The 288,358-nt window shown below is 39.7% G+C and overlaps 5 protein-coding genes and 2 long non-coding RNA genes across 18 annotated transcripts in view; 4 read left to right on the top strand and 3 right to left on the bottom strand.

Annotated features, from left to right (window-relative positions):
• Window positions 1-4,143, bottom strand: part of RFX7 (regulatory factor X7) — a 74,625-nt gene extending 70,482 nt beyond the window's left edge. Inside the window, exons 1-2 of one of the 2 annotated variants that reach the window (XM_032446971.1) lie at window positions 4,061-4,143; window positions 3,351-3,511 (exon numbers count right to left, since the gene is read on the bottom strand). The gene's annotated coding sequence lies outside the window, so the exon portion shown is untranslated. Of the gene's footprint in view, window positions 1-3,350; window positions 3,512-3,822; window positions 3,938-4,060 lie in introns of those variants that run through there. The other variant, XM_032446970.1, reaches the window with a different exon arrangement.
• On the top strand, window positions 4,112-19,875 carry TEX9 (testis expressed 9). Of its 4 annotated transcripts, none has more exons than XM_015872743.2 (12): window positions 4,112-4,193; window positions 4,300-4,385; window positions 5,216-5,279; window positions 6,698-6,765; window positions 10,121-10,169; window positions 11,137-11,222; window positions 12,483-12,643; window positions 13,620-13,702; window positions 14,921-15,094; window positions 16,665-16,799; window positions 17,277-17,411; window positions 19,211-19,875. In XM_015872743.2, exons 1-12 carry the CDS (start codon window positions 4,158-4,160, stop codon window positions 19,286-19,288), a joined length of 1,155 nt encoding a protein of 384 aa, XP_015728229.1. In that variant the 5' UTR covers window positions 4,112-4,157; the 3' UTR covers window positions 19,289-19,875. The 4 variants fall into 4 exon arrangements, with proteins under 4 accessions (XP_015728229.1, XP_015728228.1, XP_015728232.1 ...); XM_015872742.2 differs by having other exon boundaries at window positions 6,695-6,765; XM_015872746.2 differs by lacking the exons at window positions 10,121-10,169; window positions 11,137-11,222.
• A 688-nt stretch (window positions 19,876-20,563) lies between these two features.
• On the bottom strand, window positions 20,564-25,580 carry MNS1 (meiosis specific nuclear structural 1). The gene is made up of 10 exons (XM_015872658.2): window positions 25,499-25,580; window positions 25,288-25,410; window positions 25,062-25,189; window positions 24,171-24,273; window positions 23,588-23,817; window positions 23,094-23,310; window positions 22,908-23,015; window positions 22,417-22,674; window positions 21,733-21,858; window positions 20,564-20,907 (listed from the first exon to the last, which is right to left on the bottom strand). Exons 1-10 carry the CDS (start codon window positions 25,499-25,501, stop codon window positions 20,809-20,811), a joined length of 1,395 nt encoding a protein of 464 aa, XP_015728144.1. The 5' UTR covers window positions 25,502-25,580; the 3' UTR covers window positions 20,564-20,808.
• A 700-nt stretch (window positions 25,581-26,280) lies between these two features.
• On the top strand, window positions 26,281-27,426 carry LOC116653891. Its single transcript, XR_004308488.1, has 2 exons — window positions 26,281-26,365; window positions 27,191-27,426. It is a non-coding gene; the product is annotated as an uncharacterized LOC116653891 (long non-coding RNA).
• An 18,982-nt stretch (window positions 27,427-46,408) lies between these two features.
• Window positions 46,409-89,750, bottom strand: ZNF280D (zinc finger protein 280D). Its single transcript, XM_032446928.1, is given in 20 exon segments — window positions 46,409-49,050; window positions 52,393-52,448; window positions 54,576-54,621; window positions 62,159-62,195; window positions 62,383-62,501; window positions 63,025-63,087; window positions 64,817-64,977; window positions 67,491-67,673; window positions 69,236-69,370; window positions 69,963-70,109; window positions 70,235-70,335; window positions 70,772-70,929; window positions 72,457-72,686; window positions 74,343-74,452; window positions 76,689-76,806; window positions 81,421-81,779; window positions 81,900-81,968; window positions 85,003-85,129; window positions 85,683-85,845; window positions 89,581-89,750. Coding segments are annotated over 19 exon segments (3,009 nt in total). The 5' UTR covers window positions 85,839-85,845; window positions 89,581-89,750; the 3' UTR covers window positions 46,409-48,416.
• Window positions 89,751-118,666: 28,916 nt separating this feature from the next.
• On the top strand, window positions 118,667-264,621 carry TCF12 (transcription factor 12). 8 transcript variants are annotated; one of them, XM_015872421.2, is made up of 22 exons: window positions 118,667-118,775; window positions 119,616-119,712; window positions 120,347-120,419; window positions 156,343-156,416; window positions 159,519-159,587; window positions 167,751-167,853; window positions 200,822-200,886; window positions 214,653-214,788; window positions 217,690-217,742; window positions 235,922-236,027; window positions 237,161-237,300; window positions 237,605-237,749; window positions 239,345-239,409; window positions 243,280-243,358; window positions 247,929-248,002; window positions 248,909-248,980; window positions 249,687-249,890; window positions 256,350-256,464; window positions 257,416-257,587; window positions 258,250-258,482; window positions 260,795-260,948; window positions 262,332-264,618. In XM_015872421.2, the coding sequence occupies exons 2-21, from the start codon at window positions 119,638-119,640 to the stop codon at window positions 260,935-260,937; spliced, it is 2,196 nt and encodes a 731-aa protein (XP_015727907.1). In that variant the 5' UTR covers window positions 118,667-118,775; window positions 119,616-119,637; the 3' UTR covers window positions 260,938-260,948; window positions 262,332-264,618. The 8 variants fall into 8 exon arrangements, with proteins under 8 accessions (XP_015727907.1, XP_015727909.1, XP_015727905.1 ...); XM_015872423.2 differs by having other exon boundaries at window positions 249,684-249,890; window positions 258,253-258,482; XM_015872419.2 differs by having other exon boundaries at window positions 249,684-249,890.
• On the top strand, window positions 184,269-187,603 carry LOC107318525. The gene is made up of 2 exons (XR_001557397.2): window positions 184,269-186,147; window positions 186,270-187,603. It is a non-coding gene; the product is annotated as an uncharacterized LOC107318525 (long non-coding RNA).
• Window positions 264,622-288,358: the final 23,737 nt, after the last annotated feature.

Here is a 288,358-nt window from a genome sequence, read left to right as displayed (position 1 = left end):
AGCTTATGTCACGTGCACAACAAGATATGGCAGCGTTGTGGGGTGCACTGCTGCAACAGAGGCAGCCCCAGGAACACAGGCTTTCTTTGAGAGCAGATTGGATTGCTCTGGATTCACTTGCCTAAAAACGTGGGTGTTGACTGAGAAAAGTAACAGTATTCAGAACTGAGAATGTAAACATAGTACAGTAAACAGTCTATTCATGACTGCTTAACCCAGAGCAGGGTAATCTAAGCAGTACAGACTGTCCTGGTCAAAGAAACTTGCATACATGTGAGAATGATACAGTTTGTGTTTTATTGCCTCAGTAAAGCATCCCTCTTTCCTAGCACGGAGGGTGCGGCAGACAGCAGTAAGTCCTGTAAAAGCCATTTCCTTCTAGAGTTGGAATCAACAGGGGTGGCATTTTACTACAAGCCTCTTATATATGAATTGAATTTTACCACGTTAGCAAGGACAATACATAAAACCCTTAGTGTGATTATTGGTCTAAAAACGGTAACACTTGTGCCCATACATGATGTTACTTATGCTATTTCTTTGTTTAGTATGGGCCTAAAAAAACAACAACAATGAAATCAAACCAACTTGAGCAGCTGTATCAGTTGCTGGCTCCTTAACCTGGTACATCTGCAATGATTTTTGTGGAGGAATATATTGCCCTAAAACACTATTGTGAATATGTTGTCCTAAAATACTATAGTCTCTCTGTTTTTGACAACTAATGAGCATGTGCATGAAAATCATGCGTCTTCCTACAGTGTTAGCTGTTGATAGTATTCAGGTCTCTGCAAAATGATACAAGGCATGGAAAAGTCAACATAATGAACCTTGGAGACAGTGAGAATATACTATGAACAAAAAAAATGTATCTAAAATAGTGAAAAGCTCAATATATAAATATTCATATTTTTATTGGAGGAGGGAAGGAAGATTATGAAATTAATGCCTGCAGAAGACGGCCATAAGTAACAATTAAATAGTGCCTGTTTTTGTTCTAATAAAAAATAAACACTGCATATTGATCCTCAGCTGTCTTCTGCAATAAACTATTCTAGCACAACAGCTATTTACAACCTTCTGTTCTGAACCACTCCTACCAACTATACTTACTCAGCTCTTCTGTTCTATGATCTACCTGCTCCTTTGCTGAAAGATCAGCAATGCAGTGAACCACTTATCTTGTAATGCATGCATTTTTGTTAGAGCCATGTAACTCTGAGACCTATCAAAACCTTCTAAAACAAAGAAAAATATGAAACACTTAAAAACCACAGAAAAACAAAGACATGCTACCTATAAACATGAAGAGATACTAGCAATAGGTCCCAGCTATAGCTCAGAGTGATGGCAGGTATTGATCCACTTGAAATCTGCATTTTGTTTCAACACAACATTTTGATACCACAGTCACAATGCTTAAATTAACTTTTTGAAAATAAATACATGGAAACTGGAAATCTGTGAACAAAAATTGCTAGATAAATCTCAGACCATACCAATGCTAGGCTTTCAAGTGCTTTTTTGCAGATAAACAAGATCAATTTTTCAAGCTCTGTATGTATCTTGCTATTGGCTGTCCTCTCTAATATAAGCCTATTCTCTACCCAGTTACCAGCTAAGTATTATAGAATTAACCACAACTGTTAAGGTCACATGAAATCAACGTAAAAGTGATAAAACACGAAGGGATCAAGAATATAACACAATCTCTTATTTCTGTTTCCTAAGTCTCTGGAGAAATACTTTAAAGGTTCACTAATAAATACTTATCTAAGCATACAAATCTTTTCATATTATTTCAAATAAAGGTAGTTGAATTTTAAATCCAGTACTGATTGGATTTAAATATTTCAATAAATCATATTAAATAAATCATGTTGTGAATCACAGAAAAATGTGCAAATCCACAGTCCTAGTATACATTTATGTCATCATTCCCATAGGGCTTTACACAAAGAGAACTCTGTGCTACAGTGTTAACATATTTAATCATTTATGATATAACAAATTACCCCTCTTTTGTTTATTAACAGTTAGCTTAAAGCTGGCTAGAAAACTACTGGCTCTAATCTCTTTAATTTCAACCAGTGATTTTGTTGCCTGAGTATCTCGCTAGCAGAGATCCTCTAGCTGATATTTTTTGCATGTTTTGCCTGCCATGATTGTACAGCTTTATCAAATAAGAGCTTCAAATCCAGCAGGTATATTTCTAAAATATTCCTGTCTGAAAAAAAAAAGAGAAAATACTCTACTTCGGGAAAAAAATGTATTAATTGCTTTTGGAAAAGAGTATGTCTGTCTTTGTAGCTTTCATTCTGACAACCTTGTTGTCATTCTCTAGTTCCTCTGTTTCTCTTAAAATCTGCCAAAATCTCACTCTGGAGGCTTAACCTTTATTTATAGAGGTTATGATGCTTTAATCTGTCTTGGAATCAACAACTTACCACTTAAAATCTATCCTTCCCTCTGTGGAGTTCTGTTTTCTAGAGCTGCCATCTCCCTTCCTTGTTTCTCCAACTCAAAAGCTTAACTCGCAGAGTTAAGCATGTCATGTTTTAAAAGGCCACCACTAACTTACTGCTGTTCCTATTAGTAAAAAAAATAACTGTAATGGATTGACTTCTTAGCTGATTATTTTTTTCACAAAGCTCTGTAAATTTTTTCATAGGCTTGACTTATTCTCCCATATCAATACCAATGTTACCCTCAAGGACTTTCATTTTCTATATTGATAACTGTTTTTTGTTGTTGTTGTTTGTTTGTTTTACCTTCTGCTAATTACATTTGTCCTGTCTTTCATTTCATTCCCATTTATTCCACTATTCTTCATGTCTCAGACCTCTAGGTGTATCTCTTCCAAGCACATCTCCTGTTTTTTCAACTAATACTTCCACAGAAAGCCTCCAACTATGCACAGAGCCTTTATATTCAGTCAATCAAGTCTTTACGAATTCCTTCTTGCAAATCTCTTCACTGAAATCACATACAGTCTATATAGCTCAGCGTATAGCGCTGTGTTACTGTTGCTATACAGATATCCAGATATACATGTCATAGAATCATAGAATCACCAAGGTTGGAAAAGACCAACAAGATCATCCAGTCCAAACATCCGCTCATCACCAATAGTCATCACTAAACCACGTCCCTCAACACAATGTCTAAACATTCCTTAAACATACCCAGGGTCTGGAACTCCACCACCTCCCTGGGCAGCCCATTCCAGCACCTGATCACTCTTTCAGAGAAGTAGTATATCCTAACGTCCAGCCTGAATCCCCCCTGGTGCATATGTGGCTGTATGTATGTTTGTGCTCTCAGACAGACAGAAATGCTGATGAACTGACCTTGTTAAGGCCATCTGGATCCATAACTCTGACACTGGAACTCAGTGATGCTCAGTGTGGTGTTTTTCTTATTCTTCCTCAGAGCTGCAGCATATGGAGCAGTGCAGGACTCAGGGGCTGCCAATGAGGGAATCAACCTTCGTACAGAGGGGCATCATCATCTAGAAATGCATGAAAGGAAATATCACTGAATGCGCAGATGAGGGGGAAAGCCACGTGTGAAAAAGGGAATGAAGCAGTGGGTGAAGGGGAGAAATGCAACAAAACCAAACAACGTGGAGGTGAAAACCAAGAGGACTAAAAAGAGACAATAAAACAGAAAACACACAGATGAGAGAGCAAAAGAACAGTCTGCGGGGTGGGACTGAAACAACTGCCATCACGAAACGATGTCAGAACCACAGGCAAGGCCAAAAGGCCAGAAGGGAAGAGTAGCAATAAAGATTTAGTACAATATGGTGTATAACGGCACCTCAGACAGCATCCCTTCTCCCTCGCCCCACTGGCCGGCAGCCCGCTGACACTCTGGGGCCTCTGGGCTGGGCTCCATTCCCCGCGCCCTGGGGCTGCGGGCTCTGCCGGTGGGCTTCCACACGGCGAGCGTGAGGGGACGTGACCAATGGCTTCACTTTCTCCACTTGGTAGCAAGATCTGAAACGTGGCTGCCTCTCGAAACCCGGCGGCGCCAGGAGAGGCTTGCCAAGGCTTACGGGGAGAAAAGCAAGCCGTGCCTCGACCCACAGCGCCGGAGGGGACGGTCGGTTGCCGGGGAGAAGGCGACGCCGCGCGGCAGCCCGCGCGAACAAAATGGCGGCGGGCGGCAGCGGCGGGGCCCTGTCCCGGGTGAGGCGGCGGTTTGGGCGAGGGGCGACGAGCGGGGGGTGGGAGGGAGGCGGGGAGCGGTGCGGGGCAGGGCTGCGGGCCGCACGCTGAGTCGCCCTCGTTGCAGGTGTGCAGAGCGCCGGGCGGGGCCTCGGTGCTCGCCGGGAGCGATGCGGTGAGCGGAGAGCTGCTGGCGCGGGAGGAGCACTACAAGTAAGGGGCGGCCGGGGGGCGGCGGCAGACCCTGCTCACCTCCCCGGCACCGAGCGCTGCGGGATGGCGGGGAGTCGGGCCTCAATATCCCAGTGTCTGAACCGCTTGTCCCACAGCGCACTGACAGAAAGGCTGTAACTTCCTTCCTTCCATCACCGTGCCGTGCGGGGAACACAGCGTGGCTGTGTACAGCGCTGGGCCTTGCTTCGCTCAGGGGCTTTAGGTTTTGCTGCTACTTAACAAAATGGCGTTACTCGTACTAACCTGCATATAAACACAGTGACACGTTTTAATTCTGTATTCACGTCATTGAACGCGACTGCTTCTCTAGTCCCTGCTTCGAAGTACGCTTCAGGATCGTGACTGAAAACAGAAGTGCTGCGGAGTTAAAGATGCGAAATGTGGTTTAAGCAGTAACATGACAGAAAACAAGGGCACCCTGTCTGTCTCAGGACTGTGCAGCCTGGGGGAGAGACCTCAGAGCAGCCTTGCAGCGTCTCAAGGGGGAGCTGTAAGAAAATGGAGCTGTAGGTACCCCTGTTCGGAGCAGGGGGGTTGGTCTGGATGGCCTTTAAGCATTCCTGCCAACTGAAACCATTCTGTGATTCTATTATAGTCTAAACATGCGTACATGGTGTTTTATTACTATCGATTTGATAGAAAGCCAGGACACTGATGAATCAACTTGAAGAATGCCTTGTAGTATTTGCTGCTCCTTTGTAGGAGTTATCAACATTTCACTTAGTTCAGGCAGATGCTACCAGGCTCACACGTACATCTTTAAATCTCTCAGAAACTCAGTGACAAGCATTATTACTGTACTTTTTCAGGAGACTGAATGCAGAATTAGAAGCAAAAAGAGAAAAGCTGATGCGTCAGACCGAAGAAGTAATGGTGAGTAGGTTATGCAGGCTGTTATGTAATTCAGCCTTGGTTCACATGGACACGGGGTCAAGTTTCAAAAGAAATTATTTTGACCATGACAACTAAAAGTAGTTTGGTTTCAAATTCAGTCTAAGCTTTTCTTGCCTTTTCCCAACTCCCTTCCTTCAGAATTGTATGCTTCTACTAAAAAGACACGCAGTAATAGTTTTTATAGAATTTCATCAGGTAGATGGATATTCACATAACTGTGTAGAACATTTGCTAAAAAAACTTTTTATGATGTTTAAGTATCATCTCTGCAGACGGTTTTATGTCTTAAATGAAATGCTATTTTGGTGTTTGAAAACCAGATGCTGCAATAACTAGTGAAATACATGGCTGAAGCTGAAAGGAGTACCAAGAATAAGCAATATAAATAGAAAAATATGTATTCAGTTAAAGGAAACTTTCTTAAAACAGGAAAAAAAATCCTGTTTATTGTTAGTATTATCTTTTAATGTTGGTGTGGCTTTGTGCCAATTTTTATATGAAAAATTGGTCAAGTTATACAAAAAAAGAGAGCTTGGGGGGTGATCTGTTTCATACCCAAGACACCTTTACAGAACGTGCCCTTCTTATTAGAAATATTCAAAATATGGTTTCACTCAAATAAAAAAGGCTTGAAAACCAAAATATTTTGCCTATTTATTGAACTTCATTCTTTGTGTCCTATGAAAGCATACATTCCTCTAGAGTTCTGGTAAGTTGAGGCTGTGTGGCATTTGAACAGAAGCAGATGAAGCACCCAAAATAGCATCTAGTCTCTTTCCTTTGAGAAACAGCAACCAAACTGCTTTCCCCCCCCCCCCCCCTTCTAAACACAGCTGCAGATCAAATATTATTGGGACACTTAATAAACCATGTAGCACTGCCCGATTGCACAGATGCACATTTAACAACAAAAGAAAAACAAGTCAGAATTTAAAAAGGAAAACAGGATAACTACTTTTAGCTCTGGATTATGCTTTCTAACCATTTCTTAGCAACACAGAAGCTATCTCAACGTTCAGCATTTGACTAAATTGTTCCCTGAAGAACATAACAACATATCAATGTCTGAATTATGGCTGTATTGCATGAATGAAGGCATATATTTAAGGCTTATGCTGCAGTACAGCAACTTGAAAGTTTTTTCCACCTCCTATGCCCACACTTCAGAGAAAGAGGGAGGATAACAGTATCTCAGATGATGAGTTTGCAGAAGTCATGCATTCTGAAGCAGTTTTTTTATTTCAAGCTACCTTTTCCTGTGTTTAACAATCCTTTTATAAAGTAGACTTAAGTTACCGTGTCTTCTATAGTTCCACCATGATTTACTAATATATAATTGCTCTTTAATAGTTCATATTCTCCCCAAATTGACTTCTTTCTTTTCCTTAATAAAGAAGAGCCGACAAGAGACACTGTCTAGACCAATTTCAGTACAAACTAAGTACTGTGAAGATGGCAAACAGAGGTATGTACTTTGCAATTACTGTGTGTATTTCATGGGGAATCTCTGGTAATCATCTGTACTCCCTGACTTGTCCTAGCCGTGCTTTGCAGCGCAGACCATTAGTGGAGTCTAAATATTATCCTGTTGATTTGAATAACTGATATTAAACCAGTTTTCCTTGTTTTCAGATAAGTCTTATTTTTGCTGAAATATTCTATCTAGGAGACTAAATAGTTCAGATATATGTAAAATGCAAGTAAAAGAAGTGGGTTTATTTACAGTACAAAACAGTGAACATACAGTAGTTGATGGCTTTTAACTGGTTTAGCTTATAAAGAAATAGTTTTTATCTTGGTTCTAATTTTACTTTAGTTAAATGCTGTGGAACAGGAAATACACTATTTAAAGAAACAACAACAAAAACAACCCACAACAAAGAAACCCAAGATAGACAAACATTCAGCTGCCACCGTCTGGAATGTTGCTATCATTGCACTTTACATACTTTCGCTCTGTAAGAATTTATGCCCAGATGTGGGTTTTGGCCTTTATGTTCAAATCTGTTAGCTATAGAGTGGTTCCTGGCAGTATTTACTCAGTTGTTCAAAGGTTTGTATACTGGTAGCACTGAAAGTGGCTAAGATGGAGATATGCTAATATACAGCTTAATGGAGGATCTACTAGATTACCACATTTGTGTCAAGAAGTCTCTGATGGAAGCCTGTACACCAGCAAAAGCCTTTGCTATTATAGTAACAGTTATTCCTGAGCTATTTTGAGGCTGTCTCTGTAAGGTGTGAAGGTCAGGAAAAAAAAAAACAAATTGAAAACCCACCATCTCTTGTCAGTATAGCCATGCACTGTAAGCATATTCTAGTACATAGATCTTTAGTTTTATATTCTGCTGGCTGAATTTTGAATACTTGACAGAAGGTTTTTATGAACTTCAAAACCGAGTTGAATTATGAGTAATTTCACAAATGAATGTGATCAGAGGAATCAGCCCCACAGTGATAGTTAACAACTGTGGTGGTATACATTCGAAATAAACAGAAGTGCTGGAATCGTTACAAAAATGTTGGTAAGTAATGCATCAGAGCAGCAGCTAATCTACCAATTACTTACATAAATTAAAAGGTCTTAAAACAAGCACTGTCTGTATTCTGGTAAATGTGTGTAGAAGAGGATTGAAATCCCATGCTGGAGTGAAAAAAAATACGAGCGTATGTTAGGAATCAGGCACACTGCTTATCCATGAGTAAACATTGAGGCCATTCAATTAGATTAGTTCCAAGTATTTGATATGTATTTTTCCTGCAAAATTATGCAAGCAAATTTGCTGTAAGTCCAAAGGAAGCACCTAAAATCTTTTTGAAACAAGTTCCATTGTTTCCTTTAAGGCAAATGAACACTAGAGATGCTGGAATGAGGGGGAAACATTGAGGTCAAGTAGGAGATAGAATGAGAAAAAAGACAAGTGGCAAAAATTAATAAGAAATGTTAAAAGGCAAAAATATTCAAGTCATTCTTTATGGAGAATTGTATTTTAAAATAAGTAATGGAGGAGATTTTATACTTATGTTTTTGCAGAGAAATGTGATTTACCTAGAGACAAAGCAGCTCCACTGACACTGCATTGAAATCAGCTTTTGTTTACACTTCTGCTCTTCAGAGCATCACCAGGCTCACGGAGATGGGATCTGTGTGCGCATGGGCAGGCATGGTGCAGGCTTTGAATAGGATTAGCAAACACAAAGGGTTTGCTCATGCACATGCATCTCCTATTTACATGCTGAGATGGAATTGCTAAACATCAGCTTCTGTTTCAGTGTCACTGCAACTGTCCAACTACTATTTGTATATCATTTTGGGTTTTACACATTTGTTTCACTTACCAAGCAACTATAGAACTGTATTGCAAGGCTTTAGAAACAGGTTGCTGTGTGAAGGAGGGGGGGAAAAAACCCTGATAGGGATAAATAAATTTAAGAAATTTGGTGAGCAATGAGGTTTTTATTTATTTTGTGAGGAAGGCCAGGGGACAAGGGACTCAGCAGGATCGGATCAGTCTATTGATCATAAGAACGCTTTGTTTTCTCGAGCATCAAATGCTGTATTTTCATATTATCCTGAAAATGTAACTCTTATTTCTGTGGCAACAACTCCTCACTTTCTACGTCCTCTGTAAAACTAGCCAATAGGAAGGGAGCGTGAGGAAAGTAGGGTAAATAGACACAAACTAATCATCCTATTCTTGAAGTCTGTTGCCAGCCACACAGATCATTTCTCCTGTGGTGGTTTCGGTTTTGTTTGGGTATGTTTTTATTTTGGATTAATACAATCTGGAGCTTTGTTCAGATCATTCTTGTTGATGAATGGGCATCTACATTTTTTTAAAGGCAGGACCTAAATATTTGTCTAGATCAGCTGGGCCAAATTATTGCGGTGACTTGATGTGCCTGACATTTAAAATTAATTACGAATATAAGCTTATGTGTTAACTGAGGAGTTAGAAGCTGTAAAAAGTGGTAGAAAAAGATAATCACTCAGGAGATTGATAGAGATCTACATAACTTGCATTCTAAAAACAAAGAACTTATACATCGGACGCATAACTTGAATAATACACAATATGCTAAAACTTTCTGCTCTCTTCCAAAATAATCATTTAACCTGAAATGCGGTTTTCAGCCAAATAAACAGATAAGAAAGCTACTCTAATTTCTGTTGTCCCCCATCTATACAATGGATACAGTATTGGCAATATGTATTTCCTCTGAAATTCTGTGAGACTTTAAAAATTTAATTAAATAAATCACTCCCATTTATTTCACAGTCCCTGTCAACTGCCAACAGCCAATTTAAGCATTCCCCTTCCTGGAGGTAGAGAACACAGGCCTGTATCTTTACCTTTTTTGCATAAATTCACTTATTGGAATGTCAGGTGAGCATACGAGTCACTGAACTGCTGGTGATCTTTGGTCATGTTACCTGTCTCTCCTGTTGAAACTGTTAAGGCTCCATCCATACACTAGCTAAGTGCTCCCTGGTACAGACACAATCACTGGTCTTAGCTTAGTTACCTGCACTGCAAGAGATGAGATTCAGATTCCAGTACATAAGCAAACGGTTGTGTTGGAGGCCATAATGGAATAATTATCCTAGACTCCCCAGGTGACTTGTGTAGCAAATGAGCTCGACTGGAAATAAGAATGAGACTGAATTTATGATTGGACCTGGCGTATGTTTCTACATACTGCTAATGGTAGATGTATCTGATGTTACTCTCCTAATTCAAGTGATGGTGGATTTTTATCACAAAAATGTTGACTTTTGCTATACGCACTCAGTGAATTTAATTCTTCTTTTTCTGCAGAGATCCACTCTGTCTTAAAGTTCCATCTCTTACACATTCTCACACCAAGGTATCAAACTCAAAATTATTCTAATTTTCCTTCTGCTTATTACTTCTGTTTTTGAGGCCATGCTGTAGAGGGGGATTATACGTGTAGGAAGCCTGAGGAAAAGGATGCTCAGAGCACTGTTACAGGGACAGATGGAGCAGCATCTCTGATATTTTCTTCTGCTGCTGCACCGCTGGATAAATAAGCTTCCATTACATTTAGTTTTTGTATTTTAAATTACTCTTCTGTAAAAGCTTTCTGTCACTAGTCAGAAGTGCTCAGTGTTTCAAACATCAATTTAAGAATTCTAAGTACAGAACATTGGAGCATAATTCATTTCTTCCTTTCCCCTGTATAAGACTAAAGGCAGTACTACAGTCTTCTTGTAGTCCAAATAATTTAATGCAGGATGCAAAATGCAATGGAAAAGTGAGATTTAAGTTAGGAACAAACTCCAATTAGAATTACATTGAGTCTTTCAGCAGATGAGTTAAAGTGCCCAGAATGTTCTTCACACTTATTTCTCAGAGTACAGTAGACTCATTTTTGAAGATCATTTACTTCAGTGAAAGAAACAAAATATCATCAGGTCTTTCCATAGGGAAGTTAAGATTACAACAATACTGTTTGGTTTTTTAAAGGCATTTTTGAAGACATGATAAGCAGTGTTGAAAGAAGTGCAGTCCACAACAAATAGTTGATAACTTGATCATACCTCAGAGCTTTCTTAGCAATTAACTTATTATGAATGCTTCTGAAAAAGATCCTACAAGAACTTGGTATTTATAATTTGGACATATGGACATAAAATATGCAAGATAATGACTAATACAAATAAAACTGGAAAAAATTGAAGATACTGAGACTTTGGAAATCAGAGGTTGGGCTTGGATGTATGGAAAAGGGGGAAATAAAAAAGACAGAACACACACTATAAAAAAGTCTTAACTAACTAATAAAAATCCCTATTTTCTGGGATATCTTACAGCCATCTAACAAGAAGAAATGTGCTTCTGCATCCATGGCTCAGAGTAGAATGCACTCTGGAAATAAAGGGAAAATGATGACTTTGAGGTATATTATGCATGTGTTTTGTTGTTTGTAATTAAGAATTTTGGGTTTTGTCTCATCAATGTATTTTTATTCATACATGCTTCTACATTTATCTGTATCTGTACAACTAAATGCACCAAACTGTTTCTGTAGCGTAGCTCCCCCAGGTAGCTGTCTGGTTACCTACGCTCACCTCCACTCAAGCTTTTCTGGAGGCTGACAAAGGCTCTGTTAACTCCATAAGTAAAAGGGTGCCCAGTGAGCACACTCAAAGTACATCTGGGACAAACAGAGTGCCCACCAGTGGTGCAGGCTAATTTATGATCAGACCTGTTACAGGAAACGTGAGGTCTTTCAGCTTCTCTGCTACTTTGGTGAATCTAGGGCTTACAGAACTAGAGAAAGTCAGTAGCAGTACCACAGCTTTCTGGGGTTTTCAGTTTTTGCTGAATAGCTACATCTCTGATAGCAAATTCAAGGTCGTAAGACCAAGAAATCAGGTTCTGGACAGAAGAGTAGAGGAATAATAGAAAAATGTTTGTGGATAAAATCCTGAGAGCAAATGAAAACTGTCACAAGAGAAAGCATGGACACATACCAAAACAATGGTCTGCAGAGTGACAGAACATGGAATCACTGCAGGCCAAGAACATCTTTTGGGATGTGGGAGTCACTTGTGGACCCTTTCTACCCCTTTGATTCCAGTGAGGTTGTACTGGCACCATATCATGAAATTTAGGAACAGTGTTGCAGAGGTGCAGAACCTATGAGCTGAACCCAAAGCTGTAGGAGAAAGTGAGCCTGCGTAGCATCCGTGTTGCATGCATTGTGTTCTCTGCTGTTATAAACTTCCTTTTGCAACTCCTAGGATTAATGTACTTTCCTATCCAGACATAAGATGTAGAAGCTAACAGACAAGGGAAAAAGAAGTGAAACTTAAGACAGTAGTTAAGTCCAAAAGAACATTCCTGTTTCTTTCCGTATCTCTGAGGTATGAAATTGTTGGATGAGAAAGAGACAGTACTAAAATCACAACAGTAGAAAATAGCAATGAATCTGCTTCTACATTATAATGCACAAGCTGCTGTAATAGTGAGGAAGATAACAGTATTTTACATAAAGAAAATGAGAAATTTCTGTTGATTAGTTTTTGTGAGAGCAAGCAATGAAGTTGCGTTAGATAAAGCAAACACTATATTTCTGTAAGTTGTGCCTTATATTATAAACGTAAAATAGTGCTTGTGTTTTGTTATTTTTTTTCCCCTTTTTGCTTTGTTTCAGTCCAGAAATCAATCTAGAAACACAAAATGCTGATGGTGCAGTGTTTGAGGATTGCACTGATTTTTCTTTAGCAAGAACAGTGAATGAAATTGAAGGAAAACTAGAGTCAGATTATCTGGATGACGATATTATTCCAAACACTGCAAGTGAAATTGGAGCAGGTAGGTTTCCTCCTATGGTTACATATGTTATTTGTACTCCCTGACTGTTAGTAATGGTTTCCCCTAGGGGGGGCAAAAAGAAAGTTTTATGCCCTGAAATTATGTTAAAATGAAAAGGTTTTTCTTCTTAAGTATTCTTAAAGGAAAATGAGCCTTCTTACAAGGCTAAAGTAAGCAAGAAGTCAGATTCACTGCAGCCATTAAAAGGACACACAAAAAAACTCCTCATATAATCTAATAGCTCCATTTCAACAGGCATAATTTCACAGAAATAGCTTGGTTTCTAACCTCATGTAATTGTGTGCAAATCTTACTTTAGATCTCCCAATACAGATCCTCAGATTTTTATTTATTATACCTGCATTTCATTGCTTTGTTCTGCTTTGGAATCTTACACCTCAAGGAGTTGTTATTGGTGCTCATGAGAGCAAGGATTATTTCTGTTACTTTAACCAGGAAGTGAACTGAAAACACCACGGGATGATTTATCCTTCTAAAGTTTGTCATTGCCTGTTTAGAACACCCTGAATGCCTCACGGGCAGCAGCAGTTCATCTTTGATGTGGAAAAGAAATTGTTGCAGAGGAGATTAGCAGCGTAAATCTCACAGAGCGTTTATAATTATCACAAGCAAGTGAACATAGATACTAAGTAGCCCCTGTTACAGAGGGACTGGACCCAGCCTTACTCTGAGGAAAGATTTTGTAACCAGGTCATTAAAGGTAAAAGGAAAGCTGGTTGGTTGGTTTGGGTTGTTGTTTTCTGTAATGGAAACAGTAGCAAATACCACCTTAAATCGCCTTTAAAGTGAGCTAAACTGAGTATGCCGCAGTCTGTAACTGAGTAAGATAACAGAATGTTGTGAATACCTATATATAATATGTTTAAAGAAGAGAAACGGTAATACAGTATTGTCTCTTTTCTGCATTGAGTTATGAGTCCTTGGGGATAATAAGTGTAACTTTTTTTGTCTACAGAAGCACAAGTCAGGTTTCTTAAGGCAAAGTTACATGTTATGCAGGAAGAGCTGGATGGCATCATGTGTGAATGCAGGAAAAAGGTAAGTTTTCTTATCTTTTACAAATAATCAGAATTTCCTCACCTTTATTTACATTTTTAAGGGATTTTCCCCCTTCATTTAGTAAAGAACCAGGGCTCTGTTTTTGTTTTGTTTTTGTTTTTTTTTTTTTAATTTCCCAGGAATTTTGAATTGAGAATAGCAATTTCTGGATAAACGTGACCTTGAACTAAGAACTAGTAAAGCATTAAACAGAAAAGAATGATTGGTGCTGAAGTTGTGCCCAGCTCTATGGGCACACACTGGTGCATCATTTTGGGTACTGGATTCTGTGGTGTGGAAGTAACCTTATTATCAGATAATTTTCATATTGGCAAATTCACTGTACAATTATATTAGAAAGAAGCCTGTTGGAAACATCCAGAAGTGGAAGTTTCTAAGGTGTTTGTGGTCACTGAACACTTAGGATAAAGTACACGTTTCCCATGTGAGAAATTTGCATTCAAGCAAGATTCTTAAGATGGAAGAGTAGGGAGAGACTCCATTTCTGTACGTGCCTTGTTAAAGAAATGAAGGACATAATATATCTCTGAGATAACTTGCATTAGAATTCACTTACAGTGTTTAAAAGGTCATAAAAGTAGAATGTCTTTAAATTATAAGGCTTAATGTGGGCTGTAATTGCCATTAGGTCACAGAGCTAATACAGGATCCCCTTGATGGTAAGAGAAACTTGGATTTGATGTATCCAGGAACATTAGTTTGCTTTTAAGTCAAAACCAGATAATCCCTTCAAACATAAAGGACTGATTTCTTAGTAATTATATTCTTTTCCTAGTGTTTTTCCTGATGCATACATTTAGCTCTTCTCGCAAGAAATCACCAAATATCTATGTGCCATTATTCACATTACTATGCACATCATTGTTTTATTCTCACAGCCTTCGAACGATGGGGATTAAATGTTTGACGTGTTACCAAAGGACAGGCAGGAATAGAAGACTGCAGAAAAATACACAAGGAGAAAAATAGGTGCTTTTTTCATAGTACTGCCCTGCTAAATGGGTGGTTTGTTTTGCTAGTTTGTCTTCACATGCACTGTGCAATCCATCAGGAGGTATCTCAGGATTTAAAACCAACAGCACTTTCCAATCTTCATATCTACAGCGTGTATTTTGTAAATAAGAGTGCAAATATATGGCTATCGCATTTTTCTCCTGCAATGTTTTCTGTTTGCTTTTGCCCACTGCTGACAAACAGGATGATGAAAATCAGAATTTAAAATCTCAGCTTAAAGATACCGAAGAAGAAAAGAGGAGACTGCAACGAAAGATGAGCACACAGCAATGTCAGGCTGAGAAGTACAAGATGTTATCACAAGAAGCAAGCAAAAAATGCGAAGGATTACAGCAAGAGGTTGCTGCCCTAGAAAAGGTACTGCAGATATTAATCTCATTTATCTCACAGTGGAGGAAAATCATCAGATGCTCCCTTCAGACAAGTTCAACAGATTCGTGTCCATCAATTCCATTCACATTCCCATCTCTGACAGTAATTTGGGAAAGTGTATTTTGAAGTGTTTAATCACTTTGTAAGAGGAAGAAATGATCCATTTTGCTACTTGCTTTTCTTCTGCTTCTACAGTCACATTCTGTATTTTATGCAAAAAATACACAGTAGACAAAGCAACCTTTTCAGAAACTACCATCAAATCCATATGGAAGTCTTGAAAGCACAAAAACAACCAAAAAAAACCAAAACTACAAGTAGAGGAAAGGATGGATTCTTGTTCTCTGAAATGGACTTGTGTGTAAACCAGCCACTGCAGGTTGGATGCATCAGCATTAACTAGCCCAGTCAGAGCAGACACCCTTACACCCAGCTTTTTTGTTTGGAACTTTGTCTAAGAGCACCACGTGTTTTTCTGTAACTGCTGAGAGCTGGAGGGGTGTAATACTGCCAGTACTGGGTGGTAAATATAATGGAACCAGGAGAAGGTTTGACTCAAAATATGGGGAAGTCAGAATAGACTGTACAGAATACAGTTCCTTCCTCAGTTGCCTTTGCTTGGGATTTACCTCACTTGCTTCAGTTATCCCTAATCTGGTGCATTTTCTAGAAGCTGACAAGGTTTCTTACTTGATTTGATCATGACAAATAATGGCACTGCTTTAAAATATGGAGAAGGGAGAGCGTGCAGAAAGGCAATTCAGAAACAAGAGAGCTTGAGGGTTGAAGGCTAACAAAAAGGCCAGCCCCTTTCCCTGTTTGCTTAACAGAATGTCTTCAGGTACCCAAAGTTTGGTAGATCTTTTTTTTAGTCTGCTTCTTCTTCACAAATGACAAACTGTGCCAGAACTGCTCATCCCTTCTACTTTGTCTTTTATCTACATTCCCCAATCTTTAATCTCATTAACGTGTTTCTCAGCTTGGTCTCTTTTCCTTATTTCCTGACCTGCAGCACTAATACTTACCATATCAGAGATGAGAGGGAACTGTTTTGATTGTTGCCATAAACACTCGATGAACTATTTTCAGCTAGATAAAATAGTCACTACCCTGAGGCACCTTAAGCAGGCTGTTTTAATTTCTTGTTAATTACATGTGAGAATCTGTGAGAAAAAGAGGTAAAAAAAGCAGCTGCAATATTAGCTGCTGTTCCAAAATCTGCTCCAGGTTGGACACAGCAGCACTTGCCAATTTTTGCACTGCACATACAACTTATTTTTTTCTCATGGTCTCACATGGTCAGTTCCACAGCGCATTTAAGGGAACCGTAAGAGAGTTTTAGGAAGACATGCCCATTTTCAAGATGTACAAGGTGAAAGGAAAAGAAAAAGGGCACTAGAGTAGTGAAAATCATGTTCTTTGATTCTGTTTGCAGGCCACACTAATCCACTCAAATTCTCATGGATGAGCCTCACTGTAAATGCATTGCTTTTGTGGCACACCCTAAAATACCACAATTCATAACATTTGTTTTTATCCTTTGCTTCTTATATAGGAATTAGAGAACTTAAAGCGTGCACAAAAACAAGCTGCAAGCAGTCAGAGCGCAACAGAAGTTCGCTTAAATAGGGCCCTGGAAGAAGCAGAAAGGTGCAAAGCAGAGCTGAATAAACTGAAGCAAAGTAACAAGGTACAGTGGCTTAAAAAAACAAAGTCTGGGATTATTCAGTAATGCTGGAAGGAACCCGGAGGCTTGATCAGCTTTGAAAGTATGCCATCTTCTACAGGCTACCCCAGCAGTAGCAGATCAGCAAGAGGCCTAATAACTTATTTCTACTGATAGCACTGCAGGAAGAGATGCATAGAAGAAAATCAGTGCCTGATTTCTGCCCCTCATTTTTGAAATTAGACATGCCTAAAAAGAGAGGGAGATACACTTAAACACCTAAATAAGTACACAGGCAAACTGCAATATTTATCTTGTTAGAAGCCAGTAAATGCCCTCGTTTGAGTTTTCATTAAGTTTTGGTGAGGGAATATTTTAAGACATCCAGTTCATTTCCTGATGGGTCGTGGCTAATATTTGCCATTTTATAATGTTACGCCAAGTTTCTCTGGTTAAAGCTTTACTTCAGTGTATAATACATTTCTTGCCTTCCCATGGCAGGATGTCGCTAACCAAGAACTCAAAACAATTGAAGAATTAAAAGCAGAAAATAAAAAACTACAGAAACAAAAAGGAGAACTAATAGCAGGTTTCAAAAAGCAGCTGAAGTTAATTGATATTTTAAAGAGACAAAAGGTAAGAACCTAAATATTGTTGCCTTTCAAATAACGTGGCTAAAATTCTCTGTTTTCAAGTAACGCACTCACATAAACCACAGCCCCAAGAACAGGAATTTTCAAGGCAATGGAGCAGCTACTTCACTTTCATTAGCACACACAGCCAACATCCTCTTTGGAACTGACTCAGTTCCTAACTTGGAATATATCCTGTCACGGTGAAAGACACTGACAAGCTTTGAGGCCAAGAATATCTGTTTAAGAAACAAAATGCTGTTCAGGTAGTACCTGCAGGCAGCTCCCTGTGGCACTGTGTCAATACAATCCATTTTAGCATGTGAGGTTTTGTTGTCTCTTTTTCTCCAGCATGTTTTTTATTCTACCAGCAGCTGTACCTTAGTGCCCTCTCATGATTAAGCCATTACATTTCAGCCCCATGTTTTTCCTGGGTTCTCAAAGTATGTCCTTCTCTATTAATATTGCTTCTTGGTATTTGTATTGTGAGGGGTTCTGTACGTGTGCAGATCTGGAACAATGTGAAAGACCCTGTAGGTTCTGATGGAAGCAAATCCAAGTGAAGAGTATGTTCTACCGAATAAATGCAACATACATATGAGTATGTATGTAAAGTAAAGCTGCCAGATAAAGAAAGCAAGGAACGGTGACTCAAGCAGAAGCATCTTAGGAGTAGCCTTTGTGATAAGAAAATAGAACATTTACTCTTCAGAGTACTGTGGTGAGAACCTGACACTTAGTAAACACTTGAACTTGTTGAGCTCCATAGAGAAAGAACAGTTCTGTATGAAGTGGCAACTTCATAACACAGACCGCACATACTTATCTTAGGAATAGAGAACTACACAATGGAAATACACCCTGGGATTTTGATTACATCTGCATGGAACAAAGGAGAACAGGTAATCAGAATAAGAACTGGGACTGCTCATGCACTGCCAGTGAAAGCATTTTTCTGTCCACACCAGAACCAAAAAGAAACACTGGAAATAGTGCTAACATCACCTTGTTTTGCACTCCTAACCGCTCACAGTTATTTTCAGAATGGATAAAGCACAGCATTCACACAACAGATACTCTATACCTGAGCTACCTAGTTCTCTGGAGCAGCAGCTTAGAGTAAGGAGCACCAAGGGACAGCATCTGACTGAACTCAAATCAGCATCAGATAAGCTTCACAAAACTTAAATTAAAAAGAGAAAAAAACTTATTAATACTGTATCAAAACTGTAGATAATAGAAGAAACCATTTACCTTAAGTTAATAAAAACACATACTCACAGAAAAGCATTGCTGTTTGGTAGCTGACCTCTCAAAACAGGCAGAAGAACTTGAGAATACTACTAATGCTGCCTTTATCCCTCCCAGCAGAAGGAGCTGGGAAAGGCAGCTAAGCTCACCTGACACCAGTATATATAATTACCAGAATTACTTCAGGTTTATTTCATTTCACAGCAGCCTATTGCTGAATTAAAGAAAACCCCACAGGAAAGGTCAGTTTTCCAGTAATTTCTATGCCCTGTTAAAAATATATATATTTAATGCTATACAAAGACTTAAGAAAAGCCCCCAATCCTTTGAGTAGAGCTGAAGTTGCAATATAAACCATAACATATATCACAAACTGTTGAAGAAAATACATACAGCAACTTCATCTTAAGCAGGTGAGCCTCCATCAGAACCACAGCAAGGAACCACAGCACAATGGATTGGAAGCCCCTTTCGATCGTGCAGAGATCTTTGTGTTTGTCATTTATGCTGCTGTATCTTCTGCTCCTAATTTGTTTGTTTTATCTCTTTCAGATGCACATTGAAGCTTCTAGGATGCTTTCTTTTACTGAAGAGGAATTCATGAAAGCTCTTGAGTGGGGAAATGGTTGATTCAAACTTGTTTGAAATACAAGACAGCCAGTAGGTTGTTCTGGCACTACAAGTGTATGCTAATAGTTAACAAATAGATTCAGTGAATGGATTTTGGTGATTTTGCTCACGTTGAAATTATTTCACCTTTAAACGCCTGATAGGTTGCTTTGGGATGCTACATGCAGTGCAGACTTGCTGTCTGTTCTGTAAGGGGCCAAGGGGCACAAAGCGCGGGTGAACTTTATTATCTGTTATTCTGTTTCAGCATTCAGAACTGTTAGATGAGGTAATGTTCCATCTGAAGAGAAGCCAGAATGACTATAATCTGAAACAACTTATTGTTTAAAGTTCCTATTTTATTTAGGGTAAAAAATAAATATATTTATATATTTCTGTGGTCACTTTATACTGGTAATGGATACAGACAGGAGCAATGGCTCCATATCACAGGTGCTCCACACGTATTATCTCCTGGAAGATTTTCTGATCTCATCAGTATAACCAAGTATTAGATAAAAATGTGGGTGTATATGAGCCAAGCATATGATGTACACAAATGAACAAGAGTAATAAAGGCCTGGCTGATGAAGCTTTGTGAAACCTCAGCTATTTCAGTGGATTCCTCCCTGAGAGTGATTTGGTAGGAACGTGATACACAAAGAGTTTGTTTATGTGCTGAAGTGGTTATTAGCAATGACTCTGAAAGGTGCTTACAGTGAGAGCGGGGCTGGTCTCTTCTCACTGGTGACAGGATGAGGGGAAATGGCCTCAAGTTGTGCCAGGATAAGTTCAGGCTGGATATCAGGAAAATCTTCTATACAGAAAGGGTTGTGAAGCACTGGAATAGGCTTCCCAGGGAGGTGGCTGAGTCACCATCCCTGGATGTGTTTAAAACGTGTTTGGATGTGGTGCTCAGGGACATGATTTAGCAGAGGGTTGTTAGTTAGGGTAGTATGGTCAGGCTGTGGTTGGACTCGATGATCTTTAAGGTCTTTTCCAACCTGAGCAATTCTGTGATTCTCTGACTGACCTCAAAATGAGAATTACATCTCAGATTCTACTGGCAAAGTCACGGAGTTACTAGCAAAGTAACTCTGGTCTACCAGTGGTGATTTACATTACCTACCTTTAGAGAGTAGTTTAATAGTACAGTGCAAATGTAGATACTTTTTTAACTTACAGAAAGAAATAGTGCACTAAGATCATTGTATTGTCTGTTATGTGATACCCATCTGAGCTTACGCTACCTCAGGTTTCTGCAGCATGGCTGAAGAAAACACTTTTAAACATTGCTTCATCATGAACTCAGTTGTATTTGTGTAGCTGATTATTGAGCAATCTGTAGCAAACAGTTTATTCCTGAAAAATATAAGTGCACTGAAATAAGATGAGCCCTTCGTCAGCTCAGAACTCCAGTCTTAAAATGGAGATTTTTACGAGAACAAAAACAAGTTCCTCGCTGTTAACAGCAAATGGAAATCTTCCTTAGCAATCAGGTGACACCTAGTGGCAAGGCAGGAGGGCTGACAGTGGGAATTTCAGCTCTCTTCCAAAAGTGGATTCTCTCTTCTCTTCTGATAAGCCAACCTAAATTTCTCACCAAGCATGTTAACATCGTCTTCACTTTTGAGTATTCCCTGGAGAAAGAAGCACCACAAAAGATAAATTAAAGAGATAATTGTGGATCTCTGATTTTTTTTTTTTATGGAAATGATTGTATGGCTTATATCCTCGGAACCTGTGTTACCTCAAAAATAAACCAAATAGCTCCGAAAATCATCACCAAAACTCAATGGACGAGTTTCTAACTGCTGCACTTGGTGCTAACCTAGAAGTGCTTTTTTTATTCAGGCAAATTATGGTGAGAACCCACTAAGGATTGTCACGTAAGCACTAGACAAAAGACAGTGTTTACCTGCATTGTATTTCTAATAAGTGTTTCGAGGCAGCAGAGCACATCTGTAGGTTTAGCAAAATCAAGAAACTACACTGAAAAGAGGCACTGGCTTGGCAGTGAGCACTGCCGTTCTTCTGTGAGCCCTGCCATTTGTTGCACTGTCACAGGGAAGAGGCCTCATTTCCATGCCAACAAAAGACAAACAAGGCAGCCAACACAGCTCCTAAAACCCAACTGGAGTTGGTCAAAACTGCCTTTTAGTGGAGCCCTTTCTAGCTGGAAAAGCCCTGCTTTAAAAATTACATTCCATATCCCAAAAGCTTTGGTTCTGCAAAGGGCTGTGGAAGCAATCAGCAAGCTCTGCACATGGCCTCAATAGGGCAGAACAGCCCAAAGCTTCCCAGTGTTCTTTTACTGCTTTCTGACCCAGGTGAGCACACAAGAGCTGATAAAATAATACTTATTCCATGTAATTCACATGGCTAACAGCTTTTCCTTATACTAGCCAAGAATAAAAAACAACAGTCTCTAGAACATTTAAAGCATGTAACAGATAATCACTTACTCTGGGAAGATAACCCAGTAATTTAGATGCATGTTCTTTCAGGAGTTTCTGTCTCTCTTCTTCAACAACTGCACGAATGTTTGCTTGTCTTTCCTCCTCTAACTTCCATTCTTCAAGTTCACGCTCCTGCAATAAACAAGCAAGTCTTGCTGAGTTCCAGCTCCGTGAACATTTACTTCCACCAACAGAAACTAAGGATTAAAGAGGCGTGTGGTTGGTTGGTTTCTTTTGGTGGAGTAGATTTTGAGTTTTCATTTAATTTTGATTCTTGGTCACAAGCGAAAGAGTTTGAAAAGAGTGAAAAGTGTGTGTAAAAGAAACAAAGTACATGTTAAGTAGAAGAAATATCTCTGACAAAAAAGACCGAATAGCAAGATATGCATCCTCAGTTGTGTTGGCTGATCAGGGAGGCTGAGCTGACCTCATGGCTCTTGAAGAGCTCCCTGCAGCACATGCTGGGTGTACAAGGATCTACAGGCTCGAACCTTTCAAGCTGTAAGAAGTCAGCTCCAAAAAGATGCCCTTCTTGTCAGCAAAACAAGGGGCTGCTTCCCATCCCCTCCCCCCAGCCACGTCTCCGCAGTTTTCCTGTCACCTTTCCCTACAGCCTTGATGTAGGACAGAGTATTCTCATGGTAAAATATTTTGGTTCAGACCGAGGGTGAAACTGAAAACTTCTCTTACTTTATCTGCAATGAATTGTTTCTGACGGTCTTCAATAAGTTTTTCCACAGCTTTTCTGTGTTCAAGCTGTTTCATTCTTCGTTTCTGAGCATTCATCTGTTCAATACGATCATCCTCTGCAAACTTGGCCTCCATCTGCTGTCTGAAGGCTTCCTCCTCCTCTTGCACGGCTTGCTGCGCTATCTTCTTCAAAGCAAGCTGCTCTTCATACACTTGCCTTAATTCCAGGCGTTGCCTTATTTTCTTCTCCATTTCTGCCTATAAAGAAAATTCAGTAAGATGCTGCATACTGAAATAGTTTGAAGAAATTCATCTTCAGCCAAACTGATTTCTCAGAGAAGAAAATGGCAGCAGCTGTTATTGGCTGCATAATAAGAAGCCTGGTACCTGACAAGTACCAAAATCCCCATATACCTACTTGCAGAAGTCCACGAAAAGCGAGCTTCCCTACAGCCAGCACAGACAGCGCTTCAGCTGCTCCCAGCACTCACCAGCTCCTTCTTTCTGTCCTTCTCAAGTTGTTCTTCCAGATGCAGCTCCTGGCGCATTTCTTCCAGCTCGTCACGCTTCTGCTGCTCTCTTTCTAAATTCTGGGCAATCTTTAATAAGGAGGAAGGATTTATAAGTGAGAGAGAAAAACACACAATATGCTTTTCTACAGTTTTAACTTTTAATACCATGGCCTGGACTCGCAGTTTTTTCTCCTCCTCGTCTTTAACTTTGGCCATCCGATCTTCTTCTCTTTGTCGCTGCCTGTTGGCAAACTCCACAATTTTCCTGTTTTCTTCCTCCATCTCTTCCCGTTTCCTCTGCCTCCACGCAGCTTGTTCCTTCTTAAACTCTTCGATATACTTCTGAGTTGCTCTCATCTTCTCTAATTTAAGTTGTTTTTCCCTGTATAAAATAGAAAACAAAAGAGCATTGTTATTTACTATACTGGGGAGTGATACTAAGAAGATCACGTGCTCACCATTAACAGTATATTCAAGACTACGATTTAAATGACCTTCCTTACCCATTCAGCTGGAAACCAGATGCCTGTATTGCAAATACTTACTAATGAACTCCCTCTGAAAAGGACACAAGGTGGGCTGAAATAAGTCGAATATTCTGGCTCTTAAAATAGCAAAATCCATGTGAGTCAATTTCTTGTTACTAAAATGTTACTAACATTTGGTCTTCCTCGTAGATCTTCCTTATGATTTCATCAATCATGAGTTTCTCTTTCAGAAACTCTTCATAAACTCCCTGCTTGTTCCGCTCCTGTTCCTCGAGCTGCTTCTCCAGCTCTTGCTGATACATTATTTTCTCCTCATTTCGCCTCTGTTCTGCCAAGCTCTCTTCCTTAGCTGCCCTCTCATACTCTTCCTTCATCTTCTGGGCTATTTCAGCCTCACGCTTCTATAGGAGAAAATAGAAGAAAAGGCTCTAAAAGATCCCTTTTAATCCATTACTTCCCACTTGAAAAATTACACAGCACAAGGAAGGAGCACTGCATGATGAGACCAGTGCCTCACTGCACAGAATGTCTCAGCTCAGGAAGAACCCTTGGGGAGAATCCCCGTTATATAAACAACGTGAGGGCAGCTATCGGTACTTGAAGGCAGCTGTACGTGCTGCTAAGACCAAGTAGAGCATTCAGCGTATGAGCAAAACCAGCTCATCACATTGGTGTGATAACTGGAGGGCAGCAGAACGTTGCAGAACTGCTGTGTTTATGGCTGCTGCACACAGGGGAGGACAGGTGGAATTACCATTTTCTCACACTCTATGGCTTCTTTCTCAGCGATCTGCGCCGCTCGCTCTTTGTTCAGATAGGCCGATTTTAGTTTGCTCTCGAGTTCTCGAAGTTCAAGACTGAGACGGGGAAAAAAGAGAAGAGATAAAGCATGCTGTGCTGCAGCAGCGCGGTGCGGACGGGGGCAATATTATTTGCAGTGTGGGAAGCAGCTGCAGGTATCTGTATGTATCTGTATGTATCTGCAGGTATCTGTATGTATCTGTATGTATCTGCAGGTATCTGTATGTATCTGTAGGTATCTGCAGGTATCTGTAGGTATCTGTATGTATCTGCGGGTGTCTGTAGGTATCTGTAGGTATCTGCGGGTGTCTGTATGTATCTGTAGGTATCTGTATGTATCTGTATGTATCTGTAGGTATCTGCAGGTATCTGTATGTATCTGTAGGTATCTGTATGTATCTGCAGGTATCTGCAGGTATCTGTATGTATCTGTATGTATCTGCAGGTATCTGTATCTATCTGTAGGTATCTGCAGGTATCTGTAGGTATCTGCAGGTATCTGTATGTATCTGTAGGTATCTCTATGTATCTCTAGGTATCTCTATGTATCTCTANGTATCTCTATGTATCTCTATGTATCTCTATGTATCTCTATGTATCTCTATGTATCTGCAGGTATCTGCATGTATCTGTATGTATCTGTATGTATCTGTAGGTATCTGTATGTATCTGTAGGTATCTGTATGTATCTGTATGTATCTCTATGTATCTGCAGGTATCTGTATGTATCTGTATGTATCTGTATGTATCTGCAGGTATCTGTATGTGTCTGTAGGTATCTGTAGGTATCTGTAGGTATCTCTATGTATCTGTAGGTACCTGTAGGTACCGGGGTGGTCGCTACCTGTTCTCCCGCACTTGCTGCCTCTTCTTCTCGTCGTTCAGCTCCTCGTGTTTCAGCCGTGCCAGCTCAGCCGCCAGCCGCTCCTCCTGCAGCCGCCGCTGCTCCCGGTGCTGCCGCTGCTCCTCGTTCTGCCCGGAACGAGACACCGCCGCCACGTCCGCCCCCGTCACCGCACACCCCCCCCCACCCCCCGGTGCTCCCCCCTCGCGCCGCCCGCAGCTCTCACCGCCCTTATGGCCTCCTCGAAGCGCAGCTCCTGCTCTATGGCCGCACGCAGCCTGGCTGCCCGCAGCCGCCCGCCCCGCTCCTCCGCCGCCGGCGGGAGCCCCACGCTGCGCCACGCGGCCGCCTGCGGGCAACAGAGCGGCGGTAGCGGCGGTACAACAGCCGGGCCGCCCCCACCGGCACCAGCGCCGCCATCATCCCGCCCGGCTCACCATCCCGACGCACCGCCACGCGTCGCCACGGCAACGGCGGAAGCAAAAGGCGAGTTCGTTCCGTGCGGGTAACGCTGCGGGGACGCGGCGCTCAGCTGAACGCAGCGCGTTGAGTGACGCTGCAGGAGCACAACGACGGCGGGCGCTGCGCGGACAGGAGGAGCCGCTTTGCACGTTCACTGTTACACGGTGTTTTAGATCCCGCGGTGTGACGGTGATAAACGCTCCAGCCGAGATACGACGTGGGCCGTGCTGACTCTGCAGTACGAAGCACTGCGGGTAACGGTGTCACCGTGCGGTGATTTACCTCCTGCAGATGAAAGGACACAAGTGAATGAACAGGATCGGCCTGAAACATCCGAGCAGTCTATTGATCTGCTACACACACACATAGAGCACTGAGAAGCTCCCGCCTGCTTTCCCTGATGCGGGTGATGGATGGAGCAGCACATTGAGCAGCCGAGGGGCCGGCACTGCCAGCAAATCTGAGCACCAGGAATAAGAATTACATCTAAAAACTTATTCTGCAATAGAGAGGAGAATACGTCCCCGTGCAGCAGCAGAAGGTACCTTTAATTATGAGATTACGGACTGTAGACAGAAGTACTGCAAGGAATGGAGACACTCAGTGCTTCAGTTGTGTTCAGCAGAAGTCCAGCTGTTCCTGATGTGGTTTAGTATTTAGATACAGCGCTGAGTGCGGCGCATGAAGAGAATAACTGGACCTCAGGTCAGAGAGGATCCTCTTGGAGAAGCACATGACCAGAAACTCATCTTTAGGGGCAGCGTTTCACTGGCTCATCTATAGGTTCCCATCTCTGTTCAGTTGTACAAACATAATGGAACCAATCAGAATTTATATCCTCGGTATGCCTTATCTCCATGTATTTCCAGATAAACTCAGAGTTCTCTATTTCTTATTAATACCAATTTCTGACTTATATGGCTTTTACTGCAGCTGAGGGGTGTGCTGAGTCCTCCAAGGAAACAGTTGTTAAAACAAGAGAATTAGATACGTTCCAAAGTCCACACACAGGTGAATTCTGCTCCACACTGATGTTACACTCTGATGTTTCTTAGGATTCTTACTGGCCATATGCACAATGACTATTGTTATAAGGGCAGGATAACACCAACACAACTCCTTGGCTATTCTGTGGGGAGTATCTTTAGAAACAGAAACTGTAGAGTAGTGCAACTTCATTTGACTCTGCTTTAGTGCATGCAGGCAGCTCCTTCCAGCTCATGTGTTGATAAAACCATTTTTTCACCCCACAGTGTCTTACCTCTATATAATGCTTTCAATTCTTCATTTCCATATTGGCATTAAGTGTAGGTACTTCTTGAACCTCACAGGCCAAACCCATTTGAACACTGTGAAACAAAAGCAGAGAATCAGGACATTATTTCTTCACTCAGTGCCAGGTCTCCTTTCATACAGCACTCAGGATTTGTTCAGGCTCAATGTGGGCGCTCCCTTGGGCTCATTTCTTTCACATCTTCCCTGTGTGCTTCTGTTTCTCTATGGTTTCTGTCCTATTATTCCTACTCCAACCAACACCAAGTTTGTGGCTTTCTGCATCTCTTCCATTGGTCAGCATTACAAAATCACTGAGCAAGGTAACTAAGTGAGCTATATTCTGTAGTTTCTTAATATTTTAATCTATACTGCAGTTCAATTTCTTCTTACAGATACCCTGAAAAAAGACAGTGACGACACCAGCAGCAGCAGCCAGGTTTTGTACACCATCCAACAGGAATGTGTTCCATTCAGTGAGCTGGGAAATGAGCTCTTACAGCACACAGCACACTGCGAGCCCCCTGCCAGCTGGCTGCTGGATCTGCACGGGTTGTGGAGCACAGCATTTTCCTCTGCATTTGGCACAGCTTTGCAAGCATTTGATGATTAAAAAATAATTAGAGCGCCATGTCCACCATGCTCCTTATAATCCAACCAGCAAACACAGGGGAAAATACAAACTATGACCACCAGGCTTTCTGCTTCACCTGTAATCACTTTCTCTTTTTAGGCAATTGTCTGATGCAGAACACAGAGAGAGAATTTGGTACCACTACTTCTGTAATGGCACTTCTCGTCCATGTAGCAAAGAGCTTTATGCGCTCACATCCAAACTCTTGTCCTCCCAGTTAAACTGAAAATGAGTTGAGATCACAAGTTCAGTTGATTCTGTGATTCAAGCAAAAGGAGTGAGTTCTTTCTGATGCAAATTCACACCCATGTTTAGCCAAGGATCTAAATGCTGATGGGTGTGCAAGCTGGGCACACAAAACCTCATCCAGGAGCCTTTATGTAGTTTATTCAGATTTTTAAATGTGAGCTCTGTTTTATTTATTCTTCCTCCCTATAGTGGCCCCCACAGTGCAGCAGCATGTGAAAAGGCAGGATGGCACCGACACCCTGCACTGCCCACTGCATTGGAAGCACCAGACCCAGGTGTCTGCATGTATCTTAACTGGAGTGCAAAGACAACACCAAGAGAAGTGCTTAGAAGAAAGCAGCACCCCTCTCTTTCCTGCACGATACCATCAAACACAGTAACTCCAAAGCGCTCATTTTAACATATGTGGATAATTAAATAGTTGAGGAACTCTAAAGTGGAATTCAGCAGAGAGGGAAAAAAATAAGAAAGATGTCCTGTTCAAAATTCAGTGTCTAACAAAGAATTGAACAAACTAATCCATAACCATAACCCTAAGCCACAACAACTCTGAACTAATGGGGAGGACAACTGAAGGGCAATAAACAGAAAATAAATGTCAATCCCAGAAAGAGCTGAGAGCAACGTGAAAGTAATTCTGCTGCCTGTGTCCATCTCCCATGCTGGCACCTGGCCCTGCAGCCAGCCCTGGCAGTGCCACAAGCCCTGGGCTGCTGGAAGCTCTGCTTCATGGCCCCATGTGGGGACATCTGTGGGTCCTGGGGCAGCTCAGTGCACTCCCTGATGTTTTATTCAAAACCCTTCAGAGAAAAGAACAGTACACAGTGCTTAATGACACATTTCACTGCTGCTAAAACAGCAAGTTGGTGGTAAAAGAAATGCAATTCACCAGTTGACTGGGCAGCAGCAGCTCAGCATGACGCTCCCCACCTCACACACTGCTCCTCCACACACTGTATGTGCTACCAGAAGTGGGGCTCTGCCAGCACCGAAAGCTGAGCTCACTTTCCCACCCCACAGCTGAGCTCTCATCCGCCCCTTCCTTCCCCAGCTCAACACATCTCACCTGGGATATCAAGTAAGCCAAGCAGCTCACCTGAGATCAGAAGATGATGCACACACACACACTGCAATGAGTAGCTCCATACAGAGTTGATTGTGTACTGATGCTTTGTGCAATACACGAGCTTGGGACTTTTTGAAATGAACAGTTCATCTGGAATTACATTTCTACAACTTAGAAATCAAACTTAACCTAATTTGCTGCAGCTGGACACCACCTGCAGAGTGCTGGTTAAGTACTCTGAACATTATATACTTATCTTTTAAATATTGATAATGCCATTCTTCATTTATGTGACATGAAGTCCCACGGGGAATAATTATGCTAATTAAACCTTAATGATTCTTGCAAATAAATGATCAAACAAAATTGCTACTGTTGATTTATATTAATGGATGCCTTTAGGAGGAGATTTGTCAGGACGTGCTGCTTCTTGAATCCCAATTCATCTTATTTAGCAGAATAATGTACATAGTTTGTAAAACAGATTAAGCATTTAAAATATAATCTGTTCATAGAGTTTCTGCAGTTCATAACATTCAAGTGTTGTTATCTTGCCTTATGGCAATCTGCATTAAGTGCTTTAATGGTATATAACTTTTTCTAGAGTGTTTCTTTTCTTTCTTCCTTAGGGAGATGTGGCTGAAAGAGACAAATAGTTTCTACTTTTCTGTTATTACTGGGCATACTCGAAATTCCCACCTCACATCCATCTATTCTTTTGAAATTTTAACCAAGCTCATTTGGAAACCATTTTACAGAGCCTCGCCTTCCTTCTAGATAATACATACATTTGAAAGCAGTATCAATGTGCTTCTTTTATTGCTGACTGTAAGACACGAGATGTTTTAATTGTGTCGGAGGAAAGGAAACAGCAAGAAACATGAATATTCTGAATTGAATCTCCAGCGGCAGTATGAAGACATGGGATGTTTTGTCTTTGTGGCAAATAATACCATTAAGTAATCAGCAGTTACTTAATGGTAACCACCTACCACGGATTTTCAGGACTATTTTTTTTTTCCCTTTTTATCTCCTTCTGTTTGTTTAGTTCAGCATCTCAAAGAAGGGCTAAATAGCCACACCAGTGTGTTGTTTCTCTCATAACTTACCCAGCTTCCACAAAACTTAACACTGCATTCACAACAGTTGGCAGAGATTTAATAGTATCTGCATACTACAGTCATGAAATCCAACTGAACCTGAAAGCAATAGATTCCAAACAAGACAGGCCCCGAACACCTACAGCAATTTTCTTACACTGAGTGAATTAATAATCCTCTAATTTGTCAATTTCACTTCAAACAGTGGGACTGAGTTCCTTCTTTTGCTAATTAGAGCACTAATTCTGCAGATAGCATTCTCTCATCCTGTGTTTCTTCTAACAATGAGAAATTCAGTCTTGCTCCTCCCTTACGTACGGGCTCTTGAACAGCTCCACAAGCAGCTAGCAGGGAATGTTTAAACATGTCATTGTATGTGACAACAGCATGGAGACTTGGAGCAATCAGTAGAATTGGACACGGACTGAGGATTAGGTGTGCCTGAATTCTGGTTTTGTCTGTGCTTATCTTACTGCCCTCTGTATGCCTGCAACAATCACAGTCACATGGCAGGAACATCCCCACAATGAGAATGTCTGTACCTGTACTGCACTGAATGGGAACACCAGCACCTCTCAAAGGACATTACTGTTCTATCAGAACACACCTCCCCAGGTGCATAACTGCCTCTGCTCACATCAGCCTCTGCCCATCAACATGTAGGTAAAAACCTTCATCTTGACTTGCAGTCAAAAAGTTTTTGCCATTGGATTAAAGAGGGGCATGATCTCACTCCCAGGTTTATGCATGTCACTTTTTGCCTTATAAAAACAACCCTGCTCTTCCTTTTTAGTTTACTAAAAGCTTCCTACCCTTGTATCTGTTCAGACATGTACAATGGACAGGCCATTGTAGGTTAAGGAGATCATTTTAGTATTTTCAGAGACATTGTCCCCTTTTCTCAGTCACATACTTAGCATTTCCTTACCATCCCACAGACACTTGCTCTCCAAGCACTCTTCTGCCATTCCCAGTTCCTGACCTCAATTTTTCCCTAATTGCAAAATATTTTATAGGCCTTGCCTCTCTGAATTTACACATCAGGATTATTCCTCTTCTTCCACTCTGTGGAGTGACTTTCTCTGCCAGTGGGTTTGGGATGACGATTCTCATCAGGCTCTCCAGGATCCCAGAGCGCTGCTAGGACTTGGCTTCTGCAGACAGAAAAAGCAGCAAGTATCAATACCATAGCACCTGTGGAAAGCACACGCACATCTCCTCTTGAAGAATTCTAGGCAATCCAATTTAATTAGACTTCCTCTTTGCACCCCCAGTGTAGACACTCTGCTTGGTTTTGGCCAAGATTATTTTTCAAACAATCACTTGTAGCCTCAAAAAGCACCTGGTGTTCACCAGACAGAATTGCTGGAATCAGTCTGTCTCCTTTGCCACCATTTCTACTACAGATTTGCTGTCTACCCTGGGGTAGTGTTAAAACCTTTCAAGATCTGCTGCTATCAAACTGCCTGTTCCCTAACTGACCCCACTCCATTTCTAGATGGTTGTTATTTATCTGAAATACACTCATCACTTGGACAGACACATCTGCTTTCAGACACGGTGGCAAGTTTTAAGGTACCCGATCCTTAACAGTTAGTTCATAAAGTTTAGTTAAAAATTATATGTAACTTATTTACATTTAGATATTAAAACATTCACTTATACTTTGTTTGCATGCACATAAATTGAGATTTCAAACATGTTGCTGTAAATCTGCAGGGAATTCATATGTGTCCTTTAGTGCTTATACAGAGAACGGATTCTGTTTTAATACTCGTCCATTTTTATGCTGTCCCCTAAATAATTCATGCTTATTGATTGCTGCTTGCACGTACCACTGCATTTTGGCATCAGGCTCCTCACTTTATGCAGCTGCATAGAACAAAATTCCTATTATCTAGGCTGCAAGATTCACTCTCCTAAATATCTTCTCCTCTTTTAAAAACCAACCTGAGAAGAACAATTTCTTCTGACCTATTTGTTAAGCAACGTGCTTGTTTCCTGAAGGACTATAAATTTACTATTTCTACCTAATTCAAAGCAGGAGAAAGAATGAAGAAAGATTTCTTACATGATGTTAAATAATTCCAAATAAGCATCAGTCCTTGATGTAGGAAAATGTCCCTTCTGTGCCCTCAACTAGAGCAGAGAATTCATTTCTCCTAAAGCAGCACTCAAAAAATAAACATGTTTTGTATACCAAAATGGCTCCCATCTCTGAATGTGTATTTTCTGGCCAGTCCCAGTCAATGTTAAGTCACTGTTAAGGCAGTACATGGAGTCTACAGCATTGCATTTGATCTCATATTTGAACAGTAATTCAAACTGAGTCGAGTAAAGACGGGAAAAAAAATCCCAGGCATCTGTTGACATTTTTCTAAATAATACTGCTAAAAATTCACAATCCAGCAATAAAACAGGCAGAGTTTGCAAGCAAAGGATGTAACGCCAGTAACCGCAAACTGATGTCATATTGCACATGTAATGAACTCATGAGACAGAGGAGAAACATGGAAAAAACACTAAAATGCAGCAAATGCAAAAGCACTGATTGCTGTAATCTCTCCTAAGTCACAAAGACGTGTTCCGTGAGTTCTGCTTATGCTGTGTTGATTTAATGCAAACAAACTGCAGAATCCTTCCTAGCTGGTAGTCTCCCAAGTGTAAGCAGATGCAGTAACTAAATTGCTTAGCAGTAAAGCCACGGAATAACATGACAGTCATGACACTTTCAGCAAAAATGCAGCCACTCCTGTAGGCCCCTTTTAGGAAATAGTTTTGTTGCCGATACTCTGGAAACAGGGAGATTTTTTAAAATACATCGAGGACATTTTAAACTTAAAGAATTAAGTCATTAACACGTTTATAGCAGAGCCGAGTCTCACACTGCTCAGGGAGTGAAAGACACACGAAACAAACACTGATTTACTCCAGACAGAAAGAAGATGAGCTTTTCTACCTATTCACATCAGACTGTTCAGCCTGACCATCTCATCCCAGGCAGGGCCACTTTCACTGAATGTGCAATAATGCATTGACAGCAGAATGGCATTTCTCGATACCGCGCTCCTGACTACAATTGTGCACGGTGACCCAGTCCCAGCCTTCACAACAGCGCTTTGCTAACACTCAGACACCACGCCTTCGCAGGCACTTGTCATGCATTGGTTTCAAAGCAGAAGGCTGCACTAATTATAGCTGTCTGAATTCAGAACTGCTTCGGTCTGCCAGAAGATAACCAAAGGGATTTTTTTCCTACAAGGTTTATTTTTAAAGGCTGACTTCTGAAGCACACGGTTACAAGACGTGAAAACACACCGTGGGCCGTGGCTTATTTTGAGAGTTTGCTACAATCCGTTCTTCCTTCAGCCTAAAAAAAAATAGCAAAGTGTTCTGTTTTGCTGGCCAACTTCTCCATGACTCACACTTTCCATAACTGCAGTTTCACATTCATGAATCCACCAAGGCTACTGAATATTTATCACATTTTGGACATTTCTTTTCTTTCTTTCTTTCTTTTTTTTTTTTCCTGAAAGATTTGCATTCAAATAAATAACAATAAAAGAGTTTAAAAGAGTCTTCCAGCAGCCTCTCTCCCTTGTGTCACCTCTTTCAACTTTTGTACTATCGTTGCCATTATTGTCTACCAAATATTCCCAGGCAGACAGAACACGTATTAATGCTGCAAAGGACAGGATCCAGTTTAGAAACAATAAGATCATGTGATTACTAACGTTTTCAACATGCGTATTTTGAATTTTTTCTTTAGTTACCAATTTTTTAAAAAATTTTTTATTTTTTTATTTTTTTTTGTTACCAAACATCTGCAAAATGGTGAATAATCACGAGGAAATGGACACTTGTGCTAAGAGAAAAGGCTGCTCAAGACACAGACAGAGGTGGGGAAAAGCTCTGAAAGCCCTTCCTCTCCATTCCTACTCAGTAATACAGGAACAGAGATGTGATGGTAAAACTACTGACACTAAGATTGGAGGAGTCTGGCTAAGCTTATCCTAACAAAAGGGATATTCCTTCTGACCAAAAGCATCAGCTCAGTAAGTACTAGATGAAAAAACAGAGCCAGCATTGAAAAATAACTGAGGACATTGATTTCCAGTGAAGGAAAAACTCAATGAAAAAGCCAATAAGAACAATTCCAGTAACTTCTGGGCCAGCATAGTGCCCATTCTGGTGGTGAAAGCTTCATGCTTTTAAAGTTTTCCCTTTAAAAATTTACTAGAGCCAGTCTGTATCTTTCTGAACTCAGAGCAATCTCCCTTCCTCAGGAAGAAGTGCCTTATTCTAAATCCGCTTTAACGATTGTGCTTTCTGCATTCCACTGAGATTGTTCAGAGGGAAGAGACTAATCTATTTAGCTTCACGGAGGGTTTCTCTCTGACATGTGCTCTCCTCGTAGACCATTTATCAGGATGAAGGGTGCTCCCCAGAGGCTGCGAGCAGCAGGACAGGCCCAGTCTGAGTGACAGTTTGTCCTGCAGAGATTGACTTTAATGAAGCACAGAATAAACAGGAAGATTAAGAGAGTGCAAAAATCAGTGACAAGTTTTGAGTTCACCTGGGCAGCTTAAAGAGCAGCACAGACCTTTCACTGAGTTATAATACATATTTTGTTGATTATTTCTTTCGGTAGGATTTTGTAAATATTCATTATGGAGTTTCTTTTGTGACAACATGGAGTTTTTATATACAAACCATTCTTAGCAAAGCTCAAATCACTGCTGCAGCATTTCCAGCTGAGTCTGTCTGAGCCAATGAAGAGAAGCAGACACACCTGCCAGGTACATCTGCCTGAAGGTGAGGCACTGACTTTTACCAGAATGCAATCAAATCAGACACAGACTTTCACTCAAACTGCAGGAACTGTTTGAATTGTTCTTCATCAAACATGAAGAAAGTTTGTAACTGAGGCTGACAACGAAGTGAGGAATGGAGAGAAGTTCATCACCCAATGACAATGAGCTACACAGGTAGAAAAGGACCTTCCTATCATCTCACTTCACAGTTAGAGAAGTTTGATATGCTGTATGCACCTACTGCCAGCAAGTAAGACTCACATTGAACCTTCTTGTCTCTGGATATCTTCCAGATTTGAAAGCAAAGAAACCACTCATACCTCCTTCTGTAAATGATGTTACTGAGGAGAACACAGAATACTCTCCCAGAGCTTTGGCTCCAGTTTCTAGAGCTGCAGAATTAAATCAACTGTGCTCAAACAGTTTTGTTCATGCAGATTTGAAACTCTTTACCAAAACAAAACAGAAAGAAGTTTCCAAACTACAACACACAATCTTACTACAAAATAATTCTGTTGTTTCTGAAGAAGTGTCTACAAAAACACAACTTACAGACGCTGTTCTGTAGTTCACCTTGTCCCAGTCATCACCACGTCATACTTCTGCTTTGTCTTTACTGGTTTTCACATGTGATAACCAACCCAAGAGACAGTGGCTGCTATAGAGTATGTAAATATATACATTTAAATATGTATATTTTAAAAACAGCATATATACAGCCTTTCTGTGAGTACAAAAACTGAAGTTGCATGTGAAACAAGCAACATAGTGTAATCTTAGATATTTCAGGATCCAAACAGGCCCATGTTGCCATTATACATTCTCAACAGATGATGGCACCAAAATTCAATCTGAAAGTAAAAACTACCAAGCAGCTGACAGATTGCTCTAGTAAGTAAATTAATACAAATGCACCACCATTTAGCCAAGTTAAACGGTATAAAATAGACATGAACTAAGTAAAGGTTTTAATGTGCCTTTTAAAATAAACTGCCCCTTTCTCCTGCTCCCTTCTTCTCCACATCTCAAACTTATATCCTTAACCATTAAACAAGGATTTTTGTCTTGCAAAGTAAGCTCAGCAAAATGAGGTAGGCCCTTACTTCTGACGAACACTATGGATACAGATCCTTACTACCCTCACGCTTTCAGCCTTTGCTGATGTTTGCTATGTACAGCAGTGAGCACCCTCCTGAAGCCATCAGTAATCTTTACTTCCAAATCCATAAAGAATTAAGCTGTTAGAAAACTGTTATTCCTTTACAGATATTTTCATGAGCTTCTTGCTTTGTTTTTGCCAAATGTCCTGTTTTAAACATCATCAGTTTTGGCATGCAACTTAAAAAAAAAAAAACAACAACATCTGCTACATTAATATTCATCCACTAATTTATCAGAAATTGAGTCTGCCTTTATTGCTTCTCAGGTAAACGTCACATACAGATTTAAAATAAATGAAGCTGAACATATGATTGAAAATTTGGTAACATGGTTAGTAGTGGTTTTTTGCTTGTTTATTTATTTTTTTTAAGTAGATTATATGTTAAGGTAGAAAAGAAGGTGCTAAATGATTCAACAGAAAATACAACAAATGAATAATTGGGTTATTAGCAATTTACTGCTCTTCAGTCTTAGCAGAGATTTAATGGAAGTTATGTTGCTTATACTACAAAAAAAAAACAATTTATATTTACCATATGTTGGCAGAATCACTGATAGAATAGTAATTTATTATCGGAATGAGCCTCAAAAACATTATGCTGAAAGCTGAGAACCGTGTCCTGGAAGCAGTGCTCAGATCAGCACTTTGTTCATGGTACCGCTCTGATACGGCTCAAGGAAGACAAAGAGGTCCATGAACTCTGCCAGGAAAAAACCCCAACAAGTGCATTTGTTATAAGTGTTGTTAGTAGGTTGAATTCTCCAGATCAGAATAATGCTAGGGGCAAACAACTTTTTCATGGGCAGAACTAATATTTAATGAAGATGTTTAAACTAAAAAAACAACAACAAAAGACACTGCAAATAGCAAACTACAGAATATAAAGAGGAAAACATTTTTTGACACCTCATATATTTGTATGTTGCTATTGCTGAAGAAACTGCACTGAAATTTGAAAGCTTAAACTGCATCTTCTCTGTTTAGAGATCATTCTGAAGGCAATTTCTATAAGCTGTCTATTTATTGCTTCAGGCTCATTTATTTACTGATAGGACTGTCATTTTCTGACAGGCAGCAATGAAGGTATTAGGAGCTGCATTACCCTGCTCCGTGCGTTCTATATACCTTTCCTCATTAAAAAGCATCTTGATGCATTATAACAAGACAACATTATTCTTTATGCATGGGTAATATATTTTTTTACTAGTCTGTGTCTACTAAGAAGAGCAGGATTTTTTATTATTAGGTACTGTACACGCTGCTTATTGCTTTTAAGGCACGTCAGATAATGGCTTTCTGTAAGATGTCAAAGTGTTGGAGTTAAAAAGCCAAGTTACACAGCTCTAATAGCAGGATGTTATTTCTAGTTTCTCTAACTACCTAGAATTAAGACAAAACGAAGTAGAATTGGTTTTGTTCAAGGGGAATATTTTACATCTTACCATTTTTTCCTCATGAGACCACTACATCAGTATCTAAGTCTCACGTTACCCTCATTCTCATCAAAAGACCAAATCTTCATCCAAGTGCAGAGTATCACTTTATTTTTAAAGCTATGCTTGCCTGATGAACTGAAGCCTACCAGCTTGACATGCAGGCTGTAAAATCAAACCCAATGCCCAGAACCTTCATGCGAGCAGACTTTTCTTTCAGCTAAGTGGGCAACGCCACTGGTTTGGGAGGAGTGTTTGAAGAGAGGTAGATAATATTCACCAACATTGTGTTATCCTTTTGCTCCCTGTTCAGTGACTAAGGGAATTAAATGAGCTACATAACGAGCCTGATTTCCTACTAAAATCGAATTTGACCAATATTGCAGCATGCAATTTCTATAGATTAGATTCTTAATGACTACATCTCAGCTTGTCTCACACAGCGGCGTCCAACTGTACAGTACCAACATGACAAATGTGAAGAGTGAGGTGTTGTAAAAAACACAGCTGTGACAGTAGAAAAGTTTACATGGATTAACACCAAATCCAGACTATTCAGTAGCCCTGCCTCAGCTTCACCAAACATTGTACCCAAGCTGTTTGTGAGTTAACTCAGGTGCAAGTACAACACTGGCACCCTGAACTGCCTAAATTGGAGATAAATCAAGGCAGATACCAGATTAAAACACTCATCTGTGCTTCTCATAACACATCATTTGCAGAATAAAGGTCCTGGCAAAAAATAAAACCTTAAGGGAATACAGCACCCTCCAAATACAGTAAATGCAACCCATGAAAAAGTTGGCAAAGCCACAGTCCTACCTAACATAAATTGTAAGAGATGGACTGAAATGGGGGGAGGAAAGACCCTGCAATCAGCAGTAAAACCCCAACAGTATAAATGGAATGAGTTTCTTCAACTCTGAAGCAGCATTCATTTATGAACAGATAGGGAAGAAAGAAACTTCAGGAGGAGCTTCAGAAGCCCACACCTTACTGGCCACACAAAAGAAGTTTTGTTTTAAAGTTTTAAAGAAAGGAATAAGGATTTTTGCACTGTTTTTTTTTTTTTTTTTCCTTAGCCAGCTTTACATTCCAGACCAAAATTCAGTGCTCTGCTCTTCTGGGATATGCGCGCACACACGCACACATCTGTGCATTTCAGTAATTTATATAAAAGTTAATCCACTTGGAGTGATGAGAAATCTACATTACATTTAAATGAGCAGAGGGAATAACAAAGAAAACAGATGAAAACCATTACAGGTGTCTGTGAGGAAGGGAATATGGATGTGAAGTCTGAGAATTTTAACAGCTGTCATTAAAATACCCCAGTGTGAATTAGGATAGTAAAGCCTTTAACAAATCTTGCAGGTTACTGATGTTCGACCTATGCATCCACAGAGGGCTGAAATTAATGTAGCACGGTTTAAGCCCAGCATGTGAGTTTAGGATAATTTTGTATTCTGATAATTGTGATCTTCATGCAGACTGAGTTTCTGTCTTTTACTAAGTGAAATCTCTCTTACGTAGAAGCTCATTACTTCTGCATTCTGAATATTTAGACCAATGTATGCAGCCAAAGGACAAGAAGTAATCTCACTCTTATTAGCCTTCTTTCATTAACAACAGTAAAAGGAGACTCTCTTAAAGAATCAGATATTTGCCCTGCTTATAGAAATTCAGTCCACTACAGTAAATCAAAGGATTTCTATTTTTTTTTGTTGTTGTTAATATTTTGCTCTCCTCCCATACATTGATTTACCCAGGAAATCGTATTAAGGCAGGCAAATAATTTCAGGTTCCTAAAAAATGATACTCATTTACAGTTTTGCAAATCATTAGAAGTGAGCTTCTATTACACAAGTGCTACTGTGCATGTAATGCCTCCTATTTCATCACACTGGACTACAACATCAGAGGTGGATGTTGGTGGTATGGCAGTAGAGGCTGAACCTTCCCACCAATATTCTGTTACGTTTTGTTACTGTACAACAGATGGCAGCAGAGGGGCAGCCTGATGGAATGATGTCTGACATGGAAGCACAGAAGAAGCAAAGGGATGGAACTGAATCCCTCTATGAAGGAAAAAAAAATAAAAAAATAAAAATAAATGCACCCACTGACATTCATTGACATTTTCTGAACATTTATGGAGACTGAACAGTGGGTGTGAGTACAGTGAGGTGGCGGGTGGTGCTTTTCCGCAGCGGTGACAGCAATGTGAAACACAAGCCATGTTCCAGACAGCCATGCACAGTTGTCACATCACAAAATGAAGAACATTAAAATAAGCTCATCTGCATTATGACAAGGGAACTATGCACAGAGCTGAGTATCATCTTCAGTGCATTGGAAAGGATGGTAGTAACACTGGAATATCACAGTGTTTGTACCATGTGGGTCCCACAAATGCTCTCTCAGAAACAGAAACCGCATAAGCGAGTTTGTCAGGACCTGTTGAACTAATATGAGGCTAAAGACGATGGTTTCCTGGATCACGTCATCAACAGTGATGGGATGTGGTGCCACTGCTACGAGCTGGAGTCAAAACAGTAACTCACTGAAGGGCAACAAGTGAATTCTGCATCGAAGAAAAAGCTCAAGATGCAGCAGCCCTCAGTGGGTAAAGAAACATACACTGTCCTTTGGAATAGGAAAGGGGAGGATCCTTCTGGATTCCCTTGAGCCCAGACAAATCATGATGAAGACTAAGCTGAAGGCTTATTTACACTATACAAATAACTACTGTGCTAAGGGATATGATTTTGTAGGGAAATATTGGCGGTAGGTGGAAACTTGGACTGGATGATGTTGGAAGTACTTTCCAACCTTGATGATTCTATGAAATGAAGGGTAATTTGCACACTCAGCTTCCAGTTGTGGGAAAAAAAAATAAATCTGATATGTAAAAACATCAGCAACAGTATTCAGAAATATCAGTATCATAAAACTGTATTTAAAATCCAATTCATTTAAAACATACTAGTACTTTGGTAACTGACGCTTTACATCCAATTGTCAATCAACATGAGCAAAAAAGACATGGTCCAAGAGACTCTTTTTTGTAAATATTGCCCATTTATGCTAAGAAATCTGAACTATGATTAGAAAGCGATTTAGCTAATTACAATCCAACACAGCAGAATTTAGCTCAGCCTGCAGATGACCAAAAACCATACCCCAGGGTTATTAACCATTTTCTATTAAACTTAATCTAATTAATGGAAGACTGAGGAAAGCAGAAAAGAAACCTACTGCAGGAAACCTGCTTTACCAAGGGGTTGGACTAGATGACTTCCAGAGGTCCCTTCCAACCGCTACTACTCCCTGAATCTGTGAAAACAGCTTGATTGAAGATCTAAGGTGAATAGAGCACAGCTCTGTTTTTGTAAATGAGTCAAAGCTGCATAGCAGCTGGAGCACAGGGAGCATGCTACTCATCTCAAACCTGCCTGAAGGTTATGTGAAAACTGGCTGCGTCTTGCAACACGAACTGATCAACTGCCGTGGGGAAATCTGCCTGAGCACAGGCTGTGGGTTATGGTTTGCAGCCTGTACTTTTCAGAATGCTGTTGAAGTAACAAGGTAGCTATAAGCATATTTGAAAGAGAAAAGACATGACTGTAATTAGGAAATAAGTGTGCGTTAGATGCTTTTAAAATTTAATTTGGATACCAAATTACATCTCAGTTCTCCTTCCTTCACGAACAGCAACAGAAAGCTTCTGACCTAAAATAAGCTTCTCTAGAACTGAGTACAGAAGCTGTTACTCAGCCTTTATATTGTACTATCACCCTTAAAATACCACTCAATTAGTTCTTATACTTGTCCTGTAACAAAATCCCTGCCCCAAAGCATTTGCAGTTTGGGTTATAAAGTCTAATCACAGTATGAATGTAAACCAGAAACTCTCCTACAACGAGCAAAATTCTGAAAAATCAAGATAATTACAACCCTAGCTCATCCTGATTTGTGAGGTTATTTTTAGAGCAGCATAGGCTGCTGTGCTTTAAGCTTTTTTACATTTGCATTAAGTCCTCTGTGATTCCTCCTCTGAAATGTGTGCATATGCTGAGTCCATGTGAGATGCTACCACTGGCGCTTGTCATAAGAATTAAATCCCTCTCAAGCTTGTTTACAGCTCAGCACTTGTCATACTGCTCCCCTGAGCTTCATGGCTTACTGGTTGGGGTTTTTTTGTGGTTTTTTTTTTCCCTCTATCTGGCTCTGTGAAAGATTTAATTTCTTTTTTGTTTATGTGTGTACTTACGCTTGCAGGTGCAGAAAAGAAAAAAAAACTGCTGTACCCAGATGTTCTGAAGCTGCAGTAGCATACATACAGCTGAAATTAAGGAGAAAAATTGTATTGGATAAGCAACCTTCTCATACAGTATTCTATAGCATATTTAATAAACCTATCTTGTTTCATTGACAAGAAGACTCTTGAATACAAGTTTAGGAAAATCAGAATATTTTACAGTTGCTCTCTCTACTCTTTTGCAAAGTGCTTTTCGAAGCCTGAAGTTGGTCCAATTACTCCCTACTTTCAGTTTTGCTCCATACTGTTGCCGCAGTTACAGATGCAATCACCACAACTGCTATTGTGTACCAAGCTGTCTTAGCTCATTACTGAATTAGTTGAACCTTAGAGAGTTCAATCCAGATTTTCAGTCATACTTTGAAAAATACATTGCATTGTTAAATAAAAAATAAACAAACAGCCTCTTGTTCCTGTAGTAGCAGAAGAAATCATTGCCTGGATTACCTGTAGAGAATCTAGTTCTCACATCTGAAATCACATCCAGTTAAACACATCTCCATGTCACAAATGCAGCTGGATAACCTCGCAAACTCATTTACCTCACCTCATATTCTAACAGCCTATGAAAGGGTGCAAGAATTAGTAAGCTATCGCTCCATAGGCACCTACTGTAGCCATCCATCTGCACCACAGTAATAGCTTGCCTGCTTCACCTTAACAGCATATGCAGTGACAAAGGCTTTCTACAATCAACAGAATGGCTCTTGAACATCTTTGTTCAAACTCAATACACGCATTGGGAATCTTTCCTTAGACATACATGTTCCTAGTTAAATAAGTTTATTAGCACAATTGTGTGCAGAATAAAATTCTTTCATAATTTTCTTTGATCAGCTTTCATATGTCAATTTTTTTAATGGTGCACAACCTATAACAAATCTTGCTGCTGATGTGGACAGTAAAAAATAAAAGTATCTGACATAGAACCCACTGGAATTTTAAAGGATGCTATTGTGAAATTCAGATGTTTGAATTTGCTTTTTGTTTACTTGTTTTCAGCTTCAGTAACTTCTTCCTGAGCTTCCACTGGGCACTGCATAGGAAAGCCCGATTATGTGCTGTGCAGTCAGTGTTATAACTACTGCTGCAGTGGGTGAGGTAAGATCTCTTTCCTTCTGTTTTTCTTTTTTAATATCTATACCTTCAAGTGTTGGTTTCCTGGATTATCAGCCATCAACAAAATAAAAATTCTTTCCACAGTGAGGTTCAGTACGTTCCTGATCTTGGAGCTGATCTGGCAGAGTATTCAGGAGGGTGGGGTATTAAACGAGCTCTCATGAAATTGGTGAATATTAAGTCTATAAACTAGAACTATTTCTTCTTTCTAAACCGCCTTGGCTTGATATCTCAGCTTTATTAACTTCATTACACACAACTACATACACTCTTAAATTCATAGCAAAGAAATAAGGATATGGTTGTGTAAAAGCACAAAAGTCCATTTCCTAAGTTAGAGACTGCCATGACAGTAAAACTGTTGGGTTTTTGCTATAACTATTGGTTATAGTATCCCTAAAATTCTAGGTGCTGTACAAATAAAAAAGTCAGTACTCGCTTAATGTGGTCTCCAACAAACACACTTTTCTACTCTTTACTTTTTTCAGCATACTAAATCAAAGGCAGCTAGTCTAATATAGCCATGGATGGGATGCAGAAAGCACTTTTCACCTACCCAGAAGATTTGGCAATGAAATACATTCAGCTTGACAGACAGGATCTATCTGATCTCAGAATAAGTGACCTCACAGATCTCTGACCTTTACCTAATTGGTGCACATGATACTCAAGAATATTAGACTACATTCAGGTCAACTTTCTTTGTGCTCTGAAGCCACTGATAAGAGTTTGGTCAGAAGCTTCACAGAATCTAATGGTTCTTCAGGGAGACCTCAAATTTCAATAGCTAAAACACAAAAAGCAGAAGCAATCTTCCCTACATATTCTGTATTCCACTCACAGTGAAGCTGCCATTTGCTGATGCTTCCTATTGATCTTTTATTGCAATGAGGCATCTTGACACACCAATCATTTGCTGCTTTGCATTTGCTCTGGAGATTCTGTTCAGTAGAATTCCTACCAGCCTGAGCACCACCTACAAGAGAAGAGAATACAGCTGTTACTGCATGGAGGCTGAAGTTCAGGGTGGATATATTTTACCCACTAACTTGGGATAAGCAGAACAACTTTTAAAGTACTTTTATCACTGTTCCTCCTCCATCTGTTTATTTCACAGAATTGAATGGTCACATACAAAACGATGTAAGAGATACAATCAAGAAGCACTCACAAAAGTGCAAGTGGATTGTAACCCCTCCCAAACAATGTATTTTATTAATGTGGAAAAACCAAGCATTTCTAAGGGTTGTGCAAACACTGAATAACAAATGCATTACTGTAAACTACATATGATGAGAGAAGACAGAAGATACATTTTTTACTGCCAGAATACAAACAGCATTAAGAAGTCACAGCCTGTTAACAGCTCTGAAAACACCAATGCCAAACACCAACTCCCTTGTGCAGTTAAATCACTCAGTGCTATTCGCAGTAGAGGAAAAGTCATCCGTTTTCATGCAGAATTCTGTTTTGGTTTAATTTCAACGCTGAATATTTCTCCTTACTTGTAACAGTGTCTATTGGCAATTATGCAAGGAAGAGTCAGCTTTATCCTGATGGAAATGCACAAGCCCATTAAGTGCTTTTATAGACATTACTCTCAAAAAGACAGAAACAACATTTCCCAGAATCCTTAAGTAGTCTCATTAGCTCAACCTGACTTATCAAACTTACCTGTATGGACAGCAGAAATGGAATCTGGTTTCCCTTCAGTGGTTGGCTCACCAAACTGAAAGCACGCTTAGATTAGCAGAACATCCTAAATCAAGTAAAGTGGCAATATTACAATGTTATAGGTAAGTTTTTGCTCTAAGGAATGTAAGAACCATTGCCAAAGCCTGCCTTCTTTTTAACATGATCAATAAAAAGAGCTTTCTTTTTTTGTCTTCATCAATATCAGGGAAAATAAAACCCAATTACATTTTCAATGTAGTTGCCTATAAATATAAACATGTATGCAAAGCAAAATTCGTGCATGTGCAGTAGCAGTTTGGCATGGTTAAGACTGCATTTGACCTCCCTCCTATCCCACCACCACTAACCCTCCACCAGGTTCAGTTTTTCTAGAAGTTTCCTTTTGGTCTGAACTCTTCCTAATTACTCTCTTCCTAATTACTTAAGCTACATTTCACATCCCTCCATTCTGTCTCAGATTTATTTAGTAATGAGATCTCATATATGAAGTAAATAAAGATTAAAGTGTGAGTGATTAACATTTTCCAAGGTTGTAGACTAGTTTTTATCTTTCAAAATTCTATGCAAATAACATTTGAATTCAGAACTCACATTTATAATTAACCTTCTGTAACTTCTGCAGTAAGATGCAGCAATTTGCAATAAACGAAATACTGTGAATTTGCTTACTGCTATAAATATGTTTTCTGCACACAAACAGTGGTAGTTGTATTATACCTTTTAAAGCCTTTACACCAAAAGATAGAAAGGCCATACATAAAATTCTACCTTTAGTGGCAGTAGTTGATTGAAACATACAGAACCTGTAACATCTCTGGAGATCCAGCCATAAAAAGTAAATAGACTCGCATCCAAGAGCTTCATGACTTGCAGCTGTTGGGTATACTGTGCCTATTCCTCTTCTGGCAATGCCTTCTTCCCCTGAAACAACAGGAATTTGTCTACAGTCCTCTACAAATTAGTCCAAAAGCAGTATTCTTTTTGTCCAAATTGCACAAGACAAACTGAGGCATCTGCTGCACTTGAGGAAGCACCAAATGATCATAAGCTACTGATGTTCAGTTTTCAACTGAACAGGAAAAAAGCTAATGTGAATACAGCATGTCTCTTTTTTCAAATTACTAAGTTATATACGCAATATGAAATTATTATTCAAGTAAATCGTTAATCTCTCCAGAAATGAAACATATATTCTGGTACGGACACCGAGATTTAAATTAAGTTGCTTCTTTTGGCAAGGCAAAAAAAACTTGAGGTAAAACGTTCTCCTAAGTTCAAAGAGAAAGGTGGCACAGAGAAAGAACTGCTGATGGCTGAAGAATAAAAAGTTTTCATGCAACACAGAAACAACAAAAAAAGTGAGTTCTGTGTAGTTACATACAAATAACTCAAATGTAATCAGTGTAAATTATCTTTTGGAGTGACTTAAGCCTAAAGCACCTACTTAGCTTTGCTCTAGGAACCATACAGAATACATTAAAGGGATTAATTTTCATAATTACGCAATATCCTGCAGTGTTTACATAACAGATTTCTTCAGATAGGAAAAAAGAAATATATATTTTTTGTTCTTCACAAAAATAGCATACCACTGCTTTCATTATACAATGTAATGGTCTAGCTAAACTGTTTGATGGTCTCGCTATAACTATCTAGTACTCTCTTGTTCCATTTGGAAAGGTTGCTGTTTCAGACCTTAGATATCTGGGTGGTTTTAGACCTAACATTACTGTTGTAAAATATCTGCATTCTGAACATAGACTGAAATGAACAACCCACTACATATAAAATACCTGAGAATTCACATATATTTATCAACTACTCAGGTTTTTCCAGTCTGTTTGATTGCCCACATATTCTCAGAAGTATGGGTCATTCAAACTACATTTTCATCCCAATTCATGTTATTAAAATGGCAAATATTTTAAAAATTTAATTGCATAAACGACAAACATGAGGAAATTACAAGCAAGTATCACACAACTGGTTCCACTTGAAGTTAATCTTCTCCAACACCACATAAGAATTTTTCAAAATATTTAATTGGCATGTAAAATCAATTTTCAGATTAAAAATATCACAGGTTTCTCTTGGTTTATATGCACTTTTGAGCTGCTTCAGTAACATACACAAGAAGTTCTATAGCTGGTTTACTCCTCTGAACTGCCCTTCTTAGGATGCTGTTATTTTATATTCCCTCATGTCTACATGCATGAAGACAAAATACTTGTTAATAACACCTCAAAATAACAATTTCAGTACAACCTTTAAAAGGACAGAAGAATATTGCAACTTACTTTCTCAGCTTTTTTGTCTGTTTTTATTTTATTTTATTTGGAATTCATTAAAGCAGAAGAGCTCAGACAGCTGTGACTTTGTAAGTCATTCCACTTTTCTTTTAAAAAGGCTTCTACATCTGCACGGATGAAAATTAAGGAGCAATTTAAAATTTAATTCATGTGACTCTTCAGAGTTCTAAGCAATTTTTGAGATGTGGTTTATTTAGAGGCTTCAACAAGCAAGATGGTCTCTAGATGTTAATGCTGTTGCTGATTAGACTCATTTAGAAGCCAAGTCTAGTCAACCTAGAAGGGCAGAGTGAACTTCAACTGCATGCTGATGGTCCAGAAAAATATCTCTACGTAATCCGGAAAAGTTAGCGTATCTAAGCACAATACACAGCTAGAAAAATATTCTTATGCATAGGCACTTGCTCATTTAATTCTTAAAAACAAAAAAGAAAAAAATCACTTCAGCATCAAACTCACAAATTTAAAATGAAAACTTTGAAATGAAATTGTTCCTGCAAACTGCTACCAAATCTTTTATAAAAAGGTGGGAATATTATGCCCAAAGTTTCAAGCTGAGCAGTGAAATTATTCACAAAGACAAAATTTTGTTGCAAATATTTACTCAAAAAAGTAATAATTTACAGCAGTGCTTTAACAGCTGTTCAAAACATTTAACACATTAAAAACAAAACTAGGTCAAAAGCACATTCTGAATGTTTCAAATGGAGCAAGGAAGTTGTAAGAGCAAGCTACTGTCATAATCATTTTTACACCTAACTGCTAACTATAAAAAAACAAAAAAAAACAGCAGCTATCTTTCTGAATATAACTTAGACTACAAAAAGTCGTGAAATTGAACTGTACATTCCCACATTATATGCTCACGTGTCCTTTTTTTCTAAGAGTTAGCAAGTAGCAGCTGCAAAATGGCAGAATGCATGCCAGCTGGTACTTCCAGTTTGGGGTCTTCCTTCTTCTTGCTTAAAACAATTTTTACATTAAACCATACTTTGGTTTGCCTTACAGACCATTCCTATGGGTCTACCACTAAGAATATTTAAAATAATGGTAAAAGCCTAAAAACTACGGTACTTTTAGCAGTATGTTCTACTTTTTACAATTTTGTCCGGTATTTCTGCACAGTCTGCATACTGAAAACCCCACAAATATATATATTTTTTATTGTAATATTTCCACTTTCACTGAAAGTTTAAAGGTAAGTCTACAGTCTGGCAGGATTACACCTGTACAGAGGTGCATAGATTCATATAATTGTTTACATGCTTATACAGACAGGAATGTGATACCAAATCCAAAGCTTGTGTTTACCCAGCTATCAGCAGACCAACAACCATTGCTACAAGTGTGCTTCATTGCAGCATTAGAACTGAATTTATACTAAGTTACACTGCTTCTTTAGAAGAGTTTTAAAAATCTTCTCTTGGCTAGCAAATAATCTTATTCCAGATACAAAAAATAGATTACGTTCCTCCTTTCAACTGTCAGTTTATTGAGATATTTGAGATATGAGAGAAAAAACAGGTAGATGAACTTAAAAACACATTACCCATTTCTAAATTTACTTGATTCAGTTGTGCACACATATACATCATCTCCATATGCCTAATTTCCCTTTCAAAAACCCCCCAAATTACTAGCATCAATAAGCACACTCGTCAGAAATGGTCCATGGTGTTCCTATCATGATATATAATACACAAGGAAATGAACATAATTTCAGCTTGCTTCATTTTCATCTGTTTTGTTTACAGTTGTTTCCATTCTGTTGGGACTGCCTTCTTGAGAAGTCTTGTCTGTTTGTTCAGAGAGCTGTTCAGCTTGCTTTGATGAAGGTGCAACATTACCTTTCTGAAGAATTTCAGTTGCTTCATGCTCTAGTACCTCTGATGGAGTCAAAGGCTCCAAATGAATACTGCCTTGTTCACTCATGTCTGAACTAACTGATTCAGGTTCATTTCTTTTTCTCAAGAACTGCTCAAAACTAACATCTTCACCCAAAGTTAGCTTTAAGTCCTTTGCATTCAATGCTGAAAGTGTAGTTTTATCCAAGTTTTTCACTTTAGTCTGATCAGTCAAGACGTCATCATCTGAACTTTGGCAAGTTTTCAACTCACTTTCTCCATGAATACATTTCTGTTTCTCGCCTACTAATTGTTTGTTATGATCTGAATCACAACACGTTCCTTTCTCATGCAAGGATTTCTTCGTGCTGTTATCATGGAGTTCCAAATTGGGAACATTCTCTGTAGCTGACAGTGATGAGTTCTCTTCATTCTTTTCAACCGATGCAACTTCATTTTGGTTTCTACTGCATTCTTTTGTTTCCTCTGAAGAATCAAGCTCCTGTTTGCTGTAAAAAAACAGAATGTTATTGTTCTAAAAGTTATAATAAAGCAACACATGGTTATACTCTGCAAAGTAACACCCAAAGTGGCACTGCAGATTTCCTATTTGTTATTTCTTAAAAATTTTCATAGCAAGATAGGCTGAATTCAACAAATGCATTTTTCTTATCCGTTTATAAACTTAGCTTTGGTGTTCTTTAACTCTTGGATATTATAGCTAGAAATGAAGGTTGCTTCCTTCTTCTCATCTGGCATTTTTAAAAATACAGCCCCAAGCTGTAAATGCAGATAGAACTAATGGAAACTGCTGCTGATGTGCAAGAAAAATTAGCCAGTTCATACCTTAACACTGACAAATTGAATCTGCACTGCTAATGGGTGTCAAGAAAGAAAGAAGATAGCCATTGGAAATCACAACTAATTCAAACCTAAAATTTAGTTGATCAACTAGAAATTTGCATTGTTTCAATAAGTGAATTGGTAAGAGAGCATTTTTAGTCACTTTTCAGAGTAAAACCACATGGTGATAAATAAAAGGAAAGAACAGTGTTGATTCATGCAAGTAAAAATGAGAATCTTATCATATTGTAACATAGAAAACAAAACAACAAATTGTATACGAAACAGTTATTGTTAAATTCTGTATTATTTCAATAAAGCCACATGCAGTTCTGTAAGGTAATCAGGAAAGTGAAGTGGGAGAGGGATGAGAATCCTCCAAAGAGATTCAACTATGTATTTCAGATGTCACCTCTACCAACAAAAACACATAGTCACGTGCTATATGCAAACAGCTCACACCCATATTCCAACAGATGAAACCCTACTTTCTGATATTTCTCTTCATTTGTTATAGAAACATCGGGCTTCTCTCATCATTTCAATGAGGAAGCTCATTTTTTTCCTGTAAAGATTTTGGCTTGGTAAATATGAAATTTGAAACCCACTCAAGATTTTTCAGAATGACAAGCAGCTGTAACTGCCCCAAATGGCAATGTTTAATAGACAAAAAATAAAAATAAAAGCAGTGAAAGGTGGCAGAGGGGATGGAAGAACAAGACGGATTTCAGATGCAAATTCTATATAGGAAGTTAAAATTGGAGCAAGTACATCTCCCAGTTTAATGTTTGAGTCTGAAAGTTACAAATACTATCTGAACAGTAATATGCAGATAAGAAGTGCAAGAGAGATGGTATCATCAAGTATTAGATGCATCAAAAAAGCATCTGTACTTCTTTCAAATACTTTTAAATTCGATTGAAACCACTCCTGGCTAAACCTACTCGCCGAGCAATGGATAGATCAAGGACTCTTTCAGGAAATAACCAGCTTCTTGCTGCTAAATTTTTTACAATATATTTTCAAGCTATAAGTTAATGTGATTCACCTACATGCTAAGCGATATTGAATTGCACAGCAAATGGTTTGTTTGGTCTAGGTGCTACAAGCTACAAACACTCAGCAGTTTGTTTTCAAGTTTTACTTTCACTCAAAGAAGCTAATTCAAGAAAATCCAACTTTCTACTTAGGTTTAAGATACAGGAATATTTTGAATGGGCTAAGAGACTACAAAGGTAACCTTAAATGGTAAACTCTTACTACCTACTGATGTAGTCATAATAATAATTTCACCATGACACCATTTCTTTATTCATAACCAGGAAATAACTCAGGAGATGAACCTATCTGCCAAATTATAACCTGCAATAGCTACTACTAGTGCTTTTTTCACTTATTAGACTAACACAATAGACAGTACTCTCCAATATACATTCTTTCTATCCAAATTATTCTCTTCTGTCTCAAACTACTAGAAAAAAAGGAAAATGTAATGATTCAGAGAAAACTTGAGACAAAGCTCCAGCACAGGAGCTACTCTCACTACCCAGCAGCTATGGATGATAATTAGCCTTAGCACACCTGTTCCTAATTGCCTTCCCTATTCCAGAAAAATAATTTAGCTATACGGAGCCTTAGAAATTCTAGTAAGTATTCAGAACTGCATTCATACAAAAATCCAATCAACTCTATGAAACTGTATATAAATGACCTTTAGCTGCTATTTTCCAACAAGCAGCTTGGAAGTGGGGTGAAGTTGCAGAGTAAACAACCAAAATAGTATGCTTAACTTGGCAATTTTTGAACACAGGTATGCAAAAATGAGTTTAAATACAGCAATGACTCATTACTCATTAGCAACGACAACATTTCCACACAGGATGCTCCAGATGGATTACATTCACACACCATTCACAACAAGAAACTCTTAAAGGACAAACCTACTTTAACACGGAGCGGAAATCTATCACAGTCTCCCTCATCTTGCAATCAAACCCCAACTTTGACCAAATCCAGCCTTCACTATCAACTCATTTTCAGTAAAGCATGAGAAGTATTGCTACACACTATGCACCTTCATATCGAACAACTCTCCAATGAAATAGTTTACCTCTGCTGACAACTGCTGATGAATAAGCAAAAACTCAGTAGTTGTGACACACTCAACCCCTCAATAAAAAAGAAACCCACAACATATGGAATTTCAAAAAGTCATTCTGTTAGGAAGTCAGCAGCTGAAAAAAAGACTTCTAAGTAACATTAGGAATGAAAGACTCTTTCCAATCTACATGCAGACAGTACTGTATAAGAACATTAAATAAATAAATAAGCTTAAGAAGTCTGGAAATTAAAAGAAAATTTTCCTTATTGTATTGAAGACGTAAGACCTGGGAGCTGAAGGAAGATCAGCTCTGCATACTTGCAGTGTTCTGTTTGTTTTTCAGGTGGTTCTGACTGTTGGTTTGGTTTTTATTTTTACTTCAGGCCATGAGATCTGAAGTAGTCAAGTATATACACACATATATGTAAGTCTGCCCACAATGTGTGCCCAAAGCCATGTAAATTTCAGTTATTCTCCCAGACATTAAAAACCCACAATTATAATTTTCCTTTGATGTGCAGTTGTTACAGCTACCCAATAAAGTGAACTCCCATGGATTAACATTTACTGATGTATGCTCTAATTGTTCCCCGTTTTCCCTTTCAATGATGTTAATTCATGCACAGTAATACAAAAAAAAAAAAAAAGAATCTTTTTAACACTGTACAATCATGAACTTTGACTAATAAGTAGGTTAAGCCCTGTTAAGCACCGTTTTGACATTTACAACCTAAATTCTTTGCGTCTTTTTGAGTACATCATGACTGCCACTTAAAGGTTTTTGTCATAGAAAAACACATTATGAAAATATTAATTAAACATATTCTCACCCAATTACCTGAGAAAAAACACAGCATGTATTATTTTATGTAATTGAATTTCGAGATGCAGCTAATTATTGTATTACCTTTCATATGTTGGTGTTTCTGTTTTTCCTTCAGATAAACTAGGTCTTGAAATTTTCTGTAATAATTAATAATATTTTATTTTTTTATCCATGACCAATTGATTACAATAAACTTGTACAGACAAATTCACACTGACATTCCATACATCTGCTAAGAAGCAGAGATTGGATATTAATACAGATGTCTGCAAAATCTTGCAAAATAAGGGGGGGAAAAAAACCCTTAATTTTAAAGCAACTCTTATAGCCTTTTTCATATATGCAGTTGTAATTACACCTTACCGAAGAGGATCTGGTGAACCATGGCCTGACAGCATTTTACTTGTAAGGTAAAAGCAAACAAACAAGAAAAAAATAACCCAGAACAACTAATATGACAAAATTTTAGTAAAAAGCCAAGAGAAAACTGAGGTTATCATATTAAAGCATTACAGTGATTTAGCCCTACAGATGTCTTTAACTTAAACTATAAGATTCTTACCAGAATGCTCATCACAGGAGAAACCTGAGTCTATTGTAATGCATCCATCCAATGAAATCATTTTTGAACTCTGAGCAATATTATCAAATTTTATCTTTTGTTTTAAAGAGTAGAAAAAATAAATTTTTGAAAAACTGCCAGTGGGAAATGGTCAAAGCAGCCTTCTAAAAGCTTCTACTACATTATAGGGCTTTCTGTCCATATATTATCTTAACTCTTATTAAGGAAATTATATGTCCTTAAAAAAATAGACACTTAGTTTTTTTCCAAGTGAATTCTGGTTTTACAATAAAAGAGGCTTTTGTTTGAACAGAAATATAAGCACCTCAATCATTTGTGTCACAAACTCTTAAGATATTTTAAAGCCAGCATAAGCAATATCATATATTGTTAATATAATACTTGTCTCCACAGAGGTTTGCTTCAGTGTGGCCAAATCATGCGGCAAATATCTCGAAGGTATATGGTCAGGCTAAGCTTATACTATCTTCTAAAAGGGTTTCTGCTATATTTCTATCACTGTATTTCTGTCATTCTATCCCCACAGCTATAAAATCCATGAGATGAAACACTTTCCAGCTTCAAATTATTGCACACTACCTGTCTCCACCTCCACATTTGGCAAAGTATGGATCTACACTGCTCTAATTGGTCTACTACAGAACCTTTCTCTCTAGCCATCATGTTCCTCTGCTCTCAGTGAGCCTCCCCACTCAACAGAGAATTATATGGAAAGAAAGATTTCTTCTCTCTCTAAATCTCATACGCTAAGCACCCAGTAATCAGAGTTTCTATGTGGCCCAGACCACAGTGAAAGGCAACTCACAGTTCTGACAATACTTTCTTTATACTGTGAGTAACAAGTGAGAGCTAAAACAAACATTGCTATTTTGTCTATATTCTCCACGTCCTCCAGTCATAAGGGCTATGGCTGTTCTTCTTTTCTTTTTGTTGTATTTTAAATGAAAACCAAAAACACAAAACATCATTTTGTGAAGCAATACATAGAAATTCCAGATCTTCTCTAATTCTTAAACAGGTGGAGCCCACTGAAACTGCAAGAAATACATTCTAAACAGTCTAAAGCATGAAAAAGAAGGAAAAGTAAAGGAAACAAAACGCCACCAAAAAAAACATGCCTAAAGTGGTTATGGACAGAAAAGATTCTGCTATTTATGCTTCATAATCCTTTCACTTTTAACACAACTAAATGAAGACACACAGGCTTCTCAGATTGCTATATAGTAGTGCACATGCTTAGCAAGAAAGCCATTCTGGTCTCAAGAGGCATTTCCAAAGATTTTCCTCCTTGAAGAAATACAAATAAAATTAGCAAAGAAGTTAGAGTTCAAAATCAGTATCTAGCCAAATCTCAAGTTATATTTCAGGTCAATTTTGAGTTCCCCAAAGATGAAGATACATAAGTAAGACATTTATACCACTCCTTCCTTGGCTTCTGACCTACAAATCAACCAGACAGACTGACTACCAATTGGGAGTGTTTCTGTAGCTGACCTAATAAAAGTGTCCCACCACGGCAGTAGTAAAACACAGAAAGGTGTTTTTAGCACTGTGCATATCTTCTGAACTCCATGAAGCAGTAGGATACGTATATTTAAAATAGAATTGCATTGTGTCTTCAGATAATTTATGAAGTTCAGAGATACTGTTTACATTGTGTGGAGAAAAGAAAAGACGTTACCTCCAACTTAGCTTCTTTCTCTCTAATGGAGATTTCAGTCTTTAACCTAGTGGACAATGAATTAAGATTCAATATTTTCAATACTGTATGGTGAAAACAGAGACAAAATATGAAGATATTTACAGCAACCAAGAAAGTAACTTGGTAATTTGAAATCAATTTCCAAAGTTTATACTTAATTTTGAGCTTAGATGTACTTCAAGGTTCAAAGAGAACATTTAATAACCCTAAAATATATTACTTGTTATACAGGAACCACAATAGAAATTTCTACTGTGAAACCTGTTCCAGTTATTTAATCTCATGAAAAACAGCAATCAACAGACTTCAGACTCTTACTGGTACTTCTATTCTAGCACTAGAAGATGAATAATTCCCTTACCATAATGGTCTTTTAAACAATAATTCAAGTATTTAAAACCTGAAATGACAAATCTGCTGAACTGTATTTTTTAAAAAGTACATAAAACTATATTCTGGCCAACAATGTATATTTATTTATTTGGAATAACTACCATTACCCAATTACTCGGGACAAAGTTGTGGATTACTTGAGGGCAATTGTAAAACATTGCAATCGACTTCCAACTACAACTTGGAGGAGATCCTTCCTTTGAAATATAGGCACAGTCCATCCATTAGATCAGTTATAAATTATTAAGATCTATTGACTTTTCAAACCTCATTAATTAAACAGCTTATCACAATATCACTAACATTGATTTTCTGTATTGAGAAAAGAAAATGCTACTGCAGAGATTGCAATAAGCTAACAAAGCCTTGTTCTAATGCAAAAGCTAAGCTTTCAAAAGTTTCCTATAAAAAAAACCTACACAAACACCTTAAAATTGCTTATATCTGTATCATCTTTCTTGATGCCGCATTAAAGTCAAATTTATTCTGGTGAGTATGGTGCTGTCTGTTATATTTAAATTATGTTATTAATCATAAATTAAATGATTCATGACCTTACTGAGCCTTAATGGCTGTCTGCAGGGTACAACACACTTGACAGAAGTAACAGCTTCATCAACTTAAATTTTATGAAAAAGTATACTAATACTAGGTTAATATGCAACCACAGCTGTTTTCCTAAAATAATGTAAAAAACAGTGCTAAAAGCAGGCCCTTTCAAGAATTTTTAAGAATTTCAGCACACACTTCCAAGCACACCATGTACAGCTTCTAATAATGTTAACGTTCCAGCAGGTAAACAGCCATTTATTTTTTATTATTACACCTTAATTTGGAACAAACCATGGCAGAAGTAACTTGGAAAATATACTTTTTTATAATAACTGGTATTTCAGCATGGTAACAATGCTTTCCTAATTAACAGGAAGAAAAGGTGTCAGGGTAAATCAAAAGATAACCCTTTTGGGTTGGGGATTTAATATACTTTTAAGTGTTTAATCTTGAGTACCAATAAAGGTAGAAGATAATGCAGCATAAGATATTTAGCTTAACTTCACTGTTTTAAACATTTCTACACAAGAGTTTAAACAAATATGTTCAAAATTGCAGTCTAAAACTAATCGCTAATCACTTTGGAAAGGGCAAAACAACCTAGACAAATCAGACACTACAGGATAAAGCACGGTTCTTGCTGAATGAGTAAATTTAGGCTTTGCCATAAAAACTCACCTCCAGTGAACTGAATCCAATACCTGTCTATTGTTTTAAACATCTTATAAACACATGGGGTGGACTACAGTGTTTCAAAAGCCAACAAAAGATTCTGAGATGGCCACCTCTTGGTTAATACAGTTCAACTTGGATTATTTATAATATATATATTCAACCTTATTTCTATTTCAAATTAGGTTTTTGAATGCAGCTCTAATTCATAATTAGCAATAGTATCATAAGTGGATTCTGAACCAGAGAAGACTCTGGTTCTCTCTATGCTGTTATGTTCCTAGCACTTTTATGCTAAGAAATGTTAAATCTCTGGCTCCAATATTTAAATTTCCAAAGAATTCTGACTCATGTTTCCAAAAAGCAATACAGGCAAATTGCTTTCTTACATAACTGGAGCTACAGGACTTCTGCACATAATCCTATGAAAACAATACAAATATTGTGATCTCTGGTAAATACAACCTGTTGGCCCACAATTTTGAAATCTTTCTAGCTCCCAAAAGATTCTTTACTGTACATAAACTTCCCGTTAAGAACAGTGAAAAGCAACCCCTAATTGTCAATCTTCTCTTCAATAAATGTTCAGATGAAACGTAACAGCTGAAGAAAAATTTTCAGGCTGAGATACTTAATAGAAGGTACTGACCATAAAACCAAACAGACTCAGGCTTTAACTAAAGAATAAAAGCTGGCCTACTAAGAGCATTCCATAGATGCTTTAAATGTGAATACAGGTTGATCTGAAACTTCATTTGCTAAAAAGGAGTCACGTTGGACTAATGGAACAGATTTGGAGTCAACAGAAGAAGCAAACATTTAGATGCACAGTCCAAACACAACTATTATCATTATTTCTGAAATTCATGCAAACACAGTTTTGCTTGCCTTCACAATATGAAACGTATATATATTTGTGTGCACACAGAACTTAAACCATAAACAACTCTTCTCAGGGATCTGCTATGTTACCCCTATAGACACATAGTGCTCCCATACCGTATTTAGGTTAAGTAGTACTGAAAAGCAGCTGGAATCTTTCAAACATCCATTTTCTGTCCATTCCTAACCAGATGTAACCTTTTCTAGGACAATTAGCTCCATCTTACATCTTTGCATTAACTGAATGGCTTAAGGTACTTTCTCAGCTCAACCATATCCAAGAATTATGAACAAACTGTTTGCAAGCAAAGAATGGAAGAGTCTTTGTCTTGTTCTTTCGTTGGTTTTGTTTTGTTTGGGGAGTACATTTAAGCAGCAAACAACAAAACCCAAAGCCTTTTTAGTAGAAAATACTTTAAATAACTTTAAACAGGGAAAGCAATTCAATGAAGCTCAATTTTCCCTTACCACTCCATGCAAAAAAAAATTACTTGACAGAAATGTTATTATGGTATGGAACACATGAATGCATAGTTAGAAGAAAAAGGTGTTTCCAGTGCTGAGGCAATTAACACTGGTGAATGAATGAGAATAGGAAAGATGGTAACATCTGTATTATTTGATCCTTCTCCAGTTTCTCATGTGTAACATAGCGTTAGCAATGGATACAGCTACATATTAACTTAATTATGAATAAATAAGTGTAATTATATACAAAGTTAAACAGTCAAATATTTTTATCTCCCCTAAAGCCTGAAAGAAACTTCACTTTCTTGTCAGAAAGACTTCCATGCTTTGACTTTGCAGATGTGGTCCAATATACTGCATTATTCATGTAAGCTGGTAGCAATTAGGACTGTCAGGGATAGTAAAGCATGAGTCATGCAGGTTTATCTGCATGATTTAGTACTGTTTTTATATTGCAAGCTTTCCACTTAAGAACCTTCTCCAAACTTAATGCAAAAGGAAACAAGATGCCACGATAAAACTTGTTTCTACATAAACTGCTTTGCCACCCTTACCTACAAAAGGCTAGCAAATCTGCAGGTAACTTAGACACTTTTAAACTAATTTCTACAGTAAAATTGTACAAGAACTAAATGGCAATCTTCCAGATCATCTAACTTCAAAGCAAAGCATCAATCCAGTGTAATTTGCAGTAAATTCTTAGAGAAAAATTTTCAAAGCCATAAAAAACTGCAATCATACTCTTGATTTTGGTTGCTGACAAAAACATGAATTAAAGTGAAATATCACAGATTCAGCTTCCTCTAGATTACAAAAGCATGTTTGTAATGAAAAAAATAATCACACTCACTGAATGCTATTGTGCCAAAACAGAAACAAGTCCTGCAAGAAAAACTTAAAGTACATAGCTGATGATTGAAATTGAACAACAGCATGTGGGACAGAACACACTTTCTGTCAGAATAAAAAGGAGCAAAAAGAACAAGACTTAAGAGTACTGACTGCATAGATGCTCATTCACAAAACATGAGTCAAAGACAGTGGATGACATGATCTTTGCTGTTACTAGCAACACCACAGTGGCTTCAAAAGCTCAATCAAAATCTTTGCCATTTCTACATGAAAAGGGAATAGAACAAAAATATCAGTCAAAACAGATTAACTTTGTAGAATCTGATTATGCAGAAAAAACAAGTGCTGCAAATCAAGAATAGTCTGTGTTTATCAGATCATTCATCAGATCTCTTATAACCAGGAAGAGATAACAATGACTGACCACAGAGTAAGATTATCTATTAAGTTGCTTGGAAGCTGGTAAACTTGAGATTCAAGCAAGAAATATATCCACTGTAAGTAGGGGGTTGAGTCTGGAGGTACTCTAAGTGTTCATCATGACGAAACAAAAGCTCATCATATATTTAGACATTTTTGTTAATGGATAAACTTGCCACAGATTATCTAGAACTACAGATGAAATCAGAAGCAGTGAAATCAAAATTGGCAGATGCTTGACTGGAGCATTTTTGAAGATGAGAGATGATACCAAAAGAACAAAGTATGAATGAACTGCTACACTCTCGGAATCAAGGCTCAACAAATAACATGTTTCCATCACTCACAATCTTCCTATAGTATTTAGGAGTAAAGAGAAGCTTAGCCACTAAAGTAAAGCTAACAAATTCTTTTGGCCAAGATTCAGTTTATGCAGTTACATGTGATACAAGTCTTCCAAAGCATATTTACCACTACATACTGTAAAGACATTGCTAGACAAAACGCAACTTTATTTTTAAACACATAAGGACTTGTATAAGGACTTGAATGTTTTAGTAAATACCCAAAGAGAATGACAAATCCCTCAACTTCCAAAAGCCAAGATCAAGTTCAGAACAAAATGGGCTTTGGTGCTATTAAGTATATGCCCTCATTTATACACTACTCTAGCTCTGGATGATACTGACAGACTCGAGGGGACAATGAGCAGCGAAGAAATACTACATCACATAAATGAAACTACTGGTAAGTCACTCTTCCATGGATTATAGCCCCCAAAAGCTGTAAATTAATGCTGCAAACCAGAGAACAGTAACACAGAAGAGCCTTTGCCAGACTACAGTAATGGAGAAAAGACCAGACCTGCTGCCTAAAAGATGCAAAAAGAGAATACCCCACAGCCTCAATGCACGAAGAAAAAAGAAAAGGTCTGGTCAGATGCTTGTTCGCTTACATACCAAAATAATCCCAAGCTCGACTGGGTTCAATTTGCTGCTCCACAATGATGTATCAGTGAGCCAAAGCAGCATAGGATACCTGCTCACTTTCAACTCCCCTGCAACAAAAATGTCTACTGTCAGTTCATTTAAAAATATGTTAATGTTGTGCAAAGTAGCGAGTAGAGCATTAGAAGAGTACTGGAATAGTTACCAAGGCTCATTCCCTCAGCACAAAGTGGATCACCAAACAACAAAACGAGGCAACTTTTGTGAAGAAGCAATATCAAAAGAAAATCCTTCTTGAACACCTCCAGCTAAGTTTTCTGTACTACTAATGACAGAATCTTGGTCCTAAGGCAAGCCTCACCAATACTGAACACAGTTTATAGAATGTGTCTGGTCATTAGCAATAAAGATGAGTTTTCCAACACATACAGTCTTATAGACCACAGAAGATACCAAGGTCTGAAAGGTGCAAGAGAAGATCCAAAATCATCCAAGAGTCTGTGAGTCACTACAGCCAGTGTTGCAGGAAATCCATAAGCAACCCACACTTCACCAAATTACAGGTCAAAGAATGAGAAGATACACTCACATATCACAGAGAAACTACACGGTGAATGTTGTGAGCACTGTCTACAGACACCTCTTGCAAAACCAAGCACAGAGCATGATGAAGATAAATATTCATGTGTACTCTGTACTGCAAATAATGAATACAAGGTCTGCTGCATAGATGCACTTATGCTACTAGATTCAGAAATTAAATTCTTGTCCCAAGCATCAGCAAGCTATTAAATGGATAAGGACAAGACTGGTGAGATTAATCGGGTCTAAAAAAATAACAGCTTATACCACCTCACACTGAGCCAGTAAATAACCTAACAGCAAAACCAGGGCTCTCAAAAATAATGGCTATATTCATCTATTCAAACATAAGACACTAATAGCTTGTACATATTCTTGACTGTACTTCAAATCTACTGTTTCAGTGCTTACACACCTGTTTCTGCATAATAGATATTAAGCACATCCAACATTCTTAAAGTATTTTTGTATGACATCTGTGCAATATTTTCAAGATACTTGTGCAGTACTGACAACAGCCTGCCACAAACACACATCTGTACCCACCATACACCTGTAACTTTCCTCACATATAGTCCAGCAGATATGAATTCCAAACACATACATCCAGCTACTAGAGTTGTATCACAGCTCAACACTTAATTTTCCATTGTTTGAGTTTCACAGAAATCCAAACAGTTGAAGAACACAAGCAACCCTGGATTTATGAAGGGAATACACAGCTCACCCTCTTAAGTGACTGTTCCTAGTATTTTGTCAGACCTTAACATTCACTACTCCAGGAAGAGAAATTCCACTTTTTCTTAAATGTTTTTGGGTTTTTTTTGTTTGTTTTTTTTTTTTGGAATGGTTTCCCAAATCAACTTCCTTCCCATCTGCTCCTTACAAAACAACTTTGGTTCTTTTTAATAATGTCTGTTTTTCATCTTATCAAACCACAAGTTCTACTCAACTACATCAAATGCTAAGCAGTTACTACTATAGGTAAGCTCACAACATACTTTTTGTGCTGCTATTACTCATAATCAAATAAATATATTTCCATGTTTGGATCAGTTGAGAGATTATTCCAGCATGTCCTCTTACTGGCCACTTCATTAGTAAATTATAAGGCAGTTATATTATACAGACTAGTACATAACAGTATTATAAATAATAAATATTAATAGAAAGTAATGAAATCAGAACATTTGGGGTTGGAAAAGACCTTTTAAGGTCATCTACATCCAACCTACCTGGCATGAATATAATATATATATATCATATATAATCAGGGAAAGGTTTAGCATATAAACTGAAAGCCAAAATTTCCACATTATTTTTTCTTTTCAAATCAATTCCTTGCATTTAAAAAATTAATTAGACATTAATTAGTATATTTTCTGTCAAATAAATGACATTACTTGGAAAATAATTTCTAAATAATGTATCCTACATCAAGTAAAGCATTTTTATTTTCTTTTTGCATCAACACCGTGTAAAGGACATTAAACACTCGTTTAATATTGCTAATATTAAAAGTGACTTCAAATAACAATCTCTCTAGGCCTAGACTTAGCAGTTAGGACCAAGAAATTTTAATGCTGCAAGAACTGTTTTATGACCTAGGCAATTTATCTCCCCCATCTTGCAATTCTGGACGTAGTCAATAGTAAAAACACATTAAGTGTACATTCCATACATTTTCGGTTCTAATGAATTTGGAAGAAATCCAAGTTCAAAGTACAATTTTTGACCATCTGTCACTGAATTAATAGGAAAAGAAGAAATACTGAGTGGTAAAACAAAACTTACTCAGATACTTGTTCAGCAGTTGGTAAATCTACAGAAACTGAAAATAAGAATAAAGGATTAAGTTAAAAATACTTTTAAAAAAATGTGGAAATACACAAGTACTTGCTTTTAAATCTATGCACAGACATAATAATGTAATTAAAAAAAAACTACCATAACAGACTAACACCTTCATGTGACTACTTGTACATGTTCTATATAAGAAAACAACTGCACATACTCACCATTCTCTATAATAACTTGACAAGCATGAGCATGGCTTTCACTCAGATGTGTGGCCATTCTATCTAAGCCAGAACCATCAGTCAGAAAATCACAGTTAAGACATACTACAGTCACACCTCTAGAGGGAAGAAAGTAAAAAGTATGTGTAAATGCAACATGGCTGTGAGAGCAGCTTTAGCCTACAGCTACTGGACAGACTAAAGGAAAAAGAAACAACCCTGCTTTTGCAGTTTTAGATGAGGTGACTCAAAGAAGCATTGCACATGGAAATTCCAGTCAGTGACTAGGACATCTCCTTGCTGAACACAGTAAAAAGAATGTAACTTCAGACAGAATTTGAGTTTCTTGGTTTTTTCCACCACCTTCTCCTTTCAGACCTTGCACATTATGAATAACTGGAAAATAAAGCTATGAAAATATTTATTTTAAAAAGCCCTGAGAAAGAAGTCAACAAAAGTGGACCAAAGAAACCCCACCCATCTGTCACAAAAGAGAATGCTGCTAATAGAAGTGATAACATTTCCATCTCTCTGCTCTTTATGGAACCCTAGAACTTCAAGAGGCTCTAATCTATTTTAAGCAATAAAGTCACTATCGTAAAGCAAAACCAATGATCCACAGCTGAATAAAAGCAGAATTACCGTAGCTCTTCCGAATGCTTCTTGTATATCCAAAATCTTTTACTTGGACGAGCACTGTGAAAACTAAAAAAAAACAAACAAACACAAAAACCAACAAAAGACAAACTATCATAATTTAATCTTTCTTTCTCGAGTATATTACTCCACATATTCCCTACGTACTACACACAGTACTGAAATTTGCTTTCAAGTTGAAAACAACATTCAACTACTGACCTGCATTATTCTAAAAAACTGATTTGATGAAATGCTTGTGAATCTCATCTCCAGTTTAAAACACTGGTAAAAGAAAACTCCACACCACTCTGAAGAGCAGAAGAAACAAACAACCTCAGGAACACCATTTCTACTTTTGAGCTCTCTAGTAAGGAGCTTGGGAGGGGCAAGACTTCAGTTTTTTTGGCACAGTACTGCATGAACATAGTTTGCTTCCATCAGCAGTTTAGATCTTGAAACACCGTGCTTAAGTTACACAGTGAAAGCTATACAGTGAAGTGGTTTTATTCAACACAAACTTCCTCAGGAGACATTAAAAACTGAAACTTAAGACAACTTCAAGTTATCCCACATGCAGGTTAAGCACGTGCCAACATAATATATTCCCAATATTAAACAAAAAGCAAGCAACCAAGTACAGATGCTGCTACAGCAAAGACATACAGCCTTCTTCCACACCACTTCTTGTTCCTTAGGTGGTGATAGCTGCAAGAGGCCTAAGTAGTGGGACAGTCAAGACAGAGCACTGAGGAGATAAAGGACAAAAGACTAGTTGCTGTGCTGCATGGTTGAACTGGACAACAGCCAGAGCATGGACAACAGCAGGAACAGTTTACTTTAGATTCCCTTCTCTTGTTCTGGAATAAGCCTTTTTTCTTGTACGATTACAATTAGGTACATTAATTTTTATTATTTGTTAAGCTTGCAACCCACAGATTATCTGCATGGAAGTCTGTAAACTATTTCATACAAGAACACTAACATTAATGTGACTAGGACAATGCACAAAAGATATACAAAAAAATGTATGAGTCACGTATTTAAGTATTCTAGACTTCAAAAACATTTATGTTTAAAATGCCTTTGTATTTAAAAAGACAACTGCATTCTGGGTTTTTTCTTTTGCCACAATACATTTGACCTGTTAAAGGCACAGAATTAACAGGTAGGTTTTCAAAATATTTAACCTTGCTGCCAGGAGATCTATGTACACTCACTGCATACAATACTCCCTTTGCTCTGAAAACTTGCATGTTGTTTCCTTAACAGGCTCTTTTACATCTGTCATCACTAATACCCTAGACTGTCTTACAGCAACAAACCTCATACAAAATCAGATGTTGCTATTTTCACAGACGATCAAAGTAGTATCCCACTTGGTTAGGCTATCTGAGACACCCTCTACATGGTATTCTGAGCATGGATTTCATTAGAGATAGCAGTGGTTTTATATGGTCAGCACTTGTGCAAAACAGATGAGGTCTTAAATCTGAAACTTAGAGAATATGCAGTGATTAACCATTATTTCATAAGTTTGGCTGAAATGATAATGAGACCCCACTGAAATTGTGAAGCAAAGACAAAAAGCTGCCTGAACATTTAGCTTTTTACAAGCTAAGGTACAAGAATACTGTGTTTAGGTCCCCATTAGAAGTGAAAATCCAACATATACATGTCCCTGTCAGACCCATGTCATAATCTAAAATTCAGTTAATACACACACTTCATGCAATTTATGTGAATGTGAACTTTAAAAGCATATGATAATTCAATAAAAATTGTATAGAATTCTTACCTCATCATGTGATTCACATAAGCTTTGCTACAGCTAGTATTGTATCTGCATAAGCTACAATGGACATACGCAGGAAAGTGGCTTGCAAAATCTTTTATTTCTGAGTAACACTCAATGCATTTGTGAGCTCCCAAACGACACCTAACGTAATATGGAAAAGTTCATAGTTAACATCAGTACCTTAGGACAATATAACTATTCCAAACCTCTTGCATTACATCTCTAAAAAGCCTGCCTACATTGGAGGAAAAAAAAAAGACAAACTTAAAAATGTATCAGATAAATATTTATTATAGGTTGTAATAGTAGACATAAGTCTGTTTTCTCTTCAATTGTTGTCATTACAGCTTTTACTTTTTTTTTTTTATTAAGGTCAGTGAAAACATCTGCTACTGAACACTTCTGGAAACAAGATACTGCATATGAGACCCTCCAATTTCAGCTGCTGCTGTTGTCTTTCTGTAGTTGAAAAGAATTTCAAAGAAACGTTTCATTCACACATTCTGCAAGCTTTGAAAAAAATTCTCTGCAAGCTTTGAAAGAACTACAGATGAAGATTGAAATCCTGCTCTTATCTAATTTTGTTGGTCATTTTTAGACATTTCAAACAGATAAATTCTGGGAGTTAGCACCTTACTGAATGGGAGACACACATAATCTCTTTGACAGAGAATTGCTGCTGCATGATAACAAATGAAAAGAATTATATTCTAGTTCATAAAAGACCCATAGAATTACTAAAGAATTGTCAAAACCATTGAACTGTAAGTATAAGGAGAGTCTTTTTCACCCCCATACCTCTATGTGGGGACCAAGGAGGTAAATCCCTCCCCACTGTAAGGGTAGAGCAAGTCTAAGAGTGCCTCCTTAGACTGAATGAGTATAAGTCTATGGGGCCAGATGGCGTGCATCCCAGGGTCCTGAAGAGCTGGCTGAGGTAGTTGCTGAGCCACTCTCCATCATATTTGAGAAGTCGTGGCTGTCAGGTGAGGTCCGCGATGATTGGAGGAAGGGTCACGTCATCCATTTACAAGAAGGGAGCAGGGAGGACCTGGGGAACTACAGGCCGGTGAGTCTCACCTCCATGCCTGGGAAGATTATGGAACAGATTCCTCCTGGACAACATGCTTGATCCACATAAAGAACGAGCATGTGATCCGAGACAGCCAGCACGGCTTCACCAGGGGAAGGTCATGCCTTAACTAATCTTGTGGCCTTCCTATGATTGGAGTGACGCATTGGTGGATGAAGGAAGGCGACCGATGTCATTTACCTGGACCTGAGCAAGGTCTTTGACATGGTCCCCATCACATCCTCATCTCCAAATTGGAGGGAAGTGGATTTGATGTGGGACAACTAGTATGGATAAGAAATTGGTTGAAAGGCCGCAGACAGAGGTGTGGTGGTCAATGGCTCTATGTCCAGGTGGAGGCCGGTAACGAGCAGTGTCCCTCAAGGGTGGTCTGTCTCTTGGACCGGTGGCTCTTTAACATCTTCATTAATGACACCAATGATGCAATGGAGTGCACCCTCTGCTGTTTGCTGATGACACCAAGCTGAGTGGTGCCAGTCGATACGGTGGAGGGAATGTATGCCATTCAGAGGGACCTTGACAGGCTGGAAAGCTGGGGCTCGGGTGAACCTAATTAGGTTCAACACGGCAAAGTGCAAGGTTTTGCACTTGGGCCGGAAGAACCCCAGGCACCTGTACAGGCTGGGAGGAGTTGTCATTGAGAGCAGCTCGGCAGAGAAAGACCTAGGGGTCCTGATAGATGAGAAACTTAACATGAGCCAGCAGTGCGCTCTGGCAGCCCGAAAAGCAAATGGGATCCTGGGCTCCATCAGGAGAGGGGTGGTCAGCAGGGTAGGGAGGTGATCGTCCCTCTTACTCGGCTCTTGCTTGAGGCCCCATCTGGAGTACTGTGTCCAGGTGTGGAAGCCCTCAGTACAAAAAAAAGATATGGAGATTTTGGAAAGGGTCCAGAGGAGGGCCACAAAGATGATCAGGGGGCTGGAGCACCTCCCCTATGAGGACAGGCTGAGGGAGTTGGGTTGTTCAGCCTAGAGAAGAAGAGTTGTGGGGTGACCTCATTGCAGCCTTTCAATACCTGAAGGGAACTTACTCCCAGGAGGGGAGTAAACTCTTCGAAAGGGCTGATAATAAGCAGGACTAGGGGGAATGGTTTTAAGTTAAAGAGAGAAGATTTAGGTTGGATTTAGGGGAAAGTTCTTTACTATGAAGAGTGGTTAGGTCCTGGAACGGGGCTGCCCAGGGAGGTTGTGGATGCCCCGTCCTTGGAGGTGCTTCAAGACCAGGTTGGACGGGGCCCTGGGCAACCTGATCTAGTAAAGGTGTATGTTTGGTGGCCCTGCGAGGCAGGGGGGTTGGAAACTACATGATCCTTGAGGTCCCTTCCAACCCGGGTAATTCTGTGACTCTGTGAAAGTTATTACCACAATATCAATACGTGGAAAGTCTGAGTCTTCTGCAAAATTATGTTGTCAAACATTCTATATTGTAGGATCAAAATTTATTGGATACTTAAATCTATTCCTTCTGGTATTAAAGATATTCAGGTATTTTAGGGTTCATCATTTTTACCTTAAATTTATTGACAATCTGTATTATCCTTTGTTAACTTTTTTTTTTTTGCTGCTGCTGTTGTGTCCATGCATTTTGGCTTCTTGTCAGTGTTTGATATGTTGGTTTTGATCGTCCTTTCGACTTATTTGAATTAGATCTGCTATGATTTCTAGCAGCTGTGTTCTTTGCTTTAGGAGATAACTGAAATGTGGACGTGCTTGTGCTAACTGACGATCCTGACTGAAGAGATCAAGAAGATGCTCGAATAGTAACCTACAAGCACAAAATTAAAAGTTTTTCTATTTAGGTTTAAGCCGTTATGTTCTATTTTTTCTCTAAGTTTTAGTTGCTTCAGGACACAAGTGACTATCTTGCATAGCACAGGAAATCCTCCTCAGTAAAAACTGTTTTGAAAAACACCAATAGCGGTAGATGGACCTGGTTTGACTGAGTAACCTCGGATATGCTCTGACACGTATGTGGCAAACCAGGATGCTATAAAAGAAGCCCGTCTCCCGTTGTTCTTGCGTGGTGTGGTGACATCCATATGCGGTACGCTACGCTCGATCTTCACCACTCCTCTCTACACGAAACTCATCCACCTACCTCTTCCTTCTTCCAAGTTACCCTCTCCGCCATTTTTCCTATATCCTATTCTTGTTAAGAATACCCAGAGTATCGGACCTACATATACAAGATTTATATTATCCAGCCTAAGCAATAAGTTGGACCATAAGAAACAGACGCGGTCACAGATCAATTAGTCATGCCGAGAAGTATACCAAATAAATCTGTTAGTTCCTGGATTAAACCAAACCTCTGTGTATTGTTGCCTCATGATTAGTCAAGCTACTTCAGATTATTTTTGCTTTCCATCCTAAACACTTAAGGGACAAATTCTGGCTTCTGAATTATATTTCTTGCCCCTAGTTACAGCTTAGAAGCAGCTCAGCTTTTAAGTCTTGTTCCAGGCTCTTCAGTTTTATCATATACACTCTGTCAAGGTCTCCTAACACCAAAATTTTAAACACAAAGAAAGCTAAGCTTTTACTAATTACAAATACTCTGAATCTTCTAAAATACTCAAGTGACATCAGAGACTCCAGAATCGCTACCAAGCAACACAACTTCAACTTCTGTCATTTTTCTTACAAAATGTAACGCAGTGAGTAGTTTGTGAATAATACATTGAACACTTTTAATTAAAGGAAATAAATCTTCACAATTCACTAAAAGATTGTAAGAAGAAAGTTCTGAAACCCACAGGCAAGTTGTTTCTTATCAAGAAATGGGCTTAACACTAAATATTCTAATTGGAACCAAGTTTACATCACAACACACTGTTGGTTTCTTTTCACCCCTTGAAATGCAGAAGATAAAAAGACATTGTATACTCAGTTGAAAGTGCCTAATGCCTACGGAAAATCATCTTGCACTCCACTTGCATTTTGCTACTACCTTCCACACACTGGAAGTCTTACATAGGAAATGACGTTAGCACATCACAACATCCACATCATCTGCTTTTCTCCTAACACAAGAGATGATAAATGGAAAGGGACAAATTAGCCAACAGCTCAAGAAGGTATCACTGACTGCACTACCACCACACACATGAATGGAAGAACAGGACAGGGCAATGTACAGATCAACTGGTGGAAGCTGTGAACTGTCGCTAGCCCTTCTTTTAAGGGGAAATGAGTTTTTTGTTTTAGAGATAACAATTTCTTTGCTATGGAAAAGAAAGGTGAGAAGTACTTTCTATTCCAAAACTTTCTCTGCCAAAACCTTATTTTTTTTTTTTCCATTTTCTTCCTCTATTATTCTTTACTTACCTTTGTTCCAGGAGGCAATCCTTCCAACTGTTTAGGCTTTCTAAACGTTCTGTGATGCTGAGTCTTGTGATCCATTTTTTCTTTGCAAGTCAAAAACTGCAGTCTACACTTAGTGCAACGGTATATTCCTTTTTTCTTGGGGAAAAAAAAAGAAGAAAAAAAAAAAAGAAGCCAGTCTAGAGTAAGCAGGAACATCACAAAAAACAAAATTTGAGCCCTTTTCTGTCTCAAAGAATGGCCATGCCGCTTTTAATTCAACCTGACAAACTTAATATTGTGCAAGGTCAAGACTCTGTACAGAAAACAGTGTTACTACCAAGGAGGAGTCAGGTTACCAATTAGAGTAAGGCAACATGGTAATTGACAATCTTTTCTTTACTTGAATCTGTGATGACCATTCTAGTAAAATCCAAAAAAAGAATAATACAAAACAAATTCACTATGACCTAATGAAGAAATGAAAAAGCAAAAAGATTCTTTGAAAAATATCTGGAGATTTTTAAGCAGAAAACATGTAAGAACATGTCTAACACCGACAGTCTTAACAACTCACTTAAAACCTTCTTACAACAGGCAGTTCTGGGTCTTCATATTCTATTGATTATTTTTATCTATTAACAACCATACAAATCAGTTATGCTTCTTTTAAAACTCTTTTTTTTTTTTTTTTTAGGAAGAGATTCATGATACCTAGTGTTTTTCTAGCATTAAGAAAGCATCTGCTTACCTGATGCTTCATGTAATGATGCATATACGGTGTTCCAATTTTAATTACTTTGAGACAAAATGGACATAGCAGATGTTTTGTGTTTTCATGAACTGTTCTGAAATGCGTTTCTACATCTGAAAAAGCTGAGGATCTGTAGTTGCATACCTAAAATAAGAAATTTTACTTCTTGTTAAAAGTTTATAAAAAGCAAAAACAGACATAGTGTGTGCACTGGGGGTGGGCAGAGAGGGGAGTAGGTAATGTAAATACAAAACAAGATTCTGAAATACCTGGCAAACATACGGCATTTCACCTGGCTTATGATTGTCCTTCATATGTTGCAGAAGAACCTGTTCTGTTTCAAAGGATAACTCACAGATTTTACAAATAGCTAAAAAGAAGTGAAAAGCAAAAAAACAAATTAGTTTGGGGTCATAATTCAATCAATTATAATACATACAAATATGTGAACCGTATAAATCTACAAAGGGGAAACAATCTAATGATCTTCCAGCTCTTCAGATGAAACTCCTAACAACTTCAGAAACGTGAGGTCTTTCAAAAGGATGAACTCTTGAAATCAAGTTTGCAATAAAGAAAAACACAAGAACACCCTCCAACTTAAAAACAATTAAAATGCTTTTTCCAGATACCCTGCTCTGACAGAAGCTGAATGACCATCCAGCTTTTGCTTACAACCCTCCATATTATTGCCCATCAAGTACAATGGCTTTATTCTTTTAGTTACTAACCAGCAAAAGACAAGTCAAAAAATATCTAAAATTTTAGGTCACAAAAAAGGTTTAGTGCAATATAATCCAACTTACTAGAAGACTCATAAGGTGTGTGTGTACTTTCAATGTGGCACTGCAGCTGGAATGGGGTGGGAAACTGACGGTAACAGTGCTGGCAGGTGGTGTGACTTTCCCAGCTTTCACTGCTCTGCTTCTCAAGTTCTAGATGATGTTTCATGTGGTTCATAAACCTTAAAACAATAGTGAACAGGTGAAAAAGATGTATGCAGACGTTATCCATTATGTATCACATGCAAAACGCAAAGGAAACTTAGAAACATTGTTCTGAAAGAACTTTCAAAAATGAAGAAATTCAAGGTGTAAATATTCAAAATAATATTCAAAATATTCAAAATATGCCAGCCACTCAGACCTCATCACCACGAGTGTTCTCACATCTATACTGTGCAGAACAACTGCAGCTCTGCTGAAAGCTAACAAGTACTAAGACCAGATCTTCAAGTAGGACATTCATAACTTTATCTGGAAACACCTCCATACAAAAATGAGAGTATTTCAAGAGCTTTCTTTTATGTAAGGATTTAGGTCTGAAGATGACTTATGAAAGACAGTTATCAAGAAATTCCACTGTGTAGATAACAACCAAAAGGTTATGAGAAACTTGGTGTTAGATCACTATAGAAAGTCACCATATTTTCCTTGTCAATATATCCATCTTCCTGAGGAGGATCTATATTGGCTGAGAAGTCTAAGCTGAATTTATCACAATGCTGACAGGTCAGTCATTTGTGGAACAGTAAGCTGTCACAAGGACAGGTGAGCTGCATAACCCACTACTGCTGACTTAATGAATCATTCTATTTTGAATGGGTTTCATTTTGAGAACAAAAGTCCAAAAATAGAAGGTCCAACAGAATCTGAGAGAATGTATGTATTTATTTTGCCAGCTTAAAGTATAGAAAATGCCTAGGAATACAAATTCTTAAGTAACAGAAATACGTATTCAATATGGAAAAAAGTAAACTCTTTAAATATGAAATACTGGCACTTTCACTTATACAGATACTTAATTAACAGCACATTTAATGTTCAGAATTAGAAGAAACTTTTGTACAAAAACATGGGTTTGATGTTAGCATAAGGCTCTGCATTTTGACTTGCCGACTATGCCCTTGAAAGAATAGTCCATTTTTCAGTTTTATGTTCTGCAAATTCAGCTTCCCCTAAATAACGTATGTGAAAAAGGAGAATGACCTTAACTTCCAAATGAACAATGACATGAATTGGTCTATGTATTAAAACAGCTTACTGAAAGCTTTTTGTAGCACTTGGAAGTAAAATTACTCCATCAAAATAACAGTTGTTACATAAGCAAACGACCAACTATTAGTCACTGTGAATCCCTGAAGAGAAACAACACTCACACCTACTGACATCACCATCAATCAAGATGGTAAATTGTAGAGTACCTTATTGTTGCCCTTTCCAACCCTTAAGTCCTATGACCGCTCTCATTAGAACTACGCTATTTCCATTAGATGCCTCTAAAATTTGTTCTCTTATCTTTAAGTAAGTTAAAGCTACAGATAAACACACGTAGTAAAAAATAATTCAATTTCTGTGCAGTAATCCAGCATTAATAGTTTGCAAGACACTCCAAAAATTCCTTTCTATTCCAAATAGACAAATTCCAAATGCATGACATTAACTGACGTGGGCTGTCAATCATTAAAACATTAAGAAGGGAGTTCAAATACCTTATATTATTTTTAAGAACTTTCAGACAGCTGAAGCACTTAAATGTTGTATGAGTCTTCTGCTCCTGTTGTACCTGTTGGGTATCACCTTCATGTTTCCCATAATAGAAATCGTTAACTAACATAATCAATTTTCCTTTCTCATATTCAGTAGTCTTGCTTGATGTAGTAGAACATTCTGTTTGGACGACTCCCAGAAAAAAGTCATTAACCAGATCTGGGCAACAATACTAGACGGAAAGGGAGAGAAGATGAGACAGAGACAAAAGTTGTAAGAATCCCTTAACAAACTCCATCAATGAAAACAGCACCTTAAAACTGAACCTGCCTAATTAGAGCTATGTGCAAAGCTTTTCAATTCTGTGACACACCGACTCAAACTCATACCCACATTCGCATTTTTAACTGAACTGATCTTTCAGTAGCACATCCAGGTAATAAAGTACAAAGTATTTTCAGCACCGAATAACTATTCTCATAGTTTCACGTAAATAAGTTTACAGTTCAAAGCAGAACATCAGTGCTGCCTAGCGGTGCCCTACTCATTAGAAAAATGTCTACTTCCTAAAAATTAAAAACAAGAAAGAAAAGCAACTCTTATACAAGTATTTTGCTTAAAAGCATAAGTTTTTGGAGGACTTCATACAAAATTTTCTTTTACTTCCTTAGGGAGGACATTTATTGACAACTGCAAGTTTTTTTTTTCCAGCTTTAATGGAAAATTTAGAAATTCTATGTCACACAGCAAACACGTCATTTGTATTCACCTGAAAGAGTAGACAATGAATGCTTAAGCCAATAGCTGTACTACAAAGCTTAATGCTTTAAAAAGCATAACTATCTCATACAGGATCAAGTTTCCAACTGTGAACAAAACCAGGCTTTTCATCTATTGTGAGACAGGTCTACCTTCTATAATGGTATGCAGTTCATTTTCTGGTGCAGAAATCTAAGTCAGTGTACTTTTTGGAAAAAGAAATTAATTTTAAATAAGTAAAGTTGTTTTCTGTCATCCATGGCTTTATCAATCGTTTAAAGTACCAAGTGCAAAAGCATTTCACTACAAGAAATGATTTGAGAAAGATAACATTTCTTAATTGTGTTTTGAAGCTAAATATGACACTAGCTATTATTCATCTTAAATCCTTCAAACTACAATGATTTGCATTAACAGCAATTGACAGCATCAAAATTTTCTATTCTAATGTAATTCATACAGTTTTTTGCACAAGTTACTCATTGTATGCAAGTACATTTCTGCTCTCTCTGAAATGGAATACATATGCCTGAGAACTGTGGTAATCTCTGCCAAATTATAAAAAAAAGTGTTTTCCAGGAAATCATGTTTCTGGAAACAGTGACAAGTAGGCTTCATAAAGAGTAACAGATGCATAGTTTATGAAAGTTTTGTTTATTACTTTAAGTACGAATTACAAATTAACCTTTTCCCCTCAGACAACTTTTTAAGTCACCACATGATATATAAAGGAAAAAAAGCTAAAAGTTTATCTTTGCCTGAGAAGTCACATACCACAAATGTGGGTCAACAGGCTTGCTACTGGCAGTACTAGTGGGCCAACTTGCATTGCTACTATAGGCAATTACCTTCATCAAATTCACTTGTTATCTGGCCAAAAGTTCAAAAGGTCACAGCTGTCAGAGAGAGAATTCAGAGGCAGCAAATGTGCCTCATCTCATTGGAAAAAATAATGCCCAAAATAACAAGACTTAAGGCTCTACATCTCCATTCTTTATCTTTCTGACTTCACAATACTTAAACTCCACCTAATCAGAGACAGAAGCCAGACTATCTTCAAACTGAAACATTTTTCATAACCAGAAGCTCACTTAATTTTATAATGTTCATCACCATCAAATTATTTTACCTTCATATGATTTTTTAGAGGATCCATAAGATTGAAATGAATATTGCACTTCGGACAAGCTCGTGGAAATGGCCCTCCATTCTTAATGTTGCTTGATGCAGTATTTGTATCTGCAAAACACAGAGAAGTCAGAATTTGCAATCAGAATAACAGTTAGTTATTATTCTAGCAAAGCATGCTATTTGAAATGAAAGTGCAGCTGATGTGACGGGACCGACCATACACAACATTTTACTACCATCTTTCAACTGAAATTCTTTTGCCCAAAATCAACTTCAGTTTGTTCTGTTTGTCATAAACTTTCACAAAATCTTAGTAATCATATAAGAATGGGAGGTGACAGGAACATGATAGAGACAAAGCATTAATTTGTCCCTCCCACTTACCTCCAAAGCAAGATAGATTTTGTGATGTTTTTAAGAACTTTAAATTCTTAAAGCACACAAAACAACTTTTATGCCAGGACCTTGTCATCATCATACAGGGATAAGAGAACTGGTTTTGAAAGTAATTACACCACCTGGTTCTCAATTATGAGCCTATTTCTCCCTGGCAGTAGCTGTAACCAAGGCCTATTCAGATGCATCACTCCTTTTGAATGAATGTGTTTTTGGAGAACAAATCCTCCAAATAACTACTCCCAGAAATGGATGGAAGTAAAGAATACTGCTCTTATCAGAGTAAGTTAATACCTTTCACACAAATTAAAACAGAAATAAAACCAAAAACTGCCTCATTATCTTTAGTGTTAATGAGTAAACCCAATCTTCCAGTTCTCTGCAAAATGCAAAAAAGTTCTGGTGAGAGCTACTTTTTCAAATGAAGTCGTCTTGCATATACAAGTCATTCACAGACCTGGAGGACTCCATGCAGACAAAACAAGTTAAAACAGATGAAACTAAAAGAAAAAGTTTCAAGTAATATCTCAATGTCAGCGTCAGATGTACTCTGCAAGGCTATGAAAAAATGTAAGAGAAAGCCAAACATGCATTTAGCTTATATAGCAAGGATATAAATACAGGCTAAGAGATGATTACACAGGAGCCTTACACATCTTGTCAGAAAAGTAATACTGCACAGTCCACACAGTAGACATGGCTCAAGCAGTATTTTTCCAAGAAAATAACAATACTGTTAAAAATTATAAACCTTTCAATTTCTAAGTTGTGTATGTATCTTACTGACATAGACTGAGTATCGGAGTATTTAAGACACAATGAATTACAATACTTGATGCCTTTAAGTGCTTCATTTTTCTGGATAAGAGCCTAATATACATTAATTATTAAATACGCAAGTTTCTTAAATTAGAAAATGATAACTATACTAATACCTGTTCTTTGAAGAACCAGAGTTCAATACCAAACCAACTGCAATAAAGAAAACCCTGGCTTACTTTAGAAAAAGTTGTTTGTTTCAATAAGATGAGAATCAGATCACAAACTAGTTGGAGACGTGCAAAGAAATATACTGCCTTCACTAATCAGTAGCTGCAGTGAACTCCTAAACTAGAGACACAAAAAATTATCATATCAAGCAGAAGAGACTAGCAACCTAAATCTTGGTTTACATTACTTTTATTATGACCATTAGGCCATTCATTTTACATAGCCCATTACGTTATAGACAAACCAGAATTTTTTCACCTATGACTTACAGACTAAAACGATGGGATTATGGTCAATTAGAAAAGTGCAATCCTTCATCAAAACAAAAAAAAGGGGGGGAGGGAGAAATTTCAAGGTGCCGCATGTTTAAGACTGAGGATACTACGTGCTTCCACCTGCTATGATAAAAAAGTGGTTTGGTTTGTTTTTAAGTAGGTAAAATAGTTCCTGCTGAAATACAGCTTAGCTAGAGAGAAGAAAAAAATAAACATCGCCAAATGATATTCTTCCCTTTCCCCTTTCTACATAGAATCCTTTTGATCCCATTTACTGAAAGCGCTATACATAGCAGTCAGGAAACCAAGATAATCATCACTGGGAATCCACTCAGCAGACTCAGGAAGTTCTTCTGGCACTGTTCCACAGCTCCTCTCTTGCTAACAGCCATTCCTATTCATCTTAGCCAAAGACTGTTTGATATAAAGAAAATGAGCCCTTATCTGTCAAGATGATTACAGTGGATCTGGCAGTATTTATTTTTTTTTTTAATCTAAATGAACATTACATGAATACATCAGCGACTAATTCAGTCTAACACGAGTCATATATAGGGGAATAAAAAGTTGTAGAGTTCTATATCCTAAAAACTTCATTTAAAATTACAACACAAAGATTCACACCACAGTTAAATGCCATTATGTTGTTTCTTTCTTCTATCAACTACTACAGTTATACCCACCTGTTACACTCACTGTTGGCTCAGTCTGGTACTGTGGAACTCCCGAGTTCTGTCTCACACCAAACAGAATACCAGATGTATTATCTGGTGCATCTGGTGGAGAATCCATAATATAATCCTAGTAAGATATTTTCAAGAAGAAAAAGAAATTTGAGGTTTAACATTTCTTTAATTTCAGGCTTCAAAGGGTTTATTCTTGAAAACGTACGACTGCTTAAAAGTACTTGTAAATACTTGTAAGTACTTCAAAACAAACTCAGACATTTATCTTTTACTCCTGTTAACAGCTACTTGTATTTTAAAGATCTGAAATCAGAACTCAGGCGAACAAACTTGATAGGAACAGAAGTTTCTCAAAGATTATATTGGTCAAATTTTGCACAAGACCAAGCTTTAATGAAAGTCAATAATACCCATAGCAGACTGACTGTGAATGGCACTTGAATTCAATATATCACTACTGATTGTCTTTAACATAGAATAATTTCAAAAGGGCTTTATGAATTAATACAGTCCAACATGCTTTTCAAAGCACAGCTAATGCAAAAGAAGGTTCATGCTTCTCAGCATCTTGACGCTTTTAAATGTCTGCAAGTACAGCTACCCTTCAGTTCAACAGGATTGTCCTTTAGCAAGACCCATAATTTAAAAAACGAAATAGTCTTCATTTCTCAGTTACAGCACTGAAAACTATTGAAACTGAACAACCTGCCTGACCATGAAATACTTTCAGTAGTAGCTGTAATGCATTAAGAAAAACCTCATGATAGAGTTGCATTCAATTTCAACGTCAGTGTATGAATGGCAGTATGTTGGCACTTGACCTTTCTACTTTAAAATAACACAATTAGTTGCACTTCATCAAACTGTACTTGAAACTAAACTAGGAAGGATTAGCTGCACTTCCTTTGGAAAAAAAATGATCACCCAATGCACATACATGAAAACTGATTATCCAGCACCCATGCAGGGGGCTAGAGATACATGATCTTCCACATCCCTTTCAAATTAACCCATTCCATGACTCTATTATACATGCATTTCATTAACGTATTCATGAAATAAAGACCACAACATCTTAAGCAGTAAAGATAAGTCCCTTAAAACACTTCCCACTCAAGTAAACAAGCATGCAAAGGAATACTTTCACACTTAACTTGCTACATTTTTAACTACCACCACACAAAGCTTGATGGAAACAAGTCTCTATGAGTACACAGATACATGTATAGCATTCAGGTATGATACTCTAATCTAGAACTCCTAAGTAGCAGAAAAAATTTTAATAAAACAAAAGGTGTTTCTCTCCATCCCCCTTTTTATTGTGTGTCTCTTAAATGAAGACACTGTAGGACCTTAACAATAATGAAGAGCCATTCTTTTCTCTGGCAATCATCCTAATCCAATGTAACCAAATTAAACAAACGTTCAAGTGCAGCTGTGGAAATCAGAATAATGCTAAGAACATTTAACAGTTACTAAATGTCTTTGCTTTATTTTTAATGAGCAAAACCTACACAGGTGATAACACACCAGGCTTCATACTAGCCAGAGAAATTACAAGCAAAGCAGCTTAGCCTGTAAATCCCTCTTTTCAGCTAGTAAGCCTGTGGTAACTCCTAGACTGGGTGGAAGACTTTGCAGAACCACCTTCACTTTAAATATGACCAGTACAACACATAACAGTAAAATGTGCCTTTCTTACTACCTTGTGTAGGCCGCCTTTTGTTTGTTTGAAGTGCTGCTACCCTTTCTTCAAATGACCAGCTATTTTGACAGTTTGTGTACATCTCCCTAGTATATACTGACTTCATCTGGGCAGGAAGGAAGTAAAAGCTGACATCCTGGAAATCCAGTCTCAATATTCTCCAGAAGTACCCGTCTGTTGAAAATGTTTTGTTTTTTTTTCCACACAATTGGCTCCATTGTTTTACATATAAAACCAAAACATCTTCTCATGCTTCGGAAAACAAAAATGTTCTGAATAACAGAACAGCTCTACCACATCAATGAAAAAATCCAACCTGCACAGGTGTTCTCATGTGCAGAAAGTCTAAAACCGGCATTCTTATAAATGATGTTGTCAGGGCTCAAGTAAGAAGAAAAACTACATGCCACCGCTCTGTTTTCCAGAAGACTGGCAAAAATACCAAACTCAAGGTGCGCAGCTAAATTTCCTAACTGTCAAAACCACACTAATTAGTAACATGCTAATTAATACCCAGTCCACATAGATGAATTTGAATAATGCACGGTATCAGACCTTTGCTCTCCCAAAATTTTACTAGGGAGAAGTGAAACCTGAATCATGCTCACACTGAGGAAAGTGCCTAGTCACTTATGGGAAGATGCGCACAGATGTGGCTGAAGCTTACTGCAAAGAGTTTTGAGTGCTGAGTTATAGAAAACCTTCATCACTCTTAATGAATGCATCTTTAAGAAGATAATAAGCTTATGCTACCATACACAAAAGCAGTAGCTCTGAATTCATTAGGACTGGCGTAGACAATACCACTGAAGCCAAATTAAATTTAAAAAAATTCTGAAAGTGAATTAACAATGGGGCTGTAACAAGAATGCAAAAAGGAAGAATCAAGTTGGAAAGGAACAGAAAAATGCATGAATGAAAACATTAACAAGAAGAGAACTAAAGGGGCATTTCTAGGTATAACACGGATATATCTGGACATTTGATTACATTATTTTAGGCTTTCAAACACACTGAGATACTGATTCAGTTACCATGTTTTACTAGACATGACTCAAAATATCTCTTGCAAACTCCCAATCAGCTGCTTAAGACTGAAAACTGGAAAACGTGACTACTTCCCTAATGAACCAGCAAGAGACTCCAGGCAACAATTGTTTTGGATTGTTAAGAAAACAATACAATCTTCCCCTCCTCCACAATGATTTAGCACAAGTCTTAAGAATTCAGCATTTCAACTATTAACGTTGCAACTTCTAATCGCTCGCTTCCTCATTCTCATTCTATTGTTTCACTACAGCTGCCAAATAAACCAAGAAGCAAAAAAACGAACCACACAGCAACAAAATAAACCCCACACTGAAGAAGCTACAGCATTTTCTTAAGCACTAAAACCCCAAAAGAAGCACTGTAAAAATTAGGTAAGAAAAACGCAAAGCTACTTTTAAGTACCAAAAGAGGTCACTGAAATATTAAATTAATTCATCAATGTGAAAGATTCATTTATATACAGTCTGTCTCTGTAAAATGTAGAGAATGAGAATTCCTGTCATTTCTCCACATAACCTAAACAACACTGATGCAATCATAGAATGACTTGGGTTGGAAGGGACCTCAAAGATCAAGTTCCAAATCCCCTGCCACAGGCAGGGTTGCCAGCTGCTAGATCAAGTACTAGATCAAACTGCCCAGGGTCCCATTCACCTGGCCTTAAACACCTCCAAGCATGGGACATCCACAGCCTCTCTGAGAAACCAGTTAAGAGCATCTCACCACTCTCTCAGTAAAAAAACAAAAACATTCCCCTGACATCTAAACTAAACCTCTCTTCCTTCAGTTTAAAACTGTTCCCTCTTGCCCTATCACTATCTACCCACATAAAGAGTTTATTTTCCTCATGTTTAGAAACACCCTTTAAAAATTGGAATGCTTCAGTGAGGTCTCCCTGCAACACTCTTTTCCAGGCTTAATGAGCCCTGTTTCTTCAGCCTATCTTCATAGTAAAGGTGCTCCAGCCCCTGGATCACCGATGTGGCCCTCCCTCAGGACTCTCTCCAAAACCTCAATATTTCCTTGTGCTGGGGGCCCCAGACCTGAATGCAGTACTCCAGACTGGGGCCTCATTAGAGCAGAGGGGAACAATCACCTCCTTAACCCTGTTGGCCACCCCTCTTCTGATAGAACCTAGGATACTATTGGCCTTCCAGGCTGCAAGAGCACACTGTTGGCTCACGCTGTTTCTCCCATCAACCAGGACCCCAAGTCCTCCTTCAGCAGGGTTACTCTCAAGGAGTTCTCCCACTTTGTATACATATCTGGGATTATCTTGACTCAAGCACAAGACCTCACACTACACTTTGTTGAATCTTGTTAGGATTACAGGGGCCCTTTAGAAATTATCAAGGTCTTGCTGAATAGCATCCCTTCCTTCTGCCATATCAACTGCACTGCTCAGCTTGGTGTCATCAGCAAACTTGCTGAGGGTGCACTCAATCCCATCATCTATGTCATTGATAAAGATGTTAAAGAGTACTGGTCCCAAGATGAACCTCCATCAGCCTCCACCTGGACACAAAGCCATTGACCACAAACCTCTGGCTGCAACTTCCTAAGTGATTCCTTACACAATGAATAGTCCACCCTTCAGTTCAGAGGTAAGGATGTGGTGGGGGACCATGTCAAAGTTCTTTCAGAAGCCCAGGTAGATTACATCAGTTGCCTTCCCTTTGTCCATTGAATTCATTTAATACATTTAATGCTAAGATTTTCATGTAATGTAACACTGCTGCTACTAGCTAAAGCTATCATTCTTAAGCCACACAGCACATTTTACACTCAGTAGGAGTTTATAAAGTCAATATTTTCAATCTATATTTTCATTAACTAGTGCAAGATTATGGTTCTACAGTCTTTACATTTTATGTAATGCTAGTCTATAAGACTAATCATGGTCTTCAAATTATTTCCTCAATTTATTCACTACCACATCTGAGTATTTTACAGTTTAAGGGAATAAAAACTTACCTGATTGAGTATGACAGGCTGTGTTGTTACAGTAGTCAATGGCCTGGATGCAGGTTGAGCCACTAGAGGAACTGAGATACTTCTTGATACTGGCTGTGTTGTGACTGGTCTGCTAACAGGCTGTGATAGTCCAGAACTTGACCGGGTCATCTGCTGTGTTGATAAACATCCAGCAACTGGTCTCTGTAGTGTCTGTGAAGCTCCTGAAACATTCACTGGTCTAGACAATGGCTGAACTGCTACAGAGCTGGCTGTAGATCTGGACACAGACTGAAACACTGAGGAAACAGGCATGGCACTGGGACTGGAGGCAGGTGTTGCATAATGGTGACTGTCAGACTTGAATGAAGTAACTGTACCTGTTGCAAAGGATTCCAAAGTTGACATTATATCATTTTTGTGGTCAGATATTACACATTAAGTGTTGTGATTTTGTGTGCGTTCATTTTTTCAGTTACCACGTTAGGACAATATAATACCTCTACTGGGTGCACCATTCTGTATCTGCCTTCTGCGTGATGAGCTGAAGGTGACTCTGTTCAATATATCTGTCAAAAGTTACATTTAAATTTAATTGCAGTTAAATTAAGAGATTTTTCTCTTTGCAAATTAAAAGCAGCATTCATAACCACAAATAAAGCCAATTAGGATTTGACTTATGAGTTATGATACTAATTCTAGAATAAAAACCTGGCAAAACAAAGCATCATTTGTACAAATGAAGATATGTTCTACTCTGCTTCTCTTAAGCTTGCTAGTTTACCTAAGAATCTCAATTCTATTTTCTTGGAAATAGATGAACAAACAAGTAAGACCGAGAGCAAATTATGAACACTTCATTAATGTTTAGCTCAACTGATTCTAAGAAATGCATTTATTCACTTCTCTTTGTAGCATGCATAGTAAGAAGTTCCCAAATGGTACAACTGCTTCAGAGAAAAGGAACCGTTTTCTCTAAAAAACTTCCAAGCTCCAGTTTCCATCACCAGGAGAAATCAAAGAGAGAAAGCAAATGAGTCATACTGGACTTGTATTGTACGTGGACTGATTTTCCAACATATCCTAGATAGCAGTCTATTACTAGAATTCCAATTTAAGTTAAAATTCTTAGATTTGATGCTTACTCCCTAACCAATATTCCTCAGCTATCTCCATCCTCACATAGAATTTTATGTTAATTCTAGAATGTTAAAATAATATTCACCAAATCAAAATATTCTTCTACCACCAGATTCTCAATTCATTTCATATCGCTGCCAAATTTCTTGCTCAGACACGTGAAAACACACATATATTAAAGCTCCAAATCAACAAGATCAAAAGTACCCTTACAAACTAGGGTCAAATTACAGCAGAATTGCAAGCAAGAGATCTTAGAGCATCTATAAATCACCTTAAGGCTGTTTTCACAGATAAGTTTATGAAGTACTCAGACTGATAAATAAACCTAATGGCAGCAGAGCTCAGATCACAGCTCTCAACCTGTTACCCCTACATAGATAATACTAATGAAAAAGCAGCTGCAACCAACAGATCCAAGCAGGTTTGCATTTTTAAGATATGATAAATTTGCTCCTGCAAAAATTACACTATTCTTACTTCAAACAACATCATCTATGAGTAAGGATTAGCTAACCTTGGGATTCAATTTGTGCTAGCAAATTCATACCACACAATTAAATTCAAGTCAAGCAGTACAAAAATCTCTGTTTATCCCCACAAAACAATAACAAAAACAACAACAAAAACACCAACAAAACAGAATAATAATAATAAAAAGACAGCTATTGCAAAATCCTACAAGTTATGGTTCACAAAACATTTTCAGCTTCAGGCAGCCTTTTGCACTGAAAATTCATATCCTAAAAATATACAGATAGAATTTACTGTTTTTTTTTTAAAAAAAAGAACATTTCAGAGAACCAGTGCTTTGATTTTACAAACTACATTTGTGTGACAACTGACTTGTCAGAGACTTGACTTGCTCCTACCCACCTAAGTATTATCTTCCCTGCTCAGATAAAACAGTATCAAAAAGTAACAGAAGAACATTTTAAAGTAGCAACAAATGACACCTCCATATGACCATGAAAAAGTAAGCAACAAAAAACACACGGTTGCTGCAAAATAATAATAATAATGAACAGCTGTAAGAAACATTAAAAGAAATAATGTGTGAATTACTTTTTCTCTCACTCAACTAACCCTCTCAAAAAAGAGAGAAAGGACATTTGACCATACATACGTTGTGCCAACATGTCAAAGCTGGAGTCCTTAACTATTTCCTTTCAATTTTCCACATTAGTCTGTGCAACAGTTAAAAACTGCACTGTCAGTAGGAGGTTAAAAAGATGGCCATTTATTGCAGAAACCATTCCAAAAAATTAGGAATAACATGCAAGTCTCCATCTGCCACCTGATCAGACAGGAGTTTTCTTGTGTAAAAATTAAACAGCGGTGGTATGGAAAGCTGAGTTTGCTGTGGCTTACCTAATACCAACAACAATTCTGCAAACTGAAGCCTGACTACTGCCAGGTAGTACTATTTACAAGCCAAAGAAGAACTGAGGTCATTCTTCCATAGCTGTTTTTGATAGTGAAGCAGGAGATTACAAAGAAAAAAAAAAAAAAAATTGGGAAAGGGAAGGAAAAGAGAAAGTAAGAAATTATACCATAAGTGATTTTACTTGTGTCAGAACTGAGTACGGACAGCTCTAGAGCAAGATGCATGCATTGCAAGCCTATCTTTTACCAAAGTTCTTGAAGTTATTGAATTGTATGAAAAGTGTAGTTCTCATGTGCAACACATTTCTATCCTTCATGACTTAAAGAAACTAATTAGACTAGGATGATGCAATGAAAGTTGGCATATTTGTTGCTCTAATGTATGTCTAGCACATTAATAATGGTCCAGTTCCATGATCTACTGCTAACAACAAACAGTAATCCGGAGATCTTAGACCTCATAACATAACAGTAACGGGTATTTTTTTGTCCTTCTGGAAGCTTATAACTGCAGAAGGTTCTTACACTAAATTTCAAATATTCTTCAAATTTTCATGAAGATCTAGACTATTTCTCAAGCATTCAAAAACATGAACCCTTAATAGCTATTTTAGGTGAGCTCTAACATCAACTTCTTTTATACTTAAAACACCAATTTCAAAATCTTTAAGCTAGTGCAAAAAGTATTAAAAATAACTTCCAGTGAGTAAGAGACAAAGTAGAACTGAGCTCAGATGCAAGATGAAAGAACTACGATCTAAAATGACATAACAGCTAGTAATAGCTCCAGAGCCCACACAACAAAGTGAGGGACAAGCCTAGTTTAAAATCTTGCCTTGAGATTCTTCACCATAAACTTTATACTTTCAGAAAATGCCTATGACAATCTCAAATGAAAGCAGAGCAGAGATGAGGCAAAACCAGACAGCATGAAACCACACAGTCTTGTGTATTTGATAATCAGAGAATGCTTAGAAAGAACTTCTTAACAGCTGACTACAATTCTCACACAGGATCAAAATCTGTCATTCCTAAAATTAATAGAAGTAGCAAAAATAGGGATTCTCCTTCACTTACCTGCCAAAGACCAAGCACAGGACAAACACTGAATCCTTACACATCTGCCGTCACCACAACCACCTACACTCATTCCCTGTACTACCTGCAGTCGGAGAAAACTACAGAACTTGATGAAAAAAATCTCTTATTTTATAGGGAGTGAATGAGTTTATTAGTAGAAACCTCTACCTTAGCAGAGAGGCTTGTACTATTTTCACATTACATACTTTTCCTGATCATGCCTTTATTAATACACAGTTACCAGAATAATGTCCAAACATTCAGACTGACTTTAAACACACAAAATGAGCAGCAGAAAAAAATAAGAGGAACTGCCACACAAAGACTAGAATTCACGCATTTACCTGCGTGGGGAGAGGCAAAGTATCTACGTAAATATCAACTCTATAAGAGCAATTGCATGCTTTCAGCATAACCTATACTAGACCTATAACCATACTATCAGTGCTAAAATCCTCAAATGTCTTTGCTTCTACTTGAAAGATTGAAGCTTATTAGCACAGACAGCTGCACATAGCCCATATTTTAGGGCAGAATTCACTAAAATTTCCAACTTTTGGTGTAGAAGAACAAACTAAAAACAGCTCTAAGACGAAGAACTTAAATCTTAACACTACAAGTTCCGTATTTTCAAATCAAGTTTGAAGTTTCACACTATAAAGGATCTGTCAAATTACGGAAAATGTTGTCTTACATGTACTAGCTGGCTTGGAGCTTGAGATTTCCCCAACGAAGATTGGCTCATCATCATCATCATCCTCCTCCACTTCTTTCACTCTCTTTTGCCATGGTTCTAGCTCCTCTTCCTCACATTCCATGAACAATTCTGCCATCTTGAAACTAGAAAGTAAACAATTTAAAAACAATATTCAATAAAACATTTGGTACTTAGTGAGACAGCCATTCAGTAACAAAAACTACTGTACTTGCCAACGAACCCCACGGAATAGCCTCCTCCCCACCACATTCCACACAGATTCAATCCAATCTGACCTCCAAAGATCAACAGTTCGTTTCTGATAATTCTGAAAGCCACATCTGGAGTGCTGAGTCACACAGATGACAGGGGCCTTGGAGCACCTCCCATACAAGAAAAGGCTGAGACCTATAACTCCTCATGCTGGAGAAGACTGAGAGGGAATCTTATCAATGCTTATAAATATCTACTGGACAGGAGTCAAGGGATGGTAGCAAGCTCTTCCCAGTGGTGCCCAGCAAGAGGACAATATGTAAATACAAGTATACAAAGTTAAGAATACCTCCTCATGACCTCTCAACATTTGAATCCAAAGTATTCTGCACACCTTCAGTAAGAAAATATCTAATATGACAAGACAACTTCAGGACAGGAGGAATGTGCTGCAAGACTGGGTGATGGACCGACAGTAAGTCTGTGACAGCTTATCACAGAGAAGCAGTCAAAATCCTCCCCTATTTGCACTGAAGTGTGAAGAACAGGCCTGCTAATGTTGCACACCACATTTTAGGGATAATCTAACACTGGAGAGCTATACTCTTCCTTCCTTCAACAGATTAAGGTGCTGAAGTTAAACAAGGTGCTAAGAAAACAAGAGATGAGTCCAGGTTCTTGTCAAGAGAAAAGAAAAAGCGTGCGAAGCCAATTTCCACATTACAGAAACAAGAGAGGCCATGTGCCAGGTTTTAAAAGAGAAGCAAAGCCAACTCTTCCTCTATAGATGTCTTTGTTTTACTTCCTGAGAGATGACATTTGTCAGACTTCAAGGCAAAAATCAGACCATTTCAAGAGCTACTGCTCATGTAACTGAGCACATATATATGAAAGGGAGGGGTATTTTTATTAAAAAAAAATAATTTTATTTGACCTTAGGAAAAATGTAATCAGTTATAAAACATACTCAAGAGACTGTGAGAGCACCAATAGTTTATATAAAAGCAGAACAGGTACAAAAACAAGGGGAGCAAACTCTTTGAAAGGGCTGATAATAGCAGGACTAGGGGAAATGGTTTTAAATTGAAAGAGGGAAGATTTAGGTTGGATGTTAGGGGGAAGTTCTTCACTAGGAGAGTGGTTAAGCCCTGGAACAAGCTGCCCAGGGAGGTTGTGGATGCCCCGTCCTTGGAGATGTTCAAGACCAGGTTGGACGGGGCCCTGGGCAACCTGATCTAGTAAATGTGTATGTTTGGTGGCCCTGCCAGGCAGGGGGTTGGAACTACATGATCCTTGAGGTCCCTTCCAACCCGGGTCATTCTGTGATTCTGTGAGAAAAACAACTACGTCAGCATGTGACAACCTCAGTTGCACTATATTGTAAGTGAACTTTTTTTTTTTTTAAATGTAAATTTGATAACACAGACCAGGTCTTTTAGAAGGTTGTATCAACTGGTGTCACCCCTTACGAGCCATTCCATTTCATGAATCAATACACCTCAAAGAATTCTCAAAAGGCAACTCAAAAAGAAGCAACGCTTTTAAAAAGCAAATGTCAAATTATTTCAGATCTTTCCACATCATCCATTCCAATGCCATGAACAGAAGCTATGCTTTCTCTGACATTTTCCTTGGCAATGCAGTCAGCCAAACAAGCTCCTACCTTGCTCCTGTGCTGCTCCTTCAGCTGCGTTAGCACAGCTTTTCATGGTACTGACACAAACCTGTGCACATTAAAAATAGCCTGGTGTGACTGAAAGGATGAAAAATCAGTGGCCAAAGGAATCATAGTGCAGTAAGGGGGAACGGGTTAGGCTACAAGAGGTGTGAAGGAACTGCTCAAATAGTCTTCACTGCCAACAGAAACATTTACATCAGTTTTTGGCGTACAGTTCACCCCAAAGTTTTCAGCTTTAACTCTAAACACAGAACATAACTGTCAAGAACTCTGCTAGTTGTTGCTCTCAAAGCCAGCAGTGACTCCTCCTGCCATCTCCACCAATATCTGCCAATGGACTTAGTCTCCACTGCATTGTTTTTTCCGTTTTGTTTTTACTATGTACAAACACAAGCATTTGTACACAAACCTCCCAAAAGCAGTCGATGAATCAGAGAGATCCATAACTTCAATGACACCCTATACATGTAATTCAAGTATCTAAGCCTCCATTCTAACCTAGAAAGCATCAAAAGTTGGGAACAAGTTCTTCAAAGCACTTTAAATTAACATTAGAATGTATAAGGACATCACTTAAAAAGGCAACAATAGTAAAAACAACAAAAAAAGGCTTCCTGTTTTCACCATTGCACAGCTGATGCTTGTTTGCCTCTGGCCATAAAAAAAAACTAAGGCAAGTCATTGAAATTTGTTAGGCTTACATACATAATTAACATCCTGAAAAAAAATAAGACCACAGGCAAAACCAGAAAGTAAACTGTTGAAGCAGGTGTTAGAGATGTACAGAAATTAGTACTATACAAGATCATGGCAAATAAAGTTGCAATAAGATGTAAAGTTACTGGAAGCCTGTGTTTCTTCAGATGCTTGTTCCACTCTTCTGGTCAACAACCAAGGTTCCAACACTCAATATTTCTTCAGATTACTTTAAGAGTACCTGAAACTGAATGACCAGCGTGGAAGTGATGGTGTGCTTGAAGAGCAAGTGTCTGAATTAGTCAGAAAGCTTCCAGGCCAGCCTTGTTTGTCATCTCTCCACACTGCTTATCAATGAATTATTCAACCTTTATTTTATTACTCTCTGGTTTAACAGCTGCACTTCTTACCAAAGCGACCGCACTTCTATTTACAACACTGGCTGACATTATGGGCACCTACACGTAATTTCCCAGGTGAACTCTCTCACAAGTTCACACAAGCTTGGCGCCATGTTAGATGCAGAGGAACATGAGATCTGCAGCTTCCTGAGGAATGAAAGTAACTGTATTTTTGTTGGGTGCTACACTTGTTTCTGTGGCAAAGAAACACCAATGAAACAAAAACAAAAGTTCTATGAAGTTAAGAGCATACACTAACGTCCCTCAGGAAGAAAGAAGAAAAAAAAAAAAAAAAAGAACCAAACAAACGCAAGCAGCTCCGTTCCCTGCCCTGCGATGCTGTAAGCTCCGCCTAGGGAAGGGCAATGCCTCCGCAAACAAGTCAGGAGTTCACACCCCGCGCCACGACGGGTGCGAGGCGGAGGGATGGAGCCGGGTCCCGATGGCGGCCCGGAGCCGCTCCGCGTGGCTCCAGGCCCGGGCTGAGCGCTGCGCGTCCGCCGGCAGCGCCACGGCGAGCTCGGCCCAGGGCCGTGGGTCAGGCTGCGGGCGAGGCCTGCGCACCACAGCGGGCGGGACAAGGCCTGGCCCGGGCCCGACGCTCAGCGCCGGCAGCCGCGGAACCGCACGACGGAGCAGCCCGGCCCGGGAGATCCTCGCGGACACGGCCCCTGTGGAAAGAGGCTCCGTTTCCAGCGGAGCCTCCCGAGGAAGCCCTCGCATCCCGGGCCCAGCTCCGGAGGCCGCAAGGCCGCGCTCCGACTTAAGATGGCGTCGGTCTCACAGGCGACAATCCCCCCGCGGCCTGCCCGCCCGCCGCGCGCCGAGGCTCCCCGCGGCCCGAAGGCGACGGGCCGGGAGGGCGGAGAGCGGCGGGCGGCCCGGCTTACCGTGCTCCGAGTCCGGAGGAGCCGCGGCGCGCAGCCCCGGTCCTGTGTGCTGGGCCGGAGGGGGGATGGGAGCAGCCGCGCTGGCGAAGCAGCCTCACATCGCCGAACAGCGGCGCAACACCACAGCCGCCGCCGGGGAAAGGAGGGAGGGAGGGAGGGAGGGCGCGCGGGGAGGGAGGGGTGGGTGGGTGGGTGGGTGTCCGCGCGGCGCCTGCCGGGTAGAGCGGGGCAGCCCCACAGCGCAGCCGGCTCCACCAACGCCGCGGGGCGGGGCCGCGACGGGGCCGGGCGGGGCGGGGCGGGGCCGGGCGCCATGTGCCGCTGCCATGTGCCATGTGCCGGGCCTCACACCCGGACACGAGCCTCGCGACAACGCGGCGTCGTGCCCCAACTGCTTCGTTGGGAGCGACCGGCCTCAGAGCTGGGATCGGACTCTGAGGTGTAACTGTGCCGAGCTCAGCGGGAAGCACAACCGTCTGACCCATCACAAGGTGACCGAGAAGCTCTTTTAGCCTCTAGAACTCCCTCACCCTCAAATATTAGTTACAGCAACCTCTGTCTCCAAGAGCGTTCCATTTAGATGCTTTTTTGTTTCCCTTCACAACTTTGCTGCCCCTTGTACCATAATGTAAAAACCAAAAGTGCAATGCTTCTAGCAAAATATGAAAACATTTCTGGTGAATTTTAAGGGTAAACAATGGGAAAGTTCTTAACTAAATGTGTTCTTTATCACTCAACTTTATCTGCCCGTGCTTCTCCCACCTTACCGTTAGTGACATCTATCACAGCTGCCTTTGGACTTGCCCTATTTATTCAGCACCAGTTCTCTCTCAAATACAGGTATTTTTCAGAAGAATAAGCAAAGCATCCTTATTTGTGTAAACTGGAGCTCTAGGGATAAAATCAGTGTGTTTAGCCTGGAAAATGCTCTGCTCATCCGGACCATCATTTTAGCCTTGAGTTGCTTCCAAGGTTCTTCAGAGAAGTGAAGAAAAACGTACACAGTATCTAGTAATTAAATAACTGCTACTTAGTATTTACGCCTCTAAATCATTTAGTTTAGTAACTAAAATATATACTGTCCTGCCAAAGTGGGATAGAAAAAATAAAGACTAGTGATACTTGGAAGGAAATTGAGAAATGGAGTGGGTACTAGAGATGGGAACTTAATTTAGGGATAAGTGACTGTGAAAGAAAGAGGAATAATGCAGTTGTTTGAAATACTTTTATAACAACACATGTACCCCATGTGAAACCATTGTGGGTGTTTATGTTCCATCTAAATCAAAATAAATACAAAGAGAATATTAAGATTGCAAGGTGAGACAACAGAATTTAGATCAATTTACATGTGTATTTTATTAACCTTGTGCATTCTGTAGGTGCACAACTGCATACAGTCTGGTCTGCAAGACCATTACCGGAGTCGTTGAGCAAATGTATTTGAATATCACATTTTTGCACCATCCTACAAAGCTATAGGAGCAAAACAAGTTTACCAAGTGGGATTAATAATCATTCACAACTTTGGAACTCACAGATGAATGAACACTAGTAAATAAACCCCGTAATTACAAAGGGTTTCTTTCCAAGAGCCCCTTAGTTGATAGATGAGCATCTTGGACAAGCTTAATAGGTAGATAATTAGAAATGATGAATGCAATTACCAACTTTATTCCGCATATCAAGCAGCACTTGTTCATATTGCTCTTATTTTACTTGCCATATTCAGGCATTTCAGAGCCAGAGGTGCCAGCTAACTGCAAGGATTTTTCAAGTGGGGTGTGGGAAGTAGGATAGAGCAGGCAGCAAATTGGAGCTCAAAGCATGTCTTATCAAGGGGTAATTAATAAATAGATTGTTAGCTGATGACTTGCAGGATGGAAGTGGGGGGAAGTTTTTGCAGGAAGAACATGAATGAAGATGTTTTCTTGTACATTATGGTTTTAAGGGGAACAATATAGATCGTAGTTAGAGGAATGTCACTGAGAAGTGTGGAGTTTTTCTCTGCTATTCATTTCTCAACAAGGTGGCAGTTGCGTTTGACTGCTTCAGCTCAAGTGTAACAAAAAAAAATAAAAAATTAATGGAGACTGGAAAAGAACTTGCAGAGTAAATGACTGCCATTTAGTTTTGTAGCCAGAAGGCCTGGTTTAACAGTTCTCAAGATGGTAATCCATTTCTCTTTCATGGAAAAAAAAGCTTGGGGTTAGGAAAAAAAACCTCAGAAGAGTTTCAATTGCCATGTCTTTAGACAGTGCATCAGTGTATGCAAAAGCTTGATGATTACTTCTCACCCTGGCACCATGCTATTTAGCTTGTTGATCTTTTTACATTTTTAACCACAGCCATCTCATCCATATGTAGCTAAAAGGCAAATAGGCTTAGTCAGAGTTCCCATATCAAGGCTGAAGAGCTAGATACTGGGGAATCAGTTGATACTCCAGAAACCTTGCTGTGCTGGAATAGCAGAATTTGTTCTTAAGGCACATAAACATCCTTACTTCTTAACATGAAATCCTAGCCAAGCTAGTGTTTCATTCTAGATTGAGTGCTGCTGAACAGCTGTTAAAAATATACCTAATAATGTTTTTTTAAAACCCTTCCAAGTAGCACTCTGTTTTTGTCAGCTCACTGCTTGAATGCAGTCTGGGAATTGGGGTGCAATTGCTAGTTCTAATTTTGTGTGTCAGCAAAGAATATATAGCTAAGTGAGGAAATCTTACTCATTAGCATTGTAGTTACAGGTTTGTTTAGTATTACTTGTTTTTCTTAGAGGCACTACACACATGCAGCAAGTACCAATCTGTGTGACATTGCCGTTGGAGCTGCTGCCAAAATTTTATTAGGATGGATAAGTTCAGATGGGAAGACTGTAACTATGAATGCACAAACAGGAACATCTGCAAAACAAACACTATTCAACACATCTATGGTTTACTCAAGTATTCCGTAAGGTATGCTTGTAAAATTGATTGCATTTAGTCTGATGTGGTTTGTTGTTACAGTATCATACCTTAGGAATTTGGCACAAATATAAACAGTAAGGGATGATCTGTTTCTAACGTCATTTTATGTTAGACATATACAACTTGTTTGCATTTTCCTTGTTGAGACAATACAAAAAGTCTAATGTACAACCCTAAAGAAAAGCACAAGCTTCCAGTCTTTAAAACATTAAGGTATGCCTCTGCAAATTAAGAAAAAAAAAAAAAGGAACTAACCCCAAACACAAATTATTCTTTTAAGCACATTCAGCATACCATCATGCAAGATTAAAAGTATATATTTACAGTCGAGGAGAGTCAGTGTCCCTTCAGTGCACATGTACTTCTCCTGCCAACATTACTCAGACTCCTCAGGCCAGAACACATTCAAAGCTGTTTCAAATTACAAGAAATGCTTGAATCAGATGGGTTCTATAAGAGTTAAAATGGCCTGCAAACAGAGCCATTACTATTACAAGTCTGGGTTATTGTTTTGACAGATAAGAGAAATATTTCTTAAAGAAAATGTTCCATTTCCAGATTTATTTTATTTTATTTTATTTTATTTTATTTTATTTTATTTTATTTTATTTTATTTTATTTTATTTTATTTTATTTTTTGTGGTAACCTACCATTAAAACGAAGTTAGTAGATTAACATTATGACATCAGCCTTTTATTCTTATCTTTTCTCATTTAAAAAAATTGATTTTAGAAGTTAATACAATGGATACTCGGTGATCTATTGCAACTAGTTGTCCTGTTCTCACATCAGTGACAGAAGGCATACACCTTATCTTTTGGACTCATTTTTATTAGTTACCTAAGAACAAACTGAATCCTAGATGTTTGTTACCACCTGTACCCCACACAGTAAAGAAAATCCAGGTAGATAACTGTTCGGTTTTGCTTTCTGTCCATTCCTATCCAGTCCGGTAATTCAGTAGTAAAGCACATTGTTGCACTGAGTTGATGACAGACACTGTTGTAATACTTGGCAGAAGTCTTCAGTAGTGTGAGAAGTGACTTAATACTGATTCAATGTATGTCCTAAAGGCTTTTGTTAAAAAATGGCTCTATTCAGTAAAGTTTGTAGTCATATTTTCTACTCAAGAAAAAAAAATGGGGCAGAAATGTGTGTGAATTTATTGAAGTCTTGTGACAGCAATTGCCAGGTTGTTCTGACATGAAATGTGAGAATGCTACTGCTTGATCTGTTTTTTTTCTCTCTCTATCACTTGCTCTCACAATCCTGGTCAGAGGAAAAAAAAAAAAGAGGTATAGTGCATCACTTCAACAAGGTAGTTCTGAAACTACTGATAATGATAATGCCGAGGGGGTTAAATGATGCACCTTCTTTGATATAATCAAATGACCGTGTTGATTCACAATGAATTACTATTGGGAAGACTTTAATAATTATTGTAGAATAAACAAATGAAACAAATGAACATTCTGGCTCCTAGGTTAAAAGTATTTTCTCATCACCCAAGAAGAAGGAACCAATAACACAAAAATAAAGGAAGGAAAGCTATTAAACCTCGTTTTCCTTTAGTAGAATTTTATTCAGAATTTCTGCTGAGATATCAGCAACTGTGGGCAAATCACAGTAAGGAGAGAGTGGCACCATTTCAGGTTGTAAGCTTAACATATATCCTTCACAGTGAACTGTGGCAGATTTCTGTTCATAAAACTGGTACTTGAACTGCTTGCTTGGTGCTGTTACCACATTTGTAATATATGTTCATGAATCATGAGAAAATCAGAGCCTGTTTTATTTATTTATTTTTAAACAAAGTTGGCTGCTAAACCAAAAGGAAAAAAAAAAAATAAAAATTAGAGTAGCAAATTATGAGAGGATGGGGATTGTCTTATCACCCCAGTTCCTGATTTAGTCATCAGGCCTAAGTCATTCTTACTCAGAGAACGCTTATGTGAAACAACAACAACAAAAAAGATGGCTTATTCCAAAATCCTAACTGGTATGGGTGAGTGGATCTTCTCTAGCAGTAGATGGAAATAGGGTCTTCCTTATCCTAAATGAAAGAAACTTGTTCTGGACTTTTGGGTGAAGGGTGTCATTGCTTCCTTCCCTTACTTACAAAACTAGCTGGATATACAGTATCCTGGTTGGAAGGAACCCACAAGCACCGTCAAATCCAGCCCCTGGCTCCACGAAGGGCCACCCAAAAGCAAACAGCCTTTAAGCTGCAGCAGCTCAGGGCAGGAGGGTGTCTCACTCCATTCATCATGTCCTAGAATTTTGCATTTACATTCCTCTATGAAGTTCAGAAAATATCGAAAGAAAGAGTTGGCCTCACTAAAACATTCTGTTTCACACAAATACCATGGCATAGACTTCCTTTAAGCTGTATTGTTGCCATGTTTTGTTGAGAATCTCCTGACACATCACAAAACAAAAAGCGTGCTGCCTACCTGGACCGCACGTCTGGCAGCCCTGATGTGTTTGTACTTCAATCAAAATGCAAAGTCCATCTGAATACCATGGTAATGCACGCTCCATCAGTGTTAATATTGACTTAGCTCTGAAGCAGGCAAAGTAACTGTTTGCTGTGTAACATCTCAGGTGTAAGTGTTCTGAACAGCTGAAAATCATGTTATTTTTCTCATGGAAATGTGGAGAAGGAGTCAAAAACTCTTCCAAAGAATATATTTCATTTATTCCCTTACCTTTGAATAATAGTAATAAATAGACATTAAATTTGGAAGGGCCATCTGTAAGAAACAGATTTATTTATTTTTTGTAAATGTCATTACTTAAAGATTAAACCTTCATTTGGCTTCTTAGAGGTATTTAGCTCAGTTTACTAAGGAAAGGAGATTTACGTTATCATAGCACATGTGCTCCTTTAATAGCTTTTGAGCACATAGGCTGATTTGGAAAGAAATAAAAGATGAAATGGTAGATATCTTTAAAGTAATTAAGGAATTCAAATTTATAAAAATAACTGTTAGGAAGGCAGAATTCATACTGAGATTCAGGATGAATAAAAGCTCATTCTATCCAGGAGAGAAACTGGAGAAACACCACCACCGTGGCTTCCACATGAGTCTGCAAATGAGACAGCACCAATTCCTTGTGATTTTCACAGCCCCGAGTTAACAATGGGGAAACACCACCACTGAATTATGAAAGCAAGGACGGCATGTGAACACTGAGTGTCTGAGATGGCTCCCAAAGCACAATAAGAGCCTGAGTAACAGCCTGTGTCATTCTGTCACCTCTAGCATTTATTAGCTGTTTATCACAAACAATTATTATGCTAATTTGTGGTATTACACTTCTGCATACTACAGGCATTCTTATCAAAATAATCGTCTCAATTTTAAAACTGAATATATCTTCTTTGCATTACACAGTGTTTGTCAGGGGGGAGGGAAGACGTTATTTCTGTGCTAACTTCTCACCTTGATTATCTTTTTTTTCTTCCCTACTTCACCAAGCCACAAAGTGTTCTGTCTCCTCTCAACGTGCTCTGCTATTACGTTATTCCAGCTGCCCACATTGCATAAACACATAAAAGTGGTGAAGATATCCTCTAGTTTCTCTCTTCACATTCCATCTGGCCAACATCACTCTTCCTGTCAGCTGCACTAAAGATGATAGTTCTGTGGTGTGGACCCACATTAAGGTTTGCTGGCAACAGAGTGCAGCGTAGTGTTGTAAAACTGAACTGTAAACAACAGAGTTATAAGAGAAATGTTTGATGCACACTTTTTTGATGCTTGACTGATGTGCAGTGAGAAAGTGGAATTTTCATACAACATTATGATTAATAGCATTTCATTACTGTGGCCTTGAACAACAGAAATACAATTCTGGTGTCACAATTATAATTAAAAAAACCCCTATTAATTGTATGAGCAAGTGGTATTAAATCACAAATGGCAATGGTATGAAAATAAAATCCATCCCAAGAAACAATGCTGATAAGCAAAGACTGCACAGGGCTCTGCAAAGAATCTCAATCGTGATGCTCCGTAGCCCACAGATTTCTTCTTCAAGTGTTTTGTTTGCTTGTCTGTTGTTGTTTTAATGTGACTGCAGCAGATATTTGCAGGGTGATTTTCTTAATCATGCTAATATATTAATACAAGCCTACGTGCAAGGAAAAACATATTTTTCCCAGGCATTAAATATCTGGCACAACACTGAAGCCCTGAACAATTGGTGATTTGCAGTTAATTTCACTGTTACAAACAAAATGTTTGTGCTGGTCTGGTAGTTTTCTCTCATGTGCCACTTGTAATATATGGCTTCACTGGGAAACATTAACAATGGATCAGTCAACTGCTATTGCTTTTATTTAGACAGGTGGAGTACAGATATTAAACATAAACGATAAGCAGATGCCTATCTGCATGTGACAGCCTTTAAAATAAGATGTTTTCATGTTTTCTAAGGTAAGGCGAACACCGCGCATACCCTTTGCTATGAGCTGGGATTACTCCACAGATCTGCCAGTCCCCAAAATTAGTTTTTTAAAAGGCCGTGTACAAGTCAGTGGAAAACAGCTCATCCCTTTGAAGGCCTGAGACAGGCTAATATTTTACTTTGCAGGAAAGATAAGGATGAAACATCAGGAAGCAGCGGCATATATGGAGAAGTGATGCTTAAAGGCAGCCTTCTGTTCAGAATTACTCTGCCAGGGAAGGCTTTCACACAGTGCTGCAATTTAGGCTACTGGCATTGGCAAAAAGTTAATTCTTGAATAAAATATCTCCTGGAAGTTAACCTAGTGAGGCTGACATATCAATTTAAAATAAGAATCGGATTTTGCTCAGAGGTAGAACAGTTATATTCCAGTTACATGGTTCCAGGTGGCATTTGAGGCTGGAAAAAAAATAAATAAATTTTGAAATAAAAACATGTATTAAAATTGATCATTTCTATTTTATTAATGACTATCTCAGCAATTGAAACATTCTAAAATTAAATACCATGTAGCATTAATATAAATCTACCTTAAGGAATCTGATCACAACACTTTCTAAACAGACCTTGATCTGATTGAATAAAGGCAGTGCTCAGCCAAACCCTCCGTGCTTATCCACCCTTGTGCCACAGAGCTCGTGGCTGGAACGTTTGTCACACCGAGGCACAGACTGCCACTGCCATTACCTGCTCCTCCAGCACCGAGTTGAAAAGGAAGTCATACATTCATTACTGAAATCGATATTCCTGATACTTGCAAGTGTAATGACCACGTAGAAAAACAAAATCTTTACGTGCTCTTATTAGAGATACAGTGCAGAAATCTTTCTTTTCCAAACCAGCATCCTCATTTTCCCTTCAAGTCTGAACTGTAGAATTTAGCAAGGAAATGGTACCAGATGCGATGAATTAAAATCCTGCCTGAAGAGGGCTGCAATGAATGAATTAAGCAACTAGAAACAAGGAGTTGTGGTATTTCTGATGATATTGGTACAGATTAATGCTTTCCTATTCCATATTGATACAGAAATTTCTTTATATTGGAAAAAGCAGATTAGCTCTTTTCTGGGTAAATATTTTATTTTCCAACATTTTTCAGAAATTCTTGGCTATTTTTGTAACGTTTGTGCTCCAATTATTTTGTTTCAACTGAAGAATTAAGTCATTGTTATGTAGCACATCACAGCTCAGCTCCAGCTCCTAATTCCCAGTCGTTAGAACCAATGCTGAGGACCACCCTGCAAGTTTTCCAAGCTTTAGTGAAAAATCAAAGATTTCACATTAGAATTCAAGCCCACCTTTGGAGATGTACTTCATTTTTTTTCACAAATTTCAAACACGATGCTCAGTTTCTGATCGCATTTGTTGGGCTTTTCTTACAAGGTTTACTCAGAAAGTGTACACAATTGGAATGCTAAACAATGCTCTTTGATGTACAGCTTCCTTTGGACTGGCAAAAAGCGTATATGCCATATGGCTGTCAGCTAGACACAACCTCAAAATGACACTGAGAACACAGTCAGGAAGAAACATCTCTGTTAATGAGGAAAAGGCTTTAAAATGCCCTTGATGTAGTTCATATCTGCAGTGGTCAAGATACAGAGGAGTCAGAGATGGCTGAATGGGAGCTAGAGCACGGCACATGCAAATCTCAGATGCAGTTTAACAGAGGTGAGAAAAGATGCAGGTGAGATGAAAATCAGCTTCTGCAGCAGCAGTCCCAGATGGACTGTTGTGAATAACTGAGCAATGAAAACACTAGCAACTTGTCACAGACGTGCTGCCACTGCCTTGATCTTTGTGGTCAGGATGAACTGGCAGTGTAAACTGAATGCAGAGCTTATTGTTGATTTGGCAGCAACTCACTGATGATACAACTTCACGTTCTTTTGTGAGCACTGACTTAAGAAAAGTATTCTGTGCTGTCTATCTCTATGGCTGCTGCTTAATTATTTATTTTGGATATATGGGTAACTTTATTCAGTCTCTTTAGCTGATCTATATTGAAAATATGACTTAGGAATGATTTTTGCCTTCCTGTTACTGATCTAGCACTGGTAGAGTTTGATCAGTTACAGCCCTAAGTGCATTCCAGGCTTTCTGGATCTGGGTGAATGTTGGGAGCCCCTATTTTATTTGCATCGCTTACATGTATCAAAATCCTATATTCATCTGCATCATTTTTGAAGTGATTATGAAAGTTGTTTCAGCTTTTGAAAATACAGAGCCAACCTGAAATTAACTTTCTTAGCAGAAAGAACTCAGCTTAGGTACCATCAAATGCTTGTGTCCTCCTTCATATCAGCTTGTTCTGCCTCTGTTAAGATTATGGGTAGATTTCTCTTCTCAGAGTCAACAATGAGACAGTTAGGAGGCTTTCCACCTGTATTCTTGCCTATAAGCCTTCACTCAGTGACCCAAAACATGAACAAAAGATCTCTCTACGTGACTCAGACTTTTACACCATAATGTTTTCTACTGTTCTATTTTGAATTGGAATATTTCTCTACAAACTCATTTGAAGTTATTATTTCTTGACAGAATCATGCCTGTCTCAAAGAATGTTTAGAACTTGTTTTATCTTTAAATAAGCAGTGTATTTCTGAATAGTATGTGGACTTACTGCATTAAAAGGAGGATGGAGAAACTTTTCTCGCTGCTGCTCATGAGATATGAGACCTTGGGAACAGCACTTGATCAGCACTATGGCTGCTTCAGAAATTCAGTTCCATCTGTATTCTCTACTAGGGTCTCTGCTGCAAGTATATCATATATTTTATGTTACCAAGGAAGGAAATAGTGCAGCATTGAACAAAAGCACGTGGCTAATATATCAGTTCCCATTAAATATTTAGAACTGCCATATTTCATAATCAGAAGACAGAAGTAGCAAATTAGAACAACTCCATGCTGATTAAAATGACTAATTAAGTATTAAAAGCTGTAAGGGGAAGCCATTGTTTGAACACAGAATCCTCAAGTAAAAGAAGGGATGCAGTTGCAATCATTTCTAGATATTCCCCCCTGTACTGAACAGGGGCACCTACAGCTCCATCAGGTGCTCAGAGCCCCTCCAGCCTGACCTTGTCTGTCTCCAGGGATGGGAGAGCACCACCTCTCTGGGCAACATGTGCCAGTGCCTCACTGCCCTTGTATTAAAAAGATTATTTCTTAGATCCAATCTAAATCTCCCCTCCTTTAGTGGGAAACCATTTCCCCTTTTCCTATCACAACAGGCCCTGCTGAAGAGTCTCCTTTCCTACAGCACCCCTCCCTTCCCCCATTTTAGACATTAAAAGGAATTAATGAAAAAAAAGAATTCTACTGTCTGTTACACTGAAGTAAATGATCTAACCTTGTTCATGTTCTTTCATCTATAAAGCTGAAATATGACTGTCTTACAGGCACGGTGCAGTTCTTAGCAGAAGTTGTGCGTGTTGATACTGGCCCATAGGTTTTGGTGATGTACTCTAGGCTTTGCACCAAGTCAAACCCTGTCACAAATCACGGGCAGCTCTAATGCTGTTCCAGCTGAAGTGATGGATTCAGCTCTGGCTGTGCAGCTGTTACTATATCATGAGATTAGAAGTATTCATGACATCACATAGTACCAATGGTGAGAGCTACAGCACCAGGAGCCTCCAACAAAGCACCTCTCTGAACTTTGCTCAGACCTTAAAGTTTTCTTTTTTTAAAGATTGAGCCATGGATCCAGCCAAACAATACAGGGGCACCTACATGGGATAAAGGGAGTGGGGCCTGTAAGACGTGCAGAGAAATCATCACCATTTAAACCATCCATATTTGTCTGCTCTGTGCAGCCAGTTTACAGCAAAGCAGACAGGCCAAGTCAGGGCCTCACAGGTGTTAAATAATACTGATTGTAACATTGAATGTCTAAACATTTTACTTTGTTTCCCTTCAAGGAAATAAATACAGGAATACTAGTACTTACACATTTCTAACTACTTCTTAGATAATCTTCCTACTAACAGATCTAGTTATCAATAGTCATATTTAAGCAGCAGTCTTGCAAATTACATAGGCTGCACTGAAAGTAATGCCCCCTATTTCCTTGCAAACTACAATAGATACAGCAAGCACAATAACAGTATTTGATAGAGCAAATTCTCAGCTACAAAATACTATTTTTCAACATAGTCCCAATGATCAGCTACGCCTTTTTTGCTGGCGATGAACAATAGCCTGCGTGCAGCATTCATAACAATCTGCATAGCCATTCAGACTGTGGTTTGTCTTTCACATCTGTCACCACTGCCAAAATGCACCTCCTAATTCCCAGTGCAGCAGATACGTCTATAAATAGTGCCTGACCCAATATTATCCATAACATTTTCTCTGTCATGCTTCTCTAGGCTACACACATAGATGATTTCCTGGATATTTGATGTAATATAGATTTGGTTTTATTGTGTTTGATCAGTGTTTGCTTGTTTTGCGTAATCTGGGTGGAGCTATTTTTAAATTTAAGATTTGCTGAATTAGACACTAAATCTCTTATTCTCTCATCCAAAAAAGCTGCTAATCTCGGACACCCGTGGCATGTTAAATAGCTATTAGGCGAAGGTCCATGGGGACAAACTAAGACATCCTCTCCTTAGCAATATGTTAATATCCCATAGGCTTCTTGAGAGTGTCTAAGAATTCCAAATGCTGACTTTAAGCCTTTAATCTATTGGTTGATCTGGTTATGCATGTGAATGGCATCAGAAAAATCAAATATAGTGATGGATGATTTATAAACCTTGATGTAAAGGAGCAAAAAAAAAAAAAGGAGTGGGTGTATTTCTCTGCCAGTGTAGGCTGAGCTCCAACAGTATTGCCAAGAAACTGCCAAATAGCTGTAGATACAAATCAATTGCATGCTTTTAGTTGGGGGTGCTAAACAGAACTCCTGCTGGAAAAATCTAGATGAGAAACAATAACGCAGCATCAAATGTGATGTAAAAGTAGGTGCTTGAACGTATCTGCAAGATATGCTGTGTCTTCCTTCATCACCTGCTCAGTGTAAGCAAAAAAATGGAGCATTTCATGCTGGGATTTATAATCTCTGCGGACTGTACCACGGTATCAAAGATGAAGTCAGCTACCATCTGCTCCATTTTATGCAAAATAAATGTGGCCCTTGAACTCCTGGCAACCTTCCAGTTCAATCCTCCATGCAGATTTCTAACACTCCTGTTTTACAGGATATCCTATTATATGGCTCAAACAGTAAATTTTACTATGTGGTCAGTATTATGCAGAGATGGGGCACAAACATTCCTCATGCAGGGGTTTGCTGTTGCTTTTTTAAGCTTAAGTGAATGTTTAGAAATGGTTTATAACACAACATTAATTCTTCAGCACCAGCTCCATGCAGAGGTTACAGGAACTCTCAGTTACTAGATTTTACTCTAACTTCTTTCTTGGTACGCAGATTCAGTTGCACTGTCAACTTAAAATAGAAGGCTAAAGGCTGAAAAAGGTGATTAGCATACTATTCAAACAAGAAACCTCATGCAAACATTAGCGAACTTAGCAAAATCATTACTGCAACCTAGTTCTGATGTTTTGTTTTTTTCCAATAGTGAATTTGCAAACTGACTTTTTTCAAGATGTCATTCAACCTTGCTAATAGAAAAGGCCGATTTATCTGAATTGTCAGTGCCTCTTTACAGCCTTTGTTCAGCAGTTATATTTTCCCATTTATTCTTCATGATGGTGTGTTTCATCCGAGGCTGCGGTAATGCTTTGTGTTTGCTGTTAGAAAGAAGCTTGTAATGCATTTATCTCTCCGCTGTTCCCAGATGTGATGGAACACAATGACTCCGTTCAAAATGGACTGCAAATTAAAATTGTTTCTTCTATTTCCGTCACGGTTTTATGAAGCACATGAACCACAGTATTGACATTTGATTAAATATTAAACAATCACTCGTGCTTGGTTTGAGATTTATTAAAAACAAGAAATACTTTTTCAGAAGTCACACCCTGGTCTGCCTGTAAAATGCTTATTCTTATTTTAAAGTGCTGAAATGTGGTATAACTCCATAAAAATCTCACATTAAAAAAGACATCCTTTAATATTACTACTTATTATCTGGCAAGCAGGAATAGCAAACAGAAGGGAAACTAATTCACCTTTTGAACTCTCTATGTACACATTTTTAGGATTTGATCCTAAAGAGTTTATCAAATCCAGGGAGCCATTTGTATTCAGATAAATTCTGTGATAGCAGAGTTTCCTTATCTTCAAAGGAGAGCATTCAGATCCTCAATACAAAGGAAAACCCTGAACTCTCGATAAGAACTGCAAGTCTTTCCTTTGAAGACTGACACTATGAAAGATTCCCGCTCAGGGAAACCAGTGCAATATTTGGAGGTAACAGTGTCTGGACTTCTGTGTCATATCCTGCAGAATGACAATCATTTGATCGGGGTATGCCAGCAGGCGGGGCTTACTGGGAACTGAGGCAGTTACTATAGCAGACTGAACCAGAGCAGTAGCAATGCGGAAAGTGGCAGTCTAAACAACTCCCATGGTTACTGGCATTTTCGATCTGTTATTTCACTCTCATCATAGAGACCTTTATGTCAGACTGACTACTGATACTGCAGCTCACAGAGCTCCTAAAATACTCCAGGTTTGAAGGACTGATGGCTTTTAACAGGCATTCATAGTTTAACTCGTTCTGATGCACTTTCAATATGATGCCAAGATTGTCATTTTGAAGAACATTCAATTAGAACCCAACCAAATAAAAAGAGCAAAGTATTAGCTGCACTATAGATATGCCTCCTCTTCTCTGTGCAGCTTTTTTGCAGAATGCCTATTCCTCAGACTTTTATCCCAATCGACAGAGAGATTCTAAGGCTCACATGGGTCCAGGTGCACATCTACTGTCACGTTTCTCAAAGCAAAGTCTGTGTTCCCTTTGTTAAACGTTAATTAATTCAACAAGTCTGTAAATGCTTTGGACGTAGAATATTGTAATTTGTTTGCAAGACAAGCAGGAGTCTATATGCTTCCTTTCTACATCCTTACCACATCTATGGCCCCAGAACTAACAAGGGAGAAACACAGAGTGTTCATGAATATTCCATAGAGACTGCACACTTTGCTTCTAATGTTGTCTTCCTGCTACATCATTCACTTCCAAACTGTGCAGTTCTGCCCCTTAAAATTTCCCCCAACTTCCTTCCAAGCACCATTAGAGCCGCCAGTCAATGTTGAAAGTATTTAACTTCAGAAGTTGCCAACAGAACTCACTTTGAAGGGCAAATACGGACAGCAAACACAGCAGAGAAGTTATTTTTCCCCATAACGCTTCTACCTTTGATGCACAGACAGATTGTCATGATCTCCTCCTCCTCTGCCCATGGATTTTTCTAAAATGACACCCAAGTTTTTCTTGGCAGCAGTTTTAAAGTCTGGCAAACAGCACACTTCAGCTCCAATTATATTGACCACATTAAAGCAAAAGATCAGCAAGAGAAGGTTTCCATATTCATTTGGAAGGGATGCATTAAAATTTGTGGTGAAATAAACACAATTAAGAAACAAATACCAGCTACTTACCTCCACATTTGTACTTCAGGATTTACTGTGGCCCATTTTTTTTTGCACTGAGAACAAATGCTTCTTGCAGGCATAGGACATTAACACTCATAGTACTTCTTAAAGCCCTGGCACTTAATAGAATTAGACTTCTGAGAATATCATTGTAGGCAGATTAATACCCATTTACTTGGAGTGTTTTAAGAAATGCCAGTGAATAACACTTCCCCTCCTTGCTGCAGGGACATTGCATCTTCAGATGAATGCCATCTCTGGATTTATTATCAGAGCTTTTCACACTTGTCTGTACTTGTCACAAATGTCTCCCGGGCACTGGAATAGCAACCAGGAATGTGACTAATTCCTCATTTTGAGGCTTCTAAGCTGAATGATTTTCCAACGCAGTACCTACCAACTGAGGTATGTTCCTTTCACAAGGCAATGATGAAATCTTTCTGGATGCCCTCTTTTTACCTATTTTCAAGCTACCTTCTTGCTGGTACTGTGTGCTGCGGCAGTGTCGTGTTAGCTCCTGTCTGCTAATAACTGCTGAGCAGGTTAATATTTCTCTGTAGGTATAAGAGACATCAAAAATAGCTTTACAAATACATACAAGGAAAACATACATACAAGGAAAACACATCATTAAACAGTATCATTCACATTAGCTATTTATCATGTAGAAGGTGGACTGTTTATAACTTCCACTGCATACTTATATGATCATCAAGTGCTGCTAAAAATCATTTTTCCCACACAGGTGTACACATCAGAAAGTTATGATTTCAACCAAATGCTCTGATGTTGATGACAACCGGTTGCTCTACCTAAACTATCTCTAGTTGAGTCTGAGTCATTGCCACAAATTGTGCTCAAGGTGTTAACAGTTCCATGCAATCTAAAATAAATTCTTAACTCTTAGTTGTTAAGCTATCGAACCAAAGATTTCTGATCATTCCACTCAGCACAAAAATTCTGCACTGATGTAACTCTGTTTGAACAGACAGAACTTGGTCACTTGTACATTAATTTCTAACAGTTGTATCTATGCACACTACAGCAAAGTTATGAATCAAATCTATTCCTTAGCATACTCAAATCTGAAATGAATGTCCAGCATTTAATCATAGATGGGAACTTAAAGCAAAATCTTAAACCTAAAGCTGCCCCTGTCTAGTCCTAATTTTTCATCAGCCCTCATCTTTGCCATAAATATCACACCCTTCCACACTGTATATATTCATTACACAGCTGCAGCTCCTCCTCCAAGCTAGCTAACACAGCTGTAGCTATAGAGTGCAGGCCAGATGGCCAGTCAAAACCATGCTTCCTATTGTCTGTCAAGCACAATAACTATTGCCAATAATGTCTACTTCTGGACACACACCACTCATCCTTTGGTGCAACTGTTCTTTCCTCAGTCAAAAACAGATTGCTGCCACAGATCCTGGTGTACTAATGCCTTGCAATTTTTATATCTGACTATACATTCAGTTTTTGTTAAGGCTATCATTTAAAACGGGTAACACATACAATTAATTCAAATGTTATGTAATAATATTATCAATTACTAATCGATCATTTGCCTAGAAGTTATTATATTTTTTAGAACAAATGTTAATTTTAGAACCTTCCACTGGAAGGAATCAGATGAGGGTATTTAAATGTCAGCAGGACATTTTATTCTGCTCACATTTGGAAGCATAACATCAAAGATTAGGTGATTCATGGTAACTAACATGGCATCACCAAGGGCAAGTCATGCTTGGTTACCTTTTATGATGGAGTTACAGCAATGGTGGATAAAGGAAGAGCAACTGGACTTGCACAAAGCATTTGACACTGTCCTGCATGACATCTCAATAGCCAGATTGGAGGAAAATGGATCTGATGGGAATTGGCTGAATGGTCGCACTCAGAGAGGATACCTGGGATCTTTCTCATCCTTTAAAGTAACCCCACAGTAAACCAGCAATGCCTAGAGATGTCACACAACAAGAAGATGCATCATGTCTTCTAAAGTTTTGAAAAACCACTCCAATGACTCCAGAGAGGAGGATCCTCATCTTTATCTCTTCTATGAAGTTCCTGAAAGCCCCAGACATGATGAATTAACAAGATCTGCTTGTTTAAGGAGAGGTGTGCTGGAGTTTAGCAGTGCTTACAATGAATCAACAACTGATACAAAGTAGCATGAAAGAGCTACCAGCCTAGACAAGGCCTTCCTCCTCTGTCCGCCTGGGCAAATAACTGCAAGAAACGTTAGAATAAGAACACAACATGGCAAGTTTCTGGGAAGTGATAGGAATTGGAGGAGTGAAGCCAGTTAGCCTTCATAGTTATGCTTTGGCTTCAACAGCTGTTGACAGCCTGGGGAATGCTCTAATCCCTTCTGCTTATCAATAACCCTCCTGACAAGGATCAGCCTCATCAGCCCAAGCTAGGGTTTGGTTGTTACTTTGCCAGTTAAGGATGATGGTTATTGGTGATCAACTGTTGTGTTCTACATAACATCTAAGGAGCACAAAATTCAGAAACCCGGATACTCCGTCCCTTGGAAATTAAGTTACCTAAACTTAGTGATATGTTGCAAAGAATTGTGAACCACAGGTGAAGTCTACCTGGTGACTTGGCTTCCCCTGAATCAAGATGGTAAATTAAACAGCTGTTAGATTTAAGTAGTACAAAGCATAGACACCTGATGCCAGCCATAGTTCTGCTGCTGAAATGCAAGCCATTGGAAAAAAAAAGAAAACTGAAAAAACCTGTTGAACTTTACAACTTTCAAGCCATACTTTGCTTAAAAGACCTAAAAAATATTAGAAGAGCTGTTCTTGTTTTGTTATGCTGGCCCTTGACATCAGAGTTGGATGTTGGTGGTACAGCAGTAGAGGGTGAACCTTCCCACCAACACTCCCTTACACGTTGTGGCTGTGTGACAGATGGCGGCAGAAGGGCAGTCTGACAGAACGGTGTGTGACATGGAAATATGGATGAAGCAAAAGGTAGAACTGAATTCCTCCATAAGGAAAAACAAATAAGGAAAAACCTACTGGCATCACCAAAGCTTGCTGAACATTTATGGAGGCCAAGCAGTGGATGTGAGCACAGTGAGATGGTGGGTGGTGCAACTCAGCAGTGGTGACAGTGAGAATGGGGCACCTCTGCTGGTGAAGATTGTTGCAAGGGCAGCAGGCAGGCTCTTGTTCATTGCTGGCAAAAACACATTGCTAGTGGTGGTGACTGTTAAGAACATGCCTTGTAGCTGAGAATTTGCTCTATCAAATGATGCTTTGTGGTAGTTTTGAGGGGAAGTAAATGGGTTGTTACTTTCAAAGCAATCTACATATATGAATTCTCACTTGTATCCAAAAATGTATCAGTTTAATCAACAGCAAAGAAGCCCAGCTATGTTTTTATAACCATTAGAATGCCTAATGAAAAGTATTCTTACAGTTAAAAATAAAAGAATTTTAACTTCATGAAAATGAGATCTGTGCTTAAACAAAATGGTTGAAGAGCCTTTGCAAGATTCCACCATGCAGCACTGCCAAATGATTTCAATTCTGGCTTGAAAAACACCTGCTATTTTAGCCTTGGGCCTCTCTTCACATAGTTTCTTGCTATAGTTTTATGGCTTATGCAAATATATACGACATTTAGAGTCAAATCCTAAAGTTCTCTTCTCTAGAAAGCACAACTGATTCTGAATCTCATCGACCAGAACAAGGGAGTTCTGCAGAAGACTGTAGCTGGCCTTCAGACTATGTATATGTATACGCATGCACACACACACACATATATATAACTATGTATAATATTCAGATGCACACTAATGATCTTTCAGATCTGCATAGTGCAAAATTTCCAACTAACCTTCAAACACATGGTTGTATCACCACTTTTACCAGCCTTGTATACTTTGGAGCATGAGTTTGAAACTGAAGGAATGCTTTACGGTGTTACCACCACCTACATAAATCAGTCTCACTGCATGCCTGTACTGCTTATTTAGGCTATTCTATGGATGAAAGAGCTTGAAGTATACAGTAGGATCTTATTCATATACAGAGCCTTCTGTACTGAACTGAAATTCAACAGGTTGCTTGCGCTTTCATTTCAGTGTCACCTGCTGATTTTTGTTTGTGTGGGTAATACTTCAGTAAGCAACTAATTTGATGTGCAACTTGGCATATATGAGACAGGTCACTCCTTTGTCCAATGTCTCTCAGCCTCTAGAAGAGAATGTAGTAGTCATAATGCACAGCAAATGAAATGGGGCCTCTAGAAAAGGGAATCATCAGTCATCAGTCTCACATTAGGGGTGAGAGTACAGTGGCAAAGCAACTCCACAATTGCTGGAGGCATGGCCACTAAAGTTTGCAGCATAATTGAAGGGTGACACAATCAGTGCTCAAGGCAGAGAGCTGAGACAGCAAAAGAATTTGCATCTTCTGTTGACTGTAGCGGAAAAGCTCATTTAATTTGGACTTAAAGCCATATTAGATAAAGCAAACATTGCTTTGAACCAAGTGCTTTCAGCAGACTGAATAAACAGCGGTGGCAATATTTTTGACACACTCTTGCATTACCATAGAAAGATGACACTATGTAAAGATATGACTCACTCCTAACACTCAACTGATAAATGACTCGGTGAAGCTCACTTTGCTTGGACAAAAAAAAAAAAAAAAAAAAAAAAAAGAGTATTACTTCACATTTTAGCATATTAGAAGTTAAACTAAGAAGGAGATGGGCAAGATAAACTGCCATCCTCAACAATCTTTAAATGGTAATACAGAATTTCATGTTTTATCAGAAAACTCCATGGTTCTTGTTCTCCCCCAACAAAATTTTAAAGTAATGGTCAAAACTCTGTTAATGGTCAAATTAGGCCTCAGTCTTGAAACATCACATACACTAAATGCTTTACAGTAACTGCCACACTGCTCATATCATTATATATTATAAAATCCATGTGTTCTCTGTAACACTTGTCCTGCATAAGTTGTCTCTTGCTGTTCACTGCAGCAAGAACATCCTGGGTGTCATCACATCCTGTGTACATTGGTATTGGTCTGTGTAGACTCCAAAAGTATCTATCCCGTGTTCCAAGTAACTAAGTAAAAACCCGGGAAGAGCCCACAGGTCCTGCTGCAGTTCACCACAAGACAATGAAGTTACAACTGGCTTTATCATAGATCTTTCACAGTTTCTCTCTTAGGAATACAGTTTACACACAGTACCAGGGAATAACAGGGTTATTCTTTCAGGAAAACAAGCCCAGAGGATGTCACCAACAGGATACAGTCCCACAGCACTGAAGACAGACACAGAGTAGGGCAGTAGTAGGTCCTCTATATGGTCCAGAGATCATCAGGCACAAGAAGGCCTGAGGTGCATCACAGCCTTCAGGAACTGGCTTAGTGGCAGGCACAAGTGATAAATAGCTCCAAAGGGGACTAAAAGCCTTAACCTGCGCATAAATTGAGCCTGTGGTCTACTAGTGTGGAAAGGCTTCACGTGAGGCTAATAAGCCCCATTAGGGTCTAACAGTACACTCAGGGCCCTGACACACAGAACATGTAGTTTTTATATCATGATTGCTAAGCCAACAAGTTTTGTTTTTGTTTTGTTTTCTACCATTAGCAATGTAATGAGAATGCACATAGATAAAACAGGAGAACATTTACAAGTGCTTTCCACTCCCCACATTCCTAGTTATTCTGGAACAGACTTTGAACATAAACATAGTTCCCTAAAAAACACCAGCAATGGGAACCACTTCATAGAACCACAGAATGGTTTGGGTTGGAAGGGACTTTTAAGATCACCCAGCTTCAGCCCCCTGCTATATGCAGGGACACCTCCCAGTACCCAGGTTGTTTGCAGCCCCATCCAGCCTGGCCATCAGGGGGCATCCATAACCTCACTGGGCAACCTGTTCCAGTGCCTCACCACCCTCACAGTAAAGAGTTTCTTCCTAATATCTAGTCTCAATCTACTCTCTCCCATTTCCTAAGTTCTTGAAGGTTTAACTGATACAAGTAAGAAAATTAGACTCAGCAGTATAGGAAATGTATCTGATTATATTATCTGAAAACTGAGAAATATTTTTGCTTATTGCCTCATCTCTTCCATTTCTGACTTCACTGACTTTTAAAAATATGCTTATCCTAAGCATTGCTTTGTGACGCAGTGTGATTTGTATGTTTTATTACACTTCAACTTCAGAAAGTGGGATCTTTACTTTAGAAAATCTAAGCTAGATTATGATGACTCTTAATGTATTATCTCTAAAGACACAAGTCCTTTTTATCATCACAAAATACATATATGATGCCCATAGGAATAGTTCATAAAAATAAATCACACTGACACTTTCCATGATATCTCATAGGGCCCTGCAGGGTGGCAGTGGCAGCAGCCACTTTTATTTACTGTGTCTATTCCCCCAAAAGCTTTCTGGCCTAGTTTTAATTTGGCTTTACATCATTCTAAACAAATCACTTCTATTTTTTTATATATCTGAGAGACTGTTATCTTACTTATAACCTTCCTAGAGGTTGACTGTAGGTTATTGGGGCATCATGATACCATCCTCTGTGAGAAAGTTCTGTATTCCTATGTCAGTTTTTCTAAGCACAGTCTCTCTGCTGGTGTAAGGGCTTAAATATGTTAAACCATCTAATAGAAAGAACCGTAGGATCACAGTATTGTAGGACAAGTCACATCAGAACAGACCTCTGAAGGTTAACAAGCCCAGTGATTTACAGAGATCATCAGCTAAGTGAGGTATGGCAGAGCTAAGTCAGACTAAGAAGGGCGCACTAAACAGGTTGTAAGACCAGCACCATGAATATCATGGTGCACAAATAACATTCTGGTACTCTTTTGTCATGGCTGTTAGCATATAAAAATATTATTGTTCATCATTATCTACCAGCCTGAAAAGAGATCCCACAGGAAAGCTCTCTTGCCTTGAGAGAGTTCTTGCAGGCTTCTTGACTTGCGTTCTTGTCACTCAAAATAAAGTCTCCTGTATGGAAATTATAAGCAGGGGACTTCTGTAAAATTTCTGGTGAAGAAATCTTCTGTCTTATTAATAGAGCTGCCCAAGAAACAGCCTTGGTTCACAAACTGAGTAAAGCATTTTTATTTTTAGATATAGATACCTCATGCTTCCTTTTACTATTCCAGCTTAACCACCATAAATGTGATACAGAAACAACTGCAGCTTAAGCAAAAATACCCAACAAACAACACCTTCCTCCAGTAAGACCTCACTTAACGACACTCCATTAGTTCCTCTTTTGTTTTTTGACTCAAGGAGAACCTAAAGGCTACACCGACTGTGAGTTGCAACATGTTTTCATGAAACCAGGTAGAAAATACAACCATAAAAACCATTTCCTACCAAGATAAATGATTTCATGTTTGGAGAAATTGAGTGAGTGACATTTTATGCAGGAGGTTCCACTTACACTCTACTCTCCTCAGCCAAAAAAAGGGAAAGGTCCTTGGTTGAGTAGAGAGTACAGTCCTGTCAGATGTACAGCTCCTAAAATCAACTTAAGAAATGCAAGTCCTGTGTAGACATGCTAGTAACACTTTCACAGATAGTAATTTAGAAAATATTCTCCATTAAGCATAAAATGATACTTACAGAATTCATGGGGCAAGGTCTCTTATTGTTTATGAAATCACAATGTGTCTTTGGTGTTTGTCTTTATTTTATTTCTTGAGATGAACACGGATAGCTTTTCCAACTTTAGGAATTGCCATGAGCCATATAACTAATCTGAATTCTTTGTGTAGCTTGAAAAAGAGGGATTAATGCAAAACAATGTTTGAATGGAAAACCTCACAACTTTGAAATCATATATTTTTCTTACAGGACTCCATGCAAAATTTCTTCTCATACTATGATTTTTGACACCATGTGAAGTTTGTGCCAAAAATGTTACAGAAAGAAAAGTGGGTGAGCTGTGCTTTGGTCTCCCTTTGATGCCACTTGGGTGTCATAGACTTTAATCAGAAGAATATTACAGCAAGTACATGTTGTATGTTTTATTTCTCCTTCCATTCTGACTTTTCTCTGATGAGAGTTATGCATATACACCACTAGTTATCCCGCCTGCTCTTCTGTATCACCAACAACTTTTAGATATGTTTCCCAATTGTAATGCAGTTTAACAGAGATGACTACATGACTGTGCTCTGCCTAGTTCTTATACACTGCCCTGAGCTTCTCAAAGTAATTATTGTTATTTCCCACTCTATGAATGAAACCAAGACAGAAAAGGCACAGGGCTTTCTCTGCACACTAGAAACACACTGAAGTGACTGTGGTGAGAACACAGGAAAGACGTAAACTAAAAGGAACAGATACTGTAATGAGTTGTTATTTTGTAGATAGCCTACTGAATAAAGACAGACCCTTGCTTCGAGCAATGTGGCCTTCCTAATGTTCTCTGATCTTGTAAGCTGCTGAAATTTAATTAAAGATGATATTGCACTCAGAATCCTGATCTACTTGCCATAGATCAGCTCTGCAGGACCTACAACGAAAGTAGAACTGCCTGAGATTTACAGTGGCTCTAAAAGTTTTAGCTGGTGCTATACATAGAGAGAAGTGAAGACACAAACAGGCTCTTGGTGAGTGATTTTCTTTCCTTTTTTTAATAACACTTTTCTGTCATGTTGGTCTTTCTGTTGTAACACCTCTGGTGTAATGCCTTTCCCATCACGCTGACCCATCCAATTGCTACAGTCAGTTTCTGGTTTGAGTGTAGACTCATTACACTTCTGTTGAGTTACTGTGCTATTTATTCAGTAGCATCTGAAAACTATGCGGTTGTAATACATGTCTGTGTGTGATGTTGCTATATCATGTGAATGCATAGAGGTCTCACCTACATAAAATAAAAGAGATTAGAAGAAACAGTGAGCACTAGTGCAGTAAAAGCAGGGGTGCCTTTGCTGAAGGTATTTGGCCTTGAATGCCTGTTATGATAACAGCGTATGGTCAAATAGCAGTGTGCTGCACGCAGTAATCCTATCCTGCTACTATTCTGGAGCTATTTCTTTCTTTCCTGTGGTAGACAAACAAGACATTATGGATCTTGAATAACTACGGATCTTGAATGATTGGATTAGCTCCTCCTTTTCACCAATTAATAGCTATCTAAGGGCAGGTTATGGGGAGTGAGATGTATTTCATGGTGTTCTGTCCTAAATGATGAATGTAAAAAGAACGTTAGATGTAGACAGCCAATAGTAGGATTCTCTTGGTTCTAACAAATACTTGTGTCAAAGTTAGAATGAATTTATGAATGCGAATAACAAGGTAATTGCCCACAATTAGTTATATTCTCAGAATAAAACAAGCCTTGTTAGTTCTGCATGTAACATTTCTGAACAAAGTAATTGTGGTAGCATCTGAGGGCTGCTCCACAATTATGCCTCCTATTATATTGAGTTGGCCCACAATGTTGGAGTTGGATGTTGGTGGTACGGCAGCAGAGGGTGAACCTTGCCACCAGTATTCCATTGCATGTTGCTGCTGTGTGACAGATGGCAGCAGAGGGGCAGTCTGACAGAATGGTGTCTGATATGGAAGTGTAGATGAAGCAAAGGGCTGGAATTGAATTCCTCCACATGTAAAAAATGCACATACTGATGTTCACTGACGTTTCTGAATGTTTGTGGAGGCCAAGCAGTGGATGTGAGCACAGTGACGCGATGGGTGGTGCAACTCAGCAGTGGTGACAGTGAGAGTGGGGCACCTCTGCTGGTGCAGGTTGCTGTGAGCATGGCTTGCAGGCTGTTCACTGCTGGTGAAAATGCACGGCTGACTGTGGAGACTGTGCTGAAAAAGAGTGTTTTGTAGCTGAGAGTTTGTTCTGTCAAACATTATTATTGTGTTTGTGTCTGATGTAGTTTCCATGGAAATAAACAGGGGGCATTATTTTTGGAGCAACCTATGTATGAGGATGGGAATGCTTGAACAGTCACACTTTTGTTGGTGTCAGAGTCCACCTAAGGCAGGGTCTTCAAAATAGAACTTAGAGCTTTTCTGTCTTCCTGAAAGCTTTATTTTTTAAATGCAAGCAATAAAGGAATGACAGAGCAGGAAGGACAGGACAGATTTAAGATTTAACTCTTTTCACAGTGTGGCTGTGAGCGCGGCTGTATGTGTGCTTGGCCCAAAGGGTGGCTGGTATTCTTCAGAGCTGGGACGTTTCTCTATAAATTTGATCTTCCTCCTCTGTCAGTTCCTCTGAACGCTTCACCCAGCGCTCTGTTGGTTGCATGGGGAGGGACTGGTGCTGGGAGGACTGGTGTTCAGCTCTCATATTGCAGAGTCGCACCTGAGGCTGGTTGAAGGGCTGCTCGTGAGACTTTAGTTACATTCTTCAAGCAATTTTAGGACGGACACATTATCCGAGTTGTACAGAGTGAACGGCGCCCAGAGCTCCGAAGCAGGCTTGTATGATCCGCTACGAAGCAGGCACGGACACGAGCCCCATCCGCGCGGGGCATCGCGACCATCGCGAGGCTGCTCAGCCCGGCGCACAGTCGCACCGTCCCCATCCGCGTGTGGCGGCGGGACAGGCCGGATCCGGACCGTGCAGCCCCGCGTTACGACCAGCCCCGGGGCGGGCTCAGCCGTCCCGCTCCGCCCCGGCAGCCCGAGGCGCAGCCCGGCCCCTCCCGCCGGCTCAGCAGCGGGGCCGCGCCGCCCCCTCCGCCGCTCCCTTCCCCCGCCCCGCCGCCGGCCGGCGGAAGGACAAATAGTCCTCCCCGCATTGTTCGGCTCCGCAACTTTCGGTGCCGTGCCGGGGAGCGGGGCCGCCTTCCGCCGGGGGTGTCCCCGCCGCGGGCTGCGCCGAGCGGCGCCGGGTCGAGCCCGGGGAGCGGCGCCGGGCGGGCACGGCCAACTTCGGGCGGCCGCCTCGTCTCGCCCCGCTCCCTCCCCGCTCCCTCCCCGCACACCGCGGCTGCTCGGGGCCTCGGCCCGGCGCGTCCGGGCCGGTGCTGGAGTTGGGCTGCGCCCCGCGGGGTCGGGCGGTGCGGGGCGGTGCGGGGCGGTGCGGCGTCTCCGCTGCGGGTGTGGCTGTGCCTGCAGCGGTCACCCTCGCAGGAATGGGGCGGACACGGAGAGCTGCTGCGGGACGGCCGCCCTGCCCGGCCCTCCTCGGGGTGCTGCTCACTGCGTTCACTCCTTAGTTTTTGGGTTTTTTTTCTTTTTTCTCCGGACAACTTTCTGCTTTTTAATGATCTCATCTCGGCAGATCTCCCGTAGGACAGGCTGGAGCCTTTGCCTACACCATGGTAGCCGGGTGGAGCTGTGGGTGACTTCTAGACAGCACGACCCCACACCGGCAGCCTCGTGGGCAGCAGTGGAGCTGTGTGAGCCCCGTGAGCAGCTGCATCACAATGTTTCCCCCTGAGTCCTTCCTCTCGTGGGCTGTTATATAATAAATGTTATATAATTTTAATTACTGTGAGGCAAATATAGGAGGCAGCAAATTCAGTTATCTGTGAGATGAGCCGCACTGATCGGCGCTGCAGTCACAAGGCTGGGTCACTGCTGTCCCATCAGCTCGTTGGTGGGATCCTTCCCAAAGCCTGCTGGAGGAGGAGGTGCAGGAGGAACACTGGGCCTCACCAGGAGCTTTGTCTGAACCACTCCTGGTGGCAAAACCCTTTCATTAAATTTAGTTGGCTTGAATTGGGTTCCCTGTGAAGTGCTGTGCCCACATTGTTGCAGAGCACACAGTTGTGTCCCTGCCACTGACCTCAATGGGCATCGCTGCCCAAACTGGAAGGTCCTCTTTCATCAGCAGAGGGCTCAGTGCTTTGGGTGAAGGCAGAGATTTGTCTGTGGAGCAGGACAGATTTTCTTGCTTCTCTGTGTTGATTTGCAGAGCAATAGCATTTACTATAGATGAAGTGCTGGCTGCGGGTGCACACATTATGTTTGAAGGCACCTTAGCAGCAGAAACTCCATCCTGAGTCAAATGCTCAACTGGGGAGCACACAGAGAGTTGGCCCAGCCTGGGTGGTGGTGGTGGATTAGTTCTGTGTGTACACTTAAGAATAAATAAGACAAAAGGAGAAATGCAAGCGTAATGATTTTATTCACGCAGGCATGGTACATTAAATAGTAATGTGGAGTACATTTTCTCACATCCCTGAATGCACAACAGCTGTCTGCTGTATCGAGTGTTTGCACTATATGGAGCGGATGGAAAGCGATTCACAGGGACTGAGGAAGCAGCGTGCGAGTGTGATGATGTTCAGGGTTTTGTGCTCAAGTGATTCGGTTTTTATATTCCTCTTAATTTTTTTATGTCCTGTGTGCAGCTCTTCATTGCTTCCACCAGCACGGTGACGCATGCAGAGTGCCGCCGTCGCCATCTGGCAGTGCTGCTTCCCCGCCTGCTGTGGCTGGAGCTGACCATGGCCGTGTTGGGATGTCGGCTGCCAGGGCTGTTCTGCAGCCTGACTGCTGTGCTGCCAGCCCAGAGCTCACTCATGGCCCTGTGTGAGCAGGTGCAGGTGCACGCGCCTTACATTGCTTCATTGCAGACCTCAGAGCTCTCCAAGGAGAAGGTATTAGTCTGTAAAAACATTGTGTTCATTGCAATAGAAAATTCACCCATACAGCGGGGAAAGTGTCTTCAGGAATTCAGCCCTGCCTGCAGGAGCTTGTGGGGAGTCCCAAGCCAATGACTGGCATCTATCACTTCTATGCTGTCCATCCTACTGCTGCTCGGTGCTGCAGACCCCTTCTTTCCGGAGAAGCACAAGCAAAATGGTGTAACAGTTGCAGAGCACAGTAGCGCTTCAACCTTCCTGCAGCAAGGAAGGTACCCTGCTTTCCTACCAGAGCTGGAATTGTTCCATTGGGTGCACTGCAGTGCATGGGGTGCATTTGTGCAGCTGTAAGAAGAGAACCATGGCTGGGGGTTGAAGCAGAGCAGAACCAGAGGCATTTTCCTTGCTGCAAACTAAAAACAGCGGCCATCGTCTGATCTGGAAGGATTCCAGTGGCTTTTCATTCAGTGTTTTGAAGTGTTAGTGAGGTCTCCGTGGCCATAAAATAGCTCAAAAATATCTGTAATTAGCCCAATTTGGTTTATTTATTGTGCTGACCACCTTGGTTTCTGTGTTATTCTCTCCATATGACTGGTAGGACGAGGATGTATCGTGCATTACTTCATTTTAGCCACTGTCCCTTGCAGGGAACAAGGGGAATTTTTTGGAATAAAGTTTGAATTTTAAGGCAATTACACAGCACTACAAGTGACTGTTAGCCAGAATAGCAGCCCCCAGCATATCGGTAGGGGTCTGCCTGGGAGCTGTGTGTGCTGGGGGACAGGCCCTGATATCTCTGTTGTTCTGTGTAGTATATTATTATTCATACAGCAAAGGGAGCAGTACACACTTCGGCTGCCAGGTTCAGCGCCGCTGCCCCGCGCCCACCTCCCGGCGGTGTTTGAGGTTCTCCCAGGGTTTTGAGGAACCTTTTTCGTTGCCATTGTGCGAGTCTCCCGGCTGCAAAGGCACAACGTCCCGGCGGCAGCTCTGTGCTCTCGGAGCGGCCGGGATTGGGGCGATGCCCGCAGGTGCCACCCGGGGGCTCTGCGGGGCCCGGAGCGCGCTGTGCCGGGCGGGGGCTGCCGAGGGGAGACGGGGGAAGGGAGCGAACTTGGCGGCGGGGCGGGCAGACGGGGCGCAGCGCTGCGCGGTGCGGGCGGCAGAGCTGGGGAGGCAGCGCGTGAGGGCGAATTGCAGATAGATCTGAGCGTGTGTCTGCTGCTCCCAGCGCCGCTCTGAGGTGCGGGATTTGCTCTCCGGGGGGGTCACCCCGCGGTGCTTCGTGTCCGTACGGGGCAGCGCTACACACGGCCCCGACACCGGGCCGGGCTCGGCTCCCTCCCCCCGCGGCTCACGGGGCCGATCGCGGCCGCCCGGCACGGCAGGGGTTAAGGTCTGTGCGCGGAGGGATACGGAGCCGGAGCCGCGATCGTGGTGCTGAGGCTCCGTAAGCAAAAAAATGTCCGCCTGAGGGAAACCCACAAGTTCCTTCCAGCGGGGGGGGAGCGCCCGGCTCGTCGCCTCCCACCCACCGCGGCCCGCCCGCCGGCCCGGCCCTGATCGCGGAGCGTGGGGGCAGCAGGTAGCGCCGGGGACGGACAAGTTGGGACGGAGCGGCGCGGGGCGGGGGGGGCTGAAGCGGCGGGGGCTGCGCGCCCGGAGCCGGAGGGCGGCGGCCGGACCGGGGGCCGAGGAGCCGGGAGAGGGAGCGGCGGGGCCGGGCGGGTGGCAGCGCCACAGATCGGCCTGAGGGGCGGCGGCGGCGGCGGGGGCGCGCTCGGTTGTCGGCTCTCGGCTCTCGGCTCTCCCGACAGGAGCGCGGCCCGGCGGGCGGCACCGCGACTCGGCGGGGAGCGGCGCTGCCGAGCGCCCCCGCGGCGCCGCCGGGCACGAGGCGCAGGCCCTGCCGCCCTGTGCCGCCCTGTGCCGCCCCTCCTCCCTCCTCCCGCCTCACGGCGCGCGCTTCTCTTGGCGCGCTCCCGCCCGGCGTCGTCGCGCGGGGGCGGCTCCGGGACAGAGCGCGGGTGGGGGCAGCGCGGGGCGGGCGGCGGCGATGGTCGCGGCGGGGCGGCCATGGCCGTGCTGAGCGGCGGCCCCGCTCGGCGGCCCCATTGTTGCCGGGGCGGTGAGTCACTTAATCTCTCGCTAATTCCGCAGACTTCGCCGCGTCGCGGTTGTTTATTTGCTTTCCCTCGCCCGGGGGCCGGGGGGGGGGTCGGGTCTGATTCTGATTCTTCGCGGCCCCGTTGCGGAGCGCGTCGCGTCGTGTCGCGGGGGAGCGGCGGGGCGAGGGGGGAGGACGGGCCCGAGGAAAGTTGCGGAGAGTTGGGCGGGCGGCGGGTTGCGCTGCGGATCGTTTCCCCCCCCCACCCCCTCCCTCGGGCCCGGCCCCGCTGAGCAGCGCTGTGCTCTGTGCCCGCAGGACGCGAGCGGAGCGCGGGACGATGAACGCGCAGCAGCAGAGGATGGCGGCCATCGGCACCGACAAGGAGCTCAGCGACCTGCTGGACTTCAGCGCGGTACGGAACGCGGGCACGGGGCCGTAATGCCGGCGGGTCGGGGGGATTAACGCGGCGGAATCGTCTGTACCTGAGTGTTGGTTAAGCGGCCCCGTAGCTCCGCTACCGGGGATCATCTCTTTGTGGTTTGGTTTTGTGTTTCTCCGGACCCGAAGGAAGCAGGAGAGCTGTAGGAATGGCAACTTGGGTTCCGAAAATTATAGCTCCTTTATTTATGGTACTTTCGTTTTAACGGACCTTGGAAAAGTGGTTTAGGAGCGTGATAGCCAGATAACTGCCCCTCTGCAGCTGCCTGCATGTGGTGGCTTTAATTGCAGAGATCAGGGAGGTGCTTGGAGCAGTCAGGTACACGCAGCTGTGGCTGTTCTGAGTTACAACAGCAGCATTGGGCCTTTTCTTACTTTTTTTCTTGTAAGTTTTGTTCCTGTACAGCAGAGCTTTGTGGCACTGCCAGGAGCATTCTTATGTACTGAGTTTGCAGTCCTGAATGAGCATCCTGCTCTCTGCTTATCTTCCTGCAGAAATAATAACAAAATACTTGTTTTGTATTAGCTTTCTCTTAAATGTATGGACAAGGTTAATAGCTGAATTCAGGGTTTCAAAGCCAGCTTATACACCTCTTCTTCTTTTGCAGATGTTTTCCCCACCTGTTAACAGCGGGAAGACCAGGCCAACCACGCTGGGCAGCAGCCAGTTCGGAGGATCAGGTAGGATGCAGTGCATCTGAGATCCATGACATTCATCAAGGCTCAATGTTTTTAGCTCAGTCCTCACGTGCTTGAATGGTTACCTTTCATCATATGGATTCTCATAAGAACTTTCAGATGAATTAGAGGTGCCTGGTTTGTTTTGGCTTTGTTACAGTTCAGACCAAAACGCAATACCCCAGCTTTGTGCTCTGCCTTCCCCTGCCTGTCCTGATGGGCTGAGGTGCTGGGTATGTCTGGTGGTGCTGGGGCACAGTGAGTCCATCAACCTGTCACATCAGTAACGAAGGCCTTCTGTGTCTGATTTTATCAAGCTTTGCCGGGCAATAAGTATTTGAGGTGAAGTATCAAGTAACAAAATACTTCTGACTCAAGAATCTATTTTAGAATTCAAAGGAAATGTATGAGGTGGTGACTAACTTAACAAACAAAGAGCAAAATGAAAAACAACCGAACACATCTCCATCTATTGCTTCCCCCAGCTCAAGCCCTGGAATTTTAGGATTAACTGCCAAGATGCCACCAGTTAAGAGGTCTGAATTAGATCTGATTTGTTTCACTGTGTTATTTAAGCAATTTTCTAAAGGTTGCTTACTGGCACAGGTACAAACCCTGATTGCACGTGGCTTTAGATGTATACTTTAACAATGTATAAAGTAGCAAATATCTTTTCTTGTTCCCTTCCACTCTCTCCCTTGGGAGCCAGGGTCAGTGCAAGGTGGACACTTTCCTGGTACTGTGTAGCTGTCCAAATTTGGACAGATATTTTCTAATATTGAACCTTTCTCTGTGCATCATGAAAATGAATAATTGTAATTGCACTTTGCAGTATTTTGTTGCCTGCTGTTTTCACTGAAGTACACTTCAGATGCCTACTTTCAGAAAGTTTTAAGCCAGTCCTTTAATAGGACATAAATGTAACTCTCTATAGAAGATGGTTTGTATGACGTCATTCTTGGACAGGGCTCAGTTATTAATGCCTCCAAAACAGAATCTAAAGAAGTAACTTTCAGAAGTGGCTTAGTGGCTCTTGTTGGTTTGGATTTTAGCTTTTCTACTTGTGCTGTTTTTATGAATATGAGGAGGTGATATATATGGCTTTATTTAAGGTTAATGAAAACAAATGTTTAGAATGCCAGTAGAGGGATGAAGTGGCTGATGGAAGTTGTGCAGTGCCATTGGCTGTTTACTTAACGCATTGTCAGAGCTCTCTCTGTGGGAGTCCAAACGTTACCTCGAGTTGTAGTGACACGTGAGAACTTTGGTTATTAAAAACACTTCAAAACTTTGGAGACTCTTGAGAGACCATCTCCCACGTTTAATTAATAAAAATGTGTGATAATGTTTGAACAAATACTCTACTTTTATTTACTAAAATATGCACGTAGTGTCCACTTACCCTTACAAGTAAATGATGGGCAGTAGTGAGATGGCAATTCCATATACAACGTAGTTAATCTTCTTTCTTTTTCATACAAATATTCAAGATGGTTGTTTTTCAAGTACGTTTTGAAGAAGGTCCAGACAGCTCAAGTTTGTTTCAAGAAGCACAGTTTGAAGATTTCCATCCCCCTCCCCCTACGCCTTGCTTTTCCTGAATAGGTAGAATAACTTACTGTTGAATAATGAAGTTTTCACTTTTAGTTTAGATCTTAGGGCAGCCTTGGTAACTGAGGTTTGCCCTCTCTGTAGGTAATACTTCTCCTGCTCTTTGTGGTTGGCCTCAGGAAAAAACAAATACTGAGATTTTGGGAGGGAAGCAGTGTTACTCACTTCTTGAATTTCTTTGCTGATAATGGTGTATCGTCATATAGATATAATCACAAGCAACACAGTGCAGCTGTCTGGCAATCTGCAACCTCAACTAAATTCCCCTTGGTGCAGATAATGTTGCATAGCTATGGGTTTTAGTTCAGGATGTTTCTAGTTGTAGAGATTTACTAGTTTATGGAATTATATGCTTTAATTCTCGTAATATTATGACAACCAAAGCCCTGACTGGGGGGGGATTGCTCTGCAGGAGTGACAAGGGGCCAACAACTTCTGTGTGAGTTGTGTTCTGAGTCAGTGTTTGGTGCTACAGGGAGACCTTGAGGAGCTCACTGACCAGCTACAGGCACTTTTAGCACTCATTTAATTGTCATCTCAGTTTAATTTCAAGAATTCTGTAGCTTGTAGGCTGTTTAATACTTCTTTTTTTATGTGTTTCTCTTTAAAAATTAGCTTTTTTTTTTTTTTTTAGTGGAAAAAAAAAAAGGCATTTCTTAACACTCTCATTAACAAAGTGTACAGCATGCACGGATTTCTTCTGTGAATACAGAACGGTGATGCCTCTTACACAGACTTCCTGTGATTTTGATGATAGTGAAGGCTGTGCAGTTTGCTTTGCTGTCTTACACATTAAACACCATTTTTAGATGGTGGTTATTCTTTTTCCTGGGGTCTTTGCAAGCATGCTAATGAAAGACGTTTTCTTAGTTGGAGCAAGGCTTACTTTCTGATTTGTAACTGTAGAGTTCACTTTTTTCCCCCCCCTCATTTCAACTTCATAAAAAGTAATTTTAAAAAATGCCCAGAAATGCCTCCTCTAATTTCTAAGAAAGGGCTGCAGTGGATTAATATGTGAGCACTATTTTGACTCAAATCTAGCTCGAGTCTTCAGGAATGTCTGGTGTCGGGGGAAGCTTTCTGCTGGTCAATCAGTTATGAATGAAAGCTGCGGATGAAATAAGTGAGCTAATCTGATGTATCATAGTATCTTATGACAGTAAGTCATGTAAGCTGCTGATAAAGTCAAATAACTTGGTCAGACTTGTGGTAAAAATAAACATATTGGAAAAGCAACCTGATATGTAGGTCTAAGCTACAGAATATTTCTTGTCACTGCTGTTGTAGCATTCTCTTGTTTAAAACAGAACTTTGTTTCTTCCTCTTATGAAACCAACTTGGGAAGATAAAGTGGTTTCTATCTTAGATATTGTATAAGTAGAAGGCAGAGGTTGAGAGACTCTCAATCCGGCTCTTACATTAATTGATCAGTCTCGTAGATTTTATTTCAAATGAGATATTTCCATGTTGCTGCTGCGATAAAGAGCAGCATTTATAATTCACAGTGAAATCTTGCTGTATTTTGTTTCTATTAAAACCAAAAACTGTTTTGGCCTTTGTTTATAATGATCTTAATTAAAATCCAGTTAGAATATTTAGATGCCTGCCCTAGGCAATAATGCTGCAATCTTCTGGTTTACATTTCAGTTTTTCCAGTAATTATTATTATTTAATCTCAGGTGTGGCACTCTAAAATACAATCTATTTTACTTCTTCTTCATAGGATTTATAAATTCTAAAGAATAATACACCTGAGGTGATACTATCTGTGGCCTTAAGTTCTTGTAGTTTAGTTGTTCTCCTAAGTTATTTGGCGTTATTTTTGCATGTAGCTGTATGTATGCATGTGAAGTCAGTAAAACAAGCTGAAGTAAGATAATATGGATGTGTAATGGGAAATGGAGATATAAGTGTTGAAGCAAGAGGAACAGGTCCAGAGCTGAGTAGTCAAAATACAGTGCTTCCACTGCCTGTAAAATTCTTCTGAAGTACTTGAAAAATGAGTTTGTGTGGCTGGCTTGGGCACCAGTCTTGGGTATTACCCGGGCATTGCTCATACTGTGCTCATGTGCAGAAAGCCCCTCAGAAGGCATCTGTGTAAGTAGCTGCTCATATCAATTTTGTTTCCTTGTTTGCATATTCAAGGGGTTGTCCTTTCCACAATGTGTACTGACCTACCATTTAGTAAGGAATGTATTGGGATAGTCCAGTGACTTTTTGCAAAGACTTTTCAAGCTGACAACCTGCCATTAATGTGAGTGTCCCTAAATTAGGGCGCTGTATCTTGAGGCTGGACTCAATATCAGTTCTGTTTTAGTGAGTCTGTTACATTACTGAGCAAAGGTTTCAAGATTAGTGAAATTTGACTTGGTTACTGTTTGTCTATTCTCTAAACAGTTTGTTTTTAGTGTTACATCAGCATTTCCTTCCTAAAAAAAATAAAATCCAAACACCCAAAACCAAGACCTTAAGAGTCATCCCAATGGGCAGTGTTTTAAATGCTGTAATCATTAATCTACAGTAAGTGTTGAAGAGAACAGGCACTCATAGCTATAATGGTCAAATGGCAGTCAAGAGAAAACTACAGAAATATTTTTGTGTAAGTGTGAAAATTAGTTTTTCTAACTTTTGAATATATAATATTTTCTTTATCAGAGCTTGAACTCATAATAAGAATCAGTTTTCTGATATGTTACATATATTTTTGATACAGTCTTCCTTTGAGATACAGAAAATTGCCAGTGCCCGTTCTTAGTTCTTGAATGAAGGCATTGACAAGAGGTCTCATGTAGTCACATAATCCTGCAGTCATAGATGTGTTAGCCTGTGACATTTTCCTATTCAAAAAGATCAAGTGGAAGGCCTGCAGTTGAGGAATTTGATCTGTATTTCTGTTTTTGTCATTAAAAAGTGTTGTGACCTTGTATATTCTTGTTTGTTATTCCAAAGAAGATAAGCTTCCTTTATGTTATATGCTGGAAATCTAGGATGGCTTGTTGAAGTAAATGCTGGACCATGCTTTATCTTTAACATCCCCCATGTCCCCTGGCTCTGTGAGTAGCAATCCAGCAGATGTGGTAACCTGGTAGTTTCTTCTTGGGTGTGAGGAGTGCTACGTTCCTCCTTTCTGAGGAGCCTGGTGAGAGTTCTGAGAGCCTCATGTTTGAAAGGAGAAGTGTGTCCATTGCTTCATTCCCCTCTTGTCTGTAGGAGACCCCCACAGATTGCTCTTCAAATGGGCCAAGTGCAAGTTCAATGAGTATTTTGGGCTGGATCCCTCATGTACTGCATTTGGAAACTTGGGAGTGATATGATGCTAATGAAAATGTGACTGCAGCTTGCCTGTTAGCAGTCTCCATCTCGCTGTTGCTCTTCCTCTTCCTCCTCTACTTCCTTTATCTTTGGAAAGACAATTTCTCTTGGTCTTTTTTCCTGAACATTCCTTCAAAGCACAGAGTGGCTGAAGAGCTGCTTCCATGTTCCTGTTGAAGAAGGAGGAGGGGAACCAGGTCAGACCAATGAAGGGAACTGATAACTCAGCTTAAAAAACATCTCTCTGTTGCAGAGATACTGAGATGTGGCTTGTTTGTTTTTTAAGTTCTCAGGTAGGTGTTGGGGTTCTAGTTTGGTGACCTGATAAGTAGGTGTCTGTCAGTTTCTTATTACTGTTGGCCCGTGACTTGTGGTGGTGTGAGCCTCATATCAGTTAGTTACAGTTTCTTTGCTGTCTTCCAGATAGCTAAGCTTTGATTTTCAGTAGCTTTTGGCCTTCTGTAGCATCTTGTTTAGGGAGACACGTGAACTCTTCAAGCAGGGGCAGTAACCTGTAGAAAACATACCTTCAGAAAGTTAATTTGGTATTTCCAGCAGGTTAATTTTCCCTGGGTAGGGGGCAGTGATGTGAGCACCGTGTAAGCAAGTATAGCGTCTGACCTCTGCTCTGTGTGTGAGCATTCTTGTGTCGCAGCACAAGGAAGACGTCTGCGTTGTTATTTGTGGGTGCCTTCAGAGGGGTGTCCAGAGGCTTGGAGAGTTGTCTTTGTGGCATGGTGTGAGGAATGTGATTTGAAGTTGCAGTTCTGTTTTTGGATTTGCCCAGGCAGCAGCGTTGGTATAAATGTAAAGTGAAGACAAAAGACTTGAGTGAAGTGGAAGAGGAAACCTGACAAGGGACTGAGGACAAATTGCAGTTTACAAAGAGAAGTGCGGATGGCATTCCTGCATGTCTGTGTGCTCTGTGATTGCTGTTGAATTGGTGCACGGTCCCTTGGTTACCAAGGAGCTTTTAATACGTATGTAGCTTTTGCTGAAGGATTTTTGTTTGTTAGTTTGGTGTGGTTTGTGGGATTGTTTGGCAGGGGTATTTCATGTTCAAGGTTTGTCATTCATACATGAGATGACAAAGTTCCCCTTCCCCCAAACTTTGTTCCAGCTGTCACAGAGGACTCAGCCCCTTAGTAATTCTGCTATCAAACCAGCATGACAGCTGTTTGTCCTGGTTCCATTTGATCCATAGACACCATTACATTAATTTAGTGGATGTACTATATGCAATACTCTATAAACTTTTGAAACACAAACTGTTTTCTTAACTTGCAAAAGCGTAGTAAAAATTTCCTAAGTTGAAAGTTGCATAAATTGATTTATGAGTAGAGACCTTTAAAGCATTAATATAATGACCTAATACTCAGTCTCCACAAGCTCCACGCTTACTATTTTAAAATTGAAAGATGTGACTGAATTTTAGTTGCTCTCTACATCTCCCAAGCTGAATTCTCTGGACTCTTAAAATACTTGTTTGCTCATTTTGACTATTATTTTGAAGGATCTCGTTGTTTGGGATAGGGGAACTGAATATATTTTGAAGCTGTGTGAAGTATCTTAAATTACGTGATGTAACAGAAAAATAAGCCTTCTGCTTTCAAAATAAATATTAAGTTCTCACGTTTGAGAATTCTATTTCAAGAAATAATCCTATTGAATATTGTATGTTCTCTAAAAAGCTTTGTTTGTGGAGGCATTATGTGATTTAATGTAAATGTTACTGTGCCAAAGTACCTTTTCACACTTCTGTCTATAGCAAAGTTAGATGAGTTCTGTATGTTGTCGTGTGAAGTCACTAAGCTTAAATCAGGCGTAAAGAATAGGTGCAATGTGTGAAGTATTTGATAAAGATTGTTACGGGGTACCCTTAATAATTATAAAATGGGTATATGTGCCTTAATAACTGTTTTTGATAATTGAGCACTGTAAGAAATGACAAGTGAACTGTTATTACTCTAAGGGTAGGAAATGCAATTGAAAATCTTTTTTCCTATCTTAAGGCAAAACGCCTTTTTAAATTCTCATTTCTGTCTTAACATGGGAGTCCAGAAGTTGCTAGTTTTGATGAATACTTCAACCTGATTGTTTCAAAGTAGTCGTGGACTTTCTGAAATGCTACAATCCATTATTTACTGATGGGTGTTGGGAGAAGGCTTTTCTTTTTTTCTGTGATGTGTCTGAGATGAGATAATGATGATTTTTTTTTTTTTAATTTGTTGAATGAAAGCCTTGTTTATTTTTTTCATTCGTAAAACAAAGCTGTGTTTGTAAACAACGTTCAAAAACATAAAGGACATATTTTTTTGTGAAGATGTTAACTGAATACCAAGAATGATCAGAAAGAGCAGCTCTTGTTATATTTCATAATGCCTTACTGTTTTCAGGGAATAGTCGGGCTAAAATCACCCAGCCCATCCTTAGGACTTTGTTGGAGTCTTCTCGTATGATGAGGATTGTTTTTTTTCTGGGAAGACAGAGTTGAAATTCCTGTAAATGCAAGTCTTCTTGTTTGTACCAGTGTAATATGGGAGAGTAATGTTGATCAGATCAAACTGATTTGCTGGTGTTTTACAGAAGTACTTGGCAGAGAAAGAGACTTGATAGAAAGGGTTTGCTTTACGGCCCAGTTAATGGGGTGATGCCCTCTAGGAACGCTAATAGAAAAATCAAGTAAGGTTGTCTTGGTGGGAAGGTGGGTTTTATAGTGCAATAGCAGTGCTGTGGGAAACTTTAGAAACCATACAAACTATAGAATTATGTTTAAAAAGGAAGGTAAGAAGTACACGAAACTCTTGGATTAGACAAAATTTCTCTTTTTATTTTTTTTCTTTTTTTTTAATGTAGAATACAGTGTAGAGTTCCAGTAATGCAGAGAACTTGCTTTCATTGTTTTACTTTCCTTTGGGAAAAGCTACAGGAAATATTTTGTTCGTGTTTTGTCTCTTTGCTGCTGAGAAGGTTGAAGCCGTGATGTTAAACAGAAATGTATTCTGAGCCTTACTGTATGTGGGAATTGTATTTTACCATTTTCCTTCCTTTTAAAACATGAAGATAAGTGGCAGAAGTAGCTGTGTTACAGGAACATGTCTAGTAAAACAAACCCGGTTTTGTTCATTTCTGGTTGCATACATTTTGTGGGTGAAATGCTGGTGAATATCGTTGTGTGTGTTTTCTGTTTGTGATGCATTTAATGCAGCATAGACGGAAGCTTACACTTAATTTGATAAGAGCTTGGTCTGTGATGTTACCAGGTGTCTGTTTTTATTCAGTTTAGACTATGACCAAAATATATTGTTAATTTAAATGTAAATATCATTGTCTTTGTGTTTTAATCCTCCCATCTTCTTCCATGTTTGGGTTTTACAACCTTCATTGCACCGAGTGTTTCCAAGGCTTACCCAAATCAATGAGTGCACACTGATTGGTGGCCCCTGTGCACATTAATTCCATTTCTAACACCTGTGTAAAAGTGCAAAATGACTGTTCTTTTCTTTGAACACGGCGTTTAGAATGGAAGCAGACAGAAGATCAAGCCAGACATAAACCTTACTACGATTTGTACCCATTAGGATATGATGTGTAAGCAAAATGTAGATAAATTAATTTTAAATAGCATTGCTTTGCTACCTTAGTTTCATCTAGTTCTATTGGGAAACAAGATTAAGGCCTAAAATAGATAAATCCGGGATGAAATGACTGAATTTCTCATTCCAGAGACCTCCTGTAACCAAGTGTCTCCTGAATTTTCTACTTTGTTGTGTTAGTGCGAGGAGATGCAGTGAAAATAGGCTTGAGAGAAGTCAGAAGTATTCTTAATTTTCTGTGGGAGAGTGGAATTCAGTGTTTATGTTCCTATTTTTTGTTTTATTGAGTGCAAGATACTACAGGCTAGTGTGGCTGCTCTGTGAAGTGGTGAAAGCAGTCAGCTTTGCTCGTTGCACATCTCCTGTGTTGTGACGATTTGATGACTTTCAGTGTGACACCTGTACCTGTTCCAGTTTCTTCAGGCAGCAGCTCCGTGAGTCATAATCCTTGCAGGAGAACACAGCTTAAAATAATCACTGATTATTTCCTTGCAATTCTGTCCGCTGCCCACTGCAAATAAACAGGAGCAGGAATGACAATATCATTTAATCCTTTAATGTTTGCTCTTGACGTGCAAAACATTTTCTTGTAATAGAGAAGTAATCCATAAGGAGGGTAGCTGCTCTTTCATCTTCCTGAATGCTAAATGAGGCTAAGGCTTTTATGAAAAGAGGGCAATTTAATGAAGATGACCGAGTTTTGGAGTAATGGAAAGCTTTTGTGTGTTTCTCTAAGTGATGCATGGTGCTTACTACAGCAGAGTTCCAGTGGCTGCGTTCTGTAGTGTGGCTTTGTGAGATTAGCGTTCCTGATGCTTAGATGCCAGGATGATCAAGTGGTGCCATGAATCAAGACTTGTCTCCCTTAGTTTGATTTATAAAATGTGTATAAATGTGTGCTATGTCTGAAATGCATTCTCTGGTATGCGCAAGGTTTCTATTTTAGTATTATTTACTTTGACTTTTTATTTGGTAACTTTGAGGTTATACCTGATCCTGTGTTCGCTGTCCTCACTAGAGGATAGTGGTAAGTGCATGACAGAAGGAACAAAACTTTGTCAATGTCACCTGTGTCAGGATTGTCCAAATCAGGTATTTTTCTTACAAATGCTTATAAGATGCTGAATTTAAAAAGAAAAAAAAAAAAAAAAGAGTGAACAAACAAGAACCCAAGGCAGAAAAAATGTGCCATCTTTTTTTTCCTTTTAGTTATTATTTAGTTTATTTGGAAATGCTTTTTTTAATAACCTATGCCACTACTTTTTTAGCAAAGCAAACTAGGTAAGACCCAACATTGCAAAAGGAAATAGGGAGAGGCTTTAAAGGATGTGAAACCTTACTCTTTCCAGAAGGTGTTCTGCCAAGTGTCTTTTAGGCCTTCGTGAATCAGGAGAAAGGGACCTCTAAGTCAATTTCTATAGAGTGGGAAGTAGTCAGCTTTTATTGAAGTTACCTTCTTTTTCTTTTTTTCTCCCAACAAAATTTAAGTAAAGTTGTGATTCTTTACAGGATAAAACTAATATTCTTCATGATTAGTGCTGTGTTACACAACCAGATGTGGTCTTAAAGGTTGCTCAGCTCTTTAGGGTGGCCATGAGTGGGGAGAATGTGGTCATATTGTTGTGCTTCTCACTGTATTACAGAAAGGTATCTGTCCGTCTGGGATGGGTATGCTTAGGTGAGCAACAACGTGCTGGTTTTAGTCTGCTTTATGAAAACCATCTGTAATAAAGGTACAGAAATGGATACGTAACTTACATTTCTATCTTATCCTCTTTTATGTCTTGAGTAACTGTCCCGTTCCTATGCAGTAGTTTACAAATGCCTGCAGGTATTGGAGCAATATAGTCTACCTGCTTAAAACTAAATGTTATGTAAATAAATTTCAAGATGCGTTGAGGCTGTATGTGCATGAATTAATTTCAGGGTAGGTTATGAACAACTCTAAGAAATGATATCTTGTTAGACAGTAGAACCAGAATTTATGTATGTGTATGTCCTTTGCATGGATTAAATCTGCTTCTGTTTTCAAGATACGTGTGGAGTAGTGAACAACAGCTTCAGTCATTTGTTCATTCGCTCTGCACCAAGATTGCTGTGTTCCTTTATCTTGTTAGCAGAAATTGGGAGTGCAGAGGCGGTGAAGGCCTGGCTATGGAATATGCTGTGTAACATGGTTTATATTTAATGATGGTTATATTCCTTGTGGCCTTCTGGTAGCCTTTATTAGTTTTACCAAGTAAATGGCATTTATTTATTTTTTTTCATAGATTCGGCTGTTTATTTTTAGGGAGCATAAGTGCCCTGTGAACTGCCATCCAAAAAACCACTGCTTTATACCTTACATTTCTGCAAATGAAAATTGGTATGTATATGGTAGTGTCACTTGTGTTGCAGTGAGGAATCGGCCAGAGTTTGGACATCACTCATGTATGTGTCATAGGTTGTCTCTGACTCGGGACTGAAGAACATGCTGTTGCCATAGCAATGCGAGTCCTTTTGAAGGCAGAATTCTTGGCAGCGCTCTTGCATCTCCTGCGGTGCTTGGTGTGTTCATCTGAAGGTATCAGCACGTAACTGGTGGAAAGAGCGGCGAGAATAGAATTTCCTTTGTCGTAACTATTGCCGAAATCCATGTTCATAAAGCTACAGCTTTTAAAACTTTGTGCTGTGAGCAGTTCTTACACACAGTGTTCTTGGCTGGAGTGCTATGTATAGATTGAGATGCCATAACAACTAACCGGTATTTGTTGCATAAGTACTATTCTATGACTTCATACTTTCCTACAGCGTTTTTTTGCAGTACCTGATTTTCAGGGTTGTTCCTCTGTGGTTTTGGTTACTGGTAACCAATTTTGTTGTGAAAATCTGTTTCCTGACTTCCAGTGCTTTCCAACTTGCTGTTTTCCAAATGAAATGGTTGCCTTGCTCCCATCTGATTTATATTGTCAGTCACCGAATGCGGCACTAACTTGAAGGTGGGTAATCAGCCTCTTTTGGAAATGCGTAGTTCTGTGTTCACTTGGAAATTGCACCTTACACAGGATCCATGGGTGGATCTTTGTGTGTAAGTATCTCCTTCTTGGACTGTGGTAGTGCTGGGGAATTAAGAGACGGGTGTCGAGCTCAGAGGCAACCAGCATAGCATAGATGCTCTAGGCGGCAGTAACATCAACTTCTACACGTTATTGGGATTTGAGAGTTTGCTGGAGACTTAGACAACTTTTTTTTTTTTTTTACCTTTCCTTTAGATTCTTTGGTTTAAAAAATGTTTGGCACTTTCCAATAAGAGACAAAATTGTGATAGATGTTGTGCAGTGTGTACTTCTTCATGGAAACTGGGATTTAAGTGTTTAAGTTCACTCGTTACTGAAAGGAGCCTCTAGAACAGAAGAATTTTGGTAACCCATGTAGCTTTCTCAAGCCTTTTGGTTTGTGTTTTTTGTGTAATGTAAGCAGGTTTTTAACTTCATCATTTTCCCTGTAATAGTAGACATAGATAAGACTCGAGCATCTCACTTTTTTCTTTTCAAGTAAAATGAAGAATGAAATAATTAATGCTTGTACTTGAAAAGAACTTTTTGTCTGCTGTAGCAGATGTGTGCGTGCCATATTTGTGATCTTTAGCTTGCTTTTTGTTTTTAATTCTTGCCCTCCTGCCCCTTTCTCAGAGTAGGAAAGAAGCACAGCTCGTTTGGCTTGGCCTCAGGAAGCGTCCCAGAGTTGCTGCTCTAAGCAGTTTAGACGTCGCTTGCTTCTTAGGGCTTTTACATGTGTTGGCATAACATGGATAGGCAAGTGGCAGAGGAAGTGACCTTGGCAGGCTGACCAGATACTGTTCCAGTATTGATTATGCTGAGAATGCGGACCAAGGGAATTAGACTCTGCAAGGTATCTGTTTATTTTGTTTTCCCTTTTTTAAGCAAATTTAATGCTGCATCAGCGGACATGTACTGCAGCTCTCTAGCGATCCTTGGGAACAAACACAACATTAATAACCCAAGTTTCCTCCAACTATCATCAGTTTGTCTCAAGTCACCTTTGGGGAAAACTCTTTCAGGTCTTCAACAAGAGTTCTATCTGGGTGTGCTCTTAGGCTCTGATTCAGATGATAGTTGAGTAGGTACCGTTCCTGGTAGTGTGGCAATAGGTTCACTGAAATGCACTGAGGTACATGCATTTTGTTCCGAATATGTATGTATGTATTACTGTTGTACATACTTCGTCAGGCTTAGTGAAGAGTGTGTTTAAAGCCTGTGTGAGATGGTAGGTTATTTGTCTCTTGAAATTCTAATTTGGAAAGGGTTTTACACTTGGCTGACTGATTCTAAAACCAGATGAGCAGCTCATGTAATCCATGTAGAAAGCTTCTGTCCTAAGATATGCAATATTTTTCAATATCCTCCAGTTCTGTTTCCAGCTGTACTGTTTTATCAGACCAGTTGAAATATAGGAGCATGCAGTACTGAAGTTATGAACTAAATGCAAGATTCTAAAATTGTGCACTTATTTTATTGCCTTAATGACTTTTTTTTTTCCTTGAAAATTCATGTCTAGAAATTTCTAGCATGTTCTCGGAAATAATACTGCTAAATACTTACTGCCATTGTCTTTGTCATTTAAATAAGCTGAGGCAGGCATGACAGTCTCCATAGAAATAATTTGCTGAGACTGTAGTATTAAATAACGAGAAGAGAATAATCTTGAGTTTTAAAGGATGTAACTTTCAGGGAAGTGGTAGACTCTGTATGATACATTAATAGGAATAATTTCTAATCACTGAAATGATGCTACTGTAACTTGAATGTATTTTTAGTGTTAATGTTTACCCCTTCCTTTTGGATGTAATCTCTGTGGCTTTATGGCTTCTTTTTCTTGTTTTTTTTTAATTCAACTTTTTAGTTATGTTGACAACATTTTGGGGTTTTTCTTGTTCATTTTAGTTCTCACTGTGTCTATTGCATGGCTCTTTTAAATGTTATAAGTTCAGTTCTTCAAATGGATTCCACTTCAATGGAAATGCAAATTGCTGTGTAGGACTCATACCAACGTTCTGAAAGAAAGGGACTCTTGTTACTTGAGCGCTGGTTCGGCACACCTTTACAAATTACATATGCTTCTAATTTCTGTACATTTCACTTGAAGCTGATCTAAGTAAGAAAGCATGGAAAAATACATTTGCCTGAATTTCTTTACAGAATAAAATTCCTAGCCTAGAACGGTTTCCTGATACAAAAACAGAAAACAGCCCTGTCCATAGCTATCCTGTGTATTTAATGGATTAAATTCGCTTTGACAGCTGGATATATGTACCAGTGTCTAGCCTATGGCCATGATCTAATAATCATGGATATGGTAACAAGTCGTCTAAAAAGATTCGGTAATCAAGTGTTTTCCTTGACAAAACCTACTGTGACTGAAACAAGAAATGAGGCTGTGTTAATGTGACTACATTTGCTCTGTGCTTGTATTCTGAATACTTAATAAATATCCTTTGTGATACAGCAGAACCTGTGCTTTTGACAGAGGTGGAAAAGCCAATTGTGCTACAACAGAATGTGTTTTAAAGTTACCAAAGAAATTTGAATCTGACCCAATGACCACAAATAATTTTAAAACATTTTTCTCTTTCCCCTAATGCGCTTTTGAACTTGTTTATTTCTTCTGTCTTAAAAAGAGCTGTATACCATTAAGCAGAGCCTTGTGAAATGCACAATTCCTGTATCGTAATCTTAGTGCATGAAGAGAAGCTTAGGAAGTTACTGATGAGTAAGTATACCTCAAAGGGGAGCTCTTAAAACACAGCATATATTTTGCAAACAACTCTTTTACTGTGTGCTGAACGCAATGGGCTTTGACCTGGGCTACATTTGACTAGTAAAACCTGCACTGAGCGTAAATACCCTTTAACAACAACAAAAAATGCCTTGGCCCCACTGTAATGTGAACTTACTTGTGTGTTTTGCCAGCCTGCAGTGTGCTATGAGTATTGCTTTGTTTTTAGCTCTGGCTTTTTGGGAAGGCTGGTTTAGGTTCTGTAAACTTCATTCAACAAAGTGCACCAGATTAGAATAGAAACAACAAATGTTTATAAAATTGTAACTTTTTTGTTCTCTTTTACTTTAAAAAGAATTTCCTATACGACTGTTTGGAGCTGTGTTTCAGGAAGGCACTGCAAGGGGAGAGAGTGGGAAGCAATTTAATAGATGAAACGCTGCTTTAGGGTTAGCTAGGAATTAGCTGTTCACCTTAGTTTATCAGGATGTGTTTTAGCGACGTCTGAATGTAATTGTTTTGAGGTATGACTTTAAATTTCTTTTTTTTTAATGTCTACTTTCTGTTGCTTTTGTAGCTCAAGTGATTTGAAGTACTTATTTGAATGTGACAATGGTTGTATAGTAAGGATGAGGTTTGCACTGAAGCTGCTGTTGGAACAAGTTCATAAAACTGGTGGAAATTAGAAGGTAGAAGAATCTTATGGGAGATATTGGTTCAGATGAAACATGCTGGAGTTATTAACTGTTCCACCTGCCTGACATGCAAGAAACTTCAAGGGATTCTTAACCACTATATCTTCTGCTGATAGGTGGTGTCTTTGTTGTGTCCTGTGCTGGTTTGTTGTTGTAGGTAGATGTCTTCTCCAACTTGGTCATGAATATATTTTAGAATACCACAGAATATTACTGTGGTAATGAAACTGAGCATGAAGGCTACTTTCTTGTTTGTTTGGACAGGATTATGTTATCAGAAACCTCACAACAAAGCTTAAAAGCATGAACACCTGTCAAGGGAGGTAGCGTTCACCATTGAAGATGGAGATTAAGAACTGTAGTCCTCTGTGTTCTCCATGAGGATTGCGTTGTCCATTCCTACATACTTGCTACTGCCCAGCATGTGATTTTGGTAGCTGTGGAAATCTTGGTTCTAACCTTCATTGTAGGCTGGTATTAATGTGAAATACTTCTTCATTTCTGAATGAATGGATCTTAATATGAATTTAATTACCATTCCTGAGGAAAAATTAAAGGCAAATTAGTAAGGAATGATGGTTTCTAGTTAAACCTAATGGTTTATAAGTGGTGAGGCTTCCTATAGTTGGTATTAACAGTATATTTAAAACTTTATTAATAGAATCGCTATTGCATAAACCAATAAATATGGTGTAGTTAACTTCTTTGCATAAATTTAGTTAGAATTTGTCTGAATGTTCAGCTGATACCTAATAACTTTTGATTTTTATTTGGTTACTTGCATTGTCCTAGTCTTGCATTCATTCATGTCATTAATATAGCTAACTAATCCTAGGGGCATGTGGTTGCTCCAGGCTTTTGTACAGCATTAACCAAACGAATGCTAGTCCTGAACACTGTATCCTGTGTTGTATTTTCACTTCCAGTTAATCTTTCTAACACATCTTGATGGACAGAACGCCCAGGGACAATTCAGAAACTTTCTCTTTCATTGCTTTTCCCAGTGCTGTAATGTTTGTTACAATGGTGTCATGCAGAAGTGTCGTCTTTTTTTGGTGCTGGATTGGATGAGGTAGGAGTGCACAATACATGCAGTACTGTGGACGTAAGTATCATGAATAGTGACTGGTCCAATGTATTTTTGACTCATTTTTACAGTGTGTGTGTACTTCTAGAATCCCTCAAATGAAGATTTGTGGCTTATTATGTCTTAATGTAGATTCAAACCTCTTTTTCCTTTTAAAAGTCATTTGTCAGCAGTGTTTGGGGTTGTTTTTTACTTATGATCTTACAGGGCTGAAATGAGCTTTTAAATCTGGTTTTAGGTCCTTTTTTTTCCCTCTGAAGCCTTGCAATTGATTTTAGTGCAGGCAGATCTTTGGGGTGGAGGAGGAAGGGAAAGATTCCAGCCCTTTTGGAAAGGATCTTGGAAATACACAAGATACAGAATTTATTGGCATGCATTTGGAATTACGTTATTATAAATGATATTTTGGAGGAAGTTTGGGTCATCATAATTTCTGCTTGGTAGTTGAAGAACTTAAGAATACAATTTCACTTGGTTACGGTCTCCATGTGAACTTTGTGTTGAACTTGATTTAACCAAGATCGGGCTTCTGAGAAATTTCCTTTGAAGATCCTGAGCAACTTTGCAACGAAATGTGGATTTGATTGCTGGGTCTGTGTGTCAGGACTGTGCATTTCCTTTTCTGCTTTCCTTTCAAAAGAAAAATAACTCGGTTCATTCGAGGCACGCCTGCACTTCTGAAATACTGTGGTGTGCTCTGTGGCTGCGGTAGTAGTAATGGACAAACAGGGAGTGAAGAAGCCTCTTCTGTCGTGTTTGTATTCACACTGAAGTATTGGCCTCCTTTTCTCCTTGATCCTGTTCTGTCCTAGCATGCAGATGGCCTGAGGCTGTGATATGGGTTACTGAACCTTTAATTCTCATATAATCTCTTTTCTCAGGAGAAGGAATGTCTCTTTTTTCCTTTATCTGAAACGTTTTCAGTCCCTGTGTTTTGATTATCTCTAAATTTCCTCAATGGAATTTCAGTGAGCATTTACTACTTCAGTGAAACTTGCTCATTTTTGTTAACTTTGCCACTTTTTGTTCAGATAATTTGTCCTGGTAGCAGTGAAGCTGAGTGTGCTTGTGAGACTTCTGAGTACTTCTCAACTCTGCCAGGTAATGTGGGAGCATTTTCATTTCTAGGTAAACTTGCTCCCATTTATCAGAGCTCCTAATCCTTTCTGCCATTTTTAGAAGCTCACTTTTTTTTCTCTCTCTGGTCTCTTCTATCTGGCATTATCTTTAAGCACATCTTCAGTTCTTGGACTTCTCTGATTCTGTGTCCAATCAGTGCTTCCTTTGTTTCACCTGTTTTTGTTTCAGTTCAGTAAAAGATGTGCCTGCAGACCAATGAAAACGTCAGCGGCACTGTTTGAATGGTTAAACATCAAGCACCTAGCCTGGTTTAATTGGGGATTGTCATGAGTCATGTATAGATGGCAAAAGAAGCATTGAAATAGTAATTTCCTACAAGATGATGAATTTTATGCGTAATGTGACTGTTCCAAGTGTTGCTGTGCTGGCTGTAGCACTTCTGGTGTTTGTTGGGCCTTTCTTTTTTGACTACCTTACTTCTTTGCTCTAGTGCTCCCTAGCATTAGATGCAGTGAAAATAGTCCCAGGAGAGTTCTTGTATTGGTTTATTTCAAGTAAAAATTTAACAATTATTTTTCTTGAAGTATTTTATATAAAACGTGACCAGAGCTGGGAATGGGAAACTTGAAACATCATTGCCATGGGAACTTGGTGTCCTGCAGAAAGGGAAGTGTTTTGGGAAGTGCAGGTAATGTGAAGTGGAAGACTTCTTGAATGGATCTCTGTTCTGTGGTTATAACTTCTGTATTACGTTGCTAGTGCTGACTAGAAAGTGCTTAACATAGAGTAAGTTGCCTTCGTTTTTATATCATGTCCTGGGGCAAATTCTGAGTGTGAAGGAGCAAAATAATGCTGCATCAGAAAAGAGTCTGTAGAATCATAGAACGGCTTAGGTTGGAGGGGACCTTAAGGATCGTTCAGTTCCAGTCCCTCTGCCCTGGGCTGGGTGATCACCCACCATATGTGCTCAAAAAGTTCCTTTTCTTATCAGGTTCTGCTGGAAATGGAGACCTCATTGTAGTTCCATGAACTGCTGGAAGGGCTGCATGTCTTTGGAATTCAAGTTTAAAAAAAAACCAACCAAACAAAAAACCCCACATTTTTACACAGTGGAGTTTTTTCTTTAAACAGAGTAAACCAAAAGCCTTTAAAGTACTTCAGATTATAGAAGGGATTTATAATAATTTTAAATGGAGGCGGTGGTGGGAATGGGTAATGGCTTGAGCAACATTATCCCTGTTTTAGTTTATCCTTCTTAGCATTCTGTGTACCTAGCGCATGCGTGATGACCTCTGCTACCTCTTTTAAGTAAAAAGGATTTTTTTCACTGTTCTTATTGTTTGAGATTTGGAGACCTTAACTGAAGTTAACATAATCGATGCTTTGAATGGACGGACAACCAGATGTGAAATGAGATGATGGTGGCTTTGTTTTACATGTTCAAAGTAATTTTCATTTCTTTAAGCCTGAAGATGATTCACGGTGTGGTATTGAGGAACGCAGCATTTATTGTATGCTGAAGTACAGCTATTTTAATGTAAATTTAGCTATTGAATCTCACTAACAGTAATGAGTAAGTAGGATATCAGTAGAACAGTTGATATGCTGTTTCTCCTTGCTGCTGACAAATCTGTCGTGAGGAATAGCAGTCATTATTAGTCTACATTATCTTCTATAGGATTGCTTTTGGAGGGATGCAAAAGGTGTTGAAGTGTAAGCACGTTTGTGATAGGCGTGGGTTAAACATGTTGAATGGTGAGGAAAATCTTGAATCTTTCCGTGATATTTACTGATCCACTCAGGTACTTACTGCTATGCATTGGTAAGGAAGCTTGTGTGGTGGAAGTGTAGGGATGGCGTGTTTTGGTTTTCCCCCTCTTTTTATTGCTATTAGTAAATGCATTATTGGTTGCTGTTTTTTTATACTTGTCAGCCTGCTTTTCCCGTAGATCATAATATCTCTTTTTTTTCCATTGCTTTCAAGAAAAATAAACCAGTTTGTGCTGGGCCTAATGCGCAGATAATATCATTGATTTTTTTTTTTTTAAGGGTCTTTGACATGGCACTCTTATCTGTGTGATAATGCGCTGCAATATGCTGTCATTTTGAGAAGTAAGATATGTGAGAGAAAATATTCTCTACTAGATAAGCTTAGTATTGTACATGTTAGATGGGTACCTTTTACATGGATCATAGTTGCAGATCTGGATCTCCTCTAAAACTAGTGAATTGAAAATGTCTCTTATAATTGGTGTAAAGTTTTCTGGTATGTCAAAAATATTCTGTTGGTGTTTCAGGTGCTAAGCTTTGTCACAGTGTCTTCATTATGAGCTTAGATTGGTCTTCTGGATTGTATGTAGTCATCAGGCTTTACATTTCATTTATAGAAAATGCTTATAAGTACCTTGTAATGTACTGTAATCTTATTAGGTCAAGTTGGTGGTGTTTTGCATTAGATTTGTTCCCTTCACACTGCAGACTATAGCTGATCGTAAACGACTTCTTGATTTTTAAGAGAAATAAAATGCAACCAACTATTTTATTTTTATAAATGCTTTGAAATTATACTGCTTTTGTGTTTGGTGTTATCCACAAATTAATGCTCCTCTATGTAATTTACAGCATCTGACTCTTAGTTATATTTACTTTTGAATTAAATATTTTGGGGAGTGTTCCACTTCCATTTAGAAATGCTTTGTAGAGTAATATCAGTATTTTCAAGGGTACAAACGAAGAAGTTTAACTGTGGTTTTCATTTGATTACTTTTCACTTACTTCCTTGAGACTTTTCTGTAAAGCTTTCCCTAACAGTTCTTGACATTGGAACCTTAAGGCATGGAGCCAGCATGTGCAATCTCAAGCAAGTGGACCCAGCGTTTGAATCCCAGCCTGCTTGCTTGAGGAGGCGTTTTGCTCAAATCCTTAGGGGAATGTTGACCTTGTCCGCTTCAAGAAATAGCACCTGCTGGCTAACCAGGAGGAGCAATGGATGAATTTGGATGAGAGTGCTTTGGCCTTGGTAGGCTGCAATACCAAGCATGGGTTGATGAGTGCTGAAGAAGTACTTGACTCAAGGGTTGGGTAGCAAACAAGTAGAAATGAAGATCACGGGGAGAAAATGGCTGCTTTGATCTGTACCTGATGTTCTTTATCCGGGTATTGGCACGCAGCATGGTTTCCCTTTGTGTTCCCTGTTTCTCATTTCTTTTTTAGACTGTGCTGCAGGGCGCATGGACCGCTTTTGTGCAAAAATAGTGTCTCGAGTAGGTGATATTAATTAAAACAAAGCAACGTTAATTATTTTGAATTAAGTAATTACTTCTGTAAGGCAGCCTAATGTGGAGGAGTTTCAGTAGTACTTTGAGCTGCTAGTTTTTAGTTTGGAAAGGAAAGTAGACCAAGAAGAAACTCCAATTTTTATTTGCAAGGTCAGTGTATAAAATGCTATTCGCAGCTTTTCATCTCAGTTTGTAGTTTTATGGTGTGTGTATCTAATGAGAAGTATTATGCTTAGTAGGGAGCGGCAGTGAGGCTTCATGCTGTTATTTCCAGAAGATTGCTAATACAATACAAGCCCAGTGTTTTTGTTTTAGCTGGATCTACATAGACTTAGTCACAACTGTTGTGCAGTTTTGAGCTGAGAGTTAAAACACACAGGGTTGTGTTTAAATGGGGTTCCCTTTCTTCCTTCATCAACAAATTCTTCCAATGTCAAAGAGCAGGCTGTACTGAGGAGAAAGGAGATGTCATTTGTATTACATGCAGGTCCAAACAGCATTTTCTTTCTTTTTTAAAATAAGCTACTGAGTTATTGAGTGTTAAATTCTAGACTGCATTTAGAAGGGTAAATTGCTTATAATTCTAGAAGCACTGATCCTGATAGGAAAGGATGATAATTAGTTTCTAATATGGACAGAATTGCTGTTATTAGCTGTGCTCCACATGTTTGCCTTCCCTGTGGCATTCCTTGGGGTGCAGCAGATGGATGAACAAGGGGCAGAGGTAATGTGTGCCATGATCGGCTGCTGCCTTCCCCCAGGGTTACTTACAGAATGCTGATCTTTTTTTTTCTTTTTTTCCCTTTTTCAGCAACTTTTCTGAGATGTTTTAATATTAGTTTGATATATTTCCATAGCTACTGTGTAGTTTCTATTTAATCCATAGATTCAAGCATTTACTATTAATCTATTAGCATCCTATAAAAGAAAAAGTAGACTTCTGCTTGTGTACTAGTATCTTAAATCTTACAAGGTTGATGTCATGCTTAAATACTTTTCTCCTTTCTTTATGGTTGTGGCATTCATAGTCTGATGTTGCTTGGTGCAGTTACCTGAGCTGTTTAATCCTACCCAATGTTTGCTGCAATTTTTCTGCTCTTAAAGATTAACCGAGTTTGTGTGTGAGGTGTTATGTTTTTGTTGCTTTTTTTTAAACTATTTTCATAGTTGACTTCTTTTTTTTCTTCTTTTATGGCCATATCTTTTCAAGATAGTAATATGGACCACCTCTTCTGTTTGCCATCCAGAAAAGTAGTCATGCTTGGGTAGAAATGCCTGGAGGCTGACAATTCCCACCTGGTGGTACAGCTGTGGGCATGGGGCTGGCAGGAGCTCTGTGTGCTTGGGGGCTGCTGGGGCTGCGTGGAGGCAAAGGTGGAGCTGGAACTGTACTGCTGGGATGCTGGAGGGGAAGGAGGGGGCAGTGATACCGATAGAGCGTGGATAGCTCTTAGTTTGCAGGTGAACTTACATCCATCAGTATCACTAAGACCATCTTTAATGTCTTACGTATTTTATCATTTGTGTTTTCTTACTTGCTATTAAATGGTGCTTGTATCTTGGGTTTTTCAGGCAGTTAAATGAAATAGTTTCATCTAAGAAGCAAAGACTGAGTTTTGTGATCTGGTTGTCATCTTGTGGACAAGATTAAATCTCTATCTATTGCAGTGCTTGGTGTCAATTCCTAACTGGCTGATTTTTGAAAATATTTTTATATTCTAAAGCGAAGTTTCAGTTTCAAGACTTAAAACTGAGTGTCTGTTTCTTGATTCAAGAAGCCGTGATATATGAAATGTCTGGGTCAGCACAGCAGGAACACACGTAAGCAAAAGTAACAAATCAGATTTCATGTAGCAGATGATTTCTATGCTAGTTCCTTACTGAAATCACAAGATTAAATCTGACACCTTATCTAGTATGTCTCATACATCTTCAAATAAAAGATGCAATGATTTGAATTCTCATTATTTTTTTCACAGCATAGTGTAGTAATTTTGCCTTTTGATTTAATATGGAAAACTGCATGTAAATCAGAAGGTTTCAGCAGTATCTGCGTTTCACTTTTTGCTAAGCAATTCTGCGTAGGAGCTCTTGACATTAAATATGTTAGACAGCTAGTCGTGGCAGTGGCACTTTGTTCTGCCATAAAAACATAGTTATACTCAAATATTACTCCTGTGAGGATCCAGTTCAGGAATATTGTTGGTTTTTGTTTGTTGGTGTTTTTTTGTTTTTGTTTTTTTTGTTTTTTTTTAAAGAGATTTTCATTAGCCTTCACATCATAGTAATCAGAGCAAAATCATTTCTGTACTATTTGTCAGGAGGATGGGGAAGAATCTGTACGCATGTATAGATGCATTAGATAATCGCCCATCCAGCAGATAATGAAGTAGTGGCTCGTCCTAAATAGCGAATTTGACATATTCTGTTTCATTTTTGCTGATACACTTTTAGAATACTGACCTCTGCAGGTGGTTCATTCTTCCTCTTTAGTCTGCTGGTGACCTTGGATTACTTTCATTTCATTTACTTCTCAAACGCAGTGTATGCTGCAGAGAGACCGTCCTTTCCAATTAGGCTGGTACCACCAAGAGATGAAGAAAAAGATGGTGAAAATCTGGCTGGCTCTGCTGGCTCTCACTTTCCTCAGATCTCTCCCCTGTCTTGGGGCTATAACTATGTTTGTGATCACTACTTTCAAGTAGAATAGTTAAATCAAATGCATTCTTTAATTTAAGAATGTTTATCAAGTTCATTTATATATCTGTTCTCAAGACTTTTTGTTGCTATATATGCAGTATTACATATCGTAGCTTTTTGGTTAACTCTGTTTTCGTCATATTATTCATCTTCTTTTTTTGTTATCTGTGTTTATCTGCTGTGAGCTGCTTGATGTGATTTAGGTTGTTTGCAGCTCCCAGGCTGCTGTAAGCAGTGGAGCTAACCAGGCCTGGCTGCAGTCTGGAAGCTTAACTGTGTTAAGTTTGCTGCAGTTGCAGACTAATTCTGGAGCTATTTTAAAAATGGCTGATTTTAAGCAGACAGCGCTGCTCTAATTGTAATAATAAGAGTTTTCTTAGACCAAATGAGTTTGATAGACTCGTTTGGGATACAGATGTTCCCTCCTCTTCTAGTTTCTCTGTCTTTTATTCAGCAGAAAATGAACTAGGATTTAGCAAAATTCTTCTAAATATTATGTTAGAATGAGGGATGTGGATCAGCTCGTACTTGAAAACGTGTGAAGTACAACATTGCATCTGATTGTTCTGTTACTCATCTGTATCTAGCATTGTAGGTGGCATTACACTGGGTTTAATAACCGAGTAAAGAATTTGGGGATCTAACATTTTTTATTGCTAATGGAAGATAAGATGAAGCAGCTTAGTTTCGCCTCTATTCTTGTGGTCTTTTCTAAACTGCTTTCCAGTGAAAGAGTTAGGAAGTCTTGTTTGACTACAGTTCTATAGGAATTGGGTATACCGGGTTCTTCACATTTGAAGAAGTGTGAAAACCTTGACTAGTTCTGATGTGATTTAGAGGCTTCACAGATCTGAAGAGGTCTGCCATTTGTGAGGTTCCAGTTTGCTTTGAACTCTGCTTAGTAGACAGTAAGTATAGGTTGTTTCTCTGTGCTGTCTTCTGTATGTTATTATGTAGTCTTTTCAATATAACATTTCATTGCATTTTTTATTTTTTATTTTCCACATTTTTTTTTTCCATTGTGAATTAGGTAATAAGGCAATACCATATTTTTAATTCTTCAGGAAAATGAATCCCAGGAATAAAATCCTGAAGACAACCTGTACTCTAACACAGTTTCTAATAGTGAAGCTGACGTTGTTATCAGTTGTGTGTGTATACACAAGTGAGTGATAGACACGTTTTCTTCCCTTTAAGCTTTACATCTTAAGAGGTGTGTAATCAAGTGGTGTAAAATTGCTGCTTGAATTTTTCCATTTAACATGTATCCTGCCAGATGCCTTAATGTGCACATTTAATTCTTTGGGCTTTTATAGCACCTGTGAAAACTCTAAAGTCCTTGTGACATATTGGTATTTATTTTTGAAGCCGTATATGATAGCTGTCCGAGTTGTCCGTTATGTGAGTGGATCTTCAGAATGCTGAATTGTATCTGGGAGAGCAACTCAGTATTTTCTGGATTTCTCTCAGTAATCATTAGTGTCTCTCCACACAGCGCACATTTGATGCTTTATTGCCCTCTGAACTGCAAGACAATTTTAAGTGGTAGTACACTGGAAGATAATGATGTCTTTGTGATTAGAACATAGTGATGCATTTCCCAAATACAAAGCTGTGGCTGTCTTTTTCAAAGGGGCACAAATGTATTTTCTTTTTTTTTTTTTTTTTTTTTCCCTCTATTTTGAGCATTTAACAGAATGTGATTGGTCTGTGCTGTGTTGAAATTATCTGATAATCCTTACAAATGGTGACATCTTATTTTCAGTGGCTTAGCAAAAGCTACATACTTGCACAGATCTCATTCAGTGGAGTGCTGGAGAATGAAAAAATGAATTCTGAAAGCTGTTGCCTGACTTAAAAGCAATAAAATAAAGAGAACTGAGTACAGAATTTAAGGCCAAGAAAACTTAAACTTGAAGTCACCACCTGGAGAGGTGATTTGTTTAAATTGGTTTGTTTTGGCAATACTTAGATCATAAAACACAACAGAGAAAATGGGCTACAGTAATTTATAAATGCCACTTATTTGGCACGAGGAGCCCAAGATGTGTTTTGACTAAAATTAAAAATGTACTTAAATTTTTTAAGTGAAGTGCCTTTGTCTTTAATTACAGAAGAAAGTATGGAAAAGAAAATTCCTAGTTTGGGTTGCTTTTTATTCCAAACTCTTCCTTTAAATATTGGCTGAAATTCTGCCAGGTGAACGTGTCCATTATAAATCTGATGTTCAGAATCAGACTACAGAAATGTGTGCATCACTCCACAGTGATGTTTTCCTATACCTCCCACCTCCAAGAAATCAATCACTTTGATTTTAAATAACTCTAGGTAAGTCAGTCTTATAGATTGCAAATGCTGAAAGTGCTGGGCTTGTTTCCCTGGACCTTTGTGCAACCCTGACTTTGGCCTTGCCTCGTTTCTGTGCCCTCTTCCCTTCCTTTCTGCCATACACTGGTTGGTGTTCCTCCGGCCCTGTTGTGAGATAAGGTACATCTGTGAGCTCATCTGGCCAGAAACCAGCAAGGCTTTTCTTTATGGTGTTGTTTTCTGCTAGCTTCTTCTTGAACTGGTGTACTGCAGGGCCCTCAGTTGTTGGTAGGGCCGGCTGCTGTTTGCATGCACATAACCTGACTTGAGCTCTATTGTAGCAATGATTGATTTATCAAAATACTTAATGAGATGCTGGTAAATGTTATGTTTGGAGGCTTGTGTTGCATGAGGAGACTGCATGTTAATTAGTATTAGTTGCATGTTGGCTAAGAGTTCTGATTGGGATCTGTGCTTAGAAGGTTGTTGGTTACTTGCTTTCTGCACTGCTATGGAATTGTAGTTTTTTAATATCCTCTCCGTTCTCATTCTTACCTGTAAAATTAAACTGTGCAGTGTTTGTCTTGATTTTAACGTAAAGCCATTAGGTTCTGTGTTCTCATTAAATATCCCTAGAAATCTGGTATTAATTTTGAGGTGCAAGCTTTATAGGAATCAAGTCATGAGAATATTTACAGCTGTGCAGAATGGAAGGCTTTTAAAACGTTCTGGCAGGAGGAATTTAAGAAAATAATTAGTTATCGATTGCTACCTGTGTTTTGACTAGAAAATATTCCAGTTAATATTTTGAAGTGTTTAATGTTGTACTATTGTGGTAGGAAGGATAATTACCAGATAAGGATGCGTTTCCCTATAGAAAGACCATCAACTGCATTTTATTGGCTTTCAGCATTTTCCAGCTATAACCTGCAGAAGTGCTGTAACAGCACACCTTGAGAAGCTGCAGCAAAACTTTGGTTTATTCAAAGTGCAATTTGTCCTTATTTAAAAAACAAGCAAATCAAAAACTTCCAGCTGTAGTGTTGTTAGAAAGGGAAGGCAATTTAGAGGTGAGTTACCTGAGTTTGAATTCCAGATCTGACTTTTCCATCAAAGTTCTGCTTCTGAAATGTGTGTGTTTGACTCTATGGTGCATTTTATTCATGGTGTTGTAGCTCACATGACACTTTTTACTGGAAATGCATTGAAATCTCGCATTTCCATTAGAAGTGTGGTATTTAGGATTTAAACAGTGGAGAAATGCTGTACGGCTCAGCCAATCCATGAAGTATTGAATGAAAAGCTGTAAGGAGAAGTGGAAGAGCTGCAGTGAAGTCTTTAGAGGGGAGGGGAAAAGATTTTTCTTCTGAGTAAGGAGTAGAGTTGGAGAAGTCTCAACTTCCTTGCCAGTGAATGTAGTTACTTCTGGAATCATATCACCGTGTTCGGATCCTGTGAGATTTTGGAGTTATTTCCTGGAATAGGAAAATAACTGATTTATGTAGTTTGTGTGTAATTGTTAGAATTATTCGGTGTCATTTAAATACCACAGTGCTTAACAAGGAGTTTTGACTACTCTAGAAATCTTCGTTCTGTGTTCCTGAGCATCTGAAGGCATAATTTTGGTAGGTAATCTTTCCAGATCTGTAAGCTGTAGCTTTTAAATGTTAAAATAGGAGTGATACTGAAGTGCAGCAGAGGTCAGTAGGCAGCTTAATAACTGTTGCTTGTGAAGGAGGAATCCAGTGGATGCAGCAGGGAGCGGGGTTCAGCAGATGCTTGGGCAGATGTAATGATATCTCTGAAATTTAAAGACAGATTTCTCTCCTTTGACAGATAAAGTCCCATTTACTTGCTTTGAGTGTGATGTCCCAAAATAGCAGTAAAAATCTCTGTCGAAAAAGTAACTGGAAGAAACATAAGTTTGCATGTTAAGGGAAGAAAAAGTGTTGTTTTTGTTGTTATTATGGTTGGTTGGTGTCTGAGGGTGCTGCTGGCAGCACAGGCTGTTGCCAGATCTTCGTAGTTGGTTCAGACTGGATTCAGGCTATGACTGCTGGAAGTAATGGAATTACTGAGTTGCTGGCTTTGGCCTCTGCAGAAAGAGAACATCTGGCAGGAGTTTTACTGCATTCCAGGTAGCTTATAGAGGAGGAGGTGCTAGGAGAAAATCCATACTGGAAAAAATTCTTGATGCTGTAGGGCAGTGCTGCCTTCCTTAGCTGAAGTGCAGGACCGTAAATGCAGGAGTGGATGCGTCTTGAAAACTTGATGTCTCCTTCTGGTTCTTTGTACCATACTCTTAAAGTTAAAATCTCCACTCATTAAGATGCCATTTTCTTCATCTGGTGCTTTATTTTTCCTTAGGTTTCCCGATGCAAATTCAAAATATATGTTTCTTATACCAGTATTTTTTCAACTTGATTTTATTTCTTTTCCTTGACTCTTAAGTTGTTCTATCAGACAGTCTCTTTTTCCTTCAAAGATGGGGTTGTTAATTCATTAATGGCATTCTCATTATCAGCAAAGCACTTCTAATTTGTTGCAATTGGATAATTTAAATGATATTTTAATTGCGTTTCTGTCAAGATGTGTGATGGCCATCTATGCTAGGAACAGTAGTGACCTCGGATTGATCTCAGAGCATGGGCTGCTGCATGAAGGGCTCCTTTGCTTCTTTAGTTTGTGACCTTGTCCATTTACTAGGAGGTTTTAGAGAGGATCCAGGTTTTCTGGATGCTGTGTGCTACAGTGAATGGCTGCAAGTATGTCACCTTTTAGACCTGGATTTAGGAAAGCTGTTGCACTTGAAGTGCATTTTTTGCCCCTTGGAGTTAACATCTCAGTAAGACGCTGGGTAACTTGGATTGTTTTGTGTTCTGCCGTGCCAATGGGCAGGTTTGGGAAATGTAACACAACTGGTAACAGTAGCTGTCAACTGTGAGACTATTTGAATATTTTTGGCCTGGTGCGTGCAGTCTTGTGACACTGGCCTTGATTTGGTTTATATATAAATACGTGTATTTTAAAGGGTGCGTGGTTATATAAAGCTATTGAGTCATAACTGAAGTAACCACAGGAAAATTTGCCAGTAGAATGGATTATTGTGATAGATAATATTTTAGGGCTGAGACTTGGGTGTTGGAGCTGCTCAATCTGATACTTTGTGGTCGGATACAGGAGGAGAGTCAGCAGCCCATGCAATGTAATAGCGGTGTAACTGTGTGTGTTTGCATGTGAATGTGGACTCTGGGTTCTGACCCCACTGAAGGTTTGATCTCTGTGTTGGTTTGCTTTATTCACATTCGCAGACAGGAAACTTCCAAAATATACTCTATGTTCACAAACTTGTAAATATTATATACACAATACAGTCTGTCAAGAATAGAGTTACAATTTTTTTAGGTTTTTAAACTGAAACTGAACTAAACTTTGAGTGGAAGAATGATACGAAGCCTTATTGTAGTGGATGGTGATATTCATCTTCAGGGAGAAAGAGCAGCTTTACTGCAGTTCCCTGAGCACCTCTCTGGCTTTGTAAGGAAATTCTATTTGTTGCTTACTACTTTAAATGCTGTTGTTTATAGCTTTTCCTATTAGATTATGTTTGTGATGTTTGAAGAAACACAAATACATGTTTTACTTGCCATGTGTTATGTACCTTGTTGTGAATATGCATTTCTCTTTGACTTGAACCTGTTCTCTTTTTTTCTTTCTAGGCAGGATGGGTGTAGCAATGTGTGATTTTTCTGTTACAGGACAGCTTGTGTGGCAACTGACAAGCAGGTTGCATTGTATTTGAAGTGTCCAGGTCATGTCAGGGCATTTGGTTTGTTCAGTGATGTGATTTTTGAGTTTAGGAAGCGTGGAATAGGAAGAAATAAAAGTAGGCAACTTCTGTGTGCTGCTGTTACAGGAAGAACCTCACCTTCTTTGTAGAGAATGCATAGACCTTATTCCAGGGAATTACTAGACTTTTTGGGAAATTAAGATAAAAGTAATAATGGCCTCCCTCGCCCTTTCCAATCAAATCATGTTAGGTACCAAGTGGGTGAAAAAGTATAAAATATACCTGATAACTGACACGGGAGCTTTGTTGCTGGTACTGACTCAAGAAGTTAACAGACACTGCTAAAATAAATGAAAGCTTTCCACCAGTTTTCCTGAACCAGCATGATTTTTTTCCCCCAATTTTTTTTCTGACCATACAGTGCATGTATTTTGTTGTGTTAGCAGAAGTTCAAGTGTACGCCTTGACTTTGTCTTCTGACCTGAGAATGCGCTGTTCTTGCAAATCATTCTCTCTATGAAGGTACAATTTTTAAACAGCTTTCCATAAAGAGAATTCAAGTTGCTGATACTTCTTAGGCTATGACTAATATTTAACACCTGTCAGTGCTACTTTTGGTCCAAGTTTTGGTAATTGCCTGGACTTGCTGTAGTTTACTCTCAGCTGGTTAACTTTGGTTCCACTGAAGTTTTAATTTTGAGCACTTATTCTGGGGATGGAAAGTAACTCGATGTAGCTTTTTTTAACACTTATTCTTAAAATAATTTCCACAGAAACTTGTATAGCAGGGTTTTTTCTTTGCTGAGTAAGATAACCATATGTTGTTAGATTCCTCAGAACAAACAGTGTTTCAAAAATGCAGGTTAATTTACTTATAAACGCTGAAGATTAACAGTAGTATTACAAACTAATCTTACAGACAAATATTTGTAAAATAAATAAATGAAAGTATTTTGTAAGTAATAAATGAGGTAAGTGGCTGTTCACTGTGGTGTTGTTCCTTGTGTGCTCCATTGTGCTTTTGGACTTCTGCCACAGAAGGCTGGTGGTTAACCATGGGCAGGTAGGAGAGGATACTGAGACAGGTAATTGTAGAAGAATGCTGCCTCTAGACCACTAAGTGCTGCATGGGTGTTCAGTCTCAGGCTGTGGCTCAGTGCATTGAGTTCATGCAGTTTAATACAGTTATCCCAGGAAATTTCCAAAGTAAACTGTAGGTTCTAGAGTTAGTACCAGACTGATTCACAGTAGTTTGTACTGCAACTTCTGTTTACCTTCTCTGGAGCAGGAGGTACAAAAGGGGATACCTGTGAGTGCATGACTAAGTAGAAGTACTCGTAGTTCTGTTACCACTGGGGACTTTTCCTTTTTGATTCAGAGAGATGGGGAGAATGGCAGGACCTGATCAGGCAAGTCACGCTTTGATCAGAACAAGTTGATCAGAATCTAGCTCAGTTACTCACCAAGAAACTTGGTTTGGAGGTTGGTGTTTGAGCACCTCTCCCACTGACCCAGCAGGCTGGAAGTGATTGAAGCTCTTTGTAAAGAGAGTGACTGATTTCAACTACTGTGCTGTGGTGGGACCTCATCCTGTTATTTGCCAAGAAATAAAAATTTGAAAGTATGTTCTTAGGTCCAGTTGGGACGTTCTGTTTGGTTCTCAGTTCCTGCCAGATCAGTTCCATTTCTGACCTGAACTTCATATCTTTGTGCTATAGTAAAATCAGTATCTTCTCTAAACATCATGGATTGAGGTTTGAAGTTTCTCATGAATATTTTTCACGCTTGAGCTGCTTCCTCTTGCCTTTTGTTTTCAAGGCCAGGGGTGGAGAAAAACCTCTCTATTTATAGTGTTTGAAATGAAAGTATTTTGTCTTCTAACTAATCAGTGTTGCATCAGAATTTATCGAAATGGCACTTAAGTGGCTATGCTGTTCATAGCCTGCCTGGGTTTCGTTTCTCCTCTCAATTTGATTAATGCACATAGCTTAGTGTATTTTGATAGCACCACATGACATGTATTGTCAAAGTAGCTTTTGGTTTCAGGTAATTTTTATGGTAATACGTGGAAATTTATTTTCTTTACTAATCTGACTTTGAAAGTCTAAATCTATTAACAGAGTAAAATCATGTTTAGTCTAATAATAATGTTAAGGCTACCATAAAATTAGAAAAGCTTTCCAGGTTTTGGAATTGTCAAGAACCAGAAAAGTACTCTTAACATGCTGAATTTTAAAATGCTTAATTTAGATTAGTATTTTTTTTTTACTCAGAGCTTGTTTCTCTGTGTCCCCTCATCAGAGAGTCTGAAATTACATTTTAGGTTGTGGTCTGTGTCATAGTTCACAACAGACATATGCAATATGGGGTCTAATGGTAGATTGATTTGCTTGGGTGTCTAAGATGCAAAATACGATCAATGCTGTTACGGTTTGTGCTCTAGGTATTCTTGCAATTGATTTCAGTTGCTGAGTCTGATCTGAACGAATATCATTATTCTGAAGCAAAATTGGATAAAGAAGCTATAAAAGATAGAAACTCATACCTTGAGTACCTAGTATAACAATGTACAATGTGATTTTTTTGGTCAGACCATTTATTTGATCAGTGTCGTAGCAGATGGTAACCCTATAAAGTATACCATCGCTTACACAAACATTAGAGCTTGAGTCACTTGAAATAAATTTTAAATATGATCTTTTCTTATACCAGCAAGAAGAGCAACTTTCATTTAAATTTAATTGTAAAATCCAATTTTTATTTTTTTATTTTTTGTATTAGATCAACATTTGGACCTGTATCTTTGGTACGAATCATATGTTGATGTAGCAATGCAATGGTTTTATCAGCTTTTCTAGAAGAACTTGAAATTCTCATAGTACTGTTTTTACAAGTGACATAAAGCAAAACCTTAAAGAACTTTCAGAATTCAGTTTATAAAGCCAGACAGCACCCTTGTGACTGCTTAGCCTGTGGCTGAGGGCAGGGGATGTGCCTGTCCTCCTGTCTGGGACAGGGAGTTGCTGTGAGCCAGATCCTGTCCGTGGGCTGCCAGCTGATTCATCTGAAGCAGCTACAGAAATGTCCATGTTATTTGCTGGTTGAGCTACAGTGTATCTGCTTCAGCAGTAATAAACTTCAATCAGGAGGACCGGGAAATCAACTAATGAGTTGCTTCAGAGTCTTACTCTCCTCACTGCCTACTGAAGGAGAAGGAAAAAAAAAAAAAAGGTGATAAGAATAGAACCTTGTTATACTTTTACCTATCTGTATGTATTTATATATTAGACCTTTACATAGGTAGTTTCCCCCTGCTTTTGGATTATGAAAACAGATTGATACTGGAGCCTGTTCCTGTGGTGGGTTTTTCAGTGCCCTGATAATACTTGGAGCTTTTCTGTGCCCTTGAACGTCTCTGATGAATTAGTAGATCCTGAGTACAGATGCTGTGTTTCCTTGTGACAGGGGCTGTGTGAAGTTGATGAGCCCACTGATTCTACTCTGTCTTGTGTCTGTCAGGAAGATGCTTGAGCCCTTCCAATGGACACTGTTGTTTTAAGGCTTGTTGAACATACATAGGTTGCTCTGAATGTGATGCCTCTTACCTGTTTCCATGGAAACTGCAACAGATACAAAGAGCACAACAGCACTATTTGATAGAGAAAATTCTTGGCTACGTAATGCTTTTTCAGCAGCCACCATCATTATGTATGCATTTTTTGCCAGTGATGAACAAGTGCCTGCATGTTGTGCTTGAAACAGTCTGCCTGTACATTTGGAACGTGGCTTGTCTTTTGTGTTGCTGTCGCCACTGCTGAAATGCAGCATCCGCCACCTCACTGTGCTCATACCCACCGCTTGGTCTCTGTAAATATTTAGCAAGCATTGATGAATGTCAGTGGGTGCCATTTTTTCCCTCATGGAGGCATTCATTTCCACATCTTTTCTTCATCCTCACATCCACGTCAGACGCCATCCTGTCGGATTGCTCCTCTGCTGCCATCTGTCACATGGCACCAAACTGTAACAGAATATTGGTGGGAAGATTCATCCTTTGCTGCTGTACCACCAACATTCACCTTCAATATCGTGGGCCAACATAATGAAATAGGAAGCATTACTTTCAGAGCAGCCCTTGTATATACGCAAGATGATTTTTGTGTTCTTAGGATGACTACTCCCTGTATTAAATCCCTTTACTTCTGGAAGGTTTATCTTGCTCTCCTGGTTCATTCATGTGGAAAATAGACTTTGTCTATATAAAAGTATGCATTGCTAGTCTGTGCCCAGCCTGATTTCTGTATCTCACAGCATTTGCCTTTTTTGTGTGTCTGTTATTGTTTGGGAGAAAAAAAACAATAGTGTGAAAACAAGAACAGGTTCCTTAAGCACCGCCATTTTGATTTTGTATCTGAATTCCTGGTTGAGAATTCTGCACTAGCCAGTTCTTAATTCATTTGCCATGTGCTGTGTTGGCCAGGGGCAGCAGGGATGTGTCATTGCCAGTGAAACCAAACCATCACGTGTCAGAGTCAGTGTACGTGTTCTGTGTGTAGTGCATGGAACGCCTCATGGAAAGGAAGAAAAAGACACCTGGTAGAAAAATGAAGGTGCGTTAATGCTCCTCTTTACCCAATTAACTATGCAGGCTTTTTGCTAATTTAAATGACCTGTGAACTGCTTAGAAATTAATTCTCATCCCACTCTCAAAATGTTGTACTTTGCTTTATAGCTGTTCTTTTAAACAATCTGTTTACGTAATTCCAATGGTGGAATAAAAATCAGAGAATTTTTAGCCATATGTGTGCTGATTTAGCAGAACTTGAGCATAAATCCTTATGTCCCCTTGACTTCACTTTCTAAGCAAGTAATACGTTCTCCTGATATGGGGTTGTGCATCTAAATGCTCCATGTGTTTCCATTATCTACTGACCTGTTTCTTACATAGGTTATCATTATGTACAACCCTAACATTTACACAGACGCTTTGTTTTACAGTGAGATATTTTCCGCTTTTCCCTCCTACTACATGTCTGTTTTGAAACGAAAGCAATGGAAGACTTGTTATGATAATCAGTGGATTACGAGCGCTGTTGTTTCTGGCAGAAAGGAATCAGTTGTGCCAAAAGATTACTTTTGCCTTTGTCAGTGCCAGCCACGACTTTTTACTCAGCTCCTGGATCAATCACAATAAAACAACAACAGTGCTGTCAGCTGTAGAATGCAGCGAATTTCCACAAACTGATGGCTCGCCATAGTGGATTTTTTTTGCGTTTTCAAAGGGTGTTCTCCAGCCTTGAGGATCCTTCCCACACGCACAAAAGGAGTCTATAGTTTTTGTCTGGGTGGTTGTACTGTACTTTAACGTGCCTGCTGCAGGCTGTCTTTGTTGCAATGGGATTTTATAGCTTCGTAAAACATGTTCTGTAAGGAAATAGTGGTTCGAGTACTGTTACTCCACAGATAGCAATTTACATGACAGCTTTTATGTTCTTGCATTTTGTTTTGTAATGTGGCCAGTCTGAGGCATATGCATGAAAAGTGTTTATTCTCACTATAAATCTTGGATTTAAGGATGCTTGCCTGAAGTAATATGCACTTAATTACTATTTGTGACACTGAATTCTTATTTCTAGATTGTGACACTTAAAGCTTTACAATTTATACAATTTGTCATGTAAAGTATTTATGTTGCATGTCACTGTATGAGAAAAGCCTGGATGAGAAGAAACAAAGTAATCCGTTGTGATTTATAGGCGAAAGTGCGTTTAGGGTGGAGCTGTTCTTGCCTTTAAAAATAAGAAGTCTTGCTGTGTGCATCAGGATCTTAGTCAATACAATAGTGATATTATCCCTTACCAATAATGTACCATGGCAAATAGCTGTTGTGTAGCGTTGGTTATAAGATGATTTAACCAATTAACTTTGAATAGCAAATAATTGAAGCAAGTGCAGGCATTGTACTGTTGGCCAGATAACGCAGAGGAGACGTGTTCTGTTACAGACTTTAAAGCTATCCCTGTGTTGTTTTTTTCTTCCCCTTTCTCTTTTGAGCTGTAACCCTGTTTTACATAAAGGGAACCGATTCTAAAAGAACCGTTACAGAATTTTAGAAGATTCCTGTTTTAGGAGAGCAGACATCATGAGTCTTTGTGGTGTGTGTGGTTGTGTGTGTTGTTTTTTTTAACCATTAAAATATATAACAGTCTGTTGCCATTTTCTCCCTTATGCTAAAATAGCTTGCATGTAAAAACCAAGTAGGGAAAATAATTTCACAGATTTTACAATGCTCGAGCAAGACGTGAGAGCAAAGAGTAGCTAACAAGTACACTATCACAGTATGTGCTGCAATGTTCGGTGCTTAAATTGCAGGATAAATCACGCTGTGCAAAAAGCCCGGCTAACGTGGTTGTGCTGGTTTTGTTACTCAAGTTGACTTCACATGAGTTGTGTCAGGCTGACTCTGCGCACTGGCGAATCTTGACTTTTTCTGCATCCATTTTCAGCAGCTGCTGTTGTCAGAATGACTCAGTTGCTTTGTAGCCAGCTTCATTATCAAGGAAATTCATCTTAAGTTTTGCTTTTAGAAAGGCCTCATTAAGGATATGGAAGAGATTGAATTTGCATTCAGCTTTCATCGGGGAATGTTGTGCTTTTGCTGTCTTTTCTTACAGGTCTCTTCTTTTTATTGATAGGTATGGATGAGAGAACAGGTGCTGCGTCCTGGGGAGCAAGTGGTCAGCCAAGTCCTTCCTATGAATCTTCAAGGGTAAGGTTCCTGTGTTATAACTGATAGTAAAAGATCATGGGACGGTACAGGGAAAATTTGCAGATGATTTGGCAATGATTTTAAGGGGTAAGCTCTTTTCAACAGATTAGCGTCTTTCTGAGATTCTAATGACTCTGATATTCTGCAATAACGATTCAGATTTAAGGCTAAAAAATACTGCTTTAGTGTTTATGAAAATAATATATAGCTGTATACTTCAATCATGAGCATTCATTTTATTTACCTTGTTGTCAGAAATGAAGATAAAACTCGTGTTGTTTATTGAGGAGTAAATGTATTGGCAAAATGTGAGGAGCTCTAGCCTCTCCATTGATGTTAACCAGTTAAGTATGTGCTGTGTCACAGAGAAACTTCGCTCTTTAAATGCTTTTCTCTTCTTCCTGTTGTAACTTCATCCTCCTCACTTCATGATTGAAAGGTTTTTTGTTGGTTTTTTTTTGGTAGTATCTAACAACAATACTGCCTTTAGAAATCCAGCTTACTAGTCAAAAGCAAACCTTTTCTGTATTAAATCTCTTTACCTCTCATCTACTCAGTTTTCTTGTTATGAATGCCTACTCCTTGAAGAGACAATGAGATAAGTACCTAATGAATTAATTAATAGAAATACACCGTGTAACTGATGGCCCCAGTCTGAATAATCTGTTCGGATTTCAGTGCCGTTGAGACAGAGAGCTGTTAATAGCTTTCTCTTGCTGCGGAATGAAGTGGGTGGGCTGCAGTGTCTTCTGCAGTTCGTTAGATATTGTTAAAACCTGCACCTGTCTTTGGAGGAGAGAGCATTAGAAAGCCTTATCACAAGGTCTTAATTTTCCCACTGATCTTCAGTAAATAAGCTAGAATAAATGGTTATAAAAATGCTATGGGGTGCAGAAGTGTTTCTGTGCAACATAGAAATTAGATATCCCTGTAAATCATTCCATATAACTTGAGTCATAAAGACCAGCCTTTAGGTTCTTTAGGTGCCTTTTCCACATCTGAAATGTCATCTTCCGATATATCTTCCAGTATGTTGTATTCTTACTGTTAAGTGTTCAGTGTTCTGACGCTCATTTACGAAGTTGTTGATTTTAAGGGGTAAGCTCTTTCAAATCTGAATCAATCACAAGACAAACTGTCCTAACTACAGAATTTGAATTTGATTCAAGTTTACAACTAGAAAATTAACTTAGGCCATGAGCGAAACCACCAGAAATCATATCCTTGATTATAAAGGCAAATGGTAAAGCTCTGGCAGAAATATACCAGAAACTAGAGTGGTAGGAAACATTCTGTGCTATTTGCTTGTATAATTAAGAATAGGAAAATAACTGTCAGTATAACTTTGTCTTAAGTGCAAGGATTCAGAAGAGGGAACAAAAATAAACAAGTCCTTATACTTGTCAAGTATCTCCCTACCCTCTGCAGTTCTAACTTTGGACTTAAAATGGTGTATTAAAAAAGCAATGTATTTCTCTCCCTAGCAAACAGTTCTTGCTGAATCATACTTTATAATAGGACCATTCTAACTACAGACAGTTGGGCTCTAACCAATCTGAGTATATTGGGAAGAATTCGTGGACATTCCCAGAATGTTTCTGAAGTGTTCTTCCTGTCCTGGTGAAGTGCTCAGGACATTTCTCCTGCCTGCAGTTTGGGATCATACTGAGGGTTCATTCTGGGGCACCAATTATTTACAATATATGATGTTTGATCAATGTTTTGGTCAATCAAAACCAAAAATCTATATTTTCATTTTTGTTTAAGTTGGAACATTGTTTTAATAGATCTTTCCAAGTTCAAGCTAAGTGCGTTATAAATGGCTTGAAGATTTAGCAGGATAATATTGTCCCATTTTTTTCACCAGGTAGAGAGTTAGAAATTAGTGACATAATTTTATATCCATCCTTGTATTTGTGGAAGAATTGAATGACGGTAGAATGCGTCGCTGTGAAATTTAGCACAGAAACACACAAAGAAGTTGTATACAACCTTTCTACATTCATAAACTAGAAATGATGTAATCAGGCTCACCTCTCCCTTCTTCTGCCAAAATAATGTTTAGTAAGTTTTCATTATTTGGGGAGGGGCAAGAGGGGAATAAAATGGTTTATTTCTTAAGCTGTTCATGCACTTTTTCTAGTAGTGTTGAGGTAATAAAGTTTCCTTCACTTCCATAGGGAATTCTTTTTAACATTAAAGGTAACAGAGATTCTGGGTGGAGGTGTGAGGGAAGTCCTAAACTCTGAATAGACATTTTGTAGAATCAATGTGAAGTGTACATTTAAAGGGATTCAGGTGGTTTGACCAATGTAAACAGGTTTTTGTCTAGGCCTTCAGTACGCTAGAGACTAGATAATAGGAGAGGGGGAAAAAACAAGTTTCAGTAGAGCCCTGCATTGTATGTGAAACAGTTAAGAATAGTTGTCTGGGATGTCATTTAAATGAAGAAAGAAAACTGATTCATTTTAATAGAGAACTCTGTTCTTGTGTTTTCTCCCATAAAGTCATGGACACTAGAAATGGTGTACTGAGCACTAGAGTTGCCTATAGGATTGTAATTGTTAAGAGGTACAAATCTTCTGAAGAAGAAAAAAGTGCAACACTAAAGGAATGAATGGAAGAAACCCAAACCAGAAAGGAAATTGTCTATTGTGTTGAAATTGCTGGAAAAATACTAGACTTCATTTACGAGTCTAAACCAAGTCTGTAGGCATATGTTTTGGGTAAGATTTATTGTGTTTTATTCCTCTGTTGTCTTTCAGCTAATGAGGTAATGATTGCTACTGGTTCAGAATTTTGCATGTAGGTAACCAGATCAAACGACTACGAGGAAGAGCTAAAAATGCAGGGGGAAGGCTGTACTGTAGGAATGTAGATCAGTTTATCTGATAGCGTGGCAAATGGTGTACTTTGCCTTTTATGTATCTAGGTTATGCCTCATAATGATTAGCATCTGAAGTTTCAGTTGGAATTGTCTTACAATTTTGGTTCAGCTTTAATGCTTAAAAATCCAGTGCGCTTTTTTTTTTTTTTTCCCCATAATTTTGGTATGGAAAGTTAATCTTGTCCTAATTGTTTTTATTAATTGCTTATTTACAGGAAAATGGCAGTCTTCATGGAAAAAGCTCAGACCTCTCCACGGACATAGAAAAGTTGAAACCGCAAGAGGTACCAATTGTTCTTTTTATCTTATGTGCAATTTTGTTACATGCTTTGTTTAATCTGCCAGCTGCTGAATAGTGGAGTTTTTTTCCTTAAGTCATAATACAGCATTGAAATTCTATGAGGGTTTAAATAACTGGTGAAATAGTGAATGGAATTTTCAGAAGTGCATAAATAAACACAATTTTTGGTAAAAATGGACTTAATGGTAGTTAAATACCTGTTACAGAGGAGTTCTTAAGTTGGTGAAAGGCTGGCTGAAGGGGATCTTCCTTTCCTTTCCCTTTTTCCTGCTGAAGGTCTGTTCAGCTCAGTGTAGCTGGTCTGATAGTGTCCAACAGTAACACTTAAGGAAAGAGTATAAATGCAGGGCAAATGTTTTGCCACCTTTACCAATTTGCTCTCTCAGTGAATCCCAGCATTTTTAGGGGTGTTGATTTTCTGAGCAGAGCCAACCTTTGGAATGTTGTTCTTGTAGCTACTGTTGGGTTTATTATCTGAGTGCTGTGAGTTTTTCTAACTTTCATTATAACTTTGGCCAAAATAACAGACATTTTGTGGCAGAAACAGTGATGTTTGTGTGCTGAGAAGTTATTTGTTGGATTTCTACCATGTTCTTGTGTCCTGATCAGTCATAATTAGTTGTTACCTGTGTACTTCATAAATTTTTTTTAATGAACATCTTTATTTTGCGTACCAGCTGCATGTGTGTCTTCCATCAATATGAGCAGTTTCTATCTGTATGTCTCTCCTCGTGCAGTAACTTGTAGCTTCTTATTGGCACTTGGTGTGATACTCTCGATTTTTCTGCTTGTTCTGTATGACTTAGAACTGGGTTGATTGCAGCTGCATACACTGGTTAAGATGAAAGCTATGGCATTAATTTCTGGATAACGTGATGATATTTCATTTTCTGTTCATTTCCTTCTCATTAGCGAGGCTTGTAATTTCCGACTTATACTGAGCTCTGAAGTGATATTGTTTTTAAAAGTAGAAGAAAAATTACCTTAGTATTATTGTATATGCTATACAGTATTTACCAAATTGTTTTAACATTAAATTGATTGCAAAGCATGTTTCTTTAGCGTATATACAAAACCTTGTGGTATTTTATTGCCAATTTCATAGAGAATTTGCTTTGCAGTTGTGCGCTAACATTTGGTTAGAGTGATTTAAAGTTTTTTTTGTTAGTAAATGTTATTGTCTCTGTTTACTTGCTCCTCTTGATTTATTGATGCAATTGTTGAAGAACATTGGCCTGAGTACAGCTTTCTTTTGGAAATAGGGAAAATACATGGGTAACTTTACTGTGAAAATGATGTATTTCTGTGTTAGGGGTGGGGCATTTGTATTTTTCTCTGTTCATCAATAGTTAACTCATATAAAACCTTCTCTTATCCCATGACAATTGAGTTTACTTTATAAGTGTCTGGTAATACCTTATGAAAAGCTAAAATTTTCTATGTAAGTAGTGTTTTGAGGTCTGAGAATCACTGCAGATTGAAGAAACCTTTTTTCGGTACCTAGTAATGTTAAATATCATCCTAACACTGAAGTATTAGTGGGCATTTGTGTTTTTCGAGTTGGCTGTGGTGGTCTTAGACTGGTGAAAAGATAAGAATTGAGACACGTGACAGTTGGGTGTGACATCACTTGCATAGACCAGATGTTTTGCTAAGAAGATGAACCACTTGTCAACAGACCTGTAGTGGAAAATAAGAGAATGTAGGAAAGCCTTGTTTTTAGAGGAATATGATAATTATCAGCTCAGTGGAATTCTACAACATGCTGATTTCTGCCTTAATCTTGAATGATTATGCTGAAGTTCATATACAATACTGTGTCAGGTTGTTTGTTTTCTTTTTTTCTAATGATCATCTTCTGATTACGTATATATATATATACATATATTACATACATACATATGCAAGCCCTTCCCCTATCTGAGTGATGTAGAGCACAGAGATGTCCACTTGTGTTTGTATTCCCTTGCATTGTAAGGTTATCTGTCTCTTAGTGTGTGTTGCAGAGTAGTAAAGCTCCTTTTTGAGAGCCTTGCTCTACTGAGCTCCTTGAAGGCAATTCAGAGGTACTGAGCCAAGTAGCAGTCAGCTGTTATACAGTAGTAGATTGGCCTTATAGCTCTTGGTAGTTTTGTTGTCCTCTTGTGAGATACCTCTGCACTTTTAGCTATTTCACTTCTTTTGGAAGTTCTTGTTTCTTTACATAACCTCAATAAGAGGCTGGGATAATCACTTTTTTGGGATAACCACTCTTGTTATCTTTTGATTAGAAGTTTTTCTACCATAGTTTTCATTGCAGTGTAGATGATGGTGGCTTGTATGTTTTGAGTAGCAATGCTCTTTGAGGCTTTCTTTCATTGTTTTGATTTTGTTATAACATGTCTTAGCCAAGAAAAAAAAAAAAAGGGATCAAATTAGTTTTTCATCTGTTTGTAAAGATTGCTGTCTCCAAAAGAAGCAAATAACTGTATTTCCCATTATGCATTTCCTTGCTGTGTTAGTTTGCTTGTTTTTTTTGTTTTTTTTTTTTTTTTCCCCCTTAATACACATAATAACTTAAAAATTGGCATCAATTAGCTGAGATGCTTTGTTTTGTAAAATCTCTACAGTGGAAGCTTTGAGTATCTTCAGTCACTTACATTGTGATAAGTGCTATGAAGTATACATTTTGACCTGATCTAACATAGTATCATCCTTCAGTCTACTTGAAGGTAGAGTTAAACTGTTCCAAGTACGGCTGTTAGATTTAGATGATACTGCAGCATCAGTGAGCAGATTCTACACTCTATTTAGGTAAAGTAAATAGATTGAAGCCCAGAATTCTTTTTGCCCATCCTATTCTATCTACATCTTCCCTACGGGTGGTACTTTTAGTCTGCAAAGAAGTCAAGAGAAAAATAGGAATGAGCTAGCAGGTTTTGAAATAGTATTTTATACCTCTTAATCTCAGGTACATTACAAGAAAGGAAGCTGTTAAATAGCAAAACAAGACAAGAGGGACACAGAAACACAGTAAGTGTTATTGAGTCTGTTGTATTTGTGTCCTTTTTGTCCTCTGTTTTTTTTGGTTTTATTTTTTACCGTTGGGGGAGGGAGGCTCTTGGTGGTTCTTCTGCCGATATTTGCTTTTCCTAATTAATCCTATAAGAAAGCAGAGGATTCAGTTTAAAACAAAAGCTTAAATATCCAGTATTTAGTGTGCAGGACACCTCTACAAATGCAGCTTACTCTGTAAATTGATCTATGGGCAGAATTTTCTAATTTATTCTTTTGTGAATCCCTATCGTATTGAAATTAGTATGGGAATCTGTTCTCTAAGTAGCTTCCTATTTACTTGGCCAAGAAAATGTCTTGTTTCATGTCACATTGATACTTGTCTCGCAAAAGTTCAGGGAGGAGTAATTGGCCATTTAAACTAGCTGTATAAAATAAGATTCTTCATTCACCAAGTTAAGTTCCTGGAAATAGATACAGAACTGGAGAATATGCTGATTACTGGAAAATAGATTCCTTGTTCAGTCTTCTTCTGCACTCTCTTCCCTTTCAAAACTGCAGTATTTAAAATAAAAAAACGAGTTTGCTTCTTGTATTCCATTCATTGGCACTTCGTTTTCATGTGTTTCAACTGATATATGGGAAAAGCTAATGGGTATTTTGATAGCTATATTACAAAGCATGTAATCTTTGGTGACACTTGTGTAGTAGTTGTGAAACTGCCTTGTCTTTTTCTAGTAACACCTGAGATCTAGGGTAGTGACAGCTACTTTTTCTTCTCCCCTTGTGTAGCAAGTGATGAGTATTGGAGATCTTCTCTCTCTTTTGCTTGAAATATAAAATGTATATAAAAATAAATAAAGCTATGTTTTTCTTAAGGATATTGTAGCAGAGAAGGCTTGCTTATAGTGAAAGGGAGATAGTGTAACTCCTTGTTTCTGGGAAAATTGGGCAACCCTGTCAGATTACTGTATGCGTTTACTGAGGAGAAATTATGCCCAACCAACCTGACTAGCTTCTGTAATGAAATGATCAGCCTGATGACTGAGTGAATATTGTCCTCCTGGACTTCAGGAAGGCCTTTGACGTCATCACTCATAAGATCCTCTTTGAAAAGCTGCTGAAATATGGATTGGATGGAAAACCTGGTTCCCTAGGGGTCAGTTGCTTATTGTAGGATGGATTAAGTTGGAAGGGACCTTAAAGATCCCTACTGGCCTGTCTTCTTTTGATGGATACATACTGCTGAATCCTGTCCAGTTTTTGGACACCTAAACCTTCCTCTACAGATCTTCTCTCAGTTTCTTTAGTTTCTTCTTTAGTTTTAGTTGGTTTTGTGGTGCCAGAAACCATAATGATGGAAAACTGTTAGAAACAATGCCTAAATCACCTGTGGAGTCTTACCCAAGAAATATGACAGTTAAAAGCTTATATAACTGCTTATATATATATATATATATATATGTGTGTGTGTATATATATATATATACACACACACACACACACACACACACACACATATATATATTTTATAGATGGAGTTCATTTACTGGAATGATTAGAGAATGTCTGTAATCCTGTGAAATGTCTGAAAAACTCATAAACTGTTATTCAACCTTGAGAGTGCCTGCACTCTGCAGTTAAAATTGCAGCTGTAATTAGCAGTAGTCCTCCAGCTGCATTTCATGCCAGGCATTATTAGTTTATGATACTTGTTGCTTTTGTTTGCAGACATATCTGATTATTGTCTTTGTGAACACAAACATACTGTGAGTCTGAAATCTAGGGCGAGGCTTGTTGCAAAATGAACAGTCACAATGCTACTAAATGCTGTAAGGGAACAGTTAGTTTCTATTAGGCTTAATTGTGGCTGTAAAAGTGCAGGAAGAACAAGTTCTGTTGTCTTTTATGAAGGTTAGAGCTTGCTTGTATATAAGGTGTGTAAAAAGTTGGAACAAACAACATCAATTGGGAGGCAGCAATTTTCCAGAGGGCTTTGGAAGCCCACCTGAGGTCCAAAGCATGATACCATCAACTTATCAAGGGTGAGGTCAGAATATAAATTGTGAAATAACGCTTCCCAAGAGAGCAAAGACCATTTGGCATAACCAGTTACTAGCTATGATCAAGTTGACAGGTACAAAAATCTCCAAAATTGCCATGCACTGTGATTTTTTATTTATTTATTTATTTATTTATTTATTTATTTTCCTTTATCAAAAAGAAAGGATGAAATGGAAACACGTCCTAGGCTGTCTTTTCTCACTCTTGGGCAGTGTATATTACTAATTTGTCTTTCAAATGCAGATTTGAAAGGGACCCGGGTAGAAGTTCATGTACTCCACCCTGCTGTTAGGTTGCTTTTGCCATGAGAAATCAGCTCAGATGTCAGCTGTGTGGTGTTTTCTCTGAAACTTAGCCATACAGGTGGGATGTACCTCGTAGTAAATCACTTTTTATTGCTGTAGCAAGCAGATCTTTTAAGGCTTACAAACCTGTTCTTCTTTAAGCAGTAAATATATGTTGTCAATTTGCACCATCATATTCATTAAATACATTCTTAGGCCTCTGTTGTACTACTGTAAGCTTCCAGTATCTTTTAGAAGCTTCTGAAGTTCTCATCTGTGATTGACTAAAACTCTTTCCAGTAGAACATTATGCTGTTCATTATGTAAGTTAACGACATGAATGTGAAAGCAAGGAATGGTATCAGGAACGTGCTTTAATTTGAAGTACAGCTTAAATGTGAAGAATGTTCTGAAATAACTCTAATTTAAATCATTGTACTTAGCGCTCTTCTGATTTGGCTTAATTTGCTTTTGTGAAGTGGAAAAGAAGTTTGTGAAATCAAAGCTGTGTGTGTTTGTGGTTATTTTGTATTCATGTAGTCTGAGTGAGTTATGTGTGGGAATCAACCCAGGGTTTCTAGTCCTAAACAAAAAAACTGCTGCCTGAGCCGATAATCCGGAACTGGTTGCTGAGTGACTGGTGACCAGGACAGCAGCCAAGCCAAGACCTCCACAGATGAGGGCTGAGAAGGGGTAGCACTTAGCACCAGTGTGAGCTCTGCTGTGTGTGACAAAGATGGAAGTGCATGATACAATTATTTTTCAGTTAGGAAATGAGTAAAAAACAATGAAGTACTCGCATATGCGTTAGTGTATTTGTCCTCACATGGTCTGTGTTGTAATGTTTTCTATGGCTTTTTAGTACTGTGAAGAAACTCTCAGAGCATCTTTCTGATGATGACTGAGATGGTGTATGAGAAGAACATGATGAGAAAGGTTGTAGGAAGGAACTCTGATAGAGGGATGATCAGTCCTTGCTCTGTGAACTATCCACCCAGTTCTTTAATTCCTCTGGTCTCAGTGATGGGGAGGTGGTTAGAATGAGGGAGAATATACAATATTAACTTGCAGTAACTTTGATTACATTTTTATGAAGTAATTAGAGCATTGTCTTGGGTGGGGAGTGAGTTGGAAAGGTTTTAAAAAAGACAAGAAGAAAGAGTGCAAGCCAGGGCCCAAACAGGAAAACAGACAGTTAAAAGCTGTATTTTTTTTAGTTCCTCTATATGGAAATGTTTTTGTTCCTTTATTTGGCGGATTTAATTTCTTCTATTGTTTCATTTCAACATTAAAAGAAGCCACATGTGGTGACCTTTGTTAGAAGCCACTGAGTTTGGGGGCAGCTGCCGCCTGATAGATGGGGCCAGGCCGCAGCTACCAGAAGGTACCCTCGTGGTCATAAGCGAGTTGTAAATGTCACTGAGATTGCTTCTGAGTGCCTATCACATGTGTATCGCTGATTCTGAAGCAGATAAAGTCAGCCAAAGATTCATCTGGGAACTGGGATTCCCAGAAGATTACTTTTAAAGCAGAATAGCAGAAAGAGTTGTGACACGCATCCGTAAGCAGTTATAGCGGTTTGACAGTTATTTAGCCCTCAGTTACTGGCCCTTTGGTTGAACTGACAGCACGCCTGCAAAGATAGTGAGGCCTGTTTCAGCCCCATTAGTGTTGTCTTGAGTGTGAGCCCGAGGTCTGAAAAAATGATAAATGTTCAGTGATTGATTTTATAGTCCCAGGGGACTTGGTTTCTAGTAGCTGTGAGCCTGAGCAATTTTCCCGTCCCTTAATTAGGCCTCAGCTTTGGATTTCTCTTTAGCTTTTAAAGAGGCTTAAAGAAATGAGTGATCAGGAATTGCATGCTAAGGTTTACAAAATGGTCAAAACTCGGTTGTAAAGAAGGTGCTGTTTTGAGTGCCAAGTCTTGTCAAGTTTTGATACAGTGTGATTAGGTATGCAGCTGAGTGGTTGTGAATGGCAGGTACCTTATTCATACCTTTATACAGAAATGCTGAAAACAGTCTGTACAGTGAAAAAGAAAAACTTGATTGGTTTAATTAAATATGTGCATCCTTAGGCTTCTGCATTCTGTCTCTGCCTTTGGAACAAGCTGGCTTTTCCAGATTGTGTAAGGGTTTTGTTCCAAGATGTGTAAGTTCGCTATCTAATATCAGAAAAGCAAAAAAAATTTTCAGTTTGAATGTTTCCTTTAAGATCACATGGAAAAATTGTTTCTTTAATCAGTATTTGAAAGTAAACCTGTTGTCAGTGAGCTGTGCATTCAGTAATTCAGCAGTGTCAAAATGCCTATTACTCTGTAACGTTAATAGTAGGTTGCAAAGGGAATTGAAATTTCTTCTCATTTGAACCAATGTTTTTTTCCTAATGTCAGCAACTTTTTTTGACCTTACTGTAGTGTTTCTTTAATGCAAACGCAAAATAAATCAGTTGTGACTTCTTCAGACCAATTCTACTCGCAGTGATTAGTGACGTAACGCTAAGAGGATTCAGATATCAAAATATCTGAGTATTACTCAATTTTTAGAAATACTGTCTATGAGGACACAAGTCGTTAAGAAATTGTGGATTTATATATTTATTTATTTATTTGCAGGGGGATAAAGAGGTAAAAAATAAATAAAATGTGGGCAGAGAGTAATTTCTCTCTGAGATGGGCCTCAACGCCAACTTTTGTGATGAATGACCAATTGCGACTCCACACATTTAATTAGAAAAGTGTCATTACACTCAATTAGCAGGGCTGCCAAATAATCTGTTTAATACTCTGGTCTTTTTTTCTCTAGGGTTTTGCAGACAGTCCTCATTACAGTGATCACTTGAATGACAGTCGATTAGGGCCCCATGAAGGATTGTCCCCGACACCTTTCATGAACTCAAATCTGATGGGTAAGTAGGTAATTCTTTACGAGTATCCCCTCAAAGCCTCTTTGGTCAGAAAGAGACATTTTTCATCTCCTTGTCTAGGCCTGACACGTCAAGCATCTGGAAGTTGCTTTGTTACTCACAGCAACAATGATTTTCCTGTTGAAACATTTCTGTGCTGGGCAAATTCCTTATAAAGGCCGTTTTCTGTGACTTCTCAGAAGGAATTTGGGTTGATGTAGAAAGCTGAAATGTTTGATTTTGATTTTTGCTTTTTTTTCTTGTAAAACTTAAGCGATTTCAAAGCTGAATTTTTTTTAGCTTTTGGTGAGAAGGTATCTGTACCAATTTTTAGTTTGTGCACTTAAAAAGAAAGGAAAAAAAATTTCAAATTTCTAATATTTTTAGATCCCCAAAATGGCAACTTACTGAAGGATTTTCTTTGGTTAATAATTTGAGGTTTTTGGTTTTTTTATTTTGATTTTCAAATGTTTTTCCTTTGTTTTCTGAGAAACATGTTCAGTTCTAAGAAGTAGGTGCAAAAACCAATTTTGTTAGGCAGAAACTGTTACTGCTTGCAGGCTTGTGGGTGTCCAGCACTTTTTCTGCTTTTGAAACTGAAAAGAAAAACACATCCACAAAAAAAATGAGTGCGTTATATTGCTGGCTTAGCAATTGAATGCAATTTTTCTTTTCGTGGACTTCACTGTTACCTGAAACTTATTTAACGTACTGACGCTGTTGTCTGAAACTCTCTCTGAGCTTGAGACATAAAAATGTCATTTTCCAAATATGTACTGTTTGGGAAAAATGTAGTCTTGGGGAAATCTTCTTGTATCCTAAACACAGATAAATCTGAGTGTTTATTCTAAATTTGTAAACTAGACATTGTTTCACTTGTATATTCTGCTTCTCATAGACATGACCTATTTTGTGATCTCAGTATTGTCCTTTTAAGACATAGCCATGGTAATCTAAGTGGATTACCTAAATCCAAATCCTGGTGGTCTGCAATTTCTTTGGAAATCTTTCTACTTTGCTCAATCTTTGTTTACTGGTTTAATTTTTCTCTGAGATGGAAGCAAAGCAAAGCAACTGCCAAAAGCAAAATCTCATTTAAACCTTCCTGTATGAACTGAAAAGATGCAATTTTGAAGTGATGGGCTCTGTTGTCTGTATGTAGAGAGTCTGTATTGATTAATGATGCCTATACCTGAAGAGAATGACGTTCAAATGTAGTTTCTCTTTTTTAATAATGCAGAGTAGGGCTTTCTTTCCTGCCCTCACCGACAGCACTCTTTCAGATGTTGCCTGGCTTTGTTTCTTTCTAATTACAGGAGACTAAAAGGACAAGTTACCTCGGTTGCTGCTCTGGTATTTTGATCAGTAGCATGTGTGAGGCTTTGGGCTTTGTAGCTGATAACTGATGTTGTTTTATAGAAACACATAGCAAAATTTGATTTTTTTTTTTTTAATTTTTTTTGTTTTGTATTACCAAAACTACGCTATTTGCTCATGTTTATGTTCCGAGTCATTTCTAAACTATATATGTCTTTAAACATAAAAATTGGAACTGAATCTTTCTAGTTTTTTATTGCAGAGGTGACTGGGGGGTAACATTAAATATAATAAAATTACATCATGACCTACAGATTTGCCAAGTCTGTACTGAGATTGCTTTGTGGAGAGAACTGATAAATTGTAAGATGTGTGTATGTCAGTCGCTTGCCTACAGCAGCTGTGAACTGAAACAGTTTTGTAATGCTTTATGGCTGACAGTTCTTTGGGGTTTTCTTTTGTTGAAGTAGTAGTACTTCATTTCTTCCCATTTGCAGCAAAGAATTGCAGAAAGCTTTCAGTGTATGTGTATCTAACAAGTGTAACTAAAACTCTAAAAGGATCATTGAAAAGTATTTCACCTGTGGTGGTTTGTTTTTTTTTTTTGAACTAAAAATTGTTGATCTTATGTTATAGTATGGGATGCAGCTTGGTGTATCCTATCTTACCTCATGAATTATTGCAACGTATCTGGAGTTGAATTTGGAAGTTTGGGGGAGAAAGAGAGTTTCCTATTTAGTTGTTGCATCTGATTATTATTTCTTTCTACTGTTGAAAAGTTATCTTTGTTAGACAAAAGAAGTTATACAGTTCCTATCAAGTTGTAGCCACATTCCCATTAATGAATGTGCACTGCAGATCAGTGCACTGATCGATCACTGTGCAGTCTTGAGAGGCTGAAAGGATTTTGAAAAGGAGAGGCTGGGATTTTGGGATATGAACTTTATGAGCTGATAAGAAATAACTTACTGGGCTAATGGGAATGATGGAGTGCAGGGAGCTCCGTGCAAAAGGTGTAGGAGGCATTCCTCCTCAACTTCCGTCATAACTGAAATGCACCTCTGAAATAGTTAAAAACTATATGTTAAAAAAACCAAACAACCAAACCCATCTAGCAATAACATTTTTCACCATTGCTGTCAACACTTAAGAGCACCATTAAAAGAAAGAATTGTGTGTCAAGGGGATGTTGTTATTTTGTGTATTATGTTCAGCCGTAAGCATATTTGCCTGAAGAGATAGCGGATTATAAAATGCCACTGTCTTTCATGATGGAGCTCTCAAACATTTTAATGATCTTGTACATTGCAAAAGAGAGAAATTTTGTCTAACAAGAGTTGATAATGATTCAATAATGAACAATTTGCCACAGAAAGATGCATTTCCATATTCATTTAGATATTTTTTTTGAAGTGTTTTGCAGAGGAAGTAAAGCTATTATGTTGGATTGGTTAGTGTTATTCGTTAATGAATTCCAGAATTATCCTGTTGATTTGTGAGTATAAAAAAGGAAGGGCTGTTGCCTGTGTTTTGAGTGAAACCACCGAATCCTCTTGGCAGTAGCACAGTCTCTTAGTATCCATAGCAATACATAGAAAATCAGGCTAAGATATATTGGTTGTATTGCAGCTCCATCTAGACTTGATAATCTTTGCATATTCAACACTTTCTGTTTTAATTACATTCTAGAAAACTATTCACAAAGATGCCAGATTATTTCCTCTGTAATTATGCTGCTTTTTAGTTCTCTGTGCTTGAAGAAGGTCAATTTTTGCTGGGACCCTTCAAGCATTTGGTATTCTCTCTTCTGTTGTACTGTCCTGAACTTCACTGTACTGAGCTTTTCTACTTCTGCTTACCATGAAGAGAGGAAACTGATCATTACTGAGTATAGCTTAGAGGTTTTTTGGTTAGGTGTTCTTGAAAATTTGAAGTAGGCAACTTCGTTTGGGGTGTGTGTATCTTTCCACAAGGGATAGAAAGAATAAAAGGAAAACACTCCTGCTGTGCTCTGTGTTCATTTTCTGTTTGCTGAGTGGTTTCACAAGCTTTTACGTGATGAAAAGTCATTAAAAAATTAGTCAGTGGTGAGCGTAAAGGTTGCTGAATGTAGCTTGAATATAAGATGCTGAAACCGGTCCCTTACATTTAAAAGACAGAGGTCTCTTTTTCAAGGGTATTTCCTTGTTTTCCTGTTACTTATCTACTGTTTTTACAGTTTAGCGTGGTTAAATTTTAAAGCCCAGGTGTCCCTGGGCTAGCTACATCAAGAGATGCTATAACCAGAAGCTGTAACCATGTGAGAATGGCACAGAGAGCTTTAGATGACACCTCTCTTCCTGACCTTACCTACTCACACTGGTGGATCCAGCTCTAGGAGTTGCAGTTGATCAGTTCTTCAAATCATGTATGTGTCCTAATAGCCGTGCTGTTCTTCCTAGCATTCTGCTTTGTGCTTTCTGTGATCACTGTTTGTTGTTGAGCAGCTTGGAGAGTATGAATGACCTGACAAGGCAGAGGAAAAAAAGACACATCAGGCAGTATTTATTAGCGAGGGAGTAGGAGCTTATTACTAGCTTATTATTAGATTCTTACTAGCTTATTAGAGTTATAAGTGGTTTAGATTTGGTAATCAAAATAGTTTCTTGTACTTACTTAGTACAGTGAATATAAAGCCTGATTCTTGTCCTGATTGAAATAAATGTGGAAGAACACAATGGAGTATGATCTAATAAAGATGGAAGCTGGGTAATACTTTTTTGTCTTCAGAACATCTTCCCGTAATGTTGGTTGTACCTTGTTATGTGTGAATCAGTCAGGTGTTTTGTCTTCAGGCTTTACAAAACAGTTAGAACTTGCAATGATGTATGTATACACCATTTATTTTATCTCTTATTAATGTTTTTTGTCTTCTGTCAGTGCAGCAGGTGGCTGATGGATAGTGGATGGAAAGTGCCATGTGCAGGGCAGCAGCAGTGGAGAGGTGCTTGTTGGGGTGAGGCCAGGTTCCACAAAGGTTTCAAAGGCAGTCTTTTGGGTCACTGTGAAATTAAAGACTCATTTAGTGGGTTAATTATATGAGCGATTAATATCTGGGTTTGGCTGTGTTCTGTTTTCAGCATTACTTCTCACTTAATCAACTTGATTGTCTCATTCTGTAGGTTTATAAGAATGTCTGTGTTTCTGTCCCCGCTTCTTTCAAATGAGTGAAAATACTGCACTTAATTTTTCCTGTAAAATCTATTGTTTGACTTGTAAGATAAACACTCCAGGTGGCTTGGTGGAGTGACAAGTATTTTTAAACACGAGCAGAGATAAGGTAAATAGCTGAAATCTCTCTAAGTTTGACAGGAGTGGTACTGTTCTGAATAGGTGATGTAAGTATTTTAAGCCTTTATTTGGAAAGGCTGAGAGAGGAGAGGATTTTGAGCTGTGAGATAGAATTAAAAGATGATGTGCATCTGAGTCTAACTGATCTTCAGGAAAACTGCTAGGTTGTGCTTTGTTGTTTGGTTTTTTTTTTGTTTTTTTTTTTAACTCAGTAGCATGTTAGTAGAAGAATTTTGTGATCAGAGAATCAGTAACCAAATGATTTTATGATGGTGAGTTTAGTTGAAGGAAACAAGCAAAGGTGAATAGCTGTTACAATGACAAATGTTAAGAATTATGCCATTATATTCTTGGCTAAGCATGCTGCTTTAATTACCTTTCAGGGAGGGAGAGGGCAGGTGCAAGTGAGCTGGCGCATCATGTATTTGTCCAAAGTCGTGGTTAGACTTCCTTGAATTGCCTTCTGTAGTTGTTACAAACTCAACACGCGGAGATATCACAACAAAAATGATCTCTAGAGATCCTCTCTGGAAGCACTCACGGCTGGGCTGGATGGGGCTGTGAGCAACCTGGGGTACATCTGTTCTGTTTGTTTGTTGTTTTTTTTTCTTGTAGAGGTGTGTGCACAACAGAGCCATCCACAGATGCAGCAATAAGGAGTGTGGATCTCCTGCTGTATGACACAGGTCTACCACAAAGAAATGGGGTGTAAATTTCCCATACTAGAAAAGCTCCTTATGTTTCACTTTGCAGTAACTCACATCAGGCAGTTTCACAGCGTTACATTTAAAATTTTATTAAATCACTTAATACTTTGATTATCAAAGCTAAAAATATCAGGACTGCACATACTCATGTTCTTTGTTTACGTAAGCATCCTTGGCTGATCCATAGAAAACAGTGGAAAAAATTGCACACAGGTTGTTTTTATGCCAGTTAATCTCTGTGTAATACATCACTGCTACCTTTCCTGAAGTATGTCTTGCCATTGCTTTACTCCACCAAAACTCTGTTTTATTGCTTCAGGTAGATGTGGGTTTTGTTTTGATTTTTTTAATTAGTTTTTGTCCATACTATTGCACATAATCTAGCAAATGGGAGACTTGCATTTAATTTTCCTTCTAAGAATGTTTGTTATATTTTGGAGGTACATCACTGTACTTGAATGTTTGATTGACACTTAGGTGGTATTCTAGGCTGACTGAAAATCTAATGTGTATTTCCTAATGTTTTGTTGTGTATGATGAAAGCTTAATGTTTTAACTTAAATCTCAGTGATTTCTTCTCTCCCAGATAATTATACATATCATTTAATTCTTATATTCATACATAAATTCTCCATAAATTGAGGGAAGAGTTGTACTTCTTGCTCTCTCCTTCCCCTCCTTCAGCTGTGGGTGCAGTGCATGCTGTGTTGCTGTGCTTGCAGCTGGGCTGTGCCCTTGGCTGAGCTGCTGGGCAGCAGCAGATCCTCTAGAGCCGTGCTCCTATGGGCTTGGGTCTGCACCCGGCGTGCTGTCAGAGCAGGCAGCCTGTGCTGCTGTGCTCTGATGCTTGGTAGAGTGTGATGCTCTGGGTTCAGTTTCAGATTTCCCTCCCCCCTCAGGTATTACGTTTAATAAATTCTGCTCACATTAAAGAATCGCTCTCATCCGCTCTTCATTTTCCTTTTGTGAAAGCTAATGGGTTTCTGGGAAATTAAATTACACAGTCATTTAGTGATAGTATGAAGTGCAGGGCATTTTTACCATTGGGTTTTTGCTCACAAGGATGTGTGTGAAGCTTAGTTTTCCCTTCTGTTTAGAAGGTAATATTTCAATCAAATAACTTTCCTAACACGTATTTAAATACAGGAATACCTCAAGGCTCACTCCAGATGCAGCAGAGCCTGTGTCCTTGGTGCTAGGCTGCAGCAAGTGTCACCTGTGCTCTCCCCTTGGGATTTGCAGCTGTGGCAGCGGGCAGCGAGCATCCCCGGGAGGTGCTCAGGTGGAGCTGCCAGGTAGGTGCCTGCCACGCAGCCACAGCTGCTCCAGAGCTGCTGCCTCCAGCAGCTTCCAGGGCGGGGAGGTGAAGGAGCAAGCAGGTGCAGAATTGTCTCCCTGCCAGTGATGCTGGAGTGCCGAGGCAGCTTGTCCTTAGCGAGCGAGGTTAGGATTGTGCAAGTTCAGATGATTATAAAGTCTCTAAATCAGTGTGGGAGTCATCTTCAAACTTAGTCTGCAATGCTGTGGTTCAAGGGGAAATAATCAAACAAGCATGTTTTCTTTCTGGAAAATGAAGAAATCTGTCCTTGAAAATCCTTCACGCTGTTTAATACTGTGCTAGGAATAACTGGGGTATCTGCTCGCTGGGTGCTGCTCATTTTGTGGGTGCCATAGCAGGACTGTGGGAGCCTGCACAGCCCAGGTCTGACAGTGGCCCTCCTTGTAGGACACGGTACCAGGAGAAGCAGTGTGACCTGGGGTAACCTGCATCAGACCAAGTGTTATTGTCTTCAGAAACGTTTCATTTACACCTCTAACCAGATTTTTTGTCAATGCTAAGTACTGCTGAATTGCCAGTCTAGGAATTTTAATGTGCAATCTGGGCTTTTTAAATGTTAAGCCACTTTATTTTGTATAAAATTTTATATCAAAAAGCTTTGTTTTCTGCTAACGCGGTCTGATACATTGAGTGTTGATTTATTCACAGTGTACTCAGACTCTGAAATGGGAATAAACAGTAATCTGATGAAATTTTTAAGTCCTGCTTTTCCTCTTTGTTATAACATGTCAGTTGAGCTGCTGCAGGGTATGTTTATCTGTTACAAGGCTCATCAGTGCATGAAATGCTGAAAGGGCATATTTCTCTCCTGTGGTTCCTGCCATCCCTGGGCACTTGTAGATGTGTTCCAGTGGCTGGGATCAGCTGGGTGAAGCTGTAGGATTTTAAATTTCAGTCTGTCTGAAGGCGCCAAGCTCCTTTCTAGGGACAAGGGAGGAGGGGAGGATTTTTTCCCATACTGGTGATGTAACTTCCCCATGAGGCAGTTGCTCAGGGATCTACATAATAACTATTACCCTGTTCAAATAGGAGACTGTAGAAAGCTCATAGGTGATTAAAAGATAATTTTGTAATTTTTCATGGCTTGTCTTTGTTTTGCAATAAAGATGTTTGCTCATTGCCAGGTGCATAAAAATCACTTACTTGATCTCTATTTCATTCCATTAATTTCTTTTCATTCCTGTGTGCATATAGCTGTAGCCTGTCAGTTGCTAGCAGCCCAGTTTTTAACCAATTAGCAGCCCGTGTCCAGTGATGAAATTCTGATCTGAACAACCAAAATGTAGCTAGGCTGCTTGTGCCAGGGTAAGTGGCTTTTGTGATTTTTGGAGCATTATGGTATTTGCATTAATATGGTTTTAGAGTGGTGGTTTCAGCGAGTCAGATGTTTGTTGCTGAAGGAAATCTGGCTTTGGATAGATGCGCAGATACAGTGGAGGGAAAGGCTGAAAAAAGATGGACCTGAACAGGCCATCCTGCCACAGATAGGACTGTATTCATTGTGCGTTGGGTGGTGCTGGACCTGCACTGACATCATGTTTTTTGTGTGGCCACTGTGCTATTTCTGTAGAGCTGTCATTTGGTGCAGGTGTGCAGTACTCTGAATTGGGCACTTTTGCTTCAGTCCAACGATGCCCCAAAGTCTGCTTTCTGGAAAGCAGGTGAAGAATTTCATGCAGCAGAAATGTGCAGAAGGCCAAAAAAAGGCGAACCCATTTTGCTAAGCAATGGCAGTGCTTTATTTGCAGGGCTTTCTTGGCACTTATCTCTGCTTTTTCTGATGGTGTAACAGCCCTGTTGCTTTCAAATTAGAGTTCTGCTACTGATGCCAAGAGATCTGAGGAGTTACTTCTCAGGTATTCTGGTCACTTCAAGAAGTAGATACCTTGTTATCCTCATGTGTAGCAGCTTCGCCAGGTTGGCATTTGGTCGGAGGGCTGAATCTCGGTTGCTTTGGGTTTTGTTTGCTGATGCGTTAATATGTGAGATGAAAGAAGCTGATGGATTACTGCTGCTGTGATTCTTCTAGAGAGAGAAGTAGCCTTGAGTTTTGTATTTCATCACTAAAGGTTCACTGAAATTGAAAAGAGGAAGAAATGAAACACTTAGCGTTGAAACAAGCTGAGATGGACTCCACTGTTTTTCTGAAAGCAGCTGAGCTCTATTCATGAGTTATTCATGAATCTTAAAGGTAGTTGAGAACCAAGTGTTCCAAGATCATCTTGTACTGCAAACAGGTTTCCCTTGGAAGTTTTTATTAATCTGCAAATCCCAGTGGTGGGTGCAAATGAGAACTACTGATTTACGTTCTGCCAGGGAAAGCTCTTCAGGCAGTATAGCGTGCCTCAGCTTTTTGTTTCCTTAAGCTCTCTTGATGAAGGAGGGCAGTCCTGGATGGTTCTTCAATATGTCCTGCAGTCTTTTTTGTCTGTGTGGAGTCTTGTTTTTACTCCTTGGGGTTTTCCTTAATTTTGTCCATTAGAGGCATTTTTTCCTCTCTTGGGAGTGACCGTGAATCCAATTTTGGTGTATGGTATCATTTTCAATTGATATCAGTGGCATTACAGCTGGCAGCAGTGGCCTTCACCCAGCTGTGATAACTGCTAAAGAAAGCTAGGAAAATGCATTCTCACTTTGCTAGCAAATCTTTCGTTCAAAGTCCCAGATAGTTTGTTCTGCGATTAGTCAGACCTCTCATCTGAGAACGGGGATTGTTCAGACCATGTGCACAACAAGTACTGCCATCACAGTAACTGTAACAGAATTTAAGCTTGCTTCCTAGCGTTGTAATGGGGCCCTGTATAATAAACTTGGCACTTTAGGCACGAATGCAGTACAAATAAAGCGTTTTTCCATCTCTCCTCCTACATAATGAGACATAGAAGGCAAGAGAGTCGAGAATAATGCATGGCTTGTTAACACTGCTGTAAGCTTCAAGGCCACTCCCTGGGGTCTGCATTGCGCGCTGAAGTGCATGACTGCAGCATAAATAAATTAATGCCCTGGGTTTTTTTTGTTTTTTTATTTTATTTGTTTGTTTAAAAAAAAAGTTCAGAGGAGATAGGAAAGAATGTACTTGTGCACTTGTTTTGTGGTACTACAGTATTCTGCATATTGGGAGCATAAGAAAGTGTTACTTTTTTCTGTGGTAAATAATACACGTCTATCTTAGGAGTAGTGTTGCCTTAAGGAGTATGATAGAGGACATTCTGATCACATTGCCTTACTTTAAAGGAGTTAGCAGAAGCTCATGCACTTGTTAGACCATATAAAGCATTTAACACACCTTACTATTCTACTTATCAGTCAAAACATGAGATATTTTTATTTTTCAGATTTGTATGTTTTCCTTCAATATTTGTTTTCCTTTAATTATAAAGGAGTTTTATTTCCAGGTCATTGTGTTGCGTAATTATGCAGCTTTGCATTTGAAAGGCACTGAAACTGATACAGGTATACAAGGTCAGGAACTGTGCTCTTACTTTTTTTTTTTCTTCCTGGGCTCGAGCTCTGTATGTCATTTTTTTTCCCCTGAAGTGAGTTAAATCTTTCCTCCCAGTGATAGGAGAGTGCTGGTTTTCTCTAGGAGTGCTGCGTTGTGCGGTGAGAGATCTGTTAATATTATTTTATCATCACTGAGACCATTTTTCTGTGTGTCTTCTGGAACTGATGTTTTTGAGTTTAAGATAAACATCACTGGCGCTGCTCTTGCTTAAAATATTTCATAAATAGCAAGGCTGAGAAGTCTGCATTCCACGTTTTTGGTGAGGCTTTTTTTTTTTTGTCATTTGAATCTGTATCACTTCTCTGCATTCAGTTTTATGAGTTGCAAGAGCACAGCCTGAAATCAGTAGCTCCTGGTTGCTCAATTCTTGCAGTGTTGTGCTGTACCTGCCCGGTGTACAGAGGGCTTGGGGTGTTACTTTATTTGATTATGGAGAGAGGTAGGAGGGGAAGAGATGATTGCCTCATCTTTGTGGTGTTTGGCTGCGTTTCCTTTCTTATTTTTTTTTTTTGTTCTCTGCTTTTATTCATCAGTGACAATTTATAAACAGTACATGTTTCACAATGATTTCAGCCTTGAGTGCCAAACAACTGTATGATGTTGTTCCTTTGTTTGACAGCTTCCTGGCACTCAGCCACATGCACAGTAGTAATAAATACTTTTGTCCAGTGTATGTGTGCGTTCTTTATTTGGTGTGTGTTTTCACAATTGCCTTAGAAATCTGTCTTCCTAAAAATGCGGTTCCAAAGATGTATGGTTTAAGAAACAAATAACAAAAAAATCCCTGAAGAACCAAATCTTGTGAAGCAATAAAAATGCAATTATTATCAACCATTCTTTCAGTATTCTGAAGCAATGGAGAGGGGATGGGGAGAGAATTATTGCTGTTTTTTATTGGTTCAGTGGTACATTTGCAAAATATGGAAAGGAATATGGTTTGTTGGCAGAAGGAAAAATCCCGCTTGTTTCTCCAGTTGTTAATCATTTTCTATACAATAGTTTGCTTACATGTGCACTAAGCAGCAGGCATCCAGCAATGTGTTTAGAACAGAAGAAAAGATAAAGAACATTAAAAAAATATATATCCCATAGTAGATATTCTGTATTATCTGTGTTGAAGTCAATTAGGAACACAAATGGCTTGAATTCAGGATATTGGCTTTTAACTGGATCTGCAGCATTTGGTTGGAACAGGGCATCCTGCAGTATGAAGAAGCCGAGCGTCACTGCTGATCTTACTCCTCCTGCTGCTGTTCTGTGCCTCCCCCTCTTTCCCCAGCAGAGACACAGCTTGCTCTCATGATAGAGACGCAGTGCAAATGCCAATAGAACACTGAACTGAAAGGCAGTGATTCATCAGCAGAATGTGTTATTTATCCAAGCACAGTTACATTTATTTTTTCTTTTTACCTGTGTTCTTCAGCATCATAATTTGCTTGATAACCAATTTTAATACAACTACTGAACTGGAAGCTAATTTTTAGTCTTGCCTCTTCAATTATGTTCAGTTTCTCTTACTTTTTTAATGATGCTTTTATGTTGTTTTCTCACCCGGTGCAACGCAACTGTACGTTGTTGGTCCAGTTTTTCTTCTAAGATGTCATAACATCAGAAGTAGAAAATAATACAGCCTTTAACTTGTACAGAAAACAGAATCATCTGTCCTCAGATCTATAGAATGTAATTTCTGCTGTGCTTTCACTGTGTAGCTAAACCTGTAATTTTTGTCCCTACAACCCACCTGTCCAGATCAGTGCGCTGGTTCCATCTGAGCAGTTCCATCATGCCTCCTGTCAGTTACACTTGGGGATTTTTCCTGTCTGTACTTGTCTTTGCTCTCTTCGTTTCTTCTATTTCTGCATGTTTTGAGAACTGCCATTTTGTTTATACTGTGCAAATATATTGCTGTTAGTAGCTGGGATACTGTGTTAGATGAATTTTGGTTCTGTTCTAGCATAGGTGTTTTTGCTTGTTTCTAGGACACTTGTGCATTCAAAAGCAGCATCTCTTAAGAGTTCTTTAGGTACACGCTCTGAACAGGGGTGCTGTGCAGTACCCTGAGTATCTTCCTTGGAAGGGCAGCTTACTACAGACTCAGCCTGGAAGATCAAAACAGTTGTCATGTTGCACTGAAGGTGTTCTAATGCATTCTGTACTAGGAGGACAATTTGTGGAGAATGAACAAGGGGACAATAAAATTCAGTTGGAGTGGGAGAAACGATAATCTCTTGATGGCCAACTTCAAAACAAACATAAAACATTGTGACAATAAAGCTGGAGGAGCAGGGGCTAAATGTTGAAACATCCAATGGATAGCTCTGAAAGAGTAAGCTTGAATGCAAAAGGAGTAGTAATTTGCTTATTTCTACATTATAACAGCATAGGTTCACATACAATGAAGGGAACTTCCTATTTTTCAACTGCAGAAAACAAATTCTTGTGAGCTTTTTTAGCGTCCAGTATTCTGTTATTGGAAGCGTGTCCTTTTCACTAAAGCTTCTGAGATGCGCCGTGGATGCTTTTCAGAATGCGTTTGATCCCTTGTAGCATGTACCATGCTGCTCAAGGCAAGAATCTGTAGATGTCACAGTCATCTTGCCACACATGATGAATCACTTTGCCTAAAGATTTTCTGCTCTCGAGGCCTCAAGGCTGGCTCTGTCTCCCTACGGATGTTTGGTTAGATTTGCCATCTGAGCTTACTGTTGTGTGACCGGTTTAGAAAGTACTAAATCCAAACTTTTTTCACTTTGTTTCTATGTTTTGTTATCGGATGAGTGTATTTATGCAGACATCACTCCTAACCAAATCATGATTAGAAATAAGGCATGATAAGAATCAGTTTGGATTTGAAAAGACAGCAGCTTTTTGAACTTCTTGTTGTTTTCTTGTCTTTGTTTTCCTTAATTTGTTACAAGAATTGTATGATGTGATTGTAGCTGCAGGCTGCTGTCCACTGTTTTTCTGCCTTTTTTTCTTTTGTGGAAAAAAGAAATCAAGCCAAACAAACAAAAAACCCAAACCAAACCAACAGTGTGTAAGCATGTTCGTAGCTTTCTTGATGCTGATGGTGATGCTGTCACCATTTGGATATTCTTTCATTGTCCTGGCACATAAGACAGGGTTAGAGGCAGCCTGAAACCAGAGTTTTACGTTGCAGATAACTGGTCAGCAGTCTCCTTTATTGGTTCCATTAATGTGATGGGGATCATGCTAGGAGGATTTTTATTAAATGTATTTTGATGTTTTTAGTATTTAATGCAGTTTGTGTTTTTCAAGCAGAACAAAATCTGTAGCAGGTAAACGTCAAATTCATATCCAGCTCTGCCATGGCCTAACACTACGTGCATTGAATGTTTTGTTATGGCAAGAGGCACCTTTCCTATTGTTGCAAATTTATGAAAACAGTATGTCAGCAATAAGGCACAGGAAGTGACAAAGCACAGCAAGTGAGTTTTCAGCTTTTTCTTTTTTTCTTAATTGTTCTATTTATATTCCTGTCCTTCCTTCCTTTTTGCTTTTCGCTGTCCTCTGGACAATACATATTCCAGCATTTTGCTTTGTTATTTTCCGTTCCCATGTGCTCAGGGACAGCAGGTCTCTTGCTCCCTTTACAGCCTGTTCAAGGCCTGCTGCCGTTCGGCTCTGGAGGAACAGGTCGCTGCTTGCCTTCTCTGCTCCTCCCTCTAAGAAAACCCCTCTGTTCTTTATGATGAGACGTTTGCAGTGATGTAAAGAGGGAATAAAAACGTAACTGTGAATTGCTGGTTGGCTGTATTTCGCCACTTTTTGAGTACTAAATAGCCTTTTCTACTTACACTGCTTTTCTCCTTTCTGTTCTTTTGTCCTGCAATTTTATTTTTTTTTTTAATTTTTTTTTTTTTTTTTTTTTTTTTTTTTTTTTTTTTTTTTTTTTTGTTGAAATCAGCATCTTTGGAAGGGCTGATCGTTCATTTTCAGCTTTGGAAGACAAAATATATTTCCATGCATTTTTGTTTTTCTTCTCTCCCCCCCACACCCCTTTTCTTTTTTTTTTTCCAGGGACACTGAGGTTTTTTTCTTTTTTTCTGCAATTATTGTTAAAAAGAGAAAAAGAAAATGAAAAGAAAACATGGAAAAAAAACACCAAAAAAGAACCTTTCTTCGTTACCGAGATCTGCTCTAAGTAGCATGGGCACCATATATATTGTAACTTGAAAATCCTTTCTGCTGAGAATGTGAAAGGTACAAACGTTTCTGACAAACAGCCCAGTGAACATCGTGAGAACAAACAACAGAACGCTCCAAATACATTAATTTATTTCAAAAAGCCAAACCCTCGTAGTTGCGGTTCTTCTCTGCAGTGAGACTTGTACTGATGGATGATACAGTTTTACTCCTTTTCTTGAATGCTTATTTGTCATTACGGATTTTGGTTCTGTTAACTTGCATACATCTGCAAGTTTGATGGTTGCAGGAACCTTGAATATGTGCCATCTGTGTCACTTTGAAGGAACTGTATTGAAAGAAAAATTCTAGTTAATACCTGAAAGCATAGCATGATTAGCTATAAAAAATACTTATTTTTAAGTCAGAGGCAGTTATGTCTGCCCAAGATTTAATACTCTCTTTTTAAAGAGTACAGCTGTGAAGCTTGAATGGAAATTAGATTGATTCTAACAGCTGATGATAAAGGTATCTACTTAAGCAAAACGTAAAGTGAATAGCTTTTATTGACCGTGGGTAAAGCTGAGTAATGGCAGTATAGATGGCTAGGTAAAATGCTCTGATTAATTCATAGCTTGTATCTAAACTTCAAAGCGTAACATTTAGACATTCTTTTATGATTCTTTGGTATGTAAAGAACATTCCTAGCAGTGCTACAGCTTTTCTATGGATTTGAATGCTTAAAAGAATGAATTTACTATGGGAAGCATATCATATATAATTTTAGCTGAGTTGGTTTTTGGTTTTTTTTTTTTTGCCATTTTAATTTTTGAAAGCTTTTTTAAATATTAAAATATAATCTTTCGTTTGAAATGGTAACATTTCCATTGACAACATCTCACAGAACGGTTCTGCTCGAGAGGTCATAACCTCCTTTCAGTTTTAGCTGTTAACAGCCCTAAGTTCTGAGCTGTTCCTGTCCGTTTCAAGTACTGATCTGTGGTACTGTAAGCAACTGCTTCCTTCATTTTAACCTTATAACCAGTTACCATTCCACTCACGTGATGAAACTTCTCGTGACTGTTTTGCTCGTTAACTTCTGGCTCTCTGTTTTCCACAGTGGTTCGTGCCTAATTATTCAGTGTATAAATCAAAGCCACTTTGTACGGAGTAGAACTTAGTAATTCATACACTATATAATTGTTAATTTTGTATCATGTTTTACTGTTTTGCTTCGGGATGATTTGGGGGTAAGAATCGTGGTGTAAGCACATCTTTGCTGGAGCCCTTTGCTCTAGGAAGTATCTCAGTTATTGTGTGCTGTTTTGTTTATACATCAAAATTCCAATCTGACTCCCTAATTTATTTGAGTAAACGGATTAAAATCTGTTATTGTTCTCTTGATGTCCTTAAACCTTTGTTATAATTTGTGTTTCCTGCACAGTTGGATCCCTGACTCATGTGTCATGCACTTTAATTCAGGATTGTGGTCAGAATTTCACTAAGTTTTTCTTTCCGATGCATTTTGTGCTGTCTCTGTAGAAATGTCCTTCTTAGCAACTATTGCCACCTTTTGCCATCTTGGAGAGCCCTTTCTTTTTTTTACTCATGAAGGGCAGTGTTTTGCTTTGGATTCTATGTGTTGAGCTGTACTTTGTCTTAGCACTTCTAGGTATAATATCAGAAGCCTGTTAAACCCCACGTAGCAAATAAGAGGCTGTGTTTTGTGCAGTGTCTGCAGGAGGTGCAGTCTGGGTGTTCTTCTGAGCAGGGCCACCAAAGTAATGAAGTACGAGGGTGCTGCAGTTGTGCTGAGCATCTCCTTGTGCTCCCATCTTAGTGTTGACAGGTAACTTTCAGCTTCCTGAGCTTTATTTTTCTGGGATGAGATTCTCTGTTATACTTCTCCCAGTCCTTTCAGTTGTGTCTCCAGCTGTTAGGTTTGTGCCTCTGAAGTAGAAATGTCATGTCTTGTAGCATAGCCTTCAATTTGCCCCCATGTTGCATCTGAAGCGTGACTCATATTAATACTTAATTCATTATATGGTATTTCTTTTTTTCTTTTTCTTTTCTTTTTTTTTTTTTTTCTTTCTTCCATAGGCTCTCAAAATAAAAGAAGCTGAATTTAATTTAAAGCCAATCTTATTAAAGATTATACTCTGGTCTTAACACTGGGCTCCCCAGATACTCTGTAATTAGCATTCTTTAAGTACCCACAGTAGAACTGGGCATCGGGCTGTTAATTTAATGATTTATTGATTAATGGTTTTTATATTCTGATGAGAGGGACCATTTTCTGAACTGCTGTTGGTCAGCATAATTCTGCAAAAAGATAAGAATATTCCTTTGGTGCTACTTCTGTTTGTTCCTTAACCCCTGTGTTTCACTGCCCAACAGCGCTCAGTCCGCCACCTTTTGGCATGTGTAGCTTTTGGGTTATAGAACTTGGGTTTGGCCCTATGAAAAGGTGAATTCTAACAGAACACTGAATTGAGAGCAAAATGTAAGTGCTTTTGTGTGGTTTTTATGCTTTTATGAAAGGAAGAAGACAGATAAAAATGATGGGAAGTCCTGTAGAGGTACAAAACTCCAAATGATCTAACTATTAAAAAAATATGCTTTTTGTTCCCAATATGTGATTATTTTTCTTTTCCTCCTGGCATTTATGAAGTGTGCTGTAGTCTCTTTGTATAGGCTTGTAGATGAGGAACAAGGAATTGCCATTGACCTAAAGCAAACTGTGGTGGTGTGGAGTGTAATCTGACAACTACTTACCATACACACTGAACTTATTTCTCCAAGTAGTTCACTGCAGTTTATGACTGAAAACACGGAAGTCAGAGTGGTTTGGTAGATGTTGGATTGCCATGAGCTATCTTCATAATTTTAGAGGTCTCTGCTGTTAGTATAGAATCATAGAATGGCTTCGGTTGGAGCCAGTGTAAAGCTGAGCTTAGGTATCTGGTGGCAGAGCCCTTCCTGCTTGGGCATTTGTACCATTCAACACATGAAAACAGCATATTAACAGTTTAAATTGTTATGTTTCACTTCCAACTCAAATGACTTAGTCCCAAAGCATAGCGTGGTCTCGGTGATGCAGTGTCACATCTTTCCTGCGTATCTTTTCAGTGGCGTGAGTACTTCCTGGTGCAGTTTGGTAAATGGCCAAAATGCCTCCATATCCTTTTCTCTGCAATGCACGTTATGCTCATAAGCCACCGGGACCATGAACACAAATGAATGTGTGTAACTGGTCCTTTTTGCTAAACCTCGTCAAACGTGGTGCTAGATTCAAGGCGTGGTGTGCCCTGATTACACCCAATTGCTCTCTCTTTGTCTGATTACTATAAAACTAAGCTGGGAATTTTTTGCTTCAAAAAGAAATGAAGCTTCTTTCACTGTGCTCCTCAGAAAGCATAGTTGGATGTGGGTTTTTTTTATAGCATTAACTTTGATTTTTTTCATTAATAGCAGTTTTGTTTGTTGCAGAATTTAATCGTATTGTTAAATGCAGCAGTCCATTCTTCGCTAGGTTTTCCTCCTGCTTTCTCCTTTCTCCTTCCCCTTGCCGAGCAGCTGTTTTGTGGCAGGTAGGAGCGTTCCAGGCCGGTTGTTGGGCACAAGGCATGGCGTTGCCCTGGCTGCTGCCCGGCAGCAGGAGCTGCAGGTTGCTGCCCGCCCGGTGCAGGCAGGCAGGCAGCAGCGCAGCGCTCCAGCACTATTAATATGCACAGCGTGGCGGCTTTCGGGGAAGGTTATTAGGATGCGGGTTCGTATCCTCCAGTGAATGAAATGATGTGTGATTATGAAGTCATCAGGCATGGACCAGTAAGGCTCGGGAGAACCCCCCCAGGTCCTCGGGGTGCCATTGATTGGTGACCATGTGTTTGTGCCCGATAGACTGTGAAATGGTGTGTTGCTCCACGGCTGTGCTGCACCTGCGCCCCACCGAGGTGATTGATTGGTTTGGTCATGTGGAATGTTCCCATCTGGTCTGCAGTAATGTGGTTTTTTGTTGACATTTTTTTTTTTTTCCTTCCTTCTTCTCTCCTATTTCCCCTTCATCTGCAAATAGGCGATGCTGGCAGGAGCTGGAGCAGGCGGTTGTAAAGGACAGCCGAGCCTTTGCCTTTAGAACAAAGTGGAGCTGCTGCAAGTCCTCATGTTTCTTTCATTTCTACTAAAAGACCAGATAGGTCGTCCTGTGCTTCTGAGCGGGGAACAAACAAGCAAGCAAACAACATAAAAAACCACTGCAAAAAAACCTACAAAAGAATACAAAAAAAGCTCAGGGGGCACCAGCCCCCCAAACCTGCACTGCTGCACACAGTTCTTACCGCTGTGCACAAGCACTGCAGTACTGTAATTAGATTACCAAAGTAGCAGTGCATGTGGAAGATCTTATTTAACCTCAGAAAAGTAGTAGTTTATTTATTGAAAACTACTGATGTTGCACTTTAAATGCCAAGAAATTATTTTAGTTCCTTAAAAAAAAAAATTAAAAAAATTCTATAGTTACATTGGGCGGTCTTGTTTGATATTTCTTAATCTCACTCCTTTTTCATAATTGATCTATTCATTCCACTTAATGACTAATTACATATCAGAGCACATCATCAGCAGCATTCATCATTGTAGAATGTAATAATCAATGACATTTCAACAAAGGAAAAAATAAATATGCAAATAAGGACTCATTAACATTTGCATGAGCTGTTTGAATAATCACGTTGCTGACAAGGCTGTAATTAACAGAAATTGATGCTGAGTTCAGTATTTGATAGTGTGTTTTCTCAGCGTTTTATTGTTGTCACTGCGGGGGCTGGAATGAAGTTCTGCTCTGCTTGTACCTTGACTTGGGCTTGATGTGATGGGCTGTGCCAGGTAGCAGAGGCTTCTGGGAGTCCCCAGTTCAGCTCTGACCTACGCTTAATGCTGAGAGAGAGAGATTTCAGCTAAATGGCTGTATTGTTAGTGAAGGATTGTTGAATCTCCGGTAATTATACAGCAGCTGAAGGAAGATCTTTTCTCCTAAGTCAGGAAAACTAAAAATGATTTAAAAAAAAAAACACAACCCAACCCACTAAAACTCTTTTACATGAGTCAGGCACTTAGAAACTGTAGGATTTCTTACTTGTTCTGAAAACCAGGCATTGAGGTAGGGTTATGTTTTCTTGTTTCGTTTGTCACTCTTGTATAGTGTATCAGTGTTGGGAGACTTGAGCTTTATTGTAATTGAAAATCACTTGCTAAGGAAAATGTTGTGTAATTATGAAACGTTCGGGCTCTCCCCCCGCCCCCTCTGATTATTGCAACTTTATTCCCCCTTCCCTCTTTTTCCTGAAGCTTCCTCTTTTTGTCATGGATATCAGCTGAAATGCACAAAACACAATAAAGCTGTTTATGTCAGTTTTTTTGGATGACTGTAAGTGCTGATTATAACAAGTTTAAGGAATTTCCTTTGTTGAGTGTGTACCCACGCCATATGGCTCAACATGGAACATTAACTTGACAGGGATAATGGATTGTGGTATATGGAGACAATTTTGCCTGCAGCTTCACTATAACTCATTCTGGTTGGGGATCACAAGTTTATAATATAGGATGCAGCAAACATCCAGATGGATTTGCTTTACATAAAAGAGTTGCAGTTCTTTTTATTTCCTGCTTGTAATTGGGGAAGAAAGGGACTTAAAAAATAAAATAATAAAAAAAAAATAAAAATCAAAAGTAGTAAACAAAGAATGGGGCTTATTCAGACGGGAAAATCTCAGTGAAGCCGTGTGTTTGTGTGGACTGTTTTGGATATACTGAAACATAGGTGGAGTCATTACCTACAAACGCACATACGTATACAAGGTTTTTCTAATAATATCTCACCTGGCTTCACTTTACAAAGTATTTCAATGTATCTCCAGTTGTAGAAATATATGAGGCTCTGGGAGAATGCAGAGGAAATAAGGCTACTTGACACAAGGCTCTGATTTTACTTAATTATAGTGACTTTTGTTTTAATCAGAATGGCCGCTTCTCTGATTAGCATTCTGGTTCTTTAGCAGCGCTCTGATGGTACCCTGTGTTCTTTCAGAAAGAAAGAAAAAATCTCAAGTCTTTTGTGGCACAAGGAAGTAAAATACTGCTAAAATAGCTTCATTTACTTCAGTCAGTGTCTGGTAAAATGGGAGTTCTTCTAATGTCTTACTGGAACATCAGTCAGTATAAACCTGGTGCTTCCTACTGACTGATGGGCGTGCCCAAGTTCCTGTATTTTTCCCTAATTTTACAAATACTTGTACATCTAAGAGACTTCAAGACGGGTAATCCCATTAAACACATATGCAGTTGTTTGAAGGGTCGGGGCCATAAATCCATATTGAGGATTTCAAATAGATCTGTGTGGGTTAGCTTCAGGATTCTTGTTCGCTTGTGGTTGAGTTAAATTCCAAATGAAATGGGGTGCCTGAAAAAGCGGGCATCTTCTGAATATGAGTTTGGGAGATTTGTTTAAATGCCAGCCTATAAATCTCTTGTAGTTGACCTTCCTTATCCAAAATTGCTGCTGGTTTGTTGTTTTGTTTTTTTTTTAATTTGAACACTGTCACACTGGTATACATTTGTTCATTATTTTGTGAGCTTTTAGGTAAATGCTTGAGCAGATGTAGAGGACTTGGTTTGTGACTGGGGAAGGGGGTTGCTGGTTCTGATTATAACTACTGTATTTCTGTCCAGCCTGCGTCTCCCATTGCTGACTTCACACAATGACATCCCAATTTAGTATCTTTAATCATCATCCTAAGTTTCAGAAGGTAAGCAGCCAGAAGGGGTCTGCTTTTGGGAAGGGAGGAATAAAAAAGCGTTAACAGTTGACCTGTGAAGAGTCTGACTTGGCTTAGGGTGTGAGGATTCTTTCAGGTTTTCATGCTGCAAATTATACTTTAAAAAGCTGTTCTGGGTTCATTCATCTTCCTGCTTGCCAGGCCCTATGCGTGGTAATCACTGCCAGGTGCGAATTTTCTGTGGACTTAAAGAAATCGTTGCTTGCATTCTTATTATGGAAAAGTCCCTTGTTTTCTGTTGCTGCTACAGTTGTGGAAGGATAATATCAGGAAAACACAGGGTGTGCCTATAATACTGTTGTTTAACAACAAAAAGCACAGGAAAACACTTGTTCCTTATTTGAAGCAGAGGGAAGCATAACATCATACCTAGTGTGCCACTGAGCTGGTGGATCTTGTTCATCTGCGGCCCACCAGCTGGAAAGCACTGAGATAGGGAAAGGTGCACCAGTGTTGCAATCGGATTGATGAATTTAAAAGTGTAGATGAGAGAATTCTTTACAGGAACAGTAAGGGGAGCTGACTGATTCTTCTTGGCTTCGTGAAGAAATTAAAAGTCAAAGTCAGCAAACATTTAATAACATCAAAATTTTGAAGATAGCATTTGTGTTCGGTGTTGGTATTTGTTACCCACCGAGGAGTTTCTGCAGGGCTGTATGTGCCCCACAGCATGGTGATTCTTCCAGGCTGCAGGAATCCTCCCTGCATCCACTGAATTGTGCTCTGTGGTTTGTAAATACAGCTCAGCCTCACCTCGAAGGCAGGTTTGGGTGTAAAGAGCAATGAATTTTTCACTTTTGGTTTGCTTGTGTAATTTATTCATATCCGTTGCTATAGTTTTCCAATTACTTAATGGCTTTCGTTCCCATTATGTGTTTTTATGGAACTTGCTTGGAAGAGTCTTTCTTCTTGGCAGAAGGAAATGCCTTCAGCTTATATTTCCCATCTGTTTATTTCTGGAGAGCAGTGCTGCTGGTGGTGCTGGGGATGGATGTGCCCGTGCTGTGCGTGGGCCGCTGCATGGCGGTGCATGGGAGCGTGTGGGGACGGGAGGGGGAGCCCGCGGCACGGCTGTCAGCCAGGAGGGCAGGGCTGGGGGGGCCTCATCCTGCTCAGTTCCCTGTGTGCTATTTCAGTCCTTCGACGTGGAAGTGTCGTCTCCTCCTTGTCCTTGAGCGCACACACGCTGTGATCCGATGGTAATAGGGTACGCTATTACTTGATTTTATGGCAAAAATGGAAATGCGTTTTAGAATGTGTATTCTAAAGCAGTTACTTGTTCCTCTTAAAACAGGGCTTCCCTTAAGTTGTAAAATGGTCCTTCTCGACTGTGTAACATTGAATTTTTTTAAGCACCTTGGGTAGACTGAAAGATGAGTCACCGATTGCTCGGATCAGTCAGCAGCCCCCGCTGTGCTCTGCAGTGCATAGCTCACATTGTGCGAGCTGTCCCCGCTGAATTTAGTTCATTCATAGACTTGGAAGTACGTAAGTGCTTAATTGCTTTACTGAATTGGTGCCTAAAAATACTTTCAGTAAATGCGGAGAATTGTTTAGCTCCTTTTTTTCAGCATTGCAGGGCTGCGATTGAGTCAAGGTTTGTGCTAAACGATGTGAAAGGGTGAGTGACAATGTACTTAAACTGAACCTACAGCAGATGAAGAGCTGTACAGCGGGGGCAGGATCCAGCCATTAGCTAACAGAGGAGACGACCGTCTCCTCGTGGTGCTTTTCATTGTAAACCTCGGTGCTCTCTCAGGGGATAGAGGCAGGCCTGAGGCTGAGCGCTGTGCTTGTTTCTGAACTGCCTGTGACTTTTTCCATACACCCATCAGTCCCCCCAGTGTTTTTGTTCAAAATTTCACTTGCGGCAGGTGAGTTTGAATTGCAGCAATGGGCAAACAGTTTGACATTCTTAGCCTAGAAACTTGATAGCCAGGCAGCTGCAACTGCTGCCGACGCTGATGATTCCGATTCTGTGCTTTATTCAGTAATTTGGAAGACTTCATGTTACTCACTGAATCGAGTGGCTTTCATTTTGAGACACGGCACCATCAGGGTTTGAAATGTTTGAGCTTGGCAAGAAGAGACTTGTCTGTAAAGCAGTGAAATTGCATTGGGGAAATACGGTGCCTCTGTTCACCAGAGGCGGGCTGGGGTACACCGGGAGCTGCAGCTGCATTTACCATCAAACACGGAGCTGGGGCCGATGAATGTTTTGTTTTTAGTGTCATGGAAACTGTGAGCCAAAGAATGGATATTCTGTTCATCTGGGAAAATAGCAGTTCGCTGCATAAAATAGCATTTGCTTCCAAAGTGGTTCTTAAAATAGACTTTGTGAATGTGACCCTAAAAGTGAAAGTGCAGCCATGTAAATCACCTCGGTACCACTTTGTTTTTGTATTAGAATATGCATGTGAATCAACATGGAGGCAGTGAGAGTTTTAAAGTGTAATTGTCATGTGGAGTGCTCATCAATTCAGTATTTTACTGTGCAATTTTAAATCTAAAAATGGAGAGATCTGCACATTTCAATAGCAGTTGTAATGTCGTTTATTACCTTTCTTTTTCGAGTGCCTTGCTAAAAGTTTGGGTCATCATTCAGAATCATTTGTTGTTTCATGCAGCATAGCAAAACCCATAAAACTCATTGCAGAGAAGCGGGTGTTGAGGAGAATTCTCTGCAGGCAGAGAAGGAAACACAGGGCTGGAAGTTGCTGTGGAATAAAGAGGTATTTGTAGTATACACAAGTATTTTTGTGGAGTCAGCATGGGTATGCCATAAGGAACGGTGAATTCTGTTTAATTGGAAAGCCTGCATTCGTTTTGCTTAAGTTGTGTTTTTGAGTTAAAAATGTGGAATTTGAAGTAAAGAGAAACCAGCTCAAGAACAGAAGTATAAAGTCATTACCCTGCCTGGAGAGAGGGGGAGGGGAGGGGGGGGGGAGGAAGGAAGCTGAGAGAAGAAATTGGAGGAGCTGAAGTGATTTGATTTGAGTGAGAGGAAGTGGGATGGATTTGCCTGCTGCAGGACTTCAGGATCAAGGCTCTGGAACGGATGAGATCATGTACAAAATGGATGTGAGGCCAAGTGGGAATCTTTCTGTTGACTTTTTTTGCTTTTTATTATTTTAATTCTGAAATGCTTGCCTGAAAGATCACCCTAGTCTCTGTGCTGTCCTCGAGTCTAGGTATTTAATGAACCCATGGCAGACAGTGGAGTGATGAACGCAACAATATTTCTGTGGATTTCTGCAAAGATGAAGCAGTTACGGCAGTCGTAACATCACAGAATAGTCCCATTGAGAAGCACCTCAGGAGCCATCCATGCCCAGTTCAGCTCGTGTTCCTCATCACTCTTTGGCACTGTCAGATTATTTATTTAATTATGGGGTGCAAAATCAGATGTGAAATTTTAGACATGTTGAAAGTGCTGAGTGGAGGTGGGTCATCGTTTCCTTCTTAGTGTCTTTTTTACTTGTTTTCCCTGGTCACACTGTTCAGTGGTGTCAGTCCATCCCAGGTGCAGGGCTTTGCCTTTTGTTCACATTGCATTTCATGTTGTCCCATTCCTCTGGAATGCCTGTGTCCCTCTGGGAGGTGATCCTGCATTCAAATGTATTTACTGCTTCCCATAAAATGGGGCCTAATGCAGAGTCATTAGGGTGCACTCTGTCTATTCCACCAGGCTACTGATCAAGACATGAAGCAGGACGGGTCCCATATACACAGTTGGTAATGACAGTATTTCAGATGAAACGTGCTTAATAAATTGTGAATTTAGGTTGAGGGCTGCATAAGAAGTTAAATAGAAGCTTGAAGTACTGATGCTTCGATGAGTGACTCAAGAGGCAGTGGGAACACAAAGAAGACTTTTTTCTAAGTGTTTACAGATGTTTAATATTAACGAGTAACGTGTAGTTCAGAATTTACAGCAGAGATGGAGACTAGATACAGAATGGGAAGGTGCCTTTGAAATTATTATAGTCTGTACATAAAAGTTTTCTATAATAATATGAAGGGTCAGTGGTCTCCATTCTATAATGTACGGAACTCAAGTGCCAGTGGTTAAAATATGTAAAAAGGTGCAAAAACCTAGTTCTTAATTTCACTCTTTAATACCATTATAAGTCTGGTTTTCATTCTACATCTCTTTGAGATACCATTATGCTGTATTCCTAATTCCAAGTTAAACATTTGGGTCTTTCCTATCTAGTGCTCAAGCAGGTTGCCCGTGGGATTGGCAGTAGGTAGTGTGCCTGTATAAGGGCTGCTGAGGGTTGGGAACAGGAGAATTTAGGATAGCAGTGAAGCACTGCAACATTTCATGGACACCCTTCTCCCCCAGATAAATCTAGCTAAAAGCCAGGAGGCTGTGAGCCCGTGGCTCAGTCCTCTGGGCATCTTTTTGTGCTAAAATAAACAGAAATGCAGCTTGCTTCCTTACCTGCAGAGCAGAATGCTCTGTATTATTGACTGATCTTTAGTTGTTTTCATCTGCCCACAAGCAGTGATGAAATTCGTGATGGTGCTCTGTTCACAGTTACGTTCTGAAACTCGATCTGACTTTTAATCCCTTAATGTGTTATTATTTTAAAATAATTTTAAATTGTTCAGGCTTTTTGTCTTAAGTATTTTGTTGTATTAGATCAAGTACCTTATGAAAAGTCTGCTGCATTGTAAGCTGGCAGGGTCTGCCATCAATGTAAAAGGAGACTTTATCACCAATTGAAGTTGAGTAGAATTATCACTAATCCACATAATTCTTTATTAATTAGATTTCATGTTAGTTATTTCATTATTTATGGTTTGCTAGCAAAGCAGAACATGCTTTTGTAGGTATCTTATTTGCTCCTTTTAAATGTTATGGAAAATGAGCTTTCTTCCAGAAATGCTGCACTTTGTAATGCTCTGTGCCTTAGTGAAAAAGTGTTAATATTTCAGAAAATTACTTGGCTTATATTTACAAAGCTTTATTTCTGAATCCTCTTGGAGTCAGGCTGCCTGGACCTGTTGATACAGAAGTGCAGAATGCTAGCACTTGCTTTTACATTTTCCTTTCTTTTGAAATAGGAAATAGATAATCATTTTAATTCATGTCATCATTCTTATAAATGAATTATCAATATCATTGTGAGTATTCCTTTTGCTCTTAATGTGCTGGGTAAAGTATTTTCCTTATTTGCTGTAGGTCAGTTGAAGCAGCATGGTGATTCCTATGGAGAGCGTACATGACCAGGCAGTGATACAGAACTCATTGATATTTGAGGTTGTATTTACCACACTGAGCACGTAGCATTCCTTGGTGTTCTGAAGCCTGGGACTTGCTCCCACCTTGACTGCGTGTGGATCTGGGCTATTATTGTTAACATTTCTTCAGCCACATTCCCACAGCTGTTATGATCTCTCATGGAGAAGTTTTTTTTCCTTCTCTATCAAGAATGCCACTTGATTCACTTTCCAAGGTAAACAGTGGACACATGTTTTCCTTTGTCACTTTTTGTGACTTAAAAAACAGGTTCCTTGGAGGTCAGGTATCAATGTTGTCATGAATTAATGTAGATGAGATGTCTGTAGATGAGATGTCTGTAGATGAGGGAATGGGCCCTTGTATGCAGTATATCATGTAAAAGAGATCACAATTCAAGTGTTTTATTTGTAGGCTGTTACAAGTTAATTCTCTTTTGAGCTCCATTACTAGTTCTCCTTTCTGTAACAGAGATCTGTTCGTGAAGTTATCTCCATGTTTCAGGTCACAGGACCTAGAATTGTGCACAGTCTGAAGCCCCTTATTTTAAGTACTGGTTTTGTACTAAAATAGGAATGCTTGTTGTAAGAGAGAGAGAGATGGAGAGTCTCTTTGCTGATGAAGCCAATTTGTTTAATGAGAACAAGTAGATCTTGGATGCTGAGATGCGTTGTAAGTAACTCCAGAAGTAACTCTTAAATAAAATTAAAAAAAAAAAAGAAATTTAGAAATTTGTAGCAAGCAGTATCACTGAAATAATCTTATCAGAAGTAAGTGTGGCATTATGCTTTACAGTGTAGGTTCTCCATTCATTTCCAGTTTTTAAAATCCACTTTAGACTTGAAAATGTACTTGATCTTAAAGTCGCTGATGGAAGGTGAGTAGTTCTTGTCCTTAAATCTGGGCCAAATTCCATACCAGGAGAGCAGGTTTTTTCTAGTTAGCTGTAAGTGGCAGCTTTGTTAACTGCTTGCAAAGTTTCACTCGGTTCCTGGGAAATGAGATGAGGAAGATGGCAAAGGAAGAAATGTTTAGTAGAAACTGGGATACTCTGGAAGTACATGGAATGGATAATGATTAAAATGCTTTTGTACCATTGATGTGGAATAGGAATATATGCATATTCGTGCACTATTTGTTGTTTTCTGGAGTTGTACATTCTGTGTTTTCCTTCATTTTGTATAGGATCTTAGTGTAGTAATTGTTAGCATGTTTCTCCTACTAGGTGAAATGTCTCTATAGCACATATTCAGATAAGGCCTGGGGTAGATCTGGCACAGACTAATTGAAATTAAATACATTGACCAGCTATTCAAAAATTGTTTGATTCACAGATACCACATATGCTCAGGGGAGAAGAGTGTTCCTTCTTCATTTGGGAGGTCTGTACTTCCTCTTTTCCCCTTGCCTTGAGTTACTAATGTATCTTCTTGCCAGAGATTTCAGCCCCTTAGAGCGCTGCAGGCACTTGATTTGTTGTTTAGCACAGTATCAGCCTTGCAAGCGAGGGGCTGGGAGTAGTAGTGAGCCAGGAACCTTCAATCAGCCACTGATGGAACAGAAACATTCTCAGTTTGACGTGAGCGTATAAATTACAAGTTCATAGGGTCAGCCCAAATATAGTGTGGAATTTAGTCCACCCTTAGCTCCTGTGCATTTAAAGTACATAAGAGCATTAATAAATTGTTTTTGTAGCGTAAGATCTGTGCAGTGCTTTTCAAACTGATAAATTATTCCATCTTTTCTTAGGAGTGCTTACAAATCAATGGGATGAAAATGTCACAAGCGTGTCTTTGTGAGGCAGGTTCTTTAATACCACTTCACACGCTGACATTATTACTTTTTTAAAATACTGCATTAAAGGAGTTACAAGAAATCCCTTGGTTTCTGTGTTTAATGTCTTGATAAATGTACTCTCAGATGTATTGCCTGCTCAGTTCCATCAGTACAGTTCTTACAGTGAGAGACAACTGGAAATGCCTTCAGCTGTAAGCAGAAAAGAACTTCTGAACTTCTCCAGTCCTTGGAAAACACAATTAAAAAATGTCCTGCCCAAACGTCAGTGAAAGCAGTCATTTAGTTTTTGCTGTCTGAGGCTTTACTCCTGAATTACAGCAGTTAGAATGGGGAGTTGACTCCAGGTGACTCCAGCTTCAGCCTCTCCATATTTGGCATCATTTAGGTATAAAAAAATACTTGATCCAAATAAAACAAGATAGATGTTCATTGCAGAAGTATGATGCTGTCTTACAAATGACAAACTTACGGCATGGTGTATCCCAGGAAATTTTGGGCAAATCTGAGATCAGACATTTAAACTCCATAATCTAATTCCAAATTGTAATCTTCTTGCAGAACATTAGAGCTCTGTAGTCCTTCAAAATTACAACCAAAGAAAGAAGCGAGGAACGGATCTGTAGTATCTGTGATGGGACTTCTCAGGCAATTGGCATTTTGTAGGTTTGCCTTATTAAATGTATGACTGGATGTGTTTGTAAGACTTCAAGGATTATTGATTGGGGAGCTGCTTGCAGTCACAAGAAGACTGAGCTAAGATGGAGCGTATGATAAGATAACAACGAGGTTAGGAAAGTGATTACGACTGGGAACCTGCTAATCACTGACCTCTGTAGGGATCCTGCAGTTCATCACTAATCTCACTTGCGCTTGGCATTTTCCTGTGTTGCTGCTTCATTGTTCATAGCCGAGTGAGTAATTTGGCTTGGGATGAACAGGAGGAGGGTGCTGCAAGTCCAGCAGCTGCACTTGCTGGCACTGGCTTGTTAAACATCGTCAGCGTCGCCAGCAGTGTGCTTGGCACGCCTTAGCCCATAATACTTAAACAAATCGTTGTGACCAGAATAGGAGGCTGCTTGTTTTGAGCACTTTCTTCAAATTGTGTCGCTTCGGATCTGTTTCATTTTGATGAGGATTATAAGGAAGAATGTGTGTTAGATCTTTATAAATACGTGCATGCAATGTGTGTATTTAAATTGTTAGATGAGAGATCTGTAGGTGTAATACAGATCTACTGTGAAATCCTCTCTGAATGAGTCCTCATAGCAGAAGACAATGAAGAAACGGCACCAGCAGTGCTGGGGGCAGTGTCAGTCACTCTTAGCTCTAAGGAGGCAGCACACTGGATTGCAGAGCAGGGCTGTGTTTCTGTGTTTTGATCAAGTTTACATTTCATAACCTTAGTGAAATAATTGTGGAGCAAGAGTATTTTTTAAAGCTAATAAAAATAAAGTTAAAAAAAAAAAAATCCCTGTTCTCGAGGCGGCAAGGATGGTATTCTGTAAACTTGTCATCCTCCATTTTCCTTTTGTGATGAGTTGTAATAATAATTGTAGAAAATTGTTTAAATATTGTGCCAGACTTTTTTGCCCATCAGTACATTCAGTTATGAAGTGATTTTGGAGTGGGCTCCCTGTGTGGTCAGCGATGAAGTGATGGTTTAGAAGCATGATTTAAAAGATATTCCAGAGATTGCTGCGAGATTCTTCTGCGTGCGAGGAGCAGGCGTGCTTCGTGTCTGACAGACAGCAGCTGCCAGCTGTGGTCACTGGCATGCATTCAGGCTGGATGGCAGACATTGCTGTGCTTAAAAAACACCGGCGCTTTCCACACTGCTGAGCAAATAAATTCTTGGGGAATTGTGTAGAAAAATCTTCAGTCTGCAAGCAGTTAATTCTGTGGGACTTGAAGTTGGTTTTTTTTTTTTGGTTTTTTTTTTTTGCAGCTATGTTCTCTCATCCTCTCATAAACCAAGTGATATCTACAAACAGTGTGTAAATGCTTTTTTACTACTGGTGGGCATTTATAACACGTTTGCTGGGAGCAGTCCTCAGCTGAGTTAGTGTGGAGCTGCTTTCAGTTGACCATCGAGTTGTGTCTTGCTGTTTCAGTTCATTCTGTGATAAGAGCATTTAGGCTGCACAGCTGTTGTGCAGATAGATTTATAGAACACAATTCCTTGTGCAGTATCAAAAGCCCTGTGAAGCTGGGAACGCGTCAGATAAGTGATTGCAGGAGAAAAACTACTATTTAGAAATGCTTTATAATGCTTTTTAATTGGCACGGAATGTGCCAAGGTTTGAAGTTTATAAAGTTAAGAAACATTTATGGTTCAAGCTGCTTAGTGGGAATTTCTCAGTTTGTATTTGTTTGAATGTGCTGCTCTGGAGCTGTAAGCCTGCTAGGTACTGATTAGGTCCTGCACGTTTTTGTTGTTGACAACACATGAAACTTCCTAGAAATAAAAACGCAAACTCCAGGTCATTGAGAGTCAAACGCCTCTGCAGATTTAAGGTTTGTGTTTATAACCGGCCAAATTATTTTTATATGTCTTTTGCTTTAATTCAAATCTGGGTGGAACTCAAGGCTCAGGGTTATAGAGCTGATGGTACCAATCCTGAAGAGAAGTTAACTGTGATGCTACTTTGTAGTGAGGTGAAGATTTTGCTTCTAAAATGGTGGCATGGAACTACTGGAGACTTGAGTCATCTCTGGGTGCTTCTGCTGGGGATGTGTCTGGGATCCTGTCTGGTATCTGATCCTGTGTTGCTTTCCAAACCTTTCCATGTGAAGTTTGTCTCTTTGAGCACAAGCAAAATGGTACCTTGCTCTAGATAAATATTCTCAATAAATATTTAGACCAATATTTGAACCAAATTCACCATAGAGTGGGATACTGTACTCTGCTTCTCCTTAGGAAATGCCAGACTTATGAAGTGATAACATTTAGATACCACGATCGTGTGTTCTTATCTAGCAGTTTCTTGCTTGTTGCACAACCATTTAAAGCATGATTTTTTTTTCAGATTTCTGAAACTGGCGCTTTTTATACAAATGTTTCTTTTCAAACCTGCCTGGAATGCTTCGTATTTCAGCTGAAGTTCTTCATTGCATGATTTTAAGTTTCTCATTTTCTGGAAAGAAAGTGCTGAGTTTGGTTACTTTGAGCAACGTGATTCATGCTGCTTCATGAAATTTTGCATGCGAGGTATTTTATTTGTTTGTTGCCTGATAGTTGTTAGAGGCAAATTGCTGCAGCAAAAACCCCTCTAACTTCTTTGCTCCCTTCATTACAGCACTACTGCCATTTATCAAATGAACTGTTGTCGACCAGGCTACCTGTGGTTATCAAGATGATAATCTTGCAGAGATATTGTTCCAAGAGTGCCAAACTCACACTTGCTCTTCACTTATATGAGCTGAACATATTTAGTGAAGAATAAACACATATGTGTTATTTACTCCTATGAAATGGCACTTAGAAATTTTTGCCTGTAAGGTAGAAAACAAGAGAAAACAAAGTTCTGTCTTAGAAGCACAGTTGCACCAGGATAGAGCTATTGAAAACTACAACAGACATGTGCAAGGAGAGCTTTTCTTCCTTTGAAGGCTGAGAAATGTACTCATATTTCAGAAAAGAAAATTCCTACTTAGCTACAGTTGCTTTCATTTTCAAATCTCTCAAATAGTTCTTGGTTTTAAATAGGTGGCTACTGTGGTTTATTAGTGCTTATCTTTTGGATAACTGCCTGGGCTGGTATTGCAGGATGTTTTATTTCTGTGTCATAATTAAGGAAGTCATATGCAGCTGGTATTTTCTATTACGTCAATATTTGATGACTGCCTGATTCCTGACGTGGTTGAGCAGAATGTTGAAAAATGAATAAACAAAATTAATAAATTTCTGAGCCCTACAAGAGAGCTTTCACACTGTTCTAACATACAGACATTTCAGGTGGTTGGCACAACCATCAGGTATGGCTCTGAGTGGTTTTTCTGGAGCTTGCAAACTTATTGCTAATATCTTACAATGCAGCAGCATCAGAGGGCAGCTGCTCTGCGTGACATACTGTGTTCAGTACGTGCTGCACACAGGCAAATACTCCATATAAGGCAAAAGTGTTTGGTGGTTTTGACCAATTCTATTGTTTGGGTGGTTTTCTGTGGGTTTGGTTGGTTTTTTTCCTCCCCAACTAGAATTCACACAGAAAAACAAAAGATTTTTGAGGATTTGAGGGATGAGTATGAAGACCTGAATGACTCAGCCATTATTGAAGTTTGGTGTTGGTTTTTGTTTTTTGCTTGGAATTTGGTTTGGTTCTTTTGTGTCTGTTTGTATTTTTTTGTTTGTTTTTTGGTTTTTTTTTACTGCTTATTGTATTTGTCACCTAAGATGACACTGGTTGTGTGCTAGTTTGGCTGATAATGGAAGTGGAATTGCATTGAGCCTTTGTCCTTAGAATTTCAACATACTGACGGGGGTATTTTAAAACAATTTGATTGCAGTAGGTCTTTCTTTCTGATTGACTGTATAAGAGACGAAATCTACAAAGTATTTGTTGTCTATGACAGTAGAGTTGATTATGTGTGCTAAGCAAAGATGTATCTAGAAGCCTACTCTTACTCATGTAACTTTTGCTACAGATTTTTGCTAACAGATTTTCTTTCTGTACTACATTGTGTGCATAACTGACACAAATAATTAGCAGACTTTTTAATCTAATTTAAATTGTCTTTCTCTTATAGGAAAAGCCTCCGATAGAGGTCCGTTTCCATTATATGGTAGAGATACGGGATTGCCAGGCTGTCAGGTAAGTATAATAATTATTCATAGCAAAGGGAGTAATTGGAACAAAAATTGAGATACACAAATATCATAAACAAGAATGTATTCCAGGAATGGTAGAATGAGTTTTCAGGTTTCTGTGTTGACAAATGATCTTGCACTTAAATCCACTTAGGAGATTCTCATTCTTTGTGCAAGTGGAACTAATTCCGTAGCTTTTGAAAGTGAACTCTTATGTTTTAATAAAAGGGAAGTTGTTACTAATTGGAACGTTGTATTTCAATTATATTTGTAATCTTTTCATTGCAAGATTAGTTTCCTTTACCCTTTGAATTTTTTTTAATTCCTCTCTCCACGTCAAGCAACAGAGCTGCAGACTGATAATGGATTGTACACATCAGGATTAGTGTGGGATACTGGGACTTTTCACAAATGTCAGGAAATCTCAGCTTTTTAGTTAGAGTGTGGCTTATTTTGCTGAGTTAAGAAGTCAGTTGTACCCAGAACCTTTTATTTCCCAAGTTTTTAAAGTGACTTTGTTATTAACAGAAGTTAACCTGATTCCAAACATGGTAGTGTCAGAACGTGGTGATGGTACTAGAAGAGAGCTGTTGCAGATAATGCATCTTAAAGCAGTGAACTGCCATTCTGTCTTGTTACAACTGAAATCTGATCATGTACTACTTACATTAATTCAGCAATTATTTCTTGTTAAAGCAGGGCATTGTTCATAAATTGGGTACAAGGATGAGTCTTAATTTAATATAAATATGTTTGCAAATCTGAAAAGTTCTGGAGATGCTTCCAGAGGTGATCTCTGATAGAAACATGTAACAGGAGCCTGTCTTTCTTCGTGGGCTCTTTGACAGAGGATCTCTTATAAACTCTTCTTGGATATAAGCAGAGATATAGGTTACAAAACTACTGTTTTGCCAGGGGGGACAACAAATCAGTGGCATGAGGGAAAAGGCTTTTCTGTATGGTAAGGGTATGATGTGTTGTTGGGTGCGTCCTTTTTTGCATTGGTGGGTTTGTGGAGGAGTTTGGGGTTTGTTTTGTTTTTTTTGGTGTATTTCTTTTGCATCCATTTCTTCCCCTGTGTCTGGAAGAAGAAAGCAAGTGTCTCTAGGATGACTGTTTTTGAATAATTGCTCATTTTAATTGTAGCTTGCATTACTTCTATTTATTATTTTTTGAATAAAAACCACATTATTCATCTGTGAATGTTAAATCTACTAATCTAGTGCTTCATACATGTTCATTTCATTTCCATATCCAAACAGTAATAGGAAGAATTCCTATTTTAGTTGCGTTGGAGAGTAGAAAGGGAGAGTTAGGAAACCATACTACTACTTTGCTGTCTGCTTCCATGTATGATGCTTGCTGGAATGTAACGATTTTATACTTGAACAATTAGAATCACAAGGAAGATGTCAGTACTTGAAATTATTTGCAAGTATCTTAGCACATCTAGAAATGTTTGGAATCAGTAGTTTGAAAATCTCAGCTTTGCCTTGTTTTGTTTTTATTTGTTGTGATTTTGGTTTTAAATTTCACCTGATGGGATTTCTGTGCATCAGTAGACATGGAGGTATGAAAATCTACCAGGCTCATTGTCCCAGACAGCCAAGAAAAGGGAAAGATGAATGTATTTTAGACTCTGCTGTCATCATGAATTTAACTGATTCGGGCACTGTTGGCAATAAAATTATGCAGATGTTGTTTTCTTCCTAAATTATTTTGACGTAGTGGAGGATTACAGTCAGTTCTGCCTTGACAAGTTAGATACTGGTTACTTTACAGCACTTTATGAAGAGACAAGAGGAAGATGGTCTTGCACTTGCGCTAGAGGTGCCACATGCTGTTTCATTGTTCCTTCAGTGATATCTTTGCTTAAATCCCTTTTAATTAAATTTTAAGATGGAAGCAAACACTCATATAGAACAAGTGACAGTAATAGTCATCCTTCAGCTACTTAATTTGCTCTCTTGAATCTAGCCCCTGACATGTGAGAAGCTGTAACAACATATTCCAGCTTGCAAAGAGTAAAAAATATCATGTCTTAAACACAGAAGAGAGAATCTCTTTGCTTAACCATGAGATCCAAGATCTGTATGTGCAGAATGTACTGGAGTGGTAGAGCTTCCATACTGTCCACCAGGGATCAGTGGTTCTTTTGATTAGCAATTTTACGTGTTGCTTTCCAGCTCTTCCTGTTGCTTTCCATGCTGGCACTTCTTGTGCAAGGAATGGCTTTTCAATATGCAGTTTGCTTTCTTGCTGATATTATAGCATACTTCTGGTTGAAATATGTTGGAAGGCTTTTCATTTATCAATAAATACTAATTATTACTGAATATAGTTCACTAGGGAACTCTGATACTGGAGATTGTATGCATCTTTTAAGGAAAACAATGTCATTGGGCTTTCAGTTTTCATAATTAGATTACCTTATACCATATTGTTTTGTGGTTTTCATGTGCTTTCAAATTAAGAGAAAATTATTTTCATGACTCCAAATCATCAACTAATATTTTCAGGAAGACGATTCCTCTCAAGAGTAAATGGTCATCTCAGTTTTGGTTTTATTTTGAGTCTCTTCAAGAGTAGCCTGGGAAGCGTTAATGGGCTGCAACGTGTGGCAATGCAGGTCCTAATGTTTACTTTTAATTAAGAAAGTATAATTCTCATAGTCTTTACTACTTTTCTACAACATATGTGACAAAGGAAGACCCATTTGCAGCTGTGTGGGTGAGCTTTCAACAGAATTCTCAGGAAAAGCAATAGATTCAGGTTTTGGTCTTGACATTGTTGACAGTCTAGACAGAGAAATATATTGTATTAATGTAATTAGAGTTGTTCAAATAACTCCTTATGTACTATACTTAAATATAATAATTTAAACTCGACATTACTTTGGAAGCAAACTAATTTTCACATTACTCCTTCATTAAGTTAATGTTCTGTATTACAAAGCAGGTTTGTTAACTTTGCATAAAATTCTCTTATGCATTGTGATAATGAGTAGTTTCTGTTGTTTGGCTTCTCACTGAGCAAAGTGCTTTTATATTTCTTAGCTGCTTATATCTATCATCATTTAATATTGTTTTTTACGTGTAGCTATTTCATTGCCAAAATCTTAACGTGCCTTTTACTTGTATGTATTCCTCTGATAAGGTTTCTTTTATTTATCCCACAGTTTATTTTTTAGTATATGGGGGAAATCTTTCTATTTTTTATAGTTAGGCTAATTGAAAATGTTGATAGAATTAACTTCCAATTAGATTTTAATTCAATTTAAAATTACATTTTATTTTGGTATTACCAGTGTTTGAAATAATTTGCTGACTTGAATTTAGAATTTCTTGCTTCTTTATTTTCCTTTATATGTATGTGTGTGTGTTTATGTATGTCATAATGCTCTGCTTTGGGTGTTCTTTGGTGGGTTTCCATCCCTGTGGAATTCCAGTGTTCTAAAGTAGATGGAGTACCCCATCTAAGGCCTTACCCTTTCATATTATATCTTCCTGACCGTGCTGCTGATGTTTGCCACCTTGTGTTTGCCTTTTCCATATCAAGCATCCAATCTCAGATGTGTTTGGTTGCTGATGGTCTGTCTGCCTGTGAAGTCTAATTTAGTACATTGGTTGTGTGCTCCAAACAGCTGTGCTGACTTCAACAGTTGTAGTTGGCTGTGTTTCCTTAGTTTCTCCACTGAGGAGCCATAAGGTGGTCAGCATCACAGAGTTGAAGATAGAAAATTATTCATGACATTGTGCATAAAAAGTAGATGGTATGGATTTCCTGATACGTGGAAATAAAACATTTATAATCCCTTCATAGTGATTTCAAATCTGCATAGGATCTCGTGTGAGGGGAAAAAAACGATTGCTAAAGACAGTGGATGTTAGCAGAGAACTCAAGAGCCAGCATTCATTAGGTTTGGTTTAAAATATAACCTTTTTATGGGCAGATTTATCTTAAGTTCATTTTTCAACTCCCTAATCTATGTGCTCTGTATGGTGGTAGGGCATTGCAAGCGTTATAAAAGCCCATTTAGAAAGAAGTTTAATTAAGAATAAAGCTGCAAAATATGTGATTGCTGGAAGGAGCTGTTTTATATTTGGCTAAATGCATTTCACTTACGGTGTAAAATTATACACATATACTGTATGAAATGTATACCATTACACAGCGTATGGAATGTACACATCTATTTCACACAGTGTGAAATATGTAGTACTAAGCAAAGTGTATATGAAGCATTTATGCTTCATATTTCATTTCATTCAGTAATAGAAGATTATTTTTTTTTTCTAACTCAATTCTGGCTGTTATTAATATACACATTTCACATCTATTGGCAGTAATTCTTCAATTTCTTTGTATTTTGGATGGGCAAAAAAAAAAAAAAAAAGTAAATCTAGTAGAAAGATGGTCCATCAGTGTTTCCAGTAATATTGCTACTCTGCTTTCCTCAGAAGCTGTCAGCTCTGCTGTTGCTGTGAAGTTAATGTGAGGTGACTCATTTAGCAGCACATTATTACATCATTGGAACATGATGTAAGGCACATCAAGCATTATTAAATTAGCCTGAATTTTGCAGTATGACAGTAACATTTTATGCACATTAGCACCATACTTAGTGTTCCTTATGGGAATATAGTTCAAGTAAACATGTTAAGGCATAATTTGAGAGAGCTTCTCAGGATTCCCCAATTTCTTGTTTATTGGGAAAAAAATACAAGCTTCAATTGAATGTTAAAGCAGATCTAGTAGCATGTTTAGTGTTTCATAAATTACTTTAAATATATGCTGTTACTTGAATAGTACCTCAGAGAAATAACTAACTGATTTTATCTCTGAATCTAAGTTGGAATGAACTCATCCATCTGCCATCTTTGTTCTGATTCAACATTGAACATCGTGTCATTTATATACCACTCAGAGCTAGATCTCCGTATGCCTGACTCATTTGTGCTGAGAAAATACTGCAGAATTTAATGTGGTAAAGGTGTTGAGCAATGGGAGTTCATACTGTTTTTGTTTGGTTTTAAAAAACCATGACCTTGTGTTTATTTAATTATAACTTTCATCGCAACTGAATGTGAGAGTTGAAAAGGTTGCATCTTGTCTGCAAGATTTAGCCATGTGTTAAAGAATAAATACAGTTTTTCACGATTATAAGTTGATGGTCCTTAACATCCTTCACACACTGGGAAATAAAAGGTTTTTTGTGTATTAAAAAGTGTGTCTTACCAGATGCACTGCAAGAACTTGGAAGTAAACCAAACAATGTCCTTAGCACCTATTTTTTGAAGAATTTAACAGATGACTTTGGCAAAAGAGATCTTTGCAAGTGCATGTTTCTTGGCATTTGCATAGTCAGAGGCAAATTTAGCCTCTTTCAAATTCAGAAAAGACTTTAAAGTCAATTGATTGAATGAAAACCTAAAGAGCAGCCCTTACTCACTATTGCTGCAATCCGGCAGAAATTAGTGTCTCACAGGGCACTCCAACATCTCACACCAGGAAATGCTGGAAAGGAAGAACAGCTCTTGGAAGTGAAGTTATTGCCTATCAAAAATTAATAGAGGGAGCAATTTTGACCAAGATAAAAATGTGAAAACGTAAAGAATAAAAGACAGTGGAGTAATTTGTGTTCTCACATTTGTTCCCCATTTGCTACGATTGCCTTTGGTGTGTAAATATCTCATTCTAAATCCCTAGATGAACTAAGTAGCGTTGTTTCTTTTTTAAAAACCTAGTTAATGGGAATCAGTTCCATTGAGCGGGGCTGCATGTGAGTCACAAGCTGGAGAGTGTATAATGTCAGCTGCAAGTGAAAATAAGGCACATACTGAAAAACTTCTAGCATTGCTGCTTTCTGCCTGGCTATTCTGATGACAAATTTGAGTTGTCTGGAGGAAACACAGAAGCTTGCTCATAATGTGCGTAGGCAAAAATGGCAGACTTTGTGTTCCTGGTAAATTAGCGAGGCAGAATGAAAGCAAGTATCCAAAGTAGGATGTAGTTACTAGTTTCCTGCATAAAGAAAAAAAGAATATAATTCTGAATAGCACGAACACAAAAAGTATTTTCAATACGTTTAATTAACATAACTGTAAGATGTGTAAAGGAAAATTCAGAACATTTAACTGATTTATTTTTAATTTTTAAATAAAGCATCAAGTAGCATTAAGCACCTGGAAGAATAAGCGTGCAGACATAAGTATATTAGGAGATGTACTGACAGAAGTGTAAAAGCAAACAGTATGAGAAATGGAGTTCAAAATGCATCTTTTTTTTAAGAATAAAAAAGTTGAAGGTGGAAAAATGTGTGATTGTGAATACTGGGATAGAATATTGCTAATACCTCGGACCCTACTCAGCTTCCTTAGAAGTGATCACACAGCTACTCTGACGTGAGGCTGTGCCATCTGCTCCCATGGTATGGTGTTGCACACAAACTGAACTAGTTAAAGGCTTCAGATTAATACAGAAATTCAAGTAGTTATCTTAGGAGTGAGAAACAGGCATCTTTAGGCCACACCTAAGTGGCTGACAGGAGGAAGTAATGATGCAGCACAAGGGATGCTAGAGGTTGGATAATTCTCTCTGTTAGGCACGCAGCTGGGGTGTTCCAAATCCCTTTGGGCTTTTTTTTTTCCCCCCCCTTTTAACTTCCTAATTATTAAATGTCTGTTAGAATAAGTTACCACTTGTTTTAGATTTAAAACTGTAGAATAAATGTTTCAGTGTATGTGTATATAATAAGGAAAAAAAAAACCTGTGTGCTGTAAATCTAATTATAAAAAAACACATGTGCCACAGAGGGGTTCCCATTTTGTAATTAAATAAAAAAGATGTATTAGAATTTACTGTAGTGCTAATGAAAGCTGTCAGGTTGCATCAGCTGTGGAAACAAAATGCATTCTCTTTTTTAAATCTGAAGTGTCTCTTAAACAAGAAAGCTTTTCCTCCTTACTGTTTTAGATGGATTTTTCGAGTGAGGCAGAAAAGTACGTGGTGTTCTGGGCCTTTCTTATCTGTGTGGCCTTAGAAAAGGCTACAAGTGGGTTCTCCCTACCTCGTGTAAGGAACTGTAGAAAGGCATTAATGTCTATTTATATCCAATACTGAGTTATGGAAATAAACATACGTATATTTAAGTACGGGAGGAGAGTTTGTACCAAGTAACTTAAAAGCCAACAAGCTGATTCTGTTTGGTAAATTTTCTTTTTAATCTCCTCTTCTCTGATGCCTTTGACCTCAGATTTTCTCATCCAAGCTATGGGCCTGTTAGAAACGCATCTTCTAAAGGAAGCTGGTGCAGTGTTAGCTTAAGTAGCAACACTGGATTCTGTAACTGATACTTTCTTAAAAGAAACGGGTGCTGAGAGATATTTTAAAGGCAGATGGGATATCCAAACAAGAGATTTATTTTTGCTTCGTTTCGCTTCTCGAGTAAAATCAAGTTACTTTCTCTTGATTATGATTAATTAGAAGCAAATTACTACTCGTGCTACATGGAAAGTCTCTTCTTTCTGCAGACAGGGAGCCTGCTTGCAGGCAGAACCTTTTTAGCAAGTTTTTTTTTTTTAAAAAAAAAAAGAAAAAAGTACTGGGCATAAACTCAATTTCTTTTTCCAGAGCTAGAGGTGTCCACCTGAAGTTAATCAGGGAAGACATCCCCTTGAACAAAGTGGGTAGCAGGTGTTGGGAATTAGTTAGCAGGGCTGAGGGATGCTATTTATAAAGCAGGAGCAGCTTTGGGAGAAATCATTTTAACTGTCTACAAGAAGCAGACAAACTGTACTTGTGTCTGTGCTTGCCTCTCTTTCTCACGCTATTTATAATTAGCAAATTTCCTTGCTTCCTTTTAATTTTTGATTGATTATGTTTAAGGTAAGAAACGTCCTGTAAATCGGTGGATATATTTCATACCCCACTTTGTAGAGAATTAAGAAGCATTTTACACAATGGAATGCAGAATTTCAATTATATTTATTTATTTACTTGCTAAATGTGAAGTGTCGGTATTTCATCCTCCAGTGTTGGGTGTGTTTCAGTTACCTATTTACAGTATTATTGGAGAAGGGAAATATTAGCTCAGATCTCTTAACTTTACCTGGATGTGATGAGGTGGATCGCCCTTGGGATTTTCTTGCAATGTTTATTCCTTCTGTCTCTGACTACTCCAGCAGGTTGAGCTGCCATTTTCTTTCCTTTTCTTCAGAGAGTGTTCTGTCCCGGGTTTTGCATCTGCGGAGGTTATTGCTTTCAAGATGAAAACTGGAACTGGGAAGGCAGAGTAAAGACTAACGTAACATAGGCAACCTGTTGTTCAGCAGTTACTGTGTGAGATGGGCAAGGAGTGGAGCCTGAGCAGATCGTCAGTGAATGGAAACGTTCTACAAATCATGTGAAATCTTTTAAAATCATTTTGCCGAAAATGCAGAGGGAGAAGCAGGTTTGAGAATAGTTTGAACCTTATATATCCGATATAGCCTGTCTTCTGTAAATAAGACTCAGCATAAGGTCTTTTGTATTCTTGATTTATCATGCTTGTATATTGGACACACAGAGAAAAGTGAGAAGGCTTGAACCAAAAAAAAAAAAAAAAAAGAAGAATAAATCCTCAGCTGCTTCTTTTCTGACATTTTGCAGTTCTCCCCAAACCTCCTGCTTTTGTAGTGTCACAGCAAGGAAGACATTCAAATTATTGTTTTCATAATGTAGCAAAGAGATGCAAAGGGAAGGAGCCTGACCTGTAATCACAATGCTTAGTAACGCCTTGCTAGAGTTCAGTGAGCAAATGCAAAAATACCTTGCCTGGGGGAATGAGCAAAGACAAGCTGAGCCAGCATAACCTCAGGGACTGGACATTGACATCAGCAGGGTGCTGCTTTTATGAAGTGGAAGACAGAATTTGTGGTCGTGCAAGTATGTGGTATCTGTGTAGGGAAACCAGTATCACATAAGGAAGGTATTCATTTAAAACAGTTGTATTCATTGGGTGCTTTAAAGTTCTTTAGATGCAGAAGAAATACGGAATGTTTCTTTCCCTTCACGTTTAATCTTGTCTGTTCTGGCTGCTTTAAAAATGTTTGAACTCGTGCATAAACTTCTTTCTGTGACGTTTTTTTCACTGTCTTCTGTTCCTGTGCTCCATCTCAGTAATACTGCATGCACATGAACAGAATTACCCAGAGCTGGGGATTCCACTTAGGCGTATACATGGAGTAAGAAGTACTTTGACACCTTGGTGTTTTGCAGAGTTAATGTTCATTAGGAAGACAGAAGAACTAAATGTCTGTTGTTTTGTTTACGATGTTGCATCACTTCAGTGTTTAGTACCCTAGGTAGCTGTTCTTTACTCCAGTGAGCTAGATTAGCCTGATTACACTGGCAGGATGCAGTTGATGGATGACTGTCATTATCTTCTCAAACCTGCATGATACTTTAGGTATAGGAGATGATAATTAAATTTTCAAGAGACTACATCGAGATCATAAGATCTAAGTATCTTTTTTTAAAATGAGGAATATGTTTGCAATTATCAGCGTGTTGTTAGAGGATCCTCTCCTGAGGTGTTTTATTAGCAACCCCTGATTTCCTTTAAATTGATCAAGAAAAAATACTTAAGTTATCATATAACACTTCAGACGTTTTGTTGTTGTTGCTTTTTTGAATTCTGATTTGTTTCTACTCCTGAAACAGACCAAAAATGGATCAAATCTGTTGGTAATGGCTTGAAGAGGTACAGGTTAGCACAATATATTTAATGAAACCTTGTTTGAGACAAAACGCTAGAGAGGATCGTAATTAATGCCTCATTTTCTGCCAGTTGCTATTGATTACTCATTCAAGGTCCCTTTGTTCTCAGAATGGTGACGCTGTTTCACATTACGATTTGATGGTATTCTGAGGATGAGATCCTTTAACAGCATACTCATAATTGCAAACATATCTCTAGAACTTAAATTGAAAACGAATTTATGATGTATGTCGGTGTGGGTTATTTTTTCCAAATTCAGCTCCTATCTTGGAGTGCACGCACATTAGAGTTACCAAAGTTTGTGGACTTCACTTAAGTGCAATTGAACATTTTCTGTATGGATTGTATTTTTGGCTTCAATTGGATTGCGTTGAACTCAGGTGAATGGTTATTTGCATCCCAATCCTCTGCACTGCACTGATGTCTCACAGAGCAATTATTTATCCATGTTGAATTTTGTGCTAGCTTTTCCTTTGGAGCTGCAGTAACAAGATGCACAATTTATCCGTGAGACCTTCCAAGTTTAGCAGAGTTTGACTCCTCCATTTTGCTGTATTCATTTAAACTAGTGCATGCATGTTGTCAGATATATTCATAAGGGTGGACACGCTAACTTTTAGGACACACTTTATACAAACTTCAAGTCTTCATCTGTCATCTTATTCAATCAAAGCAACAAAATGCTTCTGCTCTGCTAGTGCAGCATTTTGGGCTTACATTTCAGGCAGGAGCTGCACCTCTACTGCCTGTTCTGCATAATTCTGAGAAATGCTGAGTGAGTTTGTCTCCAAGTATGTCCTAGTTTCTCTCTTTCATGGAATTTGTGCAGCTGCCTTCTTCCTGCTAGTCAGGAAACGAGGGATTTAATTGAGATGAGTACTGTTGTGTTATTTTGCTGTAGTGAAATGATGTATCTAAGCCCCAATTGCTATCTAAACACTTAAGTGCTTTGATTGTTTGCCCCCCTCAAATAGGAGCATCACTACTGGGACCGAATGCATAAACTTCTTGATAAGGAAGCCAGTTCCAAAAGCTAGGAAAGATAAAAACTAGATAGAAAACAATGAGTAATGTGAAGGTGTGTAGTTGTATTTCGATCATACTGTTTCATAATTTGGCTTTGTCTGCTCCAGGAATCTGAGTTCTTAAAGTATTTGCTGATAGATTTTCATTTTAAAAGTAAACATAAGCAAGATTTGAACCACTAAAAAGGCTGATTCCTTCACAAGGTCAACTGTGTATCACAAATAGACTATTGAAATAAAACTATATGTGCAGTAAGATATCTTATGGATATTATTTGTTTAAAACAAATGAATAAATGTTCATATATATTTCAGCGTGGCTTGGCTTTCCTATCTGCATATAGCCCAAATGCTTGAGACCCTCAAAGAGTGTTGTATAAGGACATCTGTAGGCTTTTACTAGTCACATTTTTTAATACCAAAGCAGGAAAATCAAAGAGTTGTTTACCAACATATTAGAACTCTGCTGGCCAGTGTCCTTACAGTTCATTGAAGGTGGAGTGGTATTTAGGCATTGAGTTGTGTCTCTGGGTTTCTAGAAGCTGGAACGGTTGGGCTGTGTAACAGGAAGCTTCCAGAATACTCAGACTGTTTCTTACTTGTATTCTCAAGATCTTTGGAGGAATCAATTTTAGAACCATTTAAAATGTGTTGAGTAAGGAGCTCTTTCTTTTAAACTCTCTGACGTACCACTTTGATATAAGCATGTGGCTGATTCATTTTTTAGTTTGAATGGAAAGTAGCTTTGCTTGGAGGTAAATGCAGCTGCAGTACAAACTTGCTGTGACAAAGGTGCTTCAATATATAGAGATACTGCCACACTGCCTCCCTCCCTGATATGATTCTCTTCCCTCAGCCTCACCATTTCAGCAGTTGAGTACATAACTTCCTTGCGTTTCTTTTTTCTGACAATAGCTTTCAGAGAGGCACCCCAGCACACCTGCATAGTGTTAGTCTGAATAGCAGCCCTTGGTAGTCCTTGTTTGGTTGTGTTTTTTAGGACGTGCCTTTATTTTTGGGCTCAGGCCATGTCATTTCCCTCGAGGCTATTGAAGCAGTTTGGCTTTTTGCTGAAAGAGATTATCTTGAAAAGTAAAGCAGCGTGTTTACCCCTTTTCTCTTTTCCAGTGTCTCTGAAACGGGGATTGTTATATTCTTAGTCAATTGTAATAGAAGTCTTTTTAGGGTGTGGTTTGTTTTTCTTAGGTTGGTTATTGAACATGCATTCCCTTGGGAAAATGCTGCTTTAAATAAGTTCCTGTTTGTTTCAAAGCTGGAAATACGCCTTACGAAATCCAAAGAGGCAAAAAATTTAAGGATGCTGCCTTTTTATTTATAGGAGCAATCCAAACAGAACTCAGCAGTGTTAAGGAGAATAACCAGTCATTGATTATTCTTTAGTAATTGGATTCGTACTTGGCAGATGAGGTTCGGATTGAGAGTGATTGTGCTCTATGGAGAGTGTTGCAAACTGTGTAAGCGATTCCCCTCTGCACAGGGACTGCAGGCAGATAGGCAGGAGAGGCTTGGTGCTGGTAATACAAAGCCTTCCTGCTATCCTCAGAGGTATTTCTGTATTCCTTTCTTTATCAGATGCCCTTAGGAAAGGATCAGTCCTAATCAATATTGCTTCTCAATTGGTTCAGACAGGCAGAAAAATCAATAAGATGAAGCAATGACATCTATTTTTATTTTATTTGGGAAGAGTTGAGGACAATTATGAACACATTTTAAACAGATGCCTCATTTGATGGTGGAAATGGCAGAAGAGGGTTATGGGTTTCTGGGTGGTGCTTTTGGATCGGTTCGTTTGGCTTTTTTGGTTGGTTACAATTGTCGTTTGTTGTATTTCAGAGGAATAAAAACTCTTAACCACACACAGTCTAGGCTAGGAGACTTCTGAAGAATGGGTTGCATGGATTGGGATTTACTGGGTCTGTATACAGAATGCAGAGGTCACTCCCAACCTCTGCATCTCCAGTCTGTCGCTGGGCCTTGCTTCTGCTACATGAGAGAACTGTCACAGCACTTCTTCCACAGGGACTATGCAAGGAAACTTTCCTTAGGTTCTGGGAAATCCTGGGCTGGAGGTCATCTGACTTTTTGGTTAAACCCTGAGATAAATACCAAATTTACAGAATTAGTCTTTGTTTATTTTCTGACAGTGATGGTTTAGAAACAGCACTTTCCACAAAGTATTCTTTAGGTTTCCTATTTGGGCCATAATGTGGCAGGTGAGGAGAATGAGAAGCAGTGGTGTGTGCATGCGCTGCAGTGAGCTGCTGCAGCCTGGGGAGCAGCAGTGCTGAGCAGTTGCTGCCATTGTGGGGCCTGCAGCTGTGCTGCCTGCAGAGCCTGGCTGTGGCTCTGGGAGCATATGGGGTGGAGGAGGAAAGAAAACAAGAATTGGGAACTGTGGGGCTGAAAGGAGGAAACTTAACTAGGTGACAGCTCAGGCTGGTTTTGGTGTAAATGTTAATCCAGTCAGTGGTTTTTATCTTGCATCATCTGATGATTGAAACGTTAGCACGGTTTGAATGTAGGCAGACATGATTGTTATCCTGCCAACCAGCAGCCATATGTTTTTCTTCTCCTATGAATGAGGGCTGGACTGCATAATGACCTAGAATGAAGAAATGAATATCAGATAAAATTATCAATTATCTTTATAATGTATAATACATGAGCTGTTATTTGGAAAACTAAGCAAGGTATTATGATTTCTGTTTACAGTTCAACTGTGGATTGATTCTTTCAGGCCCTTTAAAGAAGTGATTCTGTTGTTTGGAGCCGTACAGCCAAACTTTCTCTACCTTTCTGAATTATGCTATTGGATATTTTCTGAACTCAAAGGCCTTCACTGAAAACCCAGTAAATGCCTACAAATATTAAGTGTACTATATGCATTTAATAATTGGTTAGCATAATGTATTAACAGCTTAATTGTTACAGAGCTTAATTTTTTCTTCTCTGTATGTCTTGCAGACTAGTCTGCTCCGGTCAGATATGGGACTTGGAAGTCCAGGTCAGCTGTCATCCTCGGGGAAACCTGGAACAGCCTACTACCCATTTTCTGGCACAAATCAGCGCCGAAGACCACTTCATGACTCGTCAGCTCTTGGTGAGAAATACAGACAGTTTTTAAACTTCCATTCGTGACACGTTTCTGCAGGCTTGATTTTTTTGACAGCTCATCTTGTATACTGGAGATTGCTGTATACCGAGCACTCTAAATTACAATGAAATGCTGTAAGAGAGAGAGCAGAATTATTAAAAACTTCTTTGAGGTGCTTGTTTGAATTTGACACTGCTGGTGTTGCTTATAAACCAAACAAGAAACTCCAATACAACCCTTAATTGCAAAAGCAATAATGACAGATGGATAGGAGTTGATGACCAGCTGAGTGCCCTTAACCCATGCCATCATTAACTCCTGGAAATGCCTGACCTTGAGGTCATTACCATTATTTAGTAGCGGAAAGACACAAAAGGGAAACAATTATCCTTTTATATGCTAAAAGTAACTTTATTCAGGGTAATACATAGTTCATTGTAATTGGTTCAACATGCCTTTAAAGTTGTTAGCAATTGGAGACTTGTAGTTTATCCTCAAAGTTAAGCTACTTTGCAAAACAGGCAGGAAAGAACCTGCTTAGAAATAGTTATAATACTGTAAGAGCATTTACATTCTAGAGATACTTGCTGATAAATAGAACTTTTCTTCTCAGTCGTAGCTGCTGGTAATATTTCATAGCTTGGAGGACTTTCTGTTGAATTAGAGAACCAAGAACGAGCCAGCTGATATATCATTTTTGCTACAGGAACAACCCAAATAGCTGAGTATGCAAGTTAAAAAACAAAATGAAACTCATCCCTGTAACCTGATATTCTGGTTTGAAAGCTACCATATTTTCCATGTTAGCATTTTATGTCATTGATTGCTCTAGTTCTGTGTATTCTTTAGAATGCTCCTTGTAGCACATAAACTCACTCTTTCTTTCTGGAACAATATAACTTAAAACATACTTTACCCAAAATAACATTTCATCAAATTCAAATTATTTCTTAGAATAACTTGAGTATTATCTAAAAGCTGTGAACTCTTGAGCACTAAAATAGTGCTAAACATGCATCAAATTGTTGTTTGTTTTTAAACCTTTAGTTATAAAAATGTGACTTTGGAACTTGGCCTATGCCTACATATAGGTGCTTTTTCATACAGCTTATTTAACCTGTTGTCAATACAGCCATCATTTAATCTGGGGTTTCCTTTCTTCACAAATATTTTTGGAAGTATTCATTCTCCTTAGTATATGCAGACCAACTGCAGACATTCTTCAGGTCTGTTACAGTAGAACTATCTAAGGAAGTTTCGGTGAAAATATGTTGTTTGCTGGCTTCTTTCCATAGAAAAGGCTTGTGTTATTGTTATTTATTCCCTTTGTTCAGCGAAAAATGAATGAAATAGTAACTTGCTGTGGTTGTGGGTCGCAGGGTGCCAGAGACATTAACATGAGCAGAAAGGTTGAGGGGGTGTATGAAACCATAACTGAGGGACAATCCTACTCCAGATTGTCAGATTTCTATTATATACTTGAATCTGTAGTTTAGTCAGATTATTGTTCAAGCCGCATTGAATTTAAGCTCCAGATTAAATGAAACATAATGAAGGTGTAATGTTTTCAAGGTAGTACTCCTGTTCACTTTTTCTTGTTGAATGGGGAGCTCAAGGACTATAAATCTTTTCAGACTATGGTGGCCTAATGTTCCTCTTTCTGTTATGGCTAAATCTGCCCACCTGGAACCTGGGACATGGGAAGGTGGATCACGTAAATTTATGAAAGTGCATTTTTAAAATCCCAGGAAAAAAAACAATGTATCTCAGATCTTCTCTGGTGACTTGAGAATGTACGTGTCAAATAGCTGGTTTGGGGTTGTTTTTTTTAATGGATTAGTTAAAGAGTATGCAACTGCTGTCTAAGAATTTAAAGCAAACCTGAATTATGGCCTATGTAGGGTTTTCAACAAACGCTCTTTAAATTTGCTCCTTTAAGTTCATTGATATCAACCAGTGTTCCCTTCTAGGTCACACTCTGTGCAGTGTAAATAACCTCTTGCAAAAGGCTCTTCCCTTCAGACATCTCATACGGAATGATCAGAGTAAATCTATCCATCAAGTATCTTTACCTGCAGTTTTGTGCATTTATTACACATGGGAATGAGTAATTTTTTTTTTATTTGTCATATCTTATGCTAAAATTGTAATAATGCTCTTCTAATAAAAACAAATAGAAATTCTATATTTTAATTGAAGACTCTGGGTCAGCTGTAGAAATTGTAACATTCATTTTCAGAACATCTGTTAACTTGTAAATTGCGTGTATGCTATTCAGATTAATGCTGTTAGCAGATGACTAAACTGGTTCAGATTGCAGAGTTAGGTAGTGAAATCACTGGCTACTTTTGTTTTGTGAATTATTACTGATAGAAAGAGGCAGGTAGATTTCCAACTTCACTGTTAGGTGAAAATTTGAGCTATATTTGTTGCTTAAGAAAAGTGATTATGTCATTAGATTTGCTAATATTTGCCACCTCAGTACATTCTTAATGCTATAGAAATTTGTGTCATTTTCTATATGTCTTTATTAAGAAAAGAAAGGGAGAGAATGTGTGTTGATCAGTCCGCCTCTCTTATTACACATCTCACAGTGTTACTTTTCATCAAGAGTACAGTGGCATCATCATACCCTGCATACCCTGGTGTTCTTAGGGGTTACTGCTCTCCTTATGGGAAGAATCGCAATTATTTATCAAAGTGTTATCTTGGAAAAGAACATGTGTATGTAACGTATTTAAGTACCTCTCTTATTGATGGCAAATTTCATTTGCACAAAATAATTTTTAAAAAGCTCCAGAGTTATAAAAAGAAATAAGAATTGCACTTTGAAAAGAAAGGAACTGTGTCTGGTTATTCTCCATCCGTGGTGTAAAGATTGATGAAATGTGTTGTTTCTCTGTACAGATCCTCTACAGACAAAGAAAGTAAGAAAGGTGCCCCCTGGTTTGCCTTCTTCTGTAAGTACCAGTTGTCTTACTTAAAGTGGGCTGAAACTGGGTGCTGTGTAGCTGACGTGCAGATTACCTAAGTTATCGTTAGGAAGGCTATCCACCGGACATGAACAGCTATGCTGGGCAATTGGGAGTGGTTTTTGAGGACTAAATACACATTTGATGTGTAATTTTTAGATTTCATAGCAGTGATTTGTAGCTTGCTCATATGCTTCTACCCACTTGTCCCTGTCATTTGAATTCCTCTCTTGGGAAGAGAGCTGGGCCAGGAGCTGTCAAAGAAGATCTCCTGTACAGGTCTTTTGATGTTTAATTAGTCATTATGTTGCTGAACAGGAGGACAGACAGAGATTAATAGCTGAGAATCTTAGAAATTTACATTTGTAATAATCCCAGTGGAGCTGAAGACATTAAGATTCGGAGGACATGTACAGCTCAGCTTGCCTCGGTAGGACTGAGGTTATTAATATGCATAAATCACCGAGTCAGATGTTCATTGTGAAGCCCTGGTGGATTTTAAAGCCTTCATTAAGCCTTTCCTAACTTCAGCCCAGCATCAGGAAAGCTTTCAAGCAACTAGTTTGTTGATCCCTCTTTGCTTGAAAATTTATCCTTCGAGAATAAAGGGCTTTGATGAAAAAGGTTGGAAGGGTTTTGGTGGAAAAATCATTAATGGCTGTGATAATCTAATGCTATAGGGGTGTTCTGCGGTATTAAATATGCTTTATTCTTAAAAGGAAGAAAATTTGTTTATAAATGAATCTGCATTTAAAGATCCACGTGAAGTGAAAAATCCCCAGTGAAGTGAAGGACAGAATTATTTTTCTTTCTGCTCAGAACAAACAGGAGGGGAGGGGGAAGCGCCCGCTGCCTTGCGGGGTACATCTCTTTGTTGTGTAAATGCGTGTTGGGCTTTTATTTGGCAGTACTTAACACATGGGCGCAGGTGCACTCGGATGAGTCATAACTCAAAGCCGGATAGGCTGAATAGCACATACTGCACAGGCAACAGTAATATAGCGGGAGCAAAATGAGGCCGATCTTTGTATTTTGTATGAAGTCTGAAGTACGGATGGTGTCTTCCAGTCCTCGCGTCTCCCCCGTTCTCTCCTCCCTCTCTTCCCGTTCTCCCTCCCCCGGCTCACGGTGATAGTACCGAAACCTGGATCTGAAATCCTATTTTAACTGTACTTGCAGATGGGTCCGCAATAGCGGGGGTAGCCTGGGGCAGCTGTGCTCTGAACCTGCAGCCTACCTGGAAGCCAGGATTGCAGCTGCAGGCACTCTTAAAAGCTTTTGCTTGCATAAGCACTTGGGCCCCACTAGAGGCTGAATAGCTGCTTGATAAACAAAATGAACACAATGCCTCAAATCGTTATTCCCGAGGCCAGGAATATTCTTTTGCTTCCTTTTTTTCATTATTATTTTTTTCCCTTTTTTTTTTTCTTTTTTTTTTTCCCTCCACTAACCCCAGCCCTTCAACAACAGCTAAAAATAGCCGGGCAATTTACATGTTAACAGTTGTGTGTTGTGGGGTGGCTTTACAGTCTAGCAAATGATTTCTGCTAGATTAACAAAAATATATTTGAAATGTCAGAGGAGCTAAAACACATAGCAGTGCGCTTTGCTGGTAATTTATTACTGTAATTCTCAGAAAGTAATAAAACTTGCATTCTTTGTTTAATATTTAGTAGCATTAGCCAGGTAGAGAGATGGCTTTAGTGAATGAAAAATTCCCCTCATTTCTCTTACTAGGCGTTAAATTTAAGCAGCGGTATTTTTCAAACGTTTTTATTTTTCTTCTTAATGAGGACGACCAAATGCTGATTTGATTTTATTTATATTAACACGATGGCAATCTGAGCAGTGAGGTGCAGTTACTGTGAATAATCAAAGGTAGCCGTGCTGCATTTTTCAGGCACTGGTTTTGGGTATTTCAGTGTTTTCGGTGCTGAATGCGGCGCTGAACTAAGATGATGGATTACCAAAAGGAGTGTGATGAGATATTTCATTTAGCAGATGACACAGAACTAAATGTAACTGATGATCGTAGGAAATCTAAATTGAGTTACTAATTATGTGATTGTTGTCTGTTCTCATTTTAGCCACGCCTTTGTAAGAAGCCAGTGTATTGTGGCAGAGATGAAATTGTTTTAGCTAGAAGGTAGTGCTGAGAAGTTTAATTACAGCATGGAAAGTCACAGGAAACATAGTTCGTATTTAATGTTCAAAAAATGTAAGAATCTGGATTTTAACAAATTTTCATTTTCTTAGAGATACTTTTCTCCAGTGTTTTTGTGTTGTGCTACTATGACGATGGATATTGTAGTAATTTAATTACTTAGGTAATGCTTAGGTAATTGTTCATAATGATATTTTAAGAAATCATGGTTTCTGTAGATGTACTTTGTTTCTATTTCTTCAACATACGAGTGGCATTTTCTGAAATTACTTGCTTTGAGACTTGCCTTTCTTCATGCTTTCCAGTCAGGTCCTAAAGTGAAGACAGTTGTACAAAAGCAAGGATGAATCGTTGAGTTACTTCTGGGGATGCAACTTGGAGTCTGAGCTTTGACTGTGAAAACTAAGTACACCATGCAAATGTACTGCTAAATTCTGCTGTTGGCAAAGTGGTGATGAAGTCATTGCCCCCAAACATTTTCAGTGCTGACATGCAAATACCTAAATTAAACTATTAACTGGGGATCAGAGACTTTTGTGCCTTTTATACTCCAGGTACAGAGAAATTTTTAAAGTGTTCAGTGACAGGTTATCACAGAATGGCTTGGAAGGGACCTTAAAGGCCATCCAGTTCCAGCCCCTGCCATGGGCAGGGACTCCACCCACCAGATCAGCTGCCCCTTCCTTGTATCTAAACCTTCTCTCTTCCATTTTCTAATAGATATTTCTAAATTTAAGCTCACGATATTTTTCAGTAAAATCAGTATGATTTATAGCTTGATTATAGAGGTTCCTTCTATCAGTCACACTGTACTGTATGCACGTAGTCCGTGTGTGATAATACACTGCAAGAATTCTTTATCAAGTGTAGAGAGAGGAAACTTGGTTTGTGTGCACAGAATTACTTCCCACACACTTCAGTCTTTTTTTTAACATGCTGGAATGAGCTTGGGAAGTGTATTTTAAGAGCTGTGTTATGAAGATACTAATGGTGGCTGAAGGTGCCAGAAGAAAAATAGATTTTGCTCCCTTCTGTGCTCCTCCTACCTCTGTTCCTCCCCAAAGCCAAAAGGGGAGTTTTTGAAACAGGTGGAAGTGATTCACTTCTGTTTACCTGAAACCCAATTTTTGAGATTTTAAATGCTGGAATTGTATTAAAAATAATTCAATACATAGTAGAGCTTCTAAAGAGAATTATCTGCACTACTAATAAGTTGAGCACACGTTGAGGTAGCCTGGTGTAAAGCAGCCTCCTTAGAGCAGATTTTACCAAGTCTTTGGCTCTTTTCTGAAACATGCATCTGAATGAAACCCTCGGAGCAGCCTGTGTAGATACATGTCTGAATAGATCCATGTCTGAACTGACGGTGCTGTGTTTATCTGACTCGTTCCCACAAAGTGCTGTGGTGCCAAAATGTAAGAAGTAGCATTTAGAGTTGCTTTGGATTTGTTCTGAATTGCCTTGTGCAGACGAGTGACACATTCAGCTGTCATTCATGTCTCCAGTATTTAAAGCTCACAAAGACGTCAGTAAATCTGACCCCTGCCTCTGATGCTTTGCAGTGTTTTATAAGGCATTTTTCAGTAACAAAAGTGAGCAAACGAACCCCTATGGATAAAGCAACGCAGAGCGTGTGGCTTCTTCGTGATTCAGTCTTTCTTCTGCCTTCTGCTTATTCTTTCACCATCTGAGTCAAAGGATAATGTTTTTAGGAAGGGGACTTGAAATTGATCTGATCACAGATTATAGCATCCCATCCGCTCTTTGCTGTGCACATAAAGTCAGAGGCAATTAGCTGTCATTAAACAAGCCATTGCAAGGTCTTGCTGTGAGAGTTCAGATGGTTTGTGCTGATGCTTACGTAACCCTCTCTTAGCAGCAGTTTTTGGCTGCAATCAGATCCTGTTTCCAGGCTAACTATCCTGCTGTCTGACTGTGGTGGATTATTTGAGGTTGCTTTATTGAGAAACCTTCTTTGAAAATTCGAGGTATGCATGTATATAAGTGTGCAGGTATTCCTCTGTTGTATTTGGATGTACTTGTAGATTTTTTTTACATTTTCACAACACATCAAAATGAGCATATTAGATACTTGTAAGTTAGAGCACGCATCCACATGGAAGAATCGAACCAGTGCAGTGTTGTGAAGCTGCTTTCTGAGAAAGTAGCCTGCCTGAATTGCAGCTCATATTGTTACGTGGAGGAGCTGCATGGAGCCATTCAACTCCTGCTTGACCTGGAAGGTGTTTTCATTACCATAAATTAGTGCGGTGTTTTATCACAACGGGTAAGGGCTAAAGGACCTTTGAACACTGTTCCTTCCCGTCTTTGGCACCTGCTTGTTGGGATGTGAGGATATGTGAAGAAAGTTGCAGCGTTTTGGAGATGTATGTGTGATTTAATAGTGCCAACATCCAGGGCTGCTGGTGATGGTTTGCCCTCTGCATTTCCATAGGGCCACATAAAGGCAGTGACATCGTTAGGGTTTGATAGCTCAGTTCCATTTGCAGAAAAGCCTAATTTTTCCAAGGAGCAGGCCGAAATAGGAAAGAAAGGGAGAGCAGTGCGGAGTGATAGAGGCCGTGGCCTACCCGCGTTTTGACGGGCCGCGGTTCCGGAGCGGGCCGGCAGGGGGCGCCCTGCGTCGCGCCTCCGCCTCAAGAGCGCGGCGTGGCCGGCAGCGGGGCGGGGGGGGGGTGAGCTGCGGCTGTGGGGCGGCCCGGCCGTGTGTCCATGTGTCCGTGTGTCCGTGTGCAGGCGGCTTCCCAGCAGAGCGATGAATCCCATCAGTGTTAAGGTATTACCCGTCGTGTGTTCCAAACGAGTTTTTAAACCTCTTCAAATACATTTCACCCGCGTTCGGTTCTGAGGAATGCGATATATGGCTCCTTTTCCTCGTTCTTTCCACTCTGGTAAAGTATTTGTATTAAAAAATCTGAACGTCTGAAATTCGATATTATGTGGAGAAATCCTCAGAGGAGCTTTGTAACTGTAAATTTCATTAAAACCTTCGGTTTTTTTTTTACCTTACCCTGTGGTAACGGAAAGGCATTTTGTTAAAAGCAACAAAGAAACTAAAAAAAACCTTGTAGCTTTGCTATGGGCTATTAATAGATAAGGCGTAATAGCAATTACGTTCGTGTTTGCTACTTGTTTTCCGTCTCTTCCAAATGGGAAGTTGCTGGAAGTGGATTTAAACGTGTGTGTCCCTTAGCAGGCAGCAGCTCCTCGGAGCTGGCCTTTCTGCTGCCATTGCCTCCTTGCAGTGCAGCGTCACTTGGACTCTCCTCTGTCGCAGGTTCCAGTGTTCCTGGAACTGATAACAACTTTATCGCTTCTGGAACTTCTGCTCCATCTTCAAATATGGTTGAAACTGATAATGACTTCCAGCCTTGCACAGGGTGGGGACGAGGGGAGCCTCGTAGAGTGGCTGTCACAGCCCCATTTCCAAAGATAGCAAGTGAGCCCAGCCCCAGAGAAAACAGCCAGAAATGAGGAGCAGAATGGGTTTGTCCCATCAGTAGCGGGTTTGGGGTTATATCAAGTTACCATTTTTCAGAAGGATTGACCTTAGAGCTGGACATAAGTAATTGTGAGCATTTCTGCTGGTTGTTGTGTTTGAACACACCCACTTAAAATAATAGAACTGCGAGTAAAAGGCAGTAGCTTTTTAAAAGTATAGCAGTGCTTTGGTCTTGTTAGGGATCGTGTTTGACCAGAGGGTGGCTCTTGTCCATTGAGATGCTTAGAAAATTATCTTTGCTGTGAATTATGGCCGTTTTGTTATTTCTTTATGAATTTGGATGGTGAGTTACGTATCCTTATTGTGTATTTGCTTGTGGCTCTGAATAAAAATGTACTGCAAGCAATAGGCTGCTTTTCGGAAGGACATACAGTTCATTCACAACTGAACTTACTGTTAAAACACTCTTTAAAAGTATTCTTATACAGGTAGCTTGGTTTATTATCAGATCAGCGTTCTGGTTAGCAACAGCTTTCGTTATCTCTATATACTTTAGGTAACGGGCAGCTTATTGTTTTTGACACACAGTACAGGGTCGTGAGTGGAAACAATTCAGGCTACAAAGTGCATGTCAGTTCAGTGCTCCTCTGCTGACGGCATGTCTGTCTGAAATCAAGTTTAAAACATTGGCCCTGTCTCCAGCTGACTTGTTTTGTCAGGCTGAGTCATAAGATTAACCCCTGACTTGTCACCAAGGAGCACTGGGTAAACAACTGCCTTGAGTACAGTATCACTGATCCAGCTCTGATTCATTGCGCTGCAACATGATTCTCTTAAGAAAACAAATTTCAGAGCAGCTGTCGCTTAGCTTAAACGGGGATTAAAAAAATGGCAGCCACAAAACATTAACTTACCAATGCAGAGTTATTGGTAACAGTGTCGCTGCTTTGTGGTCGGCTTTTCACATTATTCCGTTTTCAGTCTATTTTTCATCTATTGTCGTGTAAGTAAACATCTGTGGGTTAAAGTTTGATATGCTTGATGGAATTATGATTTGATCCCGTTAAGTGAATCAGCATAACAAAAGTACCGTGAGAAATAATAGCGTAGTAGATGTAGAGCAAGCACAGCGATGAATTTCAAGTGTTGTGCTTTACGATTCCATTGGCATCGGTGTAGCCAAGGGTGGGATCAGTGCCTCCCTGTTGGGTGAAATGGAATGAGGGTGTTTGATCTGTGGGGGAGTTATGCCAGGATCCAGTCTGCTTCTTGGGTCGCTGTGGAGGTAGCACTCATTGAATGAGTCTGTCTGCAAACTGGCAGCATTTGATGTGGCAGTGGTCTACTTTACTGGTTCTGCTGTTGTTTTTGCCTTACCCGTGTGCTGGTGGACAGTGCCAGTAATATCCTTGTACAGATAAATGTTAATAACGTTGGTAAATGTTACCAGTTAATATTAGGTGGGTATTTCTCATCACAGTTGCTGTATACGGCTGCAGGACTGTGGTAATGTGAAGAACACACATCCACGCCCCAGTGCTACGCTGGAAAGTGAGCTTTGCCACTGTAGGTTTTAACATCTACCCAGTTATTTTTAGTGCAAGTGCATCGTGTTTAGCATTGAAGGGGGGACTCTGTGGTGTGCTTCATCTCGAACACAACTGCTCTGAAAATGGAGCGTGTATGTGTGGAGGTATGGGAGCAATTTCAGAGAGGTTGAGGACAGCCTTTACTTCAAAGAACTGAATCTAAAAGTAAAGTTTGTGCTTGATTTATTTTAGAGAGGAAGGCGGGGGGGGGGGGAGGCTTTCTTTTCCAGCCCCCAAACACTGAAAGCACAATTTATGTCAGCTTGAATGATTGAAATGCGGTGTGCTGTGAGAAGTAGCACACACCAAGATCTGAGGATCTTTTAGCGTATCTCATCTGTAGAGCCCCGAACGATAGTGAGAAGATTTAAGGAATGGCGTTGTGAGTTGCAAATCAAAGCTGCTTACGGCTTCTCTGGGGGCCGGAGTTGAGTCCTTGTGGTCCCTGGGGGGAAGAAGGGAAGCTGCGAGTCACTCTGCAGGGCTGGCGCTTAATAGTCTGAAGTAGCGCGATGTTCCTTTTTGCAGCTGCTGCTGCGCCCTTTGTGCAGGGGAGCCGTGGCAGAGGGGAGCCGTGGCGGCGCTGGCCTGGCTGCAGGGAGAGCTGGTTGTGGGTGTAGAATTGCGGGGAAAATGTGAGAGTGCTTGAGCAGATGTGAGCTGCGGGATGTGTGCGCCGAGCACAGCTGTGTCACAACTGCTTGGGAGAGTTCGATGAAGAGGGGGTTCAGCCTGAAGTGTGGTTATTTCTTTGTCAGGATGCGTGCTCTGTGCGTTCACAGGCACGGTGGTTATGACCTGAGATAAGGGCCGTACAGCAGACCTAAGGCTTTTATCTGCCCTAGTATTGCTGTGCAGCCCGTCTGTCCCCACGCAGATCCCCATAGCTCAGAGCCATGACACACACACGGTGCTGGGCTGAACGAGGCTGGTCGTGCGGCCTTCGTCCCTCGTGCAGTGCCGTGCTGGGCTCTGCCTGCTTTCTCTGTCCGAGGTGTTTTCCTGCTTCTGTGGGGCGGTGAGGTGATGCTGTGCCTTCATGGGGCTGTGAGGTGATGCTGTGCCCTCGTGGGGCTGTGAGGTGATGCTGTGCCTTCGTGGGGCTGTGAGGAGGCGATGCTGTGCCTTCATGGGGCTGTGAGGAGGCAATGCTGTGCCTTCATGGGGCTGTGAGGAGGCAATGCTGTGCCTTCATGGGGCTGTGAGGAGGCGATGCTGTGCCTTCATGGGGCTGTGAGGAGGCGATGCTGTGCCTTCTCCTGCTTCTGCCCAGCCCGCTGTTAATTAGTGCCGCTGCTGAGTGAGGAAAACAAAAGCAGAGCGAACTGGCACGGATCCTGTGTGAATGCTGAGGGCTGTGGGGGCTGGAAGCTGCAGCCTGTCTGAAGCATTGTGTAACTCACAGTTCTGTACACATGCCAAAGTTTTTTTGTTCGTTTTTTTTTTTTTTTCCCCTTCTCTTTCCTACGTGGACACGGAGTTTTTATTTTTTCATGCAGGAATGTGTTATGCAATATAAAGCCGAGCGCGGGGTCACGTTTTCATTGCGCCATACGCGGTGTGTAAGGTAGAGCGGGTGAGCTGGTGAACAGCCGTGGGTGCATGTGGTTGCATCCCATCCCATCCCATCCCATCCTATCCCATCCCATCCCATCCCATCCCATCCCATCCCATCCCATCCTCGTGCTCCGCTTTGTGCTCGTCCCTTTGTTTGAGGCGTTGTGGCCCGGCGCCTCGTGCTGAACTTGGAGGCAACTTGTGTTGGCCGCAGCTGCGCCGCTTCTCTCGGAGCGGAAAGCAGCTCCCGCGCGTCCGTCCCGCTTCGTGCCCGCGGCTGACGTGGCCGCGCGCCCCGTGCTCTCGGCGCTTCCTCCCCCACCCCCTCACATCCCCCCCTTCACACTCTCCCCCCCATTCCCGGCCTCCTTCCTTCGGGCCGGCCCGCCGAAGCCCCGCGCCGGCCGCCCCCGCCCCCGCTGGTTCCGCCCTGCTTTGCATAGCGCCCTGTGAGCGGCGCGGGGCGCGCGGCGGCGCGGAGACGCGCGCGGGCGGCGCGGCGGGCGGATGTGGCGGCGGGAGGCGGCGCAGTGGGGCTGCAGCCCGGCGCCTCGCCATGTACTGCGCCTACCCCGTGCCGGGCGTGGGCAGCAGCTCCCTCATGTACTACTATAACGGCAAGACGGTAAGGGGCCGCCTTTGTTCCCCGCGGCGGGTGGCGCGAGGCTTCGTGGAGCCCCGCGCTGCCCGGGGGCAACCTGTTGGGTTGGGGGGGGCCGCGGTGTCCGAGCGGGGCTGTGCGCCGTGTAGGGCCGGCTCGAAATGCCGTGTGAGCGGCGGGAGGGGACGGCACCACACGGCCGAGGGCTGGAGCTGTGTCTGTCCGGGCCGGGGCCGTTCGGAGCGGGACGGGACGAGGCGGGGGGACGGTTCGGAGCGCGGCGCAGTGTGTGTGACTCACAGCGGGCTGTTCGCTGGGTTAGGGGCCGCGATCGGTACCGCTCCGAATAGTGCGCGGGGACACGCCGGTATCGATCTCTATTGAGAAAGTGGCGTCTCGGCTCCGTTCGGCTGAGCTCCGTCCGCACCAGCCAACTTTGTTCGAGGCCCCGCGCGGCTCTGGGAGGCGGCGGCTGCCCGGGCTCAGCGGGGCCGCCCCGCTCCCGCCTCGTGTCCCGCTGCCAGCTGCACGCCCGATCCGCTGCGGCTCTTTCATGTCTGCGGCGATCCGTTTGAAGTTTTATGTGCAGATATATAGAAGGCTTAAGTAAAATTAACTGTACGGTACCCCTGGAGCAAAGGGAATATAACTCGCATGGAGTTTCGATTTTGTTCTTTGGAGAACGCAGATCGCTCTATTACAACGTTTCTCTTTGTTCTTGTAGCAGGAAGAAAGGCTTTGATCTTATTAAGTATTTCCAGGCGTAGAGTGGATGGAAGCGCCGGTACTGTAGGGAGGGGAGCGTGGCTGGAAAATTGATAGCATGTGCCTGGTGCGGGTCAGGGGTGACCTTTATGAGCTGGAGGAGTTAGTAAATAGATGACAAATCATATGATGGTCCTATATCATGTTGGCCACAGTAGTTTTAATTTAATTTTTAATTATTTTTTTTTTTAAGTGCGTTCTCTCCCAGGAATTCTGCAAGTTGGGATAAATTATTAATTTAAATACCCAGGTGGTGGATACGTGAAGTTGGGCGGTGATTTCTGTGCTGGGCTCTTTAAGCACACATCTTAGTACATCTGCCAAGCGCTGAGGTTGAACTTTCTCTAATGAGAAAACAACACGTATCCCGATTTTTACATCTTCCTGCTCTTGGCTGCATTGTTCGGTTAGTTAAGAGCTGATACACCTTGTGTGAGGTCGAGGTGATGTGAATCACAGGGTTTGGGCTCCTGACGCTCCTCGGTGCTGCCGATGTCTGTACGGTCTGATTTACTCTCCGGCAGCGCACGGAGGCAGCGCTGCGTTTCAGGCTCTTGTTGGACGTTTTGTTCTTTCAGAACTTCTTAGTTTCTAATCCAGAAGGCCGGAGCTAAAAAATAACGACCTCAGCACCACAATAGGTGCTTGTGTGTGTGCGACACTTAAATTGCACTTTTTTACATTCTTCTGTTTTAGAAACTTTTTTTATTTTAACCTATTAGAAAAGGTCGAGGTTTTGTAACTTCTGTGTGTTCGAGGAGGGAAATGTGAAAATAAAAAGTGGTGTTGTCATAGAAATCCCTTGCGAAGGAGTGAAGTTTTACCATTATCTGTAATAGGTTTAATTAAAAACACATTTTGAGAATCCCCATCAGGTTAAGTATTAAAAAGATCTCGATCCCTCTCATAAAGGACAATAAAGCGCTTGCACTGAACTAGAACATTCAGCCTTGATTGTTGGGTTTCTCCCCTCCCCCCCAGTCCTTCACCTGTTGATAAATGGGCACTATTCTTATTTATTAAAAGGTGACACCATTTCATGGTGTGTTTTTTAACAAACTGCGAAAATTATGATTACAAAACGCATTTATCTTCACTTTCGTTTTGTTTTTCCTCCCACTTTGATATTTACCAAAGCCGTGCTAGGGGCCGAAAAAGCAAAATAATATGTACATAAATATTAAATAATAATAATAATAATAATCCAGCCTCAATTAAAAAAACAAACTGGGAAACTGTTGAAGGGGAAATAATAGCATGAATTTCAACGATGCTGCATGTGAAGGGCAGAGCATTTTTTAACTAGTGAATAAGGGAGCTGCTTCATTCGCCAGGATTTTTGTTTGAATTTTATGAAATGGTATCAAAATAGTAATGGTGTAAGTTTTACATCTTATGTGCTCATTACGAATAAAATAAAGGCTGAACTGAGCTTTCCCCTTGTTTTGCTTCACCTTCAAGCTGACAAATGTTTTTTTGTGATAGTGATTTTACAGCGATCTGGTGATCCTGCTGTTAAATACTAGAAAATAAATTGCAACAATGCCAATTATCACCAAAATAAATCACTTTGAGATACAGCATTACCCAGGGCTGCTATTTCATGTACAAATATGTTTGTGAATGTTACGTGTTGTGTTTTTCACATCGTATGGTTAATATGTTGTACCCATTTGTGTGTTTTATCTTTGGATAAACATTCGTTTCTGCTCAGTGTAAGCTGAGAGTCCAGCGAGCCCTTTACTAAGATGGAGTTACTGCATCTTTCACCATAAATTTCCACGGTACCTATTAAGAACATAGAGAAAAATAACAAGGTATGGCTTTGGAAAATAGGTGGTGCTTGGTGATTCTGTTTCGTGTAAGTGAGCCCGTGTTGAGATGTTTAGAGAAGATGCGGTTTTCCTGAGAGTTTTGAGAGTAAAAGGCTGTGTATAAACATGTCCGTGTGTATACATACAGAGCCAGGCATGTGTATATATGACTCAGTACACCCAGGTGTGAGCGTATGTGTGCGTGCACGCTGGATACTTTCAGTGGGGATGCCTGTCTTGCAGCCATTGCTCTCAGAGTTACAGCCCAGCTAAAAATATTTAGTAATGGTGCCTGATGCTTAGGTGGCCCGACAGTGTGCCTTTCTTTAGCTGTTGTGCAGTAAATAATGTACCATGCCTTTTAACATCAGTGCCAAGTGTTTTCAGTTTGTAAATTTTTGAACGGCCAGGTGCTAGGACGAGTGCCTCGATTCCGCTTTTGTTAGCGCTGGGCCAGTCAGCTACGGGGAGAAAAGTACAATTAAATGTGTTCTGTACCATATGCCGCCTGCAGCAACTTAGACAAGGTCAAAGCTAACATTTGTAAGTCAGGATAAATAGAAGATCGTCTGGAAAATCTCTGGGGGTACGATGTGGACATTGAATAAAGAGAGGTAGGAAGTACTGGTCAGCTGGATTTCTTCTGTTTCTCACTGTTCTGCTCTTTTCCCCTCCCTAGGCCACCAAAATGTACCGCAGGTTCCAGCTCATCGGCCCTATAGAGTTTTCTGAGCTCCACTCCATGGGGTTAAACTGCCGATGTACTGAGCAGCGGTCCCCTGCCAGAAGGGTGTCTTGTCTGCAACACGCTTTATTGATGCCTTAAAACGAAGGTTATGTCCATTTCCTTGGGCAAATGAAAGCAGCTGGGGCTGGGATCAGGTGCTGTATGGGACAGATCTATATTTCTCAAAATGTGAGCACCAAAGAGTAATGCACACCCACTTGCTCGGAGGAATTGCTTTCATAATCACGTGCACATATTGCAGTCTGTTTGTAGAAATGCAGCAGGCTGTCGGAGGCGCAGAAATGAAGAGCACTATCGGGTTCAGGGGAAAGAAGATCACCAGATGCAAAAGATAGCGTTTTATCTCCGCTGCTCTATCTGTCTCTGTGGTCACTGGTGTGATGGGGATTCCTAGCACAGCTGTGATAGCTTCTTCCGACACGCAGAGAGCACATTAAGCAATGAGCAGATTCAGTTCAACATCACATAGATTTTTTGTTTGTTTGTTTGAAAATCTGATTTTAACTCGGGGATTTTGAATGCTTAGATGTGGGGTTTTGAATCCTTAGCTGTCTGCTGTATTTAGTAACAGCCTAGCTTGGCAAGGGTGGGGAAGAGATACTGGCTTTTTAAATATAATGAACAAGGGGTCTTCAAATATTACGTATATATATTTATTTCTGGGGCTGTTCCTGTTGCTTTGAGTTATTTTTCCTCCCCTTTCTAAAGCCAAAAGAACAAACTGAATTTGGGATTTATTGATGAGTTGACCTATCGCATTTTAACACGACTTGAAAATGGTTGCTGGCTGGGGGAGAAGGTAGGAAGTGTTTGTGTCATGGCACTGAGGTTCTGCGGCTCAAAAACACCCAAATAGGCACATATAGAACACCTAAACTGCATAAATGATTATTTAAGACAGAATTCAGTTTGGCTGCTTCAAGGAGTTTAGGTTTTATACCATCCTTAAAAATTTCTGGGCTTTGTAGGCAAGGCAGATGCTCTGCTCTGTTCGAGGATTGTTTTATTTTCATTCCGTGCGGTAAGAAGAGCTTTGGAAACATTCAGATTCTTACATCTGGTACTAGTAACAAAAAGTAGGGTTTAGGATGTGGTGTATGGATCTGTTTGTATATTAGAGCTCCTCTTCATTTTATCATCTCACTTAAATATCAACCAAACAAAAATGGACCTCCGTTTTTGGCAATTTCTGCCTTGCTGTAAAGCGGAGGTATTTACCCTCCTGTGTTCCTGAAGTTTTAGTACATGATTTTGTCAGAAACATAATAAACATGAAAACAAGTCTCCTTTTTCCCAGAGCTGCCTTTCAGCAGAATTAGCTTTTGCCACCAAAACCTGCAGATAGACGCTGTAAAATTTTGCCACATGTACAAATCATTCATCGGTGCACACTTGGTTAGTGCATGACTGATGCTGATGGAATGTAGCTGGGCTAGTTAGCGGAGCTTACAGGCTGCAGGGAAGGTTATCCGTTCTGCTGCATTCAAAACATTGCCCATCTCCAGCAGCTCATTAAATAATTGTCCCGGACTTTGAAAAATTGTTAATAACTGGAATTAAATGAGTAGCGTCATTTATAGTTTCATAAATAGTGTGCGTGATGGGGGACTCGGTTTGGAGATGGCACGAGCTCATCAGAAGTGAGCTCTGATTGCTTCGTTGCTGTTTTGTAATCTGCGTTTAGCATTAATATTAAACATTGATAAATATTTAAGAAATTGAAACAGATTAGGGGAGAATTGGCTGAGAGGAAGTGTGCCAAGAGGAAGATTCTAAGTGTTATATTTATTAAATGCATTTATAGAATGAGGCTTGGAAGTTTGGAAAACCCAGATCTCCAAACATTCGCATTATTGGCACTTCTCTGTAGAAGCACATCTCATAATCCTTTGATAGATGGATTAGGTTCGGGCTGAACTTTACGGCGGTGTTTGTTAAGTATGTTAATAACAATGGCGGATTTGAGAACAGGATGATGTGTGTGCTTGGCTCAGACCCGATGGATGCAGATAATGTCTTCCCAGCTCTGCACTCCGGAGGTCGGCTCCCCGCCCCCAAACCATCTTCGTCATCATCCTGCTGTTTGCATTGGAGAAATGCGGAGCAGTTTGGGGTGCGGAGGAGACAGAAGTGGGTGTTTGCTTTGATGTTCCTTGCAACTCATTTGTCCTGCTTCCCTCTGCTGGGGCCATCCGGCCCTCAGAAGCAGAGTGCACCGTTAGGATTAATGTGTGTTCTAGCAGAGCTCCAAAAAAAAAAAATCCTCCACTCGATCAGTCAGTCAAAAAACTCCTTCTGGCCTGTTTCTTGGAAGGGCATTTCCCATTCCTAATGGAGCGCTGTGCTCGCTGGCTGAGGCGCATCCTGTGCCTCTGGGTGAGGTGCTCTGAAGGGGTGCAGAGGTGGCTGCCCCGGGCACTGCTGGCAGGGTGACCTTCTGACTGCGTTCCTCATTGCAGTGGGAACGGCAGCCAGGAAAAACTGGTCTGATGCCTCCAGGATGTCGCTGTTATCAGTTCAGTCGCTAAAAGAGACCGTCGTATTCATAACGGCCTTGCTCAGCTGGGGCACGGGCTGCCTGCAGGCCTTGCTGGGCTGGGAGGGCGGCGAGCTGGCTGAGCTGATCCACCGCTTCCCGTTGTGGTTTTCATCATCGACTTCTTGATTGAAAACCTTTGTTGTTTCGCATCTGATGGACTTCAGGTTAATCTTAGCAAATCCTCCCCTTTTCTTTTAAATATTTTTGGAGTAACACAACATAAAAATTATGATTAGGTCATTAACCAGAAAAAAACCTGGCGCTCATCTGCAGGTGATCAGATGACATCAGAGGCCTGGTTTTAATTTGTGGGTAGTTCTGATTGTAACTAAAAGAGACTTGCTCCCTTTGTGGAATTGGCTGGCCGTTTCCCCACATCTGGAGTTAATGAAGTCTTTGAGACCACATCAGTTGTGTTTTGCCGCAAGAGCTCTTTGATCTGAAAAATCTAGACTGGCACAAGTGCAGCTTCATAACATCACAGCTATGTTTTTGCAAGCTAGAGTTAAGATACCAAAACAAGCAGAAACTACATCAAGTTACGTGTCTGTGCGAGGGCTTTCATGTAGCTGTGCGAGGGGGCCTCTCTTACATTGATGTAATTCGTGACATTTTTAGTATGTAAATGGCTTCTACTTACGTATCTGCAAGTGCTGCATTTGCAGGAGGCTTTCGGTTCGCTTTGCCTTTCGAGATAATTATTTTTTAGAAATGGTCAAACTGCGGAATGGTGAAATTATAATGCGAAGCTTGTATTTACAAATCTAATTGATAACATTACAGCTTAAAAGTGTCGTTCGTCATCGTAGATTATTTCACATTAATCAATGTACATCTTCGTGTCAGTGCTAAATGTCATAAAGCTTTGTTTCCCCTGCTGTCCTGTGACAGTGATAGATTGTCCATCAGCTCTAGCATATGCTGCGTTATTCTGTGCCGCGGAACTTGTAAATTAAGCCCAGTTTTGCCTAATATGTTTGTAGTCTTAGGACTGGGAGTATTTACAATTTGACAGAGTGACGTTTCTGTTAAAATATGTCAGAGGCATGGAATATACATGCATTCATCATATATAGTAAATACATATGTACTGTTACCGTTGCCTATAACATATTGTCATTCTGTCACTCAGCTTTGATGAGCATCCCTATTTTACACTTATTCGAGACCTAAAATTTGCAAGTAAAATATGGAACAAAAGCGCCTCGGAATGGCTTTCTTTCCTAAAATAGGGTTTTTTCCCCCCCTTTATTTTGTTGCAAAATTATAAAAACAAACACGCAGCTGAAAGCCGTAAGTTTTGCACTTGACTCCTTCTTGTCGGGTCTCCCGTTACCCAGCAGTTTCGTTGCGTGCTTTTGTCGGCGGATCAGCCCTTGCTTCGTGCTGGTGCCCGGTGCCGATGCCGTCATCCTGCAGCTTGATGAATTTCACCGAGGCTGTGTTGATGTGAGCCGGGTCGGAGCGGTACGGCGCTGTCTGCGGGCACATGCCCGGCCATTTGGCTGACGGCAGCAGGCCGGGGAGCTGGGAGGAGGGGTATTGGGATGCAAATGACGGTAGGGACTTACCCACTCGCTTTCTAAATACCCGTGTCAGAACATTCACCCTTCCAGAGAACAATAGTTCTCTTGTATCAGGCTTAGCTTTTTGTTGGCCGCCTTGTTTTTCCTATCCCTCCTCTTGATTGGTAAACAACCCGCCATAAAGGGGCTGGGGCTGAGATGTGAAAGTTGTAGGCACGCCCGGGGGCCTCTGTCTGCATAGAAATGGACAAAAATATCCACTTCTGAATTTTAGGGCAGAGTGCACCATCTTAAGTTGCATTATGTAGGTTTTTGAGGCTTTAAAATAATTCGCCATGTGTTTGTTTTATCTGAAGCGATGTGAATATACAAGTGAGGCGAACAATTTCAAAATAAAAATAGCTTTTTTCACTTAATAGCAAAAACAGGCTTTGTTTTCAGTGTTGCACTTTGATGTTCTTCACCGTGCTATTAGTTTTTTCAGTGTATGTTAGTCATGTTGTAGTATTCCGTGTGTTGATCAGAGACTGTTATTGAAGAAATAGCGCAGTTACATTATGGGCAGAGTTCTTAAAGACCCAGTATTGGCTTTCTTGTTTGGAATTAAATATATATTACACATATATGTGTGTATGTAAGTATATATATAATTATTTTTCCAGAGTCACTATAGTGAAGTCCTTCTAATTATTATGTTTATTTGGCTTCATACAATTTTTACCTTAAGGAAATTGTTTTTTTGCAAGTTGAGAATGGTCATTCCAGGTTGCTGTTACACTGACAAAAGCACATTGCTGCCTTTCTTTAATGCCAGCCCAGCATGAGGAGAAAAACACAACTTGTTGATGTAGCAGTTAGAAGATTATCCCACAAGACTTGCGCTACGTTTATTTTTGATAACTTCACAGAGGCGTGCAAGTTTCTGAATGGATGATAAAACGGTTGCATTGAAGTCCTTCCATTTGTCACTGGATGTTCTTTTTCATTCTGATTGTTGGGGTGCCAGCTAGTTAAGTATTCAAACAGGCATACAATTGTTTTAAAATAAAATTTGTTTGGGGCCCAGTTGTTTTATCTTGCTGCTTTTTTTTTCAGTCTTGAGCAACAAGTCTGTACGAGTTGTGCACTTAGAAAGCAAAATCAGCATTCAAGCTTTTATCAGGCCACCTGGCTGAGTTGGCACACCAGAAAGTGTGTTGTTGGGATCATTCTACTGTAGCTCCACTGTACTGTGGCAACTTGCTAAAAAGCAAATAAAACAAGGGCAACAAACGCTGCAGCTTGCTATACTGTTCTTTTTTTATTTGGTTTTCTGTGTCTGTATCTGTATGCTGTTCAGGCTTTCTTTATGCATGACTCCCAAACATTACTAACATGCTTTTATTACTGTCCAATATTTAGGTGTATGCACCATCTCCGAGTTCTGATGAATTCAGCAGAGAATCTCCAAGTTACCCGTCTCCTAAGCCACCGAGCAGTATGTTTGCTAGCACTTTCTTTATGCAAGGTTAGTGAAAAATACTTTTCTAACTGGGTGGATACAACTTGTTCCCCGTGCAGGAATTTGAAGTTAGTCATCATTATGTGGAACCAGTGGGCAAGCTTAAAGTGACATGTTGTTCTAGATCTTAAGGTTGTGCTGCATATACTTTTTAAACAGTTAGATGAAGGGAGCTGTCTGTTGATTTAAAGTTTTTCTCCTGACATTAATTGCTGACTGAAATTTAAGGGGATTATACACCAGGCCAGATGGACAGAATCCCTCATCCTTTGATTTGTAGGGGCTTCAGAGCAGCACACTGGAGTGATAGAGAAAAATGAGGTGAGGGCTTCTTGACTGTTCTGGAATTTGACTGTGCAATGTCAACTAACAGTCCAGATTCTTAAATGCTTGTATAGCCAGCATGCCAAAAATAAGGAGTTTTGAATAGAACAAAACGAGAGCAGAATTCATTTCCATGGCCTCACGTCATACAAGTAGTTCATGCTGCAGTCTGAGGTTTTGGAGCGTATTGAAAGCATAGCCTCTAAGTATGGGAATTTACAAAGCACTTCAGTTTGTACTACAGAAGGAAAGCTGAATTGATATGCTTGGGTTTAAGGCTTATGTAACATAGTTATTTCAGTTGCTTAAATTTACCATTATTAAATGTTTTCATATTTTTATGGTAGTAAGGTATTTTAGACTATAAATTGCTCATTGTAGATTAATAGACTTTTTTCTTTTTTACTATATGTTTATGATGAGTACTCCTTAGCCAAACTTCTTTCCCTTCCACTCCCTTTTTTTATTATTTCTGTAGTCTGGAATTTTTATCAACACTCTTGATATAAATCTGGCCTTGCTGAAGGTCTGTGTAATTAGCAGAAGTACTTGGTATTTTCTCAGCTGTGGTCGGATTGCATTTCAGCTCTACAGCCTCTTTTTTTTTTTCTTTAATAAATACAGCAGCAGCATGGTGACAGGAACACAGGAGACTCAGTGTAAATTGGGCACCGTTTCCTTGCTGTTGAGCAGCTGAACCATATATTCTTTTTAAATAAATCTGTAAAAGAAAGCAGAATTCAGTATTCTTCTTCATGAAATGTTCTTCTTTTTTTTTTTTTTTTCTTTATTATTAAATATACGTTACGTTGAAGATGGGACCCATAACTCTTCTGACCTCTGGAGTTCATCCAATGGCATGAGCCAGCCTGGCTACGGTGGAATGCTGGGAGGCTCCTCTTCCCACATGTCCCAGTCGGGCAGTTATGGCAGCCTGCACGCACACGACCGTTTGGTACGTTTCAGCATGGATTGATGTTGTGCCTGTGTATGGGGAATCTCTTTTACAGGTTTCTTGTTCGCTGCTCATGTATGCCAGTTAAAAACAACACATGTCAGAAATCACAAACTTACTGTGTCAAATGGTTTTTTATTTTCTATCTTCTGTGTAAATAAAGAACTATGTATACTGATCCTTTCAGAGGATGGATAAAGGGTTTTCTTTAGTAAAGAGTTGATGCTGTACATTCAGTACCTTAAAATATTGACATTTATTTAAAGACTATCTAATGTCCTATGTCCTTTTTTCTTCTTCTTAGAGCTATCCCCCGCATTCAGTCTCGCCTACGGATATAAATGCCAGTCTTCCTCCGATGTCTAGCTTCCATCGTGGCAGTACCAGCAGTTCACCTTACGTAGCTGCCTCACACACTCCACCTGTCAATGGATCAGACAATATTCTGGGTAAAATGATTATTTTTTGTGGGTTTTTTTGTTTGTTTTTTTTCTTTTTTTTTTTTATTTACAAGGAAATGAAATTTAGGCTGCACCATGTACAAAAATTATTAAGATCTAATTTATAGTGTGCTAATAGATCAGCGATATCAAACCACTGTGACATTTTTGCTCTGCTCAGCACCTTCTGCAGAGGTGAGGCACATTGTTTTGCAACCAACTGAGTGGTTTGCTTACTTCTGAGGTCACTATGCTTAAGAAATTGCATTTATTTATTAGCAGCTATCCCTCTACAGTTTTCTATAGGTGCACATTCATGTAAGTAGGTCTGGTGTTACAGTTTTTAGAGTTCCTATATTCCCCATCTGTTGTTCTGGAGAAAGTCAGAGACAGGCTGCTGCTTTGGTCTTCGGGAGCTTCATGAACTGTATGGAAAATTTCTCCCGTAACTGATTTGGAGCTGACTGAGTAGACACTATGGTGGCTGTTTTTTTAGCCTCTTCCATGCTTTCCTAGAAACCACAAAATATAACACAATCTGTTCCATGTCCATCTTTGACAAATACGACACGGTCTGATCAGTTTCCTTTGTCATCCTTTTGATCAACCGTTGATCAGCGCACAGATTAAATAAGTGCTTCCTGTATTGATAGGTTGACTCTTTTTTACATTCCCTTCTTCTGAAGGTCATAAATGTAATGATGCACTACATCTCTTTAGATACAGACACAGAAATTAAATGGTTATAGATGACCGTTTTCAGTTTGATGTGATTTGCACATGCCTTCCTTTTAAAGAAGCAGTGACACTTGGCTTTGATTCAGGAATATGTTTTAAACTCACATCTTCCACAGAATTCAGTTAATGAATCTGCTTGTAAAATGCCACGAAAATAGAAGATTCGAGACGGGTGATTAGGATTTCAGGCTTGAATGGTTCTCACTCACAGTAAGGTTTTTGCCACTAGAAGCTGATAAATTGTGGAAAGAAGATATTGTTTTAAAAAGTCTGTTTTATCCAGTAAGTGAGATGCTTTAAAGAATTCAGGTCCTTTTTGTGCTTCTGATGGGCAGGTCTCCAGGCTTCCTCTTGGTTTGGTGTTTGGAGCAAAAGGGCACACTAAGATGCTCGCATGCAGTATGACAGCAAAGACAGTGACGGAAAGCTCGATGGTTCAGAGCTTTTCAGGGATTTTCTAAAATAAAATGAATACAGCGTGAGGAACTAGAACAGGGGAACAAGGAGATGTACAAGGGGCTGTTCAGGGCATTCAGCTTTTAGAGTTAATGAAACGTGCAGTGCTTCAGTGATAATAGTTTGTCACATTTCATTAGTTTGTGATCCGACACAACAACTTCAGTCATTTTTTTCTAACTACTTGTTGATCTTTTAAGTTTTATTTAAGAGGAGAACATCTAAATTTAAATCTAATAGTTTTAATGAAATTTCTAAGTATAACTAGAGCCGATTCTATTGACAGTGTCTTCTTCAGAATAGCCATTTAACCAGTGGTTGCTCAGCTGTTCGGTGGTGAATAAAATCTTGAAAAGGAAAGAAGATCTTAGGTTTAAAAATAAGAATTGGGTTTACTTTTCACCTTGCAGGAAACAGAGGAAATGGTGCTGGAGGCTCACAGACAGGCGATGCGCTTGGGAAGGCTTTGGCATCTGTGAGTAGAAATTAAATACTCGGGTCTCAATGATGCATTTTGACCGTTGCTTCCTTTATTTATCTTTGTTTATTTGTTAATATCAAATTGGGATTTCACTTGTGAAGATACTCTACAAATGTCCGCAAAAAGACAAGTGGAAAAGGATGCTCTCATTTGCAGAAGACTTGTTTTGACTTTTTTGAACTGTGTTTGTCCTACATTTTTGAGCACCTGAAAAATGAAGTTATTTATACAAAGTAAATGATAATCATAAAGAATGTAGGTTTTAATTCTTTTCTAGCATTCTAGTTAGTCATATTTTTAATCTTACTTACAAGACTTACAGGTCTTGCCTTAAGTTTCAAAATGTGTTCTCAGTGGCTGTGTAAAACTGAGGTTTTTGAATGCTGTCCTGTTCATGGGGAAGTACCTTGTACTACTACTTGTGCTTAGCAAGTAGACAGACTGATTCTTTAGATATAAATGACTACTGTGCAGCCCCGAAAGATCATTCCTGGGTTACATTCTGTTTCTCTCAAGTTATATCAGTAAATGCAAATGTGCATAGTTGCACAGATCCTATTACTCTGCTTCCTTCAAAGGGTCATATGTTAAAAGATTACCAGATCTGATAACGTTTGTAATGTCCATATTGGGTAGGAGAACTCTGACCTTCTGGCTTTGGGGAGGATAATGTTGTCCCTGTTGCTTTTGGGGATTCAGCAAGCAGATAACAATTCACAAGTACAGCAGGCAGTTAACACTCTCCTTTTTGTCTGGTTGGGACCTGTTAGAAAAGAACTGACATTAGGTCAGTGCTAGGAATAGCAATGCTTGCATACTCCACGAATGTTTCAGGATATCTGTTGTTCTGCAGCCCTACCAGATTTCTGTTCTAAGTTTGACGTGCTGTCCAGCGAGACCTGGGGGACTTGGTGATGTTTTCTATTACTCTTTTATTATTATTATCACTGTATTCTTGTCTATTTTTTCTGTTTGAAAGATCCTCAGGTGTTTTTGCCTAAGTCACTAGCTGGGAAGATGAGGCTGATGCTTAGAGAAAAATTCTAAGTATATTGGGAGTGGAAGTCGGGGCAGAAGTGTTTAATCTAACTGGTGGGTGGGCTTTGGTTGTCATAGAAACTTGTTTCTGTCATCCCATGTTGCTGCTTGGCAGGAGCAGCCAGGTCATTCCATAAATCATTTCTGTCGTAGCTGATGGTGATGCATTCCATCTGCTCTATCAGCACATGCCATAGTCTGCACACTCGAAATCCCTCGCCTCCTCCATCTGCTCCCCGAGCTGCACGCACCCAGCGCTGCGGGCGTGCAGTGGGGCAGCAGCGCCGGGCTCAGCGAGGGCACGGCTGGGCCCTGCAGCGAGTGCTGCCTTGCTGCGGAAGTTAGTGCTGAGTTCTGATGGGGAGACGGCTGTGGAGAGTTGTCTGCGTGGACAAAGTTGTGATAAGTACAGCAGCTCTCTGGGTGTTTTTTTTTTTCAGAAGGCCCGGTCTGCCTTTCTGTCAGGGTTTTAAACGCTACCGCTCCAACTGTTGGGAGGAATTTCCAGTTGCAGAATTCTGTTGATGTACATCTCACAATAGGCCTTTCATGTGCGAAACATCAGAGGATACGACATTTGTTCTTCAGTTTAGGTATTAAAGACCATACAGAATAGTATGTGATTAAACATGTAAGGCCAGATAATACATTTGCAAAGGTTCTTTTATTTTAGGTTTAAGCCTGGATAATTGTGGTCTTAATCTCAGGGTAGGCAAGAAAGAGAATTGTACATGAAAGTATTTACACAAAGTTCCCAAAGCCCTGTGGATTATGCATTAGTTTGGATAATGAACTAGTATAGATAGAAAGAAAAGAAAATCTGGGTATTCGTGCCATTTCTAATGTGTTTCCCTGAACATTTGCCAGACAATAACCCTTTAAGATTGTGCCCACGGAGGGTTATATGGCAGGAGAAACATCTGGTTTATTTCATCGCCTAATGCCAAATCAAAACACTTGGTCTTTAATTTAGAGGAGATCAAACAGGAGGGCTGTTTAACTTTGCTGATTATATCAGACCTCTTTGTGATAACTTATGTTTTGATTCCTACCTCAGAACTGGGGTAAAGGCCTTTGTACGGTCTGGTAGTTAAATAGCCACTGGTCCCCTCACAAAAGGAGAGAAAATGTAGGGAAGTTGACTTCTAAAAGTAATTCATGAATTAAGTTTCTTTGTTGCTTTAGACTCAATAACATTAGCATAACAAAGCCTAACTGAAATGTACACTGTAGTGTTTAAAAAATTGGACTAACAGCTCCGAGGTTTGGCTCTGCCGGCTCTCAATTGTGCGGCTTTTGTCTGAGAGCCTTTTCATTAGGCCCTGGCATATTGGCACCCTGCTGATCGGAATGGACCATGACTGATAGGAGGAGGAGTCTCATTTGTTGCAGTAAAATGAGGCATGTTACCGTTTAAGCCTGGCAGAAGGTGTCAGGGTTGTTCATCATTGGTCATTTAACAGCAGAGCAGCCAGGGATGCATGCAGGATGAGTTCTGGCTTCGTGGTTTGTTTGCGGCTCTTTCTGCTGCTACTGTTGTTTTTCCTTCTTAGAAAATACGGTGAAATAAAATAAGCAGGTGAAGTGCTGGAGAACAGTCAGTTTCAAAGAGAGCTGAAGCTCCTTTATCCTGACAGAATTTTATAATTCAGTGTCTAATCTGTCTGTGGAGATCCTTGCAGTTCTCGTACTGATGCCGAGTGGATTTATTTTGTAGCGATGTTGTTTGTTCTTCTCAGAATGTTTTATGTAGCATGTGTGAAAGGGATGAGGTGTTTCTGCTAGGAAGGTGAGAGTCTTTCCTAATGTGAAAGTATGACAGGCCAGGAAGGGGCGTCTGGTTTATTGGGTCTTGCTTTTGTCAGTTCACAAAACAGAATATGCAGCTTCACCGAGTCTCAGTTGTCAGCTCAATGCTGAAATGTCATTGTCTGTGTGAAGAGACATCAACCACTCTGCCAGGGAAGATTTTCCTAACTGCTGTCTGATGACTAACGAATCCTGGTCTCTGCTCAAGTAAAACAGGTTTGAACTGATGACCTGTACAGAATATGTTCTGCAGTCCGTAGCCAGCTTCTGAGTCTGTTCAATTCCTTTTGCAAAATGACTTCCTGAAGAAACTTGAAATTTTAAGTTCTCATTAGAGCTTTGGGTATTATATCTTCAGTTTTTATGGGGACATTTTATTACGTTAATAGCAAGAATTAACTTATTGCAAGTGGAGATTTCTTATCTTAAGGGAGCAACTGATACAAAAATAAGAAAAATTGAATGTGCTGCAGTATGTATTAAAAGCAACAATTCCACATGGTTTTATGTTGGGAGGTATGGACAGTAATGAGAGCTGAATGCTTTCTCCCAATTTTATGTTATGAATGAATTTTTAGAAGTTAATACATTGACTTATAAAAGCTTTTCTCTCACAAAGACCGGGAAGTTGTTATTCCTCTATGTTTTTCTGAAATGATTTGATTTTCTATGTACTGTTACATATGGTTTGCATGTATTGTTCACCTTCATTGATTAAAAAAAAACAAACCTGAAGCTCCTGCTGTTAAAGTAGGAGGAAGATGGTTGTATTTGTGTAACTGCCAAATACAGGCTGTGATTATTTTTGACAACTACCTTAAAAAGAAAGTTCTCTGGACAGTCTAAAGTGTAAAAAGCAGAACTGTGGTTTGGGGTTTTTTTGGATTTTTTTTATTTTTATTTTTTGTCAAGCCAGCATCAGGAGTGTCAATTAAAAAGCATGTAAAGAAATCCTTGTAGCTCTTTTACATTGTATTATGATATGTATTGATATACAAACTTCTTGTCTGTTGTTAGATTTATTCTCCTGATCATACCAGCAGTAGTTTTCCATCAAATCCGTCAACACCAGTTGGATCGCCATCGCCTCTTACAGGTATACATACTGTTTGCAAGTACCTTGTTTGTTGTTCTAAGCAACCTCCTTGGAATCACAGTGGGAGCAGCAGTAGCTTCCCTATGTGGTTAATTCTATATTTTGTTTGTTTTTCCATTGCACTAAGCCTAGCTTTATAAATCCAGATTTGTAAATACTTTATGAGCATTCACTTAAATCCTGACAATTGACATGGAAAATTAGTTCTACTAAAGTGATCTTAGAAAACATCGGTTAACCATATACTACTACTAAATCAGCTATAAAAATGTCTGTGCAGATCTGTGCTGTTGCAGAGAAGGAAGCGAGAGTGATTTGTGTATTTGTTGTTTTAAGCTATATGTAGAAACTCTGTGGCAGTGTTCAGCGACACACACAGCAGGTGTTTGTTCCCTCTAATGAAAATACAGTAGTTTATGAGATCATTTTTTACACAGGGTAGCTTTTCATTCATATCTTTCATGAATGCTTTCATTCTATGGGAGAAGAATTTCTGGCATTCTTTCAGAATAAATGCTGTGTATTACAGGCACCTCTGTCACCTGTGCTTTGTGTGTTACTGGTGTGAATGTGGGAAGAAGCATTCCAGTGTGGAGATGAACTGTGGGCAGCTGCCTACAGCTATTAGTGGGTAGTGCAGCTTTCACAGATACTGTGGCCTCAGCTGTCTAGTAAAAGTTGAACAGCTGTTCTCTGTACAGAGAGGACTGTGAAAGCTCCATTGACTTAAATTTGTTGTTTAACAAAGAACTAGAATTACAAGCAAGATGATGTAACTTTAACCCTGTTCTTTCCTCTAGTGCAGTTTGCTGAATTATTTAAAGTTTGTAAAACATTTCCCATTCTCAGTCGCTTAAAATACCCCTGCGTATTCCTAGCTGATGGTCACGTTTTTTGCCACAGTTGCTTTGTTTCCTTTTGTTTTTTAATAACATGAGCTTCTAGTGAGAGATGTACAGAATGTGTTTAGCTGAAAACATGGGTAATGTAATCTAGGTGAGTCAGTCAGTCAAGTTACTGCACGTGAAGTCCAGACATACACATATGGATGTGAATTTGCCTGTCTGTGTATTTAATGTCACTCAGAAAATGTGAATCATCCATACGTCACCAGTGTTTAATGATCACTGTTTGGGTTATCTATGGACTTAATGGATTAGGGAGTATCTGATATGGCATACCTGAACAGCTGTTCTGGGCGTTTTTTCTGTAAATGAAAAATCCATGATAAATTGAGTAATTATGGGATTAATGGAGGTTTTGATTTAGTGATTACAGTTGACAAAAGGGTCTTGTGTAGCCACGTCTTGCTGAAAAGGCAGGCCAGACCAGGAAATTCTTACTCTTGTCTTTCGTAACATGAAAGCAAATTCTGAAAACAGCTCTGTGGCTGAGGAAAAATGTTCTGACATTTCAGAGTATTTACAGTTTGGAAGATGCCACTTTAAGTTTCCTGATGAGATACCACACCTACATTTGCTGAGCAGGAAAGAGCTGGGTTTGGAATGAAGGTTTCAGGTCTCTAAAATTTGGATTTTTCCATTAACGCCTTTGTGGGAATGTCTGCTAAGTGTAAAACTCCTCCATTTGTGCTTTGATTTACATTCTTTATTCCAGGTTCTGGTGACTCAGAAAGCAGTTGATAGAAGCAGATAATGCTGAAGTCCTACTCAACCACAGACTTAGCATCTGCTTTACAATTATCCACGTTCCCCCCTTCTGCCTTCCCCCTTTAATTTCAGTGATACAGAATTTATCAAGCCTTTGGTAAATTGCTCCAGTAGTTAATTACCTTCATTTATGAATCTGGACTTTTATCTTTATTCCCAGATGAGTCACTAAGAATACAGTCAGGCACAATGTAAAGTAATTACTACTCTATTTATTGTTATTTATACTCCTGGTAGCCATTTTCTGTCCTGACCCAAGAAGTTACTGCAGATAAAAACAAATGTATTAGGTAGACTAAAATAATGTATTTTAAAGCATTTTAGCCACGATGATCTTTTTCCCAATGTGGCAGGTAGGTCTTTGTTTCCCTAGGCTTCTTACTGCTTGGGCTTGGAGTAGGGCACAGTTCTCCTATCCCTCTGTTGTGAAGTAGAGATGAAGTAACTCCATGAGGCACTAAAGTGCACGTGGCCAAGATGGAGTATTAAATGGTTTTGTTGCTGAGTTCTTTGCATATAGGGTTACCAATTTTTTAATAAAAGCAGAAGTTTTGAAGACAACGTGATGAAAACCCTTCAGTACCCTCACTTCATTTCTAATTGTACGTCTTACTTATTGCATACTTCTAATGACTGCATGCATGTACATGAAATCTACGTACAGAATTGATCAGTGGGAGCCGCAGTGCTTTACGAATCCTCCTGTCAGGCTCAGCGCCATCAGAATGGTTGTGCAGTTCTGAGGATGCTGGAGGAGCCCTTGGCTGTCTGGGGTGTGTGTTTGGTTTGAAAGGGGAGCACGGGGATTAGTGCTGGGGAGATTCAGAGGGAGGAACAATACTACCATGATTACTGCCGATGACCCCTGTAAATCCCAGCACTTGCCCGGCTTATTTGTTTTTTCATGCTGCTGTGTTGGTGCTGCACTAAAAGCTGCAGTTGTTAATTGCAGGGCTTGTGGTGCCAGGATGCTTTTTAACATAATTGGTGGATTTCATGCGCAAACTTCTCTGAGGGGGAGTGGAATGAGGGAAGCAGGAAATCAGTGCCATCTGGCAACCTGCAGACATGGGAGCAGAACGCGCAGTGCTTCCAAAGCGCTCTAGCGTTACTAGAGGTGCTGTTAAACACTGCAGGTTCCAGTTGGGGTGTTTGGTTGAGAGGAGAACGGGTTTTTGCCTTGGTTTGGTTTTCTTTTTGAGAGCTCCCTCCCGTAGTTTTGTTCTGGGCTTTCTTTAAGGAAGCAACACCGTTTTCCATTCAAAAACAGGATCAAACTGGTTGTGCGAGCATTGGGTTATGTGTTTTCTTAACGCTTTGCCTCTCTGCTCAATATTCAGCTGGTGCTTTGCTGTAGGATGTAGCACGCTCAGTCCTGATAGTAGCAAGCTCTTACTAAGGCCTTAATTATGGTCTCGTCTCTAGAAATGAAATTTGGATCAAACAAAAATTCAAACATTAAAACAAGTGCACGCATTCTAGAGCTGTCTCAGCAATACTTTGCAAAAACAACTTCAGCTCTAGGCATTATTCCTGGCAGTAACGCAGAGGGGAACTGCAGGTCCAGACTCGGAGTTCCAGTGTGAAAATTTGTCATGATAACCTTCCTCTCTGATATCGTGGTATTTTAAAAGAGAAACAGAGCACAGTTAGAGGAGCTCTGAGCTGCTGTGAAACTGGAGATGTTTTATTCTGATTTTTTTTTCAGTTAGCAAGGAAATACTTGGATATTTTAATGGCCGTGAAAGCTATAGTCCTTTTCTTAAATAAAACCCTGTCTGTAGAAGGTAACTGCTTGCAGCTCTCTGAACAAAGGAACTGTAATGTTATTAAACCTTTCCCAGTTTTCCAGACGTAGAGCTCTGGCTGTTATTGAAAGAACAAGCCCACAGGCTCTTCCTTTAATGAGCTGCTTTGGATTGTATGTCCATAATTTATTAATGTAATTGCTTTATTATTACATTTGTATGGCTGAAAGGAAGCTGTCTCTAATGGACACAGAATTTCATGTAGTATCTTTATAAAAGATGCATTGTTGTTGAGAAAAATGCATGCTGTACAACTTCGGTCTTTGTTTTAAAAGTACTGCTTTATTAGTTATTGCATTTCACATCTCGTTACTTCTAAATTTTACATAGCAATTAAGTCCATTTATTCAGATTAGAATTGGTATGTACTGCCTTTGCAGTACATAGCTAACGTGGATCTAAGTGGATTTGCTGTATGGTGAGTGATTCTTGAACTGAAATGAAATCTATTCCAGTTTACCATGAGTATATCTGAAATAAATGGAAACTCTTCCAAACTTGGAACACGCTGCGATCTGATTTTATTTATTTTTATTTTTATTATTTTTTTGAATGGATAAATAAAAGTGCTCCTAATAGACAAGGCAGAAAAAGCTTTTAGGTCCTACTTTAAGATTTCTTCTGTAATAGGGAGGTGTCCTGTAAAAATAACTTTTTGGTTACCATTAATTCAGCATCCATTGGATTTCTTTAAATGTTTTTGATGTACACTTCTGCCGTGCTGTTTAAGACACGTTTACGCACACTGAAGGTAACCTGAAGGAAAAGGAAACGGGCTGTTTTTAATGCAGACTTAACTCGGGGCAGGAATTTCAGGTACTGTGTGTAACTGTTGGGTTAATTTTTGTATTGTTGAAGTAATCTGAAGCTGTCACTGCTTTGTCATCCGTAATGCATCTCACCCTACAGATGTCAGGATACAAAAATTATCCCTCAGTGAGACAGAATGAAGGAATTTGTCCTCCTTTGTAAACCCATATGTTGGCTTACCTTTATGCAGAATATGTTGGTTTTAATTATGTTAAGAAGTATAGCATCTGTTTCCTGCTTATGCTGCATAAATCTGCGAGCTAACCTAGACAATTTTGACAGGTGCCAGTCAGTGGTCTAGGAGTGGAGGACAAGCCCCCTCATCTCCAAACTATGAAAACTCTCTACACTCCCTGGTAAGAGCTGTTGAAAGCAGCATACTACTTTTTACTTACGAGTTGAAGGCTTGTTTTTGTGTAAATCCTGCATATCATTAACGGGAACAGTAGGATAGCATTACAAATGAATTCTTTGCTAACAAATGGCCTGTTCAGTTGAACAATATAAGACGTGCAGGGTGTGTCTTTCACCATCTGTTCCTTGGGCATCAGGCTTCTGTGCTGAGGACAGCTGGTGCTAAAGCACTGTTATGAGATTCTGGTACCTTTTCACAAATCCACGGCTAATTCTTATCTAAAGTTCAGTCTGCAGAACAGATAAAGACTTCATGCCTTCACGTTTACTTGTCCTTCCCCCTCTCTCCTTGAAATGGTAATCCCTTGGGCTTGTTTTCATTACCCTGTCATTAAAGTATTAATAGATTTTATTATTGCTTATTTGGTAATGTTCATTTATTAATTAGTGGAACATTTTACAGAAAAACAAAATAATTTCTCGTGAACTTAAAGTGGATTTGTAGCTTCAGCACAAGCTTTAAGTTACTGACTCCTTAAATCTCTGATGCAGCGTTGGGAGGGAACGGGGAAACTTCTGAGGGAACATTGAGAAGGGTTTTGAATACTTGTGCCTATTTCTGGTTTCCACACAGATAATTTCTTCTCCTGTGTCTAACAAGGATAAATGTAAATCAATTTTCTCTTGGATATTTTTGCAGTTATATTTTATTGATACGTACATCTTAGAATGCTAACGTACCGGCAGTGTTAAATATTAGCCTTTTCTTATCTTGATATAATCAGATTTCTGTTGCATTAACTTGACTAACAATTTATTGCTGACGTGCACATCAGCTGTTTCCTCACCTCTTTTTTGAATTAATCTTAACCTATGCTTTGCTTCCTGTTCTGTCTTGACTTTGCCAGAAAAATCGAGTTGAACAGCAACTTCACGAGCATTTGCAAGATGCAATGTCCTTCTTAAAGGATGTCTGTGAGGTACTATTTCAATTTAGATGGTGCCTTTTTGTGTTTCAATTAATGCTTCCTTCGGATTCCCCATTAAAATCTTAAATGAGTGTAGCCCATGACCCATCCTTTGACTCCAACATTCTGCTCTTTCAGTTTCTAGAGAGCTGCAATGTCAGAATTGGTTTTTCTTTTTTTTTTCTTTTTTTGGTCTCCAAAAATAAATGTAAGGCAGAAACCTGCTGTGCGGTAACATTCGGAACTTGGTTTTATTTCTGAAATATCTGTTAAAGATCAGTTTTAGAAAGTAACTTTTGTCCAGTCTTTTTGTGACACTGGCTCTCAAAAAGCCCCTGCCTCTCTTAGTTGTTACCGATGTGTTGAGGCTGATTTGCTGGTGATGATTCTTTCTTGCCCGGTATTAGTGTATTTTGTAGCACTTCCTTTTTTCTTGTTCATGCCATGTAATGGAAGCTAAGTAATATTAACCTTGTAATAAGCTTCACTTTAAAAGCTGCCACCTATTTGTGGAATGAATGCTACCTCAAGCAAAATCTCCAGATATCTTTCCTTTTTCCTGTTTGTTTGTAGTGCTGGTAGGTGCTTTTGAAGCCTTTTGATACTATATTTCATCTTCTTTCTTTAATGTCTCTGAGGTAGAAGCTGTTACGGTAAAAGCAGCCTGCAGAATTACTCAGTAATGACTGTTGCTGGTCCTCTTGAATCCCAACAGCAGTCTCGAATGGAGGATCGCTTGGACAGACTCGATGATGCCATCCACGTACTACGAAATCATGCTGTGGGGCCTTCAACAAGCCTATCAGGTGGCCATGGAGATATACACAGTTTATTGGGACCATCCCATAATGGGCCAATCGGAAGCCTGAACTCAAGTTATGGAGCATCTAGCCTTGTAGCAGCCAACAGACAAGCATCAATGGTAATACTGTTTTTAAACATGCGTGTAGTTGTGCAAAGCTGTTACAGCTGGTGTGTGTGAGGGATCGTGGAGCCTGTCTAGTGAAAATGGGACTCTGGGATTAATATTTATCAAGAAAAAACTACTAGAGGTTATTGTAGAGAAAAAGATGGCAGGCAGCTTGCACCTGCTATGGGTTTCCAATTAGAGGGCTTGGAGTGGGGGTGGGCAGATATGAGGGGGGAGGAGAAAGATGGGAAAACTTAGACTTTGGCCTGGTCAGTGGCCCATAAAATCCTGCTGTGACCATATGCGGAAAGCTGAAACTTTCTGCTGAGAGCGTTTCAGCTTATACATGCATTTTTTCCAGATGTGTAATAATTGGCAGAACAGTTTTCTCCTTGAAATGGTGAATAGGGAGATTGAATGGGAAAAGCAGTCAAGAAGGACTGAATTTCAAGTGTTCTGGTCTGGAAAAGCTGTTTATTGTAAATTGGAACTAGTCTTCAATAGCAGATGCTGGCAGAGGACTGGGAGGAAGCTGTTGGAATGTGGAACCGTAGTGTGTGCAGGCTCAAAAATTAAACTGTTTTTTTTCCCCCTAAATGAAAAGGAGTTTGAGCACAGCTGTAGAGTAAGTAACAATGAAGAGGAAACAACTTTCAGATTAATCCCCAAGAAGAGTTAAATAATTCAATTGTCCCTTTTAGTTTCTTTAAAAATGTGAACTATTCTGAAAGGAAAATGTAGTTGAGCTTTTCAGAGATCAGAAACGCATTGAAGGCATTGTATGGTAAATGAGGGATGTTTGTGGAGTTGCTCACTTCCCTTTTTCTTTCTTTTCATTCCCCTCTTCTCAAAAATACTGACGGGGGAAAAAAAAGAGCTTTTTAAAAACATGCTTATTTTAGCGGTGCCATGTGTTTGCATGTTTACAGTGTAACTTTAAAGACCAGTTACATGCTGTGAAATTTTCTGTTATAAAACAGATTCGCAGCTGGGTACTGTGTGATCAAGGCAAAATTTCACCTATCATCAAAATAATTAGGTACCCCGATTGCTGAAGGGTTTGTATTCTATAAAACAGAATTAGTTCCAGGCTCTCCCATTCGCACGTCACACATCCAGTTATATTAATTTCAGAACTGCTGCAGTAAACATCAAAAAGAACTGGTTACTTTCTATAAGCTGCGTGTGTTTGGGGGCCGTGGGGGGGGGGTTGCTTTTCCAATGGCATATCCAGCTTTAGATCTCTGTACAAGTTCACAGTTGCTTTTAGTAATGAAGGAAATGATACATAAATACTTCAGAATTTTTTTTAATACTGCCTCATAGTTAATATTTAAAACGCTGCTGGAGGGAAAGTTGTACTGTGTTCTAGAATAGGCTGAAATACAGCCATACAAAGGGAAACTTTTCTCTTAGGCTTTTGTGGTGTAGGGTAAAACAAGTGACTGAAACTGCAGTGATAAAATTGTTCTGCAGCTTGTGAAGCCTTCTGACACCTCTCAGTCAGATACACACCGAGCCAGAATGCACCCAAGTCTGCTGGTGGAGACTGAGCTGTGCTGCATTTATCAGCTCAGTGCTGATTAAAATAGGTGACAGTAGAAAATGACTCTCCAAAACAAATGAAGTTTCCTTGATCTGCTGTAGTTTAATGTTATTGTGTAATTAAATGTAATATAAACCTGATTTATCTTATGATGATCGTTCTGCAGTTTCAATTGAAGAATGGTTGCTGTCTGATAGGAATATCTTTAGGTCAGGAAATTAAAAAAGGATTTCCTTTAGTATTTTCCCTTCACTGGGTGAAACCAACTCACAGATCAGTTTTGGTTTTAAAAAACAAAAAAGTCAGCTAAAGAATTTCTTGGATTGACTTTAATTTTGTTACATCAGAAATATTGGCTGTCAGAAAGCATCCTGCTGCGGCCTTGCCCAGCCTCAAAGAGCACCTTGGTCATCATTTGCAATTGCAGGAACTCGGCACGACTTGTGCAGGAGTCCCGACCTGCAGGCAGAGCAGAGCAGAGCAGAGGGTGGCACATGGGGCTGTAGGGGAACTGAGGGGTTTTATCAGCAGCGGCTGCATCGTTGGTGCTGCAGAAGCATGAGGTGTAATGCTGGGGCTGCTCGTTACCTGCTCGTCCCCAAGAGCACTTATTGTAGAGTTTGTTTTCCTGAAATAGGGCCGTGAAAGAGCAGAGTATACGGCACAAATCTGAACTGTGAGAGCTAGAGTTGTTTCAGAAATGACATTTCTCTTAGTTGTAGAGTGCCTCCTGCAGACGTTAGGGTAATGGTAAGTACTGGCTAATAGCGCAGCTAGAATTGGCACCGTTGCTAAGCTATTTTCCCTTTGTTTGTTTGTCTGATGTGCTGGTCGGGCTTTCTGGTCGAGAAGTGTTCAGTGGGATTCACCAATAAGTGAAACTTCCTTGAGGGGGGTTGGGCGGGATGGCAGGATCTTCCTACAAAACAGTTTTGTTCTGTAGCAAGGAAAAGGGAAAAAATAAATTGAATTTCCCTTGAAGAAGATGATGTTGGCAGAAGGAGCTAGGAAATGAGTAATTTAACTCCTTTTTATGTAATTAGCGTAACCAGACATGGTTTTATTGTAACATTTGCTTAATTTTCGAGCCAGATTTATTTTAAAACTCTGGTTGACTTCATTTCCTGTTCACTGCGAATGTTCTTGTTTTCTTTTTAGCTGGGCTGCCCATTAGACTTATTCAAATAGATTTTTAATATCTCAACCTCATCAAATATTTGCTAAGTGGCCTTTGAAGTTGATTTGTATTTTATTTCATGTATTATTGAAAAGTTAAGAAGTAATAGTCTTTTTGTTCTTATTCAAGCTGCTTTTTATTTGTCATTGCAATACAATGGAAAAAAGAACAGCCTGAATTGATTAAAAATAAATAAATAAAAGGCCTGGAAACTCAGTTAAGGATGAAACTCAATCCCCAGTCGCAGGCACCTGGGCGGCTCCGCCAGCACCAGGCTCTGTTCTTGCCCAAGCGCTGCCAGAGCTGGTGCTTCCCGGCCGGCTCTGAGCTGTCTGCCATGTAAAAATCCTCATTCCAAGTCCTTTTGACTGTCTTTGTTACATTCGCTGTAGTTAAAATGATGCTGGTGACTGTGGCCGAAGTGGCAGGCTGCCGTGGCTTGGGAAGTGCATATATTTCTAAATATGCTTGGATAAGTCCAAGAGGGAATATGAGTAAAGGCTTTTAATCAAGCTGCAGCGCGAGCGGAGCCGGTGATTAACAGCAGGTTTCCATTGCGCCGCATCGCCGTGTCCTGCAGGCAGCACTGTGCCATCCCCGCCATGTGCTGCCCAGCTTTGTTCTGCTGTCCAAAGCTCGGAGCCCTGTGCTCTGCTTTAGATCTCAGACCTCACTGCTGCATTGGCCAGGCTCAGATTTGCACTCCTGATCTCAAGTCTGATTGTGTGTGGGCTGTCTGCTCCTACAAATAAATACAGCAGCGGGGCAGTTGTGCATATAGGAGTGCTGCTTGTCGCAGGCTGTGGTTTTACTGACCGAGATAAACCTTGGGCTTGCTGTAATTCCTGACTATTCACTAGCTCTTAATTATATAGAGAACAAATGCACCTCATTGAACATGTGAGTGATTTACATACACGTATTTTTAACAGGCCCAATTTCTGGGCTGGTCTCTTTTCAAAGTGTTTCTAAAACATCCTGGCCTTGACACTGTAGCTTTGTGAGCCCAATCCAGCTTTTTGGTGGCTTCTACGCTGCACAGAGTATTCAGGTTTTATTGGAGAGAGATCACAAAAATCAGGCTACATCAGCTTACGAGAGGATGAATTAACTCAGTTTCCTTATAGAACTGACTGCTGCAAGTCATTACTGGTGGGACAGTGCAGTTTTAACAGCCCACATCAGAAGTGCTGCCTGGGGACCCGCACACCATGCTGCGGCTGTGAGGTGGGACGGAGCCGTGTCTCTGCCTGGCACGCTATGGTCCTGCCATGGTCCCGTGGTGGCTCTCAGTGCTGGGCCAGGCACAGCTGTGTGCCGATAGCGGCCCTACAGGACCCGCTGCTGGTGCAGCCACTGGCCGAGCGCTGTGCAGGGATGGTGGGCGCTGGGAGAGCTGCGTGCGCCAGGAAGTGGAGGAGAAACATTCGTGGGAGGAATCGGGTTACAAAGAGAGCTCTGCTAACGTCATTATGCTGAAATAGTCCAGATTGCAGCTTGAGCCGCCCCTCCGCCTCTGGCAGGCAGGAGCAGGCAGGGGGCTGGAACGCATGTAAATGCATTCAGATACAGCAGAGCTGCTCGGTCCCTGTGTGCCCTTGAGGTGCTGTGCGGGAGTTTCTGTGAGCAGCAGCAGCGAGGGGCCCAGGTCAGAGCATGAGGAGAGCAGCACAGCGGGCAGCACAGGGATGCTGGGCCCTCTGTCCAGCCCTGTGGTTGCGTGCCAAAATAAGGAAAAGACGTGGTGGTGGTATGGAATGTCTTTCAGAAGATGTCAGGGAAGCTCAAAAGTTGTGCTCCATTTAAACATAAACACTGGGGTCTTTTTTTCTTCTTGTGAAATGTGAGCAGAGGGCAATAAACCAAAAGCAGACTTACTGTACCAACCTGCTGTGGAGGCAGGAGCTGCAGAGTGGAGCCCCTGAGCCGTCACTGTGTGGTGTCTGTCAGACCAGATGGAGCTCCTGGGTGCGGGGTGGGATGCAGCAACTCCAGCGTGTGTTGGTCTGGGCTCCTGTTGGCCCCCCTTGGTATCCCCCGTGTCACCCATCAGAGATCAACACACTACAGTCAGTTCTGCAGCGCTGCAGCCCACGAGAGCCCTGCACGGATCTCATTAATCTACATAGCGTGCTTTGGGTTTATAAACCTGTTTCAAACAACTGAAGCATCATCTTTTTTTTTTCTTTTTCCTAATCTATTTTCTGCCTTTATCACAATAAATGTGTTAGTCTGTTGCTCCTCTAGGGCTGAAAGTTGCCCGGCTCCTGGCGGCTGTTGGCTTTGGGCACAGCTGTGAGAATTTTTTCTCTTCCTTTAAGAAGGAAGTTTAGGAAAAAACTTGTGCTGGAGGTGACGGATAGTTTGTAGCTTGAATAAAAGCACCCTGCTGTGTTAGGACTAAGCGTGACCAGGAGGAGAAAGGAAAACACACCGCAGCAGGGTGGTCCCTTGCCCTGTTCTCAGGCTCCGTTCTGGAGCTGCGTGCAGCACGGCTGTGCCTGCAGTGGGACGGGGCTGGCTGCCCCTCGGGGAGCTGCTCACAGGGCTGTGCTGAGGCCGATGGACACATAGCTCAGAGCAGCGGATATTGTGCCGGCTGTGATTCTCTGCAGCACGGAGCGACCTGATGGGATTGTGGGTTGGGGGGGGTCCCCCGTTCCGTTTCTGTTCCTGTGTTAGCTTACAGGAACGAGTGTATATTAAACAAAGGATAAACTTGCATAAGGGTATTTATCTCTCTCTGGGTAAAATCCATACTAAGACATGAAAGGTAAAAGCTGCATTAATTACTCAAGAGGGATTCAAAGCTCAGCAGTTTACTAGGATTGAAGGATTTATTGAAAAACAGTGGTTCTCATGTGTAACTCCAGGCAATAAACCTATTTAATTAAAGGCTTAATCTTCTAGTTGACATGTTTGCTACCGTTCCAGTAAAAAGCTTCATCTGCAGGCAGTTCTTGTAACTGTACAAGTAATAGTGTGATCCCTCATCTTTGTTCTTATGATTTTTTAACTGGTTAATTGTATTGCGTTGGTCGTATTATAAATATTTAAGGGACTTTTGTGCTCTTTAAATCAAAAGCTTCCAAAGCTGGGTTACTTTGGTACCATCCAGTGCAGTGATGGGACAGAGTGAAGTGTGTGTAGGTGAGAAAGGAGGAGAACGAGAGGAAAATACTGAAGCAAATAAAATAACATTCTGAAATTAGATCTGGTTCTCTTCTAATCCTGTTTCAGCGATTAAAAAATGAGATGTTTTTGTGGTATTTAAATGTGTATCTATATAAATAAATGCTTTTGTCCATGTGCGTATATAAAAGCCATTCACATGCAGTGAAAATTACAGCTCCCGTGACTTTCCATTGGGGCTCAGATTATTACGAGCACTGCAGTTGACAGTTGCAGCACCTTACAGCAATCTAATATTAACTGAGTCTTATCCTTCCCAGGTATAAATGAATGAATTTTGTAGTGTTCTGTGGGGCAATATTGGAGAAAACTGTGAGGTTGTTACATTATTCCAGACAGGTGCTGGTCATTGCTTGGAGCGCGGCGTAATCCAATATGCTGCTGTCAAGTGGCACACTGTCACAGCATCTTTCAGCTAAATCTTTCCCTTGCTGAAGTACAGCCTGAGTTCTGACCTCTCACCCAGCACATATTTTATCCTTTAAAATTCTGGTTTTTGGACTGTTTTCTTTGAATTGAATCTGTGACAGAAATATTTGCTTTGCTTTCCTTTTAGGTTGGAGCTCATCGGGAGGAAAGCGTCAGCCTCAACAGCAACCACGCGGTTCTTCCCAGTACAGTTTCTGCTCAGAGCACGGAACTAAATCATAAAACACAGGAGAGCTACCGAGGTAACTTTCAGCAACACTAAATGCTGAGCAGGGTCTGAAATGATCTGGAGCCAGTGAGGCTATAGGTCATGGTGAATGTGCGTCAGTACAGGGGATAGGAGCATCAGCAAGACTGAGAAGAGAAAATTATCTTCAATTTTAGACACTATAAGCTACCACTGTTAGGGATCACTGCAGTAATTTGTAGGGCATCCTCACGTCAGCCCTGCTCCGTTGCAGTTTCCACAGAGGCCCTGCGTGTGGCCGCTGCCTTCTGCTGTCAGCGGGTGTAACCTCCACATCCAGGACAGCAGCCCCTTCCCTCTGACCAAGAGGGCTGCAGTGGGCTGATGCCCATTTCAGTGCAGCCAGTAAAAGGAGGTGTCTGCATGCAGTTGTTTACAGTTCCTTTAATTTTCAGCCCAAAGAAGTGAGCTATAGGAAACAGACGTCGGCTCGTTCATCATCGTGCCTGTGCCACGTAGGGATGTGTCTGGCAGATTTGGCCTAGGCCCAACCCTCTGTCACTACAGCTGTAGCTCTGCCTTTAGATTTGCAACCCAGACCTGAGGTGCAAATTTTCGTACTTTTCAAAATGCCCTTCCATCTTTTTCAGCGCCTTTCAGTGATTAGGCTGCTCTTGGTTAATTATGATCTCTTTACACCCCCTGACTCGTGTCCAGGTACAGCGGTGTTATTCGGGTTTATCTTTTGTTCCTGTTCATAGAATCATTAGGGTTGGTTCTTCAGCATCTCCAGGGACAGTGACTCCACTCCTCCCTGAGAAGCCCATTCCAGCGCCTGAGAAGAAGCCTTCCCAGATATGCAGCCCGTTAGCAGAGCACAGTTCTGTGTGTTGGCTTCCCAGGCTGCCTGCTGTGCTCTGGCCTCACACTGACAGTGTCTGCGTGGTTTTGTGACAGGGATGGGTGCCTGGCCCTATGCTGCTCACATGGTTTTGTTTGTTTGCAGCACTGTCAGGTGGCTTGCAGAGCCAGTCTGTGGCTATAGGTCCAACAGAAATCAAGTCTGAACATAAGGAGAAGGATGAAAATATACATGAACCCCCCTCATCGGATGACATGAAATCGGATGATGAGTCCTCCCAGAAGGATATCAAGGTTTCATCCAGAGGAAGAACAAGGTGGGTCGCTGACAGGAGCGAGACTATTTGTGCTTCATTATTGGTTGGAGATTTTCTGTAAGTTCAGCAAGTTTATTCCAAAGCCTTTGCATTACCTCAGTGCATGTGTCAATAGGCAGCTGAAATACAGAGGCAGTGTGCAATATTACTATCTACTCATCTACATATACTGGAAAATCACCTGAAAATTACACATCCCTTAAGAAAGTGTCTTGGCTCCTGTCTGCCCAGGGATGAGTATCGTGACAGATGAGAATGGAACGGCTCTGGTTGGACAGATCAAGTTCCAAGGAGCGTTTGAGACACAGTCTTTGTACTTTAAGTGGGAGCCAGTAGTGGTGCAGAGCCGTGTCCTGATGAACAGGGGGCTGTATGACTGTATGTGTGACATACCTTCCATTTCCAAACGTGGACAAAAGAACTGGAGTCAGACCAGGTGAAATGCTGTTGGATCTGCCTGGTAGGTCTGACCCAAGTGCTGGTGAGCACTGGAGCTCTGCTGTATGTAAACCTGTTGTATGGTTATTTCATGAGCTTCAATATGAAATACAGCAAGTAGGAAGGAGTTTTAATGTCATCAGCTGAGACTTCTGAACTGGCAGGGTGACTCGATCGAATTGTGAGTGATATTTCGATATACTTTTATTTATGCTTTCTCACAGCAGTACTAACGAAGATGAGGATTTAAACCCAGAGCAGAAAATAGAAAGAGAAAAGGAGAGAAGAATGGCAAATAATGCCAGAGAGCGTTTGCGTGTACGAGACATTAACGAGGCATTCAAAGAGCTCGGCCGGATGTGTCAGCTTCATCTGAAGAGTGAGAAACCACAGACAAAACTGCTGATTCTTCACCAGGCTGTGGCCGTCATCCTCAGTCTAGAGCAGCAAGTGAGAGGTCAGTAGCCCATCCTTGTGCTGCAGCACGTCGGTATGGAGCAGTGTTGGGCAGCCCAAGGCACGAGCTGCTGAAAGCATTCAGCTTGTGTGACTGCTACAGATTGCTGAGGAAAAACAAGGAATTGTTTGGGTTGGGTTTTTTTGTTTTGTTTTGTTTTTTTTTAAAAAAGGGGGAGGAAGGGAGTGCAGGGTGTGAACTTCCATCTTTTTTCTTTCCTGTGCAGTAAGCCGTTTTGTTTCCAAGTGCTGAAAGTGAATTAGTGAAGCCATTGACACGTCTTGCTTTATACAATTCAAACCAGTGCTGGTTCAGAGGTAGAGATGCTTTAGCAAAACAAGAGATGCCATTTAAGATGAACCGCACACAACTGAGATACTAAAATACAGTGAGTTAGCTGCACTTCCTCAGGTCTTTGCACTAAATGTATTCTGGGGAGGAAGAGCAAGCCTGCAGGAGTCTGGGTTCATTTTGCATGTGTTACCTGTCCCCAGTTCCTTTAGGTTTTTCCAGGTCAGAAATACATTTATTGAGAGCTGCAGAAGGAAGAATTCTTTTTGTAGTTCACTTTCTTACAAGGAGAGCTGATTCCTCTGGGAATTGTATTTAGTTTTTCAGCCGTCCCATCCTTGTCTGTCAGAGAAGCTACTGATGGCTTTTAATCTCAAGCCTAATTTCAGAGACTGCTCCTCACATAGTTGTCACATAGACTGGTGAGCATCCTCTTTCTCTGCTCCCTCGGGCTGTTAAATAACCATCTTTAGCATCTCGGATGAGCAAGGAGTGTCTTTTGGATGTGGGTGATGTCAGTGGTCGTATTTACTTGAAGTGCTACATTTCTGAGTTGCTGATGTCACTGAATGACATCAATGTCTTATTTTTGTGTACCTTATTTTTACTTTATTTCCAAATTTGCTGCTTGCAGTGGAACAAAGCAATTGTTTAAAGTCAGTGCAGTGACAAAGTGAATGACCTAATGCAAGCTTTGATGTACTTTGCAGTAAGGATGGTGTGCAGAGGATTTTGGGGCAGCTGTACCGACCCAGCTGGAAACAAACACAGTGTCTCCAGTCAGAATTCTTGCAAGGCATGTGCAGAAAGGGCTGTTTCTCTGCAGATCAGATACCAGCTGATCTCAGCATTTCTGGGACTCTGACCTTGGGGTTTTTTCATCTGAAAATGCTTTTCTGTCTTTGTAAGATGAGATGGACTGTTATGAAGCCAGAAGAACGTTAATGGCTTTTACTGGTTAAAAAGCATCAAACAGGCTGTGTAAAAACGAAGGGAAGCACTTTGGCTTTTGGTCAGAGGCTGCTTCCAAACTGTAACACTGTTAGAAACCTTTTCCCTGAACATACTTGCAATTAATTTGGACTTACTCTGCAGACAATTTAAATTGAGGAATTTCCCTTCCTCGCACACACATGTCACCTTGTGCTCTACTTGCTGTGCATTTGAAGGCCCCGTTCCCTGCTTCATCTCACGCAGTCTTTCCTTGCACCATTCCAATGTCCGTTAAGCGTCCTGAAACTGAGTGACACAGCTTTGTGTGGCATCCAGAGCAGCTTTACCCACTGTGTTATATAACGGCATCAGCCATTTTCTCTCTTGGCGATGCATCTTCTTGTTTTGTGATCGATGCTGTTCAAAATGACGCATTTCAGATGTTAAGCTTATAACTGTAAACGTTTTTAGCTCCATTTCTTGAATGACTGGAAATTAAGTTCCTTTCAAAGTTTCTACATAATTAAATATCTCTTAAAACAAGGCTGGCTCCATTTAAACCTACAGAAAAAGCCATGTCATGAAGAGAAGTCAGTTTCTCATCGGGCTCTTTGGGGGTGAAAGTGAGTTATGAAGACAAGTGTTGACTTCAGAAATTCTCTCCCTTAGAGCAAAGCTCACATTGCAGGCAGAGAAAGAAGCAGAAACGTTACTGAAGGCTGTGTGATGTCAGAAGGGTTGGTGTGACTCCAGCTATCAACCAAACTCAACATTCTGCTTTAATTCATGATAAATTACAGAAAACTTTTCTCAGTTTGCGTTTGTAGCAACTTTCTGTGGGGAGAGGTGCTTCCTTTCTCAGTGTTTCTGACGATGTACATAGGCAGAAAGTCAGCTCTCTTTTCCTTTTAAATACCACTTCAGGAGCTGCAGGGCTGGATTTGCAGCAGAGCCTGTTGCAGCTTTAGGCACCTTTGCTTTAGCACAGGCCTGTGAGCGCACAGGGATGCTGCGTAGCTATTTCTGTTGCAGTGAGTGTTGATGCTCCCCTGGGTATCACCGTATGGGATGTTATTTTTCTGTTGCAGAACGAAACCTAAACCCTAAAGCAGCCTGCCTTAAGAGAAGGGAAGAAGAAAAAGTTTCTGCCGTATCGGCAGAGCCGCCAACACCACACCCAGGAAGCCACCCTGGCCTGAGTGAAACTACCAACCCTATGGGTCATATGTGAACACCAGCCAGGTACGTCTGTTGTCTGGAGCAGGGTGCCTGGGGTGACAGCGGGTCTGATTGCTACATTTTATTGGCTAACATGTGGAAGACCTGGATATGTTTATTGTAAGCTGCTGTGCTGCCATTAGTATGAACGTCTTGATGTTGCCAAGAACTTTCATATTTCTGAGCATAAGCAAATTATGCAGGTTTGTGTGGTTTTATCATAAGGAGATTTCAGTGAAATTCTCCTCTTTTGCCTGTGTTTTTGTTGATGGATAAAGCTCTTGGCTCAGGTGGCCTTCTTGGCGTCACATCAGAGGAGTAGTTTGCAGCTTGCTAGATAAGCCAAGAATAATAGAGATTAATTATACGTATTTAGGTGGTCTAAATATCACATTTGTTCATTTAAAAATCCATGTGTTGTTTCCCAGTGCTGGTAAAAGCAGTTAGAGATGTTCTTATCTCAGAGAGATTTGCTGTCTGCCCTAAGGCCGGCCACTGCAGCTTGTATCTCCTGCCCAGCACAGGTTGATAGCCCTTAATTCACTGTCTGTCTTAGTGAAGATTTAAAAAGCAACGTGTGCAGCTTGGAGAGGAAAACCAGTGCTTCCAAATGCTCCAAGCAGTGCAGTGCAAGGCAGTTCACTTAAAGCAGTCCAGGCTCTGCTGCGTACGGTAATGCCTGTCTTTAGCAGCAGTGATTAAATTAGGCGCTGTCTCGTGCTTATTTGAGAAATGGGAATACACAAATCAAAGTCCAATCCAATTGTAGTTTCTTAGATCTCGGCTTCACAGATAATAATGCTTTTTCTCCTATACCCGGACTCTAAATAAGTCATTTTCCTGAGACTAAACTGTTCAGTGCCAGTAATGCTCAGAGGGCCGGCCATTATCCAGCCTCATTTGTGGACATGTTTAACTCTTGCTGCTCTTGGCATCCTCATTACTTCATACCATACGGCAGTTGCGTGCTTTCTTAAAACGAAAGTAAATTGTTGAAGAATTATGGTGCAAGTTGTTTTTAACTGCCTTTGCATTAGAAAAGAGAACATAACCTCCTGTTTCTATATCTTGTTTCTAGCGTGTGAAGATTTCAGTAACTGCTCAGTAGTTGATGTAAATTTGGCTCGTAGCAGACAGGTGCTGGTGTTTGAGCAGGATGGAGATGCAGCTGCGCTGCCTCCCCCAGTAGGAGGTTGGAGATTGTTAGTTTTTATGGAGCTTCTGCCTGTGCTGATGTGGAAAAAGGATCTCGGGACCCCTCAGAATGATATTCTTCCACACTTTGAAACTGACTGAAAATGCCATAAATGACAGTTCAGATTGGTTCAGTGGTGTTGATGTTGTGCTTCTCACTGTTTCTTTTCCTAATATCCTTTTTTCCTCCCAAATTTCTTGCTAAAATTGCAGAATTATTGGTAGGATACACAGAAGGTGACCTTTCTTCACAAGGACACAGACAACTAACATTATATGAAGACACAAACCTGACAGGAGAAAACACTTGAAGCAAGAAACCCAAATGCAATCTAATGATCAAAGCTACTGGTCAACACCTGCATCAGGATTGAAGATAGAGGATCTTCAGATAGAATTTCAGCCCGTTGAAATACTCTGAACATATCATTCTGTTGCAAGCAGTGTGTCGCTTCTGCACAATCAGAGACTGTTGTGATCTCTCCACTCATTGTGGAAGTTGCCTTGTGCCTAAACTGAATTGACAAATGCATTGTAACTACAAATTTTATTTATTGTTATGGAACTGTAAAGGTCTACATATAAAGGGAAAAGTTAACATGTTAAAAGCTGATACGATTTCAGCTGGATGCCAGCATTTATTAAAGCTGTTCACATTCAGAGAACAAAGCAGTGACAACCGTCGACCCGTAGCATTCCCAGCATACCTATTAGTGTCTTAAAAAAGGAAGGGAAAAGTCTTTTGTTGTCCTTTCCTCTCCTTTTGCCATATGACTAGTGTTTTCCACGCAATAGGAAACTATTCCTTGGTATAGCTTTTTTTTATGTTATTTTTGGTCTCTGGTAATCTGAACAGTTATGGTCACAGTTACCCTTCCATACTGAGCTCTGTGTGTCAGGCTGGTAAGGGGCCTCCTGAGCGGGCTCCAGGCAGGAGCAGCGCTGTGACCATAACCTTTCGTAGGTTTAAAAATTGATTTTTATTTTCCCTCAGACTTTCCTCAAATGTTTTTTTTTCTAATTATAAACAAAACCTTTTTAGGCTTCTAGGCTTCATAGTAAAGCTTGTAACGTGAAGTGTAAATTGGGTGGGGAGAATCTACTTTGTTAGAGTTGCTTTGTTTTCCGAGCAGTAAGTACTACATATAGTACCTGTAAAGTGTTAGCTGTACGTAAGCACAAAACGCATTAAAATACAAAGGAGATTTTTTTCTTTTTTTCAGGCTGTATTTTTGGTGAATGGTAAAATCCTCAGTTCACCGCGGCAGGTAGTGTGATGACACAGCCACCAGCACGGTGCGCTTATCTAGTGGAGTATAAGAGCAATGGTCACCGATCTTTCCTTCCTGTATACATCAGTTATCTTGTCCTTTTTGTATGGCTTGTCAGTGGAGAAAAACCCGTGTGAATCAAATGCAAACAAATGACCCCTCCCAAGCCATATTAACATTAAACCATTAAATGTTTCTCCACCAGAACAGTGTCCATAAGTATTTCCTTTGTCACAAATGTGTGGAAATGGTTAAAATCCCTTTGAACTTCCATGGAAACTGTCTTCCACTGCAATGACCATGGGAGGAAACTTCCTAAGCCAAGGTTGTCTGAGCTATTGTTTATGTAGTGCATCTTTCATGGCCGGTAATTGGTTCACCGTACAAAACAGGAACAAAACAACACTTTTCATGAAGTCGTTAAAATTGAAAGAACAAAAGCTGGATCGTTAAAATAAACTAATGAATTGAAGCTCACGTTTTCAATGGTTCCTAACAGAACAGTTTGTGAGGATAGTGGACTCGTTTCTGTTCCTTTAATTTGCATATACCATCAGATAACACCTGATTATATCTGTGGCCTTGTTCTTCATTTCAGTGTTTATTGGCTAAACAAATTTGTTGCTTATGACGTGTGAAAGTGATCACGTGCCACTGCCTGGCCTTTTTCCTTCTAAGCTTGTTGTCTTTTTGGCTATATTAGACTTTGCAGTACGCCCAGAAGCTTTCCTTCATAAAATAGAAAGAAAAAAACATTTGGCTTATTTTTCACTGTAGCTAGTCTTTTATACAATAATCTTGTAAGAAAATTTCTTGAATTCTAAATATTACTCTTTCTAGATTTTTGAAATCGAAAAAGTTTTCAGTAAAAAGTTTCTTACTTTATTTTACTATATTAGGTAGTAAAAATGTAGGGTTATTTACCATAACCTGTTCATTAATATCAGAAATTTACAATAGCATTGTAAGACCATAGTAGGGTTCTAGCATACCGTGTAGTACCTATGGAGTATTGTAAGAGCTAATTGTCCGAGATGAATTGCTTCTCATCTTGTTCTCCAGTTTCCATTGTTGGTTTATTGCAGATTTGTACCCTGTGTCAAATTTCGAGGTATTGCTGATAAACCTTTCCAACCAGCAGCAAGAAGTTCAAAAACTTTCTGTCAATGTAACAGAAAACACTATGTATATAACATTTATGTAGCAATAAATGTGCCATCTTTTTTTAACATGGTAAATCAGTGAGTTCTTTACATTTCTCTCTCGTAGGTACCGTGGTGCTTGAAAAGCACTGGCAAAAACAGCTGCTGCCTTTCTCCAGTTAGAAAGTAACGCTGGTTCTCAGGGCGCTCAGCAGGCGCTGCAAGGAGTGTTGGTGCTGCTCCCCATGAAGCCAGGGCAGAAATTCCTACTGAGGAGGAGCACCTGGTCTGCACTGGCTGCTGTGTGCAGGAGGAATTGCACAGGCAGCCAGCAGCCAGAGCAGAGGCTGCTCCCCATAGGCACCTCCCTGCTGCTGCGCCTCGCACCTTTACTTTGCCCCCCTAAGACCCACTTGTAACAGCTGAGCTCCTCTTTTATATTGAAGTTCACAGTGCTGAGTTTGAATTCACTGATGCACCTGTGTGTGTTTTGTGGGGAATAAAAACTCCACAGCTTAAGCTTGAATTCAAAGTGCTGACAGTTTTTCTTCTTGCAAGTGAATGAAAGAAAATGGAAGTGCACAGTTCTCAAGTCATACGAAGGCCGCAGTGAGATCTTCGTGGCTAATTCCTAAATGCTTAAGCCAACAGCCCCACAAAACCAGCAGATTTCAGAGAGGAAAAATGGAGTTTTATCCTTCGTCTTTACCATGCTTTTGCTGTCCTGTTTGCATGCACTTCCTGATCACCAGTCTTTCATTCCTTTGTTCCGTTTTGTTCTACATTTCCTTTTATTCTCCATTTTACTGCTCACTTTTTTCCTTTGCTGTTGTTTATTGTGGAAGAAAGGCATGTAGGATACCCTCAGCAGATAACAATGTAGGATACCCTCAGCAGATAACAATCCACTAGAAAACAGCACCTGAAATGGTGTGTGAAAATTCATGCGTGAACTTGAAGCATTGGGATAGTCTTAAAATGGAGCCCATCTTTCTTTCTCTAGCATTGAGACGATGCTGTTTAAAAAAGAGATTCTGGACGTTTTATGGGAGAGTTAAAATTTCCCCCATTCACTGCAGCAAAACAAGTGGCAGCAGTCTCTAAGAGACGATTCAGATTCTGGAAGGCAAAGTTTGCCTTTGCAGAGGGCTGCCCTGCCTCCTGCTGCCCACCAGCCCTGTGCCTTGGGACAGTGCTGGTGAGATGTTGCAGCCTGTAGACAGTGGGACCTGGCAGTAAGGAGGGCAGTTGTGCAGGTAGGAGGCTGCACCAGTCCTCCTTTTTTCTCCTCCCTGTGGCTGTTCTCTGTGGAAGAGCAGCCAGGTGCCATTTGCAAGAGCATTCTGTACCCTTAACATTTGCTTCACTGAATGGTTAATCCCCCACCAACATGGATGCCATAGTGAGATCGTTTATCCCTTTGTGCAAACATGAATGTACTGTTGGAGTGAAATCCCAAGCAACTCCATGTGCATGGTCAGAATGACATCAGCTGGTTGGATGTTTGATTGCAGCCACCTGGGAATGTTTGTATTGGACATAAACTGCACAGGCCAGGCCTAAGTCTCCATAACTGCAATCATCTGTTGTAAAGAGAACCTCTCTCAGTTCTCCTAATCTCAACTTTTCAAGCTGTCTGAAGCGCTTGAGAGCATCTGCTTAATAATAACTGATTAAAAAATACCTTTAAAAAGCTTTATCAAGTATCACATCTGATAGAAATCTAGAAATGTTACTCAGAACTGATCCTGGAGGGCAGATCTGTGAGTCGGTGGCTGTGCTGAGTATTTTGGTGCTCTGGTTATTTCAGTTAAACCAGAGAGATGAAACATTAAAGCCATTTCATTTTCTAGAGAGATCCGCTCTGTTTCAGCAGTGCCTCCTGAATGCACAGAGACAAAAGGAACGTAACATAGGTTACATGTGTAGGAATGGCGGCTGCTGCTGAAAGTGATTGAACAGATGAGAGAATAATTAGCAGTATAACTCAGAATTCATCTGCAGGAGACACAGACTCTTAGTCCTGAGCTTATAGAAAAGCACGGGATGTACCTGCAGGTCATACAGATGGGACTAATTCTGCTCCTTTCATCTGAAATACTGAGATACTCAGCAACTCATCTCTTAAAAGAAATCCAGCTTAAAGTAAATGGACATCACAGTAAACTTGTGTGGAAAACAAATACAACACCTTCTTGCTAACCTGATAATGTGGATTTTTGGTACAACTCTCTTATTACCTCCTGAGGCCATTTCTGTCTGCCCTCACTGTATTTTAATGGCTGAGGATGACTTGGGGAATGCCAGAACCCCCTGATCTGGGCTACGTGTTTACGTTCATTAAGTTCCGTGGTTGGTTATTCCTGTAGAAGTTGAGACATTGAGTAAAAGCACTGCTGAGCCTTTTATCCCCCAGCACCCACAGATGAGCAGATAAGCAGTACTGGAATTACCAGCTTATCAGAAGGAGCCACTGGCCGTATTTTGTATGTTTCTTAGACACCAACTAACCAAACGTTCAATAGCTGATGGTTTGTTTTGATCCAGGCTTCCAATCTGCTGCGTCTCAAAGAACAGAGCAAACATTGCTCTGCAAACCTACATTGGTGAGTCTATTCCTGTGCCTCTCAGTCCTGTTCAAATGGTTCTATTTTCCTGACTATTGGCTTTGGTTTCTTCTTTATTTGAAAAAGATTCTAACTGAATTTCACACACACACAAGCAATACCCCTACCAACACCCCCTTACTACTGGCTTAATTTTGTTTGTTGCACGAGGTGTGGCAAAGTGCTCCCAAATGACATTCCCTGAGTATTGAACAAAACTGCTTCTGAGATCAGATTCCCCCCGTAGGACATTTGTTGGCTCCATATTTACTGTATGGGCCTCGTTCGCTCGGACCAGAATCTCAATGTGCTGGAACAAGAAGTTCCCATCTCAAAACATGTGGAGCATATTTTGAAACATCACCAGGACGTCAGTGGACACCTGCAAGAGCTGACACGTGTATCACAGTGCTGACTCTGAAAGGTGGCACAGAAAGGAAGCGAGTCTTGGGGATACGAGTGAAAGCTGTGTTAGAACAGCAGCTACCACGAGAGAGCTCACATTGTAACTGATCTTCTGTATGATACAAACATAAATGCAATATATCTAGCTATGAATATAAGAGTACGTTAATCCCTAATGCTACCTGATTAATTAAGACAGGTGCCCATGGATTCATTTAAAGTCTGTTGGTTGTTTCCGTTGCCTGAGATGCAGCCTCCAAACTTCACTGGTTACAAGAAAGCTTCAAATTTTCAGGTTCCAAGTACCTGCCTCTGCTGCTTACAAACCTTAAAGGATTTCAGCCCAAATTCTGATCAGTTCCCATGCTTAAATTCTGTACTGTAATATGTGCTAAAAGCAGAAGCTGCATCTGGAAAGCAGCAAGCAACTCGTGTACCCATCTCTAGCTGTACAGGTACAGTGCTCTGCCAAGACACAAATTAAGTCACTTGGGGATATTCTGGTTGTTTCACTGTTGGACTGTGCAGCTGTTTGCCCCCCTTCCTCACAGCCATCCTCTCTCTTTCCTACTCATGCTCACACATGGTGAGCTTCAAACCACCCTGCTGTAAATCAATTCCTATATTCTTTGAGGTATCTGCTTCCTTCCTTTTCCCAAATACAAATGGCAAAGGATTGACAATAATCTGGGAAAAAGAGAAAGATAATGTAGCCCACATTTGTTTTAAATTTATTTCACATTATTTTGTAATGTTTTAAGCCCCATATGGGACGATGAGAAGGACATCTGAAGGAATTCTCATCTCACATCTGAGTTGCTGCACTACAACCATGTTATTCTTCCCTTCTGCGTGTTTGCTACAGCCATTGTTAGGCACCCCGTCCTATTAAGATCCCCTCTGTCCAAGGGCCCTTAATCCCAGGAAGGCATATACACAGCTTATGCCCTTCTCATTTCAGTGGGTGCACTTCTTTATTCTATGCTTAGTTCATATTATGTCTTCATAGGCCAGAAATCTGAAGCTTACAGATCTGTCTGTGTGTTCTCCAGTTCACAAGGTAAGGCTGTGTGCAATAGGAAGGTCGAATTGTTAAGCCTCGCTGCTGCTTTTTTATTAGACAACCAGAGATAGAAATACCAATATAAAGACTTCCTTTACTTCTCTGGGAGTGAAGCAAAAGTAGTGCTTGAGAGCAGGGTGGGTGTGGGAATGGAAGTACACCGCATCTGTGACTTTATAAAGTGATCTGGAGAAATCCATTTTGCAACAATTGGGAAGAAATGAAGAAACCGGGTGGGTGGTGTAGAAGAGAGGAAACCGTGAAGAACAAATGTTTAACTGCATTCAATTGTAAACACAGTGATAGTCAGTAAACAGCCTCTCTGAAGAGAGTAATTAATAGGCACATGTGAAGAGATGGAAAAGAAGATGTATCCCTCTTCATCAAACATCAAAGGGCTGGCTGGACAGTGAGGAATTAAGCGTACCCCAAGGAGGCCACACAGCTGAGTGCACGCTCAGCTTAGAAACGTAATGAGCTTGGAACAAGGAGGAGTGAGGAGGTAAGACAAGCACTGAGAAAGGAGCTGTAAAATAACAAAGGAGGGAGCAACTTGCTCTGCAAGGAAGGGAGCAGCAGTGGAGAGCAGGGAGGTCTCAGCAGGTCACCTCTTTCTGTGGAGGGGTCAAGTTGCAGAGTTTTGCAAGGCTGTTGAGTGATAAGATAGCACAGTAGGTAGCCATGAAAATAAGATAAGAAAACTGAGGAGGGAGGAGGCACTGACATAAATGGTGCTTCGCTGTGATCCCCCTGCTTCTCGCTACATCTGAAAGCAGAAAACTGTGGCTGTCGGCCAGTTTGACAGGAACAGTGATAAAAATAAATCATATCCTCTGTTTCCAATACAGACTGAGATGTTTCCAAAAGAGTGGGGGAAGGGCCCTTCTTTACAGCGAGGAAAGGTACTTACAAAACCCAGCGTTCATTGTCTGTTCTCTATAAGGTGGTGTGACAACTGACTCAGTAATGTATGTACTCAGCTCCAAATGGGGATTTGGAACTTCCCAGCTCTGAGAACGGCTGCTTTCACAAACGTTCAGCTGAAAGAGAAATCCACGCTCAAAATGAAGGAAATGTTCTTTTTTTTGTCTCTCAAAAAGCACACGTGAAGCTGAGAAGAACTGATAGAGAACCTGAGGCCAAGGAGTTGGAGATTCCCAGTGTCCTGGGTGGTCTTTACTGTTAAATTCTATCGGTGTCATCTGTGAAAAATGAAAATTCCTTCAAAGCCTAATTGAGGCTGGGATAAAACAGACTTCCCCGGCTATTCTGATTCACAGTTTAGCATGAGAAAAAACCATGTATATTAGCAGTATTTTTTTGATCTGAAGTTGCAGTTCAGGTACTCCCAGTTTATACAGAGATGTAAGGAATGGTTGGTTCCTATTTGAGTTTCTGGACATGCCTTTTTGCTGTATAAGCAGCTTTAGTGAGATTAACTAACTTCTCTCAGACACAGCACTAAAAGAGTGAGAAACCTGTAATAAAGGCTGGAACCAGAAGCATCTAATGCACAACATATTCTGTCTTCTTGCCTGAGCTCTCCTCTTGGGTTTGATACATGCTGTGGGGATCTGTGAAAACTGAGGATTGCTGTGATTTCTCTAATCCTTTTGGCAGATGTAGACCTGCAGGTGACACATAGAGGGAAAATGCATTTTTTAGCATTCAGAGATCACAACTGTGGGTCACACAAAGCAGGGAATTGCTTTGCATCTTCACTGTCCATCCTGTGTTTAGAACTACACAACTGCCCTGTTAGTCATTTTCAATCACCCTCCTGCTGAGACAGCAATTCAGGTTCTTTATTTAGCAATATATTGCAGACCAAGCTATCAGTTTCTCACAAACTCAGAACCAAAGGGGTTGGGTACTTATGGATCTAGAAAAAACACACTATTATTCTTACCTGAATTATTTGTTTCATACCACTAGTGATTTTTCCAGCTTTTGCATATGACTAATGGCATTTTTGGAGGGTTAGACATTCCAAGGTTGTCTACTCCAGGGAAGAAACTTCATGTTTCAGCAACTGCAAAATGTTGGCTGCAGTTACTGCAAAGAATGGAATTGCAATTAAGTCTTCTACAATCTTTGCAGGCATGCCTGAAAAACAAAGTGTCAGTGCTGCAATTCTAAGAGGTCAGTAAGGCGCTGTTCTTTGCTGACAGACAACAGACTGTGCATGCCTCAATACTCCCACTTACTGGGCTGGTAGAGATAATGTTTATTGTGCAGCAGAACAGCTTCACTTTTAGGGCAGGGGTGTTGCCTCTGCAGTTCTTTGGAATCCTCTTTGCCGGAAAGCAACCCTGTATTATCCCCCAGAGATCAGCCAGGGCTGGTCTCCCATCTGTTCGAGGATCTGCACCTGTTTTTCATTTTACCAATAGTGGCCACATGGCCTAAGACTGTGAGGGAATACAAAAAGGAAAATTAATGTGTAGCTGAGGCGCTGAGGTTGGGCTCAGAAGTTCCGAGTTCAGATTCTGACTGTGCTGTATAACATCAGTGAGTCCTTTAATTTCTGTCTGCCTTAACTTCAGCTGTAAAGGAGGGAAGGGGATTATTATTACTCTGGAGCCTTCCCTTCATGTTTTCTTTTTTCTTTCTTTCTTTCTTTCTTTTTTTTCTTTCTTTTTTTTCTTCTTTTTCTTAAACAAGAAATTGTAGGTAAGTTGTTCTCTCTCATGTCTTGCACTGAACAGGCCTTGCATTTGACGTTGTATATTTCTTTGTGTTCCTTACACTTGCTTAGAAAACAGTTTTCTTGTCCTTTCTCCCTGCTCATGTTACTTATTGCTTCATCAACCAACTCTGTGTTTACACTGCAGTACAATTTGGCTGCAGCTTGTGTTGACATCCTGTGGATTGCTTTAGATGAAATGAAGAGGGTAACTGTCAGGTGCCATGAAAGTTCCGAGCAGCATGTGGTCATACCATGAAAACTGGGGACATGCTGACCTTGCTGAACATTGTAGGCTTCTTTAAGGCTCTCTTACAGAGCTCGGTGTCAGAGATCCTTGCAAGTCAGTGGTGAATTCCCAACCCAAACCCCACTCATGTGAAGTATATTCTCACCATTTTTCTGACGTAACTGGGATTTAGTTGACTATAACTGTTCTCAGCGATGCTTTTCACCTTGAGCTTCACTCAGCTTCTATTGAAAGCTGCTGGGGTTTGTCATTGAATTCAATGGAATTAAGCTTAGGCCTTTATCAGAAAGTTTGTTGTTTGCTGGAAGTTTGATTTCCATGTGATATATCTGAAAGCTTTCAATTATCGCACTGCCTTTGAAATGGGAAATTGACAAACTGTTATCTCTGGGAGCTTGTCAGGTTGGTTCCATCAGATCACAAGTAAATTCATGCCAAGAGAGGTTGCTATTGAATTCTTTATGTTTGATCCTTGGTGATTTCTTTTTCTTTCAGTCATACTGCTCCTTTCCTTATTGAATAATTCCTTTACTCCCTACCTGTAAAGTCCTTCATAGGTAAGAGATGTGGGATTCGGCTAGGCAATCCAGGGGGACTTTACTGTCCTTTTTAGCATTTCCCAGAACTCTTCTTGAAATCAGGTCATTTGTTTTGGATTTCTAGGCCTCACGTGGCTCAGTTTGAGATATTGCCCCATCTGGAGAATCCAGGAGCCCTACATTCCTCATGACATGCCAGACAGTTGTGAGGGATCTTCCAAATATAAGATCCATGGTATATAAATAAAAGAACAGATATCCATGAATGTTTAATTTTTACCCACTGTAACGAACAGAACACCATAAATCTAATAGTTCACTGTGAACCTAGTTATTTTCCTCAAATTAAAATCTGCTGGTCAGATTGCTTTGAGTTTATCACCTTTTTTCTTTTTCTTTTCTTTTTCCTTTTTATTTTTTATTTTTTAATTATTATTATTATTGGTCTGAAATTTGCAATGGGAACGAGCAGGTATCTCACATGACCAACAGCTTTTGTATCATCTTCAGAAAACTTCAAGAGGCTCAAGATACAATGTTACCCTGAGCACTACTCATTCACTACTACTCTGACCAGCAGAGACATTCATTACAATATGTTTTTACCTTCTGCAGGCTACAAAGTACCTCTTAAAGTTATTGCATAAATCCACTTCAATGGAACCAATACACAGCGGTTAGAACTCCCGATTGATTTTACTACATCAAATTATGGGAAGCCCACTGCAGTACGAGGTTACTTTTCCTCAGTGTTTAGAATGTGTTTGTCATCTCTCATCTGAATTCAGTTGGCTGGATGTTGCTTTTCCTTCACCTGGTCCCACTGTTAAACTGAACAGCCCCATGGTACATCCTTGTAGATCCTTGTGAGCTGCAATCAACTTCTGACTTCTTCTTCTTAACCATCTTCAATCCAGTAAGTATTTCACATCTTCATTCTCAGCTCTACTATTTGCATTTTCATGGTTTGGCTTATACCAGTGTATCCAGTTTCTACTGATGCCAGTTACCACACTATTTTAAAATGTTCTACAACAAGGTGATTTTGTGATTTTATGTTTTCCTTTAGCTACATGCATTTGTATTTTTGATCTACTTTATCAAAGTGATCACAAGCAATTAGTCTTCCTGCTTTTGGAATGGTCTTAGTGAAATTAAGCCCTGGATGGGAAGATATTGGATGAAATTTGTAAACTTTTTTTTTTTTTTTGTATATAAAACGCTGCTGTAACATTTGCTTTTCTGTTCTTGTTCTTTATTTACTGCAGACTTTGACATCTGTCCTTGTCTCTTTTCATCAAATATTTATCTGCAGCAGCTGAAAGAGCCTCATTTGTTTTAATTAAAAATAAGACCACCAAGCTGGGATCATTTCCTCAGCTCTTCCATGGTTTGCAGAGACAGACAGTAGATCTTGTGAGGTTTTCCTGAGGGTGGCCCACTGACAGGCTTTCCTCCTCTCCTTGTATCTTTCTTTTTTGCACTGTGTTTATTTTTGGATAGAGAAATGTAATCAGAGCCATATTCTTAACAAAGAAACACTTTACAGTTAACGTGCATGAGAAAGAAGGAAGATCATGTTGTGTTTTGTTTGGTATTACATTGTAAGAAACTGTTTTCTAATTTGTGGTTTTTGGAACGGAGTTACTGCCACAGAAACATAGGAATTATCAAAGCAATAAAACCTCTAGTTCAGCATGCAGGCATCCAGGCAGCAGGCATGTAAGGAAAGAATGCTGGAACTCCACTGAGGATGACTGAAATACATTTTTCATACAATTATCTGCTAATACTTGCCTCATGATTTTTCTTTAATTCTTCTGTGTTAACTAAAAGGAAAAAAAAGAAGTATAGAACAAAGAAGCAAATTAAAATGGTTTAGTTGTCTAAGGTTAATATTCTGAAGTTATGATAAATGCTGATGCATATTGGAAGTCACCATTCCCATGATGTCTGGGACACCATTTTCACTTATGACTTCTAGAGATGTGACATGCATGATTTCTGGTCTTTCTTGGGATCTCAGTTAAACTGCACTGCATCATTGACATCATTCATCTACATCACCTTAGTTCCTGTTAATGAGACAGACTTTTAAATTAAGGTTTTATGTTTATCTATTTAAAGTGGAGGAAACCATCTTGCTTTTTTTCTTATCTTCTCACTTGCATGAGGAAAAGGAGTACTTGCACTTCTCACTTACATGAAAAGTAAAAATTAAAATAAGCTATCACTGTGAATCACTAAACTGTTACATCCTTACTTGGCATCCTTATCTTCAAGAATATTCTTCTTTTCATCTATCCTGGCAGTAGGTTACAGCAGTTATCCAGTGCTTAGGCAAATATTTCTCATGGTTGTCTGTTAGATAGCAAACACTGTTAGCTTTAAAATGAAAAGATCTACTTTCTCTGTACGTGTAACTGGTAATCTGTTATTGGAGTTTTCTAAATCTGAAAAAGCAGTTCAGTTAAACTCATGCCACTTACGCACTTCCTAGCTTATTTCATAGGCAACACAGAAAGGAAGAAAGTTTGAAGGGATCTTACATAGCAAAAAGTATCTTGTAATAGCTTGTATAAGTGCTGCTCTGAAAGTAATGTCTCCTATTTTATTATATTGACCCACGATGTCAGAGGTGGATGTTGGTGGTATGGCAGTGGAGGTTGAACCTTCCCACCAGTATTCTGTTTTCCATTCCATTTTGTTGCTCCATAACAGATGGCAGCAGAGGGGCAGTCTGGCAAAGTAGCATCTGACGTGAAATTGCGGATGAAGCAAAGGTGTGGAGGAATTAAATTAATTCCTCTTTGTGGAAAAGTGGCACCCACTGATGTTCACTGATTTTTGTTGAATGTTTATGGAGCCTAACGAGTGGATGTGAGCACAGCGACGTAGGTGGTGCATTTCAGCAGTGGCAACAGTGACAGTGGGTCACCTCCACTGGTGCAGATCTTTATGAGCATGACATGCAGGCTCTTGTTCATCACTGGTGAAAACACATAGCTAGTGATTATGATGAAAAATTGTACTTTATAGTTGTGAATTTGCTCTATCAAATGGTGCTACTACGCTCTTTGTATCTGTTGTTGTTTAAACAATAGATCATTCCAGAAACTAGATTTTCTTTCCACCTCTGCTATTGGATTGAGAGTGATTGTCTTTAAATGCTGTTTCTGTCCAGTAAAATGTAATTGTTTATTCATTTTTTAAAAGCATTTTTAGAGGAAGCACTACAAAGTACCCTGGGTTTGATGCCAATTACTTACAATAGCAAGTGAGATCACAGATAAACTACAGGAGAGTAGAAAGACTATGTGCTTGTAAAAAAAGCTACTATTTTTTCTTAAATTTTATAAAATAAACATTTTTTCTTAAGGGAATTTGGACCACGAACCAAAGTTTCCATCCCTGTATAAACTTGTAGTTAACCATCTTTGGGACTCAGAGAAACCATTTAATTGATACAGAATGCTCTGATGACCAGGTCTTGTAAATGTAAGAATGCCATAAACACTGTACCTGTGCTTACTGCCTGTAATGTAATTAAGTGATAAACATCCACTGAAAGGAGAATGTCTGATGTCAAGACTCCTTTAGAAGCATATGGACAAGGAAGCTTAGTAATTCACAGACCACGCCCAGAGGGACTATAGCACTCATGGCTACACAAAAGTCAGTAATTGATTCTCAGGCAGAAAGGTCAAAATGTTTCTTAAAATTAAAAATGATGTTAGAAAAGAGAGGGTAGGGAGACACAAAGAAAGCACAGTATTGCATTGTCTCAGCATGAAAATATCCACAACTACTACAGCAGCTGATTCAAACTGAGGTTTACTGAGCCATTGTACTCATTCATGAGAAGCCTTACTTAATGCTCCAAATCAAGATTTCCAGGCATCCCATCTAATCTTCTAATCCAATAATCCTAAAATCCAGCAATTAAAAAATGTTTTGACAAAGCAACCTGAGGCTCATTCCTCTAATTATGCTGCACAGTTTAAGCTCACTGACTTCAAATACGTAAGTTTGCTCATGCAAAATATGCATGCAGTGCATCTGAATTTACTGGATTAAGAGACACTTCTGCAGAATGCAGCATATTATTAACAGCTTGGACTGAACTGAAACTAGATCAAGACATCTTACTAGCACTTTGTGGGAAGTGTTCTCTTAAGCAATTGTTACCTTGCTATGGATGAATGCAGTTATCCTTCTAACATCGTCATATCTGAGATCCATTATTATTTCTAAAAAACACTATTTAAATAAATGGTGTTCAACAGTTTCTAGAAATCCTTTGGATTTCTCTTTAATCTCTGCCATTTTGCTGGCATTTCCCAGCAGAAAGTGCAGTCTGATAATTCAGAATGAGAGAAAGGAAATATTGTTCAGGTATGGAAGCCATGGAGAGATTAGAAATGTCAGTGATGTAAAGAACTAATATTATGTGCCAGTTAACTGAGATAATTACAAAAATACTTCTACACATTCTTTTTGTGCCAGAATTATGCTTTATCAAGCCTAATTAATGCTCTTCCCTACTCCATTTCTAGACATCAAATCATTCTTTCCTTTACTGAGCTTGTTTTTGATTTGGTAGCAGATATTTAAGCTAATGGAGATTTGATTAAATTCCAATCTCATCCTCAAAAAGGACTTGAGATACCTCCCCTGACACGTTTGACAGCTTGCCACTTGCAGTCTTACCTCTCCAGAAGGAGGTCCCAGTGACTAGCACCACACTGAGTTCTTCCTTGTGTTCTGCTTCATGTCCTGACAATCAGTCTACTTTCCTGACTTGACTGTAATGGTTCTGTGAGAAGATCTTTAAGGTTGCAAAAGGGTTCCCTGAAATAAACTAAAGGGTAAACTAGGAGCTTGACTACTAATATCTGAAATGGCTGGTAAATGGTATTTAGAGGAAGGTGTCTGTATTTCAGGCACCTTAAAAAACAAGTAGAATGAGGAAAAGGTGGAGTGAGGGCCAGCTTACCAGGTGCCAAGTGATACCTGGTTCATTGTCTTTCCCACAGCTGAAGCTGGATGACGATATAAAGATTGGTGAGTGACTGGGAAAAAAAATTGCACAGCAGGCCTGAGGGGAGAAAAAGCACTTTTGGACTTGTGGAGAGGAATGCAGAAGGATTTGCACTACTTGGTATTGTGTGAGAAAAATGTGGCATGCACAGGGTTTGCCACAACAGCTAAAATAGAAACTAAGGGATATATAGAACCTGTTGTAGCAGAAAACGAACAGGAAAATGTATCTGAATTGATGTATAAGAATACGAAAGTTAAGGAATACAAAAAGTAAACTGAAATCTGTAGGCAGCAAAGCCCCTGCAGATGATGTTCTGGATGCTTAAAATGAGTTCAAAGAGTACTCATTTCCAACTGGTCTCAAGCTGCCTTTTCAGAATCCTAAATCAGTCTCGGGTTAAACATAAAGCCTGCGCTAAAGCAGCATGTCTCTGGCAAACTACTTGTTTGCTAGCAAAACAAATTACAATATTTTCTTTGTGAGCTCTGTTGACCTTCAACCTGGTAAGAGGATAAAATGTTAAAAAGCACAGAAATAGACAAGAACATTTTTTACAAGTGGAACCTTCATAATAGCAAGACTATGTCTGTGTGACAGGAGGGCTTTGGGTTGTTTGCTGTTTGTTTGGAGGATTTAGGAGGGTAATGAACAAAGCAATTGAAGGAGACAAAGACAGGCAGCTTTTTTGTTGTCCCAACAATCTAAGGGAATTGAATCCACTGTAGTGCCTGGAGTTGTTGTTATAATCCTTTCATTAACCCTTGCATTCCATGAGACCTCAGTTTTCCACCGGATGTGAGCTGCAGTTTGTGTCTGTGCCCACTATTTTAATTTCGTTTTATGTTGGCTAGGAATCATTTTTGTAGCTTTTTTTGTTCCTTTTAGAGGCATAGAATCATCAAATCATAGAATGGCATGGATTGGAAAGGACTCCAAGGATCACCGAGTTCCAACCCCCCACCAACCTCCAGATCTGGTAGTAGTCCAGGCTGCCCAGGGCTTCATCCAACCTGGTATTGGGCACCTCCAGGGCTGGCACATCCACAGCCTCTCTGGGCAGCCTGTTCCAGCACCTCACCACTCTGCAAAGAATTTCCTCCCAACATCTAATCTAAACCTTTCCTGATAATTCTTTTCTCATGACATGTTCTGTTTTCCCAAGGTTGTCAGCATTATAATTCAGAAAAGAGAAGTAAGGTGGTATTATTCAAGTGGCCACACTGAATCTTTCCACTTTTCCTGATGATCTCCCATAGCTTCTCTGATCTGCCATTTTTGTTGTGTGTTCATATTTATATACACATTTTAATCAGAAGTTAGTGGTTAATTGATTTACATCATATTCTTACTGTACACATTGAGAGGAAAGCCACGGATCAGCAATGTTTCTCCTGGATATACTTACTGGCACTGGATGCTCCTTATTCTAAAAAGGTGTTGCTATGCACCTGATATTTTAATTCACACCAGCTTATTAAAATCAAAGCAAAGTGTCAGACTGGAAACAGCAAGAACTAGGGAAGAAAATGACTGTGCTTCAGTCAATAGTGAATCAATTTTCTGGGATCAAATCCCTTCCTGTGAGGACTGAAATGGTTCCTTTACTCAGCGAGAACTTGGTGTAAATGGACAGTATTTTGAATATTCTCTCTGCCATCAGAAGAATCATCCATTTTTTTACTTATAAAGTAAGGGAATACAGTTCATTAACTAGACACTTCACACAGCAAATAGGAGTTATTCCAGGAAGTACAGTGTTATAATTTTATGTTGCAATGCTGCTGACATACTACTCTGTGTTCCAGACCCTGAGATAGCAATGTATGTTGCTACAGCTTGGAAAAGATGAAAAACAGAACAACTCTTATCAATGAGCATGGGCCAAGCTGTTCCTTGGAATTCAGGTGACCTGAAAGTTCACTATATCAATTCTAAGACATTGGAGAAAAGAGTGTGCATTATTTTTCATAATTTGAACAGCATGTAAATAGAGCTTTTTGAAGGTTTAAAATGAACAAAGCATTTTAAAGTACAAACACATCAACCGCGCCTTGGAGTCCATGCTCAATTGCAATGAAAAAAAGAAATAAAATATAAATATCAACGTATATACAGAAGAATACTCCAGGAGTATCTGTAACTACTTAGTAAAGAAACTGTCTAGAAATTCTTTAGTATACAGATGGTCTAGAATTCAGTGGGAACAAAAGTATCACATCATCAGTTGTTTAACATACTCTGTGTTTAAATAAACTTTGGGTAGACATAGCATTACTGTAATGTCATAGTTGAGAATTCAGGCACTCAGAAGACAGAAAATACAGCACAGGTCAAACCACAATCATAATTCTCCCCCTTTTCTGCTTATCCGTGAAAATATGAGGCTGGATATTCCACCAAATTATGTCAGGTCTCTGAGCACACTAATAGGCCCTAATGGTCCTGACCAGCTTCATCTGGGGCTTACAGTTCAGAACTTCCTGCCTGTGGCCTTAGGGGCTTCATTTAAGCTTAGACATGGGCTTTCTGAGCCATGTTATATGTGTGCCTGTGTTTAGCTATGCCTATGTGCTTTGTCACAGTCCCTGCTGACTTGACCCTGACCTCACCTGACTTCCCAGCTACTCCTCATCTCCATCTTATCACTGTGGACCTTCTTGGTGATGATGGGGCTGACCTTGACCTGCAGACTGACTTTCTGCTTTCGCATCACACCTGCCTTGCCTTTGCAAACTTAAATCTGGACTTTCAATCAGCCCTTACTGCCATTCTGGAGCCTCCTCTGCTTTCTTGCTCTCACTGTGGGACAGGGCCCTAGCTGGTAAGGCTTCTGCTGTGCTGGCTGTAGTGTCATGTTTGGATTCTTAGGCATGAGACTTCCTTTAGTGTACCCTGATGGTTTGAGCTTTACATTATCATTTATGCCTCTATAGAGTGAGAGTGTGACTTCTCTATGAAGTCCTATTTTCCTCAGAAAGACTTAAATGTTAAGCCTAGATTCAGGCTTAGCAAGCATGGGTTGCTAATGAAGGGATGGAAAGCAATTATTAAAATAATTGCTGCAATAGTATGACAACGTAATGATTTAAGTATGACAAATTGTGCACTAGAACATTTCTTTAGAAAAAATGTAATTTAAAAATTTTGAACATCTAAGAGTGAAATTTTGCATAAGATCTTGAAAAAAACTAAACAGTTTTACTGTCTTCCTAGTATTTGGCTCTCTCTTTATTATTTGTTTTCAAGAATTTCTAGACTTTAGTTAAGAAATGAGACCACTTTTAGAAAAAAGACAAATTAGTGATTTGGTGGTTGTTTATAAACTTGTGTCAGAAAGGCAAAACTCCTCCACCTCTGCTTTATTTTTTTTCCAAGACAAGCAGCTCAACAGAAGATATCAAGAAAAGTTTCAGCATGTACAGACTGACAAGGCACTGCATGCTGCTATTCTAAAGTGCTTTTAAAGATGTAAGGTAAAAATGTTGGCATCTTTCCTGGCAATTTCATGGGGGCCAAGACCTTACCCAGCAGCTAAAATAGGAAGACTATTCTGTCAAATGAAATATTTCCAAAGGAAAAAAAGTTAGGAGAAGTCTCTGGCAAGAATAACAATGCACAAGAGAAACCTATCAGAAGAGATATTGCTCAAAGACATTCTCATGAGCAAAACATGTACTCACTTTGCTCAGCCAAGGAAACTTCAAGCAGTTAAGGGAAAGGAAGGATAGGGGAAAAGTCTTAACGTGTTATCTGTTACTAAAGTATGGCTAGAAAATCAGTGGCTCTAGCACTGAATGTGTGAAAGCTGAGGTCGGTACCTAAGCTGTCTTATTCTGTTAAGGTTCATTTGCCAGTTCCAAGATGAAATTGTTAAGACTTTTTCAGAGTTGTAAAAATTTGAATTCAAAAGAGATGTGAAAAGAGAATCAGAAGAAAAAAAATGGTCTTTTGAAGTTTTATATTTAAGGAAAGAGCTGGATTTGTGCCTTTAAAGGAAGCCTTCCTGACATTAGAAATAAAAAAAAAATTCACTGTGGCCAAAAGCCACATTGCATATACTTATCTTAGGGAGGAAGGGGGAGGGAGATCAGTTCACAAGCAGGAAATGGCTTCCAGGTGTCTTCCCTACTGCAGTACACAACCCCATCAGTACAGTTCAGTGATGCCAGGCTCAAAAACTCCAGCTGCCTTGCTTCTTCTCAGGGATTTGATCTAGATAGCATTAATACCACCCTTATTCTGGTGACAAAACATGACTCTGGCTCTGGATTAGTGCAGGCTGCAGGTGACTGACAGAGTTTTGGGTAGGTTTTTACTGTTATAAGTGTGTGAAAATAAGCAAAGTACGTATGCATACAGCTACATCTGTGTATGCACTCATACCCCTGTGCATAGAAGTTGAAAACACATCTGTTTCTGGAGCTGGACAACAAAATCAGGCACTCTGCTTCTTGTGTAGTGGAAAGAAGGAAGTAACTGTATGTGACATTCTTTCCTTCCCAGCACTCTGCACAGCTGGTGAAAGTGGAGAAAAAAAATTCATTCAATTTATTCTACCCCAAGGTCTTATTCCCGCCCCCTCCCCCCCACCTCTTTTCTCCAGCAGCAGAAACACTTCCCTGATGGATGTGGGTTTTTTGTTGGTGGTGGTGGGTTTTTTTGTGCAAGTATGGTAGGAAGAGTTTTCTGAAACCACTTAAGAATATAACAACAAAGTAATCAGCTTCTCTGAGACAGAAGTTACTTTTCAGAAGTACCATTTAAATATTCTCTTTTGACCTCTTCCTCGTGGAAGATTTGAATTTGTAGCATTAAGCTGATTGAAAAATGCTGCTATCTATTCTACTACATTACTGACATTAGCATGAGACCATGTCATGGTACAGTAGTCTGTCTTTTCTTCTCAGTTAGTAAGAGACCCTGAGAAGCTTGAAAATCTAGTCCACCAATTCTATTCACAAAATAGGAAAACAATCTGACAGAAATTAGCTCTCTTCACATCCTGTTATATTACCCACTTTTTGTGTACTTACTGCTTAGCCTCTTCCCAGATCTGACTGTTTTAAAAATTAACCATACTACTCCTGCACCATATGTTCACATGCCTCAAGGGAGAACAGAGTTGTTGTTCAATTGGCTCACTGTCCTTTAATGAGGCAAGGGACTTGTGACCTCCATACATGGTGGCTGATAAATGGTAGGTTGTAACCACACATACAGAAAACATACAAACACAAATGAATTGAGGGTAATCTTTAGCATTTATTAGGGAAAGGCAATCTTGTGTGCAAACACTTCATCAGAAAGCTAATGCTTAATAGCATGTGATTTTAAACAGCCAGTGCACAAGCCTGTCAACAGTTATTTCTAGGTTCTCTGATCTTCTTTATTAGTTTTCTGTTTTGCTTTCATCTTAACCAAGTCAGGTTTTATTTTAATTTTGTTTTTCCCTTTTGTTAATGCATAACTTTTTCCCCTTCAAATGTGCTTGCATTTCTCAAGGATCTGAACAGGTTAAAAATGCTGCTGAAGGAAAATTGTGCATGTAAACATTACCTGTTATGTAACTTATATGGAATAATATCACATGCTAGACTATTATGCTAGGATTGGATCAGATAAGTGAGCTCTGCCTTCATTAAAGGCTCTAATCTTGATTATACTCAGGGCAGCCTTCAAATGACAACTCCAGAAATTTTCTCTAAAGCAAAGATCTTTCATATTATGTTCTGAAATTTTTCAAATAACTGAGAATTTTATTTTATTTTAGAAATCATAAGCAAACTTTTCTTCCCATCCATTTTTAAAAACAATAGGGGTGATCATGGGGAAAAAAAACTCCTTGGCTTTCAACAGAAAGTTATAAATAACCAAAAGCTAAATCCTAGTCTGGGGTTATTTTTATTTTCTTTCTCTAAAATCTCTTTTCTGAAGATATGTTTGAGCCTTAGATCTCCTGCTCGTATTGTTACAGAACTGATGAAAGTCTGAGATCTCAATCAAAGGCTTAACAAAACAATAATCCTCTATTGCCCTAATTCTTCTCAGAAACATCTCTCTCTGACAAGAACAGTCCTTAAGCTTTTACATCTTTTTCTGCTTAAAATTACTTTTCTAATTAGAAGGAATTGTTTCTTACCAAGTATTTGTGCTTGAATAGCTCCATATATATTGGAAAGCGTTTCTCAGCTCTTTAGACCCCCCTCCCTCAAACACTGTGATAGTGATAACACTACATCCCTCAGAAGTTCTGACTTGCTTTTTAACATACAGAAGAATTCAGTAACATTCTTCACAATCAGCCTAATTTAATTTGTAGCAAAAATCAGAAATAGCAAGAATTACACATATTTCATGCTTAATGTAATCACTCTCAAGTAAAATGTTACTATTTAAAATTATTTCTCTTTTTCAGTGGCATATGCTTTATAGACTTCCATTCTATGAGAATTTAGGTCATTATTTGACAGGAATTAGAGTATTTGCACGTAGTATATGTTGAACTAGTTGTGTATTAGACCTCAAGTAGGAAATGTAAAACAAATCAGAGGATTTATTTACTTTTTTTTTTTTTTTTCCAACCCAGTAACTGCTCACCCTATAGGTGATAAAGGCACTTTCAAGGAGGCACTTGTGCAGGAGCAGTACCAGTAGCTTCACATGTCTAAGCAAATCTGCACATCCTGATTTGAGCACAATCTTGAGTTGGACACAAGCTCAGAAGTCAGCCTGACTAAGCTTCAGTCATAATAAATTCACCCACCAGCAAATTTTGGTGTGCTAACTGCTAACATGAACTTCGCCTGTGGAAGAAGCTCCTGACAAACTGCAACAGGATTTGGGAAGGTCAAATATTACTTAGACATGGAGTATAAATAAATGATTGTGTGTCCACTAAAGTAGCTGCATTTGAGTCTAGCTGAATACCAAATAATTCACACTGAATAAGATGACTATTAATTGCTGCACCTTTGAATAGCATCTGAATGAAATCACTTAAGTGTCTCTACAAGGAAGTATGCAATGTGAAGATGCTACAACGGCCATAGCCAAGGGACTGTTATACCAACATAGCCAGTAAGCATGACTGCATCTGATACGACTCCTTTTCCCCAGAAGTGAACAGAAACAGCTGTTTAAACAACAGAATGTCTTTCCCTATCCCTATGAATGCCATTGTTTTAATCTGAAAAGAATGGCTGAAGCTAGAGTAATGATTTCTTCTGCACTTACCAGTAACCCAGCTTAGAAAGGCCACCACTGATGCACGATAGGATCTTCAATTTATCTCCACCGGGAATGGACCATTTTTCCACATTCAAATTTCCATCTCAGTAAGGATACTGCAATTATAGAAAAAGTCCAGAAGTTGAGAGTGATTAAAGACAACATGGAGAGGCAACAACAGATCTGAAAAAGTTGTAAAGTTGTGCTACCATGTTTTAACTTTAAGTAACTAAGATTATGAGGCTACTATAAATATTTTCTTTAGCATTGCCCTACTGAATAAGACAGCATGCAGTAAAAAAGGGTAAAATAATTAAATGTAAAAAGATCTAAAAGTTTACCCTACAGTTGCTTGTATAGTTTGGCAGGTATGCAGTAAGAATCTAAGAAAAAGTCTGAGTTTAGGTATCAATTATTGCTCTGATGAAGATAGCAGAGTAAGAAAAGAAACTTATGCATCTGGACAAGCAAGATAATCAGAACAGAGAATGCTGAACTGACTTGAAACCTAACAAAATTTATGTAACAAATCTGATCTTCTGAAGAGCAGTGCAGACCAGAGGAAATGAAAGAGTAAAGAGGTCATGGAAAAAACTCCAAGTGCAAACTGCATCAAGAGCAGTTTTGGCAATGGGGAAACTCTGGACCGACAACAAATAAGCTGATCAGGGAAAACAAACTAAACAGCTTTACAGGGCAACATGAAAACTTGAAGGAAGCTGCAATGCACAGCAAAGCCAGCTGGCTGCTGCTGAGAGTGGGCCCACTGCCTGGCAGCTGTGACAAGAGGCAGCCAGGCCCAGTAGCCACCCCTAAGTAACCTGGGCTACTCTGGGATTGCCTTTATTGGAAAGGGAGAAGTTGAATACAAGTTGTGCAAATACCTGTGGACTCTGTTAATCACTATCTAAATATATCTATACAGTGTCCCACAGTTTCATGTTTATATTCCTAAAAGAAATCAATAGTATAACCTCTCAGTAAGAACAGAAGAAGAGGTGTAATTTTTTCCTCCTTGAGAGAATCTGGAAGGGAAACTAAGCATGAGCTTTGAGATAGTTTGGCTACTAAAGATATCCTTTTTGCTGCCAAGGTTTTGAGCCTCTGCTGTAATTTTTCTTTTTCTTTTTCTTTTTCTTTTTTCTTTTTTTTTTTTTTTTAATCTAGGGTGACTTTTCATTTTCTAAATGTCCAACATCTCCATTAGTTCTCTAGCTTCACACACACAAGCTGTAGGCCCAGATCTGCCTAGCTGTTCTTTAAGAACATGTTTTAAAGATAGGCTAACATTCTGATCACAAAAGAAAGCTGACAGAGCCACTACATGATAAGCATAGGTCAGCACATTTGCAGAACTAGATTATTTGACTTTCTTCAAAGATTAGAGATCTCTCTTTAGTGAAGTGTTAAAAGACACATAAATGTGAAGACACTGCCAGCTGCTACTGCTATTCCAACAAGACTAAACAAATATTTTTGTTGCAGAGTGAAAGAGAAGCAGCATCAACTCTTCCTCCACTCTTACATTTTATTATCTTTTGTTAAAAACAACAACAACAACTAGGCACAAGATATATATTTGGATGTCATATCACCTCATATTCATGGATTTCAAAAAGGAACAGATGAATGTTTTGATATATATTTTTTTCATCCTGGTGAAAAGAATGAAAATCATTTTCAATATCTAGAGTATCTGCACCTGGGGCCTAAACGAAGGGAAGTGGGTAAATAGTTCCAAGTAATTATGTCTCAGAGAGGCCACAGAAGGAAAGAGGAGGTTCTCCATTCTAAATGTTTGCATTCATGCCTTGCACAAAGCAAAACAAGCTATCTGTCTTCTGGTTTGCATTCTCCCAGTGAGAGGTTCCATTTGTCTTTTTTTCATTCCAACATGTGCATAATTTACAACTTACACTGCTTAAAAAATGTAAGTTCTACACAATGTATTTTTCCCCCGAACTTTTAAGATTTTCAAGAATTTTAGGCTGCATTAAAAAAGAAACAAAAAACAACAAAAACTGAGCCAGTAAAAGCAGGTTCAATTTGGGCAGTTGATTAACTTCTGTGACTTGCTAAGCACAGGTTTTGCTATTTTGATGCTTTGCTGCACAAACCCACAATAAAGTTCATCACCTCTTTCCACACAGGTAACCTTAACAAGACCGAGGTTAGACCCAGACTGGTCATCACTGAAGACTGAAGAAAGGGTGGTGGGTCTTGGATTTCATCTGTTTCTGACATTTAGGTCATTTAATGTGACTTACAGGGATGCAAAAATCTCCAAAGCTCATTTCTGAATTCTTTCTTACAGTCAGAAATAAGTGCCAACCTTCTCACACAAATATTTTGTCTAATAGTTCAGCAACTGGAAGATGAATGATTAGAAGTTTGAGTTCAAGACCTGATTCTTACTGAGGGTGTTATATTTGCTTTTATAACTTCCTATTTTGAGAATGTCAGTATGCTGGGATGCTTAGGAGATTTCCTTCTAGTTTTTCCTATGGAAGTTAAAAAAACTGCTGACCAGAAATACTGTGATGGAAAGAGAATCAAGCATGATTATTTATCTTAACAGTTTATTCACTGAAGTTGGGGGAAGCCTAGATTTCTCTTTCTTTAAACTAGTACTTAGTGCTAAACCCTGCAGAAGGCAAGCTCTTCCAGACAAACTCCCTGTCTTTGCATTCCCTGCTGTTATATGACTCGCATCAGAAGTATGTTCCACCACAGCACCTCAGGCAATGTCATTTCCTCTACTGAAGAGAGTTGCCTGATGCATGAAGTACTTACATTGCCAGCTCTCACAAAAACAGAATTTCATTCTCATGTAAAGCCTGCAGCCATAATCCCAGGTAAGATACTGTCCCTTCCTATGACATAATGCACAAACGTGTTAAGGGCGTGCATTAACCTACAAGCTGATAGTGCAATGAATTTGATGTGGAAACTAGATTGCAACAGGCCAAGTCCTCATCAAATGCCAGCAAACATCTGTTAGGTTTGAAATGTGTTTGAAAGGTTTCCTAATGGAGTGAACTTGGCAAAATCTCCCTAGAGTAGATGCTGCTAAAGTTATACAAAAAACTTAGAGGGATTCCCTAGACAAAACAAGCTGCACTGACTTGCATGCTCTGAATTGTGCCTGTAGTAGAGCTGTTAACCCTCCCTGGTTACCTCTTGGGAAAGAGGCAATGTTTCTCCAGCGTATAGAATGAACTAGATCATTTGTTGGCTATGCTAAGGGGAACTTAGATTTCAATATTAAAAAATCCACCAACAATATAAAAATACCCAGAAACATTTAAATCATATAGTTAAAGGAGGGGGGGGGGGGGGAATGAAGAGTAGGACAAACTTTGATTTAATCTATTTTTCCCAGTAATTCAGCTTAAGAGGTCTAAAAAACATATATATTAAGAGAATGGTGGAGCAAACCACCAAACAATAAACTATGGTTTATGGTAAATCCACCAACCAAAGTAAAATAAAATAAAGTATTTCCCAACAGGATTCCAGAAAGCACAATGTGGTAGCATCAACTTTTCTTTAATATAGAAGGCTTGTGAGTATTTAAATGACTTCTTCAGAGCAGTAAGATCTTACTCAGGTTTGAATGGCCTTGTGACTAAAAATATGCTCTATTTAGTATTTCTTTCAACTTGTTTTAGACAGCATCAATAGTTCTCTCAGAAGATACTATCACTATTTGGCAGAAACATACTTGCAAAAATAAACCAAGAGCAGAAAAATTTCCAAGGATGTATTTGGATACAAATGTGGATAGGAACCCTTGCCCACATCCAAAATAAAACAGAAGAGCTGTTCAGCATTTTTTTTTTTTTCTAAATATAAACATCCTAGCACTGATAAGCTTTAGAAACACTGATTGCAGTATAATATATATATATGATAGCCATCGCCACTACTTTAAGAGCACCCTCTATGAGTCACTAAATGCCATCCAACAAGGGAAAGCTACTATACATTCAGAAAACAGTACTAAA

The sequence above is a fragment of the Coturnix japonica genome, chromosome 10, assembly GCF_001577835.2.
Source record: "Coturnix japonica isolate 7356 chromosome 10, Coturnix japonica 2.1, whole genome shotgun sequence".
NCBI lineage: Eukaryota > Metazoa > Chordata > Aves > Galliformes > Phasianidae > Coturnix > Coturnix japonica.
This window is presented reverse-complemented; position numbering and strand designations above follow the sequence as displayed.

Excerpts from the sequence above, each read along its gene's own strand:
- TEX9 (XM_015872742.2), top strand. The coding sequence starts at position 4,158 with ATGGCGGCGGGCGGCAGCGGCGGGGCCCTGTCCCGG. Across the intron at positions 4,386-5,215 it reads GCGCGGGAGGAGCACTACAA|GAGACTGAATGCAGAATTAG; the intron begins GTAAGGGGCGGC and ends GTACTTTTTCAG. Across the intron at positions 6,766-10,120 it reads TGTGAAGATGGCAAACAGAG|AGATCCACTCTGTCTTAAAG; the intron begins GTATGTACTTTG and ends CTTTTTCTGCAG.
- MNS1 (XM_015872658.2), bottom strand. Across the intron at positions 25,190-25,287 it reads TCGAGGAGGCCATAAGGGCG|AACGAGGAGCAGCGGCAGCA; the intron begins GTGAGAGCTGCG and ends CGTTCCGGGCAG. Across the intron at positions 20,908-21,732 it reads TACTGGGTTATCTTCCCAGA|GGAATACTCAAAAGTGAAGA; the intron begins GTAAGTGATTAT and ends TTCTTTCTCCAG.
- TCF12 (XM_015872419.2), top strand. The coding sequence starts at position 119,638 with ATGAACGCGCAGCAGCAGAGGATGGCGGCCATCGGCACCGACAAGGAG. Across the intron at positions 119,713-120,346 it reads ACCTGCTGGACTTCAGCGCG|ATGTTTTCCCCACCTGTTAA; the intron begins GTACGGAACGCG and ends CTTCTTTTGCAG. Across the intron at positions 248,981-249,683 it reads TCTTAAAGGATGTCTGTGAG|CAGTCTCGAATGGAGGATCG; the intron begins GTACTATTTCAA and ends GAATCCCAACAG.